The 256,845-nt window shown below is 57.7% G+C and overlaps 10 protein-coding genes and 2 long non-coding RNA genes across 41 annotated transcripts; 6 read left to right on the top strand and 6 right to left on the bottom strand.

Annotated features, from left to right (window-relative positions):
- Positions 1-15,658: 15,658 nt before the first annotated feature.
- LOC123613559 (uncharacterized) lies at positions 15,659-22,981 on the bottom strand. 2 transcript variants are annotated; one of them, XR_012499336.1, is made up of 4 exons: positions 22,334-22,981; positions 19,037-20,386; positions 16,047-16,225; positions 15,659-15,841 (listed from the first exon to the last, which is right to left on the bottom strand). It is a non-coding gene; the product is annotated as an uncharacterized LOC123613559 (long non-coding RNA). The 2 variants fall into 2 exon arrangements; XR_012499337.1 differs by lacking the exon at positions 22,334-22,981 and adding an exon at positions 21,327-22,318.
- Positions 16,791-37,203, top strand: GRAP (GRB2 related adaptor protein). 2 transcript variants are annotated; one of them, XM_074342024.1, is made up of 5 exons: positions 16,791-17,054; positions 23,943-24,040; positions 28,031-28,153; positions 34,729-34,897; positions 36,857-37,203. In XM_074342024.1, exons 1-5 carry the CDS (start codon positions 16,977-16,979, stop codon positions 37,040-37,042), a joined length of 654 nt encoding a protein of 217 aa, XP_074198125.1. In that variant the 5' UTR covers positions 16,791-16,976; the 3' UTR covers positions 37,043-37,203. The 2 variants fall into 2 exon arrangements, with proteins under 2 accessions (XP_074198125.1, XP_074198124.1); XM_074342023.1 differs by lacking the exon at positions 16,791-17,054 and adding an exon at positions 23,106-23,273.
- A 986-nt stretch (positions 37,204-38,189) lies between these two features.
- Positions 38,190-87,630, bottom strand: SLC5A10 (solute carrier family 5 member 10). 4 transcript variants are annotated; one of them, XM_074342002.1, is made up of 16 exons: positions 87,472-87,630; positions 84,627-84,698; positions 84,270-84,374; positions 83,881-83,940; positions 83,097-83,201; positions 80,786-80,891; positions 80,448-80,528; positions 78,812-79,017; positions 73,592-73,727; positions 45,060-45,167; positions 43,012-43,221; positions 42,749-42,899; positions 39,151-39,319; positions 38,833-39,048; positions 38,585-38,642; positions 38,190-38,499 (listed from the first exon to the last, which is right to left on the bottom strand). In XM_074342002.1, exons 1-16 carry the CDS (start codon positions 87,583-87,585, stop codon positions 38,393-38,395), a joined length of 2,004 nt encoding a protein of 667 aa, XP_074198103.1. In that variant the 5' UTR covers positions 87,586-87,630; the 3' UTR covers positions 38,190-38,392. The 4 variants fall into 4 exon arrangements, 3 of the variants coding, with proteins under 3 accessions (XP_074198103.1, XP_074198104.1, XP_074198105.1); XM_074342003.1 differs by having other exon boundaries at positions 84,627-84,774; positions 87,472-87,596; XM_074342004.1 differs by lacking the exon at positions 43,012-43,221.
- FAM83G (family with sequence similarity 83 member G) lies at positions 51,305-79,196 on the top strand. Of its 2 annotated transcripts, none has more exons than XM_010945696.3 (5): positions 51,305-51,968; positions 64,559-64,726; positions 71,044-71,168; positions 71,797-73,045; positions 78,256-79,196. In XM_010945696.3, the coding sequence occupies exons 1-5, from the start codon at positions 51,447-51,449 to the stop codon at positions 78,661-78,663; spliced, it is 2,472 nt and encodes an 823-aa protein (XP_010943998.2). In that variant the 5' UTR covers positions 51,305-51,446; the 3' UTR covers positions 78,664-79,196. The 2 variants fall into 2 exon arrangements, with proteins under 2 accessions (XP_010943998.2, XP_074198102.1); XM_074342001.1 differs by lacking the exon at positions 51,305-51,968 and adding an exon at positions 59,214-62,041.
- Positions 87,631-99,722: 12,092 nt separating the features above from the next.
- Positions 99,723-180,533, top strand: SHMT1 (serine hydroxymethyltransferase 1). Of its 5 annotated transcripts, none has more exons than XM_074342009.1 (13): positions 162,333-162,454; positions 162,589-162,687; positions 167,584-167,698; positions 168,433-168,578; positions 171,466-171,581; positions 171,849-172,009; positions 174,274-174,355; positions 174,765-174,977; positions 176,142-176,258; positions 176,906-177,028; positions 178,520-178,636; positions 179,139-179,249; positions 179,508-180,533. In XM_074342009.1, exons 3-13 carry the CDS (start codon positions 167,603-167,605, stop codon positions 179,678-179,680), a joined length of 1,455 nt encoding a protein of 484 aa, XP_074198110.1. In that variant the 5' UTR covers positions 162,333-162,454; positions 162,589-162,687; positions 167,584-167,602; the 3' UTR covers positions 179,681-180,533. The 5 variants fall into 5 exon arrangements, with proteins under 5 accessions (XP_074198111.1, XP_074198109.1, XP_074198110.1 ...); XM_074342007.1 differs by lacking the exon at positions 162,589-162,687 and adding an exon at positions 164,395-164,589 and having other exon boundaries at positions 162,335-162,454; XM_074342005.1 differs by lacking the exons at positions 162,333-162,454; positions 162,589-162,687 and adding exons at positions 164,280-164,368; positions 164,458-164,589.
- Positions 100,975-135,057, bottom strand: PRPSAP2 (phosphoribosyl pyrophosphate synthetase associated protein 2). Of its 5 annotated transcripts, none has more exons than XM_074342020.1 (12): positions 134,920-135,057; positions 130,426-130,517; positions 130,032-130,182; positions 129,154-129,206; positions 126,976-127,042; positions 124,747-124,919; positions 122,634-122,749; positions 118,023-118,078; positions 110,564-110,712; positions 107,576-107,646; positions 105,291-105,437; positions 100,975-101,633 (listed from the first exon to the last, which is right to left on the bottom strand). In XM_074342020.1, exons 3-12 carry the CDS (start codon positions 130,148-130,150, stop codon positions 101,475-101,477), a joined length of 1,110 nt encoding a protein of 369 aa, XP_074198121.1. In that variant the 5' UTR covers positions 130,151-130,182; positions 130,426-130,517; positions 134,920-135,057; the 3' UTR covers positions 100,975-101,474. The 5 variants fall into 5 exon arrangements, with proteins under 5 accessions (XP_074198121.1, XP_010971822.1, XP_074198122.1 ...); XM_010973520.3 differs by lacking the exon at positions 134,920-135,057 and adding an exon at positions 134,657-134,838; XM_074342022.1 differs by lacking the exon at positions 100,975-101,633 and adding an exon at positions 106,961-107,217 and having other exon boundaries at positions 105,302-105,437.
- Positions 144,999-158,116, top strand: LOC141573546 (uncharacterized). The gene is made up of 3 exons (XR_012499334.1): positions 144,999-151,063; positions 153,910-156,773; positions 157,313-158,116. It is a non-coding gene; the product is annotated as an uncharacterized LOC141573546 (long non-coding RNA).
- Positions 180,359-188,258, bottom strand: SMCR8 (SMCR8-C9orf72 complex subunit). Its single transcript, XM_010973307.3, has 2 exons — positions 185,394-188,258; positions 180,359-184,373 (listed from the first exon to the last, which is right to left on the bottom strand). Exons 1-2 carry the CDS (start codon positions 187,754-187,756, stop codon positions 183,920-183,922), a joined length of 2,817 nt encoding a protein of 938 aa, XP_010971609.3. The 5' UTR covers positions 187,757-188,258; the 3' UTR covers positions 180,359-183,919.
- Positions 188,259-188,393: 135 nt separating this feature from the next.
- On the top strand, positions 188,394-211,932 carry TOP3A (DNA topoisomerase III alpha). Of its 6 annotated transcripts, none has more exons than XM_074341996.1 (19): positions 188,395-188,699; positions 193,911-193,970; positions 194,831-194,904; positions 195,681-195,756; positions 196,454-196,562; positions 197,801-197,944; positions 198,048-198,218; positions 198,446-198,546; positions 199,998-200,072; positions 201,198-201,280; positions 202,076-202,283; positions 203,362-203,547; positions 203,737-203,830; positions 206,110-206,223; positions 206,312-206,477; positions 207,020-207,163; positions 207,808-207,930; positions 208,969-209,648; positions 210,524-211,932. In XM_074341996.1, the coding sequence occupies exons 1-19, from the start codon at positions 188,520-188,522 to the stop codon at positions 210,700-210,702; spliced, it is 2,967 nt and encodes a 988-aa protein (XP_074198097.1). In that variant the 5' UTR covers positions 188,395-188,519; the 3' UTR covers positions 210,703-211,932. The 6 variants fall into 6 exon arrangements, with proteins under 6 accessions (XP_074198099.1, XP_074198097.1, XP_074198098.1 ...); XM_074341999.1 differs by having other exon boundaries at positions 188,398-188,699; positions 203,701-203,830; XM_074341995.1 differs by having other exon boundaries at positions 188,399-188,699; positions 203,701-203,830; positions 208,969-209,636.
- Positions 211,933-215,678: 3,746 nt separating this feature from the next.
- Positions 215,679-220,621, bottom strand: MIEF2 (mitochondrial elongation factor 2). 8 transcript variants are annotated; one of them, XM_074342014.1, is made up of 4 exons: positions 220,489-220,621; positions 218,242-218,399; positions 217,890-218,070; positions 215,679-217,470 (listed from the first exon to the last, which is right to left on the bottom strand). In XM_074342014.1, the coding sequence occupies exons 2-4, from the start codon at positions 218,386-218,388 to the stop codon at positions 216,389-216,391; spliced, it is 1,410 nt and encodes a 469-aa protein (XP_074198115.1). In that variant the 5' UTR covers positions 218,389-218,399; positions 220,489-220,621; the 3' UTR covers positions 215,679-216,388. The 8 variants fall into 8 exon arrangements, with proteins under 8 accessions (XP_074198115.1, XP_074198114.1, XP_074198119.1 ...); XM_074342013.1 differs by having other exon boundaries at positions 220,358-220,497; XM_074342018.1 differs by having other exon boundaries at positions 218,349-218,399; positions 220,358-220,497.
- Positions 220,622-220,706: 85 nt separating this feature from the next.
- FLII (FLII actin remodeling protein) lies at positions 220,707-232,858 on the top strand. The gene is made up of 30 exons (XM_074341989.1): positions 220,707-220,839; positions 222,456-222,566; positions 222,862-222,933; positions 224,061-224,141; positions 224,468-224,553; positions 224,640-224,801; positions 224,978-225,081; positions 225,322-225,497; positions 225,593-225,750; positions 226,338-226,422; positions 226,753-226,900; positions 227,080-227,216; positions 227,355-227,567; positions 227,733-227,912; positions 228,594-228,676; positions 228,769-228,843; positions 229,029-229,112; positions 229,220-229,391; positions 229,898-230,002; positions 230,089-230,280; positions 230,522-230,710; positions 230,801-230,940; positions 231,026-231,263; positions 231,361-231,515; positions 231,607-231,667; positions 231,749-231,877; positions 231,953-232,059; positions 232,145-232,250; positions 232,370-232,435; positions 232,529-232,858. The coding sequence occupies exons 1-30, from the start codon at positions 220,777-220,779 to the stop codon at positions 232,661-232,663; spliced, it is 3,813 nt and encodes a 1,270-aa protein (XP_074198090.1). The 5' UTR covers positions 220,707-220,776; the 3' UTR covers positions 232,664-232,858.
- A 139-nt stretch (positions 232,859-232,997) lies between these two features.
- Positions 232,998-248,177, bottom strand: LLGL1 (LLGL scribble cell polarity complex component 1). Of its 4 annotated transcripts, none has more exons than XM_074341994.1 (23): positions 247,991-248,177; positions 244,879-244,976; positions 242,973-243,054; positions 242,748-242,878; positions 241,599-241,754; positions 241,359-241,521; positions 241,144-241,279; positions 240,825-240,879; positions 240,566-240,720; positions 240,259-240,482; positions 240,020-240,087; positions 238,887-239,040; positions 238,710-238,814; positions 238,063-238,355; positions 237,636-237,783; positions 237,389-237,542; positions 235,670-235,965; positions 235,059-235,323; positions 234,784-234,898; positions 234,507-234,613; positions 234,161-234,281; positions 233,943-234,022; positions 232,998-233,416 (listed from the first exon to the last, which is right to left on the bottom strand). In XM_074341994.1, exons 1-22 carry the CDS (start codon positions 248,069-248,071, stop codon positions 233,944-233,946), a joined length of 3,186 nt encoding a protein of 1,061 aa, XP_074198095.1. In that variant the 5' UTR covers positions 248,072-248,177; the 3' UTR covers positions 232,998-233,416; position 233,943. The 4 variants fall into 4 exon arrangements, with proteins under 4 accessions (XP_074198095.1, XP_074198094.1, XP_074198093.1 ...); XM_074341993.1 differs by having other exon boundaries at positions 233,000-233,416; positions 241,599-241,757; XM_074341992.1 differs by having other exon boundaries at positions 233,003-233,416; positions 234,507-234,619.
- Positions 248,178-256,845: the final 8,668 nt, after the last annotated feature.

Here is a 256,845-nt window from a genome sequence, read left to right as displayed (position 1 = left end):
ACTGCCTTGCCTGGCAGCTGTAGCCTCCCAGTTACGTGGGCCCCAGACCCGCCACCCCCCAACCCCCCTCTACAGCCAGGAGGAAAGCTGGAGAGAGGAGGGAGGAGGCTCAGATGGCACACAGGGAGCCTTGAAGGCTGGCTGACACTGCCCTGGGTGGAGACGGGAGCAAGGCCCGCGGCCGGAAGGAGGTGGGGGAGGGGTGGAGAGGGGGAGGGGCGGCGAGGGCGGTGGCAGGGACAGGCCTGCGGCGGCTGCGTAGGGGTGGCCAGTATTTCCTGAGGCCAACCGGAAATGCCTGGGCCGACCTGGGACGCCTAGAGGAGGTGGTAGGGAGGTCCACACCCTCCCTCCACGCCCGCCTGGCTTAGGTCACTTCTGCTCACTTCTGAGCAGCCACAGGGTTGCTGTTCAGTCCCCAGTCACAGAAGAAGAAGCTGAGGCACAGAGGGCCAGTGGGTCACACTGCCTACAGGGCCAGGCTGCTCCCTCCAGGTCTCCCCCCATCAGGACTGTGTCACCCACCAGCCCCTCCATCCCAGCAAGTGGCCGTCCCTCCTGGCAGAGTGGGGTGGAATGGGGACATGGGGACATGGGGACAAGGAGAGGTGGTCGCCTGGCTGACCCCTGACCTGTTGGGCAGCAGACACCCCACTCATGCTCCACATCTCAAACCCCCAGCATAAGGGCCATGACCACAGAAGGGCAGATCCCAGACAATCCACTCCATTTCACCAGGAGGTTGACACCCCAAGAGGGGCAGGAACACTCAGCTATTCACACACCCACTCCATGGACGGAGGAGTCCGAGTCCTTCCTGGGCTGGACAACTTCCGCCTGAGTCCAAATCTGGCTGCACTGCCTGTAGCGGTAGGGCCTTCGGACAAGTTGCTTTGCTTCTCTGGGCCGCAGTTCCCTCCTCCATGATGGGGATGAATCCCGGCCTGGCTCACATTGGTGAGAAATAAGCTGATCTGTGTAAATCACTGTGCCTCGCAGAGTATGTGCTCAATAAATGCAGGTTATCATAACAGAAACATGTACAGCCAACCCCCACCTCCAAATGAAAAGTCTGTCCCCTTGACCTTTATCCTCCACAGACTCCTGCCCAACCTCTTCTTTTCCCACCTCTCCTGAATGCTATCAAATACACATCTTCTGTAAAGTTAAGAATGTGTTTGATGACAAAAAATAGAAAATAGATCACAGTGGCCTAGACAAATAGGAGTCTGTTTTCTCCCATCCCAGTGAGCTCGGAGCTCAGCTATGCCTGACACGGCTTTACCAGGCCGGTGATGTCAGGGCTCATATCTCTTCAATTTCTTGGCTTTTCCCTCTTGTTTGCAACATGGCTGCTGCTGCACCTGGCATTGCACCTGCACTTACATTTAAGACAGGAAGGGAGAGGAATAGTTAAGTTTAGGGTTAATTAAATGCATTTGTTCCTTTTACCATTAAGAGAAATAATTTCCCAGAACCCCCAGCCCCCACAGGCTCCTTAGATCTAATTGGCCAGAACTGTCACAGGAGCAGCCCTGACTGCAAGGGAGCCTAGGAAAGCGACTCGTTCTCCTGTGCAGCCTCCTAAGTGGAATGCAGCGGGGGAGGGGTTGGGGATGGCGACAGGCTAGCCAGCGAGGGTGCTTGACACACCTTCCCCTCCACCTCCCTCTAGCCCCGCCGCTCCTTAGGCCGTGCTCCCCATGTTCCTCTTTCTCATCCAAAGGCCACCCTGTTTCCATTTGTCTATGGAAGGCAGAGGCTCTAACAGCTCTGGTCCTGCACCTCTGCAGGGCAGCAATCTGCTGACACCGAGCAGGGCTGCCCCTTTAGGTAGAACATGGCTCTGTCCCCCCCGTCCCCCCCCCCCCCGTCTCCACCACTCTTTAGAGTCTCACAGTTGACTAGCTCACCTATTCGTATGTCTTGCCCAGGCCTTGTTAGTGTTGGAATTCCCACCACTGAATTAATGTATTTATTTCCCCTCCCTGACCTTAGCTTAGGGAGATAACACACAAAAATGTCCCTTTTAGGTATTTTATAGGTGTGCAGCAAAAAGTTTGCTTTTTGTTTTCCACGCACCTGGACCCTCTCCTTAGGGATAAGTAAGTAATCGATACCTTGTTTAAAACTTCAGAGATACTTTATGCACACACAGGCACACCTACCTGTAGTTTCTGTCCTCACACCCCTTTTCTAACGCTACTGTGAGGATATCGACAGTGCTCTGCACTTGAGTTTGTCTCTTTGTTTTCCATTTGCAATATCTAATGGTAAATATCACTTAGAGACCGCTTCCCACCCAGACACAGACACCCTCTTCATTCCTGTTTCTGGCTGCAGGGCAAGTCCCCTCCCCCCTCGTTCTCTGAGCCTCTGTTTCCCCCTTCATACAGAGGGACTGATAATAATTCCAACCCCAGGGAACCTGCGCAAGAATTCAGATGCCTTGGTCTATGAAGTCTCTGAGTTTGGGAGCCCGGGTTTATTGCCCAGTCTGCTGCATGTGAGGCGAGTTTCCAGAACCAGGAGAGACAGAGGCACCTGAGGGGAGCCCATGGAAAAACGGCAGTCAAGTGCTTCCTGTGTATTGTTTCATCCAGTCCTCACAGCAGTCTTCTCAAGGATGTGCTTTGATAATCCCCATTCTACAGAAGGGGAAACCGAGGCACAGAGCAGTGAGGTGACTTGTCTGGAATCACACAGCAGAGCGTGGTACAGCTGGGATTTGAACCCATAGCTGCCCCTCCAGTACCAGCGCCCAGGCAGCCGGACAGCATCCCCTGACCCAGGGCTGACTGCCCACATCCAGCTGAGTAGTCCCCGGGCTGAAGGGGGCCCCTCTCTGGCTCTCCGCCTGGGGGAGATGTCTGGAGCCACATTTGTCTCTGTGTTCAGAGCAGGGGCCAAGGTTTGGGGTCTTTTAACCCATGGTATGGGGCTGGGGCACACAAGTAACCTTAGGAACCCAGAGGCTCTAGGCCAGACTGCTCCATCCCAGCCGTGTGGCTTTGGACACGTCACCTCCGTCTCTGAGTCTCGGTTTCTTTGTCTGTAAAGGGGATTCAATAATTGGTCCTCATGGTGTCGTTGAGGGACTAACTCATCTAATAAATATATACCTCACTTAGGAAAGTTCCTCAGATATAGAAACACCAAAAAAGTTATTATTATTATTATTATTATTATTACTATTACTACTACTACTATTATTGTTATTACTATTACTATTACTATTATTACTATTATTATTACTATTATTACTATTATTATTACTATTACTATTATTATTACTATTATTATTACTATTACTATTATTATTGTTGTTGTTGTTATTACTATTATTGCTATTATTATTACTATTATTATTACTATTATTATTGTTATTACTATTATTATTACTATCACTATTACTATTATTACTATTATTATTACTATTATTATTATTACTATTATTAAAAACATTGTCCCTGGAAGCTCTTGCAGCAGAAAGCCGGCGGGGAACCCAGCGAGCCAATTCTTCCTGCTGGCCTGGACCCACGACCTGGGAGGGGCCTCAGATCTTCCCCTGAAACCCCATTCTACAGGTGAGGAGACTGAGGCTTGGGGAGAGGCTGGCCTCCGTGAAGCAGCCCAGGCACCACCCCCGCCAGACCCGCAGCCCCTCCTGCCTGGCCCCCTGCTCCCCGCCCCCTCACGTCTCTCCAGGCTCCCCAGACAAGGCCACCTCAGCTTCCCAGCAGTGAACACAGACCTTCCAGCGGGCAGGCGGCCCTGACCTCTGACCTGCACCCCCGGCTGTGACAGCAGTGGCTCTGCCATCACCACCCCTCCATGGGAAAGAGGGGCGAGAGCTCTGTGAGGCCCCTGGGGACACTCCGGCGCAGGAGATGGACGCTGTGGTCCAGACACTCTGCTCAGGTGGCCTCAGAGCCGGGTGCGGGGAGCTGGGGTACGGGGGGCGGGGGCAGGGTGCTGGCCGGGGGGTGCCGGCCTGGGAGCACCCACATCCCCAGAACTCAGGGAAGGCTGCGGGGGGCCTCCCCCCACCACCCCGTGCCTCCATGTCCTGGAGGCCAGAGCACGCATCAGCTCCGGGGCCTCCCCTGCGATCTGACCCTAACCCTGCCCTCGGCCGAGCGGTGCCCCTTTCCCAGTCCCGGGGACCCGCCCGGGCCTTTGCTGACCCTCCGCCCGGACCTTCCCCAGCCCTGCCTCCCACTCATTTTTCAGGACACACTTTAAAAAATCACCTCCTGGGAAGCCTGCCTTCACCCTGTTTCTCTCCCCGGGTTGGGAAAGGTCTTCCTGCTCCGGGAATCCCGCTCCAGCTCGGGTCTCCCCAGCCCACTCGGTGCGGACCTTCCGCCCCTTTTCCGCGGGTCAGCCCGCCCGCCCTGGGCGCCCACGCGCAACAGCAGCGCCCTCTGCCGGCGACTCCCAGATCGCGGCGCCCTCCGCCCGCCTGGGACGCAGCCTAGGCTCTGATCAGGGTCGGGGCCCCAGACCACCGAACGAGGCCGGAAACCCCGCAAGAGCATCAGAGAGGCTCGGCTTCGGGCCACAGATCTTACCCAAGTCCTTGTCCTGCCTCCTCTTCTCCATGTAATCTCTGCAGATCGCCTTCCCTTTCTGAGCCTCAGTTTCCCCTTCTGCAAAACGCACTCCCCAACTACTGTATTTCCAGAGCATCTCCTGGTGCTGGGTACGGAGATGGGCGCTGGGAATACAGCAGAGCCAGGATGAGCAAAGTCACTGCCTCGGGACGCGGAACAAGCACAACGCCAGCCAAGCCCTGCAGGTGCGCGGGAGAGAAGGAGGAGGGGGGAACCAGGTGCAGCCCAGGTGATGCTTTGGGTGGGATGCTACGTCGGGAGGAGGGGAGGGGAGGACGTCGGTGTCCGTGCAGCTGGCTGTCCTGGGATGGCCCGTGTGTGCGACAGGCACCCGCCACTCCCTCCAGAGTCTCCTCCCAGTTCTCGCAGGCCCTTGGCTGATTCCTCCTCCTCCCTTTGACCCGTTCATGTCCCCGCGCCCTGGGCCTTCTGTCTGTCTACACTAACTTCCGGGGTGATCTCCATCCAGAGACTCCAAACACCAGCTGTGCCCTGACGGTTCCTAACGTATCACCCTCAGACCCGCCCGCCCCCTACTCCTGTCAACCCCAGGCTCCTCCCACATTCTCACATCTGGAAACATCCCCCGCATCTCTCCTCTGGACCATTGCACCCCTAGTCTTCTCCATCTCTGCCCCTTGCTCGGGGCAAGAATCTCTCTCCCTTTCATACCTGGCGTCTGGTCCCCAGCAAGCCCCTTGGCTCCCACCCGGAATCTGACCCATGGCCCCACCCTGCTCCAGGCTCCCCACACCGCTCCCCTGAACTAGTGTGGGGCCCTCCTCGCCTGCTCCTCTCCTCCTCCTGTGTCCCCAGTCTGGACCCCAGGTGGCACCTGTCCGTCTCTCGGGGCCCTCTCTGGGCTCCCACCTCGACCGGAGCCTTGCCGTGGCCTGCGAACCACTCGCATGGCAGGGCCAGGTTGCGGGGTCCTGAAGCTTCCTAATGTAGGAGGCCCTCTTTGAGAAAAAGAATGCAAGCTTACAAACACAAAAGGAGGGAGCGTGGGAGGACGGGGGAGTCCGAAGGGCAGACAGTGGCCTCAACCAGTCACGATGAAAGCAGCTCACTTGTCTGCTGGGCCGCTGGGGACCAGCTTGGCGGCGCCCTGGGAAGCCGAGCGCCCGGGCTCGCTCGGAGCGGCGGTGCCGCAGGTGTGTGTTCTAGAAGGCGCACGGCACTATTTGTAATGGCCCCGCACTGGGGACAAGCTAACGCTCATCAGCAGGGGATGGGAGGAGGGTGGCGGCCTCTTCACCTCACAGACAAGGATGCTCCAGGGCGACACCCGCGACGTGGTCAAGTGCGCATGCGCTCCCTCGTGTGTGCCGTGCAAAACCAGACGCGGGAATCCGTGCTGCGAGGAGTCAGGAGGGGTGGTCGCCCCGCTGGCCCGGCGGGAGCGTGAGAGGGGCTGGCAGCTGGCCCTCCGGGGAGACGTAGGCTTGTGATGGCGCCCCTCCCTGTAGAAAAGTCTCCTGGGAGGATAAAACGAATTAAATACAGGCAATGAACTGACATAATGAAAGGAAACGCGTCACATCTCCTGTCTGCATTTCTCGAAGAATGTTTAAACTGGCTTTTTAGTGGTTTGCTGTAAACTACACAGAGTTCTTGCACATTTTACACAATCTGTGACCATGTGAACTCATCGCAAGGCCCCTGCCAGTGCCCAGACCCCTGGGCAGGTGAGGGGCCTTACTAAGCTTAAGCCTTAGTAGCTTCTCAGTGAATTTGGCCTTGACGCCTCCCTGTCACATCTTGGTGTCATCTCCCACCCTTGCCCCAGCTCCAGCCACATTGGCTTCCTCACTAATCCTCAGTTCCCAGGCACACTCCCACCTCAGGGCCTTTGCACCTGCTGTTCCCTTTGCCTGGAACGCTCTTCCCCCAGCTCTTTCTGTGCACCATCACTTAGCTTCAACACCCCCAACACTTTTCTTATACTTGTTCATCTACTGGCCTTTGACCATTTAAAAAAAATAAAGTAGATTGAAGAAAATAGAAAATATCAGAAAAATGAGTATTATTTTGTGAAATTTTTTTTCTCCATTTTTATGTGTCTCTTGGGTTAAAATGTTGAACTGTGTTTGAAAAACGCTTTTCTGATGCTTGGTTAATCTCTCTTGAACGAAGACCAGGCTGGGCACCAATTTTGATATTTCAGTATCCAACAGCAGTTCTTGTTTTTATTGTAGTTTCATTGTTATTACGTATAAAATGACACAAATTTTCCACATGAGGAGCGAGATGCAAGTTCCCCTTCAAACACATTTATTGACATTTTAAAAGACGCCCCCCCCCCCTGCCAAAGTCACCCGTTCATGGGACAATTTTACATTTTATTAACTAGTAAGAGTTCGAGGGGGTGGGGTGAAAATCCGCAAGTGGCGGGAGAATGACGTGGGGGAAAGGTTGCGGCGCTAGCCTGGCTCAGACCTCTGTCCTGACCACCCTGCCCCTCGCTCCCACCCCCGCGCGGGGGTGGCTCGGCCCCCGCGGGACCCAGACCCCGCCTCACTCGCGGAGCATAAGGCGGCCTGCAGTTCCGAGGGACGCCGCGAGGGGGCAGCAAGGGGCCGCCAGGAACGCGGGCAGGGAGACGGTGGCTCCCTGGGTCCCGAGTTCGATCCTCGCTTCCTCCACCCTGCAGGCTGACCTTTAATCCTTCCCCAGGTAAAACGAGTTCCGGGGAAGCTTAAATAACGCGAATATAAACACAGTTTATGAACCCGTTTACCCCCAACTTCATCGCAGGTCGGAACTGTGCACCTCCCACAAGGGCTGTGGGCCAGTTAATGAGCCAGAAGAATTTAAGGAATTTTTATTTAGCCGGTGCGTGATGCGGACAGCTTGTGAGCAGCGGAAAGATGCGATTAAACAATGAGGGGAAAAAGCAAGAAAGGAATAAAAGGAATACAAGGAAGGAAGGAGGGAAGGAAGAAAGAAAGGAAGAAAGAAAAATGCACTTTAAAAAGCTGCCTAAAATCCTCTTTCTCGTCAATAAGCATAGCGGATACTGGTATAAAGCTTCGCAGTCTTTTTTAACTGCGGAAACATGTATACAAATATAAATATATGAGTATTTGCCCACAAGCTTGGGGGTGCAAGAATGTCCACATTACTTCATGAAAATTTTTCTTCACTTTAAACAATGGCTTGTTTTTATAAAGGTAACACAATGCCCAACAGAAAAAAAAAAATCCAGGCAGTTTAGAAAACTCAAAGGAAATAAGCAGCAAGGCGTGGTCACAAGGCGGCTGGTACCTTCTGGGAATTCCCTGTGGAGCTTTCCCTGCCCCGCCCCCCTCATTTCTGCAGGAGGAAGGACTGCGTAGAAGACACGGCTATTAAGACCGGGGTCAGGAGCCGTGCGGTTTGCTTCTGTGCACACATGGTGACTCGTGTGTGGGTGTGCAGTTTTAAACCAATTAGTAGACTCTGAGGGGGCTGTTCTAAGTTCAGAGAAAAACTGAACAGGAAGTGCAGAGAATTCTCATACACACACACACGTTTTCCTATTATTAAAATTTTGCAGTACAGTCTGATATGTTCGTTACAGTGGATGAGCCGATACTGATACATAATTATCAAAGAAAGTTCGTATTTGTTACTAGGGTCACTTTTTGTGTTGCACCTTCTGCGCATTTTGACAATGCACAGAATGACATGCCTTCACCGTTGTGGGCTCACACGGAAGTCTCACCACCCTAGAAAGCACCCCGTGTTCCGTCTGCCCATCCCCCACTCTCCGGAACCCCTTTCAACCACTGATTTTTCTGTCTCCTTTTCCAGAATGTCGTATCATTGGAACCATGCAGTCATCTAGATTTGCTCCCGTATCAGCCTATGTTGTTTTTAAAGTGAAAGAAATGAATGAAATGCTCTTTAAATTGTACTTACTGGAATTTGGAATATGAAGAAGAGCGAAACAATAAATCCTGAGTTTGAGAAAAATTTCTTGAAGCACAAGAAATGTGACTTCCGAATGGAAATAGAACAGAAGTAGAAGGAGGGAGAAAAAAATGTCACCTCCTTGGAAAGAAACCCTGTATGGTTAAGACAGAGTTTATTAAAGTCATTACCTAGTCGCAGTCTCTTGTTTTTAGCCACGTATTTCAAAGTTATACATGAACGGCTCTCTAAAGCGAAAGGTAGGTGACTGGGTCTCTTTGTAAACCCCGAGCCCTTGCAGCTTCTGTCGCTGTAACTCTGCTAACAGTCACAACACGTCCGCGTTCCGTCCCGCGGCCGCGAGCCTCCCAGTTTTGTTTCCAGTTCTGTGTCCAAAGGATTCAGTGCCCGCCCGCAGCCCTTGCCTCACAGCTCCTCTGCTCCGAGTACTTGACTGTAACTCCTCTGCGGGCCAGCCAGGCTTTATTACCGAGTCGTGCTTTTCAGGATGGCACGAATGGTGCAGCACCTGCTAAGAGGGCCGGTCCACGCCTCGTCGGGGGACTGGACGCCACGGCCCCCCAGGAGCAGCCCGGCTGGCTGTGCCGGGGCTGGGGGAGCCTGCGCGGCGGCCTGGAGGGGGCTCCCACCTCGCTGGGGAGACGTGGTCCGACCACCGGACAGCACAGGCGTCGGCTTCAGCCGGACCGAACTGCTCGGCTAACACAAGGGCGCTCTTTGCGGTTAAGGCTCTTCTTTTACTGCTGCGATGGGTGCTCACGGCCTGGTCTCAGCACCTGGCGGGTGCACAGCACCGCCCGTCAGCGGGGCAGTCACCCTCCCGCCTTCTTTCATGACTGGAAGTCTGCACCTTTTGACCTCCTCCTGCCTTTTTGCCCACCCAGCCCCCTCCCCGGGCAAGCCCCCATCCGTTCCGGGTGCTCACGGGCTTGGGGCTCTTCTGTGGTGGCGGCTGTGGTGGGTTTGTTTGGTGTTTTGGTTTTGCCTCCACAATTAAGTGAACTCAGTTGTTTGTCTCTGACCTACTTCACTTAACGTAATGTCCTCAGGGTCTGTCTGTGTTGTCGGAAATGGCAAGATTTTGTTCTTTTTTGTTTACCCGGGGAAATATTTTATCTTCCCCTTTGAAAGAGGGCGTTGCTGGATATTGTGGGAGCCCGTGATTGGGTTAACAAATTGCAACAGACCCCAGCCGCTCATCTCCTTACAGAAGAGCAGATGTGCTTAGCAACCGCCCTGCTTGCATAGTTGAAGTTTTAGCAACAACCCAGGCCCCCGGCTATAAACGCTGGACGTGCCTGCTGTTAGATAGTCTTCTATCCACAAAACAGCCTTGGGCTGGAATGGTAAACAACTTACAGAAAGCTGCAGACTCAGAGGTGAGAAGGCTGGGCAGCCAATGGAGGGTAAGACCCCCCGAGGGGGCAACCTAAGGCAGGCACAGCCGCCTGAGTCCAAGTCGTTAAGCAGCTGATTCCCGTATGTTCCGCCCTGATAAGCTGAAAGGAACTGGATTCACCAAAAAGGGTCTTCTGACCTTGAGCCAACCACCAACAAAAAACAAAGCCTTTGTACTCATTGTGGTCCCACCCTGTCCTTCCCTAAATTCCTGCATTCCTCCTTCGACTGTACTCAATAAATAAGAGAGATTTGGGAGGCTCGTGCGTGGAGCTGGCTCCCGACTCTCGCTCTTGACTTTTCCACAGAGTCTCAAGCAATTCATTCCATCTCGGTGGGACTTCTGCCGGCCAGAACCCACAGCTGGTGACGAACCCACAGGTTCCAGGAGTCTCGGTGGACAGCTGTTTCTTGGAGCACTTTGGAGCTGCCACCCCGTGGCCTCCCGTCCCGCGCGGTTCACGCTGGGAAGGCGCCACTCCTCCACTTGGGCTCCCTCGCGAGTGACGCGCGGCTGTTGCTTGCGGCTGCAGGGCCTTCTGCTGGCCCTTGCCTGCAGGCGCCTGTGCCCAGAGGCGTCAGTTTGCGACTCTCTCTGTATTTGTCTCGTCTGGGGTGTGCTCAGCCCCCGGGTGTGTAGGCCCTGGTTCTCAGCCACCTGTGGGGTTTCTGCAGCACCTCCTTGCTTACTTTCCTCTCCCTTCACCTCCCGGCGGTTCCACGATGTACGTGGTGACGTGCTCGGGGTGCCCCACATTTCTCTGACGCTCTCTTCGTGTTTGTTTGCTCTTTTTTCTGTCTAGTCTTCAATTTGCATAATCTCCAGCAGTCTGCATTCACGTTCAGTGCTCCTTCTGTCAGTTCACGTCTCCTGTCAGGCCCTTCCAGAGGATCACAAACTGCAGTCTTCGCCCCCAAGACTTTCGCTGACTTCCTTTTCACAAACTCTGTCTCTCTGTTGGTGTTTTCTGCTTGACACCTTCCTTTACTTCTTTCATTGCCGTTTCCTTTAGTTTTGTAAACGTGTTTAAAATGCCTGCTTTAAACGCTTCTGATAAAGCTGACATCTGGTCTCTCTCACAGGCCGTTTCTGCTGCCTAGCTTTTCCCCCCGCACATGGCTCACGCTCTCCTGTTTGCTTTATTCTTTGGCCGTCTCGGGTGGCCCATTGCAGCAGTGCCGGGTGGGGGTTTCCCTGCCCTGGGGCTTCTTGCCGGCATTTCCTTGTTTATTGACGTGTGACAGCGGGAGGATTTTAGTGGCGTCTCTGCACCAGTGCAGCCCCGGACGGACGCTGTTCCTGGGGGAGCGGGCGGGGTGCCCACGTCACCTGGACGGGGGGGGGCGGGGTCCGGTCGGGCTCTTTCTCTTTCCCTGAGTGTATCTGGCTGTTAGACTTCCCTCCTTTCCTGCTGATTTCTCTGTTGTTTTCAGTAACGCCCTGGGTCGTAAATTGCTCTACAGACGAATCCAGTCGGATTCCGGCTCCTTTCAAGGAATGGTGTTTGATCCGTACTTGATTATTTGCTCTGACCCCAGAAGGGCTCTTGGTACCTGTGTATTCCCTGACTCCCTCCTGGACACCGGCCGGCCTGCAGTCTGGCCTGCACCCCGAATCTCCTCTCTGCTGCCTCCCCCAGAACCTCCACTCTTCTTGACAGACCTCTAGGCTTGAATTTCCTCACTCTCTGCTGCAAATGAGGTCAGTCCCTTTGGGAAGAGAGTGGGAGCTCTCTGGGGGGCTCAGGAGCCAGGGCAGGGCGGCCGGGGTGCCGGGAACCTCAGCACACGGACTCAGGGCGGAGCCTCTGTTCCACGAAGGCCCCCCACACACACCCAGGCTGAGCCTGCTCCTCCCAGGAGCTGGGGGAGGGGCCCTGTGTCCCCGGCAGGGACGGGAGGGGGCTCCCAGGTCTTGCACAACCTTCCTGAGTGGAGTCGGACTTGGAACCAGGAGGAGGTTGAGGGGCAGGAGGTCAAATACCGCAGACTGTCACTTTTCTTACAAATTTTCATAAATGTTCTTGCACAGATATTTCTCCATTTCTGTTCATCCTTTGGACAATTTCCAGAAAGTTTAAGTATCTTCTAGGGTTTTTTCCACCACTTTTCACCAGTCTCATGGGGAGCAGTTCAGCGGAGCTTCTCTGGCCGGGTGCTGAGCTCCGAAGGCAGGCTCTGCCATTCACCTTCTTGTCACTGGCAAGTGCACGCCCCTGCCTGCCATCGGGCCAGGCACAGGGGACAGACTCAAGCAGCAGCTCGAGGACCTTGCTTTTCCCTCCACTCTCCTGTCCAGCTTCCCCTGACACGGCTGGCTTCCCTGCCCCAGGATGGAGCCCAGGGGATGTTTCAGTCAACCTCGCAGGAAAGTCCCACCTCTCCGCAGCGGCCAAGCTTCAGTCCAGTCTCGTAATTATAGAACCCAGTTTTCACGGGCAGTGTGGTCCCCCGAGCCCGCACCCAACTCCGGGCCTGGAAGGGGAGACTATGGCCAATTCCAGCTCTGTGTCCTCATCTCCGGGTCCCCAGCTGCCACTTCTGACTTAGCCCTGGACCAGCCCTGGGGTTGTGGGGGTTCCTGTGGCTACTGTGACAAGTCACCGTAGGCTTCAGTGGTGTAACACCACCAGATTATTCTCTACAGTTCTGGGGGGGCCAGACCTGCATCCCCAGGCAGCGCTGGCTCCTCCTGGGGCCGCCGGGAGCACCCCTCCTGCCTTGTCAGCCTTCAGAGCTGCGTTCCCTCCAGCCCCGGGCTCCCGGCCCTTCCTCCCTCTCCGAGCCGACAGCCTGACGTCACCTGCTGCTTCTGCGTCACGTCTCCCTCTGCCTCCCTCACAGGACACTTGAGATCACATCTTGGGCGTCCTGGTTAACTCAGGACCACCTCCCCATCTCAAAAGCTTCCACTTCCTGTTTGCCATCACATCGAAAAGGATGAGATACCTAGGAGCAAGCCTGCCCAGGGGGCACAGGACCAGCTCTCCCAAACCTGTAAGGCGCTGACTAAAGACAGTGAGGACATAAACCAGTGGAAAGACGTGCTGTGCTCTTGGATTAGAAGACTCTGTGTTGTTACAGTGGCCGTGCTGCCCAAGGCAGTCTGCAGGCTCAGTGTGGTCCCCATCAAGTTATCAACGACATTCTTCACAGCGCTGGGACAAAAAACGTTACAATTTGTATGGAAACACAAAAGACCCCAAATAGCCAAAACAATCTTGAAAAAGAAGAACAGAGCTGGGGGAATCACGCTCCCTGACTTCAGAGCATACCACAAAGCTACAGCCATCAAAACAGCATGGTGCTGGCACAAAAACAGACACACAGATCAGTGGGACAGGATAGAGAGTCCAGAAATAAACCCATGCACTCATGGTCAATTAACCTACGACAAAGGAGGCATGAATACACAATGGAGAAAAGACAGTCTCTTCAACAAGCGGTGCTGGGAACACTGGACAGCCACATGTAAAACAAAGAGATTAGGACATTCTCTAACACCATGTGCCAAATAAACTGCAAATGGATTAAAGACTCACATGCAAGGCCAGACACTATAAAACTCCTAGAGGAAAACACAGGCAGAGCACTCTTGGGCATAAGTCACAGCAAATTTTTTTTTTTCAAATCAGCTGCTACAGTCATGGAAATAAAATCAAAAATAAGCAAGTGGGATCTAATTAAACTCAAAAGCTTTTGTACAGCTAAGGACACCATCAACAGAACAAAAAGACAACCTAAAGAACGGGAGAAAACATTTGTAAGTGATGCGACTGACAAGGGACTTTGCAACAGCCGAGACACGGAAACACGCAGACGTCCGCCGACAGCTGACTGGGTGAAGAAGCTGTGGTGTGTTTACACAGTGGAACACTACTCAGCCATAGAAAAGAATAAAATACTGCCGTTTGCAGTATTCACAACATGGTTGGACCTGGAGATCGTCATTCTAAGTGAAGTAAGTCAGAAAGGGAGAGAAATACCATATGATGTACGTGCTTACGAGTGGATTCCAAAAAACGGACACAAATAACCTTATCTACAAAACAGAAACAGACTCAGAGACACACAGAACAAGCTTATGGTTACCAGGGGTAAAGGGGGTGGGAAGGGATAAAGTGGGAATTTGAAACTTGCACGCCCGGGGGAGGGATGGAAACGCTGACCATCGTGACTGTGGTGGTGGTTTCATGGGCGCACACGTCTATCAGAATTCATCAAACTGTGCATCTGAAATATGTGTAGTTTGCTGTACAGGACTCATACCACAATTAAGGTGTTAAAAAAAAAAATAAAAGAGCCTCTACTTAATTCGGCTGCAAAGCCCCTCTGTCACCTAAGGGCATGCTCGCAGGTCCAGGGAGCAGGACCCGGTGTCTCTGGGCGTTAGTCAGTTGGCCACGGGGGTTTGGGGTCTCAGGACTGAGACGGTCTTATGTGGCCCGCACCCCACGGCCTGGCCTGGTCAGTGTCACCGCTGCCTTTTCCTCCTGGTGTGGGGGGCTTCTGAGGGGCCTCCATGGGGACCCAGCTGCGGCTGCTGGTGGGGCTTGGTGCTGTCCCAGCTGCTGACCCTGATGCCCCTCATTCTAGGCCTCCGCGTCCACCCTCAGGTGGGGCGCCCAGGCCCCGGGGGCCCTCCCAGCCAAGTCCCCTGGTGGGCTCCTGTCTGGCCTCTGGGAGTGGGGTGCATCAGCCCTCCTGCGAAGACTGGATGCTCGCGCCCACCCCGACCCCGGCTCTCCCGACTCCCCGCAGCCGGGCTGCAGGCGGGCCCGCGGGCACGGGGCCTACGGAGCCGGAGCCGGCCTGGGCTCCGCTCGCCCGGACTGGGCACCAGCCCTGCCCCCAAGCAGCCGCGGGCCCTTTGGAGAGACGCTCTCCTTTCTGCACAGAACAAGTGCTTTGAAAAGCAAAATAAGCCCCTGCTGGGCCCCAGGCCCCTGGGGACACACACTCAGCTTCATAACAGGGGCCCTCCCCCGCCTCACCTCCAGGCACCTCAGATTGGGGGCGAGGTGGATGCCCCCACGCCCCACATGGCACCACTCTGAGGCTTTGAAACCTCACTGAGAAGGAGCCGGAAAGAAGCGCTTTGTAACATCCTGTCCTGGGGGTCTGGGGCAGGGGAAGGAAGCAGGAGGGGCTGGAGGAGAAGTGGGGAGGGGCTGGGGGGCGCCCCGCCAGGCCCTTAGGATGGGGGCGTCGGGGGGTTCTAAGGCACCTGACGGCTTCTGCCATCTTCCTTGTCTTCCCCCTCAACTTTTTTTTTAACTAAACCTTTTATTTTGAGAGCACTGTAGATTCATATATATGTATATATATATATATCTTAGCAACTTTCTACATGGAAACATTTCAGACCTTTAGAAAAGCTGTGAGAATGGCAGACACCCACAGACCCCCCCCACCTGCACTCCTCGCTTCACGTCTGATTGGGTCCATGGCTTTTACTCTACCATCCACAACTCGGCAGGTACAGGCAGAGACCCATACAGAGCACGGCCGTGCTCTGTCCGCCAGGAAACAGGACGCATAGTTCTAAAAATGTACATTATATTTTACATATATGTTCTGTATATGTATAAAGTTTTATATTATATATACATTTTATTTTATTATTTATTTTAAAATATTATATATATTTAATTATAATATAGATAAATTCATTTTACATATTTATTATATATATATATACACACACACATACATACATATACACACGCGTTCACTTTTATGTTTATAAATTTTTTCCTTTCTCTGTCTAGGGAGAGGGTCTGGAAGCAAGGACACCTCCACAGTGACAGGCGCACGTCACACTGGGACCCTGGTTTCTACGCCCCATCCTCCTTCCCGCAGAGAGGGCTGTTCCAGGGCGGGGGCAGAAGTCCTGGACGAGCCGGAACAGTCTGTCGGAAAGGCAGGAAGTGCTCAAGAACAGTGGGGGTGTATCAGGAGGACAAGGGGCATCTGGAAGGGGATCCCACAGGCCAAATCTGGGACAGTGTGAGCCTCAAGAATAATAACAGTGACGGCTCATAATCCGTTAACTAAAACATGAAAGCATGTTGTGACCATATGGATGTACGTGAGGGAGGAAAACTCCTTTTTTACCCAGTCTGACGTCACAGTGATCAGCCCAGTTCCTGTCCGACACCCTGGGGCTCTTCCTCGTGTTCTCCTTGCAGGTGCCTGGAGAAAACTGCAGTTCCAAACAGCGTTGCTGTGTTATTTACACCTTTTCCCAGGATACTCGCACACCTGTTCCAGAATTGCCACACTGCTACCACCGCCTACAGCAAAACGAAGGGAAAGTCGAGATTTATTTGCAGGCCTTTTTCACCTTAGAATCACATCCCACTGAAGGTGCCTGGTGTTTAAACCAGAAGAGGCATTTTCTGAGTGGGCTTTGATGGATGAATAGGAGTCTTCTGGGCAGAAAAAGGGAATGAGAATACCAGGCAGAGGGACACGCACGTGGAAAGGCTGGGGGACGAAACGGGTGACATGGACATGTGGGGTGTCCCCCCGCTGCGGCTGGAACTCAGTGTTTGTTCAGAGGGAAGGGGAATAACAAAGGGGTGTCTGGAGAGTTGGGGTGGGGGTGGCGCCTTGGAAGGGGTCTGGTTGTGGGGTGATGTGGCGGGCAGTGGAAAGTCGCGAGAGGCCATCAGCATCTAGAAAGCGCGGAGGACAGAGGCAAATTAGTGGGGGTGGCGGGGACCACGAGGCAATGCCGGAGCTGGGGGAGGCTCTGCGTCCTTTCTGCTCTGGGACCTCGTTTCATCACCTGTAACGTGGGTGTGGGGGGAGGGCCCGCCACCAGGGCTGCCTGGGGACTCCCTGGGGTCTGGGGTGGGCCCGCGGCTCACGGCCCTGCTCTGGGACATCTCTGCTTCCTGTTTCCCCAGTCAGGGGAAGTAGCAGCCTCAGCTTCAAAAGCACAAACACGCTCGCAAAACAAAGGAAGACCGTCCTCAACCGCGGAGGAAGCAGGAAGCTGCCGGCCCTGCTCGGGGCCCGCGGCCGGCTGGGGACGGCGGCATGGAGTCGGTGGCCCTGTACAGCTTCCAGGCCACGGAGAGCGACGAGCTGGCCTTCAACAAGGGGGACACGCTCAAGGTAAGGGGGGCGCTTAAAACCGGGGCCCAGACAGACCCCTAAACAGAGCCCAGCCTCCGGAGGAAGACAGGCCCAGCCCCTCCGGTGACGGCTGTGTGGTTCAGGCCAGGCCACCTCTTCCCTCTGCGCCTCAGTTTCCCCATCTGGGAAATGGGAGATAATGGAGGATCCTTCCTTTGGGGCCGCAGTGAGGATTCGGGGAGACGTTAGTGCCTGGCAGGAGGTGATTCAACACCCAGTTTCCCTGGAAAGAATTTGAAAAGAGAGTGGGAGAAAGAGTGAGCGCAGAATTACGTGCACACTGACTTATCAGGGCCAAGACAACCGTGACGTCGGGTCATGCTGGCTTCCAGGCGGCCCGGGCGGGCGGGCCCCTGGGCGCTCTCTGGAAATGCCCTGGCTACAAGTCTGCTTCTGGAAACAGAGCTCAGGGGCCCTGCTCAGGAGGAGCCACGCCATGAGTCGGGCGCTGGACCTGCCACTGTCACGCTGAGGAAGTCCCTGCCCCTCCCTGGGCCTCCGCTCCCCTGTGGGAGCAGTGGGCAAGAGACCCGACGTCCTTCCAGCTTCACGCACAGGAAGGGATGGGGCCTCCCGTGTGCTGACACTGTGCGGGGCCAGTGCCGAGGCCAGCAGGGCACACCAACGCCCCTTCAAGCTGCTGAGGCCCCATTTCACAGGCGGCTAGGCGGAGGCACAGCGGGTGGTATGACTTGCTTGGTTTGGGGTCAGATTTGAACCCCCTGTCCTTTGACTCTGGAACCTGTGTTCTGAACCCTGTGAGACTGAACAGGCTGGGCTGGGGCCAGGAGACTGGCAGTCCCCAGGAGGAATCACATCCTCTCAGGGGAATTCCCCCTTCTCTGTGCCGGGACACCTGCCTGGCCCCCTGAGCTGCTGGCTGGGGGCCCCGAGGACATGCAGCCAGCTGGGGATGGGGCAGGCTTAGTGCAAGCACTCTCCAGCCAGGGTATGAGGCGCTGTGAATGGATGGTCCACTTCAGCGGCCTCATTTTCCAACCTGAGAGCTGTCTGGGGTCTCTAGACCCAGACTTGGGGCTTGGGAGGGAGTGGAATGGGGGGGAAATTGGAACGGGGTGGGTGATGGGCTCAGAGTGATGGACTGAGGTGGGTGACATGGATTTGTGGGGTCCCCCGCAAGGCAATTGTTGTAAAGACCGTGACATCCCCGCTCTCCTGCCCTGACTCCGGTGCTCGCCACCCACCCCTAGATGAGTCGAGTTTCCCACTAAACTTTGCTCAAGCATTGGCTAACTCCTGCCGAGTTGGCCTCTAATGGGGGCTCCTGAGGGCAGGGACATAAAACAATGCCTGGCAGGGAGCAGACTCCTGGCAGGAAAGGAGGGAAGGAGGGATGGTGGAGAGAGGAAGGAGGGATGGAGATGTTAGCTGACACGGGGCACCAGGTCTGTGGAGACCGAGGAGGGAACCTTTCAAGGAATGACAAGCCATGGGAGGAGCTGCCTTTTCTTTCGTTCAACAAACACTTGCCAAGCCACTGAGCACCTGCTCCATGCCAGGCATTGTCCTGAGTGCTGGGGACTCAGCAGGGACAAAGCTGGGCCCTGCCCTCCCAGAGCTGAACTTCCTGAGGCTGAATGATGTCAGGTGTGACAAATGGACGGAAGAAATCAGTCAGTCAGGGAGCTGGAGTGCAGTGTTGTGGCGGAGGGGGCAGGGGGACCGCTGCAGATGGGGGGGTCAAATGAGGTGACACCTGAGCTGAGAGCCAAAGGATGAGCAGGAACCAGCCATGCGAAGAGCCGAGGGAAGGGGGGGGAAACAGCTGGTGCAAAGGCCCTGAGGCAGGACCACAATCTAGTGTTTGAAAGTTAAAAGAAAGTTCTGTTGCTGAAAAGCAGTGCAGGAGTCGGGGCCTGTGGAGGATTTGGATTTTATTCTCAGCATGGGGTGTGCTCGTTGAAGGGTTTTCAGCCAGGAAAGGACTTGGTAAAATTTACCTTTTGAAAAGATAACAGAGGGGACAGGAGCAGGAGCAGAGGCTGCTGCAGTCTGGTAGGTAAGATGTGATGGCCTGGGTCGGACCCAGAGGTGATCACACTCAGTGAAGGAAGTCAGAGAGAGACAAATGCCACAGGGTATCACTTCTGTGTGGGATCTAAAAAAAGGACACAAGTGAATTTATTTACAAAATAGAAACAGACTCACGGACGTAGAAAACAAAGTTGTGGTTAACAAAGGGGAAAGGGGGGAGGGATAAATTGGGAATTTGTGATTAACAGATGCACACTACTCTACATAAAATAGATAAACAACAAGGTCCTACTGACCAGCATGGGAACTATATTCAATATCTTGTAATAACCTATAATGGAAAAGAATCTGAAAAAGAATATATATACCTATATGTATTCTTTTATATATATATAAAACTGAATCACTTTGCTGTACACCAGAAACTAACACAACATTGTAAATCAACTACACATCAATAAAAAAAGAAACAAATGAAGTGCCTAAACTAAGAAAGAATACATGACAAAATGACTGAATATGGATGTCCTTCATATGTAAAGAGCTCTTAGAAGTCAACAAGAAAACTGCAAACAGTGTGATAGAAAAATAGACAAAGGATACGAACAGGAAAATTGCCCAAAAAGCAATGCAAGCAAGTAAGTGCCCAAGTTCACCAAGAACAAGGCGACTGACTGTTTCCCACTGGCCAGCTCAGCAACATTTTATTTTAAAAAGCATCTCCAAGGTTGCTGAGGGTGTTGGGAAAACATGCGCTTTTACACGTGTGTGGTGAACAGGCAGAGACACCACCATTCTGAAGGGCATTTAAAAACACATAAAAACCCTGAAAAATATCCATGCCCGGTGCGCCAGAAATTCCACGTCTGGGCTACTGGTGTCATCAGAGATGCACCTGCGTTCTTCCACGAGGACGTAGGGGCACGCAGGGTGCCCATCAGGTCGAGGCACTGACGACGCAGCAGAGAAAACAGACACGTCACTGCTCACACCGCTGACGTCCCGGGGGCCACCACGGGCCGCACGCCAGATAAATAAGTAAAACAGTGTCAGATGGAGACAGCATGTGGAGAAAAATGAAGCCGGGGGGCAGTGGAGACTGTGGGCGAGGGTTTGCAGCACAGAGTCAACCTAGCTTGCCTGCCCAGGGACAGCACAGGATACGACGGCCCCGAAACGTGCAGTTTGGGTGAAGATGCTCAGGAAGGAACGTGAAATGGCGAAAAGGCCGGAGGCCACGTATTTACACAGAGAACATGTGTCCACAGGTGTCAGCTTCAAGGAGGGAGACTGACAGTCAGCCACGGGGTCTGTGCCTAGAAAAATGACCAGAGAGAGAGAGACCTCGTCAGCCAGCCCCCGGATCTGGGCGACGTGCCCGGCAGTCTGTCCCTCCTTACTCTTCGGCCTTGCCCAGAGGGAATAGAAATAAGCAGGTGCTCCATCCAGGGCCACACGTGGCGGCGGGGCCCACGCCCTCACAGGCACCAGCTCAAGTTCTGCCTTGATTTAATTGTTTTAATTGAAGTATTGTCAGTTTACAATGTGTCAATTTCCTGCCTTGATTTAAGATTTTGATGAATTTTTTGTGTGTTAAATTTTAAATAGACGGTTTTTAGAACAGCTTTAGCGTTACAGAAAAATCAAGAAAATGATACAGAGGCACGTGCCTCCCCCCACCCCCACCCCACCTGGTGGTAACATTTTATGTGATTAACCTGGTGTATTTCTTACGTTAATGGACCAATACTGACACATTATTATTAACTAATGACCATATTCAGAGTTTTGGCATTAATCATGATTTTCGGATGGAGTGCCTTAAAATATTATTTGTCTTAACTCCCAGTATTTGGAGATCCCTTAAATTCTGCACCCGAGGTGCCTCACTGGCCTCACGCTGGCCCGGGGTCCACTTTCTATCACCGTGAAAATGTGACTGTGATGTCTCCCGTGTCCCCTCTCCCGAGCCAAGGCCAGTGTGTGGGTTCGGTGACTGAGCTCCATGACCTCCATTCACGGGTCCAACGGGCGCCTCTCGATCATGCCCCGGCCAGGCCCCATCCCGGCAGCGCCCGCAGACACACACATCCCAGCCTCTGGGAGCCCGCAAGAAAGTGTCCTCCAAATCTGAGCTCTGCTCTTAGACAAAAGGTCAGTGCCACGTGGACCCGCTCTGGCCAAGTGGCCCCAGTGTCACTTCCCTGAAACAAAGAACCCCCACCCCAACAGGAGGCGTTTCTGGGTACACAGTACCTGCTGCTCCCCGCTGGAGAAGGGTTGTGGGTGGCGACTTCACCCTGGTCTCTTCACGGCCGGCCTGGCCCCCAGGACCCAGACCTGGGAGCCCGCGGCCTCCTGGCACTTCCACCGAGACAGCTGGCCTGACTCCGGCCTCCACAGCCCGCCCTGAGAGCCCCACCTGCTCCCCGCAGCTGTTCCCCGTGGCAGCTGATGGCTGCCGCCACCTGCGGGTGCACAGGCCCAAAGCCTGGGGTCATCTCCGCAGCGCCCCCTCGCCTCACATCCAGACTGTCAGCGGCTTGGCCAGAACCCACCCCGTGTCTGACCTCTCCTCCACACCCCAGTCCAGGCCCCAGGGCTGCTGCCCCCGGCTCACTGGGCCCTCGCAGCAGCCCCTCCCTGCCGCCTCCCTCTGCCCCCAGCCCGGTCTCCACTCAGCAGCTCGACTCAGAGCCTGCCCTGCCCCTCCCCAAGCAGCCCTCCATGGCTCCTCTTGGTTCTAAGAATAAAATCTGGGGGGAGGGTACAGCTCAGGGGTAGAGCGTGTGCTTAGCATGCACAAGGTCCTGGGCTCAGTCCCCAGTCCTTCCACCACAATAAATAAATTCATAAACAAATAACTCTCCCCACCAAATAAATATTGTTTAAAAAAGAAACAGAAGAAAATCCACACAGCTTCCCTTGGGGCACAGGCCTCTGCGCTCCCGCAGGCCCCCATTCATCTCACAGCACCCACCCCCCTCACCAGCAGACTCACGGGACTCCTCTCTGTTCTGGGGCACAGCTTCCCCCCACCTCAGGGCTTTGCAATGGCTGTTCTCTCTGCCTTCGACACTGCTCCCCACATCTTCTCACGTCTGTTTCCTCCCTGTAACTCAGGTGTCTGCACACACGTCACCTCCTCAGAGAAGCCTTTACTAACCACCCCTCTGCCCCCTGTGGACAGCTCCCCCCAGCCAGATAGCCTCCATCTACATCATCCCGACGTGTTTTTAGACCCCTTACCACGACATTGTTACCTTGTTTACTGTGTCCTTCCTCGTTTGCTGTCTGCATCTGCCCGCTAGAACGTGATCTCCTTGCTCCCTGCTACCTCACCGGGCTGAGCACAGCGCCTGGAACACAGCAGGTGCCCAGAGCCTGCACTGGCCAGGGGACAGGCCCTCAGGACAGCCCCAGGGAGGACGGCATTCAGGGCAAGGCTCGGGGCAGGCCAAGGTGTGCGCCTCCCCAGGGAGGGGCGAGAATCCCGGGTCTCAGAGAGTCTGGGGGTTTTGAACAATGTTAACAGCAAGAATCCAGCTAATGTAACTGATCAGAACATTTCTGGGTCCTTATTTGGAGTGGAGGTGACAGGAGAGGAAAAAAAAGCAAAACAGACCAGGGATTGATTACTGTCACGCACCCACATAGGGCTCTGCAGTGTAGGCCATCCAGGTGCCCATTTTACAGGAGAGGAAACTGAGGCTGTGGTGAGAGGCAGAGGCCGACAGAGAGGTCTAGAGCCCCAGGGAACTGGCCCTGAATTGCAGGCCCTAATTTTCTCATTCATTTGGGGGAGTTTTTTTTGTTTTGTGTTGTTTTGTTTTCAGCAAAAGTTTCCCTGAGTCAGCCACCTGCTTCCGTCTGTCCCTGGGGCCGCTGACCTTGCCCAGACTGCGGGGCCAGGAAGGAAGGGGCTCCACGGGCCTGGCGGCTGGCGAGGAGCGCCTGCCTGCGCAGGCGGGGCCCGGCCGGGGCCCACGGGGGCAAAGCTCGGCCACTGGGGGCAAAGCCCAACTGTCTGAGCCACTGCCTTTGCTCCCGCAGTGCCCCTGCCTGGGCGGCTGTTCCATGTCCGAGTCTTCTCTCTCGACAAATATCCCCACTGGGGTTGAGCTGACGTGGGGACCTGCTCCAGGACTGACGGGCAGATGGCCCCTGGGCCCGGGCCAGAGACCAAGTGGGAGGAGGAGTGAGGTGAAGCTGGGGGGCCTGGGGGGCCAGGGTCCTGGTGCGTGGCCCTGCTCCCCCCGCTCTCTGGGCCTGTGTCCTCCTCTGTGAAGGGGCCTCGGAGGAGGGAGCCCAAGCTTCACGCTGCCCCCGCGGCTGCCTGGCCGCCCGGCCGCCCTCCCGTGACGGCTCCCACCCCCGCTCTGGCGGTTTCGGTTCCTCACGGCCCACCTGCGGGCTGCGAGGAGCGTGTGACCTGAGTGGCCAGGCCTTCCCCTCGTCCCAGTACACAGACCTCTCTTATTTGCTCCCTGGTGCCTGAACCAGGTCAGCCCCTCTGAGCTCAGACGTGAGGGCTGTATAAATGCAAGTGACCCCAGGTGACCACCTCTAGGCCGGGGACCTCAGACCTGGGGTGGCAGAACCTGAGAGTCCGGCTCAAGCCCCCTCCCTCCAAAGCTCAACCCACCTGCCAGATCCTCCTGTGTTGCCCAGCTGTGCTCCCCAGGGAGGCTGCAACCCACCCCGGGCCAGGCTGGACGGTCCTGGGGCCGGGCAACCACAGCTGGCTCTGTGACCTTGCCCTCCTCTGTGGCTTGTCCCTGGGGCGGGCGAGGTGAAGCCCACCAGCGGGTCCCAGCAGGTGGCAGCCATCCCTCCTCAGTGACCAGGTGGCCGTGTCTCTCCCGCCCACAGATCCTGAACATGGAAGACGACCAGAACTGGTACAAGGCCGAGCTGCGGGGTGCCGAGGGCTTCGTCCCCAAGAACTACATCCGTGTCAAGCCCCACCCGTGAGTGCCGCCCCTGCCCCGCGTCCTCAGGGCGGCTCCCTGTCCCTGCAGCCAGACTCCCCACTCAGCCAGGCTAGGCTGAGCTGCCTGCGAGGCCTCACCCCAGCTCCCTCTGTCTGCGTGGGGCCCCCAGGCTCTACCTCGAGCAGAACTGGGGGAAGAGACGTGAGGACTTGCTGGGAGTGGTGGCAGCACCAGGGCCAGCCCAAGACACAGCACTGAGGGCCTGGGGCCCCCAAGGGGGCCCAGGGGAGCCCGGAGAGGACGGGGGGGGTCCTAGAGCTCCCCCCGCGAGGCCGGCTCAGCCCTGTGTGGGGTGGGGGGTGCAGGACGCAGACCCTGTGGCCCTGCCTGTGGGGTGTCGGGGGAGCTGGACATTGCTGAGCAGAGCCTGGGACAGGATAGAGCGGGAGGCATGTGTGGGGCCCAGGTGTCCTGGGTCTGGGGAGCCCCCAGTCAGCTTCCAACGCTGACGCCCCATTCTCAGCCCCAGGACAGAACTAAGTGGCTGAGAATTTGTGAAAAACCACCGGGATGTGCCTGCAGTGAGGGCCGAGGCAGCCCCGCTACTGCTGACTCAGTCATTCACCAAACACTGGCCACGGCCCCAGGGGGCCCAGCCTGGGTGATGCTGGAGACACACATGAGATGCTGGGGTCAGAGCAGCCTGTCCCGCAGGAGAGACGGGACATAAAGTATGACAAGGGAAGGCAGTCAGCACTGAGGCGACTAACCAGGGAGGGGTTCTCAGAAGAGGTGGCAACAAATGAGGTTTTGAAGGATGTGTAGGAATTAGCTAAGAGGAAAAAGAGAAAGGCTCCCCAGGGAGGGGGACAGGGACGGCAGTGAGGCAGAACCCCCGGCGTGGGACTGGCAGGAGGCCCTCAAACGCCAGGTGGAGGGCGTGGGAGCCGCAGAGGTGTTTGAGCAGGGGAGGAAGTCAGCCAGATATGGGGGCAGGTGACAGGGCCAGGCAGGCTGGAAGGGGCAGGCTGGGAGCCGTGATGTGTGAGGCTGTGGGTTGGAGAGGGAGGGAGGTACAGGGCCAGGGTGGGGCCCGGAGCTTACTTCCTCTTTATCGTCTTCCTGTGCAGGGCACCCAGGTTCCCTGCAGGGCTCCAGGCACCCCCGCCTCCCCACGGGCACGACAGCCCCGGGGTCTCAGCCCCGCAGCACCCCTCTGGGCTGGGTGACATTGGGCAGGTGTCTGCCCTCTGGTCTTACGGTCTTTCTGTCGGTAAAGGGACAGCAGGAGGGGAGGGAACCCAGCCAGGGCCCCTAGACAGGGCCAGGCCAGTGCAGGACATGGTGGGAACAGTCACCACGGCTGGCTGGTCAGGGAGAGCCTCCAGGTGAAGGCCATGGCCAGCAAAGGCCAGGATGGGAGGACGCTGACAAGCCCCAGCAGAGGCTCCTGTCTGCTCAGGGAAGGAAAACGGACAGATTTGGCGGCCAGGCCTATCGGGGCAATGCCAGCTGTCAAGGTACTTTGGAGCCACAGAGGGTTCCAGTATCTGATGGCCCTGCGGTCCCTGGGGCCAGCTCTGGACACTCGTGTCGGGGACAGAGCACGGACAGGGGTCAGGCCCCCAGCCTGCCCAGCCGAGGCCCAGGTGCGTTCTCGGCCAACCTCAGCCCCTGCCCCGGCCCCAGAACAGCAGTGGGGAAACTCCAGCTCAACGCCCGACTAAGCCCGTCAGGTTCCGGGGCGTGTGGTCGGGGGAGCGCAGGGGTCCCAGAGGGCCTTGTGTCCACACCAGGCTGCTCCTTCCCTGAGCACTACTGTCACCCCCAGCTGCCCAGGGAGCAGATGCAGGCCAGGTGCTCCCGGAGCAGGCCTCACGGGCAGGGACCACGGAGGCCCCTGACCCAGCCATGTGGCCAGTGGGGTTCAAGGGGGGCTTCCTGGAGAAGGGCACTGAAGGGTGGAGCAGAAGTTCTCCAGGGGCAGCAGACAGGTGCGGGGGAGGGGGTCACAGCAGCAGCAGTGAGCACCTGCAGGCGGCAGCCCCCTTGTTCTCCCAAGGGCCCCGTGAGCTGAGCACTGCCATCACTGTCTCATGGGCAAGGAGACAGCGGCACAGAGAGGTTGCGTGGCTTGTCTGGGGTCACACGGCTGGTGGGAGGCAGAGTGGGCTTTGCAGGCAGGGTTGTGGGCCCCGGGCTGTGCTCACCAGGATGGGGTTGGGGCGCCGTCAGAGCAGCTGTGGGGCTGGGGGAGAGTCAGAGGCCAGAGACTTGCTGTGCAACCTTTCGGGGGATCCCTGCCCTTCTCTGGGGCCCTGTTTCCACATGAGGAAAATGGGGTACTGTGTGAGGCGGCCACGGGAGGGGTGGGCTGGGTGCTGGGGGCAGCAGGAGATGCTGGCTTCCCCCGCACCCTGTCCTTTGAGCCACTGAGGACCTACTTGGTGGGGGCAGGGCTGGCCCCCTCAAGGCTGTGGCTGCGAAACCCTTTGAGGATGACAGCCACCCACACACTGATGCCTCCTGTGGGGTTTTTGTGGCTCTGTGGAGACACCCAGCCCTCAGGAAACGCCCACTCGGGGCCCCATTGGAGTCCTGCTGCCGCAGCAGCGCCTACACCTGTGTGCTGCCGGGGGCTTCCTGGGGGAGCTCCCCCGGGGCCCCGAGTCCCCAGCCCTCCCCATCCCAGCTCAGCCTCCAGCCTCCAAAGTCCAGAGACCCAGGCCGAGCTCAGAGGGTTCCCCTGAGCCCCTCCCCCGGCAGTCACTTCCACCGCCTCCTCCCGGGGAACCCGCCCTGAGATGGACCCAGCCCCCCCTCCCAGTTAAGGGGCAGCAGTGGATTAGAACCTCCCGGCCGGCCGAGGTGTGGGCTCCCAGGAGCAGTGCCCAAGTAGTGTCAGGACCAGGGCTTTACTCCAGGCTGGGACGCGGGCAGGGATGGAGCCCCGTGAGGACAGGGCAGCTGCTGGTGGCCACTGGCCAGTGCTCCCTCTGGCTGGACCCAGGGGTTTGCCCGCCCGCTACCGCTCTCCCCGCCGAGACCGCTCCAGGGCCGGTCGCCCCGCGCAGGCCCAGGGCGTTAGTTGCCTGAAAAAAGCCCCTGGACGGAATCACCGGTTTTCGCGCTTGGCCGGGCGGGCAGGGAGCGAGCGGGGCTTGGGGCAGGACCTCGCGGGGCTGGGCTTGGAGGGCTCGGCTGTCACATCCTGAGACAACCGGGAAAGTCCTGCTTCACGTCCGCCAGGGCCAAGCTCGGACCCAGGGGGCGCTGGCGGAACGAGGGACGGACTCATGCCGGGAAGGAGGCTCTGGGCTGCCCGTGGGCACCAAGGTCCCGCTGCGAGACTCCAGCCACTTAGGGGCTCAGCTGCCCCATCTGAACGATAAAGCGTCCAAGCTGAAACCCGGGGGCCCGGGAGCCAGTCAGAGGCCACCCGGACCCAAAGAGCACGACGGCAGGGCTCCGCCCCAGGCCCTGCAGGGCTCGGGGGTTCACCAGGCACCACTGAACACCTGCTTCTGTTTGGTCAGAGGAAAAGGGACTCGAACCTGTGCGAGAACGTCTGAGCAGCCCCAGTCTGTGCGTCTGTGAAGCAGGCGCAGAGGGCGACCCTTCCTCACCCCATCAAAGCTGCTGGGGTTTTTTGGGTTTGTTTTTTTTTTTTATCTTTTAAAAAAATACTTTCTCACTTTTAAGAATCTACCGTGTGAAATGGAAACTCACCTGGGTTTGGCTGGGTCGGGGCTCACCGAGGCTGGATTTTCTGTTCTCATGAGGACATGTGTCTGTCCGGTGTGGTGGGAAAGGCTCAAGCTCAGAGGGCAGGACGCTGGGGGCGGACCCCAGCCTGCCCTTCGCGGTGTGGGAGCTGGGGCACGAGGACTCCACCTCTCTGCTGATCACCTGTACAGTGGGCACAGCCGTGCCTCCAGTGTCTTGGGACTGCTGTGCTGAGTGGCCTGGCACCGGAGGCAGGGCTGGCCTGGTGGCCTGAGGCCCTCACCTGTCCCCTCTCTGCAGGTGGTACTCTGGGAGGATTTCCCGGCAGCTGGCGGAAGAGATTCTGATGAAGCGGAACCACGTGGGAGCCTTCCTGATCCGTGAGAGTGAGAGCTCCCCAGGGGAGTTCTCCATCTCCGTGAAGTGAGTTCTGACCCGGAGTGTGCCGAGGAGGGTGGGACAGGCCCGTGGAGTGTGGAGAGAGTGACCTTCTGGGGGTCGGGGATGACATGGACCCTGGGGTGTGGCCCGCAGCAGTGAGAATGCTCCGTGGCCTTGGACACCGGGCTGAGGGCCCACAATTATTCTGTGAGTAGCTAGTCACCAGAGGGGGCTGATGAGCTGGACTGGGGGAGGGAGAGCAGCCGGGCACCAGGGCAGGTGTCCGGGATGTGCTCTGGACAGGGGCCCACCATGTGCTGACACAGTAGGGAGGATGGGCCCTAGGGCCGGGTGCTTTGGTTCAGATTCCAGCTCTGCCATTTCCCGGCTGTGTGACTTTGGGTATGTCTTAACCTCTCTGCCTATTTCCTCACGTGTAAAATGGGCTATTGCAAGGGGTAAGTGAGTCACTCTGTTTAGAGCAACGAGAACAGTGCTGGCACTGGAGCGGGGTGGCCATGGCGGGAGTGTCTGGCTTTGTGGCAGCAAAGAACCCAATCCCGGAGGCCACACCGGGGGCAGTGGAGGACCCTGGCTGGAAGGAAGGGGCAGGGACAGGAGTGGGGGCTGCAGGGGCCAGGCCCCTGGCTGGTCTCTGTCCTTCCTGCTCCCAGAACAGCAGGATCTAGGTGCCTTAATTCAAGGAATAGTCACTGAGCTACAAGCCACGTCCTAGGCTGTCCCAGGGACTTGGGAAATGACAGTGAAAAACCAAAGTTTCTCCCCTTCTGGGTTTGCATCTTAGCTGGGGAGGCAGATGGTGACTGAGGAGACAAGTGAACACAGCAGGAGCCGGGGTCAGGGACGGCCTCTGAGGACGGGGCGTTTGGGCAAAGCTCTGACCTGGAGGTGGAGGCAGCCAGGGTCAACGGGAGTGTGGACGAGGAGGAAACTTCCAGGCAGAGGGAATGCATATGCGAAGGCCCTGGGGTGGAAATGCACCCGGGGTGCTTCTGAGCCCCCTGGATCACCACTTCGTCCACAGCGCAGCCTCCATGTCCCAGGAGGTCCCCTGTGGAAGCAGGAAGTGGCGGGTTTCCCTGTGCCGGCCTCCAGGCTCTGGCCATCTCCTGGGAATGGCGCCTGCCAGGCAGGCTGGTCTGACTCCTGGTACAAGCCCAAGGTCACCCAGCAAAGTGGGGCACAGGGGGCTCCCTGGGACGGCCCCTGCAGCCTGAGCTGAACCCCCACCCCTCCTTTCCTTCCCCTGTGAGCGGATCCCACGGGCTGAAGTTCAGCCCGTGTGCCTTGGTGCCCTGCCCTGCCGTCTCCTGGAGCCTCCCTGTGAGTGCAGCCCCGCTGCCCATGGGCACAGGGTTGGCCCAGACCTGCCCAACCTAGGGGTGTGAGTGTGTGCATGTGAGTGTGTGTGTGCATGTGCGTGTGCATGCCACATGGCAGGTCGGGGAGCAGTCAGTCCGCGGAGCGTGGTGGTGCAGGGGTCTCCACGACGACTGAGTGAGGGAAGTTCGCAGACACACCTCGCAGGCTGAAGGAGGTGGCAACGTGGCTAGGTCCTGAAGCATGAATGGGAGTTTGGCGCACAAACAGGGGAGAGGGGATGCGGGGCACAGGGAACAGCCCGCGCAAAGCCGTGCAGGTGGGACAGTGAGGGGTGGGCTTGGACGGCACCTGCTTTGACCAGGAGGGGAGATGGGCAGTTCTAGGGAGCCGTTCTTGAGCTGGGAGCCAGCCCCAGTGCTGTCGTGGGACGGGGGTCTCAGAGCCACCCTCGAAATCCCAGCACCGCCAATCTGGCCAAGGCCCCTTCCCTAGGTCAGAACCCCCAGAGGCTTCCTGGGCCCCTGGGCCGCAGTGTCTGCACCGCACCGGCAGGTGGCACCCTCCAGCCTGGGTTCCGTCCCCCTGGGCCTGGGCTCCTGGGTCCTGCCCCCTCCTCCTAATTCTACGTCCATCGTCTCTCCTGGGCCCTTTCGGGGCCCTTGGTAGACCAGCAGGCAGGGATCAGAGCAGGAAACTGAGACTTGGGGCATTTGTGGCTAAGAGAGCCGGCTTTTGAGCAAGAATCAGCCCTGCTCCTGCGCCAGCTGCGCGAGCCTTGCCTGGGAAATGAGCACCAGCGTGAAGTGCTCGGGGTGAGCCGGCACAGCCAGGGCTCCAGAAGTGCCAGCCACCGCAGTAACCGTTACGTGCCGCCTGGCCCCCCCCCCGCCACGGCCCAGGGCCGTAGAGAAGGGGCAGGGGCACGTGGGGCGGGGGGCCCGGCTCGCGTCCCGGTCCTCATCTGCAGCGTGGAGACGGGAGCCCCGGAAGTCCACGGCCACCTAGAAAGGTGACAGCTGTGCAGACCCGTGTGAGAGCGGCTCCACCCGGGCTGGCTGGGCTGTTGGGGACTCTGACCCCACACGCGTGGCACCTCCTGCACGCTCACACTGAGCCCCATAAAGCTGCCAGAGGCGGGGTTTACGGGCTGTGTCCTTCCTCACGGGGTGACGGTGGCCCCGGCCAGCTGCCCTTTACCAGTTTCCAGAGGGCTGTGTCCCCCCGCCTCCGGGAGCACCCTGGCCTCCGCGGGGCGCACCGCAGGGCTGTAACGTGTGTCCCGCACCCCCATCCCGGCTGCCGTGGGCCCCTTCGCCAGAAGTGACAATTTGTTCCCAAGTGAGCTGCTTGGCTTCCTTTCCCACCGAAGGCGTCCTGGAGTCCGTGACGCGTGCTGGCTCTGCCCCTTGGCCACCAAGCCCCGCTGTGCACCGGGCCCTGTGCCTGGTGCTTGGGACTGAGCCACGAACAAACCAGATGAAGTTCAGGTCCTTTAGGCACTCACGTTCTACTGGGGTGACAGACAATTCTATATACAAACGATCAGAAAATTATATAAGATCTTGGAAGATGATAAAATCTCTTGGGAAAATGAAGCAGGGAAGAACTGGGGGGACACAATTTTACACATGCAAAGACAGGAAGTGACCCGGGAAGCCCAGCGTGCAGGTAAGGAAACGGAAGCTCAGAGACCTGCAGTAACTTGCCGAAGGCCACACAGCCAGAAACAGCCAAGCTAGTGCCCACCGACCTCTGTGACCTGAAAGACCGGGTTTATCCTCCCACTCTCCTTCCCTGAGGCCCCAGACCCAGCGGGAGTCTGTCTCCACAGCCGTCCCAAGGTCAGTTTGATTCGATCTCACGTCTGCTGCAGCACCAGTAATCCACCCCTTCCCTTTTCACAGATAGGAAAACTGAGTCTAGAGACGGGCTGGGTAATGCAGATCACCTAGCAGCAGTCAGCACCCAGGCCTCCACCCAGGGGGTCCACAGGCCCCGAGCGGGGCAGTCCTGGGGCTCCTGACCTTACTCCAGCCTGGTTTATCCTCCCTGGGCAGCCACTGTCACCTCTGCTACCGCCACCAGACCAGAATAACTTGCTAGGCGGGACGAGTGGCTGCAGCATCGGGCCTGGCTTCATCCTTGGGCTTTCCTGACAGCCCCCAGCCCCCTGGGTAGATGGGCGTGGGGGTCATAGCAGAGACCAGCACACCCACGTCCAGGCCCGCCCACAGAGCAGGGAGAGACAGGCGCACACTCCCGGCACAGGGGAGACAGACGCCACACTCTCAGGCCAGGACACACGCATGCACGCCCCAGGCTCTGTCCACGGTCTTGTGCCAGCTCCAGGGGCCCCCCGGCCACGCACGGGCCAGCCCCCCCAGGCTGTCCTCCCCTCCCCGAGCTCAGGCGGGCCTGCCCAGCAGGGCTGTCTGCACTGGGGCCGTCCCTCCCAGTCCAGGGGTCATCGGGACTCGGGCTTGAGCCCCCACGTGCCATGCACCTCCCTTGGGCCCGGGGAGGTGGGGGACAGGCTGGCTGGGGGAGAGAGACAGAGACAGAGAGTGCCCGGGGCTGGGTCCTCACCTGTCACGGGGAGGTGCGGTCACTGTCAGGCTGGGGCTGGCGCAGCAGGACAGGCCCCACCGCAGGCCTGGCTGCCCCCGCTGTGGGCAGGCTCCCCCAACAATGCGCGCTGCACACAGGCTGGGCTGGGGCCCGCCAGCATCGCGGGTCTGAGAACCCGCAGAGTCTCGGGCTGCCAGGTCCGAGAACTCCTGGGCCCCTTGCCCCTTTCCCAGGTCCCGTCTTCTGTTCTCGGCCCCCCGACCTCCGGCGATCAGGGGACGCTTCCTTCTGGGTAACCTTCCCGGCAACTGAAGATAACCCTAAAACACCTAAGTGTGCGAGCTGTGCTCACTTGCGGGTGAGATCTTTGCAAGCCCACCACACCCTCATCTGCGCCCTTGCCTGGAGGAGAGGGGCTGCCCGCGCCCCGAACTCCTCCTTGGGGCCAGCACCTCAGGCTCTGCTGTGGTGGCCCGGTGTGGAGGCGGGGCCCCTGCTCCTGGGCCTCTCGCCTGCCCAGCCGCTGGTCAGAGAGACACCCCTCCCCGGGCACCACAACCACAGTCCGGAGGTCAGGACAGGGCACTTGAAGTCTTGGGCCCAGGCAGGGATCTGTCTGCCTGCCTGCCCTGCTTCTATCCAGAAACAGGGACACGTGTGTCCCGCAGTCACAGCACAGCAGCTCAGTCACCTGGGAACAATGCCTGCTGGTCGCACATGAGTGGCTCTTGTCTCTGCAGGGATGATCGCTCCTCCCGGTCACAGAGCCTCAGGCATGCTCCCACCACAGTTCTGTGGGGGAAGGGGTTATCCTGAAAGTGGACCCCCCTGGAGAGGCCGGGACCACAGCTCAGAGCCAGCAGGGGATGGTCCAGGGACAAAGCACCCCATGAACACTTATGCCTTGGACTGCGACGCTCTATTCCCTGAGTCCAGCCTCTCCCAACTGAGCTAGACCCTTGGGCCTGTTCCTGCCTCCCTGCCTTTGGGTGTCTGGTCCACAAACCACTGTGTGCAGTGGGTTATAAGCAGGCTGTGCGAGGGGCTGAGGAACCTAAGGGGTCACCTGATTCGGACAGAGGCAGTCTGAGGCAGCTCGCAGGGTCTGGGCTGTTTTACCTGGGCTTTGAAGGATGAGTAGGAGTTTGCCTTGAGAAGACCTGGAGGACAGTGAATGCAGAGGCCCGGAGGCACGTTTGAAAGTGGAGAGAGGGCTTCTGTGTGGTTCAGACCCTTGACTGGGACCAGGTGGGGAGGACACACACACAGAACAGAAGGTATTCACCTGGAGCAAATCTCTGCCTTAAATCTTTCACCTTAACTTTTAACAAGGCAATCCGCCAGCCCCGGGGGCTGACGGGGGAGGAAGTGAGCCGCAGGCGGGGGTGGACAGCTCGGCATGGGTGGTGGACCCCGTGCTCCTGCTCAGTCCCTGGAAGCACTCGGACAGTCAGCCTGAGGGGACTCAGGCTGTGGGCACACCTCGGTTTGCAGACCCACCGCGTCCAAAGTTGTTTAATAGGATTTCACTTAGAACCAGGAGGTGTTTCCTCCTTTTTACCATCGTCTCCAGACCCCTGCTTGGTTCTGTTGGTGACAAAGTGAGAACGTGGCCTGTGGCTGGGGGTGGCGGGGAGCACCTCCCTCCCAGTGGCAGCCCTGTGTCCCCAGTGCAAATGCCTGGCCGTGTCCACCTGCCACTCGGGCCTTGGCTTCCCCCTACCCCTGCACCAGGGCCTGATTCGCTCCTCACGGGCTGTGCACCAGGCCTGGCCTCCCTGCGGCCGGGAGGTGAATGCCATGGTTTGTGCTGCCCGTGGTCCCTGCCACACCAGCACCACCTCTGGCCTGGATCCGTGGCCTGTCCTGGCATGGAACCCGCCATGTGTAGGAAGGTGCCAGGCAGATCCCTCTGCCCAGTAGAGCAGGCTCCACCCCTCTGGCCAGCCTCGGAGTTGCAGGCCCTCTTTTCAGCTGGGCCAGAAGGGACTTGGTAGTGAGTTGGAAGGCTGAGCAGAGGCTGGCAGATGAGAAAGGGGCTCTGATTACATCAGAGAGTAGATGAAGGAAATGCGGCTGGACGTGTCACCAGAGCCAGAACTCAGGACAGAAGGTTTAAGACTTTATCCTGAGGGCAGTGGGGAGCCACAGAAGGTTCTTGAGCTGGGGTAGGGGTGGGTGGATGTGAGGGTCATGAAGCATCCAACACACCTGAGCTCCTATCACATCAGCAGGTTTTGGTCTGAATCAGGATGGTCTTAGGGCTCAGTCTTCAAGGGACTATAACGCTGGGAGGGAGGGGGGGAGGGGGAAGGGTGTCCAGTCTGAGGGGAGGTTGAAGAGAGGAGAGGCGGTCTGACCACCTCTCTCAGAGGAACCCGTTGAAAGTTGCCAGTAAATGAGCACTTACCCAGAATGGAGAGGTTCTTGTGAGGAAATCGAGGTTCAGAGAGGTTATGTGATTTGCCTAAGGTCACACAGCAAGAAAGTACATGTGCAACAGCCTTCCCTCCACACTGCACTGCTGGGGACTCATCGAGTCTTTACCGGAGGCTGGTCCGTGGGGCCTGGGACCCTCTCTCCCACCTCACCCCTCCTGGCCCCAGCCCTACTGAAGAGAGCAAGGCCTGGTTCTGGGCGGCGGTGGGCCAGAGCGGGGGGCGATGCCCGGCTGAGTGGCCGTGGGGCCTCTCCCCCTCCCCTAGCTACGGGGACCAGGTGCAGCACTTCAAGGTGCTGCGTGAGGCCTCGGGGAAGTACTTCCTGTGGGAGGAGAAGTTCAACTCCCTGAACGAGCTGGTCGCCTTCTACCGGACCACCACCATCGCCAAGAAGCGGCAGGTCCTCCTGCGGGACGAGGAGCCCCTGGTCAAGGTGGGTGGGCTGGTGGGGCGGGCCGAGGGAGCGTCTGCAGGGGGCTGGCCTCCCCGCCCCCCGTCCCGGTCAGCCCCATGCCACGGAGCAGGGTCCAGCCCAGGTTCTGAAGTTCTCTCCTGGTGCTGCGGTGAGGCCGGCACAGGTGGGGAAGGGAGGCAGCAGAGAAGGGGAAGAGCAGCTGGAACTCCACGGGCAAACCAGCCCCCGGGGCCGTGTGGGGCACACGTTAGGTGCTCAATGCATGTTTGTTGAATGAGTGAAGGCACTGACACCTGCTGGGCCCACTGGGAGCCACGCTCTGAGCTGGGCTCTGTATGTGGGAGCCTTGTGGTCCCCACTGAACAGGTAGGAAACTGAGGCTCGGGGAAGAATGTGACTCATCCAAGGCCACATAGTGGGCAGGGTCAGTGCTGGCTTCTGGTCCCAAGGAGCTGGCCTGGGGTGGCGGTGTGGCGGTGTGAGCGTTGGCGGGTGAGGTCCCAGCCCGGCTCCTGGGTGGTGGGTGGGGGTGGGGGTCCAGCCGCCCCTCATCCTCACAATAACAGCAATTTGCCGGCAGCTTTCATCAAGGGGCCCCGGGGACCAGCTCTCACTCTCATTAGGGTGACAACAGCAGCCAACAGGGTTATTAGCTCCAACGTGCTGTTTTGTTTGGGAAGGGATGTCAGCAAGGCCTGGGGCTGGAGGTCGGGACCCTGGACAGCCCAGTGAACTCAGGTCCTGCAGAGGGTGGGGAGCATGGCATGGCCAAGGCCTGGGGAGGGGCTGCCGGGCTGCCGCTCCAGTCCTGCCCTCCTCCTAGACCCCGCCACCGTGCACGTGTGCCCACAGGGCCAGTTCCTCCCCCTCCCGGGCCTCAGTCTCCCGTTTGCCCAGCAGGATGGGCCCTGGGATCTGATATGCTAGGAGAGTTAAACAGGCCTCAGGAGACCCCTCCTCAGGACGCCCTTCATCCTACCAGCATGCCTGGCCCGCTCAGCCTGACTCTGAGGGTTGGCTCAGCTTTGAGCTGGGTCTCAGGGACCCTTCCCTGCTGGGCCTGCCCCCCAGACTTCCATCCCCTCCCCATTGCTGCCTGGGCCAGCTCTGCCCTTGAAGAGTGAGAAAGGGCCAGGATGGAGCTGGGGGGCCGCCTGAGGGCTCCCCCACACCCACTGGCCCTCTCTGGCCTGGCCCTGGAGTCACCTGTCCCGTGGGGTGACTCCAGGGCTGGCTCCATCCCCGGAAACCCAGGCCGCCTCCTCCTTCCTGGGCAGAGAACAGCTAATTGCAGCCTGTTTATGATCCTATCGCCTGTCTGGGATAAGATTCCGCAGGCTCTGAGCTGAGAGCCTGGTGGGGCGGGCAGGGCCAGGGCGCCAGGCTGACATGCCTGCAGAGAGCTCTCGTCCAGCTGCTGTCTGCAGCTGGGGAAACCAAGTCCCACGGAGGGCAGGGATTTTCCCAAGGTGCCCTGGGGCACAGATGGGCCTGGACCCAGGCCTTGGAGCAGCACGAAGCCTGGCCAAGGGCGACGGCAGTAACTGCTAGTAGCTACGCATCACTTCACAGCGTGTAAGCCCCTCCTGTGGTTCCAGGGCGTAGAGTCAAAAGTTATCCCGGCTGCCAGAGAGTCAGGAAACAGACCTCAAGCTGGGCAGGGACCTGCCCAAAGTCCTACGCTGCGGCCCAGGACTCACGTCCCCCTGGCCACCGGCCCTGTGGTCCCAGCTAGGCCACCAGGACAGTGGCAGTGTCCTGTGTGGAGCAGGGTCTGTGCTGCAGACACGCAGGGGGATGGCGGGAGTCCCCCTGGGCAGGTGGCTGCCATCAGGACCTGGATGCAGAGGCAGATTCAACCCCACTTCTGCCTGAAAGACCCTCCCCACTCTCAGGAAATCACTCCTGTTGGGGCCTCTTTGGGGACAGCTGGTGGGGCTCCTGAACGGCCCCACTAACTACTTCCTCCCCTCGCAGCCACCCCGGGCCTGCTTTGCCCAGGCCCAGTTTGACTTCTCGGCCCAGGACCCTTCCCAGCTCAGCTTCCGCCGTGGGGACATCATCGAGGTCCTGGAGCGCCTCGACCCCTGCTGGTGGCGCGGCCGACTCTGCGGGCGCGCAGGCTTCTTCCCGCGGAGCTACGTCCAGCCGGTGCACCTGTGACCAGGGCGGCCCGGGGTGGAGCCGGCAGACCGTTCGTCCAGCAGCCACTAAGGTCCAGAGAGAGGACTCAGGCACCCCCGGCCCAGGGCCTTGGCCTGGAACATGGGCCTCCTGACTGCCTGACAGGCCTCCTGCGCCTCATGCCAACTGAGACAGGCCCAGCGCCCCAGAACCCAAGGGCCGAGGGGAGCTCCTGGGCCTCCCGTCGGCCTCTTCCCATTGGCTGCCAGCCATGTGATGTCACAGCGTGCCGGCAGGGCCCGCCCACTCCAGCCATCAAGCCCCCATCCCCTGGGAGGGCTGGTTCCACCCACTGGGGACTCAACCCAAGGAACCAAGGGCTGGGTGGGTGGGTTCACCTTGGGCTGGCCACCCACTGGGCTTGCCGGGGCCCCTCCCTCCAAAGGCCCCAGAGGCTGGCTCTGGGGGAGGCGGCCAGGGCCCTGCACACCTGTTGACTTGGACTCGCTGGACAGACTCAGGTGGAGACTGATCTCTTGGCAGCCCCATGGAGACACTGGGCTCCGCGGGGGCACCTGACACCCTTGCCCACCAAAGACGCTGTAGGGAGGGTCTGGAGGCCCTGAGGAAGGGCGGGCAGAGGGGAGAGAAACAGAGGCAGCTGCTCCCTTCCCGCTGGCCCCGCGGGATGGACAAGTAGCCGCCTGCGAGACGCAGCCACCCTGCTTATATTTGTTTGGGCCCAGGTTCTGCCCAGACCGGGCCCTAGGGAGCTACAGGGGGGACTTTGGGCCAGGTGGGAAGCTGGGGCCAGACCTGGGCTCCCAGGTCCAGAACGGGGTGGGCAGCCAAGGTGGGGCCCGGCTTGAGGAAAGGCAGGTGTCCACGAGGAAGGTGCCACCAGCAGGGGTTCTAAGCAGGTTCCCGGGGGCCTTGGGACACAGGCAGACAGAGGGGGCTTGGAAAGGGCTTTGAGTGGAGGAGGTTGAACAGAGAGGGAGACACAGAAGGCTCCCAGCATCTGGGAGCAGGCGGGGCCAGGGAGGAGCCCTGGAGGGGCTGCTGGGGGGCTCTCCCTCTACCCAGGGCCAGCCTGAGCTCCTCGAGCCTTGGGCTCTGACAGACGGCGCTGCTCCTGACCTGGGCCCGCAACCTCAAAATGACAACAGCGAAGGAGCACAGGATGTTCATCAGAAATCTCATTTTTCTTTTCAATTACAACTACTATTTTTGAAGTATCACGCATTCTTTTTTCCCATTTCCTCCCTGATTTTTCAGGGCTCCTGCTTGGCTGGCTCGCCCGGTCGCTGGGCACTGACCCGCTGTGTGGCCGCGGGGGCACCTCCCTTCTCTGGGCCTTAGCGTCCTCGGTGGGGACGGGGGGCAGCGTCAGGCGAAGTAGGCGTAGAGGAAGATGTTGACACACACGAGGAGGATGGCGTTGACGCCACAGACCCGGGCCCAGAAAGCGTGTTTCTGCGCTGCCTGGCCGTCACCTGGAGCGGGTGGAAGGGGAGGGCTTGGTGAGGGCCACAGGGCCACGCCTGGCGTCCCTGCCTCGGCCTAGGGCCACACACACACCTGTTTTGGCTCCTGAGGGCAGGTCCTGAGCCAGGGTCCACCAGGTAAGGTTCTCGATCTGCAAGGAACGGATAGGGGTGGGGTGGGGGATAGGATGGGGAGGGGCCCAGAGGGGATCAGGAGTCAGTGGGCAAAGAGGGCAGCTGAGTTCAAAAAGGGCCGGGGCCCAGGGCCAGACAGGGTTACAAGTCAGGAGCTAGAAAGTTCTTGAGTCAGAGAGGGTCAGGGTCAGGGTCCAGGCAGCTCACCTGAACGCTCTGGGGGGGTGGCGTCAGCAGGCTCCCGGCCACCACCACGGCCGCACTGAGCACAAAGAGGGCGATGGCAAAGTGCAGGTAGTGGATGCTGCCCAGGATGGCGGGACGTGTGTCAGGGCGGCCGCAGGGCAGGGCCGGGTGCAGGAACTCCAGGACCAGCCTCGCGGCACCCGCCGCCAGCCCCGCCATCAGGCCCCAGAAGGCCCCCTGGGGAGGCGGAGGCAGGGCAGCTGGGGCCTCAGAAGCAGATGTGACCCAGGCCCGACCCCACTTCCTGACCCCCACCCCAGCTCTCCCCCTCCCACCCACCTGCTCGTTGGCCCGCCGCCAGAAGATGCCCAGGACGAAAATGGCGGTCACCGGCGGGGCCAGGGAGCTGGTCACTGACTGCATGTAGATGAAGAGCTGCCCGCTGTTGGAGCCCTGCAGGACGGGGATCCAGGCCACGCTCACGCCGACCAGCACTATGATGACCAGCCTGTGGCGGCAGTGGGCAGCCGTCCCTCCAGACCCCTCCTAGCCCTCCCCCACCGCCCCCTACCCACCCTGGCCACTCAGGCTTGCTTTCCATCTGTCCCCTGCTGCCCCCTCCAGCCTCCCCCGGGCCCCTGGCCCACTCCTCCAAGGACAAGGCCAGTTCTGCTTGCTCCAGTCCCTTTCTTGGCTCCCTGCTGCCTGAGGAACCGCCCCCAACTCAGCCTGTCTGCCTGTTCTCATCCCTGGGGTCTCAGAGAGGCCTCCGACCCAGTGGTCTCCCTTTGTCTTCAGGGCACTGCCCACTCCCACTCTGGGCTGGCAGCCCCGGGCAGGCAGCAGTCTCCCTGCCTTAGCTCACAGCTGCGTCTCCTGATACGCGGTAGGTCTCAATGACTGCGGGAACGACCCACTGCCCTCACATTCTGGCCACACTGGCCTCCTGGCTGGTCCTCCAACCCTGGAGGGCCGCCGCAGGAGCTGTGACCTCCAGCTGGCACATCCTCCGCCCCCTCCAGCCCTTGGCAGTGGACAGGGTGACCTCTGTCCCGAGTGCAAGGTTTGGAGCCCAGTGCTCTGGGTTTGGCAGAGGACCCGGTCTCAGCTGTGATGCCCCTTCCCCTCCCTACCCTGCATTGGTTCCTCCTGCCAGCTCCTGCCTGCCTCCCGCTGGGCGTGGGCCCCTCCACAGCAGGGCCGCGCTGCACAAACAAAGCACCAGGAGGAGCCCACTGAGAGCAGGGCGCTGCTCTACGGGCCCAGACTTGGTGATGAGCGGGCCAGCACCAGAATCGAGCAAAGAAAACAGATGACCCTGTCACCCTGAGGGAGCCAGAGGAAGCACCAATCCAGGAGGGCTTCCAGGAGGAGGGAACCCTGCAGCCTTGAAGGGGTGTGGGACCAGGCGCTGGGGCGAGGTGTCTTATATGCTCCTCCCTGGCTGAGCACCCCTCACCCACGTCCTGCGTCAGCTGGGCAGCCCTAACCCCTCAGGTGGGTAATGGGTGAACCCCCCTGGAACCCTAGACAGGATGGCAGGAGTGACAGAGGCCACGTGCGCAGCTGGGGTGGGGCTGCTTCCTGCCCACCTGCCTCCCTTCCTTCCCTCCAGGCCTGCGGGGGAGGGTGGAGGAAGGAGGCGCCCCCTTGATTAAGGCTAATTAGCCCTCCGCCGGCAGGCAGCCGGGCGCTGCCCTCTTCAAAGGCACCGGCAGGCTCCGCCCCGCCCTCCTTGCGCACAGGCACCTCGTCTGACACAGGCTCAGCACCCCCAGCCAGGCCTGAAGTGGGGCCCTGGCCTTGCCGCTCTCCTCTGACTCAGCTGCCACCAGGCTGCAGAGGGACCCCCACCCCAGAGGCTGCTCCTTCTGCCTGGAGTGCCCTTCTCAGCTCCTCCCCTAGCAACAGCCCCGCCCCATGTTCCAAGGCTCAGCTCAAGGCCCTCCTCCTCCAGGAGGTCTTTCAGATGCCTTCCCCATCTCACCCCACTCTCTGCCCTCAGGGTCACCGGCCCCCTCCAAGGCCCCAGGGCTGCAGCGTGGTCACAGGAGAGCCCCTCAAGGGCGGGGGCTCTGAGTTCTCCCTGGGTCTCCTCTATGGCCCAGCTCGATGCAGGGTTCCAGGGAGGCCCGGCACTAGGGGACTGAATAACAGAGAAGGGTAGACGTAGGGGGTGCGGGGAGGACAGGGGAGCGGGGCTGGGGACTGGCAAAGATCGGAGCCCCTGGTGTGAGGCTGTCATGCCCCCAGGCCCGTGACCACTCCTCTGGCCTCCGCAACCTGAGGGGACTGGTGGGGTCCCCAGCATCCCCATGGCGGCCTTCTCCCCAGGCGTCCGGGTGCCCCCTCTCGGTGAGGCCCACCTCTCCTTTGATTGAGGCTCCAGAGATCCCAGACCCCACACAGCTAGAAACAAAGCTTGAACGGTGCTGTTTTAGGCAGAAGGAGGCTGGAGGTGTTGGGGGTGTCCCAGTGCTTCAAGAGGGAGGGGTAGTAGGGCTGAACCCTGGCTTGACGCCCAGCATTGGGCCCTCTCCCCTCGACTGGACTGGCCGCGGAGAGAACTAGGCCCAGAGAGGGTGTGCAGCTGGGCCGGCATCACACAGCGGCATGCCCAGGGCAGGAAGGGGCGGCCTGGGCTGACAGGCAGGGGACAAGGTGGGTCAAGGGCACCATGTGGGGGACGAGCGCACACAGAGGGGAGACCAGCTCAGGACTCGGGCTTCAGCTGGGAGTAGGAGGCCAGGAAGTAGCAGGCAGGGACAGGGAGCTACCAAGGGGGCACTGAGGCTGCCAGGGTCCAGGCCGGGGCCAAGGCACACCCAGGGCAGCAGGGCATCGTCTGGATCCCAGTTCCCAAGAAGCCAGAGCATGGAAGGGCTCAGGGAGGGGCCGGCCGGACAGGTGGGGAAGCTGCTGGCTGGGAGAGGTGGTCCAGGTGCTGAGGGAGAGCCTCCTGTTCTGGGATCCTGCACGTGAGCTCACACCTGCCGTCTGGCGTGTCCCGACAGGGCCCAGCTGTTTTGCGTCACTAGGACGACTAGACCCCACCCTGAGGATGGGTGCCACAGGCTCCCGGCCAGAGAGGGCACTGTTGGCAGAGCCCAGCACCAGAGGGCCGGGCACCTGGACCGGCAGAGTCGGGGCCTCATGGCTCGGAGGGAGACAGGTGGGGTGGAGCCCGAGAGGGCCCGTACAGACACATATGCCCATACCTGGAGGTACCAACCCCTCATCATTCACTGCTGAGCTTACCCCGAAAGGACTCCCGAGTACTTGGGGATGGGGGGCTGGGCCAGCACAGACCCTGCCTGCCCCCGTGGGGAGGGGGATCGGGACACCAGTTGGACCTACAAGGGCCACATGTGCTGTGGGGGCAATTGGGCAACAGTCCCTGTCGGAGGCTTCAAGGGGAGGGGGTATCAGAGAGGGCTGCATGGAGGAGGGGCACTTGAGCAGAGTCTAGAAAGATCGGGTGAGCCATTGAGATAATGAGGAGGGGACAAGGAGGGCTAGGAGGAAATGGGCAGAAGCTCAGTGGGGCCAGGGGCATGGGGGCCAGAGGGACAGCTCTGGCCCAAGTGTGGCCACCCCTGAGTATGGGCTCCCAGCCCTCTCTGTGGCAGCTGGGAACCATCGTGGGCTAGGGGCTCAGATTTGGGGAAGACAGAGAAATCTTTGGATGGTCAGGGAAGGGGGGCTCTCCCTGGCAGAAATTCCCTCAGAGACTCTGCTCAGAGTAAGAGATGCATCCAAGGCGAGGGTTATGGCCATAACGGGGTGGCCAAGAGAGTGACGTGGATGGCAGCGTGGGCAGGGTGCTCTAGGCTCTTCTCCCCTCCCCTTGCTGGCGAAGTCCTTTCTCCAACTGGCAAACTCCTATGCACCCCTCAAAGCCCATCTCTGGTGGTGCGGCCCCTCCCCCGGCACATACCGCCCCACCAGCAGCAGCTCCCGTTCGCCGGCCTGGGGCCGCAGCCGCCTCCAGATGTCCATGGTGAAGAGGGCACTGCTGCTGTTGAAGATGGAGGTCAGCGACGACATGAGTGCGGCCATCATCACGGCGATCATCAGGCCCCGTAGACCTGGGGCGGGGACAGGGGCCGCTGTGAACCTGCCTGGGCCCCACCCTGGCCCCCGCGAGCCCTCTGGCTGGGCCCGCTGTCTGAGGCCCCCCAGTCGGCTTCAGCCACTCACAAGTCCTTGCGAGCAGAGGGCCAGGAGGCAGGAGGCTGAGGGTGTTTGAGGTGCTGGGAGAGAGACCGCGACGCCACAGCTGGGGACAACTGTGGGGTGGCCTGCTGGCCACCAGGGTCTTGGGTGTCATCGTCTCTCCTGCTGCTGGAGCTGTTCTCAGCTTCTCGTTTCTGCTGAGCTCCCATCTGACAGAGCACCTTCTCACCCAGACTTCATTTGACAGATGAGGAGGATGGAAGCTCAGAGAGGGGAAGAGAGTTGCCCAGGGTCGCACAGCAGGCTGGAGGAAGAACTCAGGGGTGGGGCGGGGCAGTGGGGAAGGAGGGACCTCAGCCTGGAGGCCATGCCCTGGGCAGGGCGCAGAGGCCCAGGGTCTGGGTTGTCCTGATACTTCCTGAGTGTGGCCGCCCCGGCAGGCACAGGGCCTCCCCTTTCTTGCTGGTTCTGAGGAAGAAGAGATGTGGTTCCCAGAGGGGTGAGAAAAATCCACCTGGCCATTGGCTGAATCGAGCGAGGGGCCCCCCTGAGGTGGGTGAAGCTCTGCTGTGCAAAGCCTTCTGCGGGTCATGGGGCTTGAGAGGGGCTGAGGGTGCGGAGGACTCAGTGCTGTGCGGCTTCAGGCTGGTCGCTTCCCCTCTCTGGGTTTTGGCCTGAGTCTGTCTCCAAGGCCTTTCGTGCTTTTTCTTCAAGCACCTCCTCCACCTCTGCAGATTCCCTGTCTGTCCTCCACCGCACCGCAGCTCCTCCACACACACACCCCCGCCCAAGGATAAGCCACTTCCCCGGAGGGCTCGGTGTGACAGGGGCCTTTGGTTGCCTGGCCCTGGTTCTGTGTCTGACCTGCAGTGTGACCCCCAGGCATCCCACGGCCCTCTCTGTTCACTTGTTAGGCTGATGGGGATGGGGCCCGGAGGAAATTGAATTGAATCATGGTTTTCCCCCCAAACATTTCTCCAACCTTCTCCTGCTCAGGGAGCTGGGTTAACTGGGGCCTTATTCCATTTCTCAGACGGGGAGCTCAAGGCCTGGAGAGGGGTGACGGCCCAACAAGGGCCGGCTGTCAGCCCTGGGGGCTGAGTGATCCCCTAGAACAGAAGGGGAAGGGAGGCCCCGAGGGGGGACCCACAGTGTGGCCAAGCCTCGTGTCAGGCAGGGTCCCCAGGTCACTGACTTTAATCCCAGGGAAAACAATGAGGGGTGAGTCATTACCTCCAATTTACAAATGAGGACACGAAAGCGGAGAAGTGACTTGCCCCAGATATCTCGGCCAGCAAGTGGCAGAGCCTGGTCAGCTCCGGGAGGGAGGGAGGGAGGGACAGGGCGGGGCCAGGAAGCTCCTCTTTTTGTTTAGGTTGGACCACACCCCTGGCCACGTGGCTCCTGCCTGCATACCTCCCATGTTCTCAGTTGGCCCTCAGGGTCTCGGGGGGAGGCAGAAGCTGCAGTCTCATGGTGGGGGCCGGGGCTCATGGGGGACCTGGTACAGTAAGCGGTGGGCTTGGGGCCAGAGAGACTGGGGCCTGTGTCTCAGCCGCAAGCTACAAGCTGTGGACAAGTCATCTTCCTCTCTGTGCCTCAGTTTCCCCATCTGTAAAATGCAGCTAAAACCCCTACCTCACAGCCCTAAATAAGGAGCAGTTTGCAGAAGGGCCTGGTGCCCAGGGGGCCTGAAAGGGGAGAAGTGGAGGCCTTTCTCCAGGGTCGGGGCATTGCAGGTGAGGACCAGCCTGGAGGCAGATCCCAGGGTTCAGGGCCCAGCTTTGCAGCTCACTGGCCACGTGACCTTGGCCAGGCCACCCTGGGTCTCCTCTCTGCCCTCTCTCAAGTGGGGATGCTGCCAACAGCAGCTTTGGTTCTCGAGAGGAGGACGCGAGTTAATCCCACGCGAAGCCCTCACACTGGGTGCCGTCCCCTTTCTATTATTACTTTTCTCTCTTCCCTTGCCCGCAGAACGTCCCACCTGGATGTCACACTGCGTCCAGAGTGGCCTCCACAGCCCCAGGGCCCCTCACCCCGCTGGCCCCTCCTGGACCCGGCCGGAGCCTCACCTGTGGGCATTAGCTCCATGACCAGCTTGGGGTAGGCGATGTTGGAGCAGCCGATCTCGGCCCCGCAGGCCCGCAGGCACTCGGACGGCACCACACAGCCCACATCATCTGCGTGAGAGGGATGTCCAGTGTCCCACACCCACCGCCTACCGCCCCTCTTGACAGCTGTGGACACCTAGGGGGGCGAGACCAGACCCTCGCTCACCACCTCCCACCTCTGCTGCTTGGTCCTGGGCTCAGCCTCCCAGCCCAGGGTGTCCAGGATGGGACTGGGCTCTGAGAACACCTCTGCCTGTTGTCCATGTCACGACACCATCTCCCCGTCTCCACACCAGGCCGGGGGCTCCTCTGAAGTGCGGCCCTGCCCAGGTGAGCATCAGTCCACTGTCTGAGCCCGTCTCCCTCCCTCGACCTCCTGCCCCCAGGCCACTCTCCCCAGATGGAGGCTGGAGACAGAACCCTTCCCTGCCTGGACCTTAGCTGTCTCCAGCAGCTCCCGGGGGACTCGAAATAAAACCATGAAGGGAGTCTCTCCGCTCCATCAGCCAGGCTCCCGGCTCTCCCAGGCCTTCCCTGGGCCTGCTCAGAAGTCACCTCCATCTGAAGTAACCCACCCCCTCTCCCGGGGTCCCCTCCCCTCCGACGACAAGGGCCGGAGAGATGGGGACTCGGCTTTGCTGTGGAAGCTCCCCAGCAGCGGGAGCGTGGACAGGAACCCATGATGTCCTGGGCCTCAGGACATCATGGCCAGTCTCCCCAGCCAGCTGCTTGGGGCGGGGGGCCGGCGGAAAGGGGCCCGTGGGACGCTGCTCCTTCACCGCCCACGGCAGCCGGCGGTGCGCCTCTGCCCGCCCACCAGCCTGTGCAGGTCATGGAGCATCGACCCCGAGTGTTCTGCTTCCTCCAGGAAATACTCCTGAAACACTTCTGGCCCCGATGCCCGGATTTTCAGCCGAGCCCACGGAGGAAAGAGCAGAGCAAGCAAACAGGAGATGGAGATTCCGGGGAAAGGTGAGGAGCAGGAGCCGCCGGACCAGCAGGCGGAGACCGGGGGCGGGAACGCGGCCACCTGGGCACAGGGGCCCGTCTGGGGGGGAAGCTCCCACGGGGCAGGCGTCCACGTTTCTGTGACTCAGGGCACTCCTGGGTGAATGTCCCTCCTTAGGTGCCTGACCCTCTAGGGAGGGTCTCAGATCCCCTCCTCTGGGCCAGGGTGTCACCCCCCCCCACCCCGGACCCCGCATCCCCGTCTCCGGTCCAGCCTCTCCTGAGCCCCAGGCTTCCAGGACCTCTGCCCCTCAGCTCCCGGGCCTCCCTCTTCCCTCCCCCCACCCCCAGCCCAAGGCTTCGCTGTGGCTCTGTCTCCTCCTGCTCCCACCGGGGCACCAGCTCCTCGCTGCCTCCCCCCAGCCCCCTCTATCCTCTTAAATCACAGCTTTGCTCATACCACTTACTTCCCAGGAACCCCGTCCCCACCCAACCCGGAGCCCACGGCTTCCTGGAAAACAATCCTTCCCAGGGCATTCGGGGCCCCTGAGGACTGACCCTAAGCCCTCCCATCCCAGCACCAGGGCCAGCCGCCCAGGCCTGCTTGCGTGTTCTCACACACACCCAGCGTGTCGATGCCTGTGTGCCTTTGCCTCTTGGGGCTTCGTCCCTACCCTTGTTTACTCCCTTGTCATGGCCCCTCACAGAGGGCTTGTCCTTTGAGGCCTTCCACAACTCCCCCACCCCCAACGCAGAAAAGCTTCCTCCCCAGGGCTCCTACAGCCCAGGGTTGAATCACAATGGTCTGTTTGCATAGTTTACCTCCCCCACCAGACTGGGAGCTCCCCAAGGGTAGACCCTGGCTTTGAATCATCTCCTCTCCCACGTATCACCCAGCTCAGGGCTGGGCTCAGAGATACTCTGTGAACAGTTGTGAATGAATGAGTGAGTCAACGAGTGAATGGTTGGGAGGAAGGGGAAAGGCACAGAAGGAGAGGGGGAAAGGGAGAAAGGAGCCTACAAAATGCAGTGAAGGAGTTCAGGCACTGCTTGATCCAGCTGTCCCACCCTACTACCCTCCATTCACCAGTAGTGGAGATGAGAGAACTCAGGACCAGAAAGGGCATAACTTGCCTAGGACACACAGTCAGACCCAGGACAGAGCCAGGAGTCCTGTGGCAGGACTCCGGGTGCCACTGGGGGCCAGCATTCAGAGGGCAGGTGACCGGCCCCTCCTGACAGGTTCTGGGCTTGGACTGGCTGGCTCTGACACTTGGGGAGGACCCAGCCCTCCTGGGAGGAACAGGTGAGGAGTCACAGCCACATAATGGCTCAAAAAGCCCGAGTCAGGAGATTCTGGCAGAGTTTATTACACCTATTTCAGCCCATTCCAGGCTCCTGGGATAGGGCACTGCCTCTGGGCACCGCTGGCCCATCTACCTGAGTGTTTGTGCTGAACAGCAAGAAAGAGAAACCTCTCCTTTGTGACAGCATCAGAGGTGTTGCCACTTAAACAAAGTTCCCGTATGTGCCAACTCAGGAGGGAGCGGCCCCAGGCCAGGGAGGCCAAGGAGGCCAGGGGACTGGGCAAGGGGCACTTGGCTTTGCCAGTGTCGCGGGTCCTGCGGGGCCGCCATTACGTCAGCAACCCCGCCCAGCCAGGCCCACACCTTAAGCCTGAGGGACGCCTCTCTCCCTGCCCCCCACGTCTTCCAAAGTGATCCACAGATTCAGTGCAACCCCTCTCAAAATTCCAATGATATTTTGCCAGAAATAGAAAAATAAACGTACTGAAGTATTTGCATTGAACCATAAAAGACCCTAAGTAGCCGAAGGAATCTTAAGAAAGAAAAACAAAGCTGGACGCATCACATTTCCTGATTCCAAACCAAATCACGAAGCTACAGTAATCAGAGTTGTGAGCTAGTCACACAAAAACAGACACACGGATCAAAGGAACAGAACGGAAAGCCTAGAAATAAACCAATGGTCAACTGATCTATGACAAAGGAGGCAAGGATGTACAGTGGCGCAAGGACAGCCTCTTCAATAAATGCAGTCGGGAGAATGGACAGCCACGTGCAAAAGGATGCAACCGGACCCCATCTCACAGGTCACAAAACCAACTCAAAGCGGCTGAAAGATCTGAACAATGACCAGAAGCTGTAAACTACCAGAAGAAAACAGCGGTGGTGAGCTTCTTGACAAGAGTCTTGGCGATGACTTTTTGGATTTGACACCAAAAGCAAAGACAAAATAAAGCAAAAAACAAAAACAATAACAACCCCCAAAACACAAAAAAGAAGTGGGGCTCCATCAAACTGAAACGCTTCTGCACAGCAAAGGACACAGCCATCACGAGGAAGAGGCAGCCTGCGGAATGGGGGAAGCACTTGCAAACTGTGCATCTGGTAAGTGGTTAATATCCCAAACATGTAAAATACTCCTACAACTCAATAGCAGAAACAAAACCCCATAAACAGACCCCCCAAAATCTGATTTAAAGATGGGCAGAGGAACTGAACAGACATCTTTCCAAAGGAAACATACAAATGGCCAACAGGTACATGAAAAGTTCCTGTACAACATCGCTAATCATCGGGGAAATGCAAATTAAAACCACAGTGAGCTATCACCTCACACCTGCTGGAATGACCGTTACCAAAAATACAAGAGATGACAAGAGTTGGAGAGGACGCAGAGAAAAGGGAAGCTTTGCACTGCCGGTGGGAATGTAAATCGCTGCAACCACCATGGAAACAGTCTGGAGGGTCCTTTAAAAATTATGACTAGAACTGCCATGTGATCCAGCAACCCCGCATCTAGGTTGCATCTCGTAAGGGATTGAAATCACCATGTCGATGAGACACCTGCATTCCCATGTTCATTGCAGCATTGTTCACAAAAGCCCAGATGTGGAAATAGGAACCTAAGTGTCCCTCAACACTTAATGATGAACGGATAAGGAAGATGTGACATCTATACATATGAAGAAAATGTTATTCAGCCATGAGAAATAAAGACATCCTGCCATTTGCAACAATGTGAATGGAGCTTGAGGGTGTTATGCTGTGTGAAATAAGTCAGGCAGAGAAAGATAAATACTGTATGATATCCTTTTGTGTGGAAGCTAAAGATGTGGATCTCACAGACACAGAGACTAGAGTACTATGGAGTACTATGGAGTACTGGTCAGCGACAGAAAGGGACAAGTTACGGATACACACCGAGCTGACGAATCAGCAGAGAAGGGGTTCATGGTTGTCAGGGTCAGGGATGGACGTGTGGGTTTAGCTGTAAAGATGGACAGGTCTGCATCTTGACTGTGACGGAGGTTACACAAATCTACACACACACACACACAAATTGGTGAAATCTGAACAAGTTCTGCGTGCACAGCGGCGGCTTTCTGCCTGGGGCACTATCACACCACGGTTATGGGAGATGACACCCCAGGGGAAACGGCGCGTGTAGGGTGCACGCAAGCTCTCTGTTGCTTTTCTAACAGCTTCCTGTGAATCTATAATTATGGGCAGGTAACTGGAAGGCTGGAGGCCCTTCATCCCTGAGAGCCAGGACTCTGTTTCTGAGCCCCAGGGCCTCTGTGCAGAGGTAAGAACTGCAGGAGAAGCTGCAGCCCAGGGAGAGTCTGGTGCTTCCCCCAGTGACCGAGGGTATAAATTAGGCTTCAGGACTCCTAGGGCAGTGCGTGCCACGGGACTGCCTCCCCGGCCTTCCTCCCAGGTGGGGTGGGGAGGATGCAGGTGTGTGTGCAGGGATGTGTGGGGCTGTGCCCAGGAAGCCCCCTGTGGGGCCAGAACGAGGTGCTGGACTTGAGGGGTCAGCGATGGGGACCATAGGGGTGTTCAGGCTAGGAGACAGCGGTCACTGCTCAGGGGAGCGGACCCTAGTGTGACGGCTTGACCGGAAGATGGATGGTGGTGAGGGTCCTGGGAGAGGGGGACTGGCTGGCCCAGGCCTAGACATGTCCCCAGCCTCATCAGCACAGAGCAGTACTCTCAGGCCCCAAACCCAGCAGAGTACATGGGAGCCCCATCCAGGGCAGGGGCGGGGGGACGGGAGGGAAGGGCTGAGCCAGGTGCCTGGCTGACTGGCTGTGGCACCTGACGGGGTGGGGGCTGTTGTTGGGCCAGGTTTAATGGGCCTTGCTGTCCCCACCCTGGCAGCCTGCTTTCAGATGTGGTTCCTGCACACCATGATAACCAGGGGCCCAAGCCCCAGGGATGTAGGGCAGAGAGCTGGGCCTGACCCCAGCCCACAGCTACCCTCTCTGGCCCTGCCCGCCCCGGGGTTCAGGTGGGGCACTGCTCATCATGCAGGACCAGCCCTGCGTGGGGGGCCCTCCCAGCAGGGAGCAGGACTCAGACTGAAACTGGGTACCTGCTCTGTCTACACCGGGCTCTGTGAAGGCTCCTGAGGTTGGATCAGACCTGCCCTACCCCGGCCTTAACAGCTCCCAGCCCAGTCCCCCAACTCTACTTCCACGACTGGACAGTTGAGCATCTACAGCGACTTCCTCCTATCCCACCTGGAAACCGGGCGCAGGTAGGGCGGTGACCAACAGGCTGGGGAGAGGTGTGAGGCTGTTGGCTCGCTGTGTGTCCTCAGGAAGAACACTGTCCCATTCTGGGCTGCAAAGTTCCAGAAAATCTTAAGACTTCGGTCATTTTAGAATCCGGGCACCCGAGGCTGGTGGCAGAGGAGGAGACAGACGCACACCCGCCCGAGGTCTGTCTCCATCGAGGGTGGGGGTGAATCAGCTTCCGGCCCCGCCCCCGGCCGCACGTGACCGCAGGTGGCGACGGCGGGGTGGGCGGGGCGACACTTAGTCACCCGCCGCCGCCTGTGCGCCCGCTCCACCCGCGCCGCCCGGTAACCGAGCGCGGCCCGCGCCCCCGACCCCGCGCCCCGCCCGCCCGCGCGCCGCCCCGAGCCTTCCCCGCGCGGCCCCTCGGGTTGCCGATCGCGGCGCCCGGGGGTTTCGAGAGCCCGTCCCGTCCCAGAAGCGCTCGGGATGCGGGGCGCCGCCGGCAGCGGACTCCGGCCTCCCACTCTTGGAAACTTCTGGGAAGCTCCCCGGCTGCCCTAGTTCCCCCAGGAAGTTGCCCAGGGCCTCAGGCAGCTCCAGAACCCTCCGGGCCGTGGGGCTCCGCGTCCCGCGGGCGCCGCCCTCCGCCCGGCCCCTCCTCCGCGGCCGCCCCTCCCCGGTCCCGCCTGCCCTCTGACCTGAGCCTGCCTGGCGCGCCCCTCCCGCAGGCTCCCGAGGGCAGAGCAGCAGCGGGCGTCGCGAGGCCCGGCAGCGCGCTCGCCCCGGCCCCGGCCCCGGCCCCGCCGAGCGTCCGTCTCCCGCCGGCAGAGGCGCGCGCGGCCGGTCGCACCATGGCCTTCTCCCAGGTGCAGTGTCTGGACGACAGCCACGTCAACTGGCGCTCCAGCGAGTCCAAGCCCGAGTTCTTCTACAGCGAGGAGCAGCGGTTGGCGCTGGAGGCCCTGGTGGCCCGCGGCCCCGAGGCCTTCTACGAGGTGCTGAAGCGCGAGAACATCCGGGACTTCCTCTCTGAGCTGGAGCTCAGGCGCATCCTGGACACCATCGAAGTGTACGACCCGGGCTCCGAGGACCCTCGCGCCGCCGGCCAGCCGCAGGGGCCCGAGGACAGCAAAGCCGGAGACTGCCAGGAGGCCAGTGGGGCAGGTGGGGCCCCCACCGAGGCCGAGCTGCTGCCCTCGCTGGAGTACTGGCCCCAGAAGTCGGACCGCTCCATCCCGCAGCTGGACCTGGGCTGGCCGGACACCATCGCCTACCGCGGCGTGACCCGGGCCAGCGTCTACATGCAGCCCCCCATCGACGGGCAGGCCCACATCAAGGAGGTGGTTCGCAAGATGATCAGTCAGGCCCAGAAGGTGAGCCAGCGCTGGGCGGGAGCCCCGGAGAAGGAGCTGGCCGGGCGGGCCCGACCCTGCCCAGCACCTTGGCTGCACACACAGGCTCACTCAGAGCCCAGCCCCGCCTTCCGGCTGCCTCCCCTCCGGCCTTCGTAGGGTTCCTCTGTGTCTGTGAGAGGGACAGTGTGCCTGGGGCCTCTGGCAGGTGGCAGTGTGCTGCCTCGTCCCAGAGGGCCTTTGTGCCTTGTTGGGGGGTGTTTCTGCACTCCCTGGACCTGGCGAGCAGGTTCCCCAGAAGGTGCTGTGACGGGGTGGGGTGGGGAGGGAGCAGCGGGCTTTCTCTCACTGTCCCTCCGATGGCTCTGATTGACGCCTGAGAAGCCGGAGGCTCCCGCGCACACCTTAGCTTCCTGGAGTCGCTTTGGCGGGGTGGTGGAGGCAGTCTGGGGCGGAGGAGTAGGTGTGGGGACTGAGAGGTTGCCTGACTCCACCTGAAGCTGGCCTGGAGACCCAAGTTCCAATGTGCCTGTTTCCCGGCAGTGCTGGGCGACTGGCAGCGAGAGCTCACCCTCTCTGAGCCTCTTCATGAGCTCTGCAATGGCAGAGCCTTTCCGGCTGTCGCGCGATGGCGCGATCCTCGGGAGGGAACAGAGTGCACCCGGCTGAGGTGGTCCACCTGGGTAGGAGGGACCTTAAGCCTTGTCTGGACCTCCCTGGAGCGACCCCTGCTGGGCTGTGCAGCACGTGGAGCGTTCTAGCTGACACACACGTTCTGAGGAGGGTGCTCACCGACAGCAGAGACAGCCAAGACCACAAGCAGAACTGCCTTTCTGGGGTTTCAGAGCACATTCTGAGGGGACTGACGAAGCCTGCCTAGTGAGCTGTGTTCAGGAGGATTCTGAAGCCAGGTCTGGGCTCAGCAGAGGGCTCAGTGGTTAGCGTGTGGGTCCTGGCCTTGGGTTGTGGGGTGAGGTATTTCTAGTGGAGTCTCACCTCTTCACTGTTCCTGGCCCAGAGTGGGGCCCGAAACCGCACAAGACCCGAACCGTGGCTTTGGGGACCGTCCTGGCTGACAGACAGGGCCCAGGGGAGCTCTTGGGTAGAGACCAGAAGTGGGTCAGGTGCTGGAGGTGGCCGTGGCTTAAGTTTCCAGAAAGGTGGAGTCCCTGTCCCCAGAGGGGCCCAGCCCGGTCGGATAGCCTATGATGGGGAGGCTGGCTCTGGGCCTGATCCCAGGCAGCTCTGGGGCTTCGGGTTTCTGGTCTGTAAAATGGAGGTGGTGAGGATAAAAGCCGTAGAGACGGAATCGGGAATCGGGTGACGGACTGAGGAAGCGCTGGAGGAAGAGGAGGGGACAGGGCGGAGGAAGGGGCCTTCTCGGTGTTCAGGCTGAGGACCCACCCCACACCTGCGCGGGGTAGGAAGGCGCTGCTGACGGGGCTGGTGGGGGGGGCGGCAGGCGGGCTGGCTTGACGTCGTGGAACCCAGTCCCCTGGGAGGGCCTGCTGGGACCTCATTACTGAGCCTGTACCCCCTTTGCAAAAAGGCCCTGGGTAGGGGGCTTGACATGCTGTGTCAGGGTTCCCCCTCCTCCATGCCTCCCCCGCATCAGGAGTAGGAAGGAGGCAGATCCCAGATCCCAGATGGCATGGGAACAGCTGGAGAGTCTAATCTCCCCCAGACAGAAAGACAGACGGCCTGGCCCAGTGATGGGGCCAGACAGAGGAGGCTGGGGCCAGGCTGAGCATGCGGGCCTCCTCCCCACGTCTCTGTGGCCAAGGCTGAGACCCAACCACCCCCTGCAGTCCCATGGGCCCCCCGAAATTTCATCTGCTTCCCACAAAGGCCTACCATGATTCTCAGCATCGCCCGTGTGAGGTGACAGACCGGGAGGAAGTCCACCCCGGGCCTGGAGCCCGGTCTGTGTGGTGCAGCTGGTGCCTTCCTGCAGCCCCCACGGTAGGCATCGCCCCCCTGCTTTCATCCGTCCTGGAGTGGGGGCTCAGCACTACCCGCTCTCAGCACTCACAGCAGGGAGCGGCAGGAGGTCCCAGCAGGACTTATCTCAGAGGCGACAGAACCTCATCTTTCAGACGGGGACACGGAGACACAGGGGCACAGCCCACAGCACCATGGGGGTTGGGAGCCGGTCCTGCTTTCCAGCCGGCGTGCCTCCCTGCCACCTCCATCCCAGGCCCCGTGGCCACAGCGGTGTGTGCGTGGGCGGCTCTGATACCCACAGCTGCTGGTCTGAGGGTCAGGCACTTTATAAGCTCGTGTAGTGTTATCTGCACCATTTTCCAGATGTAGAAACTGAGGCCTGACTGGATAGTCCCTGCCAAGATCCCCTGGTTAGCTCTTGGGTGAAGGGGAGGGACCAGGCCTGTGTTGTCCTCAGGCTCTAGGACGGGTCCCTCGCCTGTCCTGCCCTGGCCCTGGCAGGATGCAGTGACGGGCAGGGCAGGCAGGGGCAGCTCATCCAAGCTCCCAGCACCCCTCCCAACTCCCCTGCCCGGCTGCTCCCCAGGCTCGCCGGGGGCCGGGCTGTGATGCTGACGGGTGCTGACGGACGGATGCTGACAGGGCGCTTTGCCAGGCCGCCCGCCCGTCTGCCGGAGCTCTGCTATCTTATCTCTCCTCGTGAATCACCCCTCTTCCCCGCGCCCCCGGTACCAACGCAGGGAGAACGCCCCCTCCCCACCGAACCTGACGGGGCTGCAGCGCTCCAGCTGCCTGGCTAAAACACTGGCCCCCCGCCCACCGGGCGCCTGGGCTGGGGCTGCGGCGCTGAGTCAGGGCGGCCCAGCCCACCACCTCCCCAGCCTGGCCTGTCAGCACGGCAGGCAGACCCCGGGGCAGGGAAGTGACACAGCACACACTCAGCCCATCCCAGCTCTGCCGCCGGGAGCGGCTGTGTTCCCATCAAGGCTGACACCGGGTCCCCCCTTTCCCCAAGCTGTTAGAATGGCACTCATGGGTCACAGTGCCAGGAGCCAGGAGTGCTGGCGTTAGGTCTCTGCTCGGCCTCTACCACCCCAGCTTCTCTCTGAGCCCCTGTCATCCCACCTGTATAATGGGTACAGGTGTTGAAGCCTCTTAAGGGTCCCTTCAGCTCGGACACTGGCTGCCCTGTCCTTCTGGACTCCTCAGGGACAAAGACCAGTGGGTCCTGGGTCTCACTCCACTGGCTGCGTGGCCCCTGGGATGGGAGGTCATCTGCCTGCCCCTCCCCCAGCCCCCGGGAGCCAGTGATTTATCCGGGGAAGAACCTGCCCTGGGTTCCAGCTGCATACCAGAGGCTGGGCCTGTAGCATCACGCCTGGGAGGCTGCAGCCTCTGTGAGACAGGGGTGAGGCCGGGCGGGTCAGGGCTGGGGCTGGGGAGGGCCTGCCTCGGCCAGAAAGGAGTGAAGATGTGTTAGAGAGTTGTTTTCCCAGGAGACGCTGAGCCCCCCGCCCCCTCCCCAACACACGGTCCCTTCACCAGCGCCCCAGGGTGGGGGTGAATCACGTGCGGGTGAGGAGACTGAGGGAGAGCGAGGCTGGACCAGACAGCTGGAGCTCACGCCTGCCAGACTAGGGCCAGGCCCAGAGACACTGGGTTTCTTGCCCAGGGCCACACAGCAGGAAGCCCCTGAAACCAGGTTCCATGCTGCCCAACGAAGCCCACGTCCTTTCTGTCAGGCTCTGCCTTCCCACGCCGAAGTCCTGGCTCACGGCTTGGCTCCAGGAGGATAAAAGAGCTTAATGAGGCATTTATTAAATGCCAGCTGTACACAGGTGCTGAGCGGGCACTTTACTTGCACTGGAATCGTCCCAGCTCCACCGCGTAGGTCCCCCCCTACCTTGCCCTCGGAGGCTCGGGAGCTCGCAGAGGACATGCAGTGCCCCCCGGAGGAGGTGGCGTGGGCTCTGAGCCCCCCTTCTTGGCAAAAGAAGCGTCTTGGCTGTTCTTTCTGACCTGCCCCTTGTGGGAGGCGCAGAGCCTCACCACCGGCTCCCAGCTTGACTCAGGGCAGTAAAAGCATTTTCACAAGGCTCCCAGACTCTGGACTCTGGCAGGGGCAGAAGTCTGACCACACCAAGGCCTGGAGAGAACAGGGAGCTGGGGAGCCAAGGGGCCCTTGCTGTCCCCAAGCGAGGCAGGACCAGCTCAGCCTCAGGACCAAGAGGGGCGCCAGGGTGGCCCAGATGGCTGCTCCCGAGGCAGCACCGGTCCAGGCTCATGCCATGGGTCTGGGGAGTTGCCTCCCTCCTGCTCTGGCAATTCCCAGCCCAGGGCCCCACCTGCTGGGTGGGGAACCATCTGATAGCGTAACCCAGGTGTCAGCTCCCATCTTCTGCAGAGGCTTCCTACCCAGCGGCGTTTGCGTCTTAATTGAGTTTGGGGAGAGTCAGAAGCAGCTGTGCCAGGGTGGAGGGCTGGCACCTCTGGGCCAGCTGCACGCTAGGCTCCTGGAGCGCCCCACAGCAGCCGGCACTGCCCTCCCTCCCACGACCCCGGGCTCTGTCATCATAGTCTTGTTATTCTAGAAGATACTGAGGCTCAGAGTGGTCAGGGCCTGTCTGCTGAAGGTCACACCAGGGTCTTTGGGTGGCAGGCCTGGACTGAGATCCTGGTCTCCCTGGTCCAGCAGGCTTGCCCTGCAGCTGGGGGTCCTCCCTGTGGGCCACCAGAGGGGGGCTGGTCCTCTCTGAGGTCCCCGGCCCACCCGCCCAGCTCACCACCCCTTTGCTGCATGACCTGGGTCCTGTTTCTTCATTTGTAAAATGGGGAATGGGCACTTGTCTGAAGGCAGTAACAGTTGTGAGGATGCTCCGTGGGGGAGCTGGACAGCCTCCGGTGGGACCATGCCCTATGTTTGGGCAGGCCCTGGCTGTTGGGCCGCACCAGCCTCCTTCCTGAGCTCCGAGTGACCTCCTGCATCGCCAAGCACCTCCCAGAGTAAATGCCACGTGGGGCGTTGGGAAGGCAGCCCCAGCTCTGCTGTCTAGCGATGCAGACTCTCTGACCCTTTGCCTGTCCCATCAGTGCCACAGTGATCCAACACCTGCTCCAAAGTTGCAGTGGGATTTACATGGAAAAAGCATGGATTCAGTAAACACCAGTTCTGGTTCCTGTTTCCATCCTCAGCCCTCTCCTGACAGCCTCTCCTGGGGAGTAGTCTGGCTTGAGAAGTGTGAGCCCCACCACCCTGGAGGAGTTCAAGCAGGGGCTGGGTGGAATGCAGCAGAGAGGACATGGATGTCAGGTGGCCCACGAGCCTCTGCCCTGCCCAGGCTCACCATGGACCTTGGCAAGCAAGCCCTTTCCAGGACAACTCTGGGGTGGGTAAGGATGCCCGGTGACCCTCACACCGTCTGCTGCTTTTGGTCCTGGAGAAGCTGAGGTTTTAAAGGTTTTCGAATTTATGATTCTGAGATCTTCCAGTTTGAAAATCCTTGGCTTGTGTCATTCTCTGACGGCTGCAGGGTGGTCTGAATCTGAGGCCTTGGGGGCTGGCAGGAAGAGGGAGGGTCTGGGCTCATCCACTGGCCACAGCCCTGGTCACCTGACCTCACACTCTGCTAGCCTCTGGTCTCTGCAGCATTCCTGAGCTGTGGCGAGGAGGCCGGAGACTCAGGGCAGGGCCCATGCCACTGGGCTGGGCTGGGCCCCTGGTCAGATGGCTCTGGGTGGGACCCGCATGTGCATCCTGACCGCTTCTCGCTGCAGCCACTTTGCGTTTAGGAGGCCCAAGCCTCCTTTAATTGGCCTTAATGAGGCTTCTGTCTTAATAGCGCCAGGGGTGGGGGGTGCCAGAGCTGATGACTGTCAGAACCAGGGACCACGAGTCTCCCATCCGGCTCCTGTGTGACGAGAAGAAGTGCTTTGCCACAGACCAGCCCCGCCCTGGGAAGCAGGCCCTGGGCATTTACCTCCAGGCTGTGCTGCTGTTTCAGGACCCAGGGTGGGCTCTGGGAGGTGGTGGGTGGAGTCACAGCTAAGAGGCCTCTGCGGCCATCAGCTGACTCTGCGGCCCTGGGATGATGACCCCCCCACCCCTGCCGGAAAACGGGAGTGGTCATCACCGCCTCTCCCTGGTCCCTGGAAAAGGGACACCTGTACGCGCATCAGCAAACTGGCCCTGGCTGGGGTCAGCTTTGTTACCATGTACAGACTCCCCTCCCATCTACCCAGGAGACCGGGCTCCCAGGAGGCCTCCCAGGCCTTTCAGATCCTGCCAGCACCAGGGTGAGGAGGGCAGTGGGACCACTGGAAAACCGAGGCACCACAGCCATGTCTGCCCAGCCCTGCTGCCAGAGGAGGGGCTGGGGGCAGGAGAGGGACTCTTCCTCCACCCCGGGCAGCTGCAGTCCCCTGGGGCCTCAGCCCCCCACCTGTGCAGGGGCTGGTGACAGATGTGCAGGCTGGCCAGGGTCAGTTCTCTCAGCATTTGCATCCTGAAAAAGTCCTTATTTCGCCTTCGGCGTGGAAAGCCACTGTCACTGGGTATGGAATTCTGGGTTAACGGCTTTTCCGTTTAGTTGCACCCATTGATTCTGAGAAGTCTGCTTATCTTTGTTCCTCAGTGTGTGATGGTCTGTCCCTTCTGGCTGCTTGTAAGATTCTGTGACTGACTTTGAGCGATGTGACTCTGACATGCCTGGTGTGTTTCCTTCATGTCTGTTCTGCTTGGAGCTCGTTGAACTTCCTGGACGTGGGGATGAAGTTTCCCTCAATGTGGAAATGTTACAGCCGTTCTTTTTTCAGGTGTTTTTCTGTCCTCTCCCCCACTGCCTTGGCACCTTCGGAGACTCCAGTTCCATGTACTCTAGACCTTTGAGGTGACTCACCGTCCACTGACGCTCTGAGCCTGCGTCTCAGTCTTTTTCTCTGTGTGTCATTTTGAATCATTTCTGTTGATAGGCCTTCAGGTTCACTAATCTTTTCTTCTATAGCTTCTAAGCTGCTATTAATCCCGTCCAGTGTAGTTTTCATTTTGTGTTGAATTGCCTCACCTCTTGAGTTTCAATTGAGTGTTTGTTTTTATTTTTATTATAATTTTTTTTAAATTCAATTTTGCTCATTCTCGGGGGTAATTAGGTTTAGGTTTGTTTGTTTGTTTGTTTATGTTTTAAAGGAGGTGGTGGGAATTGAACCCAGGACCTCGTGCATGCTGAGCACGTGCTCTGCCACTTGAGCTAGACCCTCCCCCCAGTGTTTGCTGTTAAATCTATTCCCTGTCTCTAAGTGACTTTCTGATATTGAGAATACAGTTATAACTATGTACATTTCTTCGTCTGTCCCTTCTAACAGCTGTGTCTATTCTGGGTTGATTTTTTTTAAACACTTTTTTGAAAAATGGAGGTACTGGGGATGGAACCCAGGACCTCCTGCCTGCTGAGCACGTGCTCTGCCACCCAGCTGACAGTGCCCTCCTCCCCCAGGTTGGTTTGGATAGATTTTTTTCCTCACGCGGCTCATTGCTTTCCTGTCTCTTTGCATGCCTGTTTAGTTTTGATTGCGTGCCAGTCTTGGTGACTTTTATGTTGTAGGAGTTTTGCCTTTTCCTTTAAATATTTTGGAGCTTTGTTCTGGGATGCAGTCGTTCGGAAACAATATAATACTTCTGAGGCTTTATTAGATGGGGCCAGAGCAGATTTTGTCCAGGGTAGGAGTTGGCAAACTATGGACCAAATCTGGCCCAGGGCCTGCTTTTGTAAGTAACGGAGCAGAGACACGTCCATTTGTTCAGGAGCTCTCTGTGGCTGTTGTGTGCTGTGACAGCAGAGCTGAGGAGTGTGTCAGAGGCCTGTGGCCTGCAAAGTCTGAGACATGTGCTCTCTGGCCTTTACAGCAAAAGCTCGCTAGTCCCCGGTGCAGGGCCTGCTCGCCCACTGCATAGGCTGTGCCCTTCTGAGGACCGCCCGCGGGCTCTGAGCGTCAGAGGGGCCTGCGCTCCGGCCGAGGGGACGTGATGACCCCTGGGCCTGCGTGAGCACCGGCGTTGTTCCAGCTGCCCCTTCCCAGCGGGTCCGTTCCAGCCTCGGTGGTTTCCGCCAGTGCCAGTGCTGCTCGGGCCCCAGCTGAGGCCTCGACGGGCGACCCGCTGTAGGTCTCTGGCGCTCTGTCTGTCCCGAAAATCCTGGCTGCCAGGCTCTGAGCAAACCGTGTCTCCTCACCTCGGGGAGACTGCTGGACTGCCCGGGGCCCCCCTGTGCGGGGGCGATCCTGGAGGCAGCCGGGCGGCCCTGCGGCAGGCCTCACCCGTCTCCCTCCTCCGCTCGCTCGCTGTGCTGCTGCCTGCTGGCCGTGGCTTCCTGGGCTCTGCCCGGCTCTTCATTGCTAAGGCAGGTGGGTAAGTTCTGGCTCCGTTATTCCATCATGGCTGGGACTGGAAGTGGAATCCCAGGTCTCGAACGCATTGTCCCCACCCTTAGGACAGTCTGCGGTGTTCCCAGTGTGTTCCTGTGAGTCCCCGCCTTCCACCAACCTTCCAGCTGACACAGCGGTCCTCCCCCCACCCCCGGAGCTCAGGGCGGGCTCTGTGCCTCCATCAGTTCACTTCACCCTCCGACAGGAGGAAACTAAGACACTTGCTCAAGGTCATGCAGCTTCCCAGGAGGACTGTCCGGAGCCCTCGCTGCCACCGTCCGGTGTCCATCCAAGCCTTAAAGCGACAGACCCAGGGATGGGCGACTCTCCCCACCTCTTGCCTTTCCAGGTGGTGGAAGTGGCCCAACCAGTGCTGGGAACTTGCCCGCCATGCACCATGTCTGCCGCCACCTCTGGGCTCCAGGGTGGGTGGGGTGTGGCTGTCTCCACTGTCCACTGGGGAGCACTTTGCAGGGAGAGACCCCGGCCAGTTCTCTCTGAGCCTCCTGCAGGCATTGCTAGCCCTAGGGGGTGGGGCAGGCAGGACCAGGACAGAGGCAGCTCCAGGTGGGAAACTGTTCCACGCTGACCTGGGTCTCAGTGTCCAGGCCTTGGGGACACAGCGTGCCACTCGGTGGGTTGCTGTGGCTTCTCCAGAATTGCAGATCTGGTGACCACAGGAGGGGGTGCTGCTCCTTCGTGGCTTGGATGCTGCCCCACGTGCTCGAGCTCCCCAGGAAGTGCCTGGGTGATAGAGGTGTTCATGGTGGGGCATCAGGCCTGTGCCGGAAACCTCAGTGTCCACCACCCGAGCTGGTCCCCTCCCCTCTCATGCCAGTGTCTGCATCTCTCAGTTAGAGTGGGTGTCCACCACCCCAAGGATATTTTCGGGATTCTGAAACCATCAGGAGATAGGCAGAGAGGCCAGAGAGCAGTCTTAGCTGCACGGAGTGAGGCGGGGGATTCCAGACACAGGTAGGAGGCAGGATGGAGAGACCGCAGATCTGTTGTTTGGGGGAGGGTGTGGCAAGGGAAAAGGGGGTGGGGGGCCCCTGGAGGGCATCCAGCATCCCCCCTCACTGAGAGACACATGGAGGCCTTTGGGGACAAGGCATAGCGAGTCCACCGCTGGTGCCAATCCCTGCCAGGTCGCTCTGCCCCAGCCCCCACCCCTGCCTCTGCACCATCCTCGTCGCCCCTCTTGGCATGGTCCTGCTCCCCCACCCCCAGGTATCATCCAGCCCCCACCCTGATGCTCTCAGGGCTGGGATCCGGGGTGGCTGTCATGGGCGTCTGGCCCCGCCCGTTCTGTGGCTGCACCTCTGAGAGGGCTTTCCTGTCAGTTACACTCGGGGACCACCTGGCTCCCTCCCTCCCTTGGGAACTGGGCTGTGGCACTGCTGCTGCCCTGTCAGCTCCCCGCGATGCCTGGCCTGGACACACACCTGCCTGCTGCCCCCTCCTCTGGACATTGGGCACTTGGTCCAGGCGCTGGGCCAGGTCCAGGTGGACACAGCTGGTTCCTGCGGTCACGAGGAGCCAGCCTCAGATGCAGACTGCCCGCCTCTAGCCCGGTGCAGCCTCTCAACCCACACGGGGCAGGCCGTCTCCAGATGGCAGCCTCTCTGCTGCCTTGCCTACCGCCTTGGCCCTGGCCTGACCCAGGACCTCCACGGGGTACTTGTGGGCTGGCGTTTTCCTCCAGGCGGGACCAGCATCTTTGTGCTCGAGTGGTGAGTGTGTGCGCTGGACAGACCACAGGAGCGGGTCAGGCGGACACACCACGTGCAGATGGGAAAGCGAGGCACCAGGGGGGGCTGTGGCTTGTCTGGGTCCAAACGCTCGACCACATTCTCAGTTGACAAGAGCTCCCAGGGCTGCCTTTGGAGCCTCGGGCGAGCCAGCCACCCAAACAGACAAACAATTAGGAAAGTGAGTGAATCCCGCCGTGCCCCAGTTTCCTCGTCTATAAGATGGGAGCAATAACAGGTGCCTCGCAGTGGTCTGTGAGGACTGGCCGGGTGGCAGTGGTTAGGCAGACAGCGGCCCTGGGTTGTAGTCTTGAGTCTCTGGCACTAGGTCCCCACGTACAAAGCAGGGAAGGACAAGCAGGATGCGAGCTGCCAGGAGACCTCGTGGCTCTGAAGTGGAAAGGCCCTAGAGGCCTTCCTGGGAGCACAAGCCCCCCGCCCCACTGTCAGCCGGCACCGAGCCCAATGCCTGGGACCCCAGGGGGGTGCGCTGGTGGGGGGCAGGCCCCAACAGACCCAGTGCAACAGCAGGCAGCCTGGACCAGGTGCCCCGCCTGCTGGAGGGTGATGCGGGGACGACGCACGTGGGGCGGGTCCTGCTGGGCACGTCCCCAGCCTGGGCCCCGGGCAAGCCTCGTCTCCCATGGTGGGCTGAGCCCTCTCCAGGTTGCCACGTGAGGCCATGGCCTGCAGGAGGGCAGGAGTGGCCATGGAGCTGTGGGGCCCAGGCCAGAGGGTCCCTGCTGCCACCCTCCTCGGGGTCCCATCACCCTCCACTGGTGAAGGCCAGGGCTGTCGTGAGCCCACCAGCTCTGACACCGTGTTTCGTTCGGCCTCATGTCCACCCCTGACCCAAGCAGTCTCTGGCCCTTCTGTGCACATCTGCTGGGGTGGGGAGCTCACCCTCTCCAGACTCCTGCCGAATGCAAGCCGGCTTCCTCAGCCGGCCTGACGTCCGCCTCCCCGGCTTCCCCTGCCGTCCCAGCCCCTGCATGCACTGCACCTGCTCCCTTGGCCCCACCTGAAACATCCCTCAGAGACTCAAAGAGTGAGCGGTTGTCCCCAGGGGCCAGAGAAGACCCTGAGCCTCAGCCACCAGGGAGCCCTGGCTGTTCCCACAGGAGAAAGTTGGGCCCAGAGAAGCTAGGTGTCTGCTCAAGGTCACACAGAGGTCGTGTCCGCGGAGGGCAGGGAGGAGCCCCCAGAAGTACGGGCTTTGGTGCCAGATGCATGACCAGCATTAGCAGGGGCCCGGGGCCCAGGAGGAGCTGAGACGGGCCTGTAGGGCCAGCGGTGAGCTCACAGGAGTGTGCAGACATGTCCCTGGCAGGCCCCAGGCACCTGCCAGGCCACCTTCCTGGCAGGGGTTGGGGTAAGCCTGGCTCCCCAGCGGGCCTCGGTAAGTTCTAGCCTGACCATCCCTTGCTTGTCATGTGGCCCAGGCCACCACCCCTGCTGGCCTGTGTGAGGCTGCCCCAGGGGGTCCTCAGACCCAGGATGGGGGCCGTGGCGCCCACCCTGGAGGGTGGGAGGGGCTGGAGATCTGTCCGGGTCAGGGGCACCCGGCCTCGGTCTGACATGCTCCCTCTGCTGCCCAACATGACAGGGACGGGGAGTGAGAGGCTGAAGGCCAGAGCCTGATGGTCACTGAGCCCCACCAGGTCCAGGCGCCTGCTGGCCACCCCCTGGCCTTTCCCTGTGTGGCCCCGCCCACCAGGCCTGGGCCCTGTCACTGCCTGTGTTGGACAGTGGCCGGGCTGGGGTGGGGTCGGTGCATTCTGACCTCTGGGGCCCCACCCTGAGCCAGCCCAGGAGGCGGAGTTCAGCTGTTGTGGCACAGACGCTGTCAGGTGACAGGAAGAGCATGCATGCTGGTCTGGGCTGTCGAAGCAGACGGGAGAGGTGGCAGCAAGGGAGCCTGCCAGCATCCACACTGGCCCGGGAACTTGGGGCCGACCCCCTCCCTGGCTGTGGGCACATCTGATTCATCTCAGCATCCCGGTGGGGTGGGAGGAGGGTGTGGCTCAGGCTGCCCTGCTCTGGAATGCAGCCCAGGAGCAGACCGAACGGCCCTGGGCTGAGCCCTGACCCCCGGGAGGGACCTCAGGATGTGCACCCTTCCGACTGCAAGCCTTTGAGAGCCCGCCCTTCCCAGGCTCCTCCCGTGGCTTCTCTTCCCTCCACACTCCTCGCCTGCCGGCTACTGGGCTTTGTTGTCCGCGGTCTTGCTTTACAGAGACAGCAGGGTCGTGGGCTGTGCTCCCTTCCCTTCTTCCCGCTGCCCCAGAGAGTCCCATCTGCACTACCCCGGGTTTCTTGTGACCCGAGTGTTGAATCTACACCAGCAATCCAGGGCCAGAAAGGACTCCGGCTCATCACATCGCCGTCCTGGCCCTGAGCTGCGGGGAGCAGGGCCAGGGTGCAGGTGCCCGGAGCGGGTGGTGGGCAGGGTCCCACTGCCGCACTGCCTCACGACCCTGTGTCCTTTCCTGCTCACAGGTGATCGCGGTGGTCATGGACATGTTCACCGATGTGGACATCTTCAAGGACCTGCTGGACGCCGGCTTCAAGAGGAAGGTGGCCGTGTACATCATCGTGGACGAGAGTAACGTCAAGTACTTCCTGCACATGTGCGAGCGGGCCCGCATGCACCCGGGGCACCTCAAGGTGAGCCGGCTGGTTGTGAGTGACTGGCTTGTCATTCAGTCAGTTGACAAACACTTGGAGCACCTGGCCTGTAGGTTCGGAGCCAGGCACATAGGGTTCAGTATCCTCGAGCCGCCCACCAAGCGGCCACACAGCCTGTGCTCACGCGCCCTGGGGCACGGGACAGCACCTGGGAGCAGCTGCTGAAGCGCACGCGACGTGCTGCTTCGCAGGTTGTTTCAAAGCAGCCGGTGCCGCAGTGGCCACCGCCAGTGACCCTGGCCCCACGTGGAGGGCTCCCACTCCCACGAAGTCCTTTCTTTCTCCGTATAACGTCCACCCACAGCTTATATCTCCGACAGACGATGCTCCCTTGGGCCGAGGTCAGGGAGCGCTTCTCTGATGGCTGCGCAGTTGAAACGGATTTGAGGAGTAAGAGCCGAGTAGAGAAGGACGCAGCGGAGCAGAGGTGGAGGGGCAGGGCGGCCTGGGTCCTCAGCACTTTGCTGTGTGTCCTGGGCACGTCACCTCCTCTCTCTGGACCCCAGGATCTCACTGGTCCAACAGAGGGGCAGAGGGGCCGTACGGCTGGGCTCTTCTGCTCAGACCCCCTGGAATTTAGTGCCTTGCTTGGGGGTGGGGGAGCCCTGTGTCCACCCAGCCATTGCTTGGCACCAGCTGTGTGCAGCGCGTTCCCTGGAGTACAGATGACCCTGCAGAAGGACAGCCCGGGCCTCGTCACGCAGCCGCTCCTCTGGACAGCCCAGCAGGAGGGCAGCTGTTTCATTTCACAGATCAGGGAGTCACTTACTGCTAGTGTGTTGAGGATCAGGGAGGGGGTCAGCACCGAGCCCCTGGGCAGGTCAGGATTCCTCGGGGTGACGCCAGGCTGGTTAGCAGGAGGCTGGGCTCCTGCGCCTGTAATTTGTCAGCATTGAGTGATCCCCCCTTCCCCACCCCAGCTGAGTCCTTTCAAGTGGGTGTGAGCTCTCTGGGCGGTGAGTCTCTGGCTGTTGGGACATTTTTATGTGGTCTCCCTGGCGGGTTGACCCCACGCCGCATGCTCACCCACTGCCCGCCATGTAATTAGCACCAAGAACTGACTCCCGGGCAGACAGCTCATGCCAGAGAGTCCAGAGTGTGGAAGAGGCGTCTTTTGAAAGGTGACTACAGAGGCCTCAGCCCTGTGGGCAGCAGACCACAGAGTCCAGCCCTCTGCCCGTGCTCGGGAAGAGACTGACGGGCACCCCCCGGCACCCCTCCCCCATGCCCAGTGGGTATGCTGCGCACGTCACGTCCCTCTGTCCCCATGCATCCCCCCCATCTGGTGGGTGGATGAAGAGACAGAGAACGGCGGGTCTGTGCTGAGTGGGGATCCAGACCCTGCATGGCTGCCCCAGGGGCCTCGCCCCAGCCAGTGCCCCAGGCTCTTCTCAGCAGGGAAATCCCAGATGCCAGGCTCCCCACAGTGTCCGGAGCCCCCAGGAGGTGGGAGGCAGGCAGGGCTGGGCTGAGGACGCGGCTCTGGGCCGCACGGCTCCCTCCCCATGAGGCCGGGTCCTGCCAGCCCCCTCCACGTGGAGCAGTCAGGGACTCAGAATCCACGCGGCCCCCCAACTCCACCGCAGCCTGGAGCACCAGAGCCGGAAGGGGGCTGAGGCCTCCAGACCAGGCTCCCACTGGACAGATGGAGAAACTGAGGCCTGAGGACAGCTGGGCCCTGCCCAAAGGCGTTCCACCAAGTTGGGGCTGAACCTGAAAGCCAGTCATGGGAAGTTGGCCCAGACAAGAGGGCCACACACCCTTGGTGCCCATGTCCTTGGCTGAGGCTGCACCTCCCAGTGGGGCTGCCCGGCACTGCCCCCACAGGACCTGGTGTGGGGCCCTCTCCCTGAGCCTCCAGCACCCCACGGCAATCATAACCCTTCATCTGGTCGTCTGGGGGTGAAGGCAGGGGAGACGACGGTTGTAGGGTGCTCTGTGATGTAAGGGGGGGGGTCACACAGCTGCAGTAACAGGAAATGGCGACCCCGGGCCGAGGGTGTGAGGCCTTCTCACAGCTTGAAAGGAGGCTTCAGCCAGCCTCGTGGCGGTGGTTTCCAGCCCTCCCTGCTCTGGGGAGGTGCTGGATCTGCTTCGTGACACGCCCAGCGGCTGGACTCTGTGGGAAGGCCAGGCACCTTTGTGGGAAGGAACGTGGGACCCTGGCCTCCTCATCCTCGCCACTGAGCCCGCCCCTTCCCAGGCTGGGCAGGTGGCCAGAGGCTCCTGTGGGCCCAGCCCGGCCAAGTGTCACCTTGTCGAGAGCCTGCCTCCCTGCCCGCAGGCCGGCTGGGCCCGGACCTGTCTCGGGAGCATTTCCTTTGCCGGTAATCCCTGGGCCCGCCCTCGGCGCCTGCCGCCCCTGCCCAGCTCTGCAGGGCCCTGCCCTCGGTCCTGTGGCCCTGGGCGTTGGCTGCGCCTGGTGGGGTCCTACATGTGACCCTGGGTCTGTTGGGAGCCAGTCTCGGGGCAACGCCAGGAGCCAGCCCTGAGCCCCAGCAGTGCACTGTGTAACCTTGGGCAGAGACACTCAATCTTTCTGAGTCTTAGTCATCATATCTGAAAAATGGGAATATTGTCATTTATTTTGCAGGGAGGCCGTGTGGTGGGCAGGGCGCTCAGTAATGAACTCCTTTCCTGTCTTGTCTTCAGATGGGGGCAGCCGCGGCCCCTCCCATGGAAGCCCAGCTCTGGTCTGAGTGCCGAGAGCCTTCCCTTCCCTCTCTGAGCTACGGTCTAGCTGGGGACCCCTTACATCTCCCCCTCCAGGCAGCGCCACAGCCTGAACCCTGAGCCTCCACAGTGCGTTCTGGGAGCAGGTGCGGTACTGCCTGGTTTCCAAGGAGGCGGAGGATGTCTGCCAGCACCCGCCTCAACACGCGTGAGGTTCCGGCTGTCCCCAGGCGCCCCCACCTGCCGGCCCAGCTTAGCCCTGACTCCTTCAGGGAGGGAACGTGGAACGAGGACCCGTATTACAAATAGGAAACAGGCCTTGAGAAGAGGGCCCAGCCCTCTCACGCCAGGGCCCAGGGCAGGCCACATCTGGGGATGAGGCTGGGTCCTGAGGGTGCCCAGAGCCGGTGAGAGCCCGGCTGGGCCTCGAGGCTCACAGCTTAGGACAGGACTGGAGCTGTGAGATGCCTGGTGATCTGAAAAACTCGTTGGCTTTGTGCAGCCAAACTGGAAAAACCAGCAGCCACTTGGGCGAATGCTGGACCCATTTCTGATGAACAAAGAAGCACCAGGCAGGGTGTCTGTGGGAAGGTGCTGGGTGAGCATGTGCACATTCTGGTGCCCGGGCCTCCTCCTCTCCCGTCCTGCCTTCCCTGGCCCTGGGCTGGCTCTGCAGTGGACTCAGCACCCTGCTTCTCCGCCTAGAGGGTCTGCTTGGCAATCTCCAGAAATGTTTTTAATGGCCGTGATTGGGAGGGTAGTCCCGGCACCTGGTGGGTGGTAGACAGGGATGCTGTTAAACAGCCCGTGACACACAAGACCTCCCAGCAGAGAGCCGCCTGGCCCAGGATGTCAGCAGGGCCGAGCGGCCTGGCCCAGGGGAGGAGCTGGGAGCCCCCAGCCCTGCCCCCCGCCCCCAGAGGTGCTTCCTGTCCCAGTGGCATGACAGCCTGGGGGAGGCCAGGGTGAGTGCTGGTCCCCCTGCCCCATTACAGAGAGTGACACAGGCCCTTGGGAAGAGAGCAGAGGCTGGCTGGGTGCCCAGCCTGTGGGACACGGTCTCTCTGTCCCTGTGCTCCGTCCACACTCCTGGCCTGGTCTTGCTGTCACTGGTCAGGCCTGGTCAGGATGCGTCCTCCTCCAGCCCAGAAGGTGCAAGCAGGCCCCTAGAGGGAACGGGTGGACGGGTGGAAGGTGATGGTCCTCAGTCCCTGGGGCTGGAGCCGCCCACTGGGAGGCCCCAGGCAGGTCACTCTGCTCCCCGAGCCCGCCTGACCATCACGCACAGCTGACAGTCCTGGCCTCCCTGGGCCGGGGCCCACACCGACCCAGCTGTTTCCTGGCCCTTTGTGTTGGCCCCCACCTGCCCACTGAGTGGGAGGGACCACACCCTGTGGCGCTCGCTGCGCGTCACAGCGCACTGCAGGGCCGCCCGTCCACGCCCCCTCCACGCTGGGCCAGGAGCGCCCCCCGGTGGATGAAGCCCTGCCCAGCCGTCCTCCCCAGAGGCCCCTTCAGGGGCCGATCCCTGCCCCGGCCAAGTACGAGGAAACAGGTTCCAGCGGATCTGGGGACTAGCCAGGGCACCCCACTTGTCCTCCACCCTGCCTGCTGCCTGCTCTGCTGGGGGCATCCCAGGCTCAGAGACAATGCGGCTTTGTGGGATCCTCCACACCTCTGCTCCCCGGGCCCTGAGTGCTGAGACGTTACCTCATCTGGGCCAGGCCCCACGGGGCGGGACCCACCCAGGAACAAACAGCTGGGGAGCTGCTGGGGTGGGGGAGCTGCCACAGGCCCCCGCCTGCTCCTGAGCCCCAGGGCGGATGGGCCTAGTGTTTGAGGCCAGGCCCCCAGCGTGCAATCAGGGAAGCGAAAGCTCAGAGAAGGCCAGAGACTTGCTTAGAGTCACACAGCACATCTGGTGCAGCTGGGGCCTGCCTCTCCCAGGGACTGAGTCACTGAGATGTAGGTGGTGACCTTCGGAGCCCTTCATGGGACAGGCTTTGGGGTGGGTGGGGACAATGCTGGTGAGACGGAAACAAGGTGCTGGCTGTGTTCCCTGGCTGAGAAGAGGCCTGTGGCCCCAGCTCTGAGCCAAGGAACCCACAGAAGCCACGAAGCTGGGCCGCGGTCAGGCGCAGGTGACAAGGGAAGGCCTCACACCACCTGCAGGGTCTTTGTTCAGACTTCTGTTCCCCGAGCGTGCTCCGCGTTGGGTACAAAGTCACGGGTACTAATTGTCCTGGGCTGCAGCCAGCTTCCTGCTGAGCTGGCTGTGAGCTGGCTGTGTGCAGACAGGCAGCTGGGGAAGGGGGCAGGGGAGCCAGCCTGGGGAGCAGGCCCAACAGGATGACTGCCCCCGCCATGGCCAGGTGGGCATCCATGGGGACCTGCCCCTCAGCCTCTGTGGACTCTGCCTTGGGGCTCCCCTGAGCAGAGGGGTCCGGCGCCCATCACAGAGGGGACAGAGGTGGGCTCCAGGGCTCTCCGTTCTCCCCGCTGCCCCTGCCCGGACTAGGCCCCACCCTCCTGCACAGAAGCCCCTCCCCATCCTCTACCTTCCCGCTCCTTTCCCGAATCCTCCAGCTGGAGGCCAGAGCTGTCCTTGAGGGCAGCTCCACCTCGTGCTCCCCACTCTAAATGCTCCATGGCTCCCTTCTGTCCTGTCCCTGCTGGGCCCCAAGCGGCCTTAGGGTCTTTCATCGGCACCTGGCCGGGCTACGGGGGCCAGTGAGCGGGCGAGGGCAACAGACGGGGATGTCCCAGGAGGTGGGAGGGCCCAGAGGCCTCGGAGGGAGTGAGACTCCTGTCTCAGGGGCCTGTGCGGGGTTTCTGTCCTGGGCAGGTGTCCGGTGCACTGGGACTTGTGTTAACACGGAATTCCTGGCCCTGGTCTTCCTGAGTTGCACCTGGGGCAGCCAGGAGCCTGTATGTCTAACAGACGGCCTGGGCAGGCTCCCATCCGTGAGCCCACGTCCGCTTCCCGCCCTGAGCCTCTACCTTGGGGTGCCCTCAGCCACCCCCTCGACTCCGGGTCGCAGCCAGGCCCACCCCGCCCTCCTCGCGGTCTGCTGTGCCCACCACCAGCTTTTCACACGGATCAAAGACGTCTCCTGGGGAATGTCCATCAACTCCGTACGGCGGGTGGGGGGGGTGCTGTGCAGCCAGAGTCCAGAGAAAGACCTCGGACACAAGGCCATGCTCGGCCTGCGTCTGCTTAGGACACCCAGGACACCCCCCTTCCCTCGGGCCTGCTCCTGAGCTGACGGTACAAGCCTAGTGAGGAGGGAGGTGTGGCCACTTCTGGAGCCACTCCCGGGACTGCGCAGTGGGCTGGCCCGCGGGAGCAGGAGAGTTTGCCGGGAGCCCTGCCTTCGGTGCGTGGTGTGCGGGGCTCAGGGAACAATAAGAGCCGTGTTGGGGGACCAGGGAAGAGGCCCGGCTAGTCCCCCACCCTGGGAAGGCCTCAGATGGCCCCCTGCCTCCCCAGCTGCACCCCCAGCCGTCAGCGGACCTTCCTCAGCGTGTCCTTCCCATCCCACGGTCCCCCGAGGCCCCCCTGAGCCCCGGACGGTGTGTCAGTGCCGTTGCCATGTAATCCTGTCCCCTGTCCCCCAACACAGAATCTCAGGGTGCGCAGCAGCGGAGGAACCGAGTTCTTCACGCGGTCGGCCACCAAGTTCAAGGGCGCCCTGGCCCAGAAGTTCATGTTCGTGGATGGAGACCGGGCCATCTGTGGCTCTTACAGGTGAGCGTCTGGCCTTCTGGGGGCTGCGGGAGCGGCAGCTCCAGTTCCCAGCTGGTTTCTGCCCTTAATCCTGCCTTGTGACACCCCGGTTATTCCGGTTCATGGGCCCCAAAACTGCTGAGGTGTGAATGGGGTTGGGCACGCCCGCCTGTCTCCGGAAGCAGGCAGGGGCGGGCCTTTGTCCGTGAGACTGTGGTTCCAGCCTCGAGGTGTCAGCAGCCCAGAGGTGGGGTGTGGGCCAGGCCCACAGGACGGTCACTCAGAGCCTCCCTCGCGGATGGGGCCGCTCAGGGGTCAGAGGGTCGGAGCCACCCACGGCCACATGGGGGATGGGGGTGACAAAGACACCAATGTCGGCATAAGCGCCTGTGCTGGATGACACCAGGTGTCCAGGGCTCCACACCAGGTGGGGGGTGGGGCTCGTGGAGGGGCTTGCCTGGGGCCCCAGACTCCACTCTGACCCTGCTCACTTCTCAGTCCCTTCTGTGCCACAGTCTCGTGGAAACTGGCCATGGGTGCGCGAGTGGGGCTCACTTAGAAGCCCACCGCAGGGCCCGGGGAGGACTCCCCAGTCCTGGGACCGGGGCCTCGCGTGCCTGACCTGGCTGCCCCGCCCCCTGTGTTGCAGCTTCACGTGGTCGGCCGCGAGGACGGACCGGAACGTGATCTCCGTGCTGTCCGGCCAGGTGGTGGAGATGTTCGACCGGCAGTTCCAGGAGCTGTACCTCATGTCGCACGGCGTCAGCCTCAAGGGCATCCCCATGGAGAAGGAGCCGGAGCCGGAGCCGGTGCTGCTGCCCTCCACGGTCCCGCTGCTGCCCTCGGGCACCGTGGCCAAGAAGCTCGTCAACCCCAAATACGCGTTGGTCAAGGCCAAGAGCGCCGACGAGATCGCCAAGGCTTCTTCCGAGAAACAGGGCGCCACGAGGTCCCCAGCAGGGCGGGGCCCAGCGCCAGCCGACCAGCCAGGGGACCTCCCCGAGCCACCCTCCTCCATCCACCCGGGGCTGCTCAACCTGGAGCGGGCCAACATGTTCGAGTACCTGCCCACCTGGGTGGAGCCGGACCCCGAGCCTGGCAGTGACATCCTGGGCTACATCAATATCATCGACCCCAATATCTGGAACCCGCAGCCCAGCCAGATGAACCGCATCAAGATCCGAGACACGGCCCAGGCGGGGGCCCAGCCGTGGAGGCAGAGCCAGGGTTGTGGCCCCGCGCCCGTGCCCCGCGCCTCCACGCCCAGCGCCCCCCAGGACGGGGTCCCAGCCGAGAACGGCCTCCACCAGGGGGACACCGAGCCACGGCCCCCTGTACCCAAGCCCCGGACGGTCCCCGTGGCAGACCTGCTTGCCCGGGAGGGCGGCGGTGTGGGCTGGGCCCTGGAGACACCAGAAGAGGAGGCGCCCCAGAATGGGACAGACCACGGGCCGCCCAGGACAGAGGGCCCAGGCCATGCCCCGCTCCTGCGGCCGCCGTCTGTGACCCAGGGTGACCCGGATGGCGGGGGCGCGGTGGTTCCCAACGGGCTGGACGGGGAGGAGGACGATGATGACTACGTGACCCTCAGTGACCAGGACAGCCTCTCAGGCAGCTCCGGCCGTGGCCCCGGTCCCCGGAGGCCCTCAGTGGCCTCTTCTGTGTCCGACGAGTATTTCGAGGTGATGGATCGGTCAGCCACTCTCCAGAGGCGCTACTCGGAGCAGGTGGCCAACGGGCCAGCCCAGCCACCCCGCCGACAGCTTAGCGCCCCCCACATGACCCGTGGGACCTTTGGTGGACCCCTGGCTGGCTCATGGGCCCAGGGTCGGGAGAGAGAAGAGGTGGGCACTCTGAGGAGGATACAGGCCCCACGCTCCGCTGACAAGGAGGCACAGGTGGGTCAAGGTCCCTGTGCACCTGGGCGCTCCCAGCACCTCCCCCAGGCCTGAGCGCCCAAAGCTGTCACGTCCTGGGCTATTGCGTCCCCAGCGCAGATGACTCTCCTTGTTACAGACGGGGAAACTGATGGATGGGGGTGGGGTAGCAGCCACGCAGGGCCACATGCAGCAGGTCATCCATTACCCACTCGGGACCCTCAGCCCCACATCTCTTAAGAGGCAACCTGAGCCAGCTACCAGAAGCCGAAAGGAAACACACTTAATGCACCCAGGGTTTCAGGTGTGCGGTGTTCGTGGGTGGTGTGCACCCTACTTTGTGGACGAGGAAATGGCGGCGGCACAGAGATGTTCCCTTACCCCGAGGTCACAGCAGTGGGTCCTCTTTGCCCGGACCTCATGCCAAGCCCCCTCTGTGTCGATCCCTTTGGTTGTGGTCCTGGGGACCACTCTCCACCCCTCTCCCCCAGGCAGGAAATAGCGCGCCTCCTCCCAGTGACCCTACAGAGCAAGGCCAGAACTCTGGGCACCTGCAGCCTGTCCTACCTGGGAACAGCACGCGGCTGACCATGCCCGGCATGACGATCAGGCCCATGGGCAGCATCTTGAGGTAGCTGGCCAGGATGGAGCCCCCCTTGGCGTGGTTCAGGTCCCGGGCGGACAGTGACCGCTGCACGATGACCTGGGGGCGCGAGAAGGGAGTGAGTCCTGCCCCTCGAGCTTTCTCCCCATGGGCTCAGGGAGCGTGTGAGGGGATGCTGTCCCGCTGGCCTAGACCCACCCAAGACGGACACAGCCGACCCTGACACCTGGCGGGCGGGTGGCATCCCGGCCAGATGCAGAGCTCACCTCAGCTGTCTGAGCATCTGGGGCCGCAGCTCTCTCTCTGGGGACTCTGTCTCCCCGTCTGTTGAGGAGGAAGATGTGGATCCCACCCAGCAGTTGTCAGGGCTGGAGGAGACCTGGGTGGGAGGGTCTCAGGGCCCCCCCATCTCCTGCACCCTCACAGGGGCTGGCAGGCTCACTAGCACCAGCTGTGCTCTGTGCCATTGGCCGAGGTCTGGAGCTCAGACCTGGGTTTGGGGAAGCGTGCATTTCAGTGGTGGAAAGGCGCCAGAAGCCCCCTGAGGGCTACTCCTCAGGTAACTTCAGGCAAATCCTAACGGGGCCTCAGTTTCCAGATCTGTGGAATGGGAGGAGAGCTGGGTGGTGGGAACTCATGGCATCAGATCCCTCCCAGATCTGGCATTAAGATTCTCTGATACATTTTTTAAGTTTGACTTTAAACAGCTTTCCCGAGATATAATTCACATACAGTTTAGCCACATACACTATATGATTCAGTGATTTTTCGTATGTTCACACAGTTGTGCAATCTATAACTTTAAAATACAAGCATTTTTCTTCGGCTGCTCTGTAGTTTAAGTCACCTCCTACAATTCAGAAGTAGGAATTACTTGTGATTTTAACTCACTTTCCCAACATGCTAGGTTAATAGACAGCTCCAGCATCTATCTCCCTGTAAGCCACGGCTCTCGGTGGAGCGTTGATTATAGGGTGCCGGGTCTGGGTGAGCTCTAAAACAGATACTTCACAGGAAAACCAGGCGGGGATGGAGTGCCTGTCAAAGCTCTGGGGGTGCAGCTAATTGAATCCATTCGAGTGTTCCCTGGTGTCCACCTGGAGAACCCGCCCCCCATCACCAGCTGCCCGGCTCATCCTCCAGCACCTTTCCATCGACTGGAGAAAATAATCTGATTTTACGTCAAAGCCAAGGAAGGACCTCAGTGGGAAACAGTGGTCAGAAGCCTGTTCCTCGTCGGAGGATCTCAGGTGTCTTCTCTACCTGATCTCTTCCCATCTTTCCCAGCTTCTTGTCTGGGTTAAGATAATAATGGAGCCAGGGGTCCGTGCCCGACCTCACGTCTAAGGACAGGGGCACAGCGGGGCACACGCAGACGCACGCCGCATATGCGAGAGCAGAGGCAGGCTTTGTTTCGTGCTCCTCGTTTCTGTCGCTGAACTTGAGTCCCTCTGTTTCCGTGAAAGTGACTTTTGTAAAGGCTAAAACCTGTTTGTCCGCATTCAGCGTCTGTCTCAGCGGCTCCTCAGTGCCCACGTGCGTCGAGTCCTTAAGAGAGACTGTCGTGTGGCTGCAGACACCCTTCTAACTGTCTCGGAGAAGGTAGCGTGAACATTGTGAACTCTCTCCTATATGGGACTCCTTGGATCAGAGATGAGTATTCCTCAAAATTTAGGCTCATGTGCAAGATCAAAACCATGATGAAGTTGTGCTCTGGAGACGTGCCCCCTGGCTCCTGCTGTATGCAGTCCCAAGCACAGAGGTCATCTGAGAGACCGAACAGCACGCGGACTCTGGCCGGACCACGTGTGAAAACAGCTCCGCCCCACAGCCTGCCCAGGCAGCCGCCCCCTTATCTACAGTCAGCAGCCCGGGAAGGCGGGCGGCTGTCGGAGCCCCGCAGAAAGTCAGATTTCTCTCTCCAGTAACAACCCAGGAAGCCACACAGTAACTTCTGTAACAATCAGCCCCAGGTGGCCGGGACCTAACTGATACCTGGCAGCTTCTCTAACTTGTGTCCCTACTTTCGGCTTGGGACCAATCAGAGAGGCAAACGCCCCCTTGACCAGTCTCGCGGGGCGCCCTGTTTCGTCAGCCCGGCTCCCTCCTCCCGAGGCCAGGAGCCTGCGGTCAGGGCTCCCAGAGTCCATCCTCTGTAAAGCTGCCCGCTTCTCCGCCTGCCTTCGAGTCTCTGCAGATGCGAGTGATGGGGGCCGACTCCCCTGCTGTAGCAAGCCCAGAGTAAACTGCCTTTGCTTTTCTTAAAAGAAAAACTCACAGGATGCCAGAGCGCGCAGCATCGGGCGCGCAGGACGGCCGGCGTCGGCCCTGCCTCTCCGCCAGCGACGGTGGCCTGGGGCCAGGGCTTTCCTCACTCTGGGCCTCCTCGCCCTGTCTAGACCGTGAGAGGCTGGAGGTCTTCTCTGTAGACCTCCCCCTTCAGAGTCCTGTGATCACACGAGCCTGGGGCCGCGCTCCTCACGGGAGAGGAGTGTCCCTAAAACCCTGCACGTCGTCCGTGACTTCAGGCTGGCCGGGGCCTCCCTGCAGGTCACGGCTGCTGCCTCCCAGCCTCTGTGTTTGCCCCGCCTGCTCGCTCAGCCACGCAGCCTCCCTGAACCGTGGGTCCTCGCCTGCAAGATGGGATGTGACCACCGACCCTCAGGACTGCTGCAAAGCCTACGTGAGGCCACCGTGTGGACGGCCGAGCCTGAGCATGCAGGCTGCGAGCCCCCAGAGTCGCGGCTTCCACTGGGGTGCACCTCAGTTCAGCACGGCTCAGCACCACCCCAGGAGCGTTTGGACCCTGGCCCTCCACTTCAGGGATGTCCTGAACTGGCCTGGGCATCCCTCTCGTCGGCTGTGAGATGAGACAAGAACCCCTGGGAACACGGAACGCTGTGCCTGGCCTGTGGCCAGAGCCTGAAAAGTTGTGGCCGCTGTCAGGACTGACGCAGCTGCTGCTGAAAAGAGTTTGAAACCGCAGTGGCAGTGGGTGACAAAAACTGCACTGGCAGAGCGGGCAGCCCGGAACCCTCTGGTCTGTGCGCCTCCCCATGGTTCAGACCGGGCAGCTGAGGTCAGGGAGGGTGGGGCAACACCCCGATGGGAGCCCAGGCCAGCTCTCTGCCCCCTGGGCCTTCTGCCTCCTGTTTTCGTGGTTTTATTGGGTTCTAATTGAGTGTCACCTCCGCACTGTGGACGAGCTGGCAGACAGTGAAAAGTGTAAAGAAAAGGAAAACCTCCCGTGGTCTCAGCACGCAGAGCCGCCACCCTGTTCTGACCACGCCCTGGGGGTCTGCCCCGGCCCACGCGCTGAGCAGAGTCCTGCCAAGCCCCCGGGACCCAGTGGGCCAGTCCCTGCCATGTGGGGGTTCTGGTGCAAGGCCCAGGCGTCCCCCAGGCAGGCCCAGCCTGAGCGGGAGGTGGACGGGGAGGTGAGGCTGAGGCCAGGCGTGGGCCCCCAATACCAGGGGCACTCTGGACACCCTTGGGATCAGCAGTGTCCCGCCTCCACCTCCCCATGCGACCCTCATGCAGGAAGCAAGTCCCTTTCAGCCCTGACCCCCAGGCCAGGCTGTGTGCTGGTGCACTTGGCCTTCATGGGAAAGTCTCCTGAATGCTGTCCCGCCCAGAGACACCAGTGCCCCGCCAGGCCATGCCGAGTGGGGAGGGAACAAGAGGCACCCTGGGGTGGAGGGGCTCCAGCTGGCCCCACAGGACAGCCCCGGCACCCACAGCACACCCTCCACTGCCGGCCTTTCAACCAGCATCTCACCCACCAGGCTGGCCCTCAGGCCTCCTGGGGGCGCTGGGAGGACACCTGCTGTGGGCCCAGCCTACGAGGGCATCTCAGGGCGCCCTGTCACAGGCAGGGAAACTGTGGCCCAGCCCCCCAACCCGGATGGTTTCCCAGGGTCACAGCCTGGGGAGGGTCTCCAGCAAGCATGTTCACTCAGGAGACACAGAGCGCCCCTCACCAGGCAGACACTCTGCTCCGGCCTCAGTTCCAGCCTGTAGACGGGGCTGCCGGCCAGACCTACCCCGCAGGCAAGGCTGCCCCGTTCACCCCACTTGGCCTGGCTGCCTCCCTTCGTGGGGGGCCCTCGGGGCCGTGAGTCCAGAGGCAGGAATACTCATGAGGCCTGTGCCCACTGAGGGTCTGCTGCTTCCTGAGGCCCCTTCCCAGCCAAGTGCCGCCTGGAGCTGCTCAGGGCCTTGCAGGTGAGCAGGGCAGGGGCATCGTCTGCTTCTGCCCGGAGAGGCCACCAGGTGCGCTCACAGCCCGGGAGGGACTAATCAGACTCTGGAGGAAGACCCAGTCCTCCGCATTCACCACAAACTGGCCCAGGCGGAGGCACTGGCGTCCCATCCCACTTACAGATGGCGGAGGCTGGGGCAGGGGCAGCGGGGAGGGGGAGGCACGTGCCTTATCTCACCACAGAGTGCGGGATCGTTCCCACAGGGCCCCCCAGGGAAACGAGGCACAGAGTCGCAAGACAGACTTGCCCAGGGCCAGCAGGCAGACCCAGGTGTGCCGGCCGCAGCACCCCCAGGAAAGTCCTATGGGAACGGGCAGAGCTGCCCCAGGCCTTGGGTCTCACGCCCTCTGCTCTCTCTCCCCCAGGGTCAGCGGTTCCACCACTATGGAGTCTCTGCCTCGGGGACCAGGGATAAGGACGGCTTCCCACGGCCGCTGAAGACCCCAGGACCCCCGCGGTACCGCCCTGCCACCGACGGCACCCAGAGCTCCAGCAGGAAAGCAGGCCCGGCCGTGGCTGGCCCGCAGCACTGGCAGGCCAAGGGTGGCCCGGTGCCCCGCACGCTGCCGGGCCCTGGGAGCCCAGGGCCAGCCCGAAACGCCAGCCCCCTGGCCGACAGCAGGGCCACCGAGGAGCGCCCAAGTCCTTTCGGAATCCCGTACTCCAAACTGTCCCAGTCCAAGCACCTGAAGGCCAGGACGGGTGGTGGCCAGTGGGCATCGTCCGACTCTAAACGGCGGGCCCAGGCCCCCCGGGACCACAAGGACCCCTAGAACCCTGGGCCCAAGCCTGGAGCCATGCTGTCCACGGCCTCCGCCCCAGCCTGGGCTCACTGTGTGGGTGGATCCCGAGGCCTCCCGGGCCTCCCGAGCCTGCCCTGGAAGGCAGGAGGGTGGGGTGAGTGGTGACCTGGCCACTCACCTGGTCAGTGCACCAGTACCAGGTGGCCATGATGGTCAGGCCGAAGGTCATCCCAGTCCACGGGAGGTCCCCTGTGTAGGGGTCTCGGAACATGTGCATGGCGTCTGCCCGCGGCAGGTGGCAGGTCGTGTTGGAGATGGTCCTGGACGGGACGGCCCGGGCGTAGGCTGCTGCCAGCTGCTCATACCCACCAATCTGCTGGAAAGCTGGAGCGGGCGGGGCGGGACAGGGCGGTCAGCGGCTGGGGGCCTCCTCCCACCCCCACTGTCCTCATCTCACAAGTAGCTTCTTCATGCACCAAACTTGATTTTTTCCCACTTCACCTTTCCCAGTGTCTGGACAAGTACGGAGGGTAGAGGGTTTAAAGAAGGTGAATTCAGATGACTATTTTATTTGTATTTAAAATAATGCTATTAAATGAGCATTTTGCACACGGGCACCCAGTCTCCTGGCCTCTGGACGCCCGTCGGCCTCAGGCAAGGGGTTCTCTGCCCGGCTTCCCCCTCGACTGTCAATTCAGGGAAGCAAACCTATCTTTTCTTGGCAATCGAGGACTTTGCTGAGGAGTCTGAAGGGCCAAAGTCCTGACCCAGGGGCTCCCAGAGTCGAACTGAGAACAGCGGGGGTCATGTGACCCTGAGGGGAAGCAGACGTCCTGGGAGGCGCAGGGCCACCCTCAAGGCCACCACGCCAGCAGCCAGCCAGGCCGAGCCAGGGCTCTTCCCTCTGGAGCCTAGACCATGTCCACCCCTCACTGCTCCTGTCCACCCAGGGTCTGGGCCCACCTGTGACTTCTGCTCTGTCTGTGATCACCCCCGACCCACCCCTGCCCCAGACCAGGACAGGCTGCCTGGGCCCCTCTCCTGCCGTGGGCTCTGGGGTCCCTGGTCTGTGACGAGGCGGGTACACAGAAGCGCGGACAGCCCCGCTTCCCCATCTTTCCCTAGCAGGAAGCCCGCTGCCCGGACTCCAGGGGGCCCCCTTGGGGAGGGGTGGGTGCTCAGAGCAGGTGCACAAATACTACACGAGGGCTGGAAACTGCCCGAAACAGGACCTAGAGTCTGAGTCTGGAGGAGACCGCGAAGGCCTCTGTTCGCCCTCTGTGGGCTCCTCCTGGCTCTGCTTGCATACTCACTGGGTTGGGCGGCTCACTAGCCCCGGGAGCAGCCCATCCCCCACGGCCGAGCTTCCTGCCTGCTCCCAGACCAGTGTCCCCCATCTGTCTAAAGCCCTCTCCTCCTCCGCTGCCTTTGTCCTGCGGGCCGGAACAGCTTCCTGGGATGTTGTGCATGGTTTTAAACAGTGGGAGATGTCCGGGCAGGTCTGCAGGCCCCTTAGTGTCTGCACACTGGCCCCAGCCCCTCCTCGCTGTCAGGCCCGGGGCCGGGTGCGTGCTGCTGGCCCTGCTTCCCGGGTCACGAGCTGCCCGGGGCGAGGGACACACGTACTACTGGCCAGCGGGGGTGGGTGGGGAGCAGGCGGCCTCTGTCGCCCCGGGGAGGCCACTGGGGGCTGACCACCTCGTGGTTTAACCTCCTGAGCCCACCCCCACTCCCAGCACCGACACCTGGGTCCCAATGGGCAGCACCCAGACCCCAAAGGGCCTGCTGCTGGGACAGCCCCCCACAGGCCTCACCTCTGACGGTCAGGATCACGGCCCCCACCACCATGATGAGCGTCTGCAGCGCGTCTGTGTAGATCACGGCAGCCAGGCCCCCTGTGGGTGGAGACGGGAGCTGGAGGGGGCCCTGGCCTCTGCCAGGAGGGACAGCTGTTCCACACCCACGTCCCCTGCCCTCTCACAGCTGGGAGAGCTGTGGGCCGGCAGAGCCAGCCTCATGAGTCCACTTGTCCGACTCCAACCGGCCACTTCCCAGGCTGTGGGACGAGGTGGCCCCTGCCTCCCGCCAGCCTGTTTCCCAGGTGTGTCCACCGGCCACATCCACACTCGGGCGGGGTTTCGGGGCGCCGCACCTGCGATGGTGTACAGGGCCGTGATGGCGAGCATGAGGACGGTGCACAGGTAGAAGTCCCAGCCCAGGCAGATGTGCACGAAGAGCGCCCCCGCGTACAGGTCCATCTGGGGGTGGGAGAGGAGCCTGTGCAGGGGCCCGGGGGACCGCGGGACCCAGAGTGCCACTTGCCCACCATGTGGCCTTGGTGCCTCGTGGACGAGGGAGGGGAGCCCCCCCACCCACCAGGGGCTGTCATGAGGGGGCGGAGGTCGGGGCCGTGGACAAGTGGTGCGCTGGGGGCGTTGCTGACGTTAGTAAAGTCCGAAATGGCCTCTGCCCACCAGGAACCAGCACTGCTGTTCAGTCTGGACCCTGCCTGGGATGGAAAAGAAGGCGCCCTGTGCCCTCAGTGCCCAGGGGTCCTGGAGAAGGAGTCCAGGAGGGCTTCCTGGGGGAGGGGAGGCCCAAGAAGCAGCCAACCCCTGGTGGATATTTATTGCATTCGGTCCCATGAGGTGTGCTGGGCACATAGTAGCACTGCAGATACATCAGTGAACAAAGGAAAAATGGGGGAGGCAGGAGACATTCTAATTAAATCATCAGCGTACCCGAAGTGGTGCGTGTGTGAGAGGGAGAGCAGCTGTGGGCCCTCCAAGAGAGTGAGGGGGCAAGCCATGTGGATACCCAGCAGAAGAGCTTCCTGCCAGAGGACAAAGCAAGTGCAAACGCCCTGGGGCAGGGTCATGCCTCGTGTTCACAGTGTGGCTGGAGTGATGTGTGCAGTGGGAGAAGAGGGGGAGGTGAGGATCCTGTCGGCCACAGCTGGCCTTCACCCTGAGTGGCCTGGGCTGGGAGGACAGTGACGGAGCCCGGTCCCCCCAGCCCGTCTGAGGGTCCGAGCAGTGATCTCTGCCCCCTGCCACCCATCGCATGTTCTCTCTACAGACCAGTGTCCCGGCATGGGAGGTGGCAGCAGGCAGGCCCTGTGGTCTCCGTCTGGACAGGCTGCAGCTGGGATGTGTCCTGGATATGCAGACACTTGGGGCTTTCCTGGGGCTCCGCCCAGTGAGGTCAGGGCCTCTGGGGGCTGGCCGGGCACGTGCACTTCAAACAGCTTCAGCCCCAAGCCACCAGCCAGGGAGCCCCAGTCCCTCCCAGACTGATCCCAGCAATTAGCTTTCCTCCTTTTTCCCTCCTGGCTTCGTCCAGGCATCCCTGGCATCAGCGCTGAAGCTCCGGCCTTGAGATCAGAGGGTTGTCCCCATTTTATAGGTGGGGACACTGAGTCACCCCATCACGAAGTGGAGTCTGAAGTGCACGTCCTGGCGGCCTCAGCACTGGGGGGCAGTGGCTGGGCCCCTTGGGCTCTAAGTTTGGTCTCTGCCGGATTTGCCACAACCTTGAGCAAGTGACAGCCGCTCCCTTGGTCTCAGTCGTCTCTTAATGGGGCTGGGCACAAGCTGGCTTGTAAGGGCCCTTCCCACTCAGGCCGCTGCCATTCTGGGAGTCCCACCCAAGCTCTAGTGTGAGGTGTGGACTGTGCGGCAGAGCTGTCAGCAGGACGGAACCCTGCGCCCAGGTGTCGGCCTCGCAGGACTGCACCCTGGCCTCCCCTCCTCTCACCTCTGTCCCCTCCAGCTTATCCTCTGGGAGGTACCAGAGGCAACAGCACAAACCTGACTGTGTCACGCCCCTGCTCAAAGCCCCAGGGCCCCTGGGCACTGCAATCCCGATCAGAACCCCCGGCCTCATCTCTCACTGCAGCCCTCTGGGCTGGAGGTGGGAGCTGGACTCAGTCCACTTCTGAGCCCTCGCAGGGAGCTGCAGCTGGAGAGGCTGGACGGATCAGGAGGGAAAACCGGAGGCCTGGTGCTGCCATGGAGCCCTGCAAGGCTGGGGACCAGCTCCTTGCCCTCCTGGCCTCAGGGCACTGCAGGCTCCCCCTAGTGGTGGAGCTGAACCACCTGACCACCACCGGCGAGAGGTGGCCGAGCCAGTAGACTGCAGGCGCCGGGCGCCCTCTAGTGGGCGGTCCTGGCTCACCTGGTGCCGGCCCAGACCCAGAACTCCGACACCCTGTATCCAGAAGCCCCGCAAAGCAGGAGTCATGAGACCTGTGTTCTCCCCTAATGTGTGCCCACTGCTGAGCCCCGCCCCCAGTGCCCCGGACCAGCTGTGTGGCCCTAGGCAAGTCAGTGTGCCTCTCTGGGCCTCAGTTTCCCCAGCTGTTAGACAAGGCAGAGACAGAGGAGAGATGTGAGGTACCTCCCAGGGGCCCTGGAGCGGGACGTTCCAGCTAAGCTGGCCGGAGGCTGGGGGGAGCAGCTCACCGATATCTTGGTGAAGACGGACAGCAGCAGCGACAGGACCGACAGGTACATGCGAATCCGCCAGCCTCCGTAGCGCTTCTGGATGTATTCAGGCATGGTGACAATCTGGAGGGGCAGGGGCAGGGGCTGAGCACTCCCCCGAGGCCACGGCCAGAGTTCGGGGCCAGCAGCTTCTCAAGGGCAAGGCCCCGGCCCGCTTCCCAACACTGTGAGCAGCGGGCCTTGCGTTCCAGGCGCAGGGTTCCGACCGCATCCTGAGGGGCTCAGGAGGGGAGAGGAGGCCAAGGCAGGAAGGGTGGGCTGGAAGGGCTGCGTCTGGGGACAGAGGGACAAGTCTGGAGGCCATGAAGACACATCCAGGTGAGCTCTGGCTGGACGGGGAAGGAGGTGGTTGTGACAGACTGCGACCTCCAGGAAATGGGGTCCACTGGACTCAGTGACTGCCTAGCGGGGCTGGAGGAGTGGCAGAGTCAAGGACAGTGTAGTGCAGGTGTGCTGCCCAGGTGTGCAGCCTGCGTGCTCAGGCAGACGGAGCACCCCCCCCCCCGGAGGCCGCACACAGGCGCAGCAGAAACCAACATGCAAGGCACCGCAGCCGAGGTCCGAGGGGACCTGTCTTGGCGGGTTGATAGGGGTTAGCTGTACCAATGATGAACCCAGACCTGAGAGCTGTGGCTTCACTCACCCCCTTGGGAGTGAAGCCAGGGGTCCTGCCCATCATCACCCCAACTCCAACCAAGGCCAGACCCAGGGGGGCCAACCCAAGGCCCGGGAGCAGACTCACCTCAGAGGAGACGTAGATGGGCACGAACACCCACGCCAGGGCCAGCAGCACGTACGTGGCCTGAGGGGAACAGAGGCGGAGTGAGGGCCGCAGACGCAGGGACGCAGCTGGACCCCCGGGTCTGCAGGCCTGACTTCCCATGAGAGCCCCATCCCCTCCCGGCACCTCCAGAAGCAGATGGCCGGGCCAAAGCCAACGGCTCCCTCCCCGCTGGTCTCTGGCATTGTGAAGACCAGACTTCCCCAGGAACACTGCCCGCCTGGACACCGGCTGCCCCGGCTGCTGGGAGCTGCCCCTCCGGCCATCAAGGGGTAGGCTGAGGGAGCTCCATCCAGCGCCTCTCAAGGCTGCGGCACCCCCACGGCCTGCGCCCGCCCCTGGGAGCTCACGTTCCACTCGAAGCCTGCCACTGCCAGGCCTCCAGCTGCACCCGAGCCCGCCAGTCCGATGAAGAGGCCGGAGCCCTCGCTGCTGGCGAAGAGGGAGGCTCCGATCTGGGGGGGGAGGGAGGGAAAGGAGCTGGCTGCAGGCCCACCCAGTCTCCGAGCCCCCACTCTTTCCACGACTTCCACCGCCTGGTCTCTACACCCCCAGCTTAGGGGCCCCCTGCCAGCCTCAGCCTGCCCATCACTGCCTGCTTGGGTCACTTGGGTGAGGAAGCCCTCAGGGATTCAGATGCTGGCTGACTGAGAGGTCAGCTGCGGCCTCACCGGCAGGAGGGGTGGGAGGAGTCAGGGTGCACTCACCGGCCACCACGTCATGTCCCGGCTCGCCAGGAAGTAGCCACGCACCGTGTTCCTGCTGGCTCGGCATGAGGACTGCAAGGACAGAGGCGGAGTTTGGAGCCCGCACGCGCTGCTGCTCCGGAAAACAGGCTGGTGGTTCCCCCAGGAGCTAAACACACAAGATACCCCATGACCCGCAGATCCCCTCCCAGGTATACATCCAAGAGGACTGAAAACAGGTGTTCAAACAAAACTTGTGCACAAATGTTCACAGCAGTGTTATTCACAACAGCCAAAAGGTGGAACCAGCCCAAATGCTCATCAACTGAAGGATGGATGGACGGACGGACGGACAAATGCAGTGCGGTCATACAACGGAATGTTACCCAGCTGCAAAAAGGAGTCCGTACGGACATGCGTCACAGAGTGTGTCAATCAATACAAGGCCGGGCTCCTCCTGACTTCAACTGCCTCCTCCCCGCTCCCCTGATATTTGATAGCCGAGGTGCCTGGCTGAATTGTCTGGGCCTACTGCCCAAAGCTTCTGCCTCTCCCCCACCTCAGCCCCTCCACCTTCCCTCTCTGCACTGGTGACCCAGCCACACCACGTGTGGCGCAGTCTGCAGACTCGCTGGTCTAGGCCAGGGCGGCCTCGTCCAGCTGTGCGGGCTGTGCACTGCACCGCCTCCAGAGCAGCTCTGTTCTTAGCCGGTGTCTTTTCCTGACATGTCTTCTCATCCTCAGGGACACAGTGGGTGTGGCCAAGTGCCTCCTGTTTCCCTGTCCCTTCCCAGAGGGCCTCGTCTTTCCCAGCAGCTGGTTTGAGTGGCCCCGACCCATGACCTCCAGCTCCAGCGGGCCTGTCGCACCCCTTCGCTGGCTCAGGGCCGTCCTGGACTTAAGAAGGTGCAGTCAGAGTACAGCTGGGATCGTGCCTCGCCTCCAGCGAGCTAGCCCCGGAAGCCAAGGCTCTGGGGCGGCTGGGGGCCATGTACACCTAGTTAACACTCACCGAGTGCCCCAGCTGGCAGAGTTACCCGTATGAGGGGTTCAGTCTTCACAAAGCCCCATGAAGTAGCTGTGGCTTCCAGAGGCGAAAAGACAAGGGGCCAGTAAGGGATTGAGCCAGGATTTGAACACAGGCTCAGCCAATAGGCTGGGCATCTCACCTCCATGAGGGAATTTGGGATCAGGACAGAGCCACACGTGGGCAGAGGCTGAGTGAATCACAGTGAAGTGCAGCTACAGCCCTGGAGCATACTGGACCTGAAGCCTTCCCTATTGCTGACTTTTCAGTATGGACGTCATTACATTTCCTTCATTGAGCTCATTTGGAATTGGTTTTCTGCCACATGTTAAGATACCCTAACAGATGCAAAGGCTCAGCTCAAGATCCCTTCTCCAGGAACACCTCCCTAGAGGCCGTCCCCTGGGCTCTTCTAGGCCCGACAACAGAGCCCCTTTGTGGGGCTGCAGCTGGCCAGCTTGCTCTGCCTGCGTTTGGGCCACGAGTGCCTGCATCTGATCGCTGTGGGATCGCACACTCCTTGCCTGGCCCAGCTCTCTTCTGCGTATGCTCACAGCTCTCTGGCCAGTGCACCTGCTGGGCCCACGTGGCCTGCCTGGAGGGACAGGTCAGAACTCCTGCAACCCCATGCCTGTGGCACCAGCTGCAGTGGGAAGGCTGAGCTGGGAGAGGTGGGAACTGGGCAGCAAGGCTGACGGCCCAAGCCACCGGGGGCAAACGGCACGGCCTCTGATGCCACCTCTGCCACCCCTGCTACCACTCCTGCCCCAGAACCAGCAGCAGCAGCAGGTCCATACCCGTGTGGGCCCTCAGGTAGGAGGCCCCCCCCTCTCTGGGACCTGGGACCTGGGACCAGGTAGGTCTTACAGATCTGACCCTGAGACCCAGGAAGCTGAAAGCCAGGCAGTCTCCCAGGATGCTGGAGCGGGGACATGACCTGCTCCGGGCCCCGCTCCCGGGTCCCGCTCCCGGCCCTCAGGCTTAGGCCATGGCCAGGGAGGACAAGAAGAGGGCACTCGTTCTTCACTCGCAGATGAAGACCACTGCCAGTCAGTGGCCTGGGGACCTCTCGGGACAAGGACAGGGAGCCTGATCTCTGCAAACCCAAGGCTGGCTGGCTTATGTCCATCTCCTGCCAGGAAGCCTCCAAGATCAGCGTTGTGAGTAGACAGGAGGAGCCCCTCCCGCTGTGCAGGGTCCTGGGGTTCACTGGGCAAGTCCCTGTCCCCTGAAGACGGGGTTCACTCGCAAACAGGGCTGCCTTCGCCCTGGGCCGTGGGAGGATGGGCGATACACAGCACCTGCAGTGCAGGGGCCCTGCGGCTGGGATCTGCAATGCCCTGAGTCACCTCTCTCTCTTACCAAAGGTGGGAGAAACTGGCTTATGAACTAGGCTAGGCTGGCAGACACAGAGTTGTTTGAAAACAAAGACCCCAGGCCCTGTGTGCCCCTCCCGGCGTCTGGATCCTGGCCCAGCTGGCATGGGTGCAGCCGGGAGCCCCTGTGATTCTGTCATTCAGGGAGATATTCACCCCGTGAGCCCATCTGACATCGGAGACGAGGCCAGGGGGACGCCGTGCTACGTCCAGGCCCCAGCTTGTCGGCTGCACAGGAGCCCCTGAGCTTCCCGCCCCATCTGCCCTGAGAGGCCTTCCTGTTCCTCACTTTAGAGCTTGAGAAGCCGCTGCCCGAAGAGAGAAAGGGGCTTGGTCAAGGTCTCCGACAAATCTCCCTGGGGCTGGGAGGAGGACCCAGAGGGCACCGGGCCTCCAGGGACTTGCAGGCCAGTTCCCACACCCCAGCGCCCACCCTGGCCAGCACCCACCACCATCCTCTCACCCATATGCCCACGGCCACGTTCAGGGCAAAATACACGGTGATGATGACGATGTCGGCCACGGTCAGCTGTGGCCCGGGACCGCGGGGGTGGCTGGTCGAGTTGTCTGCCGCCATCCTGCGGCAGGTGCCGGCTGTGAGTGGGAGGGACTGAGGGCCGGACCAGGGCAGTAAGGGCTTCCTGGCGGGCAATGAATTGATGATTAAACCGAGCTGGCCGGGGGCATCTCCAGCCCAGTGTGGCCCCGTGCAGGGAAGCTGCTCCAAAGTGCAGCTGCGTCTCCTCCGCCCCCAACCTGGTGGGCAGCGCGGGAGGGGGGACAGCTGGGGCAGGGAGCATCCTTCAACTCAGAGGCAGCTTGGGAAAAGTAAAGGGGTTTGATGGCCCCCAAGGCAACCAGAATAGCCCCAGAAAGAAAGGACTCATTACCTAATGGGTGGCCCAACGTGTATTTAATTCGGATAAGAAGCACGGGAGACTGGGACAGGTGCCTCACCCCTGGGGATGCTGCCGTGACAGCAGCCATGTCCTTCTGCCGCCATCGGGCCGAGTGGACCGAGAGGGACCTGGGATGGTGACCTGCGTCACACGGTTCACTTCCAGGTGCAGCCCTCCCGGTCCTAGAATGTCCTCGTGTTGGACGATAAAGGCTTGTCACCAAACTCCTCTCTTTTCTAGAGCAGTGACCAGACCCAAGGCCCCCACGCTGATCATCCTCTCAGGTCCCTGCGGCCTCCCAGGACCTAGCAAGCGCCTGCGGGGGCTGGGACCGTGCTCGGCATCTCTGCACACCATCCCATTTTGCATTCAGAGTAGGCGATGTGGGTCCTGGTCACGGAACGGAGGTGGAGGCTGGCTGGCCGTCACCTCACAGCCACATGGGGGGCAGAGCTGAACTCCAGACACTCCCTGCTGGCGGCAGCGATGGCTCTGGTTCCACCGGGCCCTTCCTGCTTGGATGCTCACTCACCAATTAAATCAGTGACTCGGCCCATGGCTCTGCAGAGCACTTGGAGTTTAACTGGGACACACAGCCCCTCCAGAAGTGCTAACGAGTGAGCGGCTGGCATGGGAACACGCTGTGCCTGTTACTCTGTGACCGACGCAGAGGGTTTAAAGATTAATCTCCTCACACGCAGGACTAGACAGGGAAGAAAAATTAAGTCACTGCTCACAGTCAGCCCAGGCCGGCGGACTGCCCCCCGTTACCCTCACCTCCGCCCAGCCAGCCTCCCAGGGGGCTTTACGTCCCCAGCCACTGCCAGAAACACCTCCTGAGTCAACGTGTCACTTCGTGCCAGTCAGAAGGACCCAGCTGGACAATGTGCAGATTTATTAAACTGCTCTCCTAGAGATGAAGTAGCTGAAAGAACAGAATTCGGCCCCCTCTCCTCAGCCTGGGTCTCCGAAGGAAGTAACGCACTTGCAGGAAATCCCCTTCCGCCTTCTGATCGAAAGGCCTGGGGACCGGAGTTCGTGAGGTGCGGACGGACGCCTGGGCGCAGGGACAGGGACAGGGAGGCGGCGGAGGAAACGAGCAGAGATGGTGCCACATGGGAGTCGAATCACAGTCCACACCCCGATCCAACCCGGCGCGACCGCACCCACGGACCCAAGTCCTCCGGCGCAGCCGCCCCAGGACGGGAAAGGCAGACCCCGCCCAGCCCAGAGCCGCTGCGCCACGCCCCGTGAGCTGCACGCACCCAGGGGGCAGCCCTTAAATCCGCGTTCAGACACCGCTTCTGACGCCAAACGTGCGGGGTTTTCCCACAACCACCTTTCTCCATCTCTCTGGACACCAACTAGGTGTCCTGCAATTCAGCTCAGTTCTGACATTACCTACGAGTTCTCGCAGACCCCGCAGGTGAAGGGCTCAGTCCCAGAAAGCTGCCCCCGCTTCGGACGCCAGGCGCAGGTCCTGGGCCTCCCGTACTCGTGACCAGGGGTTCCCATACCTTTCCTCAGGTGTCATAATTTGCTAGAATGGTTCACAGAACTCAGGGAAACACGCATGATTACTTTTTATTATTCTAAGGGCTATTATAAAGGATTCAGATGAAGGGGTATACAGAGTGCAGTGCAAAGGGTCCCAGCACGCGGGCATGGGCGTGGCCGGGGGGGTCCCTGAAGCCCGTGCACCGTGTAGGGTTTCCACGGAGGAGTTGCCACCCAGACGTGGCGGATCTAATCGCTGGCCTCGGTGATTAACTCGAGACTGAAAGCTCCCACCCTCTAACCATGCCTTGGTCTTCCCGGTGTCCCGTTCCCATCCTGAAGTTGCCGAGGGGCCCCTGGATTGTATACTTTGAAATGGTTTAAGTGGTAGATTTTATGTCATGTGCATTTTACCTCAATAATGAAAAACAGGCTCCTGGAATTTAAAAGGCTCCAGAGGCGTTGGCTTCCTGCAAAGATGTGCTGAGTCAAAGCAGGACTTTGCACCCATTAAGAAGTTTCTCCTCAAATAAACAGCAACACAGTAAGAGCTGGGGACTTTAACGCCCCACTCTAACAATGGACAGGGAACCCAAACAGAGAAGCAGTAAGGATGCAGCGGGCCCGAGCAGCACTGCAGACCAAACAGACCTGACAGACAGACACAGAACACTCTGTCCGACAGCAGCAGAACACACATCCTCAAGCACACAGGGAGAGCTTCCTAGGGGACACCATGTGTCAGGCCACAGAACAGGGCACAGCAAATTCAAGAAGACCAAAACCACGCTAAGTATCTTCTCTGACCGCGAGGGATGAAACTAGAAGCCAGTAACAAGAGAAAAACAGGAAAATTCAGATACACGGAAATTAAGCAACACTCTCCTCAACAACTGATGGATCAAGGAAGAAGTGATAGGGGAAGTGAAAAAGTTTCTTGAGACAAACAAAAAACGGAAACACAACATACCAAAATTTATAGGATGCAAAAAAAAAAAAAAAAAAAAAAAAGCACAACCAAGAACAGGATGCAGCAAGAGCAGCTGCAAAAGGGAATTACGTAGCAGTGAGTGCCTCCATTGAGAAGCAAGAAAGCTCTTAAATAAATAACCTAACACTATGACTCAAGGAACTAGGAAAAGAACAGACGGAGCCCAAAGTTAGCAGAAGGAAGGGAATGATGCAGATTAGAGTAGAAATGAATGAAACAGATACTGGGGAAACAGCAGAAAAGATTAACCAAATTAAGAGCTGGTTCCGTACAAAGATAGACAAAATTGACAAACCTTTAGCTAGACTAACCGGGGAAAGGAGCTAGAGGATGCGTCACAACAAAATTACACAGGAAGGAGGAGACGTTGCGGCGATGGCACAGAAAGACAAAGCGTCGTAAGAGGCCACTATGAGCAACCAGGTGGACGCCCTGGAAGAAATGGAAAAGTTCTCAGAAACACACAAACGACCAAGACTGAGTTGGGAAGAAAGAGAACGTCTGAACAGAGCAACGACTAGCAACGAGACTCAATCAGTCATCGCACGTCTCCCAGGATCAGAGGGCTTCACTGGGGAATTCAGTCAGACATCAGAGAAGAATTAACGCCAGTCCTTCTCAAAACCTCCCAGAAAGAAAGGTGAAGAGGAGGGAACACTCTCAAGCTCATGACAAGGCCGATGTCTCCCTGATACCAAAGCCAGAAAAAGAAAAGGGCCGATATCCCTGATGAAAACAGACGCAGAACTTCGCAGCAGAACACCGGCAAGGCGGGCCCTGCGCGCACCTCAAGGGCCCCTCACCACGAGCAGGCAGGCTTTACACCTGGGGTGCCCGCGAGGCTCGGGACTTGCAGGCCCGTCGGTGGGCTGCAACACGTTAGCAGAGTGAAAGGAAAAACTCGTACGATCATCTCCATAGATGCAGAAAAAGCAACTGGCAAAATTCAACATCCATTCATGATAAAAAAAAAAAAAAAACCTCTTAACAAATTAGGGTTAGAAGGAACCTCCTCAACATAACAAAGGCCACGCGTGACAAGCCCACAGGCAACGTCGCACTCGGTGGTGAAGGGCTGACAGCACTTCCTCCAAGGTCAGGGGTGAGACGGGGGGCTCACCCCACCACTCTTACTGACGTGGTGCTGGAAGCCTGTGCCAGAGCAGCCAGACAAGAAACAGAAATAAAAGGCGTCAGAACTGGAAAGGGAAAAGCAAAACTGTCCCTATTTGCAGATGACATGATTTTATGTGTAAATATCCTAAAGACGACACAAAAGAACTGACATCTAGTCAGTGAATTCAGTACAGCTGCAGAAAGCAAAATTAACACACGAAATTCAGCAGCATTACTGTGCACGAACAACAAACTATCTGAGCAGGGAAAAAAGAAAATGACCTCATTTCCAGTAGCATCGAAAACGATAAAATACTTAGGAACAAACTTAACCAAAGAGCTGAAAGATCTCTACTCTGAAAACTACAAGACATTGATGAAAGAAATTGAAGAATTTACAAATAAATGGAAAGGCATACTGTGTTCACAGGCTGGAATACTTGATATTGCTAACATGTCAACACTCCTGAAACCCGTCTATAGAGTCAATGCAATCCCTATGAAGATTCCAAAGGTGTTTTGTTTTTTTTTTACAAAAGTAGAAAAAAAAAAATCCTAAAGTTTACACGGAACTACAAAAGGCCCCAGACAGACAAAACAATCCTGAGAGAGAGCAGAGCTGGCAGCGTCACACTTCCCTATTTTAAGCTATACTCCAGCTGCAGTGATCAGAACAGTGTGTACCGGCATAGAAAACAGACAAACAGATCGGTGGAACAGAACGGAGAGCCCAGACAAACCCAAGCATTCACAGGCAACTAACATTTGACAAGGGAGCCAAAAACACTCAGTGGAGAAAAGACCGTCTCTTCAATAAATGGTTCTTAAAAAACTGGAAATTCACGTGGAAGAGAATGAAACCAGATTCCTGTCTTACCCCACTCACAAAAATTAACTCTAAATGAGTTAGAGACTTAAATGAAGACCTGGAACCATGAAACTCCTGGAAGGAAACATAGCAAAAAGCTCCTTGACATGGGTCCTGGCAGTAACTTTTTTGGTGTGACCCCTAAAGCTCAAGCAGTAAAATAAAAAGTAAACAGGAGGGACCACATCGAATTAAAAGGCATCTGTGCATCAAAAGAGGCAACCGACAAAGTCAAAAGACAGCCTACAGCGGGGAGAAAGGTTTCCAGGCCTGTATCTGGTAAGGGTTTAATGTCCTACCCCGAAAAAACCCACAGCAAAAAAAAAAAAAAAAAAAAAAAAAAATCAAATTTAAAAATGGGCAAAAGACCTGAATAGACGTCTGTTTCCAAAAAAAAAAAAAAAAAAAGTATACAAATGGCCAACAGGCACATGAAAAGATGCTCAAAGTCACTAGCTGTCAGGAAAATGTAAACCAAAGTGACAGTGAGATGTCATAACGTTGCTGAAAGTTTCAAAACATCGGTAAAGGAATTAAAGACCTAAATAAATGGCAACACACCCCGTGTTCAGGGGCTGGAAGACTTATACTGTCGAGACGGCAGCACCCCCAGCATCTCATCCTTCCTGCTGCAACTCCAGACAGACTCTCACTGGCAGACTGTTCATCTCCAGGTTGCAGAAACGCCCTGGTCTGGGCCACTGGTCTCTCACCCTGCAGCTTTGCGACCTTGTTTACTAGCGCCCAGGCAGGCTTTGGTGTGGATTCTTCAGGATTCTCTGTGTATGATAGTTTTACCTCTTCCTTTCCAATTTGTAAGGTGTTCGTTTTATTTCTTGCCTAATTTCTCTGCTCAGAACGCCCAGTACAATGTTGAACAGAAGTGGTGAGAGAGGACATCTGGTTCTTGATTTGAGGGTAAAATTGTCCTTCACTGTCCAGTATAATCTTAGCTGTGGGCTTTTCTTAGATGCCCCCTTCCAGGTGGAGAAGTTTCTCTCCTGTTCCTAGTTTGTTGAATGTTTTTATCATTAAAGCATGTTGAGTTTTTTCAAATGTTTTTTCTGTATCAATTGAGATGATTACGTGGGAGGGCTCCCTTTCATTCTGTTAATAACGCTGTGTGACACTACTTGATTTTTACACTTAATTCACTATTTTACTTTGATGTCGTAGGATCCAAACTCAGTAGACTCTGACAAACCCAGGAATGAAAAGTTTCTTAATATTGACCGGTTGGTAATTCTTCTCTGTTCCTGATTAGAATTTAGTTGGATTCAGCATCGGAGGCTGAACATTGCCACTCTGGTTAGAATGCAGATGTCACTGGATGGACCCTTTGTGTCTTATTTCACCTGGCACAATGCTTCTGAGGTTCACGACACAGCTTCTGGCTGGTCCTGACTGATCTTTGTATACTGATCTACCCTTGCATTCCTGGAATAAACCCCACTGAGTCATGAGTATGGTCTTTTCAAAGCAATACGGGATTTGATGTGCTAGTACTTTGCGGAGGATTTCCCCGTCTGTAGCATGAGAGATAATGGTCTACAGTTTTCTTTCCACGTGATGTCTTTGGCTGTGGTATCAGGGAATGCTGGCCTCGTAGAATGAGTTAGGAAGTGCTCCCTTTTTGTCTTAGCTCAGGCTGCCGTGGCAAAACACCGCAGACTGGGTGGCTCACACAACAGAAATTTGCTTTCTCACAGTTGTGGTGGCTGGAAGTCCCACATTGAGGCGCCAATTGTTTCTCTCCCGGGGAGCTGCTTTCTAGGCGTGTAGATGGCTGCTTTCTCACTGTGTCCTCACACAGAAGGGAAAGGCAGAGAGAGAGACAGACAGACAGACTGATCCTGTCACTTCTTACAAGGAGACTAACCCTATTAGATCCGGCCCCAATCTTATGACCTTAATATTTAGCCTTAATTACTCCACAAAGGCTCTATCTCAAAAGACAGCCATATCAGGGGTTGGGGCCTCAACACGGAAGTTTGAGGGGACACAGACGTTCAGTCCATAACTCTCCTCTGTAAGGTTTTGGAAGAGTCTAGGAAGAACTGGTGGTAATTCTCCAAACGTCTCTTGGAATTCGTGGGTGAAGCCGTCTGGCCCTGGGCTGCTTTGTTGGAACTTTTTGGCACTGATTCAGTCTCCTCACTTGCTTTAGGTCTGTGCAAATGTTCTGTTTCTTCTCGAGTCAGTTTTGTTGGTCTGTGTGTTTCCAGGAGTCTGTCCATTCCCTCCAGGTCACCCAGCCTGCTGGTGCGCCCGCTCCCAATCCCTGCTTCTGTGGAGTTCGTGGTGAGGGTCCCACTTCGGTCTCTGCTTTCAATCGTTTTGGTCTTGGCTGTTTTCTCCTTAGCCGGTCCAGCTGACAGCTGGCCAATTTTGCTGAACTTTCCAAAGGACCAACTTCTGGGTTTCACTGATCTTCTCTATTGTTTTTCTATCTTACTTATCTCTGCTCTAATCTGTATCATTTTCATCCTCCTGATAGCTTTGGGTTTAGTTAGTTAGTTTTTTTTGTAGGGGGAGGTACTTAGGTTTATTTACTTGTTTTCTTAATGGGGGTCCTGGGGACTGAACCCAGGACCTCATGCTAGCAAGGCATGCACTCTGCCACTCAGCTATAACCTCTCCTTTTTTTTTTTTTTAAGTTTCTTAAAAAAGATTTTTTCTTTTTTAAATATAGCCACTTGCAGCTTTAGATTTCTCTCTGGAGAGTGTTTTCACTGTATCATATAGCCTTGGTATTTTGCTTGCATTTTCATTCATCTCCAAGTACTTCCTAACCCCCCTTCCGATTTCTTCTTTCACCCCGTGGTTCTTCTACAATGGTTTTGGTTCCCACGTGTGTGTGGTTTTCCAGACCTCCTTCTGTCACTGATTTCTATGTTACTGTATTCTGGTCAGAGAAGGCACTTTGGATGGTTTCAACCATTCTAAGTGTACTGAGATTTGCTCTGTGGTCTGTTTTAGGGTCTCTCACGGAGAGCGTTCCGCGCGCACTTGAGAAGAACGCGCACGCTGCTGCTGTTGGGGGAGTGCTCTGTGACTGCCCACTATGGTTTACAGCGTTTGAATCCTTCTTTCCCTTATTGGCCATTTATCTAGTTCTACTGATTATGAAAGTCGGTGCCGAAGTCTACAACTGTTGTTGAATTGTCTATCTTATTCCTTCAGTTCTGCCAGTTTTTCCTTGTTTACTGGGGCTCTGTTGTTAGATGCCCATGCATCTGTAAGTTTTGTATCTTCTTAACCAGCTGATCCTTTTGTAACTGTGCAGTGTCTTCACCTCCTACAGGAGGTTGTGCCTTGAGTACTTCTCCTGGTATCTGTACCCAACATCTTTCCCCATACGTCCACGTTTACCCTTATCTGTGTCTTTGGAGACAAAGTACTTCTCTTATAGACAGCATATAGTTGGATCACTTAAAAAAAAAATCCATTCTGCCCATGTCTGTCCTTTGATTGGAAAAAACACTTACATTAACGTAATTACTGACGAGGAAGCACTTACCTCGGCCAGTTTGCTGCTTGTTTTCTGTACGCCGTATCTTCCTTGGTCCTCAGTTCCCCCACTGCTCCCTTTGTGGTGTCACACAGGTCACGTGCCACCCTGCCATTTTGGTCCCCTTCTCCGTTCTTTTCTTATGTATGTTTTACTTATTTTTCTTAGTGGTTGGTTGCTCTGGGAATTACAATCAATATCCTAATGTGATGGTTAATTTTAATAGTCAACTTGGCTAGGCTATGGTACCCAGGTTTTTTGTCAAACCAGTCTAGATGTTAAGGGTTTTTTTTTTTTTTTAAAACTTTATTTTAGAGCAGTTTTAATCACAGCAATAATGAACAGTAGGTAAGAGATTTCCCATATGGCCCCCGCCCCCACACATGCAGCCTCCCCATTATCAACATCCTCCACCAGAGTGGTACACTTGTCACAGCAGGTGAACACACAGGGACGCATCATCACCACTCAAAGTCCATAGTTTACTGTAGGACTTACTCTTGGCGTTGTAGGTTCTATGGGTTTGGACATACGTATGCCATACCCTCATCGTCACAGCATCATACAGACTTGTTTCCTCTGCCGTGGAAAGCTTTGGTGCTTGACCAGTTCCTCCCTCCATCCCCCAGCCCCTGGCTACCACTGATCTTTTTAGTCCCTGTATTTTGCCTTTTCCAGAATGTCATGTGGTTGGAATCATATAGCATTGTATCTTTTTCAGATTGTCCTCTTTTCATTTAATGAGATTCATTTTAATTTCCTCTGCATTTTTTATGGATTACTCATTTCTTTTTGCTGCTAAATAATATTCCATTGTTTAAAGGTACACAGTTTACGTATCCATTCACCTACTGAAGGACACTCTGCTTCCAAGTTTTGACAATTATGAATAAATCTGTTATAAAATTCCACGTGCAGGCTTTTATGTGGACGTAAGTATTCAGCTCCTTTGGCTAAATACCAAGGAGCACGACTGCTGAATCACGTGGTGAGTGTGTTTAGTTTTGTTAAGAAACTGCCAAACCATCTTCCCAAGTGGGCGTTTTGTACCCCTACCAGCAATGAACGAGTTCTCGTTGCTCCACATCCTCACCAGCATTTGGTGTTGTCAGTGTTTCAAATTTTGATCTCCCTAGTAAACGCGTAGTGTACCTCATTGTTTCAATTTGCAGTTCCTTGACGGCACATAACGTAGAGCATCTTTTCATGTGCTTATTTGCCACGCGTCTGTTTTCTTTGGCGAAGTGTCTGTAAGGTCTTCAGCCCGTTATTTAACTGGGCTGTTTTCTTATTACCGAGTTTTAATTGTTCTTTTTTTACCAGTCCTTTATCAGATAAGTGTTTTCCAAAGATTTTCCCCCAGTCTGTGGCCCGTTTTTCACTCTTAACAGTGCATTTCAGAGTAGAACTTTTTAATTTTAGCCAATTCCAGTTTATCAATGATTTCTTTCATGGATTATCCCCCTGGTATCATAACTAAAAAGTAACTGCCATACCAAGGTCACCTAGGTTTTCTCCTACGTTATCTTCTAAGAGTTACATGGTTTTGACTTTTACATTGAAGTCTACGTTTTTTTTTATGTGACTGTCCAGTGATTCAAACGCTGCTGAAAACTCTTTGGTTCATTGTATTGCTTTTGCTCCTTGGTCAGACTGGTTGGCTGCATTTGTGCAGGTCTGTTTCTGCACTCTCTATTCTGTTCAGCTGGTCTGTCTACTCGTTCAACTTGGTAACGGTAGCTTCAGCGTTGTCTTGAAGTGAGGTACTCCACTCCAACTTTGTTCTTCTCCTTCTGCCTTGTATTGGCTATTCTGGGTCTTTTCCTTCTCCATCGAATCTTTGGAGTCAGCTTTTCAAAATCCACAGAATAACTTGGTGGGATTTTGATTGAGATTGCACTGAATCTTTAGCTAAAGTTGGGAAGAAGTGACATCTTGGCAATAATGAGTCTTGCTCTCCATGAACATGGACTCTCTCTCCATCTATTTAGTTCTTTGATTTCTTTGATCAGTTTTATAGTTTTTCTTATACAGATTTTACACATATTTTGCTAGATTTTCATCTACATATGTTATTTTTGTGGTGCTAATGTAAATGGTATTTTATTTTCAAATTCCACGTGCTCACTGCTGATACACAGGAAAGCAACTGACTTTGTATCCTGCAGTCTTGCTATAATCACTTATTAGTTCTGGGGGAGACGGGTGGTTGTTAATTTTTTCAAATTTTCTACATAGATGATCATATCACCTGAGAACAAAGGCAGTTTTATTTCTTCCTTCCAATTTGTATACTCTTTAAGTCCTTTTCTTGTCTTACTGCATTAGCTTGGGTTTCCAGTACAATGTCGAAACAGTGATCAGAAGGGCCACCCTTGCCTTATTCCTGATCTTAGTGGGAAAACTTCCAGTTCCTCACCACTAAGTATGATGTTCACTGCAGGCTGTTTGTAGATATTCTTTATCACGATGAGGAAGTTCCCCCTTTATTCCTATTTTACTCAATTTTTATCATGAATGGACACTGGATTTAGATGCTTTTCCTGTATCGATTGATATAATCATGTAACTTATTTTTTAAAGCCTGCTGATGAGATGGATTACATAAGTTGATTTTCAAATGCTGAGACAGCCTTGCTCATCTGAGATAAACCCACTTGGTTTATACGCTGTTGAAACCGATTTGCTAATACTTTGCTGAGGGTTTCTGCACCCATGCTCACAAGATACTGGACTTTGGTGTTACTTTCTTACGTCTTTATCTGGTTTTTGTATTAGGGTAACGCTGGCCTCACAGAATGAGGACGTACGTGTTCACTCTTCAGCTGGAGGGGGAGGAGCCTGCAACAACGAGGAAGGTGAAGCAGCAATGGCCTCCAGCCTCTCTGCACCTCTGTGATCAGAGGCGGCAATCAGCCATCAGAGCGCAGATACCGCTATTTGGGGAAGGGGGACTTTTCGCCCACCCTGGCTCCCACAGCCTGCGCGGACTGCTCCAGGAGCACGTGCACAGTTGCCTGCCGCAGGGCTGGGAGCGGGGCGGGGTATCTGTAACTGCACTAAGAGCTGGATTTGAGCAAAATTAACTGCAACTTACTGTCCAATCCTCCCCCTAGAAGTTGCAAACCTTCAATGGACTCTGGAGTTCCCAAATCACCAGGTGGAATTCCCACTGCAAGTCTAGGTGCCTCCTGCTCCATCTTCCTCAAATCCTGTTTGGCTCATTTTTATTATTTCTGTCCCCTCACTGATATTCTCTATCTGGTGAGACGTCGCTCCCATGGCTTCCTTTAGCTCCTTGAGCGTGTTTAAAACGGTTGATTTGAAGTCTGCATCTAGTAAGTCTAAAGGCTGGGCTTCCTCAAGGACAGTTTCTACTAATAACTTTTTTCCCTGCATGCGGGCCCAACCTTCTTGTTTCTTTACATGCCTCAAAACTTTTTTGTTGTTGAAAACTGGTATTTCCCTATGATAACGCAGAAGTCTGGAGACCAGATTCTCTTCTCTCTACACGGTTCATTTGTGCAGTGGCTTTTCTCAGCTGATCTTGTAGTCTGCACTCTTTGTTGTTTGTGGCAACCGCAGTCTCTGTTCAGTCAGCTTAGTGGTCAGCCAGCGAGTCATCACACACTTCCTCAAAACCCTGAAACAAACAAACAAAAACAAACAAAAAAAAAAAAAAAAGAGAGAGAGAGAGAGAGAGAAACTCTTCCAGTCTGCAGATGAGCTGAGAGCCTGGGGCATGCATTCAACACTCAGCCAGCCAGTGTACAACCCTGCCTTGGGCTGCACAGAACCTCACTCATTCCTTGCTTGCACAGAACCTCAAGGCCGGCCAGAGGTACAGCTTTCCCAGGTATCTTCTGAGCGTGCATTCAACCCCGTGCAATCACATGGCCTTCTAGGTGCCCAGGAAAGTGTGGGAGCTTTTCAGAGCTGCTTTCTCCCAAAGTTTCATTCTCCAGCCTTTCCTCCCAAGCTTTCCGGTTTTATTGTTTGCCCCAAGCAGCAAGGGTCGATATATTCAACTTTTCAACAACTGTCCTTCTCTGCCACAGAGAGTTCCAAGCTAGATAAAATCAAGTCCTTCGAGCCACAGTTCTAAGCAGGAGTTAATGTGCCATGTTAACACCACAGAGTTTTACTTTGATGAGACCCTAACATCAGCGTGCATGGGTAGGAGCGCGACCACCGTGGGGAGCGCAGTTGACACTGTGTCAGGACAGGGCTGGGCACTGCTGGGTGGCATGAGCGCAGAGGGGATGCTCAGGAGACCATCCAACAGCTGGGACAGACGCCGGGAGTGCAGGCCTCAGTGCCTCTGCACACACGGGGCCCCAGGCCTGCTCCAGGGCAAGGCCCCAAAGAGTCAGGCTGCTCTCGGAAGTGGCAAACAGTAGGTTACTAATCTTAATTTTGTGCTAAATCAACTGCTACTTTATTCCAGATTCTAACAGAAACAGGCAGAAAGCAAAGGCTTAAGGTTTTCTGGAAGAAAAAGTCATCTTTTCTTTGTAACAAAGTCTTAATTTTCTCCTGATGACCTGGAGGGGACTGCCATTACACAACCTCATGGCATAGCTCATGGGACCCCAGTGTGTCACAGCCTGGTAAACTCTGACATACCGTCTTGAGTTCTGAGCTCTAAGACAAACAATACTCGGTGCCTGACACAGAGAAAGGTCGCATCGCTTGCCCTCTGTAACCATCCCCCAAGCATCTGCCAGAGCATGCAGTGGTTCCTTCTGTTCCGAGAATGACTGTGCTGCCAAACAAGCAGCAGAACAAAGCCACGCCCAGATGCGACGGCAGCGCACACCAGCTCCTGACCTGCCCCCTCAGCTCACAGCTGGCGTTCCAACTCCTCTGCTGCTGCAGTCAAGTGACTATGCATCAACGTGCAGGGCCCTGGACAGACAGAACAGGGAACATCACACCCCGAAGGCTGCCGTGCCACCCGGAGCTGCAGACAGCCCCACAAGCGGCCATACACCTCGACATCCACAGCACTCACATTCAGCTTCCATTTTATTTCAGTTATAAAACAACTGCCAAAACACAAAATTTAAAAAAAACCACACACAAACACAGTAAGTTTTTATTCCTTCTTTTGTTGCAGAAAATAAATAACCGTCACATATTCCATAAGCTTGTCTATAAAAGCACTTCTGGAAGTTTACTGGAGTTGACAGGAGAATCTTTTTCGCTTCTCAACTGTGGTATCATTAGTAGATCATTTTATTTTATTAACTTTTTTAAGCACTTGGGCTCAAGCAACTTTGGAAAAAGGCTGTTTGTGAGCTTAAAAATCTTATTCCCAGTTATTTTTTAAATAGTTAAACTGAACACAACCAGGTCTTAACGTATTTAAGAGGACAATACAGTTTTTCTGTTATAAAAATTGCCCCCCAGATTCACAAACACCCACGCAGACGTAAGAAGTTGGTCTGTCTCTGTAGGAATGAACAAAAAGGAAGGAACGAGACACAGGTGGCCCCTGTGAAACACACCCAGCCAGCAACACCTCACGGCACTCATTCTCAGATCCCAGTTTGGCCCTCAGGAGTTTTAACAAGGGAACCCGTCAGTCATCTAAACCTATGTTTCTGAAAAGGTAGGACATGGACTCCCCATTGTGAATCCGACGGATGGCTTCTGAGAGGATCATGCTGATGTCCACAGTTTTGATTTTGGGGCACTGGAGCTTCTGGATTTCGTGTGGGATTGTGTTGGTAACCACCACCTGCGAATCGAGAAAAAGACCAAGAGATCATAAAGCTAAGCAGCCCCCGGCTTGATGCGAAAATCTGACACACGGTCACGTCACTCACAGGAGGGCCGTGGGTCTGCTGTGCCCTCAGCACCGTTCTCAGTCAATCTGAGCACTACCTGTGTCTTAGGATAAGGCTTGAGAACCGCACACCCACTATAACAGCAAAAGGCAAAAAGACAGGATACGAACAACCGCTGGCAAGGGTGTAGAGAAACTGGAACGCTCATACACTGCTGGTGGGAGTGCAAACTGGCTCGGCTGCATTGGAAAGCAGTCTGGAGACTCCTCAAGAGGTTGAACAGTGTTTCTGTGTGACCCAGCAACTCTCCTGCTAGGCAGACACCCAAGAGAAATGAAAACGTCTCCATCTGAAAATGTGTAAGTAAACATTCATAACAGCATTGTTCACAATAGTCAGAAAGTTCTAAGAACCCAAATTTCCATCAGTTTATGAACAGAGAGCAAAATGTGGCCTGTCCACGCAATGAAATGTTCTGCAATCAACAGGAACGGAGGACTGACAGCTACTACAACATGGGTGAACTTTCAAAACACGGTGCTAAGTGAAACATGCCCGACACGAAAGGCCACACACTGCACGAGTCCACTCACACGAAATGGCCAGATTAGGGAAGCCTACTATGGAGATGGAAAGTGGGCAGTGGCTGCCTGAGGCAGAGCGGACTGGGGAGAGACGAGACCCACGGATAAGGGCACGAAGCTTCTTCCAGGGGATGAAAATGTCCCAAAGGTGACTGTGGCAATGGCTGCACAATTCTGGGAAAATATTGAAAACCACTAACTATGTATTTTAAGTGGCTGAATCACACAGTGTGTGAATTACTGTCACCCCTCCCCATGGTCAACCTTGGTCCAAAACTATTACATAGAAATTCTAGGAATAAACAATTGACACGTTTTAAACTCTGTGCTGCTCTGAGCAGCACCATGAACTCTCGTGCTGTCCCTCTGTCCGGCAGTTCCCGCCGTCCACCAGTCTGCAACCCTCTCGGGCATCAGATCACCTGCTGTGGGGTCACGGGGTTTGTGCCCAAGTCACCCTTATTTTACTTAATAATGGCCCCAAAGCACAAGAGTGGCAATGCTGGCAATTCAAATATTCCAAAGAGAAGCTGCAAAGTGCTTCTCTTAAGCACAAAGGTAAAAGTTCTCAACTTAAGAAAAGAAAAAAATTGCGTGTTGAGGTTGCTAAGATCTATGCTAAGAATGAACCTGCCATCCGTGGAACTGTGAAGAAGGAAAAAGAAATTGTGCTAGTTTTGCTGTCACACCTCCAACTGCAAAAGCTATGGCCACAGCGTGTGATAAGTACTTAGCTAAGATGGAAAAGGCATAAAATTTGTAGAATACTGTACATTTATAGTTGTTCTATTTTATTAGTTACTGTACTCTCTTACTGTGCCTAATTAATAAATTAAGATTTGATAAAAATTTTAAAAAGGAGAAAGAGCTTTTCAACATCTACAAATGGAAAAAGATAAAAATACTCAGCCTTTAAAAGCACAGGGGGCGGGAGTCATTTTTAAGTTGTTATTTATAACGCATACTCCCTATTTCCAACACAAGCCTCAAGACAGCTTCAGACTACAAAGTGCACACGCAATGAGACTGCTGAAACAGAGGCGGACAGCCAGGGGCGCTGAGAGCCAGCGCCGGCCGCGCGAACCCAGCTGGCGCGATCACTGCGCCCTCCTGTCTTCTGTCTGCTCTTCCCGGTAATGAAGGCGAAGATAAGGGTAGGAAGGGCCACATGCGTCTCACGACCTGTAAAAGGAACAGCTCCCAAAGGAAAAGACCTGCCCGCTGGACTCAGACACGAAGTTTGTTCTCTTCTGCTTTGCTTTGAGGGGGTATCGGGTTCACTTATTACCGTTATCTTTAACGGAGGGACTGGGGACTGAGGCCAGGACCTCGCACGTGCTAAGCACATGCTCTCCCTCTGAGCTACACCCTCCCCCATAGACGCAGAACCTTTGGCGACGTCCACAGAGAGTCACCGTGAAGGGGGCTCTGCGCAGTGCCTCGGGGACAGTGCCCCGGGGGGAGGGCGCCACCCAGTCACCGCGGAGGGGGCAGGGTCCTCGCCAGGTAACCCGTCAGGGGGCGCGCCTTTTCCCATGTACTCTAACCACCTTGTAAAGTAGCAGCGTTACTGAGGTAAATCCACATCCTGTGCAATTCGCACGTTTAAGGTGCACGAGGCAACACTTCGGGGACACTCAGAGCTGTGATCACTGTCTCCCCCACCCTGTCCCTCCTCATGTCGCCCTCCCCAAGCCCCTGGAGACCTCCCATCTACTGTCCTTACAGACGCCTGTTCTGGACGTTTCATGCAACTCGTTGTACTACTGTTAAAAAAAATAGGAAGAAAAACACTTGAAATCTTGATTTCTCAACCCACGCACCGCCTCCTGGCTACTGTTCTCCACTCCTCCCGCCTTGTCGACCCGCCATTACGTTTACTCACCTATCACTTTACAATCTACCAGGCAATCGTGCTTTGTCTACAGGTTTATAGGAACCCGTTCAGCCATCAGTTACAGACCCAACGCCCCAGCATGGCTATCAGTGACCAGTGACCGAGCCCCCTTTCACGGGGCAGCCTCCCCCAGGAGCTCCCGCCACCAGACTCGCACGTGCTTCCATCCGCTTTGGCTGCTGTACGTCCCCCCCCACAAAGCCCACCCAGCTCTGCGGGCTCCAGCAGCGCCCCGACCCCGCACGCTGGTTCTGACCCGCCCGCACACGGCTCCCCGCCTAGCGCCAGGTGGACAGACGGGTGAGCGCCCCCTTGGGCCTGGGGTCTTCCCACTTCATTTAACACAGGAGTTCTGCCTCTATTTTGCCACCCTGAGTGCTCTCAATGTCACTCATGGTTTTCAGTTCGTGCTGTCCAGCGGAGGAACGAGGCTGGACGGACCGAGCCATGCAAGTCTGGCTTTCTACCTGCACTCAAGCATCCCAGACCCATCAAGCTGATGACCACAGGGCCAGGCTAGAGAGAGCGACTGCTGAAGAGTAAAAATGTGGGACTCCGAAAAGTAACACGAGTTTGACTAACTTAAGATTCAATACCAGAAACAGCCAGGAGACAGCACTTCTGTTTCTTGAAAGAGAATAAAAAAGTGATTCATACAATCAACCCCTCGGCTGGCTGGCCCCCAGAACGAGGGGGGACACCGCAGGGCGTGGCAGCCCAGCTGGCCTCACGTCCGGCCCGGGGCTGGAGGCGGCGTAGGCAGGGTGCCTGTTTCTCACCTGGGGCGTGCGCACCAGGGAGGGGGCCGGGCCTCTCACCAGGCCAGCCGAGGGCTGCCCCTGCAGGCTCGGCCCAAGGCCGTCCCACGGGGAAGTCTCCCGCAGTCCCCGCGGGGCTGTGCCGGGGCGCAGGGAGGGTGTGTGCCCGGCACCGGGCGGCGCGGCAGGGACCACGCGCCCCGCTCTGGGAGCTACCACAGCCGTCCGCGCTGCCGTGGGCACAAGACAGGCTGACAGCCCACAAAACGCACGCACAGCCCACACCTGACGCCACTCCTAACCGCACAACGGCGCACCCCTCGTGACGGCAGGCTCCAGGCAGCTGCGCCCCACCCCGGGCCCGGTTACCTCGTCAATGGCAGACTCCTCGATCAGCCGGGGGGCGTCGGAGGACAGCAGGCCGTGTGTGGCCATCACGAAGATCTTGTAGGCACCCCTCTCCTTCAGGGTCTCTGCGGCCGCGAGGAAGCCGTCCACGTCATCGATGATGTCGTCCTGCCATCAGAGCCAGCAGAGGGCGTGAGCACCCGTGAGGAGGGGTCTGGACCACGAGGAGAAAGGAGGGGCCGACGAGCCCCCCGCCATGCGTCTGCAGCCCCCGCAGACGCGTCCAGACAGTGAGGTCCCCGGGCCCGGCACGGATCGCCCACAGCACAGGGCGTCCCTGCAGGCTGTCTGGGCGCCACACCCGGGGCTCCCTGGGTCTCAGTTTCTGTGTCCCCCTGGCCACAACTATTCCCCCACCAGGTTTCAGAAATTCGCCCAGTGGTGTTTTTCTAAATGTAAAATGTAAACTGTTAAAAGATGCTTTTGACTCTGGTTGTTCCTTCCTCTTTTTCTTGCTACTTTTCCTTATTTTCCAAATTTTTGTCACTCAGCAAATGAGAAATATATCTTTTACATATATTTTTATAATGGGAAAACAATCTTATTATTTTTAATAAAATACTCAGCCTACTAGTTTCTAATCTCACAGATTCTCAGAGATAACAGAAGAAATATTTAATAGGTCTCTGCCCCTGGTTCCTGACAGGGGCCCCCAGCCCTGTAAACGCCGTGACAAGAGCGCCAGGACACTCTCCTGTTCTAATGAGGTGACTCTGGGGTGCTTCCCGGACGGGGGCCGTCACCAGGAGGACCAGGCTGTGACGAGAAGCTGGAATTGGCAGCCCCCTGCCCACAGCTCCTCCAGAGAGGACAGAGGGCTGGGAATGGAGTCAACGGTCCATCCTGCCTGGTCAGGGGGCCTCCACGAGACCCCAGCAGCACAGGGTGCAGGGCGTCCAGGTGGGCGAGCACATCCACCCTGAGAGGTGACGCAGCCCAGCTCCACGGAGGCCCCCAGACCTCGCCACGCGCACCCATGCCCTTTATCACACCCTTAACAAACCGGGGAGCAGAAGTAAGTGCTACCCTGAGCTCCGTGAGCTGCTCCAGACCACGCGCAGATCTGGGGACGTCACGGGAGCCTCCTGTTTGCAGTCAAGATGGACAGACGTCGTGGGTCAGCTGGGGACCCAATACTGGCGACTGGCAAGTGAAGAAGGGGGTGGTGCTGTCTGTGGGACTGAACACCTAACCTGTAGGGTCTGTGCTAGGCCTGGTTCCGGCCAGAATTGAAGGGAACTGCAGGGCACCCAGCTGGCGTCGCCGAGATCTCCACACGCGTGGCGACGGGCCACACGGGGACACACAGGAGGGGACACGGGGACACACAGGAGGGGACACGGGCCCTTCCTACTGCACCACGGCTACCGAGCTTCTTTTAAGTCCATTAGGACATCAAGCACTGTCTAGAGTTGAATAAATATTCATATATTTATTTTATAAACATGCATTATTCTTTTCAAATGTATACTAATATTACTAGGATTGAAAAAACACATATACATATAACTATTTTAAAAGTGCTACTGGTAAATGGCACAGCCGCTCTGAGAAGTATTCTGACAAGTTCTTGTAAAACTAAACTTGCAATCACCACGCAACAGCCAGCAAGTGCACTCTGGGTTATTTACCTCAGAAAGATAAAAACTCAGTTCCCACAAAGCCCACACGCAGAAGTGCACAGCGTCTCACTCCTAACAGCAGAACACTGGAAACGACCCAGATGTCCTTCAGCAGGGGAGCGCAGACCCCAGGCGTGGTCCCCGGGGACATGGACCGCCGCTCTGGAACCAGGGGACGAACTGCCCACACACTCAGCGAGGGTGGGCCTCAGGGGGTCACGCCAAGTGAAAAGGCTGCGTTCTGTACAGGCCACCGTATGGCTTTCCTGAAACACCATCGCAGAGATGGAGGCAGATGGAGACCGCCCCACGCGGCGGGCCTGCGGAGGGGGAGACCACACCCCGCTCGCCTCGCCCTCCTTCACGCCGCCCAGCACTGCGCCGACTCCTTCCGAGGGCCGTGTGAGAGGGCGTGCATTCTGCACCGTCAGAATCAATCCTGCGCCCTGCTCTGAGCACAAGCTAGCTTCCCAGGTCGTGACACACACCTGCACAGCAGTTAACTAAGCCGTCAGCAATTCCTTAATCAACGAGCGGTACTCACCTGGCCACGCCGCTCCCCCTCCCCCACACCATCAGAACAACGGCACAGGTGACAAGGGTCACAGCGAGGGGCCTACGTACCACAATGATGGCGATCCTTCCGCCCACGTCGCCGACAACCGTGATCGGGGGCTTCTCCTTGGGAATCAGCACTGGTCAGGATAAAGCACACACAGGCGTCCAGGTTACAAAGCAGGCCCCGGCCTTGAGGCCACTGTCTTGTGATGAAAAGACCCAGGAAACCAGAAACAACCTGATAAACGGCCGCCGTGAGAGACCACCGCTAACATCACACTTAGGGAAGGACTCCTCCCCTCAAGTCAGGAACAAGACAAGGACGCCCACGGTCACCGCCGCTGCTGCACTGTGCTGGCTGTGCCACGGCCATCAGGCCAGGAAAAGAAAGGCATCCAGCTTGGACAGGAAGAAGGAAAAGGACCCTGCACACAGAAAATACCCAAGAATCCACAGAAAACTACCGCAGCTAACACGTGAATTCACCCAAGCTGCAGGTACGAGGTCAACACGCTGAAACCAGCGGTGTCCCCACACACCAGCCACGAGCCCCCGAGGAAGCAAAGAAAACAACTTCATTTACAAAAGCGTCAAAAACAAAAAAGCCCCCCAAGAACAAGTTTAACCAAAGGCGTGAAAGATTTGGACAGTGAAAACGACAAAGCACTGGTAAGAGAAATGAAAGGACACAGAAATGGACGGAGAGGCGGCCTGTGTTTAGGGGCGGGAAGACAATGCTGCTAGGATGGCGGCTACGTCCAGAGACTCCGTGCACCCCTACCGGAACCTCACCTGCTTTTTTTTGCAGAAATAAACTTAACGTTCATGTGAAAATGCAAGGGACCCCAAACAGCAAAAACCATCTTACTGAGAATCCAGAAATAAACCCGATCATCCGTAGCCAATCGATTTTTCCCCATCTTTACTGAGATGTCACTGACAGACAGCATTTTGTAAGTTTAAGGTGTGCACTTGTGTCTCACAAGATGATCCCCAGGACAAGACTAGCTAACACGTCCGTCACACTGTGTGTGGTGAGAACATGCAAAGCCTACGCCCCCAGTAACTGTCAGTATACACCCCAGTACTGTTAGCGGGGCAGCTGCTGTGGAGGACAGTCTGGTGGCACCTCAAAAGGTTAAGATTACCCTGTGACCCAGCAATTCTAACCCCAGGAACAGGCCCTGGACAAATGAAATCACACGTCCACCCGAGACGTGCACACGACTGCACGCGGCGGCGTCACAGCCGGAAGGGAGCCAGCTCCAGCCTGGGTCCCGCGGTGAACGGCAAACCGGCTGGAGAGCCACACGAGGGGGCGCCACGCAGCCGTCAAGGGGAAGGAGGCCTGGCACACGCGGCAGAAGGTCAGACACTGTGCTCAGCGAAGGGCCACACCCCGTCCGGGCCCACAGGCGCGAGTGAAGCGTGCGGTCGGCAGCCCCCGGGACGGGGCAGGCGCCGCCGGCAGGGGCTAGCGGGAGGGGCGTGGGGAGCGACTGCCCAGCAGCCAGGGGTGCTCTTCGGGGTGATGCAAAGTTTGACAGTGACAAGAAACGATGGCTGCACAAGCTGTGCGTGCACTCAGTGCCAGGGAGCTACACACTTCCAAATACTGTCATGAGACTTTCACTTCAGTTTTCAGGAAAGGTCAGTGTCACTGAAGCAGCAAGCAGCAGGCCTGCCCTAGATCAAGGCTGCTCCACCGGCACCGCTGACAGCCTGGGCTGTGGGCGTCCTGTGGGGGGGCGGTCAGCAGCGCCCCCCCGAGCTGTGACATCAAGAATGCCCTCCGTGCCCCTCCCCCGGCTGCCCCAGTGAAAAGCGACGGAAGACACGGGGCAGCTCAGTGCAGCACGCGAGCCAGGCCGGGCAGAGGAGGGTGGGCGCCGCGGCCAGGCTGCCCCGCCTCCCGAGGCTCCCCCGGCACCTCAGCCTCTCCCTTCCGGGACGCCCCCAGCCCCTCTCCCGACCCGCAACACAGCACGCTCAACACACTCGGGACACCCCGCCCGCCCCAGCAGGACCCGCCCCCTCACCCCACCTCCCAGGGCCCCGCGGCCTCATCCCGGAAGGAGCCGTGTCCGAAGCCCCTCCACCGGCTTTCCCGGAGCCCCAAGGCCCAGCTGCTGCCTGGCTCCTCCAGGCCATCCCAGGACACCACTTCCTCCTCTCAGGTTTCCTGTTCACAAGGGAGCAGACTCGCAGGCAGAGCAAGCAGCTGGGGGGCCCAGAGGACACGCCACAGGGGCACGGAGACCGGCTCAGCTCAAGGCACGGGCACTCGCCCAGATGCGCAGGCAGCGCGGCCCTCCACCCACCTCCCCTGCGGAGAGGGCACGCGAGCCCACCCCCGCCTCCTCCTGAAACCCGGCTCTCCCCTTGCTCGTCTGTCTCCTGTCGGCCTTCGCTGCGGCTTCCGAGCACCGAGCCTCAGGCGGGGAGGAAAAGCTCTTCTCCACAGACTCACACAGAGCCAGTATTTGCTTTTTTTTAACTGCAAAGATGTTATTAAAGCTTGAGGGGAGTTTCTCAAACACAAAACAAAGTCACGCATACCTTTCACCCTTCACACTTCCTCCGGGCCCTGCAGAAGACGGGTGGACACGCCTGCATCCCGCCTTACTCACACACGCTTCCGATTCTCCCGTTTCCAGTCTCACTGGTCTCACGGGGCCGGGCGACGAGCTGGGTTGACCCGATTCTTGCCCAGCCCCACCCTCTGCCGAACCACTCAGACTTTCCCAGTATCTCGTAGGAAGAAACGCTGCCTCGCTGCCTTGGCACCGGAAGCTTTCTGCTTATGTGAGGCCTCCTAGAGGACATGCTATGGACGGATGAGGGACATCCCCAACGTGCCATGAACCGGCCTCAACTGGGCGTCCTCACAGGTCTTGCCAGGACTGCTAGGATCAGCCTCGAAGGGACATCAGAAGTGCACTTGTCACAACCGGGCCACCAACTCAGTTGTTGCCAATGCAAAAAACAGAAAGAGAGGAAGCACTTCACATTCGGGAAAAGAACCAGAGGACAGCCAGGCGGCAGCACACTTACTGGGGATCTCCAGGCTGGGGTGGATGGCGGCCGCGCTCCGGACCATGGGCGGGGAGTGCCGGCCGTCCACCAGGTCGGACTCGGCGTCCTGCGCTTCCCCGTGGATGACCGCGATCCCCAGGCGCAAGCGCTCCGCAAAGGACTGTGCCCTGGGGGAGAGCACGACATGGTCACTGTCACACACCTGCTTTCTGTCTGCGCCTCCAGACGAACATTACGGGAATTTTTTAGAAAGTGTAGTTGCCCAAAGAATTTATGAAAAAGGAGAATAAAATAACCCCAGGCTCTTGGAACCCAGGACGAAGCATGGAGAGCCCGCGTGCAGACCTGCCCCTGACTGGTGGGCCGCCGGGCCTCCGCGTCCGCCCTCGGAACTGCTAATTCTACCTCCACCACTTAACAGGGAGAACCGCCACACGAGACAAGGGCGCTAAACGCTCGTCAAGCGCGAGGCACCGGCTTCCTGAGTTTTCCTGAGGTGCAGCCGGGACACAACAGGCCGCGCGTGCTTAAACCACAGGCTCCCAAGCCCCGGGGCAGGGACGCAACCGCGTCACACCCAGGCTGACGACGCTCTGTCTCTGCCGACCTTCCTGTGGCCCTTCTGTGATTTCTCCTTCCAGCATCGGCTACCGGTGACCCGCCTTCTGTGGCCACAGTTCTAGTTTCCCAGCATCCTGAGCGCACCATGCGCTCCTTTCTGTCTTGCTCTGTCCACTCAGCACAACGCGCCGGAGGCGGACCCGCGTTCCACGGTCATCAGCAGAGCATCGCTCTCGGTGCTGAGCAGCGTCCTTGGTGCGGGTGCTCTCCGCCCGTCCACTGACCTGCTGACGGAGCTGCGTCTGGTTCTGCGTTATTACAAACCTGCCACAAACGTTCGGGCGCAGACATCCGTCTGGACTCACGCCGTCTTTTCTCTGGGGTGAAGGCCTAGGAGCGGAATGGCGGGAGCACACGGCTGCACACATCTAACGCTAAGCAACGGCCATGCTGTCCTCCGACGTGGCTGTCACACGGCCCCACATCCCCGCCCCTCCGCGCCCGGGGCTCCCTGGTTTCACCATGGATGGAGCCCTCCTGACTGACGCTGTTGGACACTTTTTCATGTGCTTATCTGCCACCCGTACAGATTCTCTGGAACAGGGTCTGTTCCTCTTTTGCCAGTTTTTAAATGGGGTTGTTAGTTCTCCTACTAAGTTAAGAGAATTCGCCGCATGTCCTGAGTACGAACCCTTCGTCGGGTGCGCATGACGAGGCTCTCCTCTCCATCCGGCCTCCTCCCGTTCCTCTCCCGTCTTCTGAAGAGCAGGTTTCATTCTGACGACGCCCAGTTTAACATCTGCTTTCCTTGGAAGTTGTTCTTTTTTCAAAGGTGTTTGGTTTTTTGGATTTTTTTGGGGGGGACTATTCTAGTTCTTGTGTTTTCATCTAAATTTCAGACTCACTTTGTCAAATTCTATAAAAAGCCCGCTGACATTCTGATGGGATAGTGCGAGTTCTACAGACTCCTGCGAGGAAGGAGATCTTAACACTGATCCTTCAACCCGTGAACACAGTGCACCTCTCCATTCATTTTGGTCTTCTGCTCAGCAGTGTTTTGTATTTTTCAGCGTGCAAGCCTTGAGCCTCCCTGGTTTATCCCTAAGGGTTCCACTTAATTTGATGTTATTGGCTTTATTTTTCATTTCAGTTGCTCGTTGCTAGTACACAGAACCATAGCTGACTCCTGCATGCTGACCTCACGTCCTGCAGCTCTGCCGCGCTGACTCACGGGCACTAAGAGCATCCTGCAGACGGCGGCAGGTTTTCCTACGCGGCTGCGAATTAGGAGTGTTTTGCTTCTTCCTTTTGCTCACTCGATTCCTTCCCCCGCCCCCCTTCTTAATCGCAGTCTCCAGAACCTCCAGCACAGTGCTGAACAGAAGCAAGGAAAGCAGACACCTGGTCTCCGGATCCTGGGGGAAGCAACCGGTCCCATCGCTGAGTGTGATGCGAGCGGAGGGTTCCACAGGTGCCACTCTCGGGGTCAGGGAGCTCCCTTCCATTCCTGGCTGCCTAAAGCTATTACCAGGAGCAGAAACCGGACATTGTCAAGTGCTTTTTGAGTCGACTGAGATAATCATACGGTTTTTCTCTTTCAGTTTATGCCCAATGGTCCTGATGTACTAGCCTTTTTATGTATTGTTGGATTCAGTTTGCTAAAATGTTGCTTAGAATTTTCATATCTGTGTTCATGAGGAATCGTGATCTGTTGTTCTTTTCTTGTAATGTCTCTGCTCTGTCATCAGGGGAACGAATGCCTCACAAAATGAGCTGGGAAGTGTTCGCCCTTCTTCAATTTTCTGGAAGAGTTAACGTACAACCAGCATCGTGTGCCCTCTAAACGTCCACCGCAGGGGTCTTACTCTTCTTCCATCTCCAGGACCTAATGCAAGGTGAATGTTCAAGTGCTTACCGACCCAACAAGGTCTCCCAATGCCGGTTTTCAAAAATCAGAAATTCAAAGCAGGTCCTAACAGCTTATAAGAACAGCTGAAAATAAACAACAGCAAGGGCCACGGTCCCAGATGAGGCACTAGGCTGACCCGTCAGCACTGCCCGCACCAGACACAGCCAACGCATTTCACGCCACGGGAAGAAGGCGGGCGCCTGAAAACACCACGCCTGCTCCCAGCGTCCGGCTCCCAGCGGGGCAGGGCCTCGCCTCCACCAGGGCCCCTGTCTGCAGTGTCAGCAATTAGAGCAGAACAGCAAACTGATGCCGGAAATCTACTTCAAATTACTTTCTTACAAAGTTACATTGTGCCTCCCTCAGCAGAAAGCACGATGTCACTACGCAGTGCACACAGCTGCCTTCTGTGGTATTTAAAAAAAAAGCCCTCGAATGCACATAAAGAAACACATACTGGGCTGGCCCTTCCTACGATGAATCCAGTTTATTGTCTCCGAGGAAAAGATAGTAAGACTTCACAGGAGCAGAACGGTACTGCACCATCTGATACAGAAAATGTACCCGTGTGCGTGTGTTTACTTAGAGGAAAGGGGGAGTCACGGAGGAAGAATATTTTAATTAAAACTGCTAAATACCCTGAGAGTTGAGATGTAGTATTTGCGTAACTTTAAATTCATCCTTTTAAAAAATTCAAAATTGTTGTCAAAGAAGTCCTCACAGAAAAACCTGCCCAGACAAACACCCACCCCAACCTCAACCTCATGGAGACGGGCACCCAGAGACCAGCTCCTCCTCCTGACTCAAGGCTGGCTTCGCAAACAAGGTCACCGTCGAAGCAAAGGCCGCTCAGGTACCCCCAGGAAAGCCTTTTTCCATCGGGAATCAGCAGAGATCCCCAGTTCCTAGAATCACGCTATTCCACCTCTACTGGCGTCTTGACAAGAACGCAGTCCTTCCCAGGTGAGCGCAGCCCTCGCCTGCACGCCAGCGCTAGCTTCTGGAGCCTTTATGTGACTGGACACGCAACCCGGATTCCCGACTCCGAAAACAACCAGGCTGTTTTCTGACAGTCACACTGCACTCCCTTACACACCAACAGTCACAGGACCCCCAAAGCACCTCAGCCTTGCTCCCGGCTGTGCAAGGATGGCGGCTGATTCACATCAGGGGCCAGAACGAGACACAGGGTCTCAGATTTCTTTTTCTATTCACTCAGCCATGCTGAGGAAACAATTCTAAACAACGCATTACAGCAAGCTGTTTCTTCTTAAAGCAACATTATATTCTCAGATGAGCCCTTTTCTTCAAAACAACAGCTCACTGTCCAAGGGCCCCACAACCACGGCCGCAGAGCCCGGGGCACTAACCACCACCCCTCCACCAGGCAGTGTCTGGGTTGGGAAACCCTCTCCGGAGCAGGTGACAAATCTGCCAGGGCGACAGCTCGGCGTCACCCGCGTTTCACCGCTGAGGAAACGGAGGCGTGGACCCCGGTTCTCACAGAGACTGGCTCAGCCCCAACCTGACTCCTGGTTCCACTGTCTTCCTGTGTGAAGGAAAACCCGGGCTGGGCCTACTCGTAAATCTAAGTGTAACAAGTGTCGGATTACTGACCTGAGTTCTGCTGGGCTAACTCATAAACCTAAGATAGTGAGTGTCAGTTTGCTGATTCCCTGCTCATGTTCTTTTCTGCTAGCCAGCTGGATTTTCAGAGACATATCTGGCCTTGGAACGTCGGTCTGCTGTCTCCCTGCCTCTGCTTGTGTGATAATGATGCTGCTAAAGCTGTTCCGTGCCTATTGGCCGAACACCCCAAGCTCGTAATTAACCCTGTAAAACCTCATGCGCACGTCTCGGAGATGCTCCGAGCTTCGGAGCAGGAGCCCCTCTGAGCCCACCGGGGTAATAAACCTGAGTGCTCCTACCCTCCGAGTGGTGCTTGTTTCTTGGCTGGCCTGTCGTTTCCGTAACACCTGCTGCCTCAGGGTGTCTCTTAAATTAACTACAACGGTTTTCTAAGGTTAGGTACCAAATAAGAAAACTTGGAGGAAGCAGAAACAATCAGATCAAACATGGCATGTTGCGAAGCAAGAAAGTGCCACCCCAAGCTCCAACCCTGCAGGAACACGCAAATCAGGGCGTCAGAAGAGAAGAGCCCGCCCCTCAGCCGGGGGACACAGCCAGCCATGAAGCCGACTGCACCACGTCAGGTGCAGCTGCCCACAGGGCTCTCACAGCACCCTCAACGCGGGCAGCGAAAGGCCCAGCCGCAGCGACACTGTCTCGCTGTCCCGTCCCCCTCGCAGTGACTGTCCCCACCCTACAGCAGGGCTGTGTAACTCGTGTGGGTTCCATCACAGGAGGCGGGCAGAGGCTGGACCCCCCACCCCACCCGATAACCTACCGCAGACGGGCCACCAGCGGTCTTCCTGCTCACCCTCCAAGGAAGCGCCATCGCAAGTTTTATCCCCAGCAGCTGGCACGGCGCCCGGTGGCCTCACACGTGCAGTGAGTGAGGACTCGGAGGACGGGCAGGCTGGCCCTCGCCCACAGCCACTGGAGTGGAAAACACTCTAAGAGGTAATCAGTTGGGCCACCACCTTCCCGGAGACAGCACACGGCTGAATCACCCTGGCTCCGTCTCTGCCGTTTCTCCTCTCACCTGCGAGAGGGACCAGAGGAACAGGCGGTGTGGGTCCCCCATCTTTCTTCCCGCCTCGTCACCCCAGACTCGCAGCTGGGCCCAAAAACAGCCCCTCCTGCCGGAGGACCAAGATGGGCAGCCTCACAAACCAGGGGACTTCCAACAGAAACTGCCCTGCTCCAGCCAACCCACAGGCTTCTGGGGGCAAAGAGCAGCTCAGGTCGGGGTACATTAAGCTCAGAGGTCCCTCAAAGTACACACAGATTCAGTGTATGACCCAGCAGCTTCACCTCAGGGCACATATCTGCGAGAAATGAAAATGCACGGCAACACAGATGTACAGGGCTGCTATTCCACGGCCAGCAGCTGGAAACAACCCGAATACCCGTGGATGGACGAATGGAGTAACAAGGCGCAGAACATCTGATACAATGGAGTATCATTCAGCCATAAAGACCGGTGGATTCCTGATCCACGCCACGATGCCAGGGACCTGCAAACACTGTGCTGAGTGGAAGAAGCCAGACACAAAGCCCACATGTGTATGATTCCTTTTACGAACCATCTAGAATAGGCAATTGCTCAGAGGCAGAAGCAGATTAGCAGCTGCCAGAGAACGGGGAGCGATCACTCAGCAAGGATGGGGTGTTCTTCTGGGGTGATGAGAAAGTCCTGGAACTGGAGAGAAGTGGTGGCTGCACAACACTGCGAACGTACTGAACGCCAGTGAACTGCATACTTTAAAACGGTTAACTGCGTGTTATGTGATTTTCAACTTCATTTTAACAAGTGTGTGTATCAGAGAAAAGCAAATTACTAAACTGAAATTCAGCCTTTGCACAAATGTGTTGAAGGCTGTGTGAAACGTTTATATTCCCAAACAAGCCCTGGTGCACTACGACTTAACAAATGGACGACGCGAGACTGGCGGGACAGGGCTCCTGCAGGAAGCGCGGGCAGGCACAGCCTGGCTGCACCGGGAGGCGGGCTCCGAGGGCGCGGAAGCACATGGTCTTACCACGAACGCCAACTCCATCTACTTGCTACACTAAACGCTAGTCTTGCTTTGCAGTGGAAACCGCTCATCTGTGACACTGGTGACACTGGTAAATGGGCGGCTCACGACGCACCGGCTGCCCTTCGCCCCGATCCAACGCCCGTGGCCGAGGACGGCAGTAACTACCTGTCTTCCCCCCACCGGCCTCAGCGGCGATCCAGCCCACAGCAGAGGCTGAAGCTCAACTAGAGGAGGTTATTTTAAGAGCTTTCCTTAGGAAAAAGTCTCCATCCTACACTTGATTTTGACCTTTCCCTCCGCAGCGGAGTGGCATCCCCAGGCAACGTCAGTGCAGGCAGACCTCTTTACTGCGCTCCGTAGACACTGTGTTCTTACAAGCTGAAGGTTGGTGGCGACCCTGCCAGTCTCTCGGCGCCACTTTTCCAACAGCATTTGCTCAGTTGGTGTCTGTGTCACATCTTGGTAGTTCTCAGTACTTCAGACTTTTTCATTACTATTACATCCTTTATGGGGATCTGTAGCCGCTGATCTTTGAAGCAAGAAGATTACGTATGACTCACTGAGGGCTCTGATGATGGTCAACACTTTTTAGCAATAAAATACTTTTACACTAAGGTATGTATAATTGTTTTTAATACATAATGTCACCGCATACTTAGAAGACTACAGCACAGTGTAAACATAACTTTTACACCCACTGGCAACCAAATCTCCATGAGACCCTCTTTACCGCGACCCTGGCATTCCTGGAGCAATCTGGACCCCAAGCACAGGGTCTCCGAGGCACGTCTGTGTGCGATGTCCTTTCAGCTCAAGTGCAAGCTGAAGTTCCAAACCACTGACCCATCAGTTACTGCCGGTTACACGTAACTCTCAGCGCTGCCTCGTCTGCACCCCTTAGGGTGTTTTAGTTTTGTAAACTGTCACCCTTTAACACATACCAATCAGTGGCCTCTTGGATGGATACAATCCTGTTAATAAATTACAGAGTTTCTGAACACAGGGCAGTGAATGACCTCGGAGTATGTTCATTGGTATTTTAAACACCAGATCTGAGGGCCTACACGCGGCAGCCAGCCTGGGAGGGAAGGGAGCCCTGGGCTGGGAGTCCCCAGACCTGGACCACTTTGGGCGAGAAACATGACTGTTAATCACAGACTGGGACTGAAGAAAGGGGACGAAAATAAATCATCACTTAATAAATGGAGTCAGCGGATAATCTTCTAAACCATCAGTCCACGGAATAAAAGGAAGGAGCACGTGGGAACCACTGAGACAGAGTCCAGAACATCTGGGAGTCACGGAGCTGGGGCCGTGGGTGCAGCCCTGGGCCCCCACCTACCTCTTGGCTGAGGCTGGAGACTTGGCCACAATCACCGCGTTCCTGTAATCCGGGATCTGTGACAGAGCAGAGGTTGGGGATTACTGCCATGTCTCCGCAAGGCTACTCATGCCAACACCCCACGACCAACACAAGTGAGCGTTCCAACAGCGCAAGATGCCATCGGGCCACTTCAGCATCTTCCAAGGAGACAAAAAGTTCAAAGCAAATTTTGTCTTTGGAAAAAGAAATATTATCAAGGCGTGAATCTCCTGGACTTCTTCTAAGGAACTACTCGAGTAAGGCTAATCACAATCAGCTCAGGTCTGTGTGGCAGCAAATACTGACAGTCGTGTAAAGACATTTCCACAAAGCCAACAGGGAGCCCTCTCCTGACCCCCAGGTGCCGCAATTTCACGTGCAAGGGCGAGATCCACCCAGCCCGGATCCAGGGTTGCCGTCAGGTTCCAGACAGACAGCTGCAGGTCTCAGTCACAGCAGCACGAAGAAACGATCTGTTTCAGGAATCAGCTCAGTGCTGTTTTATGAAGATACTAAGAACCCCCAGCAAAACAACCAAAACGCCAGCCTACTTTGGAGTCTGTGCTGGTGACGAATGTGACTAAAGCCACACCCGTTACCAACTTCTGAGGGTTCAGAAGGCAGAGTTACTTTTAAACTGAGCAGTAGTTTGTTGTTTCTGATTTCATCTTGGCAATATGTTCAAATTATGTTCTTAAAATTTAATGACTTCATTAAATTATATTATTTCATTCAAATATATCCGTGTTGATTTTTTTCTCACAACTATTCTGGATCAATGAATTTTAATATACGCACCTAGTAACATGGAGCACCCGTACAACCCCTAGCACTAATGGGGAGCACTAAACAATCAAGTTAGCAAACAAAAAAAGACCTGCTATCTTAAAGAAGGCGCTATTGTCAGTGTATCTGGCATAACCACATCTCTGCATCTGCCTCGTCTATACACATAAAAAGCCTCATTTATCCAACAGTGTCGGGGAGGAAGTTTAAGGTAGCAAAAAATACTTTCATTTAAGCATTTTCCTTATTTTTGCTGGAAGTCTTTCTAAACTGTTTTATGTACTTGCCGCACCAAACATCATCAAACAGCCCCAAACCAGCCAAGAGGAAAAATAACTGAAGAAACAGTTAATAAAGAAAAGGAAACCTTGAAAGAAAGGACTCCTTAATCAAAACAAAACAAAACAAAAAAAAGGCCTGCCTTCTGCCTGGGAGTCTACGCGCGAAGAAAGAACAAGTGGTTACGAAGAACCAGAAAGAAGCCCAGAGGCTGGAGGGTGTCACAGTCCTGCTGGAGCCCAGCCGCTGGCTGGCTGCGGCAGAGGGGCCGCGGCCGAGAGCAGGCGGGGCCGGATCCAGCGCAGGACCCTCCCCGGCGCGGTCCGCGGTCCGCAGTCCACTGATGCGAACCTTGAGGGAACAAAACAGCTACACGGCACCCAGACTGGATCCTGGGCCTGGGCCGGCCCAGGGAAGCCGGCGCCCTCGGCGCTGTCAGGATGACCACACACAGCACCCGCCCTCACGGCCGCTGGGAACCTGACCCTCCTCCTTCACAGCTGAGACGATTACTCTTCTTACCAAGCGCAGGGGAAACACACCCCAGCCTGTGCAAGTCTGCCGACCAGGCTCCGCACAGCCCTGCCTGCACCCCTGGTTTTCCATCTCTTGCCGCTTATCTTATTTCTGCAGTGACGAGAGGGGCTGATATAAAGACACCGAGAAGGATACAGGGGAAAAGCACTCAAGAACCAGAAACAGCATCACCCTGTAAGCTCCTGTTTAACCCTGCTGCGAGGGGAGGGGACGGTGTCTCTGCAGGCCCCGAAGCCGTACGCTGGGAGCCTCCCCTCTGTCGTTTCCTCAGGAACCCTGTGCAGACCAATGGCCACGAGGACTGTCACCACACACTTAGGCACTTCTTAAAAACTGGAAGCCAACACAACCTTGAAAAAGAGGAACAAATCTGGAGGACTCACAGGTGCCAATTTCAAAACTCCCTACAAGCCTTCAGTAACCAAACTGAGCGAGGTGCTGACATGAAAGACAGACACGCAGACCAGTGAGGAGAGCGGGGAGTCCAGAAGCGCGTCCCTGCATCTGCGGTCAGTCGTTTTCTGTCAAGGGTTTCTTGACAAAGTCACTCAATGGGGGAAACAACAGTCTTTTCAACAATGGTGCTGGGAAAGCTAGGAATCACGCGCAGAAGAATGAAATCAGGCACCTACCTCAGTTCACGTACAAAGTTAACTCAGAGTGGATCAGCTTAAATGTCAGAGCCAAAGCTGCAAAACTCTCAGGAGAAAACACAGAGGTAAACCTTAGGAACCTGGGATTTGACAATGTTTTCTTAGATACGAACGCAAAAGCATGAGCAACAAAAGAAAAGGCAGATAAACTGGACTTCACTGAAGTTAAAATCCTTTGTGCCTCCAAGGACACTATAAACAAAGTGAAAAGATAAATTACGGGACAGAAGAGAGTATCTGCAAGTCACGCTGTCTCTAAGAGTCTACTGTCCAGTGTATATAAAGAACACTTCAAACGCCACAGAAAGATAACTCAGTTAAAAACTGGGTAAAGGATTTGAATAGACATTTATCCAAAGAAGACATACAAATGGCCAAAACACACATAAAAAAGATGTTCACCAGCATTAGGGAAGTTCAGTCAAAACCATCACGAGACACCACTTCACAACCAGTAAGATGGCTATACTAATAAAAAAAAAAAACCCTAAAATAAAAGTTGGCAGGATGTGAAGATATCAGAAATCTCATACACTCCTCGATGGAATATATAACGGTACAGGCCCTCTGGAAAACAGTGCAGTAGTTCCTCAGAAAGTTAAACACAGAACCGCCATATGCCCAAGTAATTCCAGCCCTAAGAACACATTCAGGAAATGAAAAGTATGTCCACAGTGAAAACATACGTCCACTCTGAACCCCGCACACGGTGCTCACAGCAGCCAGAGGGCGGGGCCGCCCGGCGCCCAGCCCCGCGGCGGAGGCCGGCAGTGGCCAGCGGGCTGCTCCGCCATTGGGAGGAGCAGGGTCCTGACAGGCGCGGTGGCGCTGATGGGCCTAAAGGCACTAAGCCAAGTGAACGCAGCCAAACACAAAAGATTACATACAGCATGATTCCATTTATATAAAACGTCCAAGACAGGTAAGTCCGCAGAGAAAGAAAACAGATCAGCAGTTGCCACGGAAGGGGGGGTGATTATTCAAGAGTACGAGGTGTTCTTTGTGATGAAAAGTTCCAGAACTAGAGGGGACATCTGTACACCACTGCAAATACACAAAATACCAGACTTGCCTGTGTTACAATGTGTTTGTGTCAAAATTTTGTCAATTTCACCTCAATGAAAAAAATCTGAGTGTGTTTGTCAAGACCCCCTTAAAGGAAACAAAAAGGCCAGCAACAAGCTGGGAGAGTGAAACAAACACGAACGGCTGGAATCGAGAATCCAAAACGAAGGCCTGCAGCTCAGGAAGAGACCACCCACCACCCACCACACAACAGGCACCAGGCGCCTTTCAGAGGAGGCACTGTGAAGAGATGGCCACCATCCTGAGGCGTCAGGACACACCCGTCAAAGTAACGAGGGAGCAGTGCAGCCACGCAGCGGGCAAAAGCTCCAGACCCCGATCACATAAGCACGAAGCAAAGAAGGACTGGCTGGACAGCGAAATCCCTGCTGGTGGGGACAGGAGCCGGCAGGGCTGCTCTGGGAATGCTAAACCCAGTGATTCCACACCGGGTACACGACCAAGGCACGTGGCTTCCGTAGCACAGGAGACTCATTCAGGAGTGTGCACAGGACACTCACACAGCAGCCAAACCTTAAGAACAAGCCCGACAACAGCTGCACGAGGAGCGTCTCTCAGCAGTCAGAGCGGGTGAACCGGCACAGACACACGGTGAGTCTCACTAATGCAGCGCGAGCGGAAAGCTCCCAGATCACGTGGTTTGACTCCGTTTATAAAGCTAAACTTATTTACATATGTGTGTGTGTGTATAGTGTGTTTCTGTCTTTGAAATACATATATTTGTCACATGTACATATACACATACATGTGACAAAAAGAAACTGAGAGGAAGATGAAACAGTCAGGACAGAGGTCCCCTTGGCGGGAGGAGGCAGCGGGACAGGACAGGAAGGACCACATGGGTGAATGCAAGTTACCGCAATGATTCTTGCTGTCCTGCTGGGGGCAGGGTCACGGATGCTGACTACCACAGACGGACGGACAGAGAGAGAAGGCAGACAGACGGATACGAAAGAGGCCCACACAGGGACCAGTGACACAAGTGAGTTATCTGTCAGAATCACTAGTCCAATTCTAGGCACCTGAGGTCCAAAAGAAACAAAAGCAGTTTTAAAAGCTTGGCAGAAGAAACAAATTGCAGATTAAGGCTGTTAAAACACGCCAAATTACATTTATAAACTAAATTGTACTTTAAGCAGAACACGTTGTTTTATTTCTTCATGGACAGCCCAAGGAGGTGGAGATGCTAACCTTAAACAATGTTAAAACAGCTGTTAAACAAAAGTCACAGCAAGTCTGACCAGCTCACCTCTTCTTGAATATACTGTAGTAAGAAGGGGGACGCCCTTAAATTGTCAACAGGGATGTTGAAGAAGCCCTGGATTTCCTTCTGGTGCAAATCCATGGTGATGAGATGAGTGAGACCTGTGAAAACAAAGCAGACACGGACACAGATGGTTTCACAGCCAGCCGCACTGTATGAAATAAGTTCTATATAGAGCAAGATACGGTATGTAACAGATTACTATTAAAAGTCGCTCTCTCATCAAAACTCAGCCATCTTTATTTCTGAGGTTTTTTTAGTACAATGAGATTATAACAGAAAATATACATATTCACCTCTGCCCCGGCTCCCGACCCAGAGCTCCCACAGCCCCTGGGACGTCCTCGGCGGGGAGGGCGCCAGGGGCACCTCTTGTCCCCGTCTGCTCTCTGACCCGGTTCCTGACACACAGCCCCCGAGAGTCTCGTAAACTCCGCACCGATCAGAGCACCGGGAGCAGCTCCTGCTCTGGCGAGGCCACCCTGCATGGGCTCTCGGGTGGGGCTGGCGCTTCCAGGCTCCCCACCACCCCCTCTGCAGAGAGGGCACGGGCTGGACGTGGAGCTAACAGAGGGCCATGCCTTCGTGCGGAAGCCGCCGAGAAGTCCCAGCGCACGGGGGGCTTCCGGGCTGGTGATCAGGCCGGCGGCCCCGCCCCACACCCTGCCCGCCCCCAGGAGGCTCGTCTGATTCCTTATCCTGTCGTTTCTGAGCCAACCAGCGAACAGTAGGAACAGTTCCCCGAGTTCTGTGAGTGGTTCCAGCAAATGAATGGGACCCAAGGAGGAGGCTGTGGGACCCTCCCCGACTGCCAGCCAACTGGTGAGGAGCATGGTACCAGCCTGGACTTGAGACTGGCATCTGAGGGGGCCAGGGGGGGCCATCTCACGGGATCTGATGCCACCTCCGGGTGGACGGGGTCAGGCCTGAGTTAAGATGCAGGACACACGGCTGGTGCCGTGCAGAAAGCCTCTACGCACTTGGAGGCAGAAGTGTCGGAAGTGAAGTGCTTCTGTGTGAGGAGTAAAGGAAACTCAAAGGAGGCGGTTTCCCTCCTCAGAAGGGAAGACTGGGTGGTTCTGCTTACACGGAGATGCGTGACTTTCACACCAATTTCAAGTCTTGAAACAGCCGAGATCGCAGTGACAGAGAAACGTCTCTGATGACCATCAGAGTGGCCTCCTCTCCCTGAAGTTCCGTCAGTAGGTGTGACAAAGCCGTATTAAGACAAATATACCGCCTTCAAATACTAGAACAAACTGCACAGGCCTGGAAGAACCTTCATCCCATTGACTCCTTAACAGATATTTGAAATGATCACCCGCAAAATACAAGGAAAATTCAACTGGAAATATTTTAAAAAGCAAAGCTTGCTGAAAAGAGCAGGAAAAGTGAGCCTCGGGGCCCCCCCAGAAGCAAGGCCAGAAGGGAAGGGCAGAGCTTCCTGGAAGGCTCGGAGGGTCCCCCCGGCCCCGGCCCTCCAGAGCTCTCAGCAGGCTGCGCTCCAGGCTGCTGGGGTTCTTTTTATCGAATTGTGTCTTGGTTTTGCCTTCTCTGAAATGCTACAGCAGAAAGCTTATTCTACACGAAGTGTCTGTGTTAAAACAGTGATACGAGGACTTTTTATTCTTTCCTCTGTGCAAATGCCCTGTGGTTCGTGCCTTCTGCAATCACACATGCACGCACACACGCAGGAACAGCTCTGAAGACTTAGAAACAAGGGGCCGACACTCAGGATGTCACCTGAAAACGCACAACACAAAACAATGTGTGTGGTTTGAAAGCTACACCACTCTGTCCTGGGAAAGGAAGAGGCCGGAATAAAAGTAGCCGCTGTGCTGGAGCAGGTCGTTCCAAACGCCTCCCCCTTAGAAGCAACTCAAGTATGGCTGTCACCTGTCACCGCAATGTAACTTCTCAAACAAGGAATTCAGGGACTGGGGACAGGGGAGCACCCACTGCACTGTCTTCTCACCATAAATGGGCCGTCTTCAAGCTACACCACTGTTTTTACTCTGTTCAACCTTCTAATCTAGGTAAAACAATGTTCTGTAATTCCTAAGGTGAAGCTTGAACTCCCGACAGCCGCCATCCTCACCAGCTTTGCACATCATCGACGCCAGCAGCTTGGAGACGATGGAGCCGCGCTTCCGCATCTTGCACTGCTTGCTGTACGGGAAGTAGGGGATCACGCCGATGATGCTCTTGGCACAGGACGTCTTACACGCGTACACCATGATCAGCAGCTCCATGATGGTGCTGTTCACGTCCCTGGAACCCAAGAGGCAGGGCCCCAGCAGCGAACGTCAGTCACTGGGAACACCTCTCTGTCCCAGCAAAGGGTCGGGACACGCCACGCCCACCTCGACCAAGACGGGCTCCAGACACAAAGAGGGCAGATTCCTCCCTGCTCGGCCCCCATCCGCTCTGCCCACCTTCCCTCGCAGCCGATGACCCTACTTAATTTTCCACCAGTAAAAGCACTGGCAAGAGAGAGCCGCCCGCCCCCCACCACATGCACTCCACGAGCCTGCTGGCCCCGAGCCACCAGCTGGAGACCGAAGTTACTCTCCAGTTGGCCCTCCCCACCACACGCTGATCCCCCCTCCGTGCCCCCCAGGACAGGGCTCTGCCGATTCTCTCTCTGGACACCATCACCAACGCCACCCCCCGCCGGGGCTCTTACCAGCAGCCTCTAACCACTGCTATTTCCCCCACTAACAATAGCTCAGCCCGCTTCCCCATTCCTAAGCTCCTCGTGCAGCACGTCTCCAGAGCGCTGTCTACACCGGCTACCTCCAACTCATCTCTCATTCTCCCCCAAACACGCTGCAATCCAGGTCACCATGTGGCTGAAGCCAACGGTCAATTCTCAGCCCCCCTCCGCGCCTCCCAGTGGTAGTGTCTTGCCGGGTGCTCGCCTCTGCTCCCTGACACCCCGACCACCCCCACTTCTCCACAGCTTCCTACCCTAACGCCCGTCCACCTGTCCTCCCCTCCGGTCTCCCCTCACCCAGAGCCCCCTGCAGGTTCATAGTTTCATCAGTGAGGGACACTCGGACAAATCGCCCCAGCCCAGGCTTCTTTTCTCAACTCTAGTCTGACGAATGCAACTGCTCCTGGACAATTCCACTTGAACGTCTGTTAAGACATCTCAAAACATACCCCAAACTGAAATGCTCTTTGCCCCTCACAGCCTGCTTCATCACAAAAGCTCTGCCCTCTCCGCTGACGGCAACACTACTCCCACACGCACTAAGCACAAACCCCAGAGGCATCCCTGCCCGTCCCCCAGCCAGAAAGTCGCAGCAGCGCCCCACTCCACTGCCACAGGGCGGCCGGGCCCCAGCCCCAGCCCCAGCCAGGCGCTGCTGACCACCCGCACCACCGCCCTCCCCGCCCCTGGGCAGCCCCTCTGCTGTCCACCCTCCAGAGCATCCAGCGGATCTTACAGTCAAATCCCGCATTCTCTGCCCAGAGATGGTTTCCCACTCTGCTCTCGGCAGAAGCCCAAGGCCCTGCGGTGCTCCCGAGGCCCCCCCAGGGTCTGCCCTTCACCCCGACCCTCCCACCCCGCACTCCACTCCTCCCCCACGCCCCACCGCAATGCCAGGCCTTACGCCCACCTGAGCACCAGCTCAGAGATGTTCAAAACTCAGGTGAAAACACATGTGTTCCAAGTCTAAATTCTCCTGAAATTTGGCTCATCCACCCTTTCCTTGGTACGTACACACATAAACAATTTTAGCGATTCTGAGGGTCTCTAGGCTAAAAAGTGATGCCCTAACACAAACTGCCCCGAGCGGAACGCTCGTGCACGGAGGCGCTCAGGGCCGCCTGTGGACAGGGGCCATCTGACCACTGCACTGGGCACCCACACCTCTGCCGCGCACCCTGCGGCACACACGGGGGTCGTGTCACAGACACACACACTGTCCTTCAGCCTCCTCGGCTCCTTTGACTCGCGCGACAAGACACTAACGGGTGATACTTAAATCACCTGCAGTCAAAGCTCCAAGAGCCCCGAGAAAGCCAGCCCCTCCTCCCGCCGCACTTTCTCTCTTTTGGAACCAGAAAGCCCCCCTGCAGGTTTCACGGAATTCTGGCTGCTGACGGCAGGTGTCAGGGCGCCGCCGTTAAGGGCCTGTGCCGACCCGCGGCCACTTCCGCCCGTGGAGGGTGCTGCATGTGTCACAAGTCAGCACCGAAAGACGCACCAACCTCCACCCTACCTCAGCTCCTCCTGCCCAGTGGACCCTTGTCGCCCTGAACGCCCGCGCTGCACGGGGACCAGAGAGCTCGGCGCTGCCGTGGGGCGGGCACCCACCTGGACACTGTCTGGATGATGAACACGTCCTTCCCCCTCACGGACTCTTGAATCTGTACTCTTGTTTCTGGCAGGAGAACGGGAAAACGGGAACAGGGAAGAAGGCACGTGGGTTTTAAAGATACACACAAAACATCTGCATCATTCGCAGAAGTTACGAAGTATGGAAACTGGAACTGTTACAGAACTCGCTGGGCTTTAACTGCTGCCGAGGACGACGAACATGCTGGGACTAGTCACACTTTTTACAGTACAGGACCTGCTCAGAAAGGAATTACACGTCTGTCTTGAAACAAGTAAATCGACCCTCCTCATTTCTTGTACAGAAACAGTGCTGGACCACTGAGCATCAAGTCTTCACGGGAAATTTTACACTCATCCATTCAAGAATTGGCTAATTAACAAGAAAGAACTTATTAGGCACAAACGTTACAATAACGTTGTGAAAATAAAGATAAACAAGGCCCAACCCCTACTCAGTACGCCTGTCATCAGCCACACGGAGACAGGCAGGTTCAGGAGCGAAGTTCTGCAAGACGACCTCTTCAAAAAGCCAACGTTGTGGGAAGGAAAAACAGGGTGAGCAGACTGTTCTAGGCTAGAAGAAGCTAAAGAGATACAAAAACACGTCACCTGAACCAAGAATCCTAGTGAAAAAAAACAAAACACAAAAAACACACCACAGCTATAAAAGGCTCTTCAGGACAACCAGGAAATCTGAACATAAACAGACGACAGAGAATTATCATCATTTATGTGACAGTGGGAGTGCACTGACGCGGGGGAAGTCCTCGCTTTCAGGAGAGGCAGGCCGCGCAATCAGGGGCGAAGTATCCTGGTGTCCACAGCTCACTTCCAAAGGGCCCCGCACACACGTTCCCAGAGCAAAGCACCCACTGCTGCATCCAGGTGGTAGACACTCACGTGGCTATTCGTTGCACTATTTCACTTTTTTTTTAGGTTGGAACATTTTCATTAAAGATGTCGGAAAAAGTAGAACATGAGTTTACAAAGGAATGTGGCATCATGGAAAGAAAACAAGTCAGGGAGATCTCGATTCGAACCCTGACTCTGCACTTCTGGAACCCTGGACCTAACGTCGTCCCTGGGCTCCATTCCCCAGCATCTGGTAACAGTAAGGAATCCATAATCGTCAGCTCCCTCCTTCCTCCCCAGCAGACACCAGAGACGCCCTCTCCCTCACTCGTGAGCCTGGCGGGTGGACCAGCCTCCTCCAGAGTGTGCCACCACGGCCCCCCAGCCCTCCCTCCTAGACTAGACACAGGACACCATCTGACTCCCTCCAGCAGTATAATCTTCTCCAAACATCCTGCAAATTTTCCTCAATTATACTTTTTTCCCACTGAAGCCACGTGGGAAAAGGATCCTGGGAGACGGGGAAGAGGAAGCAGTCGTGCAGAAATAAAGGGGGAAGAGCAAATCTGTGTCCTTCCGTCAAAGTGCCTTGTGGGTCTCTAACACACAGCTGACAAAATCCTACAGTAGAAAAGGGGAAGGAACAGTATCTCCTGAGCACCTACCTACTGCGTGCCAAGAACTGTGTCAGGCACACCAGGCCTCCCATTCACCCCTCAGAACAGCCCAATTATTTGCAGTCTGGAAAGGGGACAGGGCCCGACGAGGATCTGCTAGCTGACCCTGTGCGGGCCGTCCACCACGCCTGCCAGAATGATTTCAAACACCCACCCTTCCTACAGAAACTACACAGACACTCCTTACAACTTGGGGTGCTTATGCAACAACATAAATCAGTCAGCAAAAGCACCTCTGAACAGGATAGCGTGGCATCTAGCCCGCGGGGGAGGGACGCTGGGGTAAAGCACAACCGGCGTGCTACCGCGGCCACTTGGATGTACGCGCCCCGACTAGCGTGGCAGGTTCAACCGCCTGCTAGGCTGATGCTTCCCTCAGCTGACCAGCCGCCTCCTGCAGCCCCGCGGCCGTTCCTGGGGGAGGTCTGAGGACAGGCGCTTCAGCCCAGCCGTGACTTGCCCCGGGATTCTCTACCTAGCAGAGACACTGCTCTGGCCCACTCTGCCCACCCTCCTCTAACAGATGGACCCTGAGTCGGCCTGCTTCAGTGGTGGAGGATGAGGGACTGACCAGCACGGCATACGCCACAGAAAGACCCCCGCAGGCGCGGAGAGCCCCACTCACCTCTGTCTGGCTCCTGGTACACCTGCACTTTGCCCATCTCCACTCCCAGCCGCCTGCAGAGGAGAAAGAGGGAAAACACTGAGAAGGGAGTGGAACACACCCAACATCTTTACTATTAAGGATGACTTATCAATTGATAAAAACAAAACATTTTTAAAAACAGAAGTAATCCTATTATAAAATGTAAGGTGTGGTGGATGGAAAGCTGTCGGTAGCTCCCTTACCTGACCTTCACCCCAACCCTGGGCCTGAGCAGGTGCTCCCTGCCCTCCAGCCACGTCCCTGCTGCTCCCTCTGCCCGCCCCGGACATTCCCTCTGATTAAGGTTTCTCAATTCACATTCCACCCTGTGGTTGCAAGACACCTGAGCACCGGCTCCAGCAGCCGGCCCAGCCCTCACCAGTCCTTCCAGGCTCTTCTTCAGAAGCCATCCTGCTTGTTTTGTTGACCTGCTTCTTGTCCAGCTCCCCCACCAAGCCCAAGAAGAAAGGACCCTGACCAGCTTGTTCACTGTTAACCCCAATATCCAGACCAAGGTCTAGAACCATACTTACTTAATAAATAACTAAATTATGCTTTACTATAATCTACAAACACTTGCGGATAGGACACACACTTACTTCACTGCTCCGTATTCTCAGAGACTCCTACACACAGGCAGCGCCCAGCACCGCCTGGCACTCAGCAGGCACGCAGAGAAGGTCTGCTGAGCCGTGTGCAGGAGTGATAGCAGCTTAGAGGCCAGCCCTGGATACACAGGTGACCTGCAAATTAACTCTAAAACATCTGCTTCCAAATCTGACAGCCAGCGCTAACCCGACGAGCAAACTTAAACCCCACACAATGAGCACGGACGTTGGTGGTGTGACTGCACTCACTCGGCGATTTTCTTGGAAAGCTCCATGCACGAGGAGTTAGAATTTGCTGAGAACAGCACCAGGCCGCCTTTGGTTACGTTCATCTTGGCTTCTAATTCAGGTGACGCCACACAAAACATCAAAACCTTCTTGGTTTTCCAATTCTCAGAGCCTAGAAGGATACACAATACGTTAAGAACTGCTGTACGGTACCCAACACGCCTGAACAGATACTCTGAAGTAACAAATGACTTAAGCTGAAGGAAGTTAGTTTTTGCCACAATGGAGACTTTTCTATTATACATGTACATGAACAAACAGAAAGTCTACTTGGATTTCACGGTTCCAAGTTTATGGAAAGATGGCACCATATAACTTAGTTTTCATGACCACTGGGAACAAATGATAAACTTACAAGAAAGGCGGAGCTGAAGAGCTCAGTGTTTTAGTGTTTGCTGCTTAAAGTCAATTACGACAACCTCCTCTTAGGCTCTGACAAAATTCCTCCTGGATTAACACACAGAAAAATGGCAGAGCCATTAGCAAGGACCAGGCTGACTGTTCCTTAAACAATGACTGAACAACCCATCCACGCCCAGCTCTTCCTGTGGGGCCTGTTTACCACAGAGCCTCCCCCTGGCCTTGCAGCTCCTCTGAGATGCCCTGGGTCAAGTCTACACCTGACCTTCTCATCTGCACTTTCCTCAACTGGAACACGAGGTTGACCAGATAATGACGACCTTGAAGAAAAGGGAGTCAGCCACCCAGCGGACTGGGAGCAGGGCACAAACAGGAGGACCCTGGCTCAGAGGCACCAGAGATGAGGCTCTGCTCCCACAGGCCCTCAGCGTCTCCCACCTTCCCCTCTCGGGCTGTGTCCTCATCACGAAAGGGAGGCTGGGGACTGGATGCAGGAGCAACTCCAGCAGGCCTGAGGGATGGAGGCACTTTCCCAGTGAGCCCAGGGCATCTGTCCCTGCACACCCACTCGGGGTGACCCTGGGAAGGCCAAGGCAGGGGGCAGAAGGCTGGAGCCGAGCAGCTCTTTTCTGTTATTCTTAAATTTTAGTTACACAATAAACAAATTCACCCTCCTTGTAAAACACTGAAACATGAGCGTCTAGCCTAAAATCACCAGCTGCAGTCCCAGGCTCCTCCCACCCTCCTCCCCGAAGCAATGGCTCCTGCCACGTGATGGAGACACCACAGGCTCCACACATTCACACGGGTGGTCCCCATGAAAAACGTGCACACGAATACATTTCTAACACAAAAAGGGGTCATCGTACAAATCCATCGGTAATCCGTTTTCTTGTTAATTAGACTTTGATGACCCAGGTAGAAAGCATGGATCTATCCTGTCCTTTAAACTGCTGCCAGCATGCGCTGGTGCGGACATGCCACGCTGAGTGGGTAACCAGCCCAAACAGCGTCCTCGTGCACATGTGTCTCTCCTGGCAGCAATCGAGAGGGAGCCAGTGGGTCCTGGGCTGGTGTGACTCACAGTCCCACAAGCACACTTCCCCACGGAGCACCTCTTCCGGGGCATTCCATAATGGGAAATGTGGGCCATCACAATGGACTTGGCCTAAAGACTATGAATTACAAACAGAAACGTATGCACAACTGACCAAAGCCCTAAGGAGACCCAGGAGGACCATGGGTGTGCACCGTGGAAAGTGGCTTTGGAGAGGGATCAGCACAGTACAGCCCACAGGCCTGTAAGTAAAACTGTACTGGAACACAGCCATGCTGCCTACAAGTTGTCTATGGATGCAAGGGCAGATTTAAGTATGGGTGGAGAAGCCCTCGGCAGAAAGAGTGCCCACCCAGCTTTACAGCACACGTGGGGGGGCCAGCTCGAACAAGGAGAGAAGGAACATTCCACCATCCACACTCAGAACTCAAGGAGATCCGAGGTGCGTTCCAACACAGTCTCTCAAGCAACCTATGTCTGTGTTTAGGAAGAGGGTACAGGTCTGGAAAAGGAAACTGCCACGGAAATAAAATTCATTCCCCTGTAGTTGTAAATACGGACTTTGGAGTCAAACCCAGAGTCGTACCTCGGCTCCTACTTCCCCAACCTCACTGCAAGGCCTTGCAGAAATGAACCCCTCACAGCCTCAATCCCTCATCTGCATGACTGTGAACACTGCCCTTGCAGGCCGCTGTAAAACTGGTTCCTGTGCAGACTTAACAGTGTCCCACATACAGGACATGCTTGGTAAACAGAAGTTTCCATCAGTCAGCTTCTAATGTTCCAGTTATCGACCCAACAAGGCTGGTAACACGCATGCCGTGGCCATTTTTACACGTCCAGCCTTCAGCAAGAAGCTGCTTAAAGTACAACAGTGCTCTTGAGAGGACCTGGAACCCTGAAAATGAAGGTATCTGAAAGGCAGGAAGCAGTCTTGGAAGCAGCTCAGTCCATCTATAGGACTCCGGCCAAGAAGCCACTCCAGACACCTGAGCAGCCACAGGACCTGAGGCCCACATGCTGAGGGCCCACCCATTCCAAATTCTTCCCCAGAACACACAGCGATCCCTCTCCTGGCAGCCTCCACCTCCTGGTCCTTGCCCTTCCCTTGAAGATTTGAGGGAAATCTCAAACTCCTCTCCCACAGGCAGGCCTCCAGCTCCCTCAACATGGCTCTCTTGAGATAGTCCCCGGAGCCTTTCCCTAATGATCACGGTTTAAACGTCCTTCTTTGCTGCCTGCGTTCTCTGGGGCTCCAGCCTCAGCTGCCAGGTTTTAAGTGTGGACACCTGACCCGGGACCACACGCAAAGTGGCGCAGGTGGGGAGTCCGCCTGGAAAGGGCTGGCGGTTCAGGCACGTCCTGTGACTACCCACTTCACAAGCCGGCCCAACCTAGCGGCCGTCGCTAGTTTTGGTTCTCCTTTTCCTACCGGAAATTCAAGTTGTGCTTTACCCAGCTTCACGAGGACTGAGTTTTAAAGACTGTACTCAGGAACATGAAAATCACCAGGATGGGCTGGCAGAAGACGCGCCTGTACGAGGCTGCGGAGTGAAACGCAGCGGGAAGAGAGCACTTCTGCTTTCTCCCCCTGAACTGCAGCTGCTCCTGTGTTTCTCCTAATCTCACACCAGAATGTGTGAGGATTGCAGCACATATGAAAACACACCCTTTGCAGGGAATCTCAGCACTTTACAAAAAGCTAACCATCCTCCTCTGAATGAGACCGCGAGCTGCTTAGTCTGCTGGGTGAAACCACCCTGAAAGGCCACTTGCTTGGGAAGGGCCAGCAGTCATTTCAAAGCCACTCGTCCACATTTCAGGTGAGGAAGGCCTGCACTGAAGTGTGTTCTTTCCCTCTAAAGCGTCTGCTGTGTGAACACCTTCTGTCTAAAGATAGCCGGAGGCGGACACGGTTTGCCTTCCATGGTTACCGGCTACGAGGCCTTGCGCAGGTCACTGGGCCATGGCCTTCTGCTTCCGGACACCAGAGATGGACACTTGATAAAAACAGCTTCCCCCACCAGAATTCACGGTCTAGGACAGCAGAGAATTTTTTTTCACTATTACTTTCTTTGCTGTAAATCCAGTGCATAGAGCAGCACCTGGCAGAGGCAGAGGCTCAACAAATGCTTGTGAAATAACAAATGTTCACTGAATAAAGCCTGCCTCTCTGAGTTGAAAGCAGTTTGCAAACTAAAAGGCATCATCAAGTGTAAAGAACTATTGTTTTCATTAGTGATGTACCTCACTCAAAGCAAACGTGCTTTTTGGGGGACAGTATTAAAGACAATCAGGACAAAACCTAAATGGAATTAATCCTCCATGCCTCTGTGACCCCAGGCACCATGCTGTCTCTCCATCAGAACGTTTTCTTTTCTTGAGGCTAATACACCATTTTCTGAATGCTCTGAATTCTTACGGCAACTCAACTAAGCAGGTACTAGTCGGTGACCCCTTTCCGACATGTGAAGTGAGCGTGGCCGTGAAGACACTTCCTCCAGGCAGCATGCCTCAAAGCAGCAGGCGCCAGCTCAGCTTCAGCCTGACTTGCTACAAAGCAGGTACCCCAACAGAGAGTGCTGAGCTCCGCAGGCACGGGGACAGAACCCGACAAATACCCAGATTTTGAAAAACACGCCTTGTTTGGAGAACGAGTTAGATCAAGTGCCAAAGAAAGAGCACATAACTTTGACTCAGTGTCCTCCCTTTGGAGACTTTCTCCTAAGGAAAGAAAGAAAAAGCTCCATGAAGGTCACTGCATGGTCTTTTTGAAGACGAGAAACGCTGAGCATATGGCAAATTTACATAACGGGATAATTAAGTGCAAATCTGAATGTACAGCCACCATAATGAAAACGGTAAACATCCGAGACTACACGCAGAAATGCTGCCGTTAAGTGAGCAGGAGCAGAGCTGCATCGCCTCCAACTAAGACCGGGAAAAAATGGTACAGAAATAACGGAAAGGAACAGAACAAGAAGGGAATCATTGCGCGCGGTTCAGTAACTGTGCGGGAATGACTTGCATCTGTGCATCTCAAGTTGTTAAGCATTAGAAATCACACGTCCTCACGCCCCAAATCTCCACTCCGCGTTTCTTATTCCTCACAAAAGCCGAACACCCACACCGCGCCGACACCAGCAAAAGGGGGAAAAGCCCTTCTCACCCGTGTGCTCTCCGGAGGGGACCACTCAAAAGGGGGGCAACGCCGACACGTCCAGGCGGCCGCTCGGCCTCCGCGGGCCGAGGGCCGGGACGGCGAGGCCCGGCACGGGAGGGCGGCCCGGAGGCTGTACCTCCGCCGCGGCCGCGCGTCCCGGGCCCGGCTGGGCCCGGCCGGGCCCGGCCGAGCCCCCGCCCCTGCACCTGCGCCCCGCAGCCCCGGCCCGCCGGGCCGCGCCGCCGCTGTCCCGGCTCCCGCCCGCCTACCTGGCCCCGACCCCAGCCCCGGCCCCGCCGCAGCCTCGGCTGCCGAAGGAAGAAAGCGCCGCTCCCCAGGCGGCGTCTCCAGGAGGAAAATGGCGACTCGGGGAAGGAGAACGGCGTCCGCGACGACTGCGAGGCCTGGGGGCGGGGCGGGGCCGCTATGGGGCGGGGCCGTCACGTGGGGGCAAGGACGCGTGCGGGGCGGGGCTGAGGGTGGGGCCCAGCTGAGGGGCGGGACAGGGGGTGGGGCTGGACCTCGAGGCCCCAGGAACGCCCTTTGCCCCAGCACGTGAGACGGAGTGTGGACCATGATGTTCGGAATTAGTGTCCGGGTTCAAGTCTTTACTGGCCTGTAACCTTGAGCAAAGTCACTTCACCTCTCTGGGCCTCGAATTCCTCATCTGAAAAGGGAGGTGATAGTTGCACCTGCTTCAGGGGTTGCAGTGAGGATTGAGTGAGGTAACACCTGCAGAGCTGGTAGCATAGTTCCTGGCGTAGAGCAAACGCTCAGGTGTTATATCGTTTATTTGCTTTGTTGCCCTTCTTTCATTTTGAAGGAAGGAAATGGTGCTTTTGGTATCCACTGCCAGGATTCCTTACAATGTAATTGTGTTTACCCTTTACATATATATATTGCCCTTTATTTATATAATATAATACAAAAATAATATGACAATAGCAAACAAGTGTGGAGCACTGACCGCATGTCAGGCCAAGTTCTCTTAAGTGTTTACCATATATCAACCGTAATTTATTCAATCCTCACAGGAGTATGAGTAGGTGTTACTATCTCCACTTTAATAATTGTGGGAACTGAGGCACTGAATTAAGTAACCTGCCCCGTGGCAAACAAACAGTGGACAAGAATTTCAAGCCAAGCGGCCTGGCGCCTGTACCTCACGGCAGCTCCAGGTCTGCCCTGGATTTTCCACTAGAAGAAGGCATGAAATTGTCGGAGGTTGTGCAGCCAGCTGGAACCAGCCAGTCCTCAGGGTCAAACCTCTTAACTTAGTGTGGAATACAAGCATCTTAACTTATGAATTAGAAATTAATTATAAAATACTTTCTGAAATGGAGTCGTTTGAGACATTTCCTTTGCCTGACAGCTTTACAAGGCCGTATCTCTGCAAAGAGGAAGGCCTGTGAGCCCACAGATGGGTTGATGGATGGAAAATTACTAAGAGGAAACATCTGGGGTAAGGAGTAAGCATTCTGGCTAAACAAGATTTTTGCTGAAGGCAGGTGAGGGTGAGCAGGCACCACTCAGGGGCAGTGAAGGCTGAGGAATTTGGTCAGATATCCTAGGTGATCAGATATCAAAGGTGGGAAGGTCTGGCCAAACTAACTTAGCAAGAGTCTTGCTAAAATTGGGCTCTTGGAGGACATGCCCAAGGACAGGATCAAGCCAGGCTCGGGGGGCCTAAGTAAAGTTTGGTCAAGGAGAGAAGCTTTGCCAACAATCTTCCACTGGATCCGTATTTTTAAACACTAGCTATAAAGAATATTTTGGGGACAGTGGAGGAAACTGGGAGATAGACTGCGTGTGAGGTGGTATTTCAGAATTTAGAATTTTCTTGCATGTGATATAATATCTTTTTGGTTGTGTAGGATATCCTTATTTTTGAGAGAAGCATGCCTAACAATGTCGAGGTGAAAAATCACACCAGACCACAGCAGTGGGTTTTGGGTTCGGGCTGACGATCAAACTCACAATAAACAACACTCACCTAGCACCTAACTGATTTAGAAAGGATGTGGAACAGGAAACACAGCAGCAGCTTCACTGAGACACAGAGCACTTCATGCAGCTCTCCACGTCGCTCCTCACTGCATACGGGGCAGGTTCTAGTCGCTTCTAATAAGTTCAGCAAAGAGAAGCCACTGGCTCCCGTTCCCGGCTAGCCACATGGTGCTGTGGAGATAAGGGGCCATGTGTGTTCATCACCTCAGCTGCAGCCCATATGTAAGTTAGGCCAGGATAACCCCAATAGCCAAGGACAGCAGGCTGAGGGGCGGGCTTGGGCCAGCTTAACAGCTCACACAGGTCCTGCAGGAACCCCACGTATGTGTGGATGGAAAGTCACTCTCGAGGCTGGAGGAGGGACTCCCAGTTCAGCTGTGAAATCTCTCTCCCGAGTCACGATGTCTGCGACGCCTTTTTAAGTGGTTTGACAAAACAGTTAATGTAGTACGACAGAAGGTAACACCCGTTGAATTGTTTCAAAGCTTTGTTAACCAAGCAGGACCCTGGTGGGGGGGGGGGGGGCTTGCAGAGTCAAACCTCTCCCCTCCTCTGCTGCAGCTCCTCTCTGAAGCACCCAGATAATAGTATCTTATGTAAATTTCCTTAGTTTTTCAGACGCTCAAAACCACCACCAAAGGGAAGAAATTAGCTACTTGACAATCGAGGGCACACTGCCCTCAGACCTTCTGGTGCCTGGGGGTTGATGGTGTTGATGGTCCTGTTACCTCCACATCAACCAATCAGAAGATTGTGCACAAGCTGATCACATATCTTGCGACTTGCCCTCCCTCACTTGGCCTTTACGTATGTTCAGGGTTTTCTTAGGCATGAGCCACACCATCCTCCTTGCTCGGCCCTGCAATGAAACTTTCTCTGCTCCAAACTTCGATGTTTCAGTTTGTTTCTCCTCGTGGTGTGGGGGGCACACGAACTTGCCTTCGGTAACAGCTTGAGTGGTGGAAAATTGTATTACAGGAAATCGGAAAAAAAAAAACAAAACAAAACCTAAAATGGAGGAATTCACCTCTTACTTTCATTTCCTGTGTGGTTTACCGGTTAGTTAATTCTGTCTAACTCTCCTAGCTCTCAGGTCACAGCACAAGTCTCTCCTCTTGCATCACCTGACCGCAGGATCCATCGCTCCCACCAACCCAATTGCTCACTCTGCTGGAGGCATGAGCTGTCGGGCCCTTTCTGTTCCCTTCCTTCAGTTGCAGGGCACAGGGGGAAAAAATGAAACTTTTCCACATAACCAAGCAGTCCTAGAGTCCACATCAGGCAAGCTTGGAGCCAGAGATCAAAGCATGAAGGCCAGGCCCTTTTCCCGGGCTCCATCACAGGCCCTTCCTCCTGCGCAGACGCGTCGCCAGGTGGCAGCCTCCAGCTCCCGGAAGTCTCCCTCCGGAGGGACTGTAGCAGCCTCTGTCCCAGCATGCCCAGCGAAAGTCCCGAGGCTCGCTCTGATTGGCCAGGCTCAGTCACATGCCCGCCACCGGAACCAATCACTCAGGCCGTGGAATGTCGGCCCTGATTGGCCTGCCCGAGTCACGTGCTCCACACCTGGCGCTGCGTGAGTGAGCAGGCGCCGACCTGGAGAAGTGGCCGAGGCGGGGACTCTGGGGCCGGGGTGGGGGCAGCTGCGAGAGGCGAGAGCGGAGAGGGACGAGCTTGGTTGTTGACCTGGTCCAACCCACTTCAGAGGACATCTGGGTCCGAGCCGGTTCTGAGTGATTCTACATCCTCTGAGTCCCCAGAGTGGTTTTCTGGACCCTGAAAGGCTGGACTGACTGGCTGGACTTTTTCCCCGGAAAGTTCTCGTTAACCCGCTTCCCTCCGCCTTGTCGGGAGCCCGCCCCGGCCGGCGTGGTAGTTCACAGGGCGGCCACCAGGTGGCGGTGGAGAGGCGAGCAGCCGCCCCCAGGCTCCTCGGCTTGTGTTTTTCTCTGTAACTTCACAGCGAGGCGTGCACTATAAATGGAAGAGGGCCTCTAGGCGTTCAGATGCATGCATCCTCGCAGACGGAACGCACCTGTGAGGCCGTTGTCGGCCTCGGGAGACGGGCCCGGGCCCCTCGTGCCCTTCCCGGCCGCTCGGCCCGCCCCGCTCTCCGGACGCCCAGCCGGGTGGTTTCCGTGCCCGTGCCCGTGCCCGTGCCCGCGTCCGCGCCCTCGTGTCTGCCGTGCTTCCGCGGGGACACAGCCCGTCCTCGGGGCGCCGCGGTCCCGCGCGGGTTTGCTGGGCGCCTGGGCGATTTCCGGCCTGGACCATCCTGCACAGGGCCGCTGGCAGCCTTTCACGGGTTCCGAGGACACCCACTAGTGCGGTTGCGGGCCGGAGATTGTATAAAACTTTTAGCATTAGCAGGTACCGACCGCCACGCCCTTTCCTACACAATTGATTTACGCTCCCCGACAGTTCCAGCTGCACTGGGGATTTTCTTTTTTTTCTTTTCTTTTTTTAACGGAGGTGCTGGGGATTGAACCCAGGACCTCATGCATGTTAAGCATTCTGCGCTACCACTGAGCTACGCCCTCCCCTTTGCACTGGGCATTTTCCATCTTTTCCATTTTAGCCATTCAAGTAGGTTAGACTTTTTTTTTTTAACAGCTTTATTGAGATATAATGTACTCACTGTTAAATTCATCTGTTTTTATGTGTACAGTTCAACGATATTTTAGAAAATTTACAGGTTGTGCAGCCACCACTATGAACCAATCAGAGAACATTTCCACCATTCCGAGAAGCTCTCTCATGCCCATTTTAGCTTGGTTTTTAACCTCTTTTTTTTTTTTTTTTAACAGCCTTTGGGCACTTACTGAGTGCCAGACACTTTGCTAAGAAATGTGAGCTTCTAGAATGTTTTCTCAAAAGACAGCTCGTGGATATCCTTTGTCCCTTCTTCTCTGTTACTTAGAAATGAGATGTGGTGCGGGAGTGCCTTCTGGGAGCCCGAAGGCAGAGACGCACCCTGGGGATGGGAGACCAGAGAGCTGGGTCAGCGTGAATCGGGGCTGCGGAGACAGCACAGCGGCCCTGGGCTGTCCAGGCTTGGGCTCTGATGTGTAAGACACACCAGCATCTGTCTTGTCCGAACCGCTTTTGTTTCCTGTGGCTGCTGGAACAAGTCATTGCGCTCAGGGTGGCCTAGAGCCACACGATTATCATCTCACACTTCTGGAGGCCAGAGGTGTGAGATCAGGGTCGCTGGGCCACATCAGGGAGTCAGCAGGGCTCTGCTCCTGGCCTCTGCCAGCTTCTGGTGGCTACCAGCCTTCCTTGGATTGTGGCCACGTCACTTCAACCTCTGCCTCCATCTGCACACTGCCTTCTCTCTGTGTGTGTGGAGTGTCCCCCAGTTCCCACTTAGAAGGACATATGTGACTGCATTTAGGATCTACCTTCATAATCCAGGAAAGTGTCCTCGTCTCGAGACCCTTAACTTACTCATATCTGCCAAGACCCTTTTTCCGAGGAAGGGAGCATTTGCAGGTTCCAGGGGTGAAGACTTGATGTCTTGGGGGCACTGTCTTGCCCGTGACACCACTGTTCCCGTGGCCCTGTCAGTCAGCACTGAAGTGAAACCCTAGTGAACTGGGAAGAATACATGGAAAGGAACATTCTGGGTAGCATTTTGTGTCTTACAAAAAGGATGGAGATGACCTCACCGATCAGCCCACACAGGAGAATCTGTCTTGGGACCTTACCCAGGGATGAAAAGGGGCGAACCAGGGCTGCATCCATCAACATGGATAAATCAGTGCAGAAGTAGACACTAACTCCGGGCTGGGGGTTGAGGGTCTCGAGTGGAATTGGACCCACCCCTTCCCCATAGGAGCCCCCAGTACAGTGATGGACACCCACCCAGTACACCCAGAACTGGTCACAACCGCAGAGTGTTGTGGAACCTCTGTCTCTGCTGGCAGGTCAGGAAAGGATCACTGAGAAGGGTACTGGAGGAAAAGCAGGCTTGCACCAGACGGGCATGGGGGACAAGCATCCATCACGGGGAGAAGTCCTGGGCAAAGGCTTGGTGCTGTGAGAAGACTAAGGGCAGAGAAGTTGCAGGCAGGGTCCTGTCAGGCTCAGACAGCGGAGATCCGTACCGGAAAGGGGATTTCCTGGCCCGAGTGAGGCTGTCGCAGGAGTTCACGAGCGGTGCGATCAAGCCTGCCTCCCCCCAGGTGTCAGCTTCCTCCCTGATGGCCAGTGGTAGCCAGGGCAACAGCCTTCCTCACTGAGTCCAGGGCAAGAAGACGTTTCCGCCGCCATGGACCACAGTCTTGCATCATCCTGGGTACAGCTTTCTCTGCTGGCCGTGCTCCCCTCCTGCAGTGACCCAGTCATTCCCCACCCGTCTCTGCATCGCTCTGCGTCCTAGTAACGACGTGGGTAAATAGCAAAGCCAGTGTTGTTGCATTTTTGCTTTGTAACTCCTCCTCTTTTTCTTATCTGACTTAAAAGACAGCTGCGTAAAGCAGTAGTTAGGAAGGTATGTGGAGGGGTGCACAATGTATAAAGATGTACTTTGGCAATAATGGCATGAGGGAAGGGACGAACGGAGCTGTTTAGGAGCGAGGTTTAGTAAACCACTGACGTGAACATTCATCTTGAAAACACGATGTTAAGTGAAAGACTTGGGGCAACAAAAGGCAACGTACTGTGTGATTTTATTTATGAGAAACGTCCAGAACAGGCAAATCCACAGAGACAGAAAGTAGTTTGGTGGTTGCCAGAGGCCAGGGTTGGGGCTGGGGGAGAGAGGAACAGAGTGACTACTAACTCCTTTTGGGAATGATGAAACATTCTGAAACTGGATAGTGGTGGGAGCTGCACAGCCTTGTAAATATACTAAACGAAACAAAATAAAATACTTTACACTTTGCACTGGCGAGTTTCACAGTATGCAGATTGTTTCTCAACTTTTCAAATGAAGAACCCCAAAACAAAAAAGAAGCCCCTACCACATTGTGGGTAGCAATAGGAATGTATTCGGGTGCAGACAAAAGCAGACGCCCAGACATACATCCAGAGGGAATTTTACTTTGAAAAGACACACGTGCCCCAATGTTCATAGCAGCTCTCTTTACAACAGCCAAGACATGCAAACAACCCAAATGTCTGCCAACAGTTGACTGGATAAAGAAGTTGTGGTGTATTTCTACAATGGAATACTACTCAGCCATAAAAAAGACTAAAATAATGCCATTTGCAATAATATGGATGGACCTGGAGCTTGTCATTCCAAGTGAAGTAAGCCAGAAAGAGAAAGACAAGTACCATATGGTATCACTCATGTGGAATCTAAAATATGATACAAATGAACTAATATTTACAAAACAGAAACAGACTCACAGACATGGAAAACACATTTCTGGTTACCGGGGGGAAGGGGGTGGGATATATTGGGGGTTTGAGATTTGCAGATACTAACTAATACATACAAAGTAGACAACAAGTTTACACTGTCCAGCACAGGGAACTATATTCAATATCTTATAATAACCTGCAATGAAAAGAATATGAAAAGAAATATATGTATGCATATGGATGCCTGAGCCATTATGCTGCACACCAGAAACTGACACAACATTATAAACTGACTATACTTCAATAAATAAAATAAAATAAGCAGAGGCCCAGAATGGATGCACTCGGGCTCACGCTCCCAGCGCCACGCAGGGGCACGCCAGGGCTGCACAGAGTGACGTGTCCAGGGACCGGAGCTGGAGCTGCAGATTCTGGTTCTGAGGGTCTAGCCCAGAGAGCCTGGGTTCCCTGTGCTCTCCGGGTGATGCTGAACTGCCGGCCCCGGGACCACACCCCCGTAGCAAGGCGGATCTGGGCACCTATTGCCACGTAGCAGCCTTTCGCAAAATTCAGAGCCCTGAAACAACAAATTTCACATGTCACGGCCTGTGTTGGCTGGGCCCCACTCGGCGGTCTCGGGCAGGATGGCTCGTGCAGGTGTGTCAGATGGTCCCGGGGCTGGGATTCTCCAAACACTGCTCTCCCCAGCCCCCGTCTGGTCCCTGGGCAGGGATGGCTAAAGCCGCTCATGCTTCTCCGTCCTTGACCTCACTCTGTGAGGCCTCTTCACATGGCTACTTCTCCACATTCCTAACAATAGTCTGACAGGTGACACAGGCAGCCATCTCTCCCCAGGGGAGTGTCCCAAGACACAGAAAGTGGAAGCTCCAGGTTCCTAAGACCTGAGCCCAGGGACTGGCACATGAACATCATTCTGTGGTACTCCAAGGGTCAAAGCAGTCATGGGGTCCACTTGAATTCCAGGGAAGATCACATAACCCCTCGGTGGGAGGGATTTTTGAAAGAATCGGGGCCATTTTAATCCTCCAAACAGGTTCCGATAGATCCCCCAGGAAAGGCTCATGGGTACCCTGCCCCCTCCTGAGTTCCCGCACCTTCATGACAGTCTCCTTGCACCTGGGTTTGTTGTAGATTCAGTCCATGAGGCTGTGCTGTGCTATCCTGGCTGAACAGTTTTTCTGTAGGAGTTTGGGGACACTGAAATGCTACACCCCCACCGCCACCATCATCCAGTCTCTTCCCTCTGGATTTCAATTCGGATCTCTGTAGTTTTCCATTCCTGAAGCATTGCTCACCCAGTGTGGGGGGCACAGGGCTCCTGGAAACTGTGGGAACGGTCCGGCCGGTGACTCTCATCTGCGTTTTGTCTGTGACCTCACGTGACTTGAACTTGCCAAGTTTCTTCACTAAGAAAATACTGAAAATACTCACTTTGGGGAGATGCATTAAGAAATGGTAGAGAAACTGTACGAGACAGTTAATAAAGAGTGGGTATGAGAAAAGTCGAAAGTGAGGCAGTTGCCAACAGATTGAAGAGAAAAACAAAGATGGGGGGTGTGGGGGGACGGCAGTCAAGCCAGCCCTCCTGGAGCGAGGGGCGATGTGTAACGAGAGCTGGACAGCGTTCTCTGCTTTGGCCTCAATTTCCTCATCTGGCCATAAATTCCACGGAAATCATCCCCACAGGGAAAATGTGCAACTTCTCTGCAGATGTTTTTAACAGCACTGTTTGTGATAGGAAGTAACTGGAAACAAAACAACTAACTAATAAAAAAAAAGTCCTGAAAAAGCAGAGGAAGAGACAGCAACAGAAAATGGCCGTGTAGAGCGTTCAAGGGGTCAGTCTCCCCTGAAGCAACCAGTAAGCAAAACCTGACAGAACTAACTTCTTTTGGATCTCTGGGATCCAGTCAGGAGCTCACAGCAACCAGGGGGTGCTTCCCGAAGGCCACACAGAGTCACGTCTGGGTAAGGAAAGGCCATGGTGCCTGCCCGCCCCGCCTGCCGTCCCGGGGCCCGTGCACTGGGCCAGGGGTCAACGCGGACTTCGTTCTCAAACACAGTGCTGGAGTGTTTTAACCAATCTGGCAGTTCCCTGAGGCGTTGGCGCAGAGGTTGATCTTGGTTTTGCCAGGCTGAGGCTGAATCAGCTTTCCAGGAGGTGACTGTCAAAAGCATTAAAATACAGAGAGTCCTGTGAGCCATCTGCGGCAAGGGACAGAGGACAAGGACGGCAGAAGACGGACTGGCAGAGCGGGGACAAAGGAGGGTGGGGGAGAAGCGGGGTGGAACAGCGGCTCTGCAGGGCTGTAGCGCACACCGGGGTGTTTGGACTGCAGAGAACGTGTCCGGGGCCAGGAGCCCACATAGAGAGGGTCTCACGGGGCCCTGGACACACGGGCCCGGGGCCAGCCGAGCGCGGCGGGGGCACCCCAAGTCGCACCCAGGCTGCAGAGGCTGACAACGGTTGTTGTGTTCTTCCTTTTGGCTCCAGGCTTTTATGAAAATCTATGTCCACTGAGATAACAGAACAGAGAGTTCAGTGATGGCCCAGGGCAAAGAACAGAATTTTTACACAACAGTTCGGAAAAGTCACCAAAAAAAACCAAAAAACAAACCACATCATTCTCAACAATCAATAACAGCAAAGTCTGGGGAAAGGGAAGAATGTGACTTCCAGGTACCACATCACAGCACGCAGAATACCCAGCTTCCAGCCACAGCGACATGATGGCCGGGGACGCAAAGGGCCAGAAAAGTGAGTCCCGCTCGCAGGAAAGAAGGAAATGAAGAGACACTGTCCCCACAAAGCCCAGATATTCAACTTCCTAGATAAATACTTTATTTTTTTAATAGTGGAATTTTTAAATCTTGCAGAATACAAAAAAATTCAAAGTCAGTAATTTTTCAATATTAACTAACAAAAAACCAAAGTGTGAAAATTTCTATCCACAAAGGGTTTTTAAAACAATTTTTTTATTGAAGTATAGTTGATTCACAATGGTGTGCTAATTTCTGGTGTGCAGCACAGTGATTCAGTTATACGTATACATATAAATAAAATTCAGTCATTTATATATATGTATATATAAAATACATATACCTTTTCATTTTCTTTTCCATTATGGTTTAACTAGATTCAACAGCCTGTAATAAACCCATGAAAACAGAAAAACTGTGCATAAAGAGACACCACAGTAGACTAAAAAGGCAACCCAAAGGATGGGAAAAAAATATTTGCAAATCATGTATCCAACATGAGATGAATATGCAGAATACACACAGAACTCCTAAAACTCAACAACAGAAAGACAAAAACCCAGTTCAAAAATGGGCATACAACTTGAATAGGCATTTCTCCAATGAGTATATACAGATGGCCAATAAGCACGAAAAAAGATGCTCAACATCACTAATCATTAGGGAAATGCAGGTCAAAACTACAGTGAGACATCGCCTCACACCCAGCAGGATGGCTACTATCAAAAACAAACAAACAAACGAACAAACAAAATAACACGTGTTGGTGAGGATGTGGAGAAACTGGAACCTTGTGCGCTTTGGCGGGAATGAAAAATGGCGCAGCCACTGTGGGAAACAGTATAGCAGTTCCTCAAAAAATTCGAAATAAAATTACCATGTGACTCAGCAGTTGCACTTCTGAGTATGTGCCCGAGTAACTGGAAGGGGAGTCCCAGAGCCTCTGCGCTGCTCACGGCGACCAGGACGAATGAATAAAATGTGGTACCTGCACACCGTGGGATATTACTCAGCCTTAGAAAGAAAGGAGATTATGACACCTGCTACCACGCGGGCGAAGTCTGTGAACATTCACCTGAGTGAGCTGAGCCAGTGGCCAAGAGACAAATACTGTGATTCCACTTACCTGAGGTTCCTGGAGTGCTCGAACTCAGAGAGAACGCAGAAGGGGCTGCCGGGGCTGGCGGGAGGGTAGGGGTGCTGCTGTCGAACGCGCACAGAGCTTCCGTTTTGCAAGATGAAAAGGATTCTGGAGAAGGATGGTGGTGACGGAGGCACAGCGGTGTGAATGTACTCAATGCCAGGGAGCTGTACACTTAGAAATGGCTGGGGTAGGAGGCCCTACAGGTATTAGCTACCGCTACCGGGGCAGTCACGTTGCGGCACGCGTGTGCGCACACAGGTACCAGATCAGTATGGCCTACACCTTCAACTTACACCTCGTTATAGGTCAAGGATATTTCAATCTGAAAAAAATGGTGAAGACAGTAAATTTCATGTTATGTTTATTTTACCACAATAAAAAGAAGTCTTTTAAAAACCAAACACAAAAAGAGAATCTGGAAAGAGCAAGACAAGTGACTCGTCCGGTGCAAGCGATGCTCAGTGAAGTAACAGCCGATTTCGTCTCACAAACATGGAGGCCAGAAGATAGCAGGAAAACGTATTTAAAGTACTGGGGGGAAAATCCTCCAATGAAAAAATCTGTATGTGGCAAAACCGTTCCTCAAAAATGAAGGAGAAATTAAGACATTCCTCGATAAACACAATACAGAACTCTGACAAAGGTAATTACATAGGTGGATAGAAAAAACAGCATTATTGTACTTTTGGTTGTAGCTCTTCTTTGTGTGTCTCATATCATTTAAAAGGCAATGGCTAACAAAACTATTACAAACCCATGTTACGGGCACTCGTGTTTAAAGATGCAGTTTGTGGCAGGAGCACGTGAAGGGGGAGTCAGAGCTGTGCGGTGCAGGCGCCGAGGGTTTGTGTGCCCCTGACGCTACGCGGGTATCAGGTCAAGCTAGCGTGGTGTACATTTAGGATGTTACTGTGCTGCTTAGGGTAACCACGAGAAAAATAACTGAAAAATACGCCAGGAAAGAAGAACCAAGGAGGGAATCAAAATGGCACATTAGAAACAAAGGAATCAAATGCAGAAGAAGACAGTATTTGACAATTTGAGACACAAGTAAGAAACAAGCAGAAAACAGCACAATAGCAAAAGTAAGTGCGGCTTTGACAATAATGTAAATGGATTAAATCTTTACATATAAATGGATTAAACCCAGCAATCAAACGTCAGAGACTGGCAGAATGAAGTAAAAACAAGCAGAAAAACATGACTCAAATATATACTGCCTACAAAAGTCTCACTTTGGACCCACAGACCCAAATAGGTTGAAGGTGAAAGAATGGAAAGAGAGTCCACGTAAACAGTAGGTGAAGGAGAACTGCAGGGGCTGCACAGACACCGGACAAACAGACCCAAGATGGAGTGTCACCACGGGACACGGAGGAGGACCGTGTCTGACAATGAAAGGCTGGCTCACCAAGAAGATACAGCAGTTGTACCTTGTTGTTACAGCAGCAGAACTCCGAAATGGACAAAGCAGGTATTGAGAGGTTCGAAGGGAGACAGACAGCTCTGCAATAGGGCTGGACGCCTCAACGCCCAGTTTTCAATAATGGATCGAGCAGGACAAATGACCGTTAAGGAAACAGAGGCTTGAACCTCCTCATAGGCCAGTTGGACGTAACAGACATCATGACCCTCGGCCCCACAGAAGCAGAACACGCCTGCCCCGCAGCGCGCCCAGGACGTTTTCCGGGAGAGACCGTATGCTCGGCCACAGCCTAAGTGTCAACAGGGTTTAAAAGGCGACAGTTGTAGAAGTGTCTCCTCCAACCACGGTAACAGAGCTAGAAGTCAGTAAGAGAAGCAAGCTGGGAAGCGCGCAAAGACGCGGAAATTGAGCAGCACACTCTCCAAGGTGCCGTGGTCCACAGAAGGAAGCACGAGGAAAGCCAGGAAATACTTCGGGACGGAGGAAGATGGAAACACAGCACGGCGAACGTTGTGACGTGCAGTGAAACAGCGCTCAGGGGAATGTTTGTATCTGTAAGAGCCTCCATTAAAAAAGAAGCTCTCAAACGAACAATCTCATGCTGAAACTTAGGGAACCAGAAAAAGAGCAAACGAAACCCAAATTTCACAGAAGGAAGAAAATAAACACTGGAGTGGAGATCAATGCAATGGAAAATAGGAAAACAGGAGAATCGATGAGACCAAAAGCTGTTCTTTGAAAACATCAACAAAATCAACAAACCTTTAGCAAGATTAACCAAGAAAAAGGAAAAGATGCAAATAACTAAAATCAGAAACAAACACGGGGACATTACAAACAACCTTCCATAAACAGAAAGACGTGGAAGAGAATACGATAAACGCTACTGCGTGCCGGCACACTGGACGGCCTGGACGGAACACAAAACTTTCCAGAAACACGTATTAGTAACAGTGACTGAAAAAGAGAAGGAAAATCTGAACAGACCTGTAACGAGAGATTGTCACCAAAAACCTCCCAACAGATCACAGTCTAGGACGAGACGGCTTCACTGGGGAATTCTCCTGAGCATTTAGAGAATTAACCAAAACTTCCCAAACTCTTCCAAAGTGTAGAAGAGGTGGAAACATTCCCCCACTCATCCTATGAGACCAGCATTTCTCTGATGTCAAATCCAGTCAGATACATCAAAACTACAGACCAAAATCCCTATGCGTATAGATGTAAAGCTTCTCAACAAAGAAACTAGCGAACTAAACCCAGCGTCATATTAAAAGGATTGTACGCTATGAACAGGAGGGATTTAGCCCAGGAATGCAATGGTGTGTTCTACACACGAAAGTCAATCAATGAAATATAGCACATCAGTAGAAGAAAAGGGAGAAAACCCTCACATGATCGCTTGAATTGACACAGAAAAAGCATTTGACAAAATACAATTATTGTTTAGTGATTTTAAAAAATACACAGAAAACTAGGAATAGATGGGAAACTCTTCAACATGAAACAGCGTATATATGAAAAATCCACAGCTAACATCATATTCAATGGGGAAAGATTAGAAACTTTCCCCCTAAAGTCAGGGAGAAGGCAAGGACGTCCGCTTCCACCACTGCTATTCAACGTCAAACTGGAAGTTCTAGCCAGGGCATTCAGGTAGGAAAAGAAGCAAAAGTCATCCAAACTGGAAACAAAGTGAATCCATTGGCAGATGTTATGAAAACTATGTGGAGAACTCCCAAAGAACCCTCACATGATCAAAACTACCAGAGCTAATAAAAAATTCAGCAAAGTTGGAGGGTGCGATATCAACGTCCAGAGATCATTTTTGTTTCTATATCCCAGCAATAAATAATTCAAAAATGAAACTGAGAAGACAGTTCCACTACAGACAATACAACTGTATTGTAAACATTAAACCTGCTAAGAGACTGGGTAGTGGTTGTTCCCACGAGAAGCGAGGGCTGTGGGGCTCAGCATAGGTGTTGACTAACCCTGGGATGGCAATGATACTGCCATATACGTGTGTCAGGTCAGTACGTTGTTCACCTTAAACTTATACAATGTTCTTTGTCAGTTGTATCTCAAAAATCCCTTTGGTGTAGGTCGTTGGAAATAAGCTCTCTCCCAGTTTTTATCAAACAAAGGAAAACGATGAGATCCACTGTGCAGCGCAGGGAAGTATATTCAATGTCTTGTAATGAGCTGTAATGGAAAGGAGTCTGAAATAAATACATACGTGTGTGTATGTGTATAACTAGATCGCTTTGCTGTATATCTGAAACGAACACTGTAAATCGACTACATTTCAATAAAAAGTAAGAATTTTTTTTTTAAAAGAAAGAAAACAGTTTCGTTTACAAGTAACATTCAAAAGAAGGAAATACCTGGGAATAAATGTACACAAAAAGATGAAACTTACACACTGGAAACTCTAAAACACTGCTAAAAACATTTGAAGACCTGAATAAATGGGAAAGTATCTTACGTTCACGGATTGGAGGACTCAGCGTTGTTAAGGTGGTGACACTACATAAGACAATCGACATACAGGATGTGGTTCCCGTCAAAATCCAAAGGCCTTTCTTGCAGAACCAGAGAAACCTGTCCTCAAAGGTGTATGGAATTTCAAGGGGCCCCATATAGTCGAAAGAATCTTGAAAAAGCAGAACAGAGTTGTGGGCCTCGTAGCTCCTGATGTCAAAGCTTAGTACAAGGCTATTGTCATCGAAACTGATTCTGGCATAAGGACAGACATACAGGCCGATGGAATAAAGCCAAGCTGCTAGAGATGGTTTAAAGTATGCGGAGGGTGTGCTCAGTTTATGTGCAAACACTACCCCGTTTTATAGGAGACTTGGACATTCACAGATTTTGGTATCCTTGAGGGGTCCTGGGACCAATCCCCCATAGATAGCAAGGGATGACTATCCAAGATAATTAATTCCACCTCCAGGTACATATCCAAAAGAACTGAAAGCAGGGGCTTGAATAGATGTTTGTACACCCATGTTCACAGTAGCCAAAGGGTGGAAACAGCCCAAATGTTCACCGATGAGTGAGTAAACAAAACACGGTATATCCACACGATGGAATAGTAGTCAGCCCTGAAAAGGACTGAAGTTATGGTGTACGCTACAACCTGTGTAACTGAGCAGGACCCTCTGGGGCCTTCCCAGGACAGAACCCCCACCCATGTCCTCCATTTGCCTCTTGTTTGTAGAGAAACCTTAACCTCCCAGGCCTCCCCCAAGCGGCAAAGAACAAATTCAATCAGAGAAGTGAGAAAAGGCAGAAACAAAGGAAAACAGTCTAACAAGACAGAATCGTCACAGTTTGGCCATAAAACAAAGTCAGGGGCCTCCAGTTCCCCTTCAAAGGCCGGAGATGGTATTGTGAGCCGCGTCCTTGAGCTGTTTAGTGGACGCTGGACCCCCGCCAGGAGGAGGAAGTTAACTGCACGCTGCCCACCGGCATGGAGATGCCAGGCCAGCTGGAGCTGGGGGCTGAGGATATTGACTCCCAGCTACCTCGCCACCGACCAGTCAGAAGAACGTCCGTGAGCGGAGCACACAGCCCACCGCCCCCTCCCTCACCCTGTCTTTGAAAGCCGCCCCCTGAGAGCCTGGGGGCAGTTGGGGTGTTTAAGCACCAGCGGCCTGGACTCCTCGCTGGGCCCTGCGGTGAACGCTGCGCTTTCCTGCACCACAAGCTGGGGGCAGGAGACTGGCTCTACTGCGCGCAGGTAAGTGCAGCCAGGTTCGCCTTGGAAACACGGGGATGAGCCTTGAAAAATGAGGGTAAGTGAAGCGAGCCCGTCACAGAAGAACAGATGTTGTTTGGGCTCACTTATATGAGGCACCTAAAATAGTCGAATTCACAGAGACAGAATAATGGCTACTAGAGTCTGGGCGGAGGGCAGAGTAGAGAGTGTGTTTTGTTTTATTTTTAATGGAGGGACCAGGGAGCAAACCCAGGACCTCGTGCGTGCTAAGCAGGCACTCGGCCACTGAGCTACAGCCTCCCCACTGAGCCGCATCCTTTATAATAAACTGGCACGTGAGCTGCTCCTTCAGATGACTGAACCCCTGAGCTGGAGCTGGTCGGTCAGAGGCACAGGCGACAGCCGGGGAGCACGGCTGGTGTCAGAGGCGAGCGTGGCCTTGCAGGGCTGAGCCCCCGGCCCGTGGGGCTGCCAGAACTCCAGGCAGCGTCAGCATGCAGGTGAATCGTAGGGCACCCGCTGTGTCCACCGAGCTGGAGGATGCCTGGTGCGGAGAGGCCGCACACATCTGGATTCAGAAGTGCTGTGAGTAAAAGCGTCTCAGAGGGCTTATCGCTAACGGCAGCAGAGTTTTTCTTTGGGATCCTGAGAAAGTTCTGGAAATGGCGATGCTTGCATGATAACGTACGTGTACTCGATGCCGCTAAATACACACTCACATGTCATGTTCTGTACGCTTCACCACGAGAAAAGTCACGTCTAAAACACCTGAGGTGAAGAGGATAAAGCAACAACCGTGCGGTGGGGCGGCCGGTCGTGGGGATGAGCGCCGCGGGGGGGGGGGGGCCCGGCACGCACGCCCTCCCCGCAACCTCGCGGGCTGTCCGGCCCGCGGACGCGCGCCGGAACCTAACAACGAGGAATTGTCAGGCAAACGCAGGACGACGATGTTCTGTTTCTTAAATAAAGGCAGAGAGAGCGCGGGCCGTGGACTGGGAGGCTGTGCCCCTCCAGCCGAGGAGGCTCCCTCCGTGGGGCGAGCAGGTCGACCCCAGCGATGGGCCGCCCGGCGGGTCCCGCACCCCCAGGAGGGGACGAGAGGGACGCTGTGTTTGGGTCTTCTGCCCAAAACTGGTACTCTGGACTAGCCACCAGAAAGTCATCAGACAAACCCAAACTGAGGGCCCTGCCACAAAATACCGGCCCGGCCCTCCGCAAAACCGTCACGCCGTCAAAATCAAGGGAAGTCTGAGAAATCACCGCGGATGGAAGGCGCCTGCGGAGGGCTGAAGACTAAGTGTAGCACCACGTCCTCAGTGGGTCCCGCAGCAGACGAGGACGTTATGGGGACACAGAAGATCCAGCTAAAGTGGGGAGGCGAGTAATAGGCGCTGAGGGATGTCGGTTCCTCAGCTGTCACAAAAGCTCCTGGAAACGTTTAAGGTTTCCCCGCTGGGGGACCCGAGTCTGGACTGTCTGCACCTTTGCTTAAATCCACAACTGCTCCAAAAGAAAACGTTAATTTTTACAACCAGGGCCATATTCTTCAAAAATGTCAATGTCGTAAAAATGGCAAAGTCACACACACACAAAAGGCTCCGGAAATGCTCCCGGTGACAGGAGGCCACGGAGACTGCGAGACTCCCCGGATTCCCGCCTGGGAATCCCCAGGCGCCGGGAGCAGTTACAGCCCTGCCGTGGGAGCGGCAGGCTCGACTTTCTTTTCACTGAAGTGCAGTCAGTTTGCAGTGCTGGGTCAGTTTCTGGTGTGCAGCACAGTGCTTCAGTCGTACGTGAACATGCGTGTATCCCTTTGCATGTTCTTTCTCGTTGTAGGTCACGGCAGGATATTGAATATGGTGCCCTGTGCTGAGCAGTAGGACCTTGTTCTTACCTGTTTTATACAGAGCAGTTTGTATCTTCTAATCCTGAACTCCCAGTTTATCCCTCCCTGCCCCTTCCCCCCACCACAACCGGAAGCTTTTTCTCCGTCTGTGTAGACTCGCCTTTTTCAGCACTGTGTTACTGTATGACTGAAGTCAGTGTGTCTGCAGTTTGTAAGAGAATCTGTGTTCTTAAAGAAGTACACTGAGTATTTAGGGGCCAAGGGCTTGTACATGTAACCTCCGCTCAAACGATTCAATTAAAAATGTCGACAACGACATATATGACATGATATGACATATATTAAAGCCCCTGGGGCAGAATGTTAGCAGCAGGAGAGTATGGGTAAAGGACAGGCTATGTAATGTTCTTCGTAGTGTTCTGACTCCTGAAATGCTTCCATCAATTTGAAATTATCAGTGAAGTATTTTTAAGGTGTCTGTGCACACGCACGACGTTTTGTCACTGCCTCACGCCTTCACGCCTGCAATGTGTATCAAGTCCAAGGCCAGGCGCTGTGTCCACACTGGGGCCCTGAGAGGACCCGGTTCCTGCTTTGAGGAAGGTCCCATCTCAGCAGACGTGTGTCAGCAGCACCTCGCACACCCAGGGGGCTCAGTGGAGCTACCTGTGCACGTGGCTCCTAGTTCGGTCTGCTTCTCACTGCCTTCCTCCCGCCCCAGCCTCCCGAAGCAAGAGGTGAGTCTTTGATATTCTGCCGCCCACGGTTTGGAGCTGCTGGCCTGAGAGTCAGGAAGACAGGAGTATAGCCACGTTGGGAAAGGACCGGGAACGGCCTTGGGCAAAACAGGCCTCTCACGCTAAAGAACAGAGGCCCGGGGGCCAGATCCCAGAGACAAAAGCCAGGCTCCCTGGAATGAAAGATGATCTTTATCCCTGCTACACTAACCACCCACCTGGGTGCCACAGACAAGAACTCAGCCGTACATGTTAACCTTATCTGTTCCTGTGCTTTCTTGCAGAAAATTCTCTCCTGCTCCTTTTCCCTCACAGAAGCACCCCCTGTTCCCCAGTCTCACCACGGTGCCATCTGCTGCTGATCAAAGAAGTCTGACCATTTCTGGGAGTTATCAGTGATCACGGGGCAAACCCTGCCTTTTGTGGTAAAAGCAACTCACCCCTTCTGCTCCGGGAGCTGGCCTTCTTTCCCCGGCTTCTCCCTTGTGCACAATCTCCTTTAATGAAAAGTCTGCTTGCCTAAGAGTCTTGTGGAAGCGACACTCATTTCTATGGTACTGCTGTCCCAGAATCTGGAAGGGGCCTGGGAACAAGAGCACGTGAGAAGAAAATCTTCCTGTCTCTGCAGAAATCCCAGCGTGAGCTGGGTCAGGCGGTGAGGACGCTGCCGGTGAGGCTGAAGGGAGGAGCCATGTCCGGACTGGAAAGTTAGAAGAAAAACAACGACTGTTCATAGATGGCATTCTCCTGAATACAGGAAACCCTAAGCGTCCATCAAGAATTATCGGAACTAGTAGGTCGGTTCAGCACGATTACAGGATACAAAGTCAATGTGCAAAAATTCACTTATGAGTCTATACACTTGCAGTGAACAACCTGTACGGGAAATTAAGAAAACAACTCTATGTATTAAACAAAAAGCAATAAAATACTTGGGAATAAATGTAACAAAAGAAGTGCAAAACTTGTACTCTGAAAACGACAAGACATTTCTCAAAGCAGTTAAAGAGATCTGCGTAATTGGAAGCAAGGGTGTATCATCCCCATGCAGCTGTTTCTGGAACTCTCTGCGGAGCAACTGGGCAACTCGTGAGCTGAGCTTCTGAAAATTACCACAAGGCAAAGGAGGAAGAAAGTGACAGAACCTGTTCTGTGTTCTGCAAGCCTTTTCCTGTGATGAATGCAGGCTTTGCCCACCCGAGCCGAGCGCCCGAATGTGGAATGTGCCTCGTGTGGATTTGCACAGCTGGTCTTTGGGAGTGTCTTCACTTTTTGATAAAAATATTAAGCGTGTGGGAACCATACCATCTTTTTGGCTTTTCATTAAGGTCATTGACTAAAGCACTTCTTATTCATGTGATGTGCGCTCTTTTACGCCGTTAAGTTTGTGGTGATTTGCTAAAGCTGCAAGAGGAAACTAAAAATGGACGAAAGATTTGAACAGACGCTTCACCAAGTAAGACGAGCAGGTGGAGAGCAGGCCTGTGAAAAGGTGCTCCATCTTATTAGTTCCTAGGGAAATGCAAATGAAAGCCGCCACTGCGCTGCATCAGCCAGAATGGGTAAGATTAGAATGACTGACCCCCCCCCCCAGTGTTGGAAAGATTGAGGAGGCACTGGAACTCTCGTGCGCTGCCGATGGGGGTGTAGGTGGTACAGCCTCTTCTGAAAATGTTAGCTCCTTAAAAAGTTAAGCATACGTTTACCATTGTGATCCAAACATTCTGATGCAGGAAAATGGATGTGGGGCGTCAGGAGGGCCGTGTCCCAGGTCTCGGTTGAGCCCCTGGGACGTGCCCCGCCAAGCGTGGGTCCTTGGTTTCACGCAGGAAGGAATTCAAGTGCGAAACACAGTTGAGTGAAGGTAGATTTATTAGAGAGACACACACTGCATAGAGTGTAAGGCCAGAGAAAGGCCAGGAAGGAATTGGGTGCTCAGGTTAAAGTGAAAGCAGGCACACACTCCACAGACAGAGTGCAGGCATCTCCAAAGGGGAGGGAGCGAAAAGGGCCACTAGGCGTGGTGGTGTCACTTTTTACGGTCTCAGCAGCTTCACACACCTGCAGGTGGGATCAATCCAGCTGCCCTGGGGAAGGGGCTGGGATTCCCAGGGACTGGGCCACGCCCATGCTTTGGCCTTTGGCGGTTAGCCTGGGGGCTGTCACGGCACCTGCGGGCATGTTATTGATCACGCTGTTACAATGAGCATATAATGAAGCTCAAGGTCTACTGGAAGTTAAACCTCTCAATCCTCAAGGCCAACTGGGAGGTGAATCTTCCACCATTTTGGTTGCTGCCACTCCCTGAGTGGCTGTGCCCTGCCGCCTGCCCTCCTGACTCATTTCCACTCCTCGTATTTACCCAAGAGAAAGCAAGCTTATATCCACACAGAGACACACACATTTTCATAGCAGCTTTATTGGTAACAGCCGAAAAGAGAGACAGAATGAAAGAGAGGTGCTGGGAAACGAGCCGCTCCTAGATTTCCATGAGCTTAAAATGTTATATTCACAGTTGCTTAAAACGCACACGCTTGCTTTGCTTTAATGTTTTACCCAGTAGGTGACCTATAGCACGTATTATGCTAAAGACAATTTGTGAGGGGCCATCCTGAGATTGACCGTAAGGGCACGAAGGAGGGCAGATACTTCCTTAGGGTGAAACAATGGGTGGTCCTGGAAAGCCAGATCTCCCACTAACAGAACTTGGTTCCGGCAGGAAAGCATGCGGTTTAACCCCGGGGAATTATCTGCTATCTCGAGATGTCCCGGGGGCAACGACAGGATAGACTCAGAAATTTTGCACACCCCGAGGAGGGTGATTGTTCCTGGAAGGGATGGGCCTGAAAGTAATCAGTTAGCCAGCAAGCAGAATTTGGTGCTTATCGCAGGAAATACCTAAAGCCCCACCTCTTTGATCGCATTTTTTTCTGAGCTGTCTACTAATAAATGTGATGTCGACCAGGCTGTCAGCGCTCTAGAGCCACGAGACCTTGAGTCCCCTGGTTCCATCTTTGCTCTTTACTTTGTCTCTTTGTTTCTTAAGTCTTGTGTCGCCCGTCCTCAGACACGGTCCTGAGCTGCGCTGGACGCAGCAGGAAGGAAAGAAGGAAGGAAGGAAGAAAGCATAAATGTCTACCACCAACAGGTGAGTGGATAAACAAACCGTGATGCACAATGGAGCGTTACTTAGGGAGAAGTTCGTGAACTATTGACACACGCAACAATGTGAATGGATCTCAAGGTAATTCTACTGAGCGAAAGAAGTCAGACAAAAAGGACTATTGTATCAAACATAACTGTGTTATTTTTTGTATAATTCCATTTAAAACTGTAGAAACTGTAAACTAAGCTACAGCGACAGAATGCAGATGACTGGTTGCTTAAGGAATGGAGGGTGGGGCAGGGCCGGAGGAGACTTTTGGAGATGCAGTTGATCTTCATTATCTTGATTGTACTGGTTGTTTCGTGGGTGATACATGTGTCAAAATTTATCAAATCATACACTTTAAATACGTAGACTTTAGGAGGGGAGGGGAGAGTGCCTGCCTAGCATGCCTGAGGTCCTGGGTTCAATCCCCAGTCCCTCCATTAAATAAAGAAATAAATAAACTTAATTACCTCCCCCTAGAAAAAAATGCACAGTATATTATATATCAATTGTACCCCGGTAAATTTGGTTTTCAGTGGCAAAAGATCCAAACAGACACTTCGCCAAAAAAAAGATATATAGGAGGCAAATGAGCATACGGCAAGATGTTCCGTCAAGAGACAGCAGGAAGACGCAAGTAAGGGTGGCAGCAGCCGTCCTCTACGCCACTGGAATGGCTTGGGAAAAGCAAACAAACAAAAAACAGGAACCGGTGAGGAAGTGGAGCCGCTGTCACTCCCATATGCCCCGGGTGAGCGTGCGAAGTCACACAGCCACTCTGGGCAGCACGGCGGCCGTTTCTCATAAAGGTACCGCAGCTTTTGCCATTTGAGGTGTGACAGCAAAACTAACACGGATTTCTGTTTCCTTCCTCACAATTTCCTGAATAGAAGCCCCATCCTTACAACAGATTAAAAGCTTACATGTAAGACTGGGAACCCTCAAACTTCTGGTGTGAAGGAAGAGCCGGGCTGGGCTAACTCGTAAACCTAAGTTAGTGAGTGTCAGTTTGCTGATTCCCTGCTCATGTTCTTTTTTTTTTGCTAGCCAGCTGGATTTTCAGAGACATATCTGGCCTTGAAATGTTGGTTTGCTGCCTCCCTGCCTCTGCTTTTGTGATAAAGATGCTGCTAAAGCTGTTCCGTGCCTATTGGCCGAACACCCCAAGCTCGTAATTAACCCTGTAAAACCTCATGCGCACGTCTCGGAGGTGCTCCGAGCTTCGGAGCAGGAGCCCCTCTGAGCCCGCCGGCGTAGTAAACCTTAGTGCTCCTACCCTCCGAGTGGTGCTTGTTTCTTGGCTGGCCTGTCGTTTCCGTAACACTAGAAGAAAACATGGGCTGAACACTCTCTGACATAAATCATAGCTTTTTTTTTTTTTTTTTTTTTTTTGCATCTCTCTTCTAAAGCAAAGCAAATAAAAGCAAAAAGCCAAATGCGACCTAGTTAAACTTAAAACCTTTTTGCCCAGCAAAGGGATATCTCATTTTAACAGGCACGATGGCCCACCTCAGCGTGTAGCACGGGCCTTACAGGAACTTTTTTACACAATCGCAACCCGGTAATAATGCCATTAATAATGAATAATGCCATTAGAACCCGGAACACTCTCACACCAATTTGTTGTCCGTTTCTGTAATTATGTCGTTTCAGACACAGAGCCTTTTGAGAACTGCCTTTTTTCATGCAGGATAGTGCCTCTGGGGTGCCCTCAAATCGTTGTGTGTAGCAACAGTTCAAAACAAACAAAATTGGGGGGGAAGGTATAGCTCAGTGGTAGAGCATGTGCTTAGTATGCACGAGGTCCTGGGTTCCATCCCCAGGACCTCCGCTAAAAATAAGCAAACAAATAAATAAATCAATCTAATGACTTCTCCCCCCCCAAAAAAATAACAACAGACAAAAAAAAAGTGAAAAGAAAAAACCCAGTTCATTTCTTTATACCGCTGACTAACATTCCATGGTAGAGATGTTTGTGAAGCCATTTAAGTAAATCATAACCATTTTTTATTTTTAAAAACTTTAGTTTGGGGGGAGGTTATAGCTCAAGTGGTAGATGTGCGCTTAGCAAGCATGAGGTCCTGGGTTCAATCCCCAGTACCTCCTCTAAAAATCAATAAACCTAGTTACCTCCCGCCCCCCCCCCCAGATAAGTAATACAATAATAAATAAATAAAATATCTTTAAAAACTTTTATTTTAATAATTCTATCTAATAAAACTGAAAAAGGAAAAAATAAATTTATTAAAAAACGTTTAAAAATTTGGTTACATTTTTTCCCTTCCTTAACAAGCCTACCATTTAATCCCTCACAATTAAAAAATGGAGCCTCTATACTGGTTTTCATAGTGGCTGCACCAGTTTACCTTCAGTGTAGGAGGTCTTGTAACCCATTCCTAATTGAATTGTTTGGGTTCTTCTTACTGTTGAGTTTTATATATCCTTGATGTGAGTCCTTTTTCAGGCATATGGTTTGCAAACAAAACTTTCTAATTGCAAAGAAGCGCAATTTATTGATTTTTTTAAGGACCTCAGCTGCTTTAAGACTTTTCTCTTTGCTAACACCTTTAGTGCTATGAATTTCCCTCTCAGTGTGGCTTTAGCTATGCCCCATACATTCTAAAATGTACTGTTTTCTTTTTCATTCAGCTTAATGCTTATTAAACAGTTTTTACTTCTCTTGAGACAACCTCTTTAAAAAAGGGAAAATGAGGAACTGCGTAGTTCAGTTTGTATTTGGAGACTTTCTTACTATCTTCCTGTAACTGACTTCTGAGTGGGGTCCATTGTGGTCAAAGAACACACTCTCGGATTTCAGTTCTCTTAGATTTGTTGAAGTTTGTCTAATGGCCCAGGATGTGAGCCACCTTGTTATTTGTTCCCAGTCACTTGAGAGCAAGTATGATCTGCAGTTCTGTGGTTGGGCTGAGTGTCATGTAAATGCCCACTGGGTCCAGGTGGCTGATGGTGGCGCTGGCTTCTTCAGTATACTGGCTGATTTCTGTCTGAGGCTTGTTTTAAAGTTTTGCTAGGGGACATTAGGTTAGCTTTTACTCAGGGGGTAGTTTGGGTTATTACTCAGACAGGCCTGCCCTGGGGTGTCCGCTGTCCGCCCTGGGCCATCACCGAGGAAGCTACCCCGGCTGCTCAGAGCTTGAATATCTTTCTCCGAGAACTCCAGGAATTTGTCAGCTTCCCAGTCCCTGATTGGTCTGTGTCTTTGTGGAGTTTGATCTACACATGCAAGTCACATACTCGGCCAAACTCTAAGGAATTCCAAGCAGATTTCCAGAGCTCCTTTTCTGCACAGCTGCCTCCTTTCTGGAACCATGCCTGGCAACTTCCAGCTGCCTCATTCCTCAAGCCACTGAGACCACCCGTCTCTGGGCACCATCGCCTCTGGGCGTCCAGCCAGGGCAGACCTAGGTCCCCCCCCACCCCCGACTTCCTCCCAAGTCCTATCCCCAAGCCACTGCTTGTCCAGGGTCTGGAAAGAGCTCTTTGATAAGCTTTGCCCAGCTTCCTAGTTGTTCATGTCTAGTCCTCCTAACGTAACTTGCCTGGAGCAGAAGATCCTTTTATATTTTTAACATCCTGGGAATGGTTCTTTTGCATGGCAACACAGGGAAGTGATGACAGCGGGGTTTTAAGTTCCCCCTCTTTTTTCCCTAAGTGTTGCTGAACAGTAAAAAGAAATGGCAGTTAACGAGGCAGGCTGATGTCAGGGACGACAGTGGACAGAACTCCAGGCGTGCCTGCAGCCTCCTGCATCCTGTCTACCTTCCCTCCACCTTTTTTGTCTGGAGAAATCAGACCTGCTCCAGGCGGCTTCCTCCCTCCCGCAGGCAGTCAGTGAGTCTCTTCTTCAACCCACCCTCCCCCGCCTCGTCCCCACCCCAGGATTCATGTCTCCTCTTCCCACACATGTGACCCTTCACCCAGATGCTCAACTCAGCCTTGTGGGTGGAGGAGCTGGTCTGAGGTGAGTGTGTAGGGTGTCTGGAGAGCCCAACGCCTAGAGGGAGGCAGAGGAAGAGTGAGAGGAGCCCAAAGTGGACTTGATGAGAGCTCAGAGAGGTCAAGCGCCTTACTCCAGGCCACACAGTACATCCACTTAGCATGCCTCTATGTGCCTTTGTGGCAGAATCAAGGCCGACAAAGCCAGTCTGCACTGGTTTGGAGGTCCTTGTTTCTAGCTGGTGTCCGCTCTCACTGGCCTCTGTGGCCTCTCCTGATCGGTTAGCATCCACTCTGCATGGGTAGCTACATGTTCGGGCCATCACTCCCTGGGCAGGCAATATTTTGACCTACTCTCTGATGTGGACCCTCCTCTCCCCGAATTGGCTGTGACTCCAGCACCTCCCCTACACATTGTTCAAGGGTTAACTTTACAGGTATTGCAGCGTGTGACTCCTGGAAACAACCGTGCTTCCTCTCCGACTTCTTATGGCCCCTACTCTCTCATGGTCTCTCCCTGGAATTCTCTGAATCAGCTTTGAACCATTAACTGTCACTTTCACCACATTTGTTGCAACATTTTGGAAATTGCTTGACATTGTAGGAGGTAAGGTGTTGTAGACAAACTGAGGCCTGGAAGGATCAGGAACTATTGAAGGAAAAAAAATTCAGTGACACAGTAAGGCAGACGTTATTCAGGGTGGGGCGAAGACTATTTCAATAGGTGCAGGGACCACTGCCGTGCAGTCTTGCAGCTGCGGAGACAGGTTGTGTCCAACGCCGGGTCCAGCAGGGGCAGTGGGAATTTATGGCCAAGGTGCAGGATGGGGCTGGTGGTGGAGAATTACTAAGAGGGAACCTCAGGGGTCAGGGAGTTCTGGCTACACTGACCAGGCCTGGGTGCTCAGACGTCGCGGAGGACGGCAGAGGATGAGGAAGCCAAGCAGACGCGGAAGATGGGGGGTGGGGTGGGGGTGGGGGTGGGCTCTGGTTGAATTGACTTAGCAAGACATCCGACAACACAGAGACAAACAGGGAAGCCCAAAAGCCAGGCTTCCGTCCGCGAGAGCGCCTCCGTCAGCTCTCTCCCTGTGTCTGCGGCCCCTTGGTTTTATTCTTCTTAACAATGGCGAAGGCTTATTGAGCCCTGCTGTGTGTCAGGCACGACCGCAGCCCTGCCAGGCAGGTAGATTTACCTCCAACTGAAAGATGAGAAAGATGAAACTCAAAAGTGAAGTGACTGGTACAGGATTCCACACGCACAGAGTAAGTGTGTCGGAGTTGGGACCCACGCTTGTCCCTCTCAAGTAACCACTCTGCTAACCTGTCCTGGGACAACGCAGAAGTCAGGCGTAAACTACACAATTCACCTTTAACCCGTCGTCTCCGGCCAAGGCCCCGCCCCGGGCTCGCAGCCCCGGCGGGCCACCCCCCGGGGCCCCTGGCGCAGGAGCGCGCGGCCCCGCGCGGCCGAGCTGGGCGGGGTCCGGCCCGCAGCGCGCGCGCGCCTCCGGGGGCGGGGCTCGTCGGGAGGACCGCTCGGACGGGGCGCCCCGGGGGCGGGACGGGGATGGGCCGGGGCGGGGCGCGCCGGGCCCCGGTGCGGGCCTGGCGCGCGGGTCACGTGGCGGCGGCTCTCGGACTCCAGTGTCGCCGGCGGCAGCGCGGGAGTCGAGGCGTCGGGGCTGCGCGTTCCTCGCGGCTCCGAGAAGCGGGACCAGGTGAGCGCGGGGCGCCTTGCCAGCGCCTGGGCTGAGCGCGCGGCCGCGGGTCCAGGCGGGTGCGTGGGGAGCGGCGCCTCGGCCTCGGTTGCAGCTGCGAGCGGCCGCTGTGCGCCCGGCCTCTCCTCTTGCAGCGTTGCAGGCGTCAGCGCAGCGCCCCTCCTCGCCCCAGGATCCTCACGGCCGAGCCGGGCTCGAGTGCCGTCCGGTAGCCCAATTCGCAGGCGAGGAAGGTGAGGCTCGGAGAGGAGGGCCGAGGTGGCCCGCTGCACGTGCGGTCGCCCTGCGGCCGGGCTGCGCCTGTCCTCCGCTCTCCCTCGCCCGCCCTCGGAGACAGGCGCCGTCCTGTGGGGCTCTGGGCCCGGTGCCTGTGCGTCGAGGTCCAGGAAGCTGAAGGACCCTTGGTCAGCGGAGGCCAACACAAACATGTGCCTGGGTCGGGCAGAGGTGGCCGACTGGAAACACCAGTTCAGGTTCTTATGGAATCAAAATTTTTTACTTGAAGGAACATGCAGTGGAGATAGGAGACTGTGCTTTTATTTAGGACAGTGTCACGGAGAAGGGCTTCGGAACTAAAGGACTCCGACGGTTCTATGACTAGGCCACTTGGCTTCTGAGCCTCAGTGACCTCCTCTGGAAAGCAGGAGACACAGCATGTGTGTGAGACAGGCACACGGTGGTTCCCTCAGGAGGCTCCTGGCTGGCTCCACTTGTGGACAGAGGCCCAGGGAAGATCTGGGGGCCTGGGGAGGCTGGGAACCCTGGCAAGTGAATTCACGTAGCGGATCTGTTTCCCTGGGGTTAGGGTGAGGATGGTGCCGCACGGGAGTGATACTTGCCCAGCAGAAGCACCAGCAGTGTTAATGAGTGAGCTGTGGCTCCCTGGGGTGTTCAGCTGGGGTTACTGAATGGTAATAAACACGGCCCCAAGGTCCCCAGGCTTCTCTAACAGCATAGGAGCTGCTGAGCTCTGAGCAGCTCCCCTGTGCCTGGCCCTGTCTGGTGTTCCACGCCTGGTACCTCGTGTAACGCCCGCCCAGCTCAGAGCAGTCCTCATCTCTGTGCCATTTATAAGAAGACTGAAAAAACAGAGGTGTCAGCAGCTGGGGCCGCACACTGGGAAGTGGGGAGGGGGGACTGAACCCCGCAGGCTGGCCCTGCAGCGGGCTTCACTGCTGGGACGCGGGGAAGGGGAGGGGTCCAGCCGGGCCTGTGAGAGGTCTGCCTGCTCTTACTTAAGCCAGGCCTGTGAGAGGTCTGCCTGCTCTTACTTAAGGAAACTCGCTCCTTTTCTCTACGTGGGTGTGTCTAGTTGTTAGTTTCAGTTAGTTCTTAAACAGGTGGACTGAGAAATAACCTAAGGCCAGAGTTTCTGGAACACAGTTTGAAACTTGCGGAACACATGCCTTCAAGGTGAGAACCCGTTCTCCCACCCCTGCCCCCCCGGGCCCTCGCGTCGCATCTCCTGTGCCTCGGTGTTTTCCCTGACTTCCGACCCTGGACGAGTCAAACTTCCCACTTCAGGGCCTTCGCACTTGGCGCTTGCTCTTGCCCTGCATCTCTTCCCACTGTTCAGGTCTCAGCTGGGGCACGGTTCATGGCCGGTCTAGAGATGCCTGCCACCCACGTATTATTATCTCGTGTGTTTCTCGTTTACTTTTTGATAGCCTGTTTCTCCGAAGAGCAGGGCCTGTGTCTTGTCCTAGCTCAGTGCCTGGGATAGAGAAGTTACTCGTGAGTATTCGCTGAAGGGATGAATGAATCCATTGTAGGCTAACAGCAGTGAAGTAAAGCTCCGAAACATCCAACGCTTATTTTGAATTAAACATAGAATTCCAGTCTGGCCCAGCAATTCCACTCCCGGGTCTGCACCCAGAAGAACTGGAAGCAGGGACTTGGCATCTGTGCCCCCAGGTTCATAGCGGCTTTCCTCCCAATAGCCAAGAGGTGGGAGCAGCCCGAGTGTCAGCAAAGGATGGACGCAATGTGGTCTGTTCATGCAGTGGAATGTTATCCAGCCTTAAAAAGGAAGGAGGTTCTGACACATGCTCCAACACCGATGAACTTTAAAGACTATGCCAAGCGAGTAAGCTAGACACTGAAGGACAAATGCTGTGTGACTTCATTCACGTGAGGTACCTGAAATGGTCAAATTCGTAGAGGCAGAAACTAGAATAGCTGTTTCCCCGGGGCTGGAGGAGGGAGTGGAGAGTGTTCACTGGGGAGGGGGTCTCGGTTTGGGAAGATGAAAAGACGAGGAAGTTCTGGAGGTGGGTGGCGGGGATGGTTGACCAACGTGAGTGTATTTCGTGCCCCTGAATTGTGCAACTTAATCATGGTTAAAATGGTAAATTTTATGTTATGTATATTTTATCATAGTTCATAAAAAAGGTGAGAAGTTCAGTGCGTACTGTTTTCCAGCCAACCTCCAGGCACTGAGAAAAGGTGCTAAATGTCTTCCCTAAATACATCATTAGCGAAAAATGACAAGCTTCCCTTTGATCTTATTAAGCACAGGCTGAGGATCTTTGTCTGTCTTACTGTAATTCAGGTTCCCCAGGATGTAATGGATTCGGCTGACTTAACAGATAGATTGTGTCTGTAATAGATGCAACTGACTTAAGCGGAACGAGACAAAAGAACCTTGAACTCCATGTTTGAATAAAGAATTGAAACTTCTTCCATGATTTAAAAAAAGCTTAGGATTCAAGTTGCGTGTGGATTTGACTGTGGATTAGATTCTGTGGGAGGGTGGCTTGGTCTGAGGACACAGGGTGGAAAACTCTGCGGGGTGGCAGCGAGAGCAGGGTGACCCTGCGGCTGGCAGAGGGGACTCCTGCCCAGGAGGGAAAGGACAGGATTTGCAGTGAGGGCAAAGGGCAGCAGGTGGACCGAGTGAGACACAGGTGGAGGCAGAGGCCTTGTTTTTCCAGAGCCCGGTGGACCTGTGTGCTTCTCGTGGAATGACTGTAGACCTGACTGTCCCGGGGGGGGGTTCCAAATGAACTTCAGTTATTTGGTGGTTGAGAAATACTTGCTCTGTGTTGCTTGTCGCCTTTGAAGCCTGTTAACCTTGAGCAGTCAGAACTTAAAAGCAGCTTTTCTCTTTGAGATCCTAGGACCAGAGAGCTTATTTAGGCTCTGGTGTCTTTCCTGTGGGTTGGCCACCCATCGTGTGTTGGCCGTTCTTGAGTTCGAGGAAGCGGTGGGCAGGGCGCCCAGACCACTCACACGTCTCCCCACCTCTGAAGGGCTGTGGGCGTGGCCCCCGCGCGGTGGCCTTTGAGTCCTGGCACTTACTGCTGGTTTGCATTTTGTAGGAGTTGCTGTACTTCTGATCACGCTGTGCCTGTGTTGAAGTCACAGCTGCTCTGAAAGCCCCAGTTAGGAATTTCCTGGTTAAAGATTCCTGGCAGTTTCTTTTCTCTAGCTCCTCCAGAGATTAAGGAGGACCGCTGTGGTTTGGGACTGTTGGGCTGTTTTGTTTAATGGCATATTTGTGCACCTGTGTGGGAAAAGCCGCCCTCTTCCCGCTGTGCCTCCCATTAACTCCCCCGACTTCTGACACCAGACGGGTGGGTTTCCTTCCCCCAGCAGTTCTGCGACGCCAGCTGGGTGCTCTGCAGTTCCCTTCAATTCTGGCCGGAACCAGGCCTAGCACAGACCCCACAGGTTAGGTGTTCAGTCCCACAGACAGCACCACCCCCTCCTTCACATGCCAGTCGCAAGTACTGGGTGACCCACAACGTCTGTCCGTCTTGACTGCAAACAGGAGGCTCCCGCGACGTCCCCGGATCTGCGCGTGGTCTGGAGCAGCTCACAGAGCTCAGGGCAGCACTTACTTCTGCTCCCCGGTTTGTTAAGGGTGTGATAAAGGGCACAGGTGCGCGCGGCGAGGTCTGGGGGCCCCCGTGGAGCTGGGCTGCGTCACCTCTCAGGGTGGACGTGCTCGCCCACCTGGACGCCCTGCACCCCATGCTGCTGGGGTCTCATGGAGGCCCCCTGACCAGGCAGGATGGACCGTTGACTCCATTCCCAGCCCTCTGTCCTCTCTGGAGGAGCTGTGGGCAGGGGGCTGCCAATTCCAGCTTCTCGTCACAGCCTGGTCCTCCTGGTGACGGCCGCCATCTGTGAAGCACCCCGGAGTCGCCTCATTAGAACAGGAGACACTCCCGTCACCCAGGAAGTCATGACATTTTTAGGAGCGGAGACCGGTACACATGCTCCTTATCTCCAGTGCTGCAGGGAGGCGGGCTCCCTCGCCAAGACCGGCCCTTTCTCTGCTGGGCGTCCAGAGTGAGCCCTGCCCACAGCTCTTGTCTTCGTGCACCTTCCTTGGTTACCCATCCTCTGTCAGGGCACTTGCCCTGTTTCTCGCTCGTCTGTCTCCCCGGAAGCCTCAGGAAGGTGGGATCGGGCCAGTGGCCCACTCGGGGTTCCCAGTCCCACCGCCGGGAACGGCCTTGTAAGTCGTTGTCCGGGGAATGAGCTTGAAATGAAAACTCAGCCAATGCAAAAAGCTGTGAAAAGCTGCCGACGGTCGACTGAAGGAGTCAGCTTCAGCAAAACTGAAGCTTTCACATTAGCAGAAACACCACTGGGCACACATTCTCGTTCTTCGGAGGAACGTATGCTAAACACGCTCTTCCAGTCCGCTGTACTTTAGTGATGACAGGTTCAGGCTTGCGCATCTGCCCTGTGGTCCTGGTGGCGGGCTGGGGCTCCGGCCAGCACGTGCTGTACCTGCCGCCCTGGCCGCCCAGACGCTGGGTCTGTAGAGCGCGGGTGGGGGTCTGAGTCCATAGTGCTCAGCTAAGATGCTTCCTGTGTGGCCGTGCCGGGCACTGAGGGAAGTTGCCCTCAGTCCTTGCCTTCAGGGAACCTGGCTTAGTGGGGGCCGCAGCCAGGAGTTCAGCTGGGAAGGGGGATGCCAGGCTGCCTGGGGGCTGGGCCGGGCCTCACGCTCGGCAGGGACCCGGCGGTTCACAGGTGGCTCTGTGTCCTTGCGGCCTCCGAGCGGGTCTGAGCGCATGGCTAACACGTGTCTGTACTTCAGCAACGCAGGGACCAGTGGGTGGCGATGCAATGAGCTTTGACTGAGTTTAATGTTGGAAGTTTCCCGTTTTTAGGCACCTTCAGAGCAGCACGATGGCGACTCCAGTCAACGGGGCCCCCTGGGATGCCGACCTGTGGTCCTCGCACAGCAAGATGCTGGCACAGCCCCTGAAGGACAGCGACGAGGAGGTGGGGCTGTGGGTCGTCTCCGGAGGAAAGGGGGAGGGCTTGGGCGCTGAGGTTTGACCCTTCCTCACAGGTCAGAGGAGTATGTCTAGAAGCATCTTTTATTAATGTGTTTTTGTAGCAGCTTTGTATGTGAGGTAAGTGAGTGCACTTACCACACAGGACACTCATCTTAAAACACGTGGCTCGGTGGTTTGCAGTGTGCGCAGTCACTTTTAGAACATTCTTCATCCCTCTGAAAAGAAACCTCAAACCCACTAGCAGTCACCCCCATCCATCCCCCAGACTGCTAGCCCTGGGCAGCCACTGGGCTGCCTCCTGTCTCTGTGGGCTTGTCTGTCCGTCTTTTATTTTAAGGAAGAGGAGCAAGGAGCGAGGTTCACGGAGGGAAAACCTGGTGAAACGTAGGCATGAAAATACCAGGACGGGCTGCAGTTTTCAAGCTTGGTGAGACACGTGGTTTAAAGAGTGTCTTCCCGCCAGTCACTTTGTTTCCCGTAATTCACTTTCTTCTGTCAGTTCCTTACCAGAGGCTGAAATCTCAAGGAAGACCCCCACCCCACCCCGCTTCGGGGCTGTGGGGCCGTCTTGGTCTGGTCGTCTGGGTGGCGCTTCCCTCCGAGGGGCAGGATGGGCGCCTCTGAGTGTCTCGTCTCCGTCCTCGGTGACTGCCTCCGTCGGAGCAAAGCGTTGAAGTAAAGCATGCAGGTGCTCAGCGCCGGTCTCCCCCTCGCCAGGTCTACGACATCATCAGGAAGGAGAGTCACCGGCAGCGGGTCGGGCTGGAGCTGATCGCCTCGGAGAACTTCGCCAGCCGAGCTGTCCTGGAGGCCCTGGGTTCTTGCTTAAATAACAAGTACTCGGAGGGGTACCCCGGCCAGAGGTAGGTGGTGTCCTCTGACGCGGCAAAGCGAGGGGCCGAACCCACAGGCGCTCTGGGAACCGGCCAGGCCCCCGGCTCTCCCACGCGCTCTCCTCCGATTCCCAGGGTGGGGGCATTTCTAGCTGATCTTGTAGGAAATGCTTTGGTGCACCTGGAGAGGTGAGGTGCAGAGGCTGAGGGCGCCGGAACCACCAGCGGCACCCCCAACCCTGGCTCTGTTCCCGTGACAGTGACACAAGTGAGGGGCACTTGCTCGTTGTAGGTGAGGTCGACCTGAGGAGTGTGGCTTGGATCCCAGGCCGGAACCAGGCTTCCGAATCCCTTGCCCAGAACAGAATGTCACTCACAGGCCCGCGGCGGGGTAGAGTGGGGGGTCACGGGACAGCCGAGGGGGCCGTGCAGCCGAGGACACGAGGCAGAAGGGAACTTCCGGCTACGAGACCTGTTCTGTGGTTTTCACTTACCTCCCTGAACCAAATAAGACTGTCGTTAAAACCTTAAATGAGTGCGTAGATAATTAACTCCTTTGTTCACGTTAAAAGAGTTTTTAAGGGTGATGTACCCATTCCCACTTTTGTATTTTCTCAGTAATGGGCAGTTTACCTTTGGGGATGTTACTAGTGGTCAGAGTTTGAAAGAATTACTGATCTAGCCTCGGTGACTGCCGGATACAAACTGAAAAACAAAGTTCTCGTTTTTATTTTTTTTATCACAGTCGTATTAAGGTTTCATGTCCACGCTGTTCAGTCCACTCAAGTAAATCGTGCAACTCAGTGGAGCCCCTGGGTATTGTCAATCGTAGGAGGGGGTTGGTCTTTGTCCCGTTCCAGACACAGCTTCCAAATCCCTCGAGCATCTTGGCTCGTAATGAGCCCTTTCGTCCAAACCTGAGTATGTGTTCAGTGGTGACCCTTGGTGGCTTCAGGGTGGAGGCTGGTGGCCGAATGACAGGGCTGGAGGCTGAGTTAGTCACACTGGCCGGTGATTTTATCAATCACACCTCACAACAAAACCTCCATAAAAACCTAAGCAGTGGGGTTCGGTGAACACATCGGGGTGCAGGGAGGGCGGTGCCCAGGGAGGGCGTGGAAGCTCCCAGCCCCCCATCCTCTCTGCCCAGAGCATCTCTTGCACTGGTCTGAGTTGTGTCCTTTATGATTAACCAGCATTAGCAAGTAAAGCACCCCCCACCTCCCCGAGTGCTGTGAGCCGTTCCAGAGGGTACCAACCCGAGAGGGGTGTCCTGGGCCCCCCGAGCCTGTCACACGGAAGGGCGGGTCACCCGGGGACCTGGTACTCACGGACTGGCCTCTGAGGGAGGGCCCCCATGGGGCTGAGCCCCTCACCTGCGGGTCTGGCACTGACTCCGCGGAGCTCGGTCAGAGTTGGAGTGAGCGGCAGGACGGCAGGGACTGTCAGAACTGGCTGGTGTGAGGAAAACCCCACACACCTGGCGTTGGATGAGTTGTGGGTGAAGACCTCTCATGCCCCTCGCTTCTTTATTGCGGTAAAATCTGCTTAACACAACAGGTCCCATTCTAAGTGCCGAGTTCCACGGCATTAAGCAGACTCATGATCTGTGTGAGTTTCACTGCCCTCCATGTCCAGAGCTCTCTCATCTTGCAGAGACAGAGCTCTGTCCCCACTGAATGCAACTCCGGCCAGCAGCACACAAAAGACTTTCATCACTGACCATCAGGGAAAAGCAGATCAGACTCACAATGAGACAGCACCTCACGCCCGCTAGGATGATGAGAAAACAGAAAAGGACCCGTGTGGGTGGGGATGGGGAGAAACTGGAACCCTGTGCACTGCTGGTGGGAATGAAAACTGGTGCAGCCCCTGTGGGCTGCATGGTCCCTCAAAAACTTAAAATAGAATGACCGTATGATCCCGCAATCCCACTTCCAGGTTGTCTATCCAGTAGAGTTGAAAGCCAGACCTCAAACGCATATTTGCACACCCATGCTCATTGCAGTGTTACTCACAGCAGCCACATGTCCGTGGTGGTGAATAGATAAACAAAATGTGGTCTGTCCATCAGCAGAACGTCCTGTAGCCTTAAAAAGGAAGGAAATCCTGAACACGCTCCGACATAGGTCAGCCTTGAGGACATTGTGCTAAACGAAATCAGCCCGTCCCCAGAAGACAAAGACTATGTGATTCCTCTTAAATGAGGTACCTGGAGTTGTCCGAGCAGAAAAGAGAGTGGCGGGGAGTGGTGAGGAGTTTGGTGGCACAGAGTTTCCGTTTTGCAAGATGAAAAAGCTCTGGAGACTTTCACACAACGACGTGACTGTACCTGTCGCTGTAGCACTGCTGAGCTTCAAATGGTTAAGATGGCAAGTTTTCTGTTACGTGTTTTTTTTTTAACTATAATCAAAAAATGTATATAGGGTAAAAACGTTTAAAGCGTTTCGTGGCCACAAGGCCTAAGTGTTAAAAACTTCTTCTGGATCAGGATGCTATGACTATTAGAATACTAATAATTTTTTAAAATGTGGTAAATTTAGGTATATAACTATTAAACAAAAAATTCAATTTTATGAGAAATGCTAAAAAAAATCCCAGTAACCCCACCACCACCCCCAGCCCCTGGCAAACACCGTTCCGCCCTCTCCTGTGGGTTGACTCCCCTGGGCGCCTGGACAAGGGGTCAGAGCTGTGACTGGCCTGCCGCACAGTGACGGCATCCTCAGGTCCGTCCTGGGAACACGTGTCAGGACGTCGTTCCAGACGGGAGGCGTGGCTGCTGGGCACTGACAGGGTGTCCCGTGGGACCAGGTGCGCGGTCTGGCCCGCGCTCCTTGGCCCCCCCGAAGCTTGCGGCCTCTGCCCTGAGCACAGAGCCTGGGCCGCGGTGGGCCAGCTCCCCGCCTTCCCGCAGGTACTACGGCGGGACTGAGTTCATCGACGAGCTGGAGGTCCTCTGTCAGAAGCGAGCGCTGCAGCTCTATGGGCTGGACCCCCGGTGCTGGGGCGTCAACGTCCAGCCCTACTCAGGTAAGGCGGGCCCGGCAGCGCCTTCCCGCCGCCTCCCGCGGCCGGCGGCCACCGCACGGAGTCCTGAGGAGGACGCCCCGTAAATGACTGTGAGCTCAGCCCCGGGGGCCCAGGGTCTTGCCCCATTGCCTCAGCTGCACGTGCGCACCCCCCCGGCAGCCCCCGTCTCTGAATGTCCCCTCCGGCCGGGCCTGCCCTGGCCGCCCCAGTCCTGCTGCTGCCCCATGGGCGGGAGTGACGGCGCTGCCTCCGCTCCGCCCGCTCCAGGCTCCCCCGCGAACTTCGCCGTGTACACCGCGCTGGTAGAGCCCCACGGCCGCATCATGGGCCTGGACCTGCCCGACGGGGGCCACCTGACCCACGGGTTCATGACGGACAAGAAGAAGATCTCCGCCACGTCCATCTTTTTCGAGTCTATGCCCTACAAGGTGAGAGCATCTCTCTGTGGCTCAAGGGCCCCTTCCTCAGGGGCCTGCAGGGCTGGCTGGGCCCCAGGGATAAGCAGTGTGGCTCCCGGGGCACCTCAGGGGCCCCTTCACTGCTGGTCAGTTCCCTGCCCTGGGGTCCCCTCAGGCGTTCGGGGCACGCCGGGGACGGAGCGCCAGGGGCCGAGCTGAGGCGTGGGGAGACGCACGGGGGCACAGTGGGCACCAGCCTTGCTGGTCGGGGAGGAGGACACAGACCTGACTGGCCTCCAGCCGCAGCTGCCGCGGCCCCTCCTCTGCCCACCTGGCTGTGTCCCCGCCCGGCCCCTGTGCTGCCCGAGGGACCCTCACCCTCTGGCAGCCGGCCCACCAGGGCCAGGCATTTCCTCTGTCTGGGGAGAAACAGCACCTCGAACCTTCTGTGCCCTCCCCCGGCCCCCACCCCAGGCCCTCCACAGTTTGTTACAGATGCCTGGGAATCCTTCCAGGAGCTGTTTCATTGCTGAATTTTTCTTTTCCTTTTTTAAAAAAAGTTTTGTTTTATTTTTGAGGGGGGAGGTAATTAGGTTTATTTATTTACTTAATGGAGGGCCTGGGGAGGGCGCCCAGGACCTCGCGCATGCTGACTACATGCTCTACCCCTGAGCTGTACCCTCCCCCCTTATTGCTGAATTTTCAAGATCAAAAACTAAAACCTTTAAAAAAAAATCCCGCAAGTTTACAAAGCAAAATGTGGAGGGAGGGAGTAGCAGGTTTGGGGGGTGATTACGTCTTTTTAAAAACTTACAGAACTACATCCATTTTTTTTTTTTTTACAGTGGGTCAGCTGTTGATTTTCTTTTTTTAATCTCTTTTTTAAATTTTAACTTACCCCGTTTTTTAGGGAGTGGTAACCAGGTTTACTTTCTTGCTTGATTAGCAAGGAGGCTGGGATTGAACCTAGGACCTGTGCGTGCTCAGCCCCGTGCACGCCCCCAGCTGCTGATTTGTCATAAAGTCACCAGTTTCTTTGCCAAGTTCAGACCAGTTCACGGCCTGCAAACAAAGCCCCAAACCAAATGCCAGACAGCCCTGCAGCCTGTCCAGACGGTGTCCCGGCCCCTGCAGCCTTGCACACAAGCCTGGGTTAACTGTGCTGAGTTGTGGGCACTTTCCCATGTGGAAAGGGTGCCCCCCAAACCTGGACCCTCCCCCTACCTCCCTGAGCAGGGGCTTCAGCACGCAGGGCTTCTCACACCTCCTCTCCGGGGGCCCCATGCCCCTAACATTTCCCCATGATGACCCCTAGGTTGTTTACATCCCCGGCACGTGTGCTGTAACACGACTTCAATTAACTGAACTTACTAAGAAACGTGTTTCCAGAAAAGAGAGGAGGAGAGGTTGTGTGTTCCACACGCTGCAGGTGGATCTGCGGTCCACTGGGGTTGGGCTTCTGAGTGTGCGGTGGGGTTGGTGTCCAGGTGATGTTTGCTTCCAGGTGGGCGGCCACCTGGCCGAGTGCTGTTTCCCAAAGACCTCCCTCCCTGCAGTGGCCCTGTGCCCCCAGCGGGTGGCCTCTAGCACAGGAGCTTCTGCGTCTGGGCTGTTCTGTCCACCAGCTTGTCTGTCCCGCGCACACACATGTGCCTTCATTACATCACTTTTTAGGTGTGTTTAAATTGCTTTCAGTAGTGCTTTGTGCAGAGGTCTTGCACATCTTTTGTTCAGCAGTTTGCAGGTTTTGAGACTAGTGCAATACATTGTTGGAATTTCATTTTCCCCTTTTCGCTGCTTACGTGCACAAACATAGCTGACTTCTGTTTTTTGAGCCCGTATCCGGGGCCCTGTGTCCACTCACGGGGTCTCAGGGCTCACGCCAGCATCCAGCCCACGCAGGTGCACATTCGGTGTTGGTGTGCCTTCAGGTCCCCGTGATTCTGTTTCTTCTTGCCTCGTCGAGCCTGGACTGGAAGTGGCATGGGGTGGCGGCACCCTGGCACCGCACGTGTGCCGCGTGCTATCCGCCCTGGCTTACTCTGCAGTGGGGCGGGAGCAGGGCCCCTTCCCCGGGACCCAGCACCTGGGCCAGTTGTCTCACCACCTGTGCACCGCCTCGCCCTCTGGTCCCCATCGGGCTTGTCTCCTCTGGTTTTGTGCCGAGGGGAGCCAGCAGCTTTGGGCAGGTGGAGGGAGGCCCCCTGTCCTTGGCGGCTCAGGGTCCAGGCGGGAGGACAGCTGGTGCAGCTGGGGGAAGCAGCCAGGGCCACAGTCTCCATGACGTCCTGCAGGTGAACCCGGACACCGGCTACATCAACTATGACCAGCTGGAGGAGAACGCCCGCCTCTTCCACCCAAAGCTGATCATCGCAGGTGAGGAGCGCGCAGCACTCAGCAGACCCCGCGCCTCGTACAGATCGAGGACCTGGCCCTGCCCCCACACCACCCTCGCTCCCTGCTGGTCTCTGCTGTGGGCGCTGAGCTGCTGGGGTCTAAGTGCATCCTTTCGTCTCAGGCCAAGTGTCCTGTTTGCCACAGCGGATCTAGGCTGCTCTTGAGAAGCATCTGGACGTGTTAACCGACTAGTTAGGATGTAACGGCTGGGGCAGAGCAGAGAGTCGCCTTTGCACAGAGACGTTTTGCAGGGGTCCCTCCTTTCTGTTCTCGGAGGTCTCAGAGGGGGACAGGCCAGCTTGCAAATGCGCCCACCCGAGGCAGCCCTGTGCTTGAGCCAGCCACTGGCCGTGAGTGGCTCTCACCCGTGTCACCTCTGCCGCCTCAGGAACCAGCTGCTATTCCCGGAACCTGGACTACGCCCGGCTGCGGAAGATCGCAGACGACAATGGGGCGTATCTCATGGCCGACATGGCGCACATCAGCGGGCTGGTGGCGGCCGGCGTGGTGCCCTCCCCCTTCGAGCACTGCCACGTGGTGTCCACCACCACACACAAGACCCTGAGGGGCTGCCGCGCCGGCATGATCTTCTACAGGAAAGGTGGGCAGCTGGGTGTGGGCGGGGCCCTCCTCCGTGGGGCTCACACTCCATCGAGGGAGCCAGAGAGACTGACCAGGGACCCCGGGGGTGCTGGGGTCCCTTCAAGAACTCCTTGGCAGGGGCAGCAACAGGCCTCAGGGAAGGGATCTGGAAGGAAGCCCTGAGCGCAGCCCCCCGGGCCCTGGGTAGGGGGAGGAGGAGGAGGGACAACGTGCTGGTGCCGGCGTCCTGTGCCATCTTTCCTCCCCGGGAGAGGACCCCACGGGGTGACAGGAAGGTGTGCGCAGGTGGCCGGGGGCTCCGGGCGGCCTCGCGGCATGGCGTTGTTCTGGGGAACTTACTACAGCATGTTTTTAGAGAAGGATCCACAGTAGTCAGACTGTGAGACGCTGAGGTGCAGATCTCTACCACGGTGTCACTTAGTGAGGAATTTCTCCTTCCAGCAACAGCTCAGCTCGCGTGTGGTGCTCCCCTTCCCTGGGAGTCCCGCTCCGGAGCTGAGGGCCCCAGGGCCCAGCAGCCTAGCGTCAGGGAGGGAGTAGCCCCTGGTGACCGATTTCTCTTCATCCCCCGCGGGGTCTCCTCACCCAGGCCCTGTGGCCCGCTTGGCTTCTCGGGGCCCTTCCTTAGCTGGTTTACGGCTTCTGAGGCAGGCAGCCTCGCCCCAGATGCTCTGTGTGACCCTGGGCCAGCCACGCAGCCTCTCTGTGCCGTCTCCTCACCTGCTGAGCAAGGGCCTTGTAGCAGTACCCGCCCCTCCCGCTGGCCACTGGCCGCTGGCCGAAGTGAGGATTAAGTGATGCCCTAGGGGAAGCCCTGGCTCACGGCAGAGAGGCTGGTGCATTATCTTCTTCTCGGAAAGGAAGCTCCTTCCCCGCCTCCTTGGAGTTGGAGGGCGTCCCCGGGGAAGGCTACCCTCTTGGGCGCTCCTCTGAGGAAACATGCCCCGGCGTAGTCTGTTCCAGCCTCAGAGGAGGGAGAAGTTTGTCCTTTCGTCCGTGGACGGTGGTCCACCCTCCAGAAGCCGGCGCCCCGTCTGCTCTGCAGCGTTTCTGACCAGCCTCGCCTCTAGGAGGGGGGGGCCCGGCTGGGTCTGAGTCCAGGGAGGAAGAAGCCCAGGCGGGGGACAGCGGGGGCGGCCGTCTGACGTCTCCCTTCACCCAGGAGTGCGCAGCGTGGATCCCAAGACAGGCAGAGAGACTCAGTATAACCTGGAGCCGCTCATCAACTCCGCGGTGTTCCCGGGCCTGCAGGGTGGCCCCCACAACCACGCCATCGCGGGTAACGTGTTGCCCGCCCAGCCGGAGCCCTGGCCCACGCGCTCCAGCGGGCCTCCCCTGTGGCTCGCCCCGTGGCCCGCTTCCCGTCTTGGAGACGCTACCAGGGAGAGAAGGAACAGAGAGGGGCGGCTCCTGCACTGGGTGGGGCCAGGCCTCCCGTGCAGCGGCCCTGGGAAGCCACGAGGAAGGGCCTGACAACAGAGCAGGGACCTCTGGGCAGCGGATGGGCCCCCTTCCAGCCCTTCCACACAGACCGGGCTCCTGTGCTGGGACTCGGCACACGCTCTGCCTCCTCCTCCATCGTCTGTGCCCCTTCAGGCTGCCCTGGGGACAGAACAGGGCAGCAGATGAGTGGAGCGCACGCTGCGTGACTGGGCATCTGAGCAGCAGCAGGGGGTAGCTGTGTCCCTCACACCCACTGGGCTTAACAAGGATGTGAGGTCCATCCTGGGGACAGCTCCTCCGTGGTAACTGCACCAGCATAGACTTCGTGCTGGAGGTGGAGCCGGGTGACTGCAGGGCTAAAATACGTCACCTAGGAGGGAGTGTCACCCACCCCCTCGGTGACCCTGGGAAGCAAGGAGGCTGGATGAAACTGAGTGTTGCTGCCTTTGGACCCTGTCCTGACGTCTTACCCCTCCCTCCCAGGGGTCGCCGTGGCTCTGAAGCAGGCCATGACTCCGGAATTCAGAGTCTACCAGCGCCAGTTGGTGGCCAACTGCAGGGCGCTGGCCGAGACTTTGATGGGACTGGGCTACAAGGTGGTCACAGGTACGACAGGGACCCAGCCCGGGAGGCAGCCCTACTCCCTGGGGCTGCGTGAGCCTCACCCATTCTGTCAGGGTGTGGCTGCAGCCACGGGGGAGTCGGGACCACCTCAGAGGCGTCAGCGAGGCCCTCGGCCCCCTTCCATGCACAGTATCTCCGTGGCTGGACCACAGACAAGGGTGATGGTGGCTGCCCTCTGTCCCCACCTGTGGGACCACCGTCACTGGCCAGCTTTCTGAAAGGGGCCCCCGAGGAGGGCGAGTCAGGCACCAGCAGTCACAGCGCAGCGGTGGGGGGCGGGGGCAGGAGAACTCTGTCCCTCGGAGTGTCCGCAGCCACCTCGGGTCAGGTGCAACACTGGACGGGGACCTGAGCGACCCCGAGTGAGGTGGGCTTCTCAGGTGAGGCCCGACCTGGGGGTCACCACAGGTCACAGTTAAGGCAGCGTTTCCCTGGCAGCAGTGGCCCTGTGTGCGGGGGAGGGTGTGCGTCTCTAACCAGCACCCGGGGAATGCTGGTTTGGGAAGCAGGCTTAGTGTCACAGGGACGCAGGCCAAGCTCCGTCTCACTGTGGGCGCCACGCAGCAGCCCTGGCAGCCGGTGCTGCTCCCTGGGGCCCAGCCGCTTCCTGAGCTCCCGGGCCCACGCCGTGGGCGGCGGAAGCAGAGGTGGTAGACCCCGCATCGTGCCCGGCTCTGGCCAAGCGCTGTCTGCACGACCTTACTCACCTCACGACAGCCTTGCGAGTTACTGGTCTTATTTTGCAAATGGCCGCCTGAGGTCCCCAAGCGCTGAGCTGCCTGACCAAAGCCTCGTGGCTGAGGGTGCACGGTGGGTCCAGAGCCAGGTCGGCTCAGCCCACGTGCACCTCTTAAGTTGCAGCCGTCACCCGAGGCAACGCCTGGGATAGCGGGAGTTCAAAGTGAAGGTCAGGTGCTCGGAAGATTCCTGGATGGCCTCTGGCCATTCTGGAAAGTTCCTGTACCTTCTGCACCCTCATCTGCATCACTATGAAGATACCATCACCCTTGCGGGATGAGGGATAAAACGCGCCGCGGGCTGGCAGTGCCCCCCCACGTCCGTGGTGGTTACCCCGTGGAACGCCCACTGCCTGCCGCTCTGAGGCCGCCTTGGAGGGAGCCTTGAGGATCAGTTTAGAGGCAGTGGGGGACATTCCCAAGTGATGCTGTCACCCGACAGGCTCCCAGGCACTGCCTGGCCCCTGGTGTGTGGGCAGGTGGCGGTGGGCGGCCTGGGCTGGCCGCTTTCCCTCAGCCTCACGGCCCATCCGCATCCCCAGGTACCCTTTTTGAACTACTCCTTCCTCTCAGACTCTCAGGCCCTGGGGCACCTGGTCATTAGCAGGTGATGGAAGCCTTCCAGGACGTGTGCTGGGGGTCACCTTCCTGACCTCATCTGGTGTAGTCCCCTGCACCCCACCCCTGTTTCTTTGGAGGAGATTCTGTATTCCCACATGTCCAACCCGGTTTCCAGGTGGTTCTGACAACCATCTGATCCTCGTGGACCTCCGATCCAAAGGCACGGATGGCGGCAGGGCCGAGAAGGTGCTGGAAGCCTGTTCCATTGCCTGCAACAAGAACACGTGCCCAGGTGGGCCTCCTTGGTCCTCTCTTCCATGCCTTTCCATCATGCTCCTCTTGGCCGACGGTGACATGGCTCTGGGGACAGACATCAGATGATCTGGGGCAGACCTCACAGTGGACGGCAGCTGGGCCGTGGCTCTCCCAGCTGCCCCCTCCCATGCGGCTCCGACCCTGGGTGGTGGAGAGGGGAGGCTGAGGTCAAGTGCTCAGAGGTGAGAGGGCACCTGAAGGTGAGGCGGCCGCCTCTGGAAAACCGGCTGGATTTCTCAGTGGGTCGCAAGTAAGATGCGGGTAACGCACCTCGAACCTGGACAGACGCTGGCCTCATCGACGGAACAGGATCTGCGTGGCAGAGGGTGACTTCCTTACTGTCTGAAGTAGAGCAGCCCACGTGGGCCTGCTCCTGCCTGCAGTGGGACCGGCTGTGCCTTTGGACTGAGTGCCCCTCCCTGGCGCACGGTGGGCAGTGGTGAGGTGGCTGAGGCCCAGATGGCCTGTTACTCTTGTAGGTGACAAAAGTGCACTGCGGCCCAGCGGGCTGCGGCTGGGGACCCCTGCGCTGACGTCCCGGGGACTTTTAGAAGAAGATTTCCGAAAAGTCGCCCAGTTTATTCACAAAGGTAAGGGGAGGGGTGTGGATGCTGGCTGTGCCGGGTCGTGTATGCAGGGCCCCACTCAGGACCGAGCGGCTGGGCTGGAGGACGGCCCTGCTCCAGGCCGAGCACTGGGCCAGGCCAGAACCGTCACTGCAAACCGTGGGGTCTGGGGTGGCGGCTCATCCTGCCCATGCGAGGGGCATCTAGGAAGCAGGTCTGGGGGAGTGCCGAGGGCACGCGGGCAGGAGGGTCCGGGGACTGGCTTGTCTCTTGCCTGCACAGGGATACAACTGACCCTGCAAATCCAGGATGCCGTGGGAGGCAGGGCCACCCTGAAGGAGTTCACGGAGAAGCTGGCGGGGGAAGAGGCGCACCGGCGGGCCCTGGGGGCTCTCCGGGCAGAGGTGGAGAGCTTTGCCTCCCTCTTTCCTCTGCCCGGCCTGCCTGACTTCTAGAGCTGACGTCTGAGGGCCCAGTGCCATTCTGGGGCGCCACACAGATGGTCAGCTCCCTCCAGCCCTCCGAGGGGCTTTTTTTCGACTTTGCTACGTTACCGTCTTCACAAGTCAAAATTTAAGGCTCATTGTTAGTAATTCTGGGTTAAGTTATTAGGGAGTTTAAATTTGAACCTCATTTTCTCACTGCTACATATATATGGTTACTCTGGAAAAATGAAATACAATTTAGCCATTCAACCTTAATTATCTAGACTGTAGAGCAGAGCAGAGCTACTGGGAAGGTTCCAGTAATGTTACTCACTCTGCTCTTAAGAGTCCCTGGGCTTCCTCCAGACTCGCCACGGCAGATAAGGAACAAAGTTGAGCTTGTAAAAGCCACATGTTGACAGCTGTTCCCCAAAGGGGGGCTGAATTAACGACCATTGCAATTGAGGTAGGAAAGTCCTGACCCTTCTGCCATGTGCCTTTGATCTGAATCCCAAGTTACAAAGTCTATTCCAGGTGCCACCCAGCTCGCTAGGAGTCCCTCTCTCCGCACCTGGGGACACATGCAGTCCCCTGCCCCAGACCCCAAGACAGGTGGGCGAGCCGGGGGCTCTGTGCACGTCAGCCGGGGGCTTCCTGCCCAGTGCGAGGTGCCCACCCCCACCTCCTCTGTAGTCGGGAAGCCAGACGTCACCTTCCCACAGAAATTTATTTTTCATAAAGCTGAAGTGCAAAACACGACCGTTTGTAATATGCACAAATTTTAACCACGGAACATCTACAAGAATGATAGCTTTAAAAAATACAACCGACTTTTGTGTTTCAAAAATAGCTTAACTCAAATAAATTAATTTCTTTAAAAGTACTCTCCTCACACCACCTGTCTGGCATTCCTCTGGTCAAAGTCCGGCGCAGCTGCGCCTGGCGCTGCGGGCCTTGCTCCTCGCTGGAGCCTTGCCAGGTGGGAGCCCGGGAGCCAAACAGTCACTCCCAGGAGGCCGGGCACAAACCAGCAGCTTAATTCACTACAAAGCGCTCCCAGCCCCCCCGCCCGCCACAGCCACACCCCAACCGTAACCGCAGGGCCAGAGGCGGCTGGCACGCAGGGGGATGGGCTCGGGAAAGCTGGGTGTGCTGAGGCCCCATCAGCCACTCCTTTCTCAGTCTGTTGGTGCCATCTCTCCCTTGAAGAGTCCAGTGTGGCCAATGTCCATGAGTGCTGGGGAAAAGCCAGAAAGCTCACTGGTTTGCCTCAAAGCACGAACCAAGGCACTTTCTTGAGCCTCTAGGAAGATAGCAGGTAAAATGTGATCGCTGGCTTGGGGGACTGGCGCCCCCGGGGGCTGAGGAGGGCCGCCACCTGTGCAGACAGCGCAGCAGCAACGTGAGAAGCTGGCCAGGGGGCGACAGGAGGCCGGGAGACAGGCACACGCCCGGTGCTGGCAGGAGTGGGCGGCACGCGTGCAGGCGCCGGCCTCCAGGCTAAGCGGCCTCCAGGGGCGCGAGCTGCGGGGCCCTGGCCTGGGCAGGAGCCACCGGCCCTCGGAGGACCTGAAGTGGGGTTGTTGCTTGTTTAGGCGTGAAGTCTATGACGCTGTGAACATAGCAACTGGTCCGAAACAATTAAACCTAGGTGGGGAAGACAGGAGAGCCATTCACGGCCTATTTCTGGTCCCTGGTGCACCGTGTGTAACTTCAGCTGGTGCAGTGCATCGGGGAAAAGTCCGCTTCTAAAACCCGGGTTCCACTCAGGGAGCAAGGCCCCAGGACCCGGGTGCTGTGAAGGGTTTTGGCTGATCTCTAAGCTGGAGATCACTGCTGCAGAATCGCTTGTCCGAGCGGGCTCTTCTTGACCTGGCCTTACCTGGACCTGCTTTCAGAGGGGGGAGGGCAGGAAGTGAGCAGGAAGTGGAACAAACCTCAAAATTTGGGTGTCTACGCCTTCAGCGCGACCCTCAGGACGGAAAGAAGTAACGAGGCGTGCAGGTCCTCTGCTGTCTGCAAGGGTTTGATGTGTTCAGACGCTTGCTGGCCTGTGACGTGAGGAAAACCTGCAGTGAAGACTCCCGGGGACAGTGGCCTGCTGCCGGCCCAGCACCTGGGCAGCAGACGCGCCGGGGTCTTCTGGTGGGCCCCGCCCTCAAAGCGGCAGGGCCAGGCGGCTGTCTGCCCAGTGGGCCCAGGGCTGGTCCTCCTTCAGGACCCCTTTGAGGAGACGCACGTGGGGTATCAAGCAGTCCTTCAAAACTGCCACACTGCAAAGTTAAGGTTTTGACCAAAATTTCCATGCGGGAATTCAACCGCTAGTCAGTGAGGCCAACTCGACTCAGTGAAGGAACAGCTCTCAGAGAGGCTCCTGAGTGCCCTCTGTGGCCACCCCATGGCAGTCTGTTCTGCTCTCACCCCAGCGTCCTTGGGGCCTCCTGACCATCCGAGGCGAAGCTTCCGCACAAAGTCCTCAGAGTGGACGTGTGCCTGACTCTCAGCCTTTTCCAACTTCCCAGGTGAGAGGTGTCACCTGCAGAGTCCGGGCTGGCAGCCCAGTGATCACTTCCATCTGGGCTTTTGGCCCCAAGGGCCGCTCTTCCCTCCGAGATAAGATGTCACAAGCTCGTGCCCCTGGAGCCCAAGCAGGCAGCCATCAGCCCCCTACTTAGAAAGCAGAGCAGCATCTGAACTGGACGGTGGGTGACAGAGGAGGGCAGCCTTCACGCCGGCGCACACTGCCCGTTCAGAAGCTGCCAGCATGTCCCTGGAAATGCCTCTGCAGACAAACATGCGACGCCAAGGAGACAGAAGCAGCAGCACTGCCACAGACCAGGCTCGGTCACACCCTCCGACGGGAATGGGGACCCCGACCAGAAGCCCAGGCAGGGAAGGGCTGCACGGGTGGCACAACGCAAAGCTTCCCAGCGCGCCAGGGCTCTCTGCGCCCTCCGGACGCTGTGCTGTGCCACAGAGCAGACGGCAGGACCCCACTGACGTGGACCCAGGCCCCGCAGACGTGCACACGTGCTTGGGAGCAACCACTGTGGCTGGTTCAGGTCTGTTTTATCACAATTTGGGGGAACAAATTAAAAAGCAGGAGTACTAAGCATTCTCCCTAGAGAAAAACAGCTTAAGAAAAAAAAGTACGGAGTTTCCCAGATTGCAAGAAACCGTCCATCTGCACACCAGCGTCACTGTGAAGGGGACGTGGGGGGGTCCTGGTGGGTGAACTGGGGAGCAGCTCCTTCAGAGGGGGAGGTGGACTCAGTGGGGGCCAAGGGAGCTCCTGTGAGCTGCGTGCACCCCAGGCTGGCATGGCCTCCCCAAGGCAGATCACGAAATTGGCCACATGCAGCCTTCCCGGAGAAAATCCCAGCCCAGCAGGCCGACCAGAATCCAGCTGCCGCCATACCCATGAGAGCCCTCGAGGTAGTGAAGTGGTTGCAAAGGTTTGCTGTGGGTGAGGACTCGGGTGACCCCTGCTGGGCTCCAGCACGTCTACGGACCCTCTCCGAGACTAAGGTGTAAAGACTCTGGCCACAAAAGCTGGGGGAAGGGCTGGGAGCCTGCCAGCTCCTCCTAGCTCTCATGGGGGGACATCTCATGGCCCCTGGCTCCCCACCCCGAGAGCAGTTCTGACAAATGGGGACTCTGGTCACTCCTGCTGACCCCAAGCGACTTGGAGCGACTTCCAAGGCCCAGCCAAGGGTGCTTGGTGAGAAAGCAAGAACGGGACAGGGCTCTGCGCTCTCCCTGTGGCCGTGGGGCCCGGCTGCACTTTCTCCCTGCACCTCACTCGCTCAGGGCCCCCGGGGATGGTTGCTCTGTGACGCTGAGCAGAGGGCGCCACTGGGGTCTGAACGAGGCGATGGCTGTTCCACGAAATCTTTCAGTGAATAGCTGTGTCCCGAGTGCTCAGAGGAGTGGCCGGTGGCCCACGCAGTCCTCCCAGGCGGCCCCGCCTTCTTGTACCACAGTGCACCATCGAGGCATCCTGCCCTGGCTCCCCGTCCCTGGGCAGCCGGGAGCCCCCACCTACCCCAGGCTGCTCCTCTCCGGGGGGCAGAGACTGTCACCATCCTTCCAGGCACCTCCGGGGGCCAGCCCCCACAACCCCCGGAGCCACCTGTGACCCAGGGCTGCCCTCTTGGTTTCCTCCCTGCTGCTGCCTGAAGTCCACACGGCTGAGAGGACCCCGCTGGTCATGCCACTCCTCCCCAGACTCTGAATCACAGGTCTTGGTCATAGTGGCCGGGACCAACCTCAGATCTTGTACAGAAAGCTGGGGACGTAGTCAAACCTGAGCGTGGGCTGAATGGCCCCGGGGTGCTCCTGTGTGTAGTGCAGCCTCAGCAGCTCGGCCAGGTACTGGACCACCTTGACGTCTTCGTTCACCAGGCCCAGGCTCAGCTGCAGGAAGCTGGCCTGGCGGCTGGCGGCTGCTGCCTCTGCCTCCCGGCCACGGGTGGGCAGGTGCAGGTGGTGGCAGAAGGTGTAGAGGAAGGCCTTGGCGCACAGCTGGGCAAGCACGCTCTGCACATGCATGTAGTAGGTGCTGCCCCGCCGGATGTGGGTGCGGCGGTCCGCCAGCCGCGGCACCAGGGTGCCTCTGTACAGGGGGCAGCGCAGCGTCTTCCTGTCCAGGTCCAGAACGCTCGTGTAGCGGCTGTAGCGGCTCAGGGCATGCAGGGCACCGGTGCCAGCGGGGGACACGGCTCTGAAACACACACACACACACACACGTCAGGAGGCAGGAGCCCAGGAGGGAAGCCCAGCCCAGTGGCCACTCTCTGCCCATCACCACATTCAGACCCTCCTCACCCCCCACGACCAAGGGGAGAGCCCGGGAAGACCCACGAGGCCCCAACAACTCGCCTCCTGCTGGCCTCTGAGGCCCTAACTGTGGCTTCCCGGTGACTCCCTTGCAGCCATGCCAAGCTTTCCACAGGGCCGCAAAATCGAGGGCCTGTCTGCTCTGCCCGGAACACCCGCCCTCCCTCCTGTACTGGCTCACGCCCATGTCAGACCCATCCAGCCTCCCTGAGCCCCAAACCCCTCCCTGCTCTTCTGCCTTCCTGCTCTGGCCTTGGTCCAGCCCCTTACCTTCCGAACCTCATTCGTGAGGTAGAGAACGGTCCCTAGCCTACCCCGTGGGTCACTGTGGAGGCAGAGGGAGTTGTGCTCAGGACAGCACAATCACCTCAGCCTGCCACTGACCAGTGTGGCGGCTCAGGACCATACCCCGTACTGCGCCCGGCACGTTGGAGGCAGGCAGACAGAGTTCATTCGGCGAGGGAAGGAGGCTAGAGTGTCCAGCCTCAGGAAGCAGCCCCCAACAACACCCTCTAGACCAGGTCTCCTGGAGGATCAGGGATTACCCTGAGGAGTTCGGCAAATGGCTGCTGACCAGCGATTCACCCACCAGGAGGCCAGCAGACCTCGGGCAGCCGTGATTTAAAAAAATTCTTCCAATTCATTCTGACACAGTAGGGCACAGACCAGGGCTGGCATTAACTGAGGAACTGCAGCCCTCGAGAGACGGAGCGGGACGTGGGCCCGGGACTGGGAATGATTTCCCAAAAGCGACTCAGTGGGTAGGTGCTGGGCCCGCCTGGAAGCCAGGCCTCCTGGTTCCGGGTCCCTCACACCGATCTGTGAACCTCCCTGAGAGGGACATCCATCGGAAGCCTCCTCTCCACCTGGCCAGGGCCCATCCCCACCACCCGGAACCAATTACCTCTGCAGGCCAATAAGCTTCCACTTCTGAAAATCCGAAATATGCAGCGGAGAGGAGACCCAGTGCTTCACAGGTTTGGCACAGCAGCCATAGTTGGGGACAAAGATGGACAATGCTGTCACGAGTTTCCTGACCATGGCCTCTTCCTCCCCCAGGACCACAAGTGTCCTCCCGCTGAGTAAGGAGTAGATGGCCGGGTGGGCAAAGGGGTACTGGCGGATGAACTTTAGGGCGTTCTGGCCAGCCCTCTTCTTATGCCTCTCGGAAGAGGGGCCGGTGGGGTGAGCGGAGGAGGGCATCCTGTCCGAGCTGGTGGAGGCGACGCTGCTGACACAGCTGGTGCTGTCCGAGTAGTCGTCCAGGCTGGTCTTGCTGCCGTCCTGGCTGGCCAGCAGGTGGCTCGGGTCCAGCTCATAGGCAGGGAAGCCTTCGGAACTGTGGTCTCGGGAAGAAAGGTTGGAGTTTTCCATGGCGAAGTCCACGTGGAAGCCCTGGTCCTTCTGCCTGGAGCGCTGCGGGGGGGTGCTCACGACCCCCTCCTCGTCAGAGAGCGTGAGGGCTGGAGAGGAGAGGGGCACCTGCGGACCCCCGGTCTCCTTCCCAATGCAGCAGGAGGCATCTGTCTGCAGCGGTGTGTTTTCCACGCTGCCCTCCTCGGCCTCCCCCGGCTCTGGCGGGCTGGTGCCTACCTGGAAGTGGATGGCTCCCTTGCCGTCGTCCGCATATGACTCTTCCTCGTTAATGGCACTTGGGTAGCTGGCCTTAAAGTCATCAGGGATGAGGGCCTCAGAAGGGCAGGTGCTGAGGACTTCAATACTGTCCTCGCTGATGGTTCTGTGGCTGACTGCTTTGCTCCGGACCACCTGCGGGCTCAAGGGCACCGTCAGGCTGCCCAGGCTGTCAGACTTGGACAGCACAGAGGTGGCCTTCTCGGTGCCCAGAACCTCAATGCTTTCACCGCTGCTGATGCTCCCTTTCATGTCCATGTCCAGGCAGTCCAAGTTGTCCTGGGGGTCAAAACTGCCCGATTCTGTTCCCTCCACTTCCTTGTACTCCTCATCACCAAGCTCCTGCTCCATCTTGATCAGCACAGACTCCACGCTGGACCTGTAGGAGCCCACGCTAATTAACACCTGGGGAATTGGGCATTTCTCCAGAGACCTCGAAGGTGGCCTATCTTGGCTAGGCTCAGCGGGTGCGCTCTCCTGTCTCACTACCGCCCTGTCGTCAGCCTCTGCAAAGTCTTCAAAGAGAAAGTTGGTCACGTGCTGCTGCTTCAGGAGGGCTCTGTCGATCTGGCTGGTCAGGAGGTAGCACAGGTCTCCTCTGAACATGCGCTCAATGTGGCTGAGCTGAGCCAGCGTCTGGGTGAAATAGTCGGTGTCACAGAGCTCCTCCAGGGTTTTCAACTTCTTGTCAAAACACTTGGTGGACTTCGCTTTGATGAGTTTCGGGGTGTAGGCAGGTCTGCAGGTGTATCGGTCTGTGTCAGCGGACTCTTCAGGGTCAGAGGTAGTGGCTGCCTGGCTGGGCCGGTCCTGGGTGTACTCTGTCTCCCGGGAACACAAATCGGACCCCTTGGACTTCCGACGAGGGTATGAGCGGATCTGCTTCAGCAAGTCCTGGTGTTCGATGATGGACTTCTCCACGCTGGCCAGCTCGTTGGCTTTCTCGATGGCCTGAGAGGAGTAAAAGCCTTTGTCATTGGCTTTCTTCTGGATCTCCGTTTCCATGTGCAGCACTGTCCTGGTGTAATCCAAGTCTTTCAGTTTCTTCTCGAGTTCCCCAGCAAATGCCTTCCTGTTGCCTGTTTTTAAGCACTCTGAAGCTTTGGAAAATTCAGCAGAAAGCTCCTGGAACTGCTGCATGATTTTGTGCTGGTCGGCCGAGATATAAGCCATGCAAAAGGGCCTAACAAAGCCACGGGCCTCCAGGTCGTACAGGGTGAGGTGGTGCACATAGGCAAAGGCTCCCTCTTTGGAGTCTCCCAGCACGACCTTGGAGTCCTCCACGAAGTTCAGCTTGGGGTAGGCAGAACCAGGGGGATGGCCCACGAAGGATGCCTGGTAATCCACGGACATGATCCGCAAAGAGAAGTAATTGAGATCGAAAGTACCAAAAACTTTGGTGTCATTGGGGATGGTCAGCAAGGGCTGGGGTCCCACCTGCTCAGAGAACTCGGAAATAAGGATAAAGTCCCGAGAGAACTTGGCCCCGGACAGTTTGGACCACGGATTGGCTCCTTGGCTGGCGAAGGGAAAGAGCGGCACGGAGTACTCCTCCGGCAGGGCCGGCTCATTGTAAGGCTCCTCCTCGTACTCGTCCTCTTTGGTGAAGGCCACCACGTCAGGGGCGCTGATCATATTTCCAGATATACGGAGAGAGCATTGAGAGGAAGTGGGAAACAATGCGGATGTAGCTAACGCGGGGAAGCCAGGCCTCTGGAGGAGGAAGCAAACTCCTTGCGGTCTTCTTTGCGCCCTCGGGGGTACGAGCTGCCTGTCACACACCCGAGGACTCAAATTCCCGAAGACCCTCAGAACTGTAGTCCTCCAGGGCCCTCGGAGGCCTCATGAACTCCGCTGGTCGGGAAGACTAGGGAGGCCGGCTGCCCTTCTCCTCCTCCTCCGGCGACCGCGGCCGGCGCAGAGCACCTGCAGCGAGGTCACTGGCGCTCCCCCTAACCCACCGCGACGGCAACAGCCCCAGCCTGAGCGGGTGCCCAACGCGGGGCTACGGGCCGCCGCAAGACCACACAAGCGTGGCGGCCCCGACGGCCCGAGAACAGAAACCGTCGAGGCTCCTCGGACGCAACAACCGAGAATAAGCTACCGCGGCGCCGCCATCTTGGCATCACATGACTTGCGGAGTCGCACCGCGTGACCCGGAAGCGTCTGCGTCGACTTCCGATCCAGAGTGCGGCGTCTGCCCAGGGCAGAGCGGGAAGGGAGGGAAGTGCTGTGCGAGTGGCGCGGAGCGCGGGGAGCCCTGGGAGTTGTAGTTCGCGGCGCTGAGCGGCTGGCGCCGCGGAAGCGGGCTGGGAAGGCGGCCGGAAGCGGGCTGCGCGCGGGGCGGCGGGAGACTCCGGGGCCGGGGGTGCCGCCTCAGCATGCGCGGGGCCCGGGGATGATCCTCCCGGTCGCCCGCCGCGCGCTCCGCTGGCTGCCGCGGCCCGGGGCCCGGACCCTGACCCGCGCCGCCATGGAGGTGGCCTTCCGGGGCGTGCGGAAAATCCTCTGTGTGGCCGAGAAGAACGACGCGGCCAAGGGCATCGCCGACCTGCTGTCCGGCGGCCGCATGCGGCGGGTGAGGCGGCCCCTTGGCGTCGGGGAGCGTAGCGGACGTTTCGCTCGCGTGCTTGGAAGCCTTGGGTGCGCCGGGCACGGCGGGGCCGCCGAGCTCGTCCGGGCCCCGGAGCCCCGGGGCGGCGCCTTTCTAGGTCCGGGGTGAGCCGGGGCGTCTGCACCGTTACGTTCTGAAGCTCTGCCGGGTTGGGGCCGCGCGCCAGACTCCTCCAGCCTGTCCTCGCGCCTGCGGGATCCTTCCCACGAAGCGCGCCGTCCCCGCCGCCGCACGCCCGACCCTGCGGCCGGGGCACAGACGCGGCGACGCCGGGAACGCCGGGCTGAGAGGCCGCGTCGGCACAAACGAACCCCGTGAGACGGGCGGGCTCGGGGCTCGGGGTACGGGGTGTTCTGGACACGGAGGCGCGAAGGAGCGGCTCGGGGAGAAAGGGTTTGTGAAGGAGGGTCACGGAGGGCCCTCCGAGTCCCTGCCGCCGCTCCTGGGACTCTAAGCGCCCAAGGAGAAGGAGCCTCTGCTTCGCTCGCTGCTGTGTTCCTCGGGCCTGATACGTGTCTGGGATACACGAGAGTCCGGCGGTATTTGTTGGGTGGATGTTTGGGCTCAGTCTCGAAGTTTTACCAGGCAGTGGAAGTGGCACGTATAAAGAACATGTGCCTTGAAACAGTTCGGCATGTTCAAACCTGAGAAGTGGGAGTGCGGGATGGTGGGGGGAGGAGCCAGTGGCAGTAAACACTTTTTGAGCGGATTAGGGATTAGTGTGTTTTGTGTGTTTACCGCCTTGCTGCACACAGATCAGCACTTAGTACCTTCCCGGGGTTGTGTGTCGGTCACTTCTAGAAATCTCATACCAGGTTTGATCACAATGAAAGGAGACCCCGGAGCCGTTACGCAGTCACTCTCCATTCCCCGGTCCTCCCAGCAGCTGTCCCCAAAGATCTGTCTATTCTGGGTATTTCATATGAAAAGATTCGTATAACACGTGGCTTTTTTGTGTCAGGCTTATTTCACTTAGCATTTTTGAAACCCATTCATGCTGTGGTGTGTATCATTACTTCATTCTTTTTCAGGGCCGAATAATATCCTGTCGGATAGAGAGCACATGTGTTTATCCGTTCTTCACTTGGGTTGGCCCCGCCTTTTGGCTGTTGTGAGTAGAGCTGCCGTAAACCTTCATGTACAGGCTTTTCTTTGGATAAGTGTTTTCACTTCTTTTGAATAAGTTCCTTGGAGGGAAGTTGCTGGGCCACAAGTAACTCTATGTTTAACCTTCTGAGGAACTGCCAAACTGCTTTCCAAAAGTGGCCGAAACATCTTGCATTCTAACCAGTTCCTTTTTCTCCACATTCTGTCAACACTTGTTCTTTTTTTTTTTTAATCATCTCCATCCTAGTGGGTTTGAAGTATCTTGTGGTTTTGTCTCTGAGCACCTTTTCATGTGCATTCTGGCCACTATGTCTCCATCTTCTTTGCAGTAATGTCCATGTTTTCTGGCCATTTTTGAATTGGATTGTTGGTCTGCTGAGCTGTAAGCGTGCTTTGTGTATTTGGGATACGAGGTCCTTGTTAGATACGTGATTTGCAGGTATTCTGTTTCATACTGTGGGTTGTCTTTTTGCTTTCTTGGTAGTGTTCTTTGATGCACAAGAAGTTTTAATTTTCATGAAGTACAGTTTATCTATTTTTCCTTCTTTTGTTGGTTAGACTTTTACTGTCGTGTCTAAGAAACCATGGCCAGACTGAAGATCAGGAAGATTTGCCCCTTCTTCTAAGAGTTTTAGCTCTTATATTTTAGTCATTGATCCATTTTGAGTTAGTTTTTCTCGGTAGTGTAGAGTCCAACTTCATTCTTTTACACGTGGATGTCCAGTTTTTCCCAGCACCGTTTTTTGAAAAGGCCGTCCGTTTCCCATAGGATGGCCTCGGCATCCTTGTCAAAAATCAGTTGACTATAGACGTTTCTTTCTGGACTGCCAGTTCTGTCCCGTTCTTCTGTATATCTGTCCTCACGCCAGTGCCACGCTGTTTGCTTTACTGTGGCTTGGTAGTAAGTTTGGAAACTGGGTGGTGTGAGTCCTCCAACTTTGTTCATCTCTTTGAAGACTTTTTTGACTACTTGGGGCCCTTGCAGTTCCGTATGAATTTACCATCGCAATACTAAGTCTTCCAGTCTGAACACAGCCTGTCTTTCCGCTGATTTAGGTCTCAGCAATGAGCTGTAGTTTTCATTGTGCTTTTGGATGCTGTTGTAAACGGAGCTGTTTTCTTAGTTGCCTTTTCAGATTGTTCACTGCTGTCGGTTTCTGTCTTTCTGTGTTATTTTCTTCATTGCTGTTGGATTTTGCATGTTGACCTCGTATCCTGCAACTTTGCTGGCTTTATTGGCGTGAAGTTTCACTGTGGCTTCTTGAGGATTTCTACCTGTAAAATCATGCTGACTGCAAGGGGAGAGAGTTCTGATTCTCTCTTTCTGATCTGAATGTCTTTTATTTCTTTTTCTTGCCCAGTTGCTCTGGCTAGAACTAGTAATCCCAGATAACGATGGTGGAAACGGGCATTCTTGTTTTGTTCCTGAACTTGGAAGAAGAGCTTCCATCTTTGACCATTGAGTGTGATGTTTGCTGTGGGTTTTTTGTAAATGCCACACTTCACTTTGTCGTGAAGGGTGCTGAATTTTTACCAAATGCTTTTTCTGCATCAGTTGAGAAGAACAGTGTAGGTTTTAAGCATGGGGCAGAGGGGTGGGGATGGTCATATTTGTGCTTTATGAAGTCTCCCTGGCAGTGGGGCACTTGGAGAATGGAAGGCTTGAGCCAGGGTGACAGTGTTGGGCTTCTGCACCTGGGGGTTAGAGGCCTGAAGTCTAGGGACCTGGGGGCACTTTGCAGGGGAGCAGAGGGAACGGAGAGGCAGAGGTGGTGGAAGCAGTCAGTGTGGAAGGTGGAGGTTCACTGTGCTCTCACACATTCTGGTCCTTCTTCCTGGGATGACATTTTGCCTCATCTCTCCTGATGAACTCTCTTATCTTTTAAAAGAAAACGGGGGAGCAACTTAAATGTAACCTATTTTGTGACATCTTTCCTCAGTGTCCTCTGCGACCGTTTCCTTCTCTCGGTGATGACGGTCATGGTCGTCACGGGTCCCGGGATCTAGTTGCCTGTCCCCCTCCCGCGGCCTGTCACTCCCCGAGACAGTGACAGGGCCTGTTCGTTTGTTTATCTGTCCCTCACAGAGTTTGCTTTGAATGACAAAATCCCTACCTTCAAGAAACTGGAATTCTGATAGAGGAGCCAAGACATCCACACACACAACTCGGAATCAGAGGATGGCCCTGAGCTTTGTAATAGCAAAAACCTGAAATAACAAGAACTAGTGACGGCCGTGGATCCTAAAATAAACTGTGCTTTCTTCGGTAGATAGTCTGTTATGGAGAAGACTTTCAAACACATATACGAACATATACAAATATACATACATTTGAGAGAAATTTACCAAAACACTAACAAGAGGTGGAATTTTTCTTTTTTCTTTAACAGTAGTACTTAAACAGTGGTAATTATTGCAGAAAATTCAGAGGACGCAGATACGCATCAAGTGTACTGTCCCCACTGCCCTCAGTAGCCCCTGTTAATAACTTACAGATCTCGAGGACTTTTCTATGTGTGCACCGTTTTTTCATGGTTTTATTTTTATGTTTAGAAGAAGGAATCCTAAGACAGAGTCTTGTGGTAGACTGAGTGGCAGCAGTGCGATCTGTCCCCACAGTGCTGAGTGAAGGCGGACCCGCTCTGGTTTTGGTATTTGTTTTAATAGTGGGGATGGATGGCCCTGTAGGAGGAAAACAGATGCTACATTCTTGGTCAGTCTGCTGGGTCTTTTTCTTTCTCTAGGCTCCAAGTCTCCCGTAATTAGGGAGCCACCCTTGCCGTGAGCACCTCACCCAAGAGGTGGAATCGCACATGGTTGAGTACCCACTTCAGTTGGGAGCTACAGAGAGGCAGGTTTGAGGTGCCAGGAAAGACATCTTACTTCCTCAAGACTCTCCTCTGGCAGGGGAGGCTGCCTGGGAGAGCCTGGACCCGGGCCGCACGCGTGCTGTTGGACAGGCTGTCCCCTGGAGAGTATTAGAGCAGGTTCCAGACTCTTCCCGGGAGAGCCACTTGGGGTGAGCGGGGAGAGGCTGAGTTAGCAGCAGCTCGGCCTTGTCACAGCCAGAGGGTTTTGGCCCTGCTATGTTCCAGAGGCCGTGTGAGAGTCTGGGAAGGCTTCAGTGCTCTCTTAAAAAGAGGTGGAAGCCATTGGCTGGACAGTTGCTCTTCTCTAGTATGAAAGGGGCTTGACCAGCAACTGGAGTTTGTAGAGGGGAGTTTCTTTCCTTGGCAACACTAGAGCGGTGCCCTCGTAGGGATCAGATCCTGAAATAAATTCCTTTTAAGTTTGCTGTTACCCCTCAAAGAGAGCCCCGTTCAGTGGTCCACACTGAAAACTCGTGTCTGTGAGGCCGGGGGAGAGTCTTCTCCACGTGACATGTCTTGGTCCTGGAAGGTTTCCCCAGGTCCTGCCTGGCCCACGTCTTGTCTCCTGTGCAGAGTGGGTGTGAAACTCACATGCTTAGCTACTTTTAACACCTTTGTAGAAGGTGGGGTCTCCCCTGAGAGGGCCTGGTTCTCCCGCAAATGCAGGTAAGGAAGTGCTTTGTAGCCTGGCTCCCAGGCCCGACTGGGGCTTGTAGCGTTACTGGATTTCAGAGCCAGAGGGACCTTACAGGCAACTTTACTCAAGAATCAATTGAGGTTCAGAAAGGTGAACGCCCTGCCTCTGGTCAGCTTGTTGGTGCAGCTGGTGTGTGGCCAGAAAGTAGAGATGTGGGGAGAAAGGAGAAGGTCTCGAGAGGATGTCCCAGTCCCCCATCTGCCGTGTGACCTCGGACGAGTCTGTTCTCATCTGTAGAAAGCTGTTATGTAGTTTTAGCTGAACGCAAGGTCACCTTCCAGCATAAAAACTCTGTGGGCTCTACCAAGTGCGTGCTGCTAAGTGTGTTCTAAGGGACCTCTTAATAAGCGGTCTTGGTAATTTTGCCCAGTTTTTATCCGTGGGAAATGCTGTTGCATTTTCAGCATCCCCACTTGTCTGGGTTTTGCTGGATCTCTATGCTGAGGAATCTTTTGTTTCTTTATGTAATTGATATCTTTTCTTTATTTTTGTCTTGTGTAGAGGGAAGGACTTTCTAGATTCAACAAGATCTATGAGTTTGATTATCACCTGTATGGCCAGGTAGGTGCTGCAGCGTTCCTGTCGTGTGGCTCACGTGTGCTTTCAGACCCTTGTGCCATTTTGCTGTTTTTAGTTATGGCTAAAAAGAGCAGCTGTTTACTACAAACCCTCCCTAAACTGCTTGTATTTTGGAGTTTTTTGGTCAAGAAGAGTTAGTCAGCCTGGCCACTGCCGAGTGGTTGCTGTCTTTTAAGAGGACCTTTTGTTAGGACCTCCAGATCCTTGGTGGCAGGTGATCATTTCATGATTTATAAGGAAGTCTCTTTTTTGCAGAATATGGTCCCAAACTCAGCTCTTCAGTGCAAGAAAGCAGCTAACGACAGTAGTTTGAGGATATTCTAAGTGCTTCAGAGGCTTCTTGGTACCAGAATGAGAATGGGGATTGAGCCACTGTGCCTTTTGGCTTTAAGAGATGTGTTTGGTTTTTTTCCCAATCAACTGTTTCTGTTTTTAATAGGCTTTATTGTTTTAGAGCAATGTTAGGTTCAGAACAAAATTGAGAGGAAGGTACAGACATCTCCCCCACCTCCGCCCCTGCACGAGCACAGCCACGTCGTCAGCAGCCCCCCAGGGCTGCTCGTTGCAGCTGGCCAAACTGCGCCCACACACGTCACCCAGAGTCCACAGCTGGCGTCGGGTTCCCTCCCGCAGTGTGCATTCTGTGGGTCTGGGTGAACGTAAATGACACGGACCCGTTGTCTTCATGTCACGTGGACTGTTTCCACTGCCCTGACAGTCGTACACTCTGCCTGTTTATCCTTCCTCCCCTCCACCCTTCAATAGAAGTTACTCCCTTTTATTTGAATGATTTGGCAAAATCTAATTGTTGAAAGACTAACTTGAGTTTTGTTGTCATTCAGAACGTTACCATGGTAATGACTTCCGTTTCTGGACATCTGCTGGCCCACGATTTCCAGATGCAGTTTCGTAAATGGTCAGTAGGGTCCCTGGGGAAGAGCTTTCTGATTATTATGGTGAGCTGTAAAGTATCACAGGAGTTTCGAGGCATGTTGGTGCCACTGTGTGGCTTATAATAGTAAGGTGACTGAGTCCATTTGGCTGCTGTGACAAAACATCACACACCAGGTGGCTTTTAAACCGCAGAAGTTTGTTTCTCTGAGCTTTAGAGACTAGAAGTAGGAGACAGGGTGCCAGCGTGGTCTGGGGAGGCCTGCTGACCTCTCAGCGTGTCCTCACCTGGGGGAGGGTCCGGGGAGCCAGCTGGGTCCCTTGTAGGAGGCTCCACCCTCACCAGCTAATCCCCTCCCACAGGCCCTGCCTCCAGCACCATCACACTGGTGTTAAGATTCCAGCGTGTGAATTTGGGGGCACACAAGTCATAGAGACCATAGCAGTGACCTAGATTTGACTGATACATTGTGCATTTTTACCATGTGTTTATAATAAACAGCCACTTTTTTCAGGTGTGTTCCCCAAAATAGGCAGGCCTTTCTCATACTGCCATCAGACTGTTTGCCCCGCTGCAGATGTGCGGGAAGAGTCCCAGGATTTCCAGTTCGCAGCCCCTGTCGGTCATCCTGGGAAGCGCATTGTGCCAGGGTCCCCGCCTTGTCTGTAATCCTCTGCGTTTTCACGGGGGTGGGGGCTTTCTGTTCGGGACGTAACCATGAGGGCAGTTTCTTTCCCTTAAAACAGGACTTTCTGTCACGTGCTTAGGTAGGAGATTTTGCGTTTTTGTTTCTTTTCCAGGCAGAGCTGCAATCCTCTTGTCCTCTTTGAAGCAGGAATTGAGAAGTACTGCCCGGAGAACTTTGTAGACATCAAGGTAGGATGGTTTGGAAGACGTAGGCACTGGAGTTAAACCACCACCGAATAATTAAACCAAGTGATTTCTGTATTTTGAATGCATGAGAATTTAGAGATAAGGGTTTCCACCAGACTAAGTACTATGGTTTAAAACATTAGTCCCACCCGTGTTGTAAATGAAGCCATTTAAGCTTAGTGGCTGAGAGACTTCTCAGGGCGGGTGGCTGTTTGAACCCTTGGCGTGAGTGTGTTAGCTCCCTGGTTCCGGCTCCCCCAGCCCCGGTGGGAGGGAAGAGTGCGGGTGGGCGTCCGACAGGGGATTGTGAACCCTGCAGCTCTCTGGGCACCAACCCTTACTTCACGGCTAATTAGGAGCCCTTGGGATGAAATGCAGTTAGGGTTTTTTTGTTTTCTTTTAAGCCAGGACTTGATGAGAACCCCCAGAGCTATAAGTGTGTGTTAGAGCTGTGTTTCAGGTCCATCAGGCTGGGCTAGTTGTGTTAAACCCCCAGGCTTCCGGAAGCTAATTGGTGGGGCTGTGGTTCCAGGCTAGGGGCGGGACTAGTGACTTCTCACCCTTACCATGGTGGGGACAGTTTTCTTGGCCTCTTCTTCACCGAGTTGGCTTCCTCCAAGAGCCTCGAGTGCTGGGTCAGAACCCGCGCAGGGCTGTCCCGGGACCACGCTCACTGCTCTTTCCCCACCGGCTACTGCAGAAAACTCTGGAGCGGGAGACCCGGCAGTGCCAGGCCCTGGTGATCTGGACTGACTGTGACCGAGAAGGAGAAAACATCGGCTTTGAGATTATCCACGTGTGCAGGGCCGGTGAGTATCTGTGCCAGATTACCCACGTGTGCGGGGCCGGTGAGTGGCGGCTCCTGAGTGTCTGTGCCAGATTATCCATGTGTGTGGGGCCGATGAGTGATGGCCCCTGAGTGTCTGTGCCCTGGACACGGGATGGGAGGGGCTCTCCCATCTTCTCTGTGCGTGGCTGTGCCTGAGCCCCTCCCCATGTCCCCTCCGCACCAGGTCCCTCTGCCAGGCCTACCAGTTGCGTGGCAGTGGCTGGACCCTGTGCCCAGGGCTGGTCCAAGTAGATTGCCAGCTCCCTGAGAGCAAAGACTTCATGTTCTGTTTTTTAAAGTGATATGTTGAATATTAACAAAGAGTGTACCCACCACATGTAAAGTGTGAAGAATAGTTTTAAGACATTCTGTTTGGTTTTTTTCTTTTTCTCCTGTATGCTTTGTACAGTGCCTGAACAGTAATGAACGATTGTTGCAGTGAGTGTGATGATGCTGGGTAACTTAGAGGAAGCTGTGCAGGCCACTCTTGGGCTGCAGCAGGGGGTTCCCTCCTCACTAAGCACTTTTGTCTGAAGCTAGAACAACTCCGGGGCTAGATACGCTAACTTTCAGGGACAGTGCGTATATCCCATATTTCCGCAACAGGACATGAAATTTCTCCCCCAGGACTTCTCTTTTCTTTTCTTTTCTTTCTTCCTTCCTCCCTTCCTCCCTTCTTGTTAAATTGATGTATAGTTGATGTACAGGGTTGTGTTAGTCTCTGGCGTACAGCATGGGGATTCAGTCACACACACACACATTCTTGCTCATCGTGGGTTATTACAGGATTCTGACTATAGCTCCCTGTGCTGCACAGTGGGACCTTGTTGTTACCCATTTTGTATGTAGTAGTGAGTGTCTGCAAGTCTCAAACTCCTAACGTACCCCTTCCCCCTCTCCCTTAGAGCCTGTAAGTTAACGACACTGCCCTTCTGGGCATTGTAAGGGAAGCGAGGTTGGTGTCTCGAAAGCTCACCAGGAGAGCTGAGCTTTCTGCTCAGCCCCTCTGCTGCTCCCAACAACACTCAGCCGGTCACAGTGAGGTTTCCCTCTCACAGTGTGTCGCTACCTTGACAGAAGCAGGAAAACAGGACTCCTCGCGGCTTCTTGACCTGGTTCGCTCTCTGTTCAAGGTGCTTCAAGACGGGCCCCTGTGTGAGGAGAGGGCGGTGAGCCTCGTGCCTTGACTCGGCCCCGCTGCCTCTTTCTGTCCCACAGTGAAGCCCGGCCTGCCGGTGCTGCGAGCACGTTTCTCCGAGATCACCACCCGCGCCGTCCAGGTGGCCTGTGAGAACCTGACGGAGCCTGACCAGAAAGTCAGCGACGCCGTGGACGTGAGGCAGGAGCTGGACCTGCGGATCGGTGAGGGGCAGCAGGCCGGGTGGGCGTGGGCTTGGCGGAGCAGCTGACTTTGACCTTGCCATTTGTCCTCTCTTCCCTCCCTCCCTCCCTTCCTTCTTCCCAGGGGCCGCCTTCACCAGGTTCCAGACCTTGCGGCTGCAGAAGATTTTCCCCGCGGTGTTGGCGGAACAACTGGTCAGTTATGGCAGCTGCCAGTTCCCCACCCTGGGCTTCGTGGTGGAGAGGTTCAAAGCCATCCAGGCGTTCGTGCCGGAAACCTTCCACAAGATTAGAGGTAAGGCCGGTCGTGGTGCAGAACCCGAGGACCTGGGGTGACGGGGCTCAAGGGGTGTCCTGGGCACTCGTTCGAAGTGCGGTCTGAGCCTCACTGCCCTCCCCCCATCACCGTTTTCAGAATCCCCTTCAGGTGTCCACAGTGGCCTCCCCAGTTTCACGGTTCTTGGCTCTGACCGTGACAGACCTTTTCCTCTGAGCCATGGCCTTCCTGTGTGTCCCATACAGTGACTCACGACCATGAGGACGGGACGGTGGAGTTCAGCTGGAAGAGGCACCGTCTCTTTAACCACACGGCGTGTCTTGTCCTCTATCAGCTGTGCATGGAGGTGAGGCCTCCCGTGGCTCCCCGGCCACACCTGCCCTCTGTTGGCAGCTGTGGTCCTGTCCCCTCTCCCGCTGAACGGTAGCCTTCAGTGTGCGTCTCAGGACATCACTTTGGGGCGCCAGTGAGTCTAGAACTGCACAAAAACAGCACTGAAGACAGGCCAGGGAAGACCTGCAGAGCTTGCAGGTAGTGCCAGAAATGCCGAGAAGCCCCTCCCCGAGGCAGTACACTCTTAGCAGTGGGGAGTACGGACCAGCCTGGACCGTGGACTCCCAGAGCTGGAGGGAGCGCGGACGGCCTCTGGCCCAGTCCCTCCCCCGGGTCAGACGACGAAACCCAGACACGGGAAGGGTGCAGCCGAGGGACCGGGTTCACGCGGTGATAACCACTGAAAGGGGAGTGGGGGAAGGGCCAGGGAACGGCTGGGGGCAGGGAGCTGCTCTCGGGGTGACCTCTGAGCGAAGGCCGGAGGGGACCAAGACCCACTCAGGCTGCAGGCTGGTGTCTGAGTCACCCTCGGACTGTCCGCTTTGTGAAGTGGCCACCACTGCACCTAGTGACCTGCTATAACCCCAGGGCTGCACACGGTGGGACCGGGACTAAACTCGGAGACCTCTAGGTGTGCTGAGTCGGCTGTAGCCCCCGCAATTCACGATGGGTTTGGCAGCAGGGAGTAACCACCACGGACACTGCTACACTCCGGACACGCAGTGTGTTTCGTGTTATTCGTCTGGTGCTGACGGTGCCCCTGGGGTGGGGCCTCCGCCGTGACCGCGTGGACCCTGCTCCCCGCGCGTCTGCTCCCCCACTCCTGAGGCCACCAGCCTCTCAGGACCACCTGTCTCTGCTCTGCCCTTTGACCCTGGGGGGTACACAGCTGGCATGTCTGCGACTCGGCGTGTTTATCTGTTCAATGAAGAAGATGAGGATGTGGTGCAGGGAAGTGTGGCAGGTGGGCTCCTTCCCGCTCTTTGCTGGGAACACCCGGCCCCCAGTCTGTCTGCAGAGAAAGTTGGGTTCTGATGTATAAACACCCTCATAAGCAAATCTCTTCAGCTGAGTCCCTTGTCCGTTTGTGTTCCTTTGAAGTGAGGTTGGTCTCAATATGAGCGGCGTTCTCCAGCCTGTATCGTGTCATTTCTCCTGTTTCTAACTCTGTATCATCATGAATTTTAAAAAGAACGGTAATACGCATGCGCGTAGATAGGAAACTGAACGCAGGAGGCGCGTCCTCGGCCTCGGAGAAGGGCCCTCGGGCCCTCGGGCTTGGGACCACGCCCTCAAAGTCTTGCTTTGAGCGGGAAGCTGGTGCCGGCCGCTGGCGCAGGGCGTGGTGCCCGGGGTCCTGCACTGGGGGCGGGGAGCTCGTGGGCAGGACTGGGGCAGCCACAAGAAGGCCAGTGAAGGTGCCCCAGCGGGTTAAAGTGACCTCTGCTCTTCTTGGCTTTCTAGGATCCCAGGGCGACCGTGGTGGAGGTCAGGTCCAAGGCAAAGAGCAAGTGGAGGCCTCAAGCTCTGGACACTGTGGTATGTCTGGGGGCTGGGGGGGTGCTGGGCTAGACCCCCAGGAGCTCCACTGCAGACGGTGCCCAGTGGTGGGAGGCCTCGCTCTCACCGGTGCCGCGTGGACGCTCTGAGGGAAAACAAACCCCCAGAGCGCGGCCGGCTTGGCCCGTTAACAAGGTAGCAAATGCAGCATGACTGTTTTACGTGGGGCTTGGGAAACAGAGGAAGAGGTCATCTGTCACCTGGCCCTCCCTCCATAACTGCTGAGGTAACTCTGGTGTCTTCCTCCATTTTATTCCGTGCCATTTTTTACGGCATTATAATTGGAATAGCTAGTTTTTTCCACCTCATTTTTTTTTTACTGCTTCTGCATCATCCACATAACCTTCATTTTAAACATCCACTTTATGAGCCTACCCTAGAACAGGGCTTCTCAAATTTTTGGCCCCAGGAAGAGACACCCATTGGGACTCAGGGTGCCCATTTCCAGTCACCACTGTGCAGGAAAATCTGGGTGCAATTACTGTGGGGTGGCTCTGGAGGATGGATGCGCAGAATGTTCAGGGCCATTCTCTCAGGGTATGTGTGGGGGGGGCGTGGTGAGGGGTGATGGGGGACAGTTACAGGTTGGTTGCACACAGTGGGCTGTTTTATCCCTCACTGGTTAACATGCTTTGACATCTAGCCAGCAGCATTGTCGGGGTGTCACCAAGGGGAAGGGACAGCTGGTTGTCCCCAAGGGTAAGGGGGTTCGTCACCCAGGGGAACATCCCAGGGTTCGGATGGCGTTCCCAAAGTGCGGCTCTCAGGTTGCTGGTATTACAGTCACCATATTAGACACTTGTGGAAAGTGCGTATTTCTGGCCCGTCTCCCAGCCCTCCTCTGTCAGCATCCCCAGTGCTTGGGGCCCAGGGACCTGCTTGCTTCCTGGTGAATCTTGCTTTTGCACGTCACAGTCTGAGGACCCAGGGCCCGGGTCTGGCTCTGCCTAGCAGGCCAGGAACTCTCTCTTAGGCACAGCCTTTGAGACACGTGTGAGGACAGCTGGGGGACGGGGCCAGACGGCTCTGAGGAGGAGGAATTGGCGTGTCATGCCCTCTGACTCACGCCCTGTGACCTCACACACCTGTCCACACATTTAACAGGAGCTTGAGAAGCTGGCTTCTCGGAAGCTGAGGATAAATGCTAAGGAAACCATGAGGATTGCTGAAAGGCTCTACACTCAGGGGTAAGTATTAGTGTATGTTTGGGCGTGGAGTTCGATGCATCGGTATCTGGGTGAGATATTTTAGAAACAGAGCCCGTGGGAACACAGACTGTCTAGAAATGACTTGAGCCCAGAGTAGGAGAATTCTGGCACTGGTTTTTCTCTTCTGATGCGGAATCACTTACCTCCTCCCGTGAGAGCCCGCGGGGTACGTTCATGTCCCGCTCTCGACCTCTCAGCAGATGGGGTGCTGCCAGGGTGGGCCACTCCTTCAGGAGTTGTTTGCCTGCTGTGAACCATCCAGCTAGGGTCAGGAGCACCCAGCGCCGTCCGGGGACAGCATGGTCCACACTGCCCAGTGTGGCCACTGTTGAGCACGTGGTTTGGGTTGTCTGAACCGGGAGGTGCCGCGGGTGTCAACGTGTAGTGGGTTTCGAAGTCGCAGATGAGAGAGGATGTAAGTGGTCCCAGGAGTGTTTAAGTGGCTAATAGAACGTTGAAAATTACACTCAGGGCCCACGTTGCAGTTCTTGGGCAGTGTCATGGAGCACACGCTGCTGCGGCGGTCAGGGCCGCAGGCGTGTCCTGGGGTGGTTCTGTCACTGAAGTGGGGAGCCCGGGAGGGCCCCAGGAGCGCCAGGCAGCCCCGCACCCACTGGGAGTCACACCTTGGGTCTCTCCCTGGCAAGGTGAAGTCCTTACCTCCAGGCTGGCTCAGACCGGCTGCAGCTGGTGTCACCGGTGTTTTCAAGCTAATTCTGACATTTACAGGCAGATTTCGCGATTTCTCGTTCTGTTTGTTTGGCTTTGTTTTAGGTACATCAGTTATCCCCGAACTGAAACAAACATTTTCCCCAAAGACTTAAACTTGACGGTGCTGGTGGAGCAGCAGACCCCGGATCCGCGCTGGGGGGCCTTTGCCCGGAACATTCTAGAGCAGGGTGGCCCCACCCCACGCAATGGGAACAAGTCTGACCAAGCTCACCCTCCCATCCACCCCACCAAGTACACCGACGGCTTGCAGGTTGGTTTCCGCAGTGGGCTCTGTTCCGTGCAGCCCTCACTCCTCCGGCCCTGCCGTGAGCTGCTTCCCTGACCCTCTGCACACAGCAGGCAGCCTGTTCCCTGAGCGCCTACAAAGCCCCCGCACCTGGCTCGGTTTCAGTTTCTGTCGGCTTCCCGAAACCTCAGGGCCACCTCTGGGCCCGCTCCGGCCCCATGGGCCTCCCCATGGCCTGCTCCCCAGCCCATCATCCGCGCCCGCCATCTGCTCCTCTGGGCTTCCGCTCTGGGGCCCCGGCTGCAGACTTACCATCTTGTTGCTCCTGATTCCAGAAGTGATACATGTTTATTTCAGGCTGTTTACAAAATAAAAAGATCATAGGGAAGAGAAAAGTGGGCTGTAATCTCACTGCCTCCTACCGAGAACCCCATTTTTCTCTGTGTGTATTTAATTTTCTTACAATTAAATTGTAATCTTAAGCAGCTTTGTAAACTGCTTGTTTCATTTTGTATCACGAGTATAACCGCATATGCTGAAGTGTTTTAGTGATATTTGATGATCACGTAGATACATTGTAAGTTATCTTGCCGAATCTGTTTTTGAAAGATTAAGTCGTTTCCGACTGTTTGCCATGTGGTACACCATAGTCAGCACCTGACTGGGTAGCTGCGGGGTTCCCTCCCTCCCGGCGCAGATGTGCTCAGGAGGCTGCTGGCCGTGAGAGTACGCTCTGTGGGCCCTGTAGCTGGAGCCTCACTCAGTCCGCGATCACGGGGTTGGTGGAAAGTCCCTAGGAGCCCTGTGCTCCCGGAGTTGGTCTGAGGCCGCCGCACCTTCACCCTGTGTGTCTCCAGACAAGGGGTCTGTCAGTAACTCTTACACTTTTGCCTTGCTTTCTGCCTAGACAGGGTTTATACCCTGGGACTCCCTTGCCTGCTTCTACCCGACGAGGGTGGTGAGGCTCACGGACACAGACCCACAGCTCGCAGGGGATCTGCCCGCCCTGGGCGTTGGCAGGCCGGGAGCCGTGTGCGCGATGGCGCGGGGCCCCGGGCTTGGGCAAGGCTGTGTGCTGGGGCTCAGCTCCCTCTCCTCGCAGGGCAACGAGTGGCGGCTGTATGAGCTCATCGTCCGCCACTTCCTGGCCTGCTGCTCCCGGGACGCCCAGGGCCAGGAGACCACCGTGGACATCGACATCGCGCGCGAGCGCTTCGTGGCCCACGGCCTGGTGATTCTGGCCCGGAACTACCTGGACGTGTACCCCTACGACCACTGGAGTGACAAGGTGGGAAGGCACAGGTCCGGGCAGGAGCCTGGGCCTCGGGGGCGGGGGTGGCGGGGAGACAGGTGTGTTGCCGGCCCCGGGGGACGGAGCGGAGCTGGGGTCTGGGCCGAGTGCCGAGCGGGGGTCTGACCGATGCGTCTGCTGCCCCGGTAGACCCTCCCCGTCTACGAGCAAGGCTCTCGCTTTCAGCCCAGCACCGTGGAGCTGGTGGACGGGGAGACCAGCCCACCGCAGCTGCTCACTGAGGCCGACCTCATCGCCCTCATGGAGAAGCACGGCATCGGTCAGTGGCTGCTGGGGGTTGGGGGGCCGCATCTCTCCGTCTTCCCTGCAGCTCTCCTGTGGGGCCGTGCTCTTCTCCCCGCTGGAATGAAGTGAGGCTTAGGGAAGGGAAGAACTCGTGATTAAGGTCAGAGTGCGTGAGTGAGGAGAACCTGGGCCCAGGTAACTAGCAGACGATGCCCTTAACCACGGCTCTGCACCATCCACGCGAGGACATAGCTGTTTCTGTCACTCGGGTCTCAATGGGGGGCCGTCCTGCTCTGGTCCTGTCCAGAGACTCAGTATTTTTGGTCTACACAAGAGTTTGTTGTTTTTATTTTATTTTTAACAAGGTACTAACGTTTAAAGCATCAGGAGGTCTGGCAGTCCTCGCCCTCACCCGGGGGACGGTGGGTGGGCTTGGAGTGGTGGCTATTCTCTGTCCCTCATACTTGGCTTCGCTCACTGGCCCGACACACACCAGGCCCCATGGAGTCTGAGTCTGCCACCCTTCCAGGGCCGAGGGTGGTCATGTGCTCAGTTTTTGTTAAAGCATCTCCCATAATTGTTCAAGAGTCAGAAAAAAAAAATTTTTTAAAGGGTGGGTAGGTGCAGAATTATTTTTCCCAGTAAGTCCCATGGCCCAGGCTTTACAGATGGGCCCCCTATGGCTGATCTGCTGTCCCCTCAGTTTTCACCAGAGCTCTTGGGACTGTCTCTGGCAGCGAGTCCAGGGGGTCTGGCCCGGGGGGCAGGGCGGGTCAGGAGGCACCCCGTTCCCTCCGCGCACAGCACTGCGCTGCACAGTGAGTTCTGTGTCCTGTGACCCAGGAGGACGTGCCCCCCCCCCCGGGGCCCGCCACCATCAGTGTGCCTTCCAGACAGCCTGTGGATTTAGGCAGAATTACAGGTAGTTCACTCAGCGTCACTTGTTTATAAAAAATAACAAATTGTGTTCTGGGGACACAAGAGTAATGGGGCCTAGTCGTCCCTTCAAGGGCTCCTCAAGTGGTAGAAGCAAGTCAAACCCTGTGTTAGATGCGGCTGGTGGGGGCGGTTCACTCCTGGTGAACGAAGGCAGAGCCAGTGGAGGCGGGGCCGGGGAATGGCGTGGGGATGGGGCGCACGTGCTGCTGGCAGGGAGCAGGGTCTGGAAGGCGATACCAGGAACAGGATTTGAGCCCAGCTCGGCGGGGCCTGGTGCATTTGGCTGAGGGCCTTGGGTGTGGTCCCGCGGTCAGCAGAAAGCAGGCTGAGATTTCCAAGAAAGCAGCACAGAGCCGCGTTTTAAGAGAATGGTAACAGCTTCGCTGAGACTGAATTTGCATGCCGTGCGGTTCACTGAGGCTCCATGCACAGTTCAGTGTTCAGTAGACTCTCCTCGGTCAACACTGGGACACTTTCACACCCATTAGCGGTCATGGCCCTCGCCCACGCCCCTCCTCTGCAGCCCCCAGCCCTGGGCTCATCTTTTTGGCTCAGTAGATGGCCTGTCTTGGACATTCCTTACAAACAGACGGTTCATGGCCTTCGTGCCTGGAGTCTCATGCTGCACGTCCCCAGGCGCGTCAAGGCTGTAGCGTCTCAGTGCTTCCTTCCTGTTCCTTCCCAAATCCTCTTCCATCATGTGGGGACCTCGTTTCCTTTACCTGTTCATCCTCTCGTGGGCGTCTGGGTCGTTTCCACCTGTTGGCTGTTGTGAACACATCCGGACAGGTTTTTGGTGGATGGGCCTCAGTTCTGTTGGGCCCATGCGTAGGAGCAGGCTCGCTGGGTCCTTTGGTGACTGACGTTTTGAGGCACCGCAGACTGTCTTCCACGGCAGCCATACCATCTTGGAATCTGCCAGCACTGTGTGCGGGTTGAGGTTTCTCCACGCCCTCCCCAGGGTTTGTCGTCGTCTTCTGTTTGGTTACACTCATCCACATGGGCGTGAACGGCTGTTTCTCTGTAGTTGTGATTTGCATTTCCTTGACAGCAGAGCTGCATCTTAGACGCTCCCCTTGGTCAGAGCATAAAAAAAGGGGTGGGTAGGGGAGGAAACGGGCACTGTAATGAAGCGGATGAGAGGTGCGGAGCTCTGACCCGTGGGTGGGGCTGGGGTAGGGCGGTTACACAGGGAATTTCAGAGCCGGAATTGGCAGCTTGAGGGAGTAAGCGGGCGCTGAGGAGAGGCAAGGTGGCCCTTGTGGTTTTGTCATGGGCCAGATGTGAGTGGAGGTGCCACCTGGAATGGGGATCCAGGTGGAGACGGGGCCCTGGGGAGCGCGGATCAGCTGAGTAACCCGGAGGGGCCCGCAGGCACGGACGCCACGCACGCGGAGCACATCGAGACCATCAAGGCCCGGATGTACGTCGGGCTCACGGCGGACAAGCGCTTCCTCCCCGGGCACCTGGGCATGGGGCTCGTGGAAGGTGAGAAGGCGGGGGCCTGTGGGGGTGGGGGGTCGCTGAGGCCCCCGGGCGTGTCCGGGCCACACTGGATGCTGCGCTCTGCCCGCAGGTTATGACTCCATGGGCTACGAGATGTCCAAGCCTGACCTGCGGGCCGAGCTGGAGGCTGACCTGAAGCTCATCTGTGAGGGGAAGAAGGACAAGTGTGCCGTCCTGCAGCAGCAGGTCCAGAAGTACAAGCAGGTGTTCATCGAAGCGGTGGCCAAAGCCGAGAAGTGAGTGCCGGGCCTGCTCTCCCGCGAGCCCGTCTGGTCCCCGCACCCCCTCCAGGCCTCCCTTCCCCAGAGCCTGGCAGCGCAGGAGCAGGAACCAGGAAGGCCCGGTCCACTCCTCTGGGGCTGCCGGCCCTAGGGCTGCCGACCTCTCGATTTCAGTTCTGCCTTCCGTTAGGAGGCTGCACAGTCTCGTGCGTCAGTAACCGTGCTGGCGTGCGACCACTGCCCTATGCAATGTTTAGAGATGGCTGGGACAGACAGTGTGTGTTTTCCGTTAGAGAAAACGCATTTCCCAGCTGGTGCCAATTTTGAAAAGAAATGTGTAAGCTGTTGAAACTTGGATCCAGATAGACCAGTGTGTGTGAACCCTGTGCGGTTGTGCATCTGAGGCGGGGTCCCCCCGAGAGCTGCGGGGGCCAATCCAGCTTCCCGCCTGCCCCGTTCTCCGTGTCAGGCCTGCGGCTGAGCAGCCCGTCGGTGCCTCGGGTCACGGGCGTGTGCTGTGCACGTAAGGATGCCGTCTTGTGGTGCCATTTCCTCAGGTTGGATGAGGCCTTGTCCCAGTACTTCGGGGAAGCGGCAGCGGTGGCCCAGCAAGAAGCCCTGTACCCGGCTGTGCCAGAGCCTGTCAGGAAGTGCCCGCAGTGCGGCAAGGACATGGTCCTCAAGACCCGGAGGGGCGGCGGGTCAGTGTCCAGCTGTGCCCCTCTGCCTGCCAGCCTGGCTGGATGCCCTCTGCAGGGCGTGTTGCTGTTTGTAAGGGCAGGGCTGCTTTTCCAGCCCTGGACAAGGTGTTAGCAATGGGACAGTGGCCACGGAGGTGTGAGGCTTGGGAACTCAGAGGAGGGGCTGGGAAGCAGGGCGTGTGTCCCCTGCAGGTAGACATCGCTCACCTGGTGTGTGGAGAGCAGCAGACCCTACTCGTGCCCCGCACAGGCCTTGGGCCCCAAGGCGGGTTACTACCCACTCTGAGCCCCGGTGTCCTCCCCCGGCATCTCCCTCGGGCTGTGAGGCGGGAGGGGACAGAGGTTCCCTGTGGCTCGTGCAGCCTTGGCAGGTATCCAGGCCGCTGCAGACCGGGGCTGGCTCAGAGAGCGGGGGTGCTGGTGGCGCCCTCCGTGGGTCCTGAGGGTGGGAGCGCTCAGCCCCCGGCCCTGCGCTGCCGCGGTGGTTTGTGAGTAAGGGGGCCACTCAGTGTCGGAGACCGTGTCCCGCGCAACCACCAGTGTCTCCTTTCATCACTGAAGACCTTTCTTCGCCAGACGCAAGGCGCCTCCCGACAGTTCCCGGGGGCTGGCGGCTCCAGCCTGACCCCGGCCGTCCTCCCCAGGTTCTACCTCAGCTGCACAGGCTTCCCGGAGTGCCGGTCGGCTGTGTGGTTCCCCGACACCGTGCTGGAGGCCAGCAGGGATGGGAGTACGTGTCCCGTGTGTCAGCCGCAGCCCGTTTACAGGTGAGCCAGTGCAGGACGGAGCACGGCTAGGCATCTCCCACGGCCCTAATTCTTTGGCACCTCGGGGGTCGCCCGGCACCTAACTCTGTTCTCATCCGGTCGCTGCCGTTGTGTGTGTGGAAGCCAGCCCTGGGGGTCCTAGGGGAGCCCACCCTTCCCCTGCCCTCGCCCGCCGGTTGTGCCGAGGCTGGGGACGGCCGTGTCCAGGAAGCCCAGAGCCCTCGTGGACGCCTCAGTACAGAACTGGTGCTGTCGGAAGTCACGGGGGACCCCAAAGGGCTCTTCTCGTGGGCTGTGTTTATCAGGCTTCGCCACGTCCTGGAGGGGAGGCGGGAGCTCAGTGGTAGAGCACATGCTAACGTGTACGAGGTCCCCGGTTCAGGCTCCAGCACCACTGGTAGAAACAAAACAAACACCACAAAGGTTTATGTTCTAAGTGAAAGCAGAGGTATCTTTCAAAACACGCATTAATGTGTTTATAACATGCAGTGTATATTAACGTCAATAAGCATGTTTTTAGGATAAAATGTACCTATTTTCCAAGGCAAAAAGATAAGAATGCATTGTTTTCCGTTTTTGCCAGTTTAATCTCTGGCTCCCTAGGAGAGGCGGGGCTCTCACCTGCGCACCTGTAGTCAGCCTGCTGGGTTTACTGCCTGTGCTGGGGCCTCTGGAGGGTCTAGCGCCCATGCACGGGGCAGCGAGAGCAGAGACGCGCTTCTCAGCCAGTCACCAAGTAGCGTGGCCTTGTGTGGGGCCCGGCGGCCCCCAGAGGCCCTGGGCCACACCGACTTGCGGGCACAGGAAGAGCCTGTCAGAGGCTCTGCTATTTTGGCCATTAATTGGGGTCTTGGCGTTTACCTCCTCCCACTCTGCACCCTTGTGACGACCGAGGGGCTGGGGTTGGTGTGCTTGGGTGGGTTTCCTGCGCAGGGGGCTGGCCTGGGAGGCCTGGGGTGGGCCCAGCCCTCCGAGGGCCAAGGAGACTCTCACACCCCGGTGGATAATGTTTTTTTTATCATTTTCTGGCCTCGCTAGGTTGAAGTTAAAGTTTAAACGTGGCAGCCTTCCCCCGACCATGCCTCTGGAGTTTGTTGGCTGCATCGGCGGCTGTGATGAGACCTTGAGGGAGGTCCTGGACCTCAGGTTTTCACGGGGGCCCCCCAGAGCCTCCCAGCCAGCCCGCCAGCCCCCCGGCTACCTGCAGGCAAGCCAAGCTCTAAACAGAACGGACAGCAACCAGCCCAGCCACCCCCAGCCTCCCGACACCAGGCCAGCCAGGCCCTCAAGGCCTCTGGCCGGGGCCCTGCTGTCGCCCGCTGCTGGTGGTGACAGCAACTCGGTGACCTGCAACTGTGGCCAGGAGGCGCTGCTGCTCACTGTGCGGAAGGAGGGGCCCAACCAGGGCCGGCAGTTCTACAAGTGTGGCAGCGGGGGCTGCAGCTTCTTCCTGTGGGCTGACAGCGGCCGGCCAGATGCAGGCGGGCCTCCTTCCTCGGCGCCCAGGCCCTGGGGCGGCCCAGGGAACCCCCCGGCGACGCTTGGCAACAGTGGTGGCGGCGCGTCCTGCCTGTGCAGCCAGCCGGCCGTCACCCGCACGGTGCAGAAGGATGGGCCCAACAGGGGGCGCCAGTTCCACACGTGCGCCAAGCCCCGGGAGCAGCAGTGCGGCTTCTTCCAGTGGGTGGACGAGAACGTGGCCCCAGGTGAGGCTGCCGGTGCGTTCCGCTGCCCAGGCCTGAGGGGGCGGGCCGGGGGCGCAGGGTCCCTTGCTCCTCCCCCTTGGTCACTGCCCACAAGGTCTTGGGCACTTGCTGTGTGCCCGGCACTGAGCCATCGCCCTGTTCACGCGTCCTCTTCCGTCACGTAAGCGTCGTGACTACGGCTGTGCAGACCAGGAAGGTGCACCCCGACTGATGGGGTGACTTGCCTGGGGTCACACAGCCCAAGCCTTGAACGTGGGCTGCCTGATGCCACGGCCCGTGCAGCCTTTGTGAACCTGTGGGGTCTATACCGTGAGCCTCGTTTCTTACGGTGAAGGCCCTGGCCCTGATGTCGAGAACCTGCCCCAGGTTACAGAGCTTGGGCCAGGGCCCCAGAAGTGGGGAGAGCAGCCACTTGGACACCAGGTCAGCGTAGATGATACACCTGGAGGCACCTGCTCCCCCGGGACACAGCGGATGCCTCACCGCACATCTAAGGGTGACCGAGAGGCCTGGTGGGATCTTTGTGGTGAGACAAGGCTGTTTCCCAGGCTGCATGTGTGACCTTGAACGGATGGCTTTTCAGCCTGTTTCTGCAATAGGATGGGCGCCTCCCTGCCTCTCTTGGAGTCCCTGTTCACTTAGTGTCAGACTGTGGTTCTGGTGCACGTGTCGCCACGGTCGTTTGTCAGCCCCGCAATGCCTGGAGGCATCGGGGTTCCTGCAGGGAAGGCAGAAGCAGTGCCGCCTCTGCACGCCCTCAGGCAGCTGCTGGCGGGGGGCCCCCCTCCCTGGGGCAGTGCGCCGTGAGGCTGTCAGGGCTCAGGGTCTGTCTGGACGGCCGCGGGGGGCCCTGCTACACTCATCCTTGCCCCCCGCTCTCCCCACAGGGACTTTGGGAGGCCCAACCTGGTCAGGAGGTGGAGGAAGAACCCAGGGGCCGGAGGCCAGAAGCAAGAGAGCCCGGGCCGGTTCCTTAGACGCGGGGTCCGTGGCCAAGAAGCCCCGGAAATGCAGCCTTTGTCGCCAGCCTGGGCACACCCGCCCCTTCTGTCCCCAGAACAGATGACGCCAGGGTGGGGGCCAGAGAGCCACTTCCTCCACCTGCCCCTTCCATCTCCAGAAGTGGTGGCTCCTGAAGTCTGGCCTATATGCTAAGAAGTCGAGATCCAGACCACGGTCTTGAGAAGTGGCCCTCTGCCTGGGGCTCAGGAACAGCCGTGGCCCCTGCCGAGAAGTCATGGAAGCTGCTCCTGTGGTCCCCTGGGGGCTGTGCTGTTAGCGCGTTGGCAAAAGTCAGCGCGCCCAGCAGCTGAGCCTGCAGCCTGGGGCTGGGTGGCCTGCAAGGGGCCTCCCTCCACAGACGTCCCGAGAGGGGACAACGCCAGGCAGTGGCTCTTGTTCTGAAGCTGCGCCCACAGAAGCAGGTTCATTCCTCTTTATCTGGGAGCTGCTGCGGCCAGGACGCCCGCAGCTCGTGTGCCTTAATAAAGGATTCTGCCCCTTGACCCCAGCGGGTGACAGTGTGGCGTCTGGTGAATATTGGCAGGAGCCATGGGTACGGACGTCACCCAGAGCCTGGCGGCCCTCCCGCCGTCTGCTGGCCCACATGGCCTCCCTCAGCCCGGCCCCGCTCCCTGTCCACGTGGTCAGCAGTGAGTCCGGCTCTCCCGGCCCCACCGTGGTCCTGTGGGTCAGAGAGGAGCCGGTGTGAGATTCAGATCTCTCCACATCGTGCAGAGCCTGCCACACGCCTCATGTGCCCTCACAAAACCTCGGGAACAATACGTAGCCATGTTGGCTTCGTTCTGTGGTTTAGACAACACACAGGAATAGGCTGTGAGTTGCGCAGTCATGTTGCTCGTGGGTGAAGCAATGAACTATCCTCAGGCCTTGGGACTCCAGGCTCCTACCCTTCCTGGATACCAGCACTCCACCCTGGCTGGACAGCAGGATGCCTGGACTCGCTCCAGGAGCGTCTGGTCGGTGGGTGTGGGTCACGGCCCTGCGGCCCAGCCTGCTCCATCTCCGTGGTTTCACCTCTTCTGAATGTTCCGTATATATGGAGCCATATGGGACGTGGCCCCGTGTCTGCTGCTTCCTCTGGGCATCATGTCTTCCAGGGTCACCCCTGTGGTCCTGTGTTCAGTGCTCTGTCCTTTCTATGACTGAGTGATGTTCCATGGTGTGGCTGGACCACAATTTGTTCATCTGTTCTTCAGTTGATGGACACTTGGGCTGTTTCCACCTCCCAGCTGTCATGAGCAGTGTTGCTATAAACCTCGTACAAGCGTTTAAACACCTGTCGTGTTCCTTTAGGTCCGTACCTAGGAGCGGAGTTGCTGGGTCACGAGAGTCTGTGTTTACCTTTTGAAGAAGCACTAAACTTCCACGGCAGCTGCACCGTTTTGCATTCTCAGCGGCCCTGTGAGAGGGCTCCTGTTTTTTCACATCCTTGCCCACACTTATCTCCCGTTTATTCCTTTTTTAAAAAAAGTTTTGGCCATCCTGGTGGGTGTGCAGTGCTGTCTCGTGGTTTGGGCTTGTTTTCCTAACGGCGGTAGATGTCACACATCCTTTGGGTGCTTCTCTGGCCTTTGGATTTCAGTCCCGCCTCTGAGCACAGCCCCTCCCTTCTCAGCATTAACCACAAGGCTTCCATGGGGGAACAGGCTCCTTCCTTTTTGCCCCTGGCTGCGCCCACACACCCTCCAGCCCCTTCAGCTGTCTCCATGCGGCCAGCCCCCATCCTCTCGAGTCTGTCGCCTGAAGCCCCAGTGTTGGCACCCAGACCCCGCACACCTGCAGATGCACACCTTGGGCTGGGTGTGTGGTGGGCTGGCCCGGGCCGGGTGTGCTGGTCTCTGTTCTGCACATCGGCCGCTGTGCGCTCCTCCGAGCCCGGGGCTCCCTCTGCCCCTGCTGGGCGCCCTGAGCTCCCTGCCGGTGGACGGGCCTTCAGGGTGAGGCCCTGTTCCCCTCTCATCCCCCTCCCGGGGGCGCAGGTCCCGTCCCGATTCTTTTTTCCTTTGTCCTACCTGGTTACCTGGTGATCTTTCCTGCAGTTTTGGTTTTATGAGATTTCTTGCCAGTACTCAGCAGGAGTTCTGTGAAAACTGTTCCCCGTGTGGGTGTATTTCTGGTGTATCTGTGGGAGGCGGTGAGCTCAGCATCCTCCCGTTCCACTGTCTGGATCCAGCCCCTCGCCTGTCTTCCAGGCGTTGGTGTGTTTGGTGTTGAGTTGCAGGGTGCTAGACGCACTTGTGGATTTTAATCTTCCTGCCGGTATCTCCTGTGTGCTCAGGGCCAGGACTGCTGGACGAGATAGGGCCAAGAGCAGCCCCCGAGGGTCTGCCTGCCCACCGCCTGCTATGCCTTCGCCACTCGAAGCTGTGCGGGGGTCCCCTCGCGACAGCGGGGCTCAGTGCAGAGAGAAATGGGCCTTCCCAGCTGATGACACTGGGACAGTCTGAGCTGCCCACTCCCGAGCCCTGGGTGCCCTTGGGTTCACGCAGCGCTGCTGTCTCCCAGCCCCCCTGCAGGGAACAGGCTGCAAAGGTGAACGCCGCCCTCTGAGCAGCTGAGCCGGGACTGGGGCGACGTCTTGGGACACTATGTGGAGGCCCCGCTCCCCTCGGGGTGAGTCGCCTCTGCCTCCGGGTCCTCAGACCCCGGGATCACAGGAGGTCCAGTTCAGCTCGCAGGCAGGAGAGGCCGTGGTGCACCAGCAGCGTTCGTGCTGGGAGGGCCACTGGGTCAGCCTGGAAAGTTCGCTGTGAGGTCACATAAGCAAATATGCCTGAGCCCCAGCAGTCTGACCTGCTGTGTCAGGAAACGGGCAGCAGTACCAGGAGGACCCAAACCACGTCCAGAGCCATCGTGCTGGCCTGGTCGCAGCCTGGGGTTGGTCACCATGCCTCAGCGTGTGTCCTCAATGAACTAGGTGCAACCAAACTGTAACGTTACTGGGTCTTTTTTTAAAAGGTTATCTTTATTTTTCTGATTACAAAAGAGAAACGCAAAGGTGTCAGACTTCTGTGACATACCAGGTTGAAGGCCACTTGTCTTGAAGGGACGCAGGCAGATGTAGGGCAGGGGCCCTGGCTTAGGGGCTGCTGGGTGAGCAGTGACCTGACCCCGGGCCCTCCCTGTCCCCAGAGGAGGTGCCCGCAGGCTCTAAGGCTCAGCTCAGTCCCAGGCTGGAGGGGAAGGGACCTTTGGGATCAGAAGTCAGGAAGGGCTTTCCTCGTGCAGCTTGTCCACCAGCTGGGGCGGGTCTCCAGACAGCCTGGCCTGAAGATCTCCGAACCAGGTGGGGTCTCCCAAGAGGAGGCTCGGGAGCAGGTGTTGCAGCCGCCTTTCCCGTCCTGCTGCAGCCCGGCCGGTCGGGGCCCTGGTACTTTGGGGCTGGTTTTCCGGCCTGCTGACTGCAGCCCCCCAGGTTTGGCAAGATGTCTGGGACCCTGAACCACCCGTGAGCACTCGCCACACCGACAGCCTCCAGCAAGAAAGCTCGTGCGGGCTTTCGTCAGGGCCTCTTCTGTTCAGTGGCCGCACAGCCTGAGCCCACAGGACAGGCCAGCTGTGCGGGAGGGCTGGGCTGCAGCTGAGCTGTCCTGCGGGGCTGTGCTCGGGAGCAGATGCCCAGAAGTCTGTCTTCTGTACCTAAGCTTGAGGCGTGTTAGGGTGGAGAAGACACAGACGGTGCCTTGTAAATCAGCTTCTGCTTGCTGCTTTGGGGTCACTTCTCTCATCCACATGGGCCGCCAGGCCACTCTGGCAGGTGGCATCACCACCACGCTCCCGACTCCTGGTCACACGTAAAGCCAAGGACGAAGGTTGCCTGGCTTTGCACCCCAGCCGAAGGGCCTGCCGCGCTGAGTTGGAACCAGCCTTTGTTACAAGGGAGACGACGACACAGCAGCGGCCCCACACAGCTAGCCTGGCACCCAGGAGCCCACGGGAGGCCCCGACGGGACGGCGGGTCTGGGCCTGTGCCGGACGCTGGCCTTGTCAGGGGTCTCTCCACAAGCATCTGGCTTCTTCCTTAGTCCATGCTGGCTTTTTCTTACTGAAATCATGGTGTGAGGGGAAACTGAAGCATGAGGCTGCCACAGGGTCCCACGTGTGGGGTCGGATCATCTAAGCAGGGCTGACCCCAGTGCGTCTCATCTGCTCCCCGGCCAGGCCTTCACCAGTCAGCACCCGAGGCCCCCGCCCCCCGTCAGACACAGGCCTGCAGGGGGAGCCCTGACCGCCTGGGTGTCGGGTCCGAGAGCTCTGGTTTGGGGGCAGTTCACCTTGTGCCAGGCTCCCACTGCCACTCTGGAACCACTTTATAGGGGAGAAGGCCACGGCTGCCTCTGTCTCCAGCCTGTCCCCTGGCTGACCCTCCACTGCTCACAGCTGTGTGCCAAGAGCACTCAGGGAAGCCAGTCTCCCTCCTTCTGACCCCCTGTGGAGCCTGGCAGAGTGCCCCCGAGGCAGAGCCCTCTGCCCTGCACAGGCAGGTAGGTACACACGAGCATCTCGTCTGCCCTGTGCGCCGGCCCTCGTATGAAGGGGGTCTCCTTGGTGTACATGGGGTGGAGGAAGAAGCCAGAGGGCCCTGGCACAGCGGTGGGGCCTCAGCCCAAGTGCCCCAAGCCCTCCCCAGGCCTCACCTGCCATCTGTGGTGACAAGTGAGCCCAGCCACCGTTCCTGTGGGGACAGACACACTTGCTGCCCTACCTGTGCACGTCAGGGAGCCTGCCCTCGACTTGTGGGGTCACGTTTCTCTGCCACCCCACAAGGCTGGCCGAAGGGCTCCGGGCAGCGCCTCCCATCCTAGGAAGCACAGGGGTCAGGCTTCCGGGAAGAAACGAGACCCCAGCCAGCCTGTTCCTGTGACTATAGCAACACGTCACCTCCAGGAACCGTGTAACATTCTAGCTCCACAGAATCCACTTTTCCACTGAAATCCATCTCCTCCAGGCTGAGCCCGAGCCCCTCCAGTGAGATTACAGAACTGGAACATTGCATGTAAGAGCCCAGTGTGTCCTACGGATGCTTAAGTTTTTGCTTTTATTCTTGTTCACAGTTCTCGAGGCATAGCTTTGCTTCAGGAGGAAGGACACCAGAGACAGGAGATAAGCCCAGGAGGAGAGGCAGGCCCCTCCCCAGCCCCCTCCCCTGCCAGGCCTCAGGGCGAGCACAGGGTCAGCTAGCGAAGCTGGTATTGGCACCGCAGGGCGGGCCCAGCAGGGCCAGGGGACACCCTCTGCTCGGGGCCCAGTGGGTGGCACAGAGAACTTCAGCTCAGGACCCGCGCAGCCGTGGCAGCGGGGGTGGGGGGGGGAGGCGGGGAGGCCTTCCCCGAGGTGTGACGTGAGAGCCCCCGCTCCAGCTACAGAGCTGGGCCAGCAAACCGGACACACGCGGCCTTTCAATCAGACGAAAGCTGCATTCCGCGGGTTCTAGGCAACTCCGGCCCTTGGGGGACGAAACACACACAGCGTCCACCGAGGCTGGCACCCGAGGAAAGCAGGACTCCCTCCGGACAGAAAATCAGAGTGGCCTTATCCCGTGCCTAGGACGGTAGGAGCTTTGTTCTGTCTGCGGATTCCCTGCTGGTGATGAGGCCCCAGGGTCGGCCCCGAGGCCGGGTGGGGGCAAGCGGGGCCCCGCTCAGGCCTCCCACAACACGAGCTAAGCCAGCCTCTGGCTAAAAGCAGGAGAAAGGTGCTCTGGAACCCCTGGAGGGAGCATGCGCAGCTCACCAGCGTTCGTGCCCCACGCCCCCCCAGAGCAGCCCCTCGGGGGCCTGCAGGCCACAGTACAGGGCGTAGCCCAGGTCCTCGACTTCCTCCTCCCGCAGGCCGTCCAGCAGGTTCACGCAGGGGTTGAAGTGGCAGGGCAGGCTGGCCTGCTCCAGGCTGCCAATGAGCAGCTCCAGGGCCTGCAGGAAGCGCTCCCCCAGTGCCTCCTCAGCCCAGTCCGCCTCCTCCTCCCCCAGGCGCAGAACCACCTGGGTCAGGTGGCTGCGACCCAGCCGCCACAGGACAGAGTGGCCACGGCAGACACCGCAGAGCAACAGCAGCAGCCGCCGGCGGGTCCCAGTGTCACCAGCATCCAGGGCCCGCAGCCTGGCGGCCTCCGCCGGGTACAAGTCCTGCAGCCAGAGGTTCCCTGCCAGCCCCTCCAGGGGCCAGGCCAGCAGGAGGCGGTCTCCGGCCTGGGCCCCGGTGACGGCCAGGAGCACAGCCACGGTGAGCTCCAGGCGCTCGTGCTGCACCTCGAGCAGCAGCTCCTCTGAGGCCACGCGGGGCCGAATCAGGCACCCGAGCAGGCTGCCGATGGCCGGCCAGTTGACGGAGGCGGTGAGGGCCTTGCGGAGCAGCTCCAGCAGGACCCGGGAGGAAAGGTAGCCGCCTACCAGGAAGCGGTCCCAGGGGCTGCTCCCCCGGGGGCGGAACTCCAGCTGAGTCCTGCGCACCGCCCAGCAGCGAGGGTCCCTGGCCACAGTGTCCGTGCCAAGCACCAGGCTCCACAGGCCTGGCTCCAGGGCCAGGGGCACCAGGAGGCGCACAGGGTCGGCAGCCCCCGCCTGCAGCCCGTCAAAGAGTGGCCCGCCGGGCACGACCGCCCCAAAGGGCAGTGCGGGGAACTTGCTTCGCAGGTAGGCCTGCAGCTCCAGAGCAACATCGCCAGCCAGCTGTTTGGCCAGAGCCACATGGGCCACGGGGATGGTCACGTGGTCCTGCTCAAATGCCAGCAGCTTCTCCTGGAACGTCAGGCACGGCGGTGCGGGGGAGCTGAGCCGAGGCGCCCCTGGAGCATCTGCACCTGCGGGCCCTGCTGGGAGGAAGGGGCCGGGGACCAGGTCAGGGGCCGTCACCAGCCAAGAGAGCTCTGCCCAGTTACTAGCTGCGTCCCTCCCTGGTAATGACACCTGAGAATGCCCTTAGCCAGATCCTCACGGACAGCAGGGCTCTGAGGCCGAGCCTGCTTCACAGAGGGTGGGAGACAGGCTCCAGGCCTTAGTGTCCCCATCTGAGGCCCCCCCCACCATCAGAACGCTGCCACCCACCATGGCCCACACATCCTGGTGGCCTCAGTGCCACCCAGGAGGTAGAAGAACAGAGAAACACACCATTAAACATGCAGGAACCTGCGTGGTCATGCTGTCAGTCAGTGGCAGAGCCTGGGCCGCATCTCCTGAATGTGACCACCAAAGGGAGGCCCATCCAGGGCAGACGAGAAGGAGTGCCGCTCACCTGGGGTGGAGGGTGAGGGGGCCGGGAGTGGCGTGGGCTGGCTGAGGGCAGCAGGTGGGGGCCGTGGCTGGAGGTGTGGCGTGGCCTTGAGCAGGCTCAGTTCCTTCCAGCTGTCCTCCAGACATGTGGCGTCCCCCTTGACATCATCCTCGTCCCGAGAGCTGGTGGCCCTGTCGATGAGCTGCAGACAGAGGGACACGGACAAGAGCGTCTAAGGCCTGGGTGGCCACAGCAAAGCCAAGGGCAGAGCAAACCAGGCCGCTGGGGTGGAGCCAGCTGCAGCCTCGGGCAGCCCCACTACCCCTGGCCCTGCCTGGGGAGCCCCAGGGTCCTCAGGCCACGCCAGCCTTACCCGTTTCACAGCCAGGGTGGCGATGCCCAGCACGGCAGCCCCGCCCACACCCAGCACCAGGCGGGCGTTGGCCAGGAGAAAGTCCACAGCGCCGCCCAGCACCTCACCATCCCGCCGCTTGCCCCGATTCTGGGAGAGCTCCGCCATGGTGGGTCCAGCTGCAAGAGAGCCAGGATGCAGGGACCACTCAGCGAGGGGGCGGCCCCCAGGGCAGCAGGGCAGGCACTCTGGCTGCCGTCCTGCTGGGGTCAGAGTTGAGCCCACGAGGGGGCTTCCTGAGAATTTCTCGGGAGAAAGGGACCCCTTTCAGGGTTTCCTGGGAGGAGGTTGGGAGCTGCCCAAGCCCCCTCCCCAAACCTGCAAACAGCCTACCTCCTGGGAGGGCGGGGTCACTGAGAAAGTCACTCAGATTCGTGGCAGTTCAGGGAAAGGGGAGCATCTTCCCCACCCCACCCTCCAAGATCTCTGATACCACCAAAGCCCGTGAGGTGGGTCTTACCATCACCAAAGCTCGTTTGACAAAGAAACAGGCTGCCTGGCCACACAGCGAGTGGCAGGGACTGCAGACCCTCACCCACACATACAGCCAGGCCCCAGGGGCAGCCCCATTCTGGGTCCTAACTGGGGCTGGCACAGCAGGAGGAAACCAAGGCCCAGAGAAGACTGCGGCTTGGGGTCCTATGCAGCCTGCCCCAGATAGCCTGTCATACCTTTGAGGGGACCCTGGTAAAGCTCAATAGGCCACAGTTAACCCCCCCCCCCCCAAATCTCAGCAACCCCCAGAGGCAGAGCTACCAAGTCAGAGGACAGAACAAGGGCGATGGCCCAGGCTGCCCAGGGGGCGGGAGCTGGCAGTCGACAGGTATGTGCCAGACCAGGCTGAAGGCCCTGCTGGGGGAGCGGCAAAGTGACCCTAAAGACACCAAGCAGGGCTGGCCCACTGCCTTGGACAGGGGCCTCTTGTGCCTGGGACTGTGGTGGGAGGGGAGCCATCCTCAGCTGCCAGGAATCCAGACAACAGAGGGCAAACTGAGGGCCCCAAACCCCACTGTTTGCTCACCTACAAAACAGCACAGGTGTGGTGAGAAAGGTTAAAGGGGGGAGCCCAGAAGTGTGGGGCTGGAGGACAGGCATCTCTGCCAGGGACCGTGGGCCAGGCCCAGCCCTGGGTTTTTCCAGGGGACTCCTGCTCTCAGATCCTAGGCGCTGAGGGGGTGTGTGACTAAGGGACAAGCCCAGGGGACCAGTCAGATGGCCAGGCAGGACTGTCTCACTGAGGGCATGCAAATGACCCTGAGCTAGAGCCAACTCAGCTCCAAGGACTTCTGCCTGCCCTGTTGCAGCGGGTGCCTCAGCTTGCTTGCCAGGTGAGGCCTGCAGCCCGGCACCGCCGCCCGCTCCCGGGCTAAAAATAGGAAAGAGGGCCAGGGGGTGACCCAGCACGGCCCTGTGGCCGGCTTCCTCGTCCGGGATCAGTATTGCCACCCGCCTCCAAACTGTAAAGCGCTCGAAGACCCCACCTGTCTTACCGGGGACGCCGCCCAGCCTCCGGGTCGCGCAGACCCCAGCCCGGGAAGAGGAGAGGGCGCAGCTGGGCCTCCCCTCCTCCTCCAAGCCGCGGCCAGCGAAGGAACCGGGGCCCTGGGGACGCGGGGATGGACCCAAGACCGGCCCCGAGCTCGGTCCTTCCCCCGTGCCCCCTTTCCGGGCCGGCGCCGCGCGCCCGGTGGAGGCCACGCCCCCGCGCTCCGGCCGTACCTACGTCGCGGCTTCGGCGCACCGGCCGGCGGACGCAAGGGGCCCGCTAAGGCCGCGCACCCCGGGGCCGTCTGGGAATGTAACGTGGAGGACTCAGGAACCGAACGCCGAGGCCCGGGGGGCGGGCTCGGGCCCGGCGCTCGCTGACCGGCAGCCGCTGGCTCCAATCGGAGCGCTCGAGGTGCCTTCCCACGTGCCTCCCTGCCGCGCGCTCGGCCAGTGGCGACGGCGCGCTCCTCGGGGGTGGTGCTCCCCGGCGCGCTCTGCCTTAAAGGCGCAGGGCTGCGCTGCGCGCTCGGCCGGCGGGAAGGCGCGCTTCCTCCGGGTCCCCTGGTCACTGTGGCCTGCGGCCGCTTACCATGAAAGAGACACGGGCCCCGTCACCCACTGCGACCGCCCTCTAGGGTGACGAGCGGGCATGTAACCGCGCACCCGGCATCCGAGCAGGAACGCCGAGGAGCTCGTGCTGCGCCCCGGGGAGCTTCTCACCGGAGGGAGGGCCCGCGGCTCCGGCACGAAGGCCCGGGCGTCCTACTGCCGCTGCCGCCGAGCGCCTGGGCCGGGGTCCAGAGCCACCGGGGTCCCGCGCACCGGCCGGCGGAGGGGACAACACCCGCGGGCCAAGAAGGCGGTGCGCTCATCCGCCGGGGCGCGTCCCGAGCCGGGGGCCGAGGGGCGGGGCCGCGCTCTCCCCGCCCCGCCGACTCCGCGGTCCCCGCCCTTCGCGCCCCGCCTCGCCGGCCGCCCTCTCCCCGCTCCCGGCAGCCGAGCGCCGCCATGGAGGCCACCGGGGTGCTGCCGTTCGTGCGCGGCGTGGACCTCAGCGGCAACGACTTCAAGGTGAGCCTCGGGGAGGCGGCTGGGCCTCCCCCGGCGGGCCCTCCGCTTCCTGCGCGTCCGGGACCGCGGACGGGCTCTCGCGGGCGCGGCCCCGCCCCGATCCGACCCCCGAGGCCTCCGCCCGGCGTCCGCGGCTAGGACCTAGGTCGGGCGGGGCCGGCGCGCGCTGGGTCCTAGCCGCGCCGGTGTGCGCGGGGAGCCCCCCCACAGGGCCCAGCGCTGGCTCCTGGCACCGCCCGGTCGGCGGGTGGCCCGAGCCGGCGAGTTTCTGCTCCCTCCTTCCCAGCTCCCCGTCCCCGCCCCTGTGAGGTCGCACGCCCAAGCCAGGCCCTGACTCACGGCCGCCCTGCCGTCACTGCCCTGCCCCCGCCCCGCCACCCCCATCCTGTGTGGTCTTGGGCAAGTCACTTCCCCTCTCCCCGCCTCGTTTTCTCATCCGGTGAAGGGACTTAGAATTAGCCGTCTGGGAGGCATGTTGCTGGGGAGAGTGTGTCGGGCCGGTGTGAGAGGCCCCGGGTGGTAGCTGTCTGAGCAGCTGCAGGACTGATGGACCAGGGCCACAAAGAAACCGAGCCCAGCGTTGCATCCGGCGGTGGGGGTGGACACCACACGGTTCTAGAGAAGCAGGAATGAGGTGGGCAGTGCTGGTGACAACAGGAGGCTGGGCAGGAGTGGAGATGATAGTTGACCTGGTTCCGGGAGGGTCATCCTGGGCTACAGGGTGGGAGAGTGAGCAGAATCTAGCTGAGGTCAGTGTAGCGTCAGTCTGGGTCTGCAGGGTCCAGCAGCCCAGGCTTTGGCTGGGGTCAGGAGTCGGGCCAGGGCCGAGGAGACAGGCAGGTGTTCCTGACTACCCACGCAAGCAGACTTGACCCTGTGCCCGGGCAGCTACACTGCTTTGCTCTGCTCCCATCTGAACTCCCCGCCTGGGGTCCCTGTGTGTCCTCTCCAGGCTGGGAGGGCATGAGTCACCAGCGGGAATGTGGCCATCGAGGGAAGGGGATAGCAGCCAAGGGCGCTGAAGGCGCATTCGCCCCAGACTCCCTGACACAAGCTGTAGGGGTGCTGGGCAGGTACTTGAGAGTGGAGAAGGAGTCAGTGAGTCGGCTAACAGACAAGGCCGGGCCTGTGCGGGGCTTGAGGAGCTGGGCCTCACACGGGGGAGTGGACCTGGCCTCTTAACAGCTGTGCTGATGGCAGAGTGGGGGCACGGTTGGGCCTGGACAGAGGCTGAGGGCTGCCCCTAACTGAGACCACCAAGGCAGGGCCTGGATGCCAGGCAAAGGTATTTGAGCTGAGCCAACCGCACAGCTGGGTGTGTGGGTGTGCCCTGGGGCTGAGAATCCAACCAGAGAGACAGGACTGAGGTTCAGCAGCCGCCCTGATCACGAGTTGGTCGTCACAACACTTTTGTCGTCGGGGGCTTTTACTAGCTCCATTCTAGAAGTGAGGAAATTGAGGCACAGAGTGGCAAAGTGACTTGTCCGGGGTCACACAGCTGGTGAGAGGTGGTTCTCTTGCTTCCCAAAGGCTCCCATGGGCAGTGGGAGCCACAGAGGGTGGTAGAGCAGGAGTGCCCCTTACCAGACCAGCCTTACCATGATGTCCCCCCCAAGGGTGGCTACTTCCCTGAGAATGTCAAGGCCATGACCAGTCTGCGATGGCTGAAGCTAAACCGCACTGGCCTCTGCTACCTGCCAGAGGAGTTGGCCGCCCTGCAGAAGCTGGTAAGAAGTTCTGGGCAAACGGGGAGGGTCCCTGTGGGTGGGGCTGGCTGGGTGGGCAGAGCTTGCGCAAAAGGCAGAGACACAGAAGAGGATGCTGGCTGCCACAGGCAGAGCTGGTGGAGAGCGAATGAGCACCCTATGCCAGGACGTGTGCAAGGAGGGAACCTGCAGCAGTGGACGGGGCCTGTGCGGCCGAGGGCCCCCTGGATGGGGCACGGTTGTGGTGGCAGGTGGGGGCCCCGTCGATACATCCACCCCAGCTGCACTGAGCTTCTGCTCCCCTGTCCCCACCCAGGAGCACTTGTCTGTGAGCCACAACAGCCTGACCACACTTCACGGGGAGCTGTCCAGCCTGCCATCGCTGCGGGTGAGTGCCGCCTGAGGCCATGGAACTCAGGGCATGGTGTGGGGGTAGGACCAGACTCCAGGCTCGGCCGGCCCCTCGGTCCCCCCCACGTCAGGCTCAGCGGTCTGCTCCTAAAGGGGCGAGAACGCAGTAATGCCCTGGATTAAGTAACCCACGGGGGAAAAAGGTTAAAAAGTCCAAATTCCATCCATCTTCAATGACAGTCATACTAACAGCTGATGCCAGCTAGACGCTGTTCTGTCTGTTCTGTGATTTTTTCATGTAATCCTGGTCTTCACCGAGTTCACAGATGAGGACACTTGGCCACGGAGGCAGGTCGCCTGCCTGCGGTCACACAGCCAGGCAGTGGCAAAGCTGGGGTAGGGTGTGGTTTGGCTGGGAGGGGAGGTAATCAGGGTAGTCCACTCACCCCTGTGTTCTCCATGGAGCTCTGACGTCCCCGAACATCAGGCCCCCCCAGTCCCTTCAGGCCTCAGTGGGAGTCATTGCCATCCAGGGCTGAGCCCTGAGATGTTAAGGGCACAGCCTCTGGACTCAAGCTGTCCAGGTTCAGATCTGAGCTCTGCCACTTCCTGGCTGTATGACCCCTTCTGCTTTGTGAGACGGTCCAACGCTGACCACGGTGACACGGTAAAGTGGCACCACCAACGCTGGTGCTGAGGGAGCAGCAGTGGTGGCCCCTGTTACTTCTGTTGTCACTCGGGGTCATGGCACTGTTCCCTGGCCTGTCCCTTCCCCCTCAGCCGTCCTGCATAAACTTCCTGCACTTCTGAAGCCTCCCTGAGGGCAGAGAAAACAGCTTTGTTCTCAGTTCACACTCTGATTTTTTTCTGTTTGAAACTCTGACCCAGAGTCACCTCTATCTCACCCTTCGGATTTGGAAGAGAGAGGGACTACTCCATCAGAAGAGCTTCCCTGGAGCCCCTTTGCTGGGCTCTGGGGCACACTTGAGTTGGGCTTTGGGTTGTGAATAGGAGTTTGCCAGGTGAAGGGACTGTGAGCAAAGGCCAGGGTGGGAGACCCCTCAGGCCTGGCCTCTGGTGGGCTCCAGAGCGGAGGTGTCCCACCCGGGTTTCTGCTTTTCCTGGGGTGGAAGCCAGGAATCACGGACTCTCGTCTATCCCCAGGCCGTCGTGGCTCGGGCCAACAAGCTGAAGAATTCAGGAGTCCCTGATGACATATTCAAGCTGGATGATCTCTCGGTCCTGGTCAGTAGTTACCCACCACCTGGCCCTTGTGCCGGCCCCACTATCCAGTCCCCACCTGCTACGCTGGTCCCCGGGGCCCTGTCATCCTATTTTCCAGTGAGGGAAACTTGAGACTTTGGGTGGGCAGTGCCTCGCCCGAGGTCACTTGTGGAGTCAGATCCCTAGCTGAGGCTTCCTTCTTCCCAGAGTCCCACTGTCTCCCTTTAGCCCTGAAACCCCCTCACCCACTTCCCTCTCAGCCCCTATCCTGATCCCCCAGCCTGGCAGAGGCCTGGCAGGGTGGGGCCAGCCCCAACAGCCTTGACCCGCCTCGCCCCTCTACCCAGGACTTGAGCTACAACCAGCTGACCGAGTGCCCACGGGAGCTGGAGAACGCCAAGAACATGCTGGTGCTGAACCTCAGCCACAACAGGTGGGGGGCGGGGTGGGGTGGTCTGGGGGGAGGGGCGGTCCTGGGGGTGCGGCCTTGACCCGGAGGTCCCTCCCTTCCACCTGCAGCATTGACGCCATCCCCAACCAGCTCTTCATCAACCTCACCGACCTGCTGTACCTGGACCTCAGCGAGAACCGTCTGGAGAGCCTCCCCCCGCAGATGCGCCGCCTGGTGCACCTGCAGACGCTTGTGCTCAACGGGAACCCGCTGCTGCACGCCCAGCTCCGGTGGGCGCCGCCCGCCCGCTCTGCATGGCCGGCCCTGGGGCCCCAGCCTTCCTCAGTGTCAACCCCTCACCCTCGTGCCTGTCTGCCTGACCCACGGCCGCCCTGTCTCCAGCCCGCAGGCCCCCTCAGTCCCAGCTCTCTGCCTGCCCCTGGCCTGACCGCCATGTCTCCTGCAGGCAGCTCCCGGCCCTGATGGCCCTGCAGACCCTGCACCTGAGGAACACCCAGCGCACCCTGGGCAACCTGCCCACCAGCTTGGAGGGCCTGAGCAACCTCGCAGGTCGGCAGGCCCTTTGCTTCCTTGTGGAGGGAGGGCTGACCCTGCTTCCCTGGGCACCTCCGGGGCAGGAAGGTGTGATTGTGTCCTGACCCCCGTCATTACGTGACAGCTGGCTCAGGGAGGCTGAGTCATTCACCTAAGGCCACAAAGCCTGGGGGTAGGGGAGTTGGGGTTCATGCAGGCCTGGCTGCCCTGGAGCCTGCCACAGGGAGCCAGCTGATGCCCCCACCCTGCATCCAGACGTGGACCTGTCCTGCAACGGCCTGACGCGGGTGCCCGAGTGCCTGTACACCCTCCCCAGCCTGCGTCGTGTGAACCTCAGCAGCAACCAGCTCGAGGAGCTGCCCCTGGGCGCCGGCCAGTGGGTGCACGTGGAGACCCTGAACTTGGCCCGCAACCGGCTCGCCTCGCTGCCCGTGCGTCAGTCGGCATGTCCCGTCCCTGGTGGGCAGGGAGGCCGCAGGGCTGCCCGCCCCGACCCCTGACCCCGCTCCTGCCTGTGCCCCTCCAGTCGGCACTCTGCAAGCTGACCAAGCTGAAGAGGCTATACCTGAACTCCAACAAGCTGGACTTCGACGGGCTGCCCTCTGGCATCGGCAAGCTGTCCAGCCTAGAGGAGTTCATGGCTGCCAACAACAACCTGGAGCTGATCCCTGAAAGCCTCTGCAGGTGCGGGGCGAGGCTGGGACAGGCACACCACACGGGGGACCCAGGATGCTAGCCTGGCCCTCCGCCACCCCGAGGCCTTGGGTGCCAGACTGTACAGTCGGGAGGGGTTAAGCTAGCTTTGTGGATGAAGACCGCGGGCCTGTGCCAGTGGGTCCCGGCGTGGGTTCCCCAGAGCACCCTTTGAGGGGATACCGACAGGGACGAGGCCGGCAGGGCTCCACCGCTCCCATCCCCTCGGGTCGTCCCCCGACACTGAGAACAGAGCACCCCTGGCAATTTCCAAGCTAATTTGAGGACAGTATGTTTTTTGATGTTCTCTTGTTCACATCCAACGCCTTTAAATCTCAGACGGCCACTTTGAAAGGCCCTGTGGAATCCACGAGGAGACTCATGGTCACTTAGCTGCAAGTGGCCTCTGGCTCCCCCTGCCTGCACCTCTCCTGCCTCCCCAGTGCCTTAGAACCAGCTAGTTTCCTAACTAACTGGCTTGCTCAGCCCCTCTGGCGCTACCTGTCTCCCCAACCCCAGCCTGGAAGTCTTGAGGCCCCCGTCTGGCGCCTCCCTGAGGCCCGGCTGTGTCCTCACAGGTGCACGAAGCTGAGGAAGCTCGTCCTGAACAGGAACCGTCTGGTGACCCTCCCGGAGGCCATCCACTTCCTGACGGAGATCGAGGTCGGGCAGGCGGCCAGCACGGGGATGCGGGTGTGGGGGTGCCGAGCAAGGGGCTCGGTGGGGGAGCAGCTGGGGCTCCCGGAGGACTGGCGGTGCCAGGGTGGGGAGGGACGAACCACAACCTGTGTCCACATGACACTCGATAGCACCACTTAAGCCCCACAACCAGCCTTCGAGGTCACACTTCACAGACGGGAAAACCCGAGGTTCCGAGGGCAGCCGCGGGGCTGAGTGAGAGCCCGGCCCCTAGGCCCGGGTGGAAACGGGCTTTGGTGCGGCCAGGCGGTAGGACTCACACTCAGTGCCAGCTCTGCTCGCCCCACGAGGCAGGTCCTGGACGTGCGGGAGAACCCCAGCCTCGTCATGCCTCCCAAGCCCGCCGACCGCGCCGCCGAGTGGTACAACATCGACTTCTCGCTGCAGAACCAGCTGCGGCTGGCGGGGGCCTCTCCGGCCACGGTGGCGGCGGCAGCGGCTGGTGAGCATGGGAGGGTCTGGCCTGGGAGCGGGGGGCCCCTCTCTGGGCCTCGACCCCCCATCTGTAAACTGGAGGGACGTGCTTTCTGGATGGGGCGGGTGACTGGGGGTGGGCCTGGTTGGTGGGAGACCCACAGGGCTGGCTCAGCCAGGGCTCAGCTGCTCGCCCCTCCCCTGCAGCAGGGAGTGGGCCCAAGGATGCCCTGGCTCGCAAGACGCGGCTCCGGAGGCGCAAGGACTCGGCCCAGGATGACCAGGCCAAGCAGGTGCTGAAGGGCATGTCAGACGTGGCCCAGGAGAAGAACAAAAAGCAGGAGGTGAGTCGGGCCGGGGCAGGGCAGGCAGCCCGGGCTCTGCGCCACAGTGTGCCCCTGGCCTTGAGGGCCAGGGGCCCTGGGCGGCAGACCAGCCTGAGAGGCTTCGCGGTTAAGCCAGCGTTGTGCCTGTGACCCCAGGAAGGCGGCGACGCCCGAGCACCCGGGAGCAAGGTGCGGCGCTGGGACCAGGGCCTGGAGAAGCCGCGCCTGGACTACTCGGAGTTCTTCACGGAGGACGTGGGCCAGCTGCCCGGCCTGACAATCTGGCAGATCGAGAACTTCGTGCCCGTGCTGGTGGAGGAAGCCCTCCACGGCAAGTTCTACGAGGCCGACTGCTACATTGTGCTCAAGGTGAGGCCAGGACGCCTGGTGGGGGCTGTGCGGCCCCGGGGACCCTCTCTTGGGCGGCTCAGAATCCCCTACTCATGGTTGTGTCCTTGGAAGCGGGTAGGAGGTGAGGGCTGTGCAGGGGAGGCGGCCCGGCAAGGGCTGACTCCGCTGTGCTCTGGTCTCCAGACCTTTCTGGACGACAGCGGTTCTCTGAACTGGGAGATCTACTACTGGATCGGTGGGGAGGCCACGCTCGATAAGAAGGCTTGCTCTGCCATCCACGCTGTCAACTTGCGCAACTACCTGGGTGCAGAGTGCCGCACAGTGCGGGAGGAGATGGGCGACGAGAGCGAGGAGTTCCTGCAGGTGTCCAGACCTGGGCAAGGGGCCGGACCTGAGATGGGTGGGGCCTGGAGGCCATGGGCGGAGCTAAGGAGGAATGGGGCGGGGCTGGAGGGGCGGGGCTAGTGGGGATGTGTCAGCGTGTGAGCTCAGGTGGCAGGGAGTGAGATGAGGCCACAGGTTGGGACCCTGGGTGGGGCTGGGGTCAGCCAGACTAGGATACAGACTATTTTGGGAGCTGGGATCTGGAAGCCAGGTCAGTGGGGGTGTGGCCAGGAGACACGGGGAGCTGGGACCAATAGCAATCAGGGGGTGTCCCAGCAACTGGACACTGAGGACGCGGGCCCAGGACTGGGGCTGGAGTCCAGTGAACTGGGCTAGTGCACGACGCTGGCCTGCCCACCAAGGGTTCCACGTAGACACCTATACATACGAGACTTCAGGCACATTCATCTGTCCTTTCTCGTAAGCCAACTCGCTCTGTCCCCCGATACGTGCGTTGTAAACGTGCTGCGTCCTGCACACTGGCAGACGTTCACGGCTGCATACATCTAGCGCCCTACGTGGGCTTAACGTCTGTAGACACAGACCTTATGTTTACCACCACCATGGACCCACCTGTGCAGAGCCCCGCCCCCTGACAGGTGGTACTTGGCGAGGGGGTGGTGCAGCTCAGTGAAGGAGCACGCCCTGGCGCACTCACAGGTGTTTGACAGCGACATCTCCTACATCGAGGGCGGGACAGCCAGTGGCTTCTACACTGTGGAGGACACGCACTATGTCACCAGGTGAGGGGGTGTGGCTGGGGCACCGACATGGACACAGCTGGGAGAGATGGGAGGAGAGGTGGGGGTAAGCCTGCCCCTTGGTGTCCCCGCAGGATGTACCGCGTGTACGGCAGAAAGAACATCAAGTTGGAGCCCGTGCCCCTCAAGGGAGCCTCCCTGGACCCGAGGTGAGCCCCATGGCGCACGGCGGAGTGCGTGACCCTGAGCCTCCTCCCCACCAGTGGGGGGGCAGGAGGGTTCCTGAGGCCCAGCAAGGGGGCTAGAACCCCAGAATGAGGGATTTGGGGTGGGGTCAGGCCTGGGGGTGATCATTGCCCGGCCCATCACAGCCCCTCCCACCCCTCCTGTCCAGGTTTGTTTTCCTGCTGGACCGAGGGCTGGACATCTTTGTGTGGCAGGGGGCCCAGGCCACACTGAACAGCACTACCAAGGCCAGGTGAGATGACTGCATCCTGCCCAGACACTGTGGGGTGTTCTGCGTAAAGGAAACTTGTCACCTAAGAAGGGGTGTGGGCTTCACTGAGGCTTTGCGCCCGCCCTCAGGCTCTTTGCAGAGAAAATTAACAAGAATGAGCGAAAAGGGAAGGCAGAGATCTCACAACTGGTACAAGGCCAGGAGCCTCCAGAGTTCTGGGAGGCCCTTGGGGGGGCACCCTCCGAGATCAAGAAGCACGTGCCTGATGATTTCTGGCCACCCCAGCCCAAGCTGTATAAGGTGAGCTGGGGTGCAGGGCTGGCCTGACCTCACCAGCGTCAGGATGGGGCTCTGGGCTCCGGACTCCATCTGGACCTCGGTGGGGAGAGGGTGCCACCTTCTGGGCGGGGACCGGCCTATGCAGAAGTCTGAGGCTGACTCTGAGTGGGGCCCTGGGAACTAGTGAAGGCGGGGCTGGAGAGGGCCCCGAGAAGCGCCTGGGTGCTGGCCAGGGTACTTGGCCTTCATTCTCTTGGTAAAAGGAATATGGGGCATTGTGGGCAGGAAGGGGACGGGAGAGAATCAGTGAGGACCTGGAGGAGGCAGGCAGGGAAGGCATCTTTTGAAAGCCGTTCCACTGCTAGGATCTTCTGAAAAGGACCTTGGGGTGGCGGGAGGACACGGGTTTGGAGAGGAGCAGGCATTAGACAGCACACCCTGGGGGCAGACTGAATTGGGCTGTTGTGGGCGGGGCTCGTTTTCCCTGGCTGACTGCTTTGGTTAAGTCCACCTCTTCCTCCTGCTAGGTGGGTCTGGGCCTGGGCTACCTGGAGCTGCCACAGATCAACTACAAGCTCTCAGTGGAACATAAGATACGGCCCAAGGTGGAGCTGATGCCTGGGATGCGGCTGGTGAGATGCACAGGGAGGAGGGCCTGGGGGCTGGGGTCCCTCCTTGATGGCCCTGGCCTTGACTTCTAGTCCCTGGGGCCCCGCAGCTGCAGAGCCTTCTGGACACACGCTGCGTGTACATCCTGGACTGTTGGTCTGACGTGTTCATCTGGCTGGGCCGCAAGTCCCCGCGCCTGGTGCGGGCTGCTGCCCTCAAGCTGGGCCAGGAGCTGTGCGGGATGCTGCACCGGCCACGCCATGCCACCGTCAGCCGCAGCCTGGAGGGCACGGAGGCACAGGTGTGCGGTGTGGCCCAGGCTGCACAGACTGCCCCCGGAGGTCTCCTGCAGGCGCCTTGTCAGTGTGGGGGTGACCGCCCTGCACCTGTTCCAAACTGCCGCCCAGGCCCTGCCCCCTGGGTGACGGCCCCTCCCACTCCAAGGCCCCCGCCCCTCCCACTCCCCCATTCCCAGGCCCCGCCCCCGCTTCCCTGGGCCTCCCCTGCCTCCTGCAACCCCCACTCTGGCTATGCTTTCTCAGGTGTTCAAGGCCAAGTTCAAGAACTGGGACGACGTGTTGACCGTGGACTACACGCGCAACGCCGAGGCCGTGCTGCAGGGCACGGGGCTCTCGGGGAAGGTGAAGCGCGATGCTGAGAAGAAAGATCAGATGAAGGCCGACCTCACTGCGCTCTTCCTGCCGCGGCAGCCGCCCATGCCGCTGGCCGAGGTGGGCGCAGCCGCGGGGCGGGGGCGGCTGGTGGACCTGCCGTGGGAGGGGCTGTGCTAGCTCTGCCCTGATGGACGGGGTCGCACGCAGGCCGAGCAGCTGATGGAGGAGTGGAACGAGGACCTGGACGGCATGGAGGGCTTTGTGCTCGAGGGCAAGAAGTTCGCGCGGTTGCCCGAGGAGGAGTTCGGCCACTTTTACACGCAGGACTGCTACGTCTTTCTCTGCAGGTACCCCTTTCGCTCCCCTCCCTTCCCCTCCCCTCCCCCACTGCTGCTGAGGTCTCAGCCCTGCTCTTGCCCTGTGACCCCACAGGTACTGGGTCCCTGTGGAGTACGAGGAGGAGGAGAAGAAAGAGGAGCAGGAGAAGGCTGGGGCAGAGGGCAAGGAAGGCGAGGAGGCAGCGGCCGAGTCCGAGGAGAAGCAGCCGGAGGAGGACTTCCAGTGCATCGTGTACTTCTGGCAGGGCCGCGAGGCCTCCAACATGGGCTGGCTCACCTTCACCTTCAGCCTGCAGAAGAAGTTCGAGAGCCTGTTCCCGGGGAAGCTGGAGGTGTGCCGGCCACACCCCCTGCGCTCAGGCCACGCCCCCACAGCCAGGGCCTGGGTGGGGATGCGGGGAGCTGCCCCTGACACTTCCACACCCCCAGGTGGTGCGCATGACACAGCAGCAGGAGAACCCCAAGTTCCTGTCCCATTTCAAGAGGAAGTTCATTATCCACAGAGGAAAGAGGAAGGTGGCCCAGGGCGCCCTGCAGCCGAGCCTGTACCAGATCCGCACCAACGGCAGCGCCCTCTGCACCCGGTGCCTGGCTGCGGAGACGGCGGGGGCGGGGCGGGCCCGGGGGCCGTGGGCGGCCTGGCCGCGTGCTGACATCGCCCCTCCGCCTCCCCAGGTGCATTCAGATCAACACCGACTCCAGCCTCCTCAACTCTGAGTTCTGCTTCATCCTCAAGGTGAGGTCTGGGTGTGGCCAGGCCCGTGGGTCATGGTGGGCCTGCAGGCCGGGCCTGACCTGAGCCCCTGCAAACACACAGGTCCCCTTTGAGAGCGAGGACAACCAGGGCATCGTGTATGCGTGGGTGGGCCGGGCGTCGGACCCCGACGAGGCGAAGCTGGCGGAGGACATTCTGAACAGCATGTTTGAGGCCTCCTACAGCAAACAGGTGAGCAGGGCGGGTGGATGGCCGGACGGACCGCGGTGAGGGCGGCAGGCTCTGGGCTGACAGACCTTTCCCCAGGTCATCAACGAGGGCGAGGAGCCTGAGAACTTCTTCTGGGTGGGCATCGGGGCCCAGAAGCCCTACGACGAGGACGCGGAGTACATGAAGCACACGCGGCTCTTCCGGTGAGGCTGGCGCGCCCCCGCCCTGTCCCCGGCCCTGTCCTGGCCCTGCTGCTGTGACCCTCAGCCTCTTACTCTTGACCCCCAGCTGCTCCAACGAGAAGGGCTACTTCGCAGTGACTGAGAAGTGCTCTGACTTTTGTCAAGATGACCTGGCGGACGACGACATCATGCTCTTGGACAACGGCCGGGAGGTGGGACCCCGCTGACCCCGCCCGTTCGGGGAGCTCGCCTGTTTCGATGGGCGTTGAGGCCAGAAGGCGGGGATGTGGCCGAGTCCCCCACGAGACCACCTTCCCTGCTGTCCTCACAGGTCTACATGTGGGTGGGGACCCAGACAAGCCAGGTGGAGATCAAGTTGAGTCTGAAGGCCTGCCAGGTGAGGGGGCGGGGCAGAGCAGGGGCGGGGCCTGGGTGGAGGGCGGGGGCGGGGCCAGGGCCCAGCTTACCCCCTCCTGCCTGCTGCCACCAGGTGTACATCCAGCATATGCGCTCCAAGGAGCATGAGCGTCCCCGCCGCCTGCGCCTAGTGCGCAAGGGCAACGAGCAGCATGCCTTCACCCGCTGCTTCCACGCCTGGGGCGCCTTCCGCCAGGCCCCGGCCTAGGGCGGCGTCTCCAACCCACACCCTGCCCTCTGGAGGGAGAGGAAGGGCCTGTCTGCCACCCCAGCCAGCAGAGGCGACCCTGACCAGTGGACCCCTGCAGTGTGAGCTCACAGATGATGCTCTGCCTGCACCCCAACCAGGGATAAAGCAGATGAAGTTGCCCTTTAAAGAGATATTAAATGCTTTTATTTTCAATATTAAAAATCAGTATTTTTAATATTAAAACCGCTAATTTTAACAAAACGATAGGAAAAAAAAACCCAGGGTATAATCTACAGGGAAACCCATCCTGCCCCACCCCCTCACCCCCATCCTGCACACACTCGACCAGGCCCCGCTCCTGGGTGCCCAGTGGAGCTCTCACTCTCACACACACGCACACGCACACGCACACGCACACGCACAAGCTGGGGGGGCTGGCCCAGGAACAAGTACCAAAATAGTTTTAGAAATGACTGTTTTGCCTGGCACAGGCGTTAGAAAAATACTCTTTGCAAGTGGAGAGGACGGACCGATGGCACGTGGAGTGGGAGGTGGCCTGGGCTTTCGGCCCCAGCTGGCGGCCGCCCCCCCCCCGCCCCCCGAGTAGCCACCGCCTGTAGGAAGGCTGGTCTGAATCCACCCGAGGCGCTGCACCAGGGCAGGCAGGTCCCGCTGGAGGCCAGGTTAGCAGGTGAAGGGCCAGGCTGGAGCCAGGAGTCCTGGATCCCAGCTCAGAGCAGAGCAGGCAGTGGCCTGGTGGCTCTGGCCTTCCTGGTAAAGGAGGTGAAGAGGAGTTAGTGTAAGGCCGAGGAGATGCAAAGGGGCAGGCGACCTGGCCACACAGTGCCACTCAGCCTCCCCAGAGTGCCAGCCTTAGATGGTCTTGCTGAGTGAGCCTGACCGCATCCGGCCCTGAGGGCAGGCAGGGGCCGCAGTGTCTGCTGGTGCTGGGAGAGGCTACTGGTTAACAGGCAGGGTGGGCAAGCCCACCGGCCCCAGATCTGGGTGGGGGCAGCACGAGACTGGAGTGGGGGGCCAGTCAGCCCCAGGCAGTGCCCGAACCCCTGTGCTGAGGTGATGTCACCTGCAAAATGGGCTTGCCAAACCAGCCTCTAAGGGGTGTGGCCTGGTCTTGTTCCAAACACCAGCCGTGACAGCTGGAGGCTGACTGGCTGGCCCTGGTTTTCTAACACCCAACCATGAAAACCACATTTGTGGGTTCCCCCAGCCCTGCCAGGACAGTCCTGGGGGGCTGAGCAGAGAGGAGGGGGGAGACCTGGGCCTGCACCTACAGCACCTCATTTGATCAGGATGGCACAGGCGGGAGATTCGTCCTCCGACAGGTTCCGCAGGTTCCTCTCAGAGTCCTCTGACGAGCTGGCGGAAGGGGTGGTGATCAGAGGTCTGGGGTCTGCCTGGCCCCTCCTTAGTCCTCCGTGCCCCGCGTGACACAAGGGTGGCGAGAGGCCGGGGAGCCGAGGCAGCCCCTCCCATGGCCCCATCCAGCCACCTCACCCCAGGAAATCCTTCACGTCCTCCACCGTGACGTCCCCCGTTGTGTCCAATGTGGTCTCGGCACTGGTGGCCGAGTCAATGGACATGGGTGAGAGTGTGGCCTCGGGCGGCTCCGGGGTGTCTGCAGGGGGGAAGTGATCAGGGCCTCAGGGACATCCCCCCACACCTGGGGACCTGGGCACCCAGTCCCACATCTAGCCAGTGGTGGAAAGCGGCATCGACAGCCCCCCTCGCCTCCTGTGTGGCACACCCCTCCCCAGGCTTCCAGCCTTAGCTGGCCTGCCGCCTCCCACAGAGGCCTGCCTGAGATCTGGGCTGCTCCACTCTCATGCCCAGCCCTCCTCACCAGCTCCCGTGCTGAGGACAGGATCGGGGCTTCCATCACAGCTCTGTGGGGCCAGGACGATACCCGGGGTCCCATTAGCCTGGCTCAGCTTGGGCGACTCTCGGAGCCTGCAGCTGCAGAGACGGGGCCGTGCTAGGGGCCATGGGCAGGCAGCTCATGGCTCAAGGGCAAGAACCCTGCCCTCCTGTTACCGAACCCTCGGCCCAAAGAGGGCTGTCCTGGCTCCTTGCAGATCTGGGCACAGACCTCTGGGGCCAGGGGCTACCCCTCCACACACCTGGCACGGGGGGCATCACGGGGCCAACTAATATCCAGAGAGCAGAGCGGCTCTGTGATGTTCCGCGCACTCAGGGAAAAGCGTTCAAACTCCGACGGGGAAATCAGGTAAAAGCCTGCTCAGGGGAGGAGGAGCAGAGTGCAGTGAGGAAGGAGCCCTGGAGGGCCCTTCCGCTGCCTCCCCGGCAATCCTCCTGGCCCCGCACAGGTCCCCGCCCGGAGGCCGCCCTGGCCCCCCCGGCCCCCCTCCCCTGCCCCCCCAGGCCGCCCCCTCACCCTGGCCGTGCCGCGTGAAGACGCAGGAGGCGATGCCGCTGATGTCCTCCTTACGAATGCAGGCGTAGTGCACCTGGGGCCGCAGGCCGGGCACTGAGAAGACGTGCACGTCGCCCAGGTTGGTGAGGCAGGCCAGGCAGGTCTCGGCGTAGTCCTCGCAGGCCACGCTGGCAAAGGTGGCCAGAGCCACCTTGCGCACACGACAGCCCTCATGGGCCGTCAGCTTGAACTTGGTCTTGGCGCTCACCTTGGGCAGTGTGAACACCTGAAGGCAGGTGGTGGCTGGTGAGCAGCGCCCCCACCCCTAGCCCAGGCTGCCGCTCAGACCCGCACCCTGGCCACACCACGTCCTCTGTCTGCACGCTGCCCGCCCTGAGCTGCCGTCCTGACCTGACCCAGGCTCCACACCGGGGAACCTCCCAGCCCCTCCATGTGTGACAGAGCTGGTCACGAGCTCCCGCCAGACAGCCGGGGAGTGTTCCCCGAGGGGGCCTGCGGGGCACTTGGGTCCCTGGGGGGTCTCAGCAGCAGGGGTGCAGGCAAGGTGGGTGTTCTGAGGGCCCTGTGGTGTCTGGGAGGCGGGGGCCTGGCGGGGACTCCTGGCGGCTCACCTTGAACTGCTCCTCAGATGCGATGAGCACGGCGTGGCCACCCTGCATGTCAGGGGCCTGCGCCAGGTCCCGCGAGGCCTCGTAGGGCTCCGGCAGCGGGCGGCCACGTCCGTCCAGCACAGCGATGGCCACCACAGGGGCGCGGTGCATCAGCTGCACCTCCTTGCCCAGCACGGCCTCCACCGCACGCTCCGGCCGTTTCTCACTGCCTGCCGTGGCCGCGGGCACCTCCAGCGCGTAGGCAAACACAGAGCCCGAATTGGTGCCTGCCCACATGGTGGGTCCGTGGTGGGCCGCTGCGGGGTGATGGGCCAGTGAGGCGGGCGTCTGCAGTTGCCTCCCCACCCTCCTGATGCCCAGGACCCAGGGCCAGTTCTCTCCTGCCCACAGCCCTGGTGACCTTGGCCAGTCCTCCTGCAAGGGCAGCAGTGCCCTTCAGGGCATCTGCACAGGAAGTCAACCGGCACTTAAACTGGACCCGGCTTTCCCATACGCCCTCCAGCATCCCGGCAATGTGGCCACAGCGCAGAGCCCCAACACACCCCCATCCTGCCACTAGCCCTGCCAGCAGACTCGGAATTGGGCCCCCACCCTGCAGGTCCTCTGCTGGCCCCTGCGATGCCCCCATCCCTTCTCCACGTGGCACCCAGGTGCCAAGTCCTGTGCCTGGGCTGAGATGCATGCTGTCCGGCCTGCTTCCCCTGTGAGCTGGGCCACTCTTAGGAAAAAGGAGGATCTTTTAGTGGAAAATCAGCTAAAAACAGGGGTGTAGATGGATGGGGTGCTCACTGCTCACGGGGTGGGGACAAACCCCAGGGAAAGTTAGTGGGCAACTCAAAGCCACGTTCTCTGAAGCCCAGTCCACTGGGACTTGGGCCCTGATAACTTCTTATGGGGACTGTGGAACCAGGTACAGACCCCAGGGCTGCCACATTCAGACCAGAGGGAAGGTCTGCCGGACAAACAGGCCCCCGGCCAATAAATGACACCAGAAGTGGGGGCTCCCCTCCCAGATGGTGACTGAAAGACGCACCAATGAGCTGCCTCGTGCAGATGACCAGGACGCCAAACCCCTAGCTCTGAAAAGGCATTTGGAGCTGCCCCTGGGCCGAGTGTGACAAGAAACCCTGGGGTCGGCATCCACTCCAGGGGAACCATGCAGGCTACAGATCACATCTGCTAAACACTGAACTACTCACATCCGGGTTTTCGTTCAGAGCGCCCCACAAGACAGTGGGGTGCAGCAGCAGCAGCAGCCGGCCGGCATGGTCTGTGCTGTGTACGTGGCTGAAATGCCCCGTTGCAGCTCAAACCAGTCAGGGACTTGGTCCATAAACCCGACTGCATCGTTCTCTGTGTGGGACCCTCCTGGGGCTCTAACCACTTGGGGTTAAAGCCACCTGGCTCTGCAGTGCAGTGGAAAGCACCCCTGCCTCTGAATACCTGCCCTCCGCCCCAGCCTTGCGGCCTGGGCAGTCTCCCAACACACACCTGCCTTGGCCCTGGGGCAGCGCGCAGGCTCTCCGCAGATCCCAGGCTCCCTTCTCCACTCAGGCCTGAGGCCAGCCCGACTCACTCACCAACCCCTCACCCTCAGGCTGTTACAGGGGCTGTCCCAGGCCGGGGCACCTGTTGCCAGGATGGGCCAGCACACAGTAGGCACACGGCAAGGCTCTCCAACCTCCCAGAAGGCGCGGCTCCGCCCCTCCCTAGACTCACCGTCTCTAAGGAAAGTGTCGGCGAAGTAGAGGCAGCGCACGACGCCGGACAGGGAGTCGTCGGCCGAGCGGGGCTCGATGCGGCGCTGCACAGGCGTCACCTCCACGTCGTGAGGCCCGGCCTGCTCCGCCAGCTGCGCGTTGGCCTCCTGCAACTGGGGTGGGTGTGAGGCTCTGGAGCACGGCCTTCCTGTCCCCACCACCCCACCCAGCCTAGCGCCGAGCATCCCCCCCGCCGCCCAGCCCACCTTGCTGCCGGCGTTGGCAGCGCGCTTCTTGCCCGAGACGCGGCTCTTGCGGATGCGTCGGAAGGACTGGCGCAGCGACTTCTTGAGCGACTTCACCCGGGACAGCGGCCCCTCCATGGCCAGGGAGTCGTTGGGGTGCAGGGTGCACCTGGGGGCAGCAGGTGCAGGGGGCCAGGCGTTAAGGAAAGGCCCCAGCTCCTGACCTCCCGCAAACCCAGCAGCTAGGGGGCTCAACTCCACGTGCGGATCCAGCTGCCAGAGGCGAGAGGGGCTTTGAAGTAACCCCCCCACCGTCACCACACCACACCAAGCCTCATCAGGGGAAACTGGGGCCCAGCCAGGTGTGGGGAGACACCTGTGGCCCTGAGAAGGCTGGGCCAGGCGGAGGCACAGGCTCCCGCTTCCCTGGCCTGCCCGCAGCACGCACCTAGCCAGCACAGGGCTCCTGCGCTGATAGTCAAAGAGGCCAAAGCCGTGACTGGTCCCGAAGGCCACAAGGCCCCACTCAGTGTGGAGCGTGACAGCGGTGACAGCAGCCGGTGGCAAGCACTGCAGCAGCACGCGGGGCTGGAAGCCAGCTGGCCAGGGCCGCGGCCCCGTGCGCGGGCTCAGCCGCTCGTGGCCCTTCCACGTGAAGCCCTCGCGGTCCTGGAGGAGGTCCACGCTGGCCACGCTGACTGCCTGCTCCGACGGCACATCACTTAACTCCAGCACCAGCACCTGAGCCCAGATCCAGGACGGGGGAGCGCTCAGTGTGGAAGATGGGCCCCCCACACCTCACCTGCACCTGCAAAGCCACTGCCAGGGTGGCCCCAGGACTGTCTCATTCATCCACTGAATCAGCACTCACTGAATGCCTACTGTATACAGGACACTGAGCAACAGGGCGGTGACCACAACTGTGCTCCCCATCCTGCCCACCCTGGGGACCCCACCACCCCACCTGGAGCCCCATTCCCACCTCTGGGCTTCTGCCATGCTGGTCCCTCCACCATTCTACCAGAAACTCCAGTGCAGGCCCCCTCCTCCAGAAAGCCCTCCGAGACCCCGACCCGGGGGACACCTTGGCCCCACCTGGCCTGCAGTGCCGGCCACCACCATCTGGGCTGTGTACTTGCAGAGCGCCACCTTCTGCACGCCAAGCCGGGGGTCATCGCTGTAGGGGTCGAAGCAGCCCACCTGGGGGGTGAGAAGGAGCGGTGACACGGGGCAGGGCCGGCGCCAGACCCCAGGGGCCGGGCAGGGGCCCACCTTGCGGAAGGGTGGCCAGTCGTCCTCAGCAGCCTGGGCCAGGCTGTCGGCGTGCTCGCAGTCCGTCTGGAAGAGGCCGGCCGTGCTCAGCTTGTACAGCGGCCGCAGGGCCACGCCTGAGGCGTCCCAGAACCTCACGGTGCCGTCCTCGTGGCTGCAGGGAGGACCACATCAGGCGCACCCCAGGTCCCTGTGCCCCTGCACCCACTCTTCCAGTGACTGTTCACTGGGGACGAGCACCCATGCCCGACACTGACTGGACTCCCACCGCACACAGCAGACAAGAGGCACCTACTGTATGGGACAAACACATTGAGCACCTACTGTGTGCCAGGCCACAGCACCTGGGCCCCTCCCTGCAAACGGGGGGAAAGGTGCGAGAATAATCACCAGCGTGACGAGCAGGAGATGGAGGAGGGGCAACACGGGACAGAGGACACGGGCTCCTCCCCCGCGGGGCCCTAGAGGGGCGACCAGGAGTCAGCTGGGGCACAGACGGGTCAGCTCGGCAGAAGTAGCAGGAGCCAGGTGGCCGGAAGCAGGGGGTGAGGGGCGCAGCCTCAGGACCAGCTGTGGAGCCCAGGTCAGAGCCCCTGGGTGGTGGTGAGAGCCCAGAGCCAGGGCGGGAGAAGATGAGGGAGGCTGTGGGGCTGGTTGGGACACCTCCAGAGGCTCTGAAAGTCAGGCTCAGGAATTCTCAAGCAGAGGAGGGGATGCCAGAGTCAGAGGCCTGAGGGTCCCAGCGCAGGCAGACGGCAGGGGCAGGGCAGGAAACTGGGGCCTGAGTCACTGGGCACGTCAGCGCCCGCCAGGCCCAGGCTGGGCTCTCCAGCACCTGCCCAGGGCAGCTCGGCATGGGCCAGCCCAGATTTTCCGGTCCCAAGGCAGGCTGAATGGGTGGAGCCCCATTTCAGGCCAAGAGAAGGGCTGGACCTTAACCCAGGGTCCAGGGAGGCTTCACCCCGGTGCACCCTGAGGGAGGGGTGATATCCCACCACGGGCCGGGCCGAGTCGGTGGGCAGGTCAGCACCCACCAGGCCCAGGACAGGCCCTCCTGCACCCACGTGGGCTGCACCAGGCTCTGCTCCCCACAGGCACGCGCACAGGCATAGGCACAACTCTGCATAGCCTACCCGGTCAGCAGCAGCCCTCGTTGCGATGGCTCCTGAGCCAGGTTCCGGCCCCCGGTGATAGGCCAGCTCTGGGAGACGGAGGCGGAGATTTAAGCAGAGGGTCAGAACAAATGTCTTCCCCTTCTCGCCCCAGGCGAGTGCCTCTGAGTTCCCCCACGAACCCCTGCCACACTCCTGCCTCCACCAGGAACACCCGCCCTCCCCAAGACCCTGGCCAGGAAGATGTCCGGGACACACACCGAGGCACTGGAGGCAGGCTGGGGGCTCTGCTGCTCGCCAGCACTCACGATGCGCGCCCACAGCTTGGCAGGGACGTTGGCAACATGGGCCGAGCAGGTGATGGCGGAAGAGTGCAGGGGGGCCAGGTACGGAGCAGGCACAGCCGGCCAGCCTGGCGTCTGCAGGTCCAGCACCACCAGCTCCTCTTCGAGCAGCACGGCCAGGGCCTGGGGCTCGTCGAACTCTGCGGGATGGGGCAGGTGAGTGGGGCCACAGGACGCTGCTGGGGGAGGGGGGAGGGGGGAGGGGGGGAGGCAGGGCACACACCGTCCTCAGGCCGTGTGCTGTGCACCGTGAAAAAGTCAATGATGCGGGAGGTGAAGTCCAGCGTCACCAGGGTCTCGGACCGGAGCACACTCACGCAGTGGCGGTCGCCGTAGCTGGCGCGGGGCATGCCACCGCTGAAGATGATGAAGTGGTCACTGCTCGGGGGTAGAGGAGCCACATGAACCACCTGGCGGGACCAAACACCAGCCACCCCACGAGCCTGGCCTCCCAGCAGGCGCAGCCACCACGCCCCACCTACCCGGACGCACAGTTTCGCCACAAAATCTTGTTGATGGCTTTGCAGGGGAAGGGGCCTGGAGGGGTAGGACAGTGTCAGGCTCACACTCGCCGGGAGGGCCCCAGGCCCTCATTTCTCACTGCTTCTCCAGTTCCCCTCCTGCCTCCATAGCTCCCACCCACCCCTGAAGGGAAAGCCTATGCCCAACTGCCCCCCTCACCTCCGCAGCTTTGGCTGAGCACTGCTTCCAAGTCCCTCCAGAAACCCCCACCAAGACCAGGAGCCCGAGCAGCTGAGCCCAGGGTCACCGTCAACCCTGCGCAGGCCTCCCCCAACTCACCATAGGGCGTGGTGGCCACGGTGGGCTGCGCCGTCGGGGAGCCACCTGCGTCTGCAGACCAGATGGCATAGCTGCCATCGCTGTGCGAGCTGACCAGTGTGCGGCCGCTGCGCTCCCAGCACACACTCTCCAGCTGCTGCAGGGTGGAGTGAATGGGTGTGAGCGAGGCAGCGTGAGCAGAGGCCCCAGTGTGGCCGCCGGCCTCAGCCACGCACCTGGTTCCCCAGGAAGACGCGGTCTGCACACTGCGCGGCTCGGTTCCAGATGACCAGCAGGCCCCGGCTGTAGCCGATGAGGATCTTGGTGGGGTCCTGTAGGTGTCCCTGAAGCGACTCCACGGGGCCCAGTGCCTTCCCACACCGGTAGTCGTCAGGCACGCTGCGGGGGTGGGGGGAGCAGTGAGCAGGTGGCGGCTCACCCTGCAGAGGGGGTGGGGAAGCCAGACGGCCTCTCACCTTCGCAGAACCTCATCTGGGCCAAGGGTCTGCCCCTCGAGCAGCATCAGCGTGGGAACGTCCAGGAAGTAGACACTTCCGCCCTCAGTGCCCAGGGCGGCCATGTCACCAGCAGCCACCAGCAGGACCACTGTGATGCGGGCAAGGCTGGGCAGGCTGCTGTGGGGGCCCAGAGGAAACAGGTGAGGGTGTGAGCCCATCCATCTCCTGAGGAGGGCGTGGAGGGGGCTGGGCCGCTACTGCCCCATGGCAGCCCCCGCGCTGGCTAGCCTGACTCTGCAGTGGGCTGGCGCCCCAGAGAAGTGGATGGTGGCGGCTAGGGCATCGTGATTAGCTCGCTCAGTCACTCGGCAGGATGTCTGCCGGGAGAGGTAGAAAAACAGGTCCCCTGGTCTTGGAAAGAAACCCGGAGCACCCCCAACCCACCTAGAGGGTAAGGTAGGAACCAGGCCCGCCTGAGTCAGGCCCAGGAGCCCCAGGACACACGGCCCTCCTGAGCCCCACCCAGGAACCCCCACCCCCAGCCCACGGACGTCACCCTGACTTTGCAGGCGGGCTCTGGCTCGCTCCCCTGCAGAGGCTGGGAGACCCCAGGAATCTACCTGGGTTAGGGCAGGGCGTGGGAGAGTCACCAGCCCCAGCACAAGTGGGACGAGCCTCTCGTCAAGCCCAGCAGGTATCCTGCAGCCTGGAGGACTGACCCACTCCGGCCATTTCAACACGGGCCGGCGGGCCGGGGACCAAGAGGCCCCTTACCGTCTCCCCTGGGGTCCGAGCCCACCCTGTGGCCCCTGAGCCGTCCTGCTCCAGCTCGAGGGGCTAGAAGACCTGCACCGGCGCCGTCAGGTCCTGCCCCGGACACCCCATCGCCGCAGGGGCCACACCACACAGCAGGTGTGAGGGTTCTAGGGCCCAACATACACTCTCCTGTCCCCCGTCCCCTGATGCCCTGGTGGTCCCAGAGCACAGGCCCTGCCTGCTCACCTCAGATTCAGACAGAAACCCCACGGAGCATTCTCTCTGGGACCCAGGCCCAGCTCAATGTGCCGCCATCCTGAACCCCAGCCTCTGAGGCAGCTTCCTGTCCCCACTGCACCCTATGGGCTCCCCCCATGTCCGGTAGATGTCACTGGCCAAGTCCTCCAGTACCTGGCACCGTCGAAGCCCAGACGACTGGGCGGCTGGAAGCTGAGGGCTTCCTCCAGGTGGGCGCAGCCATTATGGTGGATGATCTCCCAAAGGTGGAGGCTACTGTCGTCCAGCAGGGTTAGGAGGCGGCCCTGGCAGGTGAGCGAGACCAAGACTGGGCTGGCCTGGGGCACAGGACGGCGGGGTGTGGGGGCCACAGGAGCCCACAGTGGGTTTGAGGCTCACCTGGCCAGGCAGGAAGTGCATCTGGGTGACAGTGGCTGTGTCTCGGTGCAGGCCTGTGAACTCCACGCCGGGGGCACCGTAGCTGAGGGTGAGGGGTCAAGGCTGGGAAACCAAGCTCAGGAGATACCCAAACCCCCTCCTTCGCCAGGGCCCTTCCAATGGGCTGTATCCAACAGGCCTGCCTATCCTGGAGCACTCCGAGGTCCGGGGACCCCTCCTGCACCCTCAAGGCACTCTCGCGTGGCTCCACTCAGTCCTGCAAGTCAGTGCTGCCACTCGACTCTCACTTCCTCCCTCATCTGTAAAACCAGCTTTTAACTCCCACCTTGTAGGACCGACGCAGGGCCAACACAGGGCAGGTGAGAACAAAAACACTCACAGCATGCTTGGCCCAGGCCGGGCTCACGGCTCTCCGTCGGCCTCATGTGCGTCTGTGCGCACCAGAGTTGGGCCACAGGTCAGGATCACATGGGCAGAGGTGCCAAGCCAGGCCTGGGAAGCCCGGGATGGAGGAGGGCCCAGGCCAAGCCAGCTGGGGGCAAGGCCACAGGGGCTTGGAGAGGTTGGGTGACCTGCTTCAAGTGCCCAGGGCCAGTGTCAGAGTCTCAGTAACCACAGGCTTCACAGCAGACAGGCAGGCCGAGGGGCCCCAGGAGGGAGGACCAGGGAGGGGTCAGTGACGTTGCCCGGAGACAACGCAGGAGCCGTTGCCTGGAGCTGGAGTTGGGATTCCCTGCAGGAGCCAGGAGAACACAGAAGAGGGGACAAAAGAGGGGGCAGGAGCTCTGGGCGGGAACCAGGGTCACCAAGGAAACAGGGCCAGTCTCAAGGGGGAGGGGCGGCTCCAGGGGCCAGCCTCAGTTTCCCAGACCAGGCCTTGGGCTAGGGTGGCCTGGGGAAAGGGGGAGGGCCTCGACCTCCTCTGAGGCTGCCTGCCTGCCAGTTCTTTGTGAGCACGAGAAGCCAGCCAGTGCACACGAAAGACCACACCACCAGGAAAGCTGACTGGGGCAGCCAGAAGAGACACTGCCCGCCGTGATGGGCAGAAGGGGCTGCAGGACCACAGCACGCATGGCACAGGACAGCACCGTGAGAGGCAGGAGCAACAGGCCAGGAAGTGGGAACCCTGGGCAGGTGGGGGCTTGGGGGCAGGTAGCCAGGGCACTGTCCCCTCCCTGTCCCGTCCCTTGCCCCATGGATGCCTCAGAGGCCCACAGGAGAGGAGGGAGCACCGAGGTCCAGCCATTCTCATAAAGTGCCTGGCAGGTGCCCCCAGCCCCGGGTTGGGCTGACCCCACCCCACACAGCCGCCAGCCAGACCCTGCACCTGGGATCCCCCACCTGGCGTCTCACCACTCTGACGGGGCTGCGGTTCTCCACAGCAGGAAGGAGGCGTCCAGCTGCTGGCCCGCCCCGCCCCCCACTCGCAGGAAAATGCCCCTTTGTGCTGCTCACAGGCCCATTGTGCGGTGCCAGCGTCCAGGTGGGGGCCGTGCTGCGCTCACCACGCCGAGCCTGGCACTGCCCCTGGGTCCTTGGAGGGACACACGTGTCTCCACACCCACACACGTCCGCGTGCCCAGTCCCCAGGGTGGGTGACCCCACCGACGTGCCACCCTGGGCTGGGGACGGTGTGCAGCCAGCTCCCAGTCCAGCCTCCCCAGCCACAGCTGCTGGGATGACGGCAGGGTCACCTAGGTAACAGGCTGGCTACAGCACAGAGAGGGGCAGCTGTGGCCCAGTAGGCCGACCCCTTGTCGTCCCTGTGAGGCGGCATCTCAGGGCAGCAGCTGCGCCAGCCTCCACGGGAGTCAGGCACCCTCCACGGCCTTGCAGGCGGCCTGCCCAGGCGCCCAGTGCACAGGGAGCTACCAGCAGGACTTCCTGACAGGCCAGCAAAGGATACATCTTGACGGCCCCAGACCTGGTGCCGATGGCCATGATGCGAAGCTCGGGGTCAAAGGCCAGGGCGCTAGGCTGGTTGGGGAAGCCATGCTCCACAGTCTGCGGAGAGGGGAGGGCGTTCACGCGGCCTGAGGCCCGTCGACCCTGAAGCCTGCCCGGGGCAGCCTCGTGCCGCAGAGCCCTCAACAGGACACGCCTGAGCCAATGAGTGAGTCCCGCCCGAGCCCCAGGCCAGGGCCCCGACCCTCTCAACACTAGTGTCCACCCCACTGTGCGTGGGCCTCTGACAACACACAGGGAGAATGGTGCTCAGCAGGGTTCACAGAAGTGAACTGAGGCTGCCCCACGGGGCAGGGCTCTGCACCCCACTCCTCCAGGCAAACAAAAAGTCTGGTGAAGTCCAGGGCGCTCCCCCAAACGCAGGCCCTACATGGAGGTCAGAGGCCAACACCCAAAGTCAGCTAAGCAGAAGCTCTTGACCCCCACCCCTAGACCCAGAGTCAGGGAGACTGGGGCCCGGAGAGAGGGCGCTTCCTGCCCAGTCCCTGAAGGTGTCACCCACCTCCTAGGCCTGGGTTCCCACCTGGAAACTGGGGGACATGATTCCCACCCCCATCCATGGTGGGGACGGTGGGAAGGCAGGCTTGTGCACCGGGGGCGTTGATGAAATGGCCCCCACCAGGTCCCCTTCTGCTGGCAGGGCCAGTCCCAGTGCAGACCGGCCCCAACCCCACCCTACCTACCCAAGGAGCCCCTATTCATCCCTGAGGCCTGGCTGGACGCCCTCCCCGGACGCCCAGCCCCCATCCTCAGCACCAAGTTAGGCACCACACATGGCCTGCCGGTACCCTCTGACTGCAGCCTCAGCAAGACACACATTTTATAAGAAACTCTGGTCTCCAGGCCTGGGGCCCCAGCCCATGCAGGCAGGGACTGAGTCCTCTGCGCATCTGGCTTGGCCTTGGACAGGTCTCAGCACTCTCCAAGCCTGGCTTCCCACCTGGGCACTGGGGGCAGGGAACCTACCTCAGGACAGAGTCGCCTGCTTGGCTGGGGTGGGGGTAGGGGAGCACCAGCACCACCATGCCCGTGCTGGACCTGACGGTGTCTGGCAGCCCCCTCCTATGCTCAGGGCCCTCCCGGGGCTCCCAGCTCACTCCAAGTCAAAGCCAAGTCTTCACCATCTGGCCCCCTCTGCACCCCTCCTTCCACCATTGCCCTGGCTCACTAGATGGCCCTCCGCTCTCCAATTTACTGGGCATGCTCCAGCCTCAAGACTTTTGCACCTTCTTTTTCTCTATCTGGAACCTGTTTCACCCAGCACTCCCCATGGTGGGCTCTTTCCCATCGCTCAGGTCTTGGCTCAGGGACAACAGCTCAGGGGCCCCCTGAATCACACAGGCTACCAGAGCCGTCCCTCCACAGCCTCACCTGCTTTATCTTACCCCAGGCGCTGACCAGCATCCAAGCTGCTGCTCGTTTCACTCCTCTGCTTTCGCTTCTCACTGACCCCCACTAGTACGTCGGCCCCGAGTCAGTATTTGTTAAACTGACACAGAGGGGACACACCCCTGGCAACTTGTGGGCAGACCTGGGATTTGAACCCAAGACCGAGTTCAAAGTCCATGTTTACGCCTGACCCCCACCCCCACCTCGGGCCAGGAGGGAATCCAGTGGTCATCAACTGCTCCCTCTAGTGACCAAGACCCTTGCCAAAGACCACCCCCTTCCACCACTGCTGCCCACTCAGAATGGGGCCTCATCCTCCTGAACAGGGAGACCTCAGCTTCTGACAAACTGGGGCCAGCCAGGGGGAACGGGCCCCCTTCCATTGGTGTCAGGTCCCCACCTCACACCTGTCTCACTCGCTGAGGAAGTGACACCTTAGCACAGCACCTGCCCCTACCATCACAGTTCTCTCACCCCAAGGGTGCTCACCCTCACGGTCACTCAACACAGGAAGAGGGCCAGCACAGCCCTGGGGAACCAGCCTTCCCTCTGGGCCCCCTGGCCACCAACTCTGAGGGTCCTGGCACCTCCTACCACCACCTGGGAAAGCTTGCCTGTCCCAAGAGCCGGGAGTCCCGGGCCTCGGCCACACCAGGTCCAGCCGTCCCGGAGCTCCCTCCTGGACAAGTCTCCTCACAGGACCACGGCAGCCCCACCCCAAATCCCTGTCCCCCCAGGCTAAAGGCAAACCCCACCAACAAGGGGACGCAAAGACAAAGTGGCCCAGCTCACTTGGACTCTGGGCAGGTCGGCAGCCCTTGCTGAACCTCAATTTTCTCACCTGTGTGGGAGCAGGACAACTCTAAGCCTCAAGAGCGGTAAGGGGCTTTGGTGTAAAATTGAGGCCAGAAGTGACACCCCTGGGGGGAGTTAGCAAAGGATAGGCTGGGGCCTCTAGCTGCCACACAGCAGTGCAGGGGGAGGCGGGGCTGAAGGCAGCCCCTTTCCCGCGGCCCCTCTGGCCCTACCCAGGGAGAGAAAGGCAGGAGCAGCCCTCCACCCCACCTCCGCTTGGCTCCTGGAGAAGCGGTGCGTCGGCTGGCCCCTGCGACAGAGCCCACAGCAGGGAGGACAGTGGCCTCACTTCACAGCAAGGGAAACCGAGGCACAACGATTTTAAGAGCAGTTGGGTACCCGGCCAGGCATCTTCCCTGGAGCCCCCAGCGGGGCAGGGCAGAGCGCAAGGAAGAGCCCAGGGCGGTGGGGGAAGGGAGGAGAGGAACCGGGAAGGGATTTCCCAGCCCCACCCCCCAACATCTGCCTCCACTCCCCAACCCTGCCCACTCGCCAGGGTGCGAAAGCAAAACAAACCGGGCTCTGGGCTGCCCGAGAGAAAGACATAAACGGACAGCGAGTGGGAGCCCCAGCCAGAGTTGAGAGCCGCCCGGAGACGCGCGGAGGCTGAGAGGCCGCGGGGAGAGGCCGGCGGAGTCCGAGACGCGGAGACAGAAAGCAGGGGAACCGAGGGCAGGGATGGAGGGAGGCAGGCGCGCGGCTCCGGCTGAGCAGAGCGGGCGGCCCGCGGAGCACCCGGCCCGCCCGGCCCGACGTGGCTCCGGCCCGGCCCCCGCCCCCCGCGCTCGGCCCCCGGCCCCGGCCCGCACCTTGTGGAAGGCGAAGAGCTCTTGCTTGAGTTTCTCGCGCTGCGGGTCGGCGCCTTGCCGGCGGAACCTAAACTTCATCATCTTGCGCCCGGCCGCCCCGCCGCCGCCCGCAGGATGCGCCGCGCGGCCCCGCGGGTCCTGAGGCGCGGGCGGGCGGGCGCCAGGAGCCAGGAGCGGGCGCGGCGAGGCGGGGCCTGCGTGGGGGCGGGGCCCTTCCGACGGACGTGCCATCGGGCCAATGAGGGACCCGAGTTCCGCACGCCCCGCCCCCGCCGGTCGCTCAGTGGGCCCCCGCGAGCATGCCTGTTACGCATGCGCGTGGCGCGGGGCCTGCCGGGACCTGTAGTCCATGAGCGGGGTTCCAGCGTGGGTGGCTGGGGACAAACCTCGGAGGGGCAGGAGCGTGTTCTCCAACGCGAGGGAGGCTTTTCCCTTCCTGCAACGAGCGCAAGACGCGCACACTCAGGTAATGAAGCAGCCCCGTCCCGAAAGCCAGGAGAGTTCTGACCTGGGCGACTCACTTGTGCCGTGGCCTCAGTTTACCCACCTACGCCATTGGCCCAGTGTATTATGTTGGACCAGTTTCGCGGGACACCCCATTTGACTGTCCCCCAGCGTTCCAGAGCACCTCCCACGCCATGCTTCTGTCCCGGCTGGGTGGTCGGTCGGGAATGCCCTCCTCACCCCGAGCCCCTGGGGAACGCCTACACATCCTTGAAGATCCAAAGTAAAGGCTCTGGTGGCAGCACAGGGGGTCGGGAGCGCCATCAGCTGAAGATAGGGACAGAGACCCAGCGGAGAGAAGAGGCCCCTCCTCAGGAGCTGACATTTGGGACGGTCCTTAGATTGGATCTGGGCTCCTGGGAGATGGAGGGAGGGCCTCCCCGCGCGGGGAGAACCCTGTGTAAACAAAGCTGCACCGCTTCCACTTGGAGGGACGATTGGATCGCCTGTCCCCACCCACCTCCCAGACCTCCTTTTCTCATCTGGACAATGGCCTGGAGGCTCAACCTCTCCTTCCAAGGCTGAGAATAGCCTGCCCTGGGCTCAGGGTCCCATAAGCTTAGGTGGGGCAGGTGGACCAGGCCCAGACTCCACCAGCTGTGTCAGGGGAGGCGGCCCTGACTTGTGACCCCAGGCGGCTGCCAAGCCACCGGTCTGGCCACCCCCCTCCACCCACGCTAGCCCAGCTCAGCCCTTCCCTGGGGTTGAGGCTGGATCTGGAAGAGAGGCAGGCTGGGGGTAGCTGGGAAATGAGAGGAGAGAAGACGTTAAGAACAAGGCTTAAGAGCGTCTCTGTGTGGAAGGCATCATTCAAAACCCTTTCCTGGTTTCAACTGATTGACTGCTCTGGACGGTTCTGTGACGAGGGAAACCTCAGTGCTCTAGGTGAGGAAGCTAAGACAGGCAGGGAGGCAGCGCAGGCTGGACTGAGCAGGGTCAGGCCCCTCGGGCCACTGCCCAGCACAGGCAGCTCCTAGACCTGGGTTCTGGTCCCTGCCCTGCCACCCATGGCCTCCTCTGCCAAACAAGGGCCTCACACAGGGAAGCATTAGGACTTGTGTTAATTCATGTCCCGACATCCTCTTTAGAAGCTGTGTGGCCTCGAGTGAGTGGCTTAAGCTCTCTGTGCCTTGGTTTTCTCATTTATAAAAATGTGGATAATACTACTAATACCTGCCTCAAAGGGTTGTTGTGAAAATGAATTAGTACTTATAAAGCCCTCAGACCAGACCCCACCAGGCAGAAAGAGCCATGTGCGAGCCAGCTGGTACTAGAGTTCCTGCTAATTGCTGTTTGAGCTCTGCCCCTCTGTCACCCTGGGCAAGTCCCTGCCCTTCCTCAGTCTCCATTTCTGTCTTTGAAAGGGGACTGAGTCACCCGGCAGCAAACAGCCATGCCTCGCCCATCGCACACCCCCAGCTCACAATCTAGGGGGCACAGAGTGAGAGGGGACCACGTACGTGGAGTTCGCTGTGCTGTGATGGGGCTGCCTGGGGGCTGTGGGAGCCCAGAAGTTGCATCTCACCCAGGGTAGCTGTCCTGCAGGGAAGGGGGCAATTCAAGCTGGTCTGTAACGGCTTCAGTATTAGGGCAGAGCAGGGGAGGGTATAGCTCAGAGGCAGAGTGTGCTTTACCATGCAGGAGGCCCTGGGTTCAGTCCCCAGTACCTCCATTAAAAGTAAATAAAGCCAATTACCTCCCTCCCCCCAAAAAAAACAGTAGAGGGAAGAGGGTAGACAGAGGAAGGCCCCTTGGCGAGAACTAGCCCCCACACTTGCTAACAATGTAGATTCCTAGGTCCCCCAGATGCGAACGCCTGTGGAGTGGGGCCCCAGAGCCTGGATTATAAACCAGCCCTTTCCCAGTGACCCTGAGGCCCAGCCTGGCCCCATCCGATCAGGTCAGAGGGGGTTAATGGGTAAACTGAGGCATGGGTAGGTAGGCCCAGCCCATCCACACACTGGGCAGGGTTTAGGAATGGTAGTGTGGCTTCTCTGTTATTTTAAGTATTTTTCAGTGTGTTTGAACCTCTTCATTAAAAGTATAAAACAAATAATAATAACCCATACTGTTTGGGAGTCAGAGGGTCTGGGGCCCTGAGACTGCTTGTCGCTCCCCTCCCTGAAGAGCCTGGCCCCAGCCCATGATTACCATGGTTGCCCAGGGCAACAGGGCCAAACCCGCTCATGGCTCCAAACAGGAAACAGGCCCAGGGGAACCCAGGCAAGGAAGGGTGTGACACAGGGTTTTCGGTGATCGCAGGCGTCCCCGCACCTTTCCTGGAGGTTGCGGGGGCTGGAGGGTGCCTGAGTCAGCAGCCCTGGAAGGGAATGCTGGTCTCTCCTGCAGCCTCCCAGCCTCAGGTCAGCCTCGGGCCAGGGATGGGCTGCTGCCTTCTTGGCATTTCCTGGGTGGGGTAGCCACTCCCTCCACCCTCCTCCTCCTCCTTGGCCACCCCAGGGCCCAAGCCCAGCTCTGAGGTGGGACCCACATCTGGCTTCAAATCCCAAGACAGCCCCTTGCTAGCTGGGTAACCTCAGGTAAGCCACTTGTCCACCTTGGGCCTCAGTGTCCTCACTTATAAAATGTCCTAATCTGTAATGTGTAGTGAGAACTAAATGAGATTGATTCAAAACAGGATTGGAGCCCAGGGCCCAGCAGGTTCTGTGCCTAGTGAGCCAGATGTTCTCAGGGCTCTGGCTTAGGACTAGCTGCGTCACCATTCTTCACATGTACCAGACAGGCTTCTGCCTCAGGACCTTTGCACATGCTGTTTCTGTGCCTGGAATGCTTTGCCCCTAGGTTTTCACTTAGCCAAATCCCTCCCTTCCTTTTGGTCTTGACATAATGACACTTGCTCAAGGAAGCCTCCCTGGCCTCTTGATTCCTGGTGCCTCCTCTGCCTGTTCTTCTCTGACTTCCTTTTGTCACCATTTATTTGACTTCTCTGTGTGCATATTACTCATCTCCCAGCTTGAGAATGAGCTTGTCAAAGCTTGGTGTTTAATGCTGCTGTTCACAGCTGTCCTCAGCACCTAGAACAGTTCCTGGCACACAGTAGGTACTCAGCACATTTAAAAAATAATATACTAGTAAGAACAAGATCCAAAGCAAATATGACAAATTGTTAACATGTGTGGGTGGTAGTGTGGTTTCTCTGTTATTTTTCAGTGTGTTTGATACGTTTCATTAAAAGTGTAAGATGCAGATAATAATCCAGTGTAGGAGTCAAAGGTCATAGGAGTTGGCAGTTGATGGATATAGGGAGGCAGGTGGAGAACAGGGGTGTCCTCAGAGGCAGGCACCCCAATAGATGCTGCCTCTGCTCTATCTGCTTGAGTCCTTGCAGTGAGTGACTCTGGAGATGGGTACATGGACATCCCACTCTACAGACAGGAAATGGAAGCTCAGGCCCAAGGCCACCTGCAGAGAGCAGAGGGCAGGAGGGGAAAAGCCCCACAGGGAGGCCCAGTAGGGGCCGCCAGGGAGTGGAAGACCAGGAGAGCCTGGCTGCGTGAGGCGGTCCCTGCCTTCCAGGGGCTGGGCCAGATCCCGGCTGAGGCCCTGACCCTCCTCTGCTGCCCAAACCACAGGAGCAGCTTCTTCCTGAAGGCTCTCCCGGGGGCCTGGCAGGCCCCAGGATTCCTGGAGTAGAATGGGGGGTGGGGGCGGGGAGAGCCTGGCAGGGCCTGGGCTGCAGGGAGATGGGGGATGAAGCGGGTGGTGGGGTGACTGGGGTGATGGGAGTGGAATGCCCAGATGGGGGAGGGGCGAGGGCCCTCAGCCCAGAGGGGAGCAGTGCCTGGGCCTCAGGGGGAGTGCTGGGCAGACCCAGCCTCTCCTCATTTTACACAGGAGACCCAAAGAAAAGTGCCCTCCCCAGGGTCACATGGGGTGACGCATGGGCCTCTGGACCTCCAGCCCAGTGCTCCCTCCCCAGGTGCAGGACTGTAGACCCTGCCACTCACCCTGAACCTGGGTCCCAGCCATGCTCTTTGCAGCTCACACCGGGTCATGTGGGGTGGGTTTGGGTGCACCTGCCCCCTGCAGTGGGTCAGGTTTGAGGCTCCAGGGGTTAGGCAGGGGTCACTGTCCCAGGCCTGTTGGAAAGTGGGGCTCTGCGCTTCATTCTCCACGGTTCCAAGTTCTAATCCTGCTCTGCCACTTCATCTTTCCTGGGCCTCAGTTTACTCAACTGCAAAGTGGAGGTGAGTATTTACTGCTACCACTCATTAGCACTGAGCACTTCACAAGATCAAAGAGGTGAAGTGATGTGCCCAGAATCACACAGCTAGTAGTCGGCAGAGTCAGGATCTGAGCCCGGGCCCCAGGTGAGGTATTAAGAGGCTGTGGTGAGAATCACAGTGAGAGTCCGCAGAGGGTGGGCGTTAGGTTCGTCTCCCAGCCTGGAGTGGCGGCACTGGGCCATGCAGCCCTCTCTGCGCTGTGCGGAGGGAGGCAAGCAAGGGTCTGCAGAGCCCAGAGGCAGCCCTGGCCAGACGGTGGCTTCCAGCAGGAGCCCAAGGCAGAGGGCGCCAGCAGTGCCGAGGCTCAGAGGGGAGAAGGCCCTGCACACCCACTCACCCTCAGACTCCACTGCCGCACTGTGGCCGCAGGGGGAGTGCACTGGTCAGCGCCCTGACCCACGGTGGGAGGCCCAGCCCCTCAGCCCCAGGCCCAGTAATCCCTGACCAGTACAGCGGCTTCCCTGCTCATGCTGACTGGCCTCAGCAGAGCAGCCTGTCTGCCCATGTCCTCTTCTGCTCAGGACCCTCCATGAGAAGCCACCCAGAACAGCCAACTGTCACACTTCAGACTTTTTCAAGTCAGTTGTTAAACACAGCCATTATTAAAAATTAAATTGTATTAAAAACTAAGCAGAACTAAGCACTTCCTGTTTTACTACGTTTCACTTTTCTCCTTAATTACATCGACTGTGTCTGCGTGGTGGAAACACTGTAATGGCGCGCTTCTGCGCGTCTGGTCACAGTGCCACGCTGCGACCCCGTGCTGACAGCTGGAGTCAGCCATGGAGTATTACACCATGGAAGTGGCAACCACTACACGTCTGGCTGGAGTTACTGCTGATTTTCTAGACCAGTGCCATCCAATAGAAATACAACGCAAGCCACGTACGTAATTTTCAATTCTCTAGTAGCCACACTTAGAACAGTAACAGGAAACAGGCAAAATTAAATAGCATATTTTATTTAACCCAGGTATAGCCAAAATATTATTTCAATGTAACCAATATAAAGTAACTAATGATATGTTTTACATTCTCTTTTTATACTAATTTTTCTAATTCTGGTGTGTATTTTACATGTAAAGCATATCTCGATTCAAGCGAGCCACGTTTCAGGTGCTCCACAGCCTAACTGTCCAGTGGCTGCCATACTGGACAGCACGGGTCTAGACTTTAGAAATCCATGGAGAAAATATTAATGATGCAGATTAAACTTAGAAGTAGTGTTGAAGCTGAAAATTTGCAATCCAGTTAACATAATTTGTTCAATGATGAGAAATCAGTAGGTCATGTATCAAATTTAATGACAAATTTACTGGGAAAAGAGCAGTAGAGTAGGCTGAACACTGGCCCGCATTCTTAATCCCTGGAATATAAGGGTTTGTTTTTTTTTTTTACATTTTTTTAACTTTGCAGGTGTGGTTCAAGATTACAAAGGGAGATTATTTTTGGTTATCCAGATGGGCAGTAATTTAGAGGGAGAGGCAGAAGAGATTTGGTACACAGAAGAGGCCACAAGACCAGAGGCAGAGATAGGAGTCATGTGGCCAGGAGGTCAGCAGCCCCCAGAAGCCATCGGGGGTGAGGACCAGGGCCTCCGGCAGGAGCATGAGCCTGCCAGCACCTTGACTGCAGTCCAGTAATAGTGATTTTGGGTTTCTGACCTCTGAGCTGTGAGAAAACAAATTTCTGTTTTAAGCCGCCAAATGTGTAGTAATTTGTTACGGCGGCCCCAGGAGACTACTAAGACAAGCAGGTGGGATGCAACTCCACGTGCCCGCCATGGCTGAATTACAGCCGCAGGTAAGCTGCAAATCAAGGACAGGAGCTCAGCAACAGCACAACGCAGGGGAAGCGTTCTGTGAGGAACGACTGGCTAAACAGAATTCATTAAAAAAAAGCACTGTGTTCTGCTATTGGTAATTTATGCGCTACACATCTGTCAGCACGATTCACAATAACCTTACATGTGCATGTGACACTCCAGGTCTGTCTTGTACCCTCAGCAGAGCTCATCAGCACAGCCGGACACTCAGCTTCCCCTACCGCACAACAGGGTCGGGGTTGGAGGAATGCGACGGGCTCCCCAGATGGGAAGGGCTAGAGCCCGATGCTGTTAGAGCACCTACTGGATCCCAGACTGGGCTGAGGGCAGAGACTGCTGGAACTCAGTACCTGGCCCAAACAGCTGGTGTCCCGGCAGATCAGACGGCTGGGAACAGCCAGACTCAGGGAGTCAGATGTGGGACCCCCACAGGCTGCTCAGAGGACTACCACAGCCCCAGAGATGGGGTGCCATGGAACCACTGTGAGGTACAAAAACCAAAGACAAAGACACTTCGGCTGGAAGCCCTCTCCTCTAGCCTCCTGTCCCTCAATCCTGTAGGGCAAAGAGCCTCATTCACTCAGACCAGGAAGATCCTGGGTCTGGCTTTGTCACAGCTGCAGCAGAGTCTCCCAGCAGCATCGCCCTCCATGAGCCCCCATCCCATGACCCCAGATCCAGGCGCAGGCACAGCATGGGGGAGGTGCCACCTCAGCCACAGTCTGGACCTTCCCCTCTCGGCTCCAGGGTCTCCTCTGGAGATGCCAGTCCCCACAGCTGTCAGCTCTACTGCACGATCTTGAAAACACGGGCCACGAGAGCTCTGCTCCCTCCTGGGCCACAGGGAGGACTTGGCCAGCAAATAGTTCAAACTCAAGGATTTGTTTAATAAGCAAAACCTCTTGCATATTTTCTTCAAAGGCCAGGCTCTCCCCTGCCTTTGCTCACACCATGTTCCTTCTCCACCAGCTCACAGCCCCTCTGACCACCCCCAGGAAGAAGGGCTTCCAGAACTCAGCAGGGTATGCTCCTGGCCACCTGGACGTAAGGCTTACGAAGTCCATCCTCCTTGCAGTGGAGAAAAGGCACTGGGCAAGTCTGCCCTCAACCCTGTGTCGGCAACTGCTGCTGTCCCCTGGGTTCCTGGTGGACAATGGACCCCGCCACCCCGCCCCTCAGAGTTTCAGGACAACACAGAGGGGTCAAGGAAGAACCAAAGGCAAGTCCTTTCTTACGACAGCATCAGACCACTGTTTCAAAATATATTAGATTTGGTTTTTATTGTAGAGCACACATATCAGGGCAAAGTGCTGCACACACAACTACAAATCATTTTTGGGAAAAAAGCTGTAAAAAAAATAAAACTGCAACTGCTTTAGTTATGCAGTCCCGACTTGAGGAATCCACGCTGGCAAAGGAGTTCTGGCCCCTGAGAGGGGCTTCTTGATGGTGGCTGCCCCAGCTGTCTGCAGCCTCTGTAAGACTAGGCCCCTGGGATGGTGGCAGCCTGGGGACTAGGAGGGCCTCTGCTCTCAGCAGGCCTGGGTCTTGGCCCTGGCTGGCAAAGAAACGTTCCCAATAAGCCCAGATCAGCAAAACCTTGCAACCTACGAGGATCTGAGTGGGTGAAAACTGTCAAAGACTTTGCTTTTTTTTTTTCCTTTTGTTATTATTTCTTTTAAGCCCTTCCCCAGCTCCCATGCCCCTGAGGCAGAGGAGGCACCAACCCTGTCTGCAGGCCTGAGCTCTGGCCTTGGATGTGTGCTGCAGGCAGGCAGAGGAGGCGGGTGCCCTCCTATGGGGCTGACAGGGAGAGGCCTGAGCTGGCCCGTGGAGAAAGGAAAGGGAAAGGAAAAAGCCAGGAGACCAAAGGAAAAAAATGAAAACTCAGAACAAAAGAAAAAACCCTACCACACACCACAACAATTTTCCATACCCCAAATGCTAGACTTGGAAGGACACCAGTCCCTCTAGCTAGAAACAACTCCTAAAACGGCCCCAACACGGCAAGTCTAACTGTTCCGCACGATCACACGCATATGCTTGAAAGGAGCAACCCAGCAGAGGCATGCTCTTGGCGAGAGATCAGGACCACTGAAGCCGGGCCCTCGGCAGCCCAGGGACCCGTGGGCAGAGCAGGCCAGAGGGTGTGGAGGGAGCCCTGGGTCTTGGCCAATAACAGCTCTGGGGCAGCAGGGCCTGGCACTTTTTAAGCCTCTGCTGGGTAATTCTGAACAACTGCTGCAGGAGGAGGGGGCATCCAGAGAGCAGGGGAGAGGT

The sequence above is a fragment of the Camelus bactrianus genome, chromosome 16 (genome assembly GCF_048773025.1).
Source record: "Camelus bactrianus isolate YW-2024 breed Bactrian camel chromosome 16, ASM4877302v1, whole genome shotgun sequence".
Taxonomy (NCBI): Eukaryota; Metazoa; Chordata; class Mammalia; order Artiodactyla; family Camelidae; genus Camelus; species Camelus bactrianus.
Note: the sequence above shows the minus strand (reverse complement) of the source record. Positions and strands in the feature narration are given on the sequence as shown.

Coding starts and splice junctions, on each gene's coding strand:
- MIEF2 (XM_074342014.1), bottom strand. CDS start 218,388: ATGGCGGAGCTCTCCCAGAATCGGGGCAAGCGGCGGGATGGTGAGGTG. Junction 218,071..218,241: donor CCACCCTGGCTGTGAAACGG/GTAAGGCTGGCG, acceptor CTCTGTCTGCAG/CTCATCGACAGGGCCACCAG. Junction 217,471..217,889: donor CCCCTCACCCTCCACCCCAG/GTGAGCGGCACT, acceptor CCTTCCTCCCAG/CAGGGCCCGCAGGTGCAGAT.
- SLC5A10 (XM_074342002.1), bottom strand. CDS start 87,585: ATGGCGGCAGACAACTCGACCAGCCACCCCCGCGGTCCCGGGCCACAG. Junction 84,375..84,626: donor GGGACATGACGTGGTGGCCG/GTGAGTGCACCC, acceptor CTCCCCCCCCAG/ATCGGAGCCTCCCTCTTCGC. Junction 83,202..83,880: donor CCATCTACGTCTCCTCTGAG/GTGAGTCTGCTC, acceptor CTGCCCCTCCAG/ATTGTCACCATGCCTGAATA.
- LLGL1 (XM_074341991.1), bottom strand. CDS start 248,071: ATGATGAAGTTTAGGTTCCGCCGGCAAGGCGCCGACCCGCAGCGCGAG. Junction 240,721..240,824: donor TGGCGAAACTGTGCGTCCGG/GTAGGTGGGGCG, acceptor ACCCCCGAGCAG/TGACCACTTCATCATCTTCA. Junction 238,815..238,886: donor ACTGGCCACCCTTCCGCAAG/GTGGGCCCCTGC, acceptor CTCACCCCCCAG/GTGGGCTGCTTCGACCCCTA.
- SMCR8 (XM_010973307.3), bottom strand. CDS start 187,756: ATGATCAGCGCCCCTGACGTGGTGGCCTTCACCAAAGAGGACGAGTAC. Junction 184,374..185,393: donor AAGCTTATTGGCCTGCAGAG/GTAATTGGTTCC, acceptor TGTGTGTTTCAG/AGCCGTGTCCCCCGCTGGCA.
- FAM83G (XM_010945696.3), top strand. CDS start 51,447: ATGGCCTTCTCCCAGGTGCAGTGTCTGGACGACAGCCACGTCAACTGG. Junction 71,169..71,796: donor GCCATCTGTGGCTCTTACAG/GTGAGCGTCTGG, acceptor CCTGTGTTGCAG/CTTCACGTGGTCGGCCGCGA. Junction 73,046..78,255: donor CCGCTGACAAGGAGGCACAG/GTGGGTCAAGGT, acceptor TCTCTCCCCCAG/GGTCAGCGGTTCCACCACTA.
- PRPSAP2 (XM_074342020.1), bottom strand. CDS start 130,150: ATGTTTTGTGTGGCGTCACCTGAATTAGAAGCCAAGATGAACGTAACC. Junction 110,713..118,022: donor TCTCCAGCCTCAGCCAAGAG/GTAGGTGGGGGC, acceptor GCTCTCCCCCAG/GGCACAGTCCTTTGCGGAGC. Junction 101,634..105,290: donor AGGAGTCTGCCATTGACGAG/GTAACCGGGCCC, acceptor CTCGATTCGCAG/GTGGTGGTTACCAACACAAT.
- TOP3A (XM_074341999.1), top strand. CDS start 188,520: ATGATCCTCCCGGTCGCCCGCCGCGCGCTCCGCTGGCTGCCGCGGCCC. Junction 201,281..202,075: donor GAAAGGCTCTACACTCAGGG/GTAAGTATTAGT, acceptor GCTTTGTTTTAG/GTACATCAGTTATCCCCGAA. Junction 207,164..207,807: donor AAGACCCGGAGGGGCGGCGG/GTCAGTGTCCAG, acceptor CGTCCTCCCCAG/GTTCTACCTCAGCTGCACAG.
- SHMT1 (XM_074342007.1), top strand. CDS start 164,564: ATGCTGTGTGACTTCATTCACGTGAG. Junction 172,010..174,273: donor TCGAGTCTATGCCCTACAAG/GTGAGAGCATCT, acceptor GACGTCCTGCAG/GTGAACCCGGACACCGGCTA. Junction 178,637..179,138: donor CAACAAGAACACGTGCCCAG/GTGGGCCTCCTT, acceptor TTACTCTTGTAG/GTGACAAAAGTGCACTGCGG.
- FLII (XM_074341989.1), top strand. CDS start 220,777: ATGGAGGCCACCGGGGTGCTGCCGTTCGTGCGCGGCGTGGACCTCAGC. Junction 227,913..228,593: donor AGAGCGAGGAGTTCCTGCAG/GTGTCCAGACCT, acceptor GCGCACTCACAG/GTGTTTGACAGCGACATCTC. Junction 231,878..231,952: donor AGGCCTCCTACAGCAAACAG/GTGAGCAGGGCG, acceptor ACCTTTCCCCAG/GTCATCAACGAGGGCGAGGA.
- GRAP (XM_074342023.1), top strand. CDS start 23,148: ATGTCCGAGTCTTCTCTCTCGACAAATATCCCCACTGGGGTTGAGCTG. Junction 24,041..28,030: donor ATCCGTGTCAAGCCCCACCC/GTGAGTGCCGCC, acceptor CCCTCTCTGCAG/GTGGTACTCTGGGAGGATTT. Junction 34,898..36,856: donor ACGAGGAGCCCCTGGTCAAG/GTGGGTGGGCTG, acceptor CTCCCCTCGCAG/CCACCCCGGGCCTGCTTTGC.